Consider the following 204,987-nt stretch of genomic DNA (forward strand, 5'->3'; position numbering starts at 1 on the left):
ACATTTTCTCAGTTTAAACTTTTGTTCCGTGATTTATGTTCTATTCTGAATAAAATATTAGAAGTTGGCATCTCCACATCATTGCATTCAGTTTTTATTCACGATTTGTATAGTGTCCCAACTTTTTGGGAATCCGGTTTGTACATGTGAGGTTGGTGGGGGGTACCTCCTCACCACTTTCGGGTGGAAAAATAGGTGTGTGTCCCTCTTTCATAGTGCGCCCACGGTGGAACGCATACCGGACTTCCGGCCTGCTCCACCGTGGAGCGCACCGGAACCGGAAGTCCCGGGTGCTCCTATGGGTCTGTGTCTCTCTTGTGCAGTATCCACCGTGGAGCGTACCAGAACCGGAAATGTGCCTCAAGACGGGAGTGTATATATTGGGCTTTGTATGGATAAGACGTGGCACTCTTGTCTCTTGAGGTCGTGGTGCTGGTTGTGTTGGCTTCCCAGCCACACTAACACATTAAACGGAATAACAACCGCACTCAACTTGAGTTCTGATGTGTTTGTTTTTATTTATATGGCAACTTCACCAATTTGTGACGTTTCGGTCATAGGACCTTTATCAAACACTGTGATAATGAGAAAATATTTCTGTAAATATACAATATAATGGCAACATCAAAATATACCATTGTACCTTATTAAATCATATGGTATTGACACTTTCTACAATGGAAAATATTCAGATACAGGTATCAAGAAAATCAAGAAAAACAAAAACAATCCAGAAAGAGAATAAAGATACAAATAAAATAAAATAAAAAGTACAAAATCAGAAATAACAAAAAGAAATAGCTAATACAGCAATACAGACATGTTCATTTACATGAATTATCAAGAGCATCAAATCGTGGCACTCCATATATAGTAGATCGACATTAAGGATAATTATTCTCTTTATAAAAAGATATATTGTACATATATTAATATGCATAGATGAATAGATCCGTGCTCCTTTGACATAGGTAGCTATAACTACAGTTCAAGAACGACCTCTGTCCCAGACTAAAATTGGCAGAGTGAAAATTAAAATTAAAATTATGAAAACAAACAGATGCAATTGTGACTATTTCTAATAGAACCGGGTGCCGCCATATAGGCAAAACAACACTTACCAAGTTGCCGTAAGGAAGAGAAAACATAAGAGAAGTAGAGCTGATGGTGTATCCACACCCATATGAACGCTGAGGCTAGGTGGTGCATGTGCTGTGATATAGTCGGCCCGGGAGGAAATTGCCGAAACCGGAAGTGCCCATGCGTTCCAAGCTGGAACGCATATCACCTCAACTACTATGGTTAATGTAGTCTCTATTTATTACTTGGGGGGGTATTATATAGTGTCACTAGTGTTATGGAAAGAGAGAACCTTGTTATGAGGGGCATAGCTGTAGTTACTATATTAACTTCTAAAGATCGCGAACCGGAAGTACGTTCCGGCCCAGACCGGAAGTGACCGATGCGTTCCAGCTTGGAACGCATCGGAAGCGATCATCCTATTAAACATAAGCCAGTATCTGTTATCCTACTAGTGAGCATGAGGTGGAATGAATTATGTGGAACATATTAATTTAGGATATACAGTCTACAGCTATAATAGGAAGATAATAGATAGAATATGGGAAATTTTTTAATTTATTGTTAAAAGTGAAAGTAAAAATCTAGAAAAGGGAGAAAAAAGTAAAAAGGAGAAAAGGGGAATGATAAGAACAAAGAAGAAAGGGACAGAACAAAGGAGAGAGAGAGAATCAGAGAGGAGAGAAGATCAGGAAAAAGGGGGGGGGGGGGGAAATCAGGAAAATTACAAGGACCAACACCTAGAAAAGGATACAGGAAAGTGGCAAACATGGTGGGGGTCCGGTTCTTAGTGCATCTGAAAAAAACGAAAAGATAGATAGTTAGTCATCATATCCACTATTTGACATATGTACCAATGACATTATATTTGTTTAAATGAATGAGGACAATTCATAATCTCTGTTGAGCCCCTTAGGTTCTAAACTCTGTAGCCTATGTATCCAGTATGCCTCACGTTTTTTAAGCATTAGCTGTCTATTACCTCCTCTTCTGGGTAATTCAATTTTTTCTATTATCTGGAATTTCAATTGGGATACACTGTGTTTCATTTTATGAAAATGGTGAGGGACCGGGAGTAGTAAGTTCTCGCATCTGATAGTGGACTTATGTTGGCAGATACGATCCCTCACGTTCTGAGTGGTTTCCCCTACATATATCAGGCCACATGGACATTTCAGAAGGTAAATTACATAATTGGATTGACAAGTATGAAACCCCTTAATTTGAATGGACTCACCAGTCTGTGGATGATAAATTTTGTCCCCTTTCATTACGTTAGAGCATTGCGCACAGTGAAGACAGGGAAACGTACCCTGTCTTGCTTTACCAAGTAGGCGCTGATGTAAAGTGGTACTGCTCAGACCAATATCCGCCCTGACAAGCCAATCTCGCAAATTTTTCGGTCTCCTACTACAGGGTAGACATCGTGTTTGGAATTCCTCTATATTGGGAAAGGAACGAGTGAGTATGTTCCAGTGTTTGTTGAGAATGTTTGTAATCTTATAGGAATGTGGATGATAGGTATGTACAAAAGGGATTCTTTTTTTATTCTCTCTTCTTAGTTGTAAATTGGGACCTGGTTTTGGTGAGATTATTTCCTGAGGGTATCCTCTCTGCTGAAATTTGGAAGTCATTTCTAATAATCTTTTCTGTTTATTCTCCTCTGATGTAACTATTCTTGTGATGCGCTCAAACTGTGATCTGGGTAATGATTTTTTTGTAGAGGGTGCATGACAACTCCTGTAATGGAGTAAGTTGTTTCTGTCCGTAGGTTTTCGGTACAGATCTGTGTGTAGGGAACCATCCTGTTGTTTAAGGACCAAGGTGTCAAGAAAGCTAATACTTTGCTGATCATAATGTATTGTAAATTGTAACTCTGGATAGATAGAATTGAGATATAAATGAAAGTTTACAAGTGACTCCTCCGTGCCTTCCCATAGACAAAAAATGTCATCTATGTATCTTTTCCAGGTTTTGGCATGTTGTTTAAATAGATCGTGTGGGTATACGTGTTCAATCTCGAACCTTGTCATATAACCATTAGCATAAGGTGGCGCTGCATGTGACCCCATTGCGGTTCCTTGTTTCTGTATGTAGAAGGAATCCTCAAACATAAAGAATTTTTTTTGCAAAACCATGGTAAGGAGATCCAAATAGAATTGGACAAGTTGAGGTGGTGTGTTGGCTTCCTCTAAGAGGAGTTTAGTGGCCCTAATGCCTTTGGTGTGATGGATGGACGTGTAAAGGCTATTAACATCCCATGTGACAAGATAACATTGGTTCGAGAGGGGACCTATTTTTCGAATGACATTGAGGAATGCACTAGTATCTAATAGGAAAGACTGAGTAGTTTTAATTAGGGGGGTAAGGACTTTTTCTAATAGAATAGAAAGAGGAGACAGAATTGAATCCGTTGATGCCACAATGGGACGGCCTGGAGGTTTATTGAGAGTCTTGTGTATCTTGGGGAGTGTATAAAATACAGGGGTAATAGGGTGTTGATTTGTCAGGAATTTTATGATGTCATCATCAATAGTACCCTGTATTGAGTGATGAGTAAGTGTCGTTTGAATCAGGGATGATATCTGAAAGGTTGGATTGAAGCTTACTTTCTCATAGATATTCCTATCGTCTAATTGGCGTAGGATTTCTTCTCTGTACTCTATGCGGTTCATAACCACAATGGCTCCGCCTTTGTCTGCAGGTTTGATCACTAAATTGCGGTTTTTAGTAAGTGTCATCAAAGTCTGGCGCTCTATATTGGACAGATTCGGAGAAATATAATAGTCACCACCTTTCACCTTTTTGGTAAAGGTGGAGATGTCCCTGTTTACCAAGTTTACAAATGTCTCTATTGCAGAGTTAGTCCTTGGGGGGGTAAAATGTGATTTTACTCGTAAACCTAAAGACTTAAGCGTAATAGTCGTATCCTTCTTAGGTTCCAGCATTTCAGTGATAACTTTATCACTGAAGTGTGCTTTCAATCTCAGATTGCGATAGAATCTTTGTAGGTCCATCTCTAATTGAAAAGTATTAAAATTGTATGTCGGACAAAATGAAAGTCCTTTTTGCAATAGCATAAGTTCCGCAGGACTGAGAAGGGATGATGAAATGTTAATCACAATCGGTTCTTCCTTACCTGTGAGCGCGTCGTGACTGTTGCTCGTCCTCTTTGATTGTCTCCCCCTCCGTGTCGGTTTCTGCCTTGTGAGCGTCGGCCTAAAAAACCGGTTGATCGAGAGGATTCCATATTGATGTCTGTGCTGGAACCTGAGGAAGCTTGTGAAGATGATCTCCTGCGGTTTTGTGAGAAGTAGGATTCCTGCCATCTGTATACACGATTGTTTCTGTAGTCTTCTGAATCTCTCAGAATTTTTTTTCTCTTTGCTGCCTCGGATTCTTTTCTATGGTTTGTCAGGGTGGATGTCAGTCGGTCTTGTAGTTGGGTAAGGGTTTCCGGTGCCAGGGTCGTTTTAAGCTGTTGTTCTGCTGCAGTAATAGATTCCTTGATTGATATTATAGATTTTTGCAAGTATGATATGGTCAGTGTCATCAAATCAAAGGAACATTTGTTTAATATCTGCTCAAATTGATCGCAGAAGGTTTTATCCTCCTTGAATATTGTGGGTCGTGTGGACATACGGAGACCCCTAGGGATCCTCTGAGCTCGTACGTACTCTGCCAGAGTCACGCAATGTAATTCATAATTTAGTAATCTTCTGGATTCTCGTTCATAATCCCGTGCTCTCAGCTCTGACGCCGGAGTCTGTAAAAAATCTGTAGGTAAAGTGACTTGAGACAGAATAGAATCAGTCTCTTCTTGATTGTAAGAGAAGGTCAGGCTTGACATCGCCGGACAGGTGCCTTTCGTCTAGGAAAATATTACTTTGTATGGATAAGACGTGACAGTCTGGGCCGGAACGTACTTCCGGTTCGCGATCTTTAGAAGTTAATATAGTAACTACAGCTATGCCCCTCATAACAAGGTTCTCTCTTTCCATAACACTAGTGACACTATATAATACCCCCCCAAGTAATACATAGAGACTACATTAACCATAGTAGTTGAGGTGATATGCGTTCCAGCTTGGAACGCATAGGCACTTCCGGTTTCGGCAATTTCCTCCCGGGCCGACTATATCACAGCACATGCACCACCTAGCCTCAGCGTTCATATGGGTGTGGATACACCATCAGCTCTACTTCTCTTATGTTTTCTCTTCCTTACGGCAACTTGGTAAGTGTTGTTTTGCCTATATGGCGGCACCCAGTTCTATTAGAAATAGTCACAATTGCATCTGTTTGTTTTCATAATTTTAATTTTCACTCTGCCAATTTTAGTCTGGGACAGAGGTCGTTCTTGAACTGTAGTTATAGCTACCTATGTCAAAGGAGCACGGATCTATTCATCTATGCATATTAATATATGTACAATATATCTTTTTAAAAAGAGAATAATTATCCTTAATGTCGATCTACTATATATGGAGTGCCACGATTTGATGCTCTTGATAATTCATGTAAATAAACATGTCTGTATTGCTGTATTAGCTATTTCTTTTTGTTATTTCTGATTTTGTACTTTTTATTTTATTTTATTTGTATCTTTATTCTCTTTCTGGATTGTTTTGGTTTTTCTTGATTTTCTTGATACCTGTATCTGAATATTTTCCATTGTAGAAAGTGTCAATACCATATGATTTAATAAGGTACAATGGTATTTTTTGATGTTGCCATTATATTGTATATTTATAGAAATATTTTCTCATTATCACAGTGTTTGATAAAGGTCCTATGACCGAAACGTCACAAATTGGTGAAGTTGCCATATAAATAAAAACAAACACATCAGAACTCAAGTTGAGTGCGGTTGTTATTCCGTTTAATATATTTAATGGGCGAGAGGTATGGAAAAGAGAGGAGGGTCCTTGGTGATAGGTTTGCACTAAGCCTAAGGACGTGAATAAATGTGGATTTTGCACAACGGTATCATTAGTATGGGTGGAGTCATATGATTGGCTCCCTTGTCACGTGGTTAGGATTTCAAGGGGATGGTACTGATAAAAAAAAGGGGGGGGGGCAGTGTTTTAAATAGTTCATACAAGGGGAACTGTTGCAGGTACCCACAGTCATCTAGCAATGAGTTGACATGATTGGTAATAATAAAAAAGAAAAATTATAATTAATTAATAGCATAAACAATGGTGATGATAATAAATATATAAATAAATATCTAGATCATATTTAGATCACACATATATATATAACTAGATAAAAAAAATATATATTTGATACAAGAATACATTAGATAAAACGTGTTGGGTAAAAAAGCACAAAAAATTGGAGTGGATGATTATATATATCAATATAAATAAATGTTATATTGTTAATGCGCATATAAATCAGGATGTATAGATGATGATGAGATTGTACCATAGGTGGCAAATACAGGATTTAGGCAATGGTACTTTTTTAGTAATTAGAATATTCTAGACATTCATTCAAACCGAAAGGGGATAGGGTGTTTAGTGTAAATATCCAGAACATTTCCTTCCGGCATAGCTGTTGGTATGATGAGGTGATGGTTTCTAGGGGTGTGACTGTGAGACCGATTATGGAGCCCTGTCTTTCGGAGAAATGTCGTGATACGCTGTGTGTCGGGACTTTACGTTTGATGTTAGACCTATGCTCGCACATTCTTTCTCTGAGAGTTTGCGTGGTCCTACCAACGTATTTTAAACCGCAGGGGCATTTTAGGAGGTATATGACGTTTCTGGTTCCGCAGTTTAAATCTTGTTTTATAGTCCAAGGGCCCGAGGGACCCCCTGTTTCGATGGCCTTAGTGTCGTGTGTAATCATTGCACAGCATTTGCATTTTTTTGATGCCACATTTAAAACACCCTTTTCTTATTGGCAGTGGAAAGATTGTCTTTGTGGGGGCTTTGAGTTTGGGGCAGGATGGGGCGATGATATTTTTGATGGTTTGTGCCCTTCTAAAGGTTATGGACGGTAATTGGGGTAGTATATTTTTGAGGATGGGATCTTTTAGCAGGATGTTCCAATGCTTCGTAACTACCTTTCTGATGTTTTGATGGTCTCTGTTGTATCTGGTAATAAGATTGTATTGGTATCTTTTTTCGTCAGTAGTTTTTGGGGGTGGTGGTTTCAACGCTTCTCTTTGATCTATTTTTATGATCCTCTGAGTTGACGCTTTAATTAGACTTTTTGGGTAGCCCTTTTCCAAGAAACGATCTTTAAGAATTCCAAGTTGTGTTTTCAGGGTCTTTTCATTGGAACAGTTTCTCCGTATTCTTTTCATTTGCCCGTACGGTATATTTTTCTTCCATTTGGTGTGGTGGCAGCTAGAGTATTCTAGGTAGCTGTTGGCATCTACTTTTTTAAAATGGGTACTAGTGGTGATTTTGTTGTTGATGATTTCGATCTGTAAATCTAAAAATGTTGAATTCTTGGAGTCGGATTCATGTGTAAATTGAAGACCCCAGTCGTTCTGGTTTAGCATCGATATGAAAGGAGTTAGGTCCTCAGTGCTACCCCCCAGATAAAGATAATGTCGTCAATATATCGGCGGTAAAAATGCACATCCTTATGGGATTGGAGACCTAGAGACTCATCAAAGAGGCCTACCAGCAAATTTGCGTATGAGGGTGCGAATTTTGTACCCATAGCGGTACCCCTTGTTTGGATGTAAAAGGTATTGTTAAAGGTGAAAAAATTATGTTCCAAAATAAATTGTATTGAGTTTAAAATGAATTCTTTCTGAGGGGAGGACATTTCTTGGTCCCGTTCCAGGAAATGTTTGATTGCACGTAATCCTAAATCATGCCGGATGTTACTGTAGAGGGATGCCACGTCAAGCGTGACCCAAATGTAGTAATCCTTCCAAACTATATTGTTGAGGGTGTTTATGAGGTCTGCAGAATCTCTTAGGTAGGAGGGGAGTTTCTGTACATATTTTTGTAGGAACGTGTCGACATACGCTGAGAGGTTAGATGTAAGTGAGTTTATGCCGGAAATGATTGGTCTACCAGGTGGGTTGGTGAGGGTTTTATGGATTTTAGGTAGGAAGTAGAAGCGAGCAGTGGTGGGGTGATTGGGCGTGAGGAATGTTTTTTCTTTTTTGTTTAGAATGTTTTGGTTATAACCAGAATCTATAAGTTCTAGCAATGTTTTCTTGAAAATGGCCGTTGGGTCATCTATAAGGACTTTATAATAGGTTTGGTCGGACAGGATTCTATTGGATTCCTGTATATAGTAGGCGAGGTCCATAATTACGACCCCTCCTCCTTTGTCAGCGTTTTTTATTATGATATTTTTGTTTTTCTTCAGATCTGTCAATGCTCTTTTTTCTCGATTGTTGAGATTGTTTGGAGTATCGGAGATTCGGGGTTCTTTTAGGGTTTTTAAGTCATCTAGAACTTTATTAAGAAAGCTCTCTAGATGGGGGCCTCTGCTTTGTAGTGGATAAAAAGATTTGTTCTTTAGGCCTGATGGGATGGGGGTGTTTGTTGGATCTTTGTTTTGGGCAGATGGTACCAATTCTTGAGTAGTGGAGGGGGGATCGGAGGTGTTTGTGGGGCAAAAAAAAAGTCCTTTACTGAGCACACTAAGTTCATCTGTTTTGAGTTCGTATTTTGATAGGTTGAATATTCCTTTGGTGTCTTGTGGTGTGTCATTCTTTGTGTTTTCTTTTAGTGTGATGGGAACTCAGGTGTCGGGTCTATGGTTATGCTTATTGGTGTAGTGAGCGGTTTGCGTTTTCTCTTTTTTTGGGGTGTTTGGTTCTTCCCCCTCTACATCCCCTGAATCGTTTCTCACAGGGTAGGATTAGATACACAGCTCAGCAGGCAGTATCACACAGGGGAGGATTAGATACACAGCTCAGCAGGCAGTATCACACAGGGTAGGATTAGATACACAGCTCATTAGACAGTATCACACAGGATAGGATTAGATACACAGCTCAGCAGGCAGTATCACACAGGATAGGATTAGATACACGACTCAGCAGACAGTATCACACAGGACAGGATTAGATACACAGCTCAGCAGACAGTATCACACAGGATAGGATTAGATACACAGCTCAGCAGACAGTATCACACAGGATAGGATTAGATACACAGCTCAGCAGACTGTATCACACAGGACAGTATTAGATACACAGCTCAGCAGACTGTATCACACAGGATAGGATTAGATACACAGCTCAGCAGACAGTATCACACAGGAGAGGATTAGATACACAGCTCAGCAGACAGTATCACACAGGAGAGGATTAGATACACAGCTCAGCAGACAGTATCACACAGGATGGGATTAGATACACAGCTCAGCAGACAGTATCACACGGGATAGGATTAGATACACAGCTCAGCAGACAGTATCACACAGGATAGGATTAGATACACAGCTCAGCAGACAGTATCACACAGGGTAGGATTAGATACACAGCTCAGCAGACAGTATCACACAGGATGGGATTAGATACACAGCTCAGCAGACAGTATCACACAGGATAGGATTAGATACACAGCTCAGCAGACAGTATCACACAGGACAGGATTAGATACACAGCTCAGCAGACAGTATCACACAGGACAGGATTAGATACACAGCTCAGCAGACAGTATCACACAGGATAGGATTAGATACACAGCTCAGCAGACAGTATCACACAGGATAGGATTAGATACACAGCTCAGCAGACAGTATCACACAGGATAGGATTAGATACACAGCTCAGCAGACAGTATCACACAGGACAGGATTAGATACACAGCTCAGCAGACAGTATCACACAGGACAGGATTAGATACACAGCTCAGCAGACAGTATCACACAGGACAGGATTAGATACACAGCTCAGCAGACTGTATCACACAGGATAGGATTAGATACACAGCTCAGCAGACTGTATCACACAGGAGAGGATTAGATACACAGCTCAGCAGACAGTATCACACAGGACAGGATTAGATACACAGCTCAGCAGACAGTATCACACAGGAGAGGATTAGATACACAGCTCAGCAGACAGTATCACACAGGACAGGATTAGATACACAGCTCAGCAGACTGTATCACACAGGATAGGATTAGATACACAGCTCAGCAGACAGTATCACACAGGAGAGGATTAGATACACAGCTCAGCAGACAGTATCACACAGGAGAGGATTAGATACACAGCTCAGCAGACAGTATCACACAGGATGGGATTAGATACACAGCTCAGCAGACAGTATCACACAGGATAGGATTAGATACACAGCTCAGCAATCAGTATCACACAGGATAGGATTAGATACACAGTAGGGCTGTCGAATATAATCGATGCAGTGATGCATCGCGATTCGACACCCGGCGATTCTGCATCGATGCGGTTGCTTTAAATAATCGATGCATGTTGATGACGTCAGCGTCGCGTCCGCCGTGCAGCCGAGTCGGAAAAAAGTTTTTGGGCGCCTTCTTTCCCGCCTCCCGCGTCAGAGGGGGTGGCCACAACATTGAGTGAGCCAGGTCTGACTGAGTGAGGAGGAGCTGGAGGCGTGGTTTCCGCGCATCTCCGGCTCCCAGTCAGACACTCAGAAGCAGGCGGCAGTGCGGACGTGCGGTGGCTGGCGGCGAGGTGAGTTTTGTCACCTATGAGTATGTAATATCTACCTCCAAAGCGCCTGCCACCTACACAGCATATACACCTACCGCCTGCCACCTACACAGCTCATATTGCCGCTTCTCATACCTTTGCCGCCCGCGCCATGTTTCTTCTTTATTTTTTTTCGGTTGTGTCTCTTCTCTTCTTATTCTTCCCCTCCGTCTACAGTGGACGGAACTTTAGGTTCCGGGTCTATGAAAGGCGGTCAAACAGCGGCCCCTAGTGGCCAGTCTGGGAATGTCTACATTTATCTCACACTATTCAGGAGATTGCTCCCAGCAGGAGGTGATCCACACTGACAACTCTCAGCTAAGGGCAGGGATCTGAAACTGCTGGGGTGTCAGATTTACTGACAGTTACTGATCCTGCACCATCAGAGCCCCTTCACACGTGTATCAGTCCCTACTGAGAGGATGGTTATTGTGGATACAATGTAGCATACACAGGATCTATCAACCTGAAACCTCCAGGACTAACATACTGATGGTCTCTCAGGTTCTTTCACACTTGCGTTTTTCTTTTCCGGCATAGAGTTCCGTCCTAGGAGCTCAATACCGGAAAAGAACTGACCAGTTTTATCCTAATGCATTCTGAATGGAGAGCAATCCGTTCAGGAGGCATCAGTTCAGTCCCTCTTACGTTTTTTGACCGGAGAGAATACCGCAGCATGCTACAGTTTTCTCTCCTGCCAAAAATCCTGAACACTTGCCGGATCCAGCTTTAAACTTATATTGAAATGTATTAGTGCCGGATCCGGCATTAAAATTGCTGCATTGACGGATCCGTTCTTCCGATCTGCGCAGACCTTTAAATCTGTGAAAAAAATAAACACCGGATCCGTTTTTCCAGATGACACCGGAGAGACAGATCCGGTATTTCAATGCATTTGTCAGACGGATCCGCCTGACAAATGCATCCGTTTGCGTCCAGATTGCCGGAATCCTCTGACGCAAGTGTGAAAGTAGCATTAAGCACAGCCTCGAGCACCAATGTAAACTCTCTACCGCCGCCTACCATGTGCCATGTGGTAATAATCGTGATGCATCGCCGAATCGAATCGAATCGTGGACTTGATAATCGTAATCGCATCGAATCGTGAGACGAGTGAAGATGCGCAGCCCTAATACACAGCTCAGCAGACAGTATCACACAGGATAGGATTAGATACACAGCTCAGCAGACAGTATCACACAGGATAGGATTAGATACACAGCTCAGCAGACAGTATCACACAGGATAGGATTAGATACACAGCTCAGCAGACAGTATCACACAGGATAGGATTAGATACACAGCTCAGCAGACAGTATCACACAGGATAGGATTAGATACACAGCTCAGCAGACAGTATCACACAGGATAGGATTAGATACACAGCTCAGCAGACAGTATCACACAGGATAGGATTAGATACACAGCTCAGCAGACAGTATCACACAGGATAGGATTAGATACACAGCTCAGCAGACAGTATCACACAGGATAGGATTAGATACACAGCTCAGCAGACAGTATCACACAGGATAGGATTAGATACACAGCTCAGCAGACAGTATCACACAGGATAGGATTAGATACACAGCTCAGCAGACAGTATCACACAGGATAGGATTAGATACACAGCTCAGCAGACAGTATCACACAGGATAGGATTAGATACACAGCTCAGCAGACAGTATCACACAGGATAGGATTAGATACACAGCTCAGCAGACAGTATCACACAGGATAGGATTAGATACACAGCTCAGCAGACAGTATCACACAGGATAGGATTAGATACACAGCTCAGCAGACAGTATCACACAGGATAGGATTAGATACACAGCTCAGCAGACAGTATCACACAGGATAGGATTAGATACACAGCTCAGCAGACAGTATCACACAGGATAGGATTAGATACACAGCTCAGCAGACAGTATCACACAGGATAGGATTAGATACACAGCTCAGCAGACAGTATCACACAGGATAGGATTAGATACACAGCTCAGCAGACAGTATCACACAGGATAGGATTAGATACACAGCTCAGCAGACAGTATCACACAGGATAGGATTAGATACACAGCTCAGCAGACAGTATCACACAGGATAGGATTAGATACACAGCTCAGCAGACAGTATCACACAGGATAGGATTAGATACACAGCTCAGCAGACAGTATCACACAGGATAGGATTAGATACACAGCTCAGCAGACAGTATCACACAGGATAGGATTAGATACACAGCTCAGCAGACAGTATCACACAGGATAGGATTAGATACACAGCTCAGCAGACAGTATCACACAGGATAGGATTAGATACACAGCTCAGCAGACAGTATCACACAGGATAGGATTAGATACACAGCTCAGCAGACAGTATCACACAGGATAGGATTAGATACACAGCTCAGCAGACAGTATCACACAGGATAGGATTAGATACACAGCTCAGCAGACAGTATCACACAGGATAGGATTAGATACACAGCTCAGCAGACAGTATCACACAGGATAGGATTAGATACACAGCTCAGCAGACAGTATCACACAGGATAGGATTAGATACACAGCTCAGCAGACAGTATCACACAGGATAGGATTAGATACACAGCTCAGCAGACAGTATCACACAGGATAGGATTAGATACACAGCTCAGCAGACAGTATCACACAGGAGAGGATTAGATACACAGCTCAGCAGACAGTATCACACAGGAGAGGATTAGATACACAGCTCAGCAGACAGTATCACACAGGATAGGATTAGATACACAGCTCAGCAGACAGTATCACACAGGAGAGGATTAGATACACAGCTCAGCAGACAGTATCACACAGGATGGGATTAGATACACAGCTCAGCAGACAGTATCACACAGGATAGGATTAGATACACAGCTCAGCAGACAGTATCACACAGGATAGGATTAGATACACAGCTCAGCAATCAGTATCACACAGGATAGGATTAGATACACAGTAGGGCTGTCGAATATAATCGATGCAGCGATGCATCGCGATTCGACCCCCGGCGATTCTGCATCGATGCGGTTGCTTTAAATAATCGATGCATGTTGATGACGTCAGCGTCGCGTCCGCCGTGCAGCCGAGTCGGAAAAAAGCTTTTGGGCGCCTTCTTTCCCGCCTCCCGCGTCAGAGGGGGTGGCCACAACATTGAGTGAGCCAGGTCTGACTGAGTGAGGAGGAGCTGGAGGCGTGGTTTCCGCGCATCTCCGGCTCCCAGTCAGACACTCAGAAGCAGGCGGCAGTGCGGACGTGCGGTGGCTGGCGGCGAGGTGAGTTTTGTCACCTATGAGTATGTAATATCTACCTCCAAAGCGCCTGCCACCTACACAGCATATACACCTACCGCCTGCCACCTACACAGCTCATATTGCCGCTTCTCATACCTTTGCCGCCCGCGCCATGTTTCTTCTTTATTTTTTTCGGTTGTGTCTCTTCTCTTCTTATTCTTCCCCTCCGTCTACAGTGGACGGAACTTTAGGTTCCGGGTCTATGAAAGGCGGTCAAACAGCGGCCCCTAGTGGCCAGTCTGGGAATGTCTACATTTATCTCACACTATTCAGGAGATTGCTCCCAGCAGGAGGTGATCCACACTGACAACTCTCAGCTAAGGGCAGGGATCTGAAACTGCTGGGGTGTCAGATTTACTGACAGTTACTGATCCTGCACCATCAGAGCCCCTTCACACGTGTATCAGTCCCTACTGAGAGGATGGTTATTGTGGATACAATGTAGCATACACAGGATCTATCAACCTGAAACCTCCAGGACTAACATACTGATGGTCTCTCAGGTTCTTTCACACTTGCGTTTTTCTTTTCCGGCATAGAGTTCCGTCCTAGGAGCTCAATACCGGAAAAGAACTGACCAGTTTTATCCTAATGCATTCTGAATGGAGAGCAATCCGTTCAGGAGGCATCAGTTCAGTCCCTCTTACGTTTTTTGACCGGAGAGAATACCGCAGCATGCTACAGTTTTCTCTCCTGCCAAAAATCCTGAACACTTGCCGGATCCAGCTTTAAACTTATATTGAAATGTATTAGTGCCAGATCCGGCATTAAAATTGCTGCATTGACGGATCCGTTCTTCCGATCTGCGCAGACCTTTAAATCTGTGAAAAAAATAAACACCGGATCCGTTTTTCCAGATGACACCGGAGAGACAGATCCGGTATTTCAATGCATTTGTCAGACGGATCCGCCTGACAAATGCATCCGTTTGCGTCCAGATTGCCGGAATCCTCTGACGCAAGTGTGAAAGTAGCATTAAGCACAGCCTCGAGCACCAATGTAAACTCTCTACCGCCGCCTACCATGTGCCATGTGGTAATAATCGTGATGCATCGCCGAATCGAATCGAATCGTGGACTTGATAATCGTAATCGCATCGAATCGTGAGACGAGTGAAGATGCGCAGCCCTAATACACAGCTCAGCAGACAGTATCACACAGGATAGGATTAGATACACAGCTCAGCAGACAGTATCACACAGGATAGGATTAGATACACAGCTCAGCAGACAGTATCACACAGGATAGGATTAGATACACAGCTCAGCAGACAGTATCACACAGGATAGGATTAGATACACGGCTCAGCAGGCAGTATCACACAGGATAGGATTAGATACACAGCTCAGCAGACTGTATCACATAGGATAGGATTAGATACACAGCTCAGCAGACAGTATCACACAGGATAGGATTAGATACACAGCTCAGCAGACAGTATCACACAGGATAGGATTAGATACACAGCTCAGCAGTCAGTATCACACAGGGTAGGATTAGATACACAGCTCAGCAGACAGTATCACACAGGATAGGATTAGATACACAGCTCAGCAGACATTATCACACAGGATTGGATTAGATACACAGCTCAGCAGACAGTATCACACAGGATAGGATTAGATACACGGCTCAGCAGGCAGTATCACACAGGATAGGATTAGATACACAGCTCAGCAGACTGTATCACATAGGATAGGATTAGATACACAGCTCAGCAGACAGTATCACACAGGATAGGATTAGATACACAGCTCAGCAGACAGTATCACACAGGATAGGATTAGATACACGGCTCAGCAGGCAGTATCACACAGGATAGGATTAGATACACGGCTCAGCAGGCAGTATCACACAGGATAGGATTAGATACACAGCTCAGCAGACTGTATCACATAGGATAGGATTAGATACACAGCTCAGCAGACTGTATCACATAGGATAGGATTAGATACACAGCTCAGCAGACTGTATCACACAGGATAGGATTAGATACACAGCTCAGCAGACAGTATCACACAGGATGGGATTAGATACACAGCTCAGCAGACAGTATCACACAGGATGGGATTAGATACACAGCTCAGCAATCAGTATCACACAGGATAGGATTAGATACACAGCTCAGCAGACAGTATCACACAGGATGGGATTAGATACACAGCTCAGCAGACAGTATCACACAGGACAGGATTAGATACACAGCTCAGCAGACTGTATCACACAGGATAGGATTAGATACACAGCTCAGCAGACTGTATCACACAGGATTAGATACACAGCTCAGCAGACAGTATCACACAGGATAGGATTAGATACACAGCTCAGCAGGCAGTATCACACAGGATAGGATTAGATACACAGCTCAGCAGACAGTATCACACAGGAGAGGATTAGATACCCGGCTCAACAGACTGTATCACACAGGATAGGATTAGATACACAGCTCAGCAGACAGTATCACACAGGATGGTATTAGATACACAGCTCAGCACACAGTATCACACAGGATAGGATTAGATACACAGCTCAGCAGACAGTATCACACAGGATAGGATTAGATACACAGCTCAGCAGACAGTATCACACAGGATATGATTAGATACACAGCTCAGCAGACAGTATCACACAGGATAGGATTAGATACACAGCTCAGCAGTCAGTATCACACAGGATAGTATTAGATACACAGCTCTGCAGACAGTATCACACAGGATAGGATTAGATACACAGCTCAGCAGACAGTATCACACAGGAGAGGATTAGATACACAGCTCAGCAGACAGTATCACACAGGAGAGGATTAGATACACAGCTCAGCAGACAGTATCACACAGGATAGGATTAGATACACAGCTCAGCAGACAGTATCACACAGGAGAGGATTAGATACACAGCTCAGCAGACAGTATCACACAGGATGGGATTAGATACACAGCTCAGCAGACAGTATCACACAGGATAGGATTAGATACACAGCTCAGCAATCAGTATCACACAGGATAGGATTAGATACACAGTAGGGCTGTCGAATATAATCGATGCAGCGATGCATCGCGATTCGACCCCCGGCGATTCTGCATCGATGCGGTTGCTTTAAATAATCGATGCATGTTGATGACGTCAGCGTCGCGTCCGCCGTGCAGCCGAGTCGGAAAAAAGTTTTTGGGCGCCTTCTTTCCCGCCTCCCGCGTCAGAGGGGGTGGCCACAACATTGAGTGAGCCAGGTCTGACTGAGTGAGGAGGAGCTGGAGGCGTGGTTTCCGCGCATCTCCGGCTCCCAGTCAGACACTCAGAAGCAGGCGGCAGTGCGGACGTGCGGTGGCTGGCGGCGAGGTGAGTTTTGTCACCTATGAGTATGTAATATCTACCTCCAAAGCGCCTGCCACCTACACAGCATATACACCTACCGCCTGCCACCTACACAGCTCATATTGCCGCTTCTCATACCTTTGCCGCCCGCGCCATGTTTCTTCTTTATTTTTTTCGGTTGTGTCTCTTCTCTTCTTATTCTTCCCCTCCGTCTACAGTGGACGGAACTTTAGGTTCCGGGTCTATGAAAGGCGGTCAAACAGCGGCCCCTAGTGGCCAGTCTGGGAATGTCTACATTTATCTCACACTATTCAGGAGATTGCTCCCAGCAGGAGGTGATCCACACTGACAACTCTCAGCTAAGGGCAGGGATCTGAAACTGCTGGGGTGTCAGATTTACTGACAGTTACTGATCCTGCACCATCAGAGCCCCTTCACACGTGTATCAGTCCCTACTGAGAGGATGGTTATTGTGGATACAATGTAGCATACACAGGATCTATCAACCTGAAACCTCCAGGACTAACATACTGATGGTCTCTCAGGTTCTTTCACACTTGCGTTTTTCTTTTCCGGCATAGAGTTCCGTCCTAGGAGCTCAATACCGGAAAAGAACTGACCAGTTTTATCCTAATGCATTCTGAATGGAGAGCAATCCGTTCAGGAGGCATCAGTTCAGTCCCTCTTACGTTTTTTGACCGGAGAGAATACCGCAGCATGCTACAGTTTTCTCTCCTGCCAAAAATCCTGAACACTTGCCGGATCCAGCTTTAAACTTATATTGAAATGTATTAGTGCCAGATCCGGCATTAAAATTGCTGCATTGACGGATCCGTTCTTCCGATCTGCGCAGACCCTTAAATCTGTGAAAAAAATAAACACCGGATCCGTTTTTCCAGATGACACCGGAGAGACAGATCCGGTATTTCAATGCATTTGTCAGACGGATCCGCCTGACAAATGCATCCGTTTGCGTCCAGATTGCCGGAATCCTCTGACGCAAGTGTGAAAGTAGCATTAAGCACAGCCTCGAGCACCAATGTAAACTCTCTACCGCCGCCTACCATGTGCCATGTGGTAATAATCGTGATGCATCGCCGAATCGAATCGTGGACTTGATAATCGTAATCGCATCGAATCGTGAGACGAGTGAAGATGCGCAGCCCTAATACACAGCTCAGCAGACAGTATCACACAGGATAGGATTAGATACACAGCTCAGCAGACAGTATCACACAGGATAGGATTAGATACACAGCTCAGCAGACAGTATCACACAGGATAGGATTAGATACACAGCTCAGCAGACAGTATCACACAGGATAGGATTAGATACACGGCTCAGCAGACTGTATCACACAGGAGAGGATTAGATACACAGCTCAGCAGGCAGTATCGCACAGGATAGGATTAGATACACGGCTCAGCAGACAGTATCACACAGGATAGGATTAGATACACGGCTCAGCAGGCAGTATCACACAGGATAGGATTAGATACACGGCTCAGCAGGCAGTATCACACAGGATAGGATTAGATACACGGCTCAGCAGGCAGTATCACACAGGATAGGATTAGATACACAGCTCAGCAGACTGTATCACATAGGATAGGATTAGATACACAGCTCAGCAATCAGTATCACACAGGATAGGATTAGATACACAGCTCAGCAGACTGTATCACACAGGATAGGATTAGATACACAGCTCAGCAGACTGTATCACACAGGATGGGATTAGATACACAGCTCAGCAGACTGTATCACACAGGATAGGATTAGATACACGGCTCAGCAGGCAGTATCACACAGGATAGGATTAGATACACGGCTCAGCAGGCAGTATCACACAGGATAGGATTAGATACACAGCTCAGCAGACTGTATCACATAGGATAGGATTAGATACACAGCTCAGCAATCAGTATCACACAGGATAGGATTAGATACACAGCTCAGCAGACTGTATCACACAGGATAGGATTAGATACACAGCTCAGCAGGCAGTATCACACAGGATAGGATTAGATACACGGCTCAGCAGGCAGTATCACACAGGATAGGATTAGATACACGGCTCAGCAGGCAGTATCACACAGGATAGGATTAGATACACAGCTCAGCAGGCAGTATCACACAGGATAGGATTAGATACACAGCTCAGCAGACAGTATCACACAGGATAGGTTCGGGCACAATGCTCATGTACAGCTTTAGTATCCGGTAGGCATTCTGGGACTTGTGGTTCCTCCACAGACAGGTCAGGGTCTGCCCAGGATGACAGTAATGGCTGCTTCCTTCCAGCCCGCGCCTCTGCCTCATTGAAGTGAATGGCCCCGGCTGCACTACCACACGCATCCTGTGCACGGCCGTGGCGCTGCTCCTGGGAAGATGAAGCCATTGCTGTTCTCAGGTGACGGCTGCTAGGAACTAGAAAACCTGGCGAGCGGTTTCCATGGTAACAGGGGGGCCATGCTGCGTTTCCATAGCAGCAGGGCGCGCACTGCTCAGTATTCTCCCGTACGGACGCCGTCGCTCAGCCCGCCCCGCCATCTTGTCGTACGGAAGGACCCCTGATTCAGCTTCCGGTTCCGGGTCACCGGGCGCCGCCTAGACCCCAGGCAACCGGACCAACAAGCACAACAAGGCTGCGCTGGGGGTCTTTGTGACGTCATTGACAGCTCCGTGACGTCACAGCGGGTGGTCTATCCCAGGATGGCCTAAGAAGAAGGCGCAGGTGGGTGTATTGTCCGTGTCATGTGACTGGTGTTGGGTGAGCGGGGCCCGGCGGGGCAGGGGCCCCTAGTGTGCTCCCTGGGGCTCGGCCTGCCAGTGCTGGGCCCTGTCCGGGAACATGGCTCCATGGAGGAACTACAAGTCCCAGCAGCCCAGCTGTAGTAGTACAGTGCAGGCCCAGAACAGAGGAGCCGCCTGTGTGATACTGTCATCAGGGGGACTAGATGTAACAGGAGGAGCTCAGGAGCCCCACCCACAAATACTGGCCACTCCCACTACATCGGGAGCGCCTGCCGGGGAGCGCCCCCCCCCCCGTGTACAGCGCCTGCCGGGGAGCGCCCCCCCCCCCGTGTACAGCGCCTGCCGGGAAGCGCGCCCCCCCCCCCCCCCGTGTACAGCGCCTGCCGGGAAGCGCGCCCCCCGTGTACAGCACCTGCCGGGGAGCGCGCCCCCCCCGTGTACAGCGCCTGCCGGGGAGCGCGCCCCCCCCCCCGTGTACAGCGCCTGCCGGGGAGCGCGCCCCCCCCCCGTGTACAGCGCCTGCCGGGGAGCGCGCCCCACCCCGTGTACAGCGCCTGCCGGGGAGCGCGCCCCCCCCCCCGTGTACAGCGCCTGCCGGGGAGCGCGCCCCCCCCCCCCCCGTGTACAGCGCCTGCCGGGGAGCGCGCCGCCCCCCCGTGTACAGCGCCTGCCGGGGAGCGCCCCCCCCCGTGTACAGCGCCTGCCGGGGAGCGCGCCCCCCCGTGTACAGCGCCTGCCGGGGAGCGCGCCACACCGTGTACAGCGCCTGCCGGGGAGCGCGCCACACCGTGTACAGCGCCTGCCGGGGAGCGCGCCACACCGTGTACAGCGCCTGCCGGGGAGCGCGCCACACCGTGTACAGCGCCTGCCGGGGAGCGCGCCACCCCGTGTACAGCGCCTGCCGGGAAGCACGCCCCCCCGTGTATAGCGCCTGCCGGGAGCGCGCCCCCCCCCCGTGTACAGCGCCTGCCGGGAGCGCGCCCCCCTGTGTACAGCGCCTGACGGGGAGCGCGCCCCCTGCTTACAGCGCCTGCTGGAGAGCAGTCGCTTGTTACAATGTATCAGTGCATAAAGTAAACGGAATCCCTCGTCCTGCTTGTGTAGATCACAGAGGATTGTGTACTTTGGATTCAGTTGTAACAGGAGACTTTCATGCTCTAGATGTAAATGAAGAGTGCTACCAGTCATTGACAGCAAGCAGAGATCTTGGAGCACTCTTTTTATTATCCAGTCTTTCTGTTCAGTAATTTATTAGCGCCGTCACGTCTGGAGTTGCGGCAGCGAATGACTCCCATGATTTTGCTGCAATTTAGCCCCACCCACTGGCAGTCATGTGACTGCGCTCGGAGCTCCCACAATGCACTGCTCGTGCAAAATTCAGAATTTAGCTTTAGAGAAGAAACCCTGATGTCGCCGAGAATCAGCGCAAAGTATTTACAGGGGGACTCCGGAGATTCTGTAGATCGTTGTCCTGTTGCACAGTGGAGCTCCCCTTTAAATCATGTTTCCCGGGTCCAATATATCTGTCCTGGGTGGGAGATGAGGGCGGTGTCATGGGATGTCAGCGGAGGATCTGATGGGTGGTAGTAGTTGTTACTGTTGGGGGTAATTGTCGCTCTGTCCACTTTGTCGCTAGTGACAACCAGTAACAATGGGGGTGGGGCTTATGAAGAGGACTCGTAATGTGCAGGGAATAGAGCCAGGACTGCGTATAGGACGGGGAAGGGGGTCCTGACAATCGGTGATGATTTCGGGTCACACTTGGGGGGAATTTTCCCCTTTAAAGGGGTTTTCCCCCGACCTCGTCCTGGCGGTAGGTGGTCGGGACTATGGGAGCGACATAACACAGCCCGACCACATACAGCCAGGACGAGGTCGGGGGTCCCAGAGATGGGTGCAGACGTTTATGGCTTTTTATGTGGAGATAGGAATACCCCTTTAAGGAATGGTAAAGCCATTCCTCGTCGCTAAGCGGAGTGGGGGCAGCGGTGAGTGCGCTCTGTGCTCCGCTGAGCGGAGTGGGGGCAGCGGTGAGTGCGCTCTGTGCTCCGCTGAGCGGAGTGGGGGCAGCGGTGAGTGCGCTCTGTGCTCCTCTGAGCGGAGTGGGGGCAGCGGTGAGTGCGCTCTGTGCTCCTCTGAGCGGAGTGGGGGCAGCGGTGAGTGCGCTCTGTGCTCCTCTGAGCGGAGTGGGGGCAGCGGTGAGTGCGCTCTGTGCTCCTCTGAGCGGAGTGGGGGCAGCGGTGAGTGCGCTCTGTGCTCCGCGGAGTGGAGGCAACGGTGAGTGCGCTCTGTGCTCCGCTGAGCGGAGTGGGGGCAGCGGTGAGTGCGCTCTGTGCTCCGCTGAGCGGAGTGGGGGCAGCGGTGAGTGCGCTCTGTGCTCCGCTGAGCGGAGTGGGGGCAGCGGTGAGTGCGCTCTGTGCTCCGCTGAGCGGAGTGGGGGCAGCGGTGAGTGCGCTCTGTGCTCCGCTGAGCGGAGTGGGGGCAGCGGTGAGTGCGCTCTGTGCTCCGCTGAGCGGAGTGGGGGCAGCGGTGAGTGCGCTCTGTGCTCCGCTGAGCGGAGTGGGGGCAGCGGTGAGTGCGCTCTGTGCTCCGCTGAGCGGAGTGGGGGCAGCGGTGAGTGCGCTCTGTGCTCCGCTGAGCGGAGTGGGGGCAGCGGTGAGTGCGCTCTGTGCTCCGCTGAGCGGAGTGGGGGCAGCGGTGAGTGCGCTCTGTGCTCCTCTGAGCGGAGTGGGGGCAGCGGTGAGTGCGCTCTGTGCTCCTCTGAGCGGAGTGGGGGCAGCGGTGAGTGCGCTCTGTGCTCCTCTGAGCGGAGTGGGGGCAGCGGTGAGTGCGCTCTGTGCTCCGCTGAGCGGAGTGGGGGCAGCGGTGAGTGCGCTCTGTGCTCCGCTGAGCGGAGTGGGGGCAGCGGTGAGTGCGCTCTGTGCTCCGCTGAGCGGAGTGGGGGCAGCGGTGAGTGCGCTCTGTGCTCCGCTGAGCGGAGTGGAGGCAGCGGTGAGTGCGCTCTGTGCTCCGCTGAGCGGAGTGGGGGCAGCGGTGAGTGCGCTCTGTGCTCCGCTGAGCGGAGTGGGGGCAGCGGTGAGTGCGCTCTGTGCTCCGCGGAGTGGAGGCAACGGTGAGTGCGCTCTGTGCTCCGCTGAGCGGAGTGGGGGCAGCGGTGAGTGCGCTCTGTGCTCCGCTGAGCGGAGTGGGGGCAGCGGTGAGTGCGCTCTGTGCTCCGCTGAGCGGAGTGGGGGCAGCGGTGAGTGCGCTCTGTGCTCCGCTGAGCGGAGTGGGGGCAGCGGTGAGTGCGCTCTGTGCTCCGCTGAGCGGAGTGGGGGCAGCGGTGAGTGCGCTCTGTGCTCCGCTGAGCGGAGTGGGGGCAGCGGTGAGTGCGCTCTGTGCTCCGCTGAGCGGAGTGGGGGCAGCGGTGAGTGCGCTCTGTGCTCCGCTGAGCGGAGTGGGGGCAGCGGTGAGTGCGCTCTGTGCTCCGCTGAGCGGAGTGGGGGCAGCGGTGAGTGCGCTCTGTGCTCCGCTGAGCGGAGTGGGGGCAGCGGTGAGTGCGCTCTGTGCTCCGCTGAGTGGAGTGGGGGCAGCGGTGAGTGCGCTCTGTGCTCCGCTGAGCGGAGTGGGGGCAGCGGTGAGTGCGCTCTGTGCTCCGCTGAGCGGAGTGGGGGCAGCGGTGAGTGCGCTCTGTGCTCCGCTGAGCGGAGTGGGGGCAGCGGTGAGTGCGCTCTGTGCTCCGCTGAGCGGAGTGGGGGCAGCGGTGAGTGCGCTCTGTGCTCCGCTGAGCGGAGTGGGGGCAGCGGTGAGTGCGCTCTGTGCTCTGCTGAGCGGAGTGGGGGCAGCGGTGAGTGTGCTCTGTGCTGTGTACGGTATAGCCCGGCGGTCGGTAACGCTCCTCTATGACGCTGTTTTGCAGTTTTCGTGGTACCATGCGCGGCTGAGCTGTCCGGTTATGGAGGTCACAGAGGGATTCCCCCGCGAGCAGAGGCTTCCCACTCCTGGCGCAGAGGGTGACAAGAGCATCCATGCGGAGCTGGCAGGACTCGGCGAGAGCCTTGAGAAGAAAGCACCTGAGGGCCCCGGCGAGGCGAGGAAGGATGAGGGTGAAGTGGAGGAGGAGCTGGACCCCAGGATACAGGTATATATGGCTGTGAGGATGAAAAATCACCCGGGGTCTGACCGCTGGGACCCCACTGATGTCAAAATGGAGTCGGCGCCAACTGAGATGTGTGTTGGGATTGGCACTCTGCCCCCAAGTAGGCGTAGTGCCAAGCAGGGGCATCTATAAGATACACATGTGCCCGCCAACTAGCCCCTAATCATCCAGTGGAGAGGGAGGGTGCACTTCTGAATAAGTCATGTGACCAGAGACTAATAACGCCGCTCCTATACATCGGGGACTGGGCGACGTTTAGGCGTCAGCTCCTCCATCACCGCCTTGCTTTACCTCTCAGTCGACACTTACAGGAGGTGGACGACGGAAAGGAGGATAATCCGCCATGCATAATTCAGTGACTCCTAATGGACGAGGGAGATGTCAGGTCCTGAGCGCAGGGACCGGTGTGAGGGGGCGTCCTCGCAGATGTTACCTTAAAGGGCGTCTGTCAGCAGTTCTGTCCCTATGACGCCGGCTGACCTGGTACATGTGCGCCCGGCAGCTGAAGGCATCTGTGTTGGTGCCCAAATTGCTGAGAAAAATGAGCTTTTAATATATGCAAATGAGCCTCTAGGAGTAACGGGGGCGTTGTCATTACTCCTAGAGGCTCTGCCCTCTCTGGAACTGCTGCGCACTTTGCTGGACAGCGCCAGGCAGTATAAACATCATCACGCCAGGCCCCGTCAATCAAAGTGCAGGGTACGTGGCCCTGGGGTCATTTCGGGTATCGAACTTTCGTTACCCAGTCGATACTTTTATCGATACCGGGATTTGTCTTTAAGGGTCCATTCACACATCCGTGTGTGTTTTGCGGATCCGCAAAACACGGACACCGGCAATGTGCGTTCCGCATTCTGCCGACCACAAATCCCTGGCACTATAATAGAATATGCCTAATTGCGGACAAGAATAGGACATGTTCTATTTTTTTCGGGAACGGTAATGTGGACCCGGAAGTGCGGGTCCGCATTTCCAGAACCGGGCAGCACATCGTGCAGCCCCATAGAAATGAATGGGTCCGCAATTCCGTTCCGCAAAATGCAGAACAGAATTGCGGACGTGTGAATGGAGCCTTATCGATACTAGGCTGCGCTACTGCACAGCCCAGTATCAGAGAACATGGAGCACGCTGCTCTGAGCGCGCCATGTTCCCTCAGCAGCACAGGGAAGAAGGAAGCAGTCTCTCCCTCCTGCCTGTGCTGCTGCCTCCAATGAGAGCGGGGAGGGGACCCTGCCACCAATGAGAGGAGGTGAGGGGACCCTGTGGCCACTGCCACCAATGTTTTTAATACTGGGGATGGGGGAGAGCGCACTGCGCCACCATTGATAATTAACGTTTAATATACAACTACAGCCGGCGGCAGAAACACATTGCCGGCACCCTGCCTCTGACAGGGTGCTGCGAGCCACAGCAATTAACCCCTCAGGTGTCGCACCTGAGGGGTTAACTGCCGCTTATCGCAGCGCCCTGTCAGCGCTCCTGTGCCGGCAATGTGTTTCTGCCGCCGGCTGTACTTGTATATTAAACGTTAATTATCATTGGTGGCGCAGTGCGCTCTCCCCCATCCCCAGTATTAAAAACATTGGTGGCAGTGGCCACAGGGTCTTCTCACCTCCTCTAATTGGTGGCAGTGGCAGCTTCTGATCGGAGCCCCAGCAGGGTAATCCTGGGGTTCCGATCGGTTACCATGGCAGCCAGGACGCTACTGAAGCTCTGGCTGCCATGGTGACCTCCCTGCTGCTGTGTGTACAGGGCAGCAGGGAGAGTGCGAGATCTATCAGGGTGAATAGGACAAGGGTTCTAGCCCCTAAGGGGGGAAATAGTTAATAAATAAATAAATTGTAAAAAAAAAAAAAAGAATTACATATCGCCACGTCCGAAAAGTCCAAACTGTTAAAAAAAAATATCTTCTATATGTTAAAAATATCTCCTATGCGGTGAACGCCGTAAAATAAAAAAATGTAAAATAAAAACTGCGCGGTTCAACATTTTTTTTAATTTTTTTTTTGTCACCTTGTCTCCCCCAAAAATAGGATCGGACTGTTCGATTATGGGCCGGACGTTCCATAAAATGCGGAATGCACGCGGCTTTTTTTGTCGTTTTATTTTTTTCGAATGGTATGGAGTATCGCAATACTTTTTTATGGTATTGAAAACTAATCAAAATGTTGGTATCGAAACAGTTAAAGAACTCTAGGTGTAAGGGTAACGCCCCCGTTGCTCCTAGAGGCTCATTTGCATATATAATACATCATTTTTCTCAGCAACGAGGGCACATATGAACATGGGACCAACACAGATGCCGTCAGCTGCCAAGCGCACATGTAACAGGTCAGCCAGTGTCATAGGTACAAAACTGCTGACAGCTGCCGTGTAAGGGTCAGCAGGTGCTGGGGCGATTCAATAGTTCCGAAATCATTCTTTTATTGTCCCGAAATTGAGGACATTGGTGCCCAGCCTTCTCTGAGCCGGGAGGGTCCTAGACTAGGGCTAATCTCCAAGGGGGCGCCACTAAAGGTTGTCAGCCCTTTCCCATCCTCCACCCAAATCAGTAATGGTAGAAAAGGGTGGAGCACTTTAATGAAGTTCCTCGGCTAAATTAAAATGTTTCCGAATTGATTTGCCCCCCCCTGCCCCCCCCCTGCTCCCCCGCTGATTCTCTGTCTTGTGCTCCTCAGGAGGAACTGGAGCGTCTGAACCAGGCAAGCGAGGAGATTAACCTGCTGGAGCTGCAGTTGGATGTAAGTGCCGCGCTCCGTCCTTCTATGTCACTGTATCCGCCTAAAGAGCACTGACGTGTTACACGCTGCCCCCTGCAGGATGCCCGCACCGCCTACCGCCGCATACTGACCGAGTCCACCAGACGCCTGAACACATTGGCCACTCAGCTCGGGGCTTGTATCGAGAAGGCCAGGCCGTACTATGAAGCTCGGAGACTGGCCAAGGAGGTAGCACTCGCTCTGCTGCGGGCGGGGGGCGGGGGGGGGGGGGGTCGGGGAGGTTTATATTTAGAGATGATAAATGGAAATTAAATATTCATCGACTCCTTTCTGCATCGTCAGATCTCGCCAGCCGCTCCCCGGGCTGATAACGGTAAGCAGTAGCCTGCATTCAGCTGCACAGTGGAGAGTAATCTGGCATCTGTTCATCCAGAAAGTCTGATAATCCGCCACTGGTTTCCAGTATAATGTGGAATGTCACAGAAGCTGAAGATAATTGGGACAATGAGGAGATTCGATTTAAGTACTTTACATTTGTCATTTTCCGTTCCCAGGCCCAGCAGGACACACACAGCGCAGCTCTGCGGTACGAGAGGGCGGTCAGCATGCACTCCGCAGCACGGGAGATGGTGTTTGTCGCAGAGCAGGGGGTCACCGCCGACAAGAACAGGCTGGACCCGACCTGGCAAGAAATGCTGAACCACGCCACCTGCAAAGTGAGAGCGGGAGGGCAGCTATAGGGCGGCATAGAGAGTGGGAGCGTGCACTCCTCCTCTGTAATATGTTCAGATTCAAAGCCTGCCCTCCTTAGGGCCACTGCTCCCCAGACGCCGCCCATCCTCCTTAGGGCCACTGCTCCCCAGACGCCGCCCATCCTCCTTAGGGCCACTGCTCCCCAGACGCCGCCCATCCTCCTTAGGGCCACTGCTCCCCAGACGCCGCCCATCCTCCTTAGGGCCACTGCTCCCCAGACGCCGCCCATCCTCCTTAGGGCCACTGCTCCCCAGACGCCGCCCATCCTCCTTAGGGCCACTGCTCCCCAGACGCCGCCCATCCTCCTTAGGGCCACTGCTCCCCAGGCGCCGCCCATCCTCCTTAGGGCCACTGCTCCCCAGGCGCCGCCCATCCTCCTTAGGGCCACTGCTCCCCAGGCGCCGCCCATCCTCCTTAGGGCCACTGCTCCCCAGGCGCCGCCCATCCTCCTTAGGGCCACTGCTCCCCAGGCGCCGCCCATCCTCCTTAGGGCCACTGCTCCCCAGGCGCCGCCCATCCTCCTTAGGGCCACTGCTCCCCAGGCGCCGCCCATCCTCCTTAGGGCCACTGCTCCCCAGGCGCCGCCCATCCCCCGGAGGGCCACTGCTCCCCAGGCGCCGCCCATCCTCCTTAGGGCCACTGCTCCCCAGGCGCCGCCCATCCCCCGGAGGGCCACTGCTCCCCAGGCGCCGCCCATCCCCCGGAGGGCCACTGCTCCCCAGGCGCCGCCCATCCCCCGGAGGGCCACTGCTCCCCAGGCGCCGCCCATCCCCCGGAGGGCCACTGCTCCCCAGGCGCCGCCCAGTGAGGCCTCAGTGGTCAGAGCAGGTTTGCGGTATTCACAGGACGTTATATATTCCTTCTGAGCTGCTGTGTGAGGGAAGGAGGAGACACAGGCTCACAGGTTAGGACTTTGAAAGGAGGGAGACGGAGGAAGCAGTGTCTTAGGGTATGCCCACTGGACTCTGAACTTGAAGCTCCATAAGCAGGGAACACTCACTGAGCTCTGAACCTGCAGCTCCACAAGTAGGGAAAACCCACTGACGTCTAAACCTGCAGCTCCCCAAGCAGGGAACACCCACTGAGCTCTAAACCTGCAGCTCCCCAAGCAGGGAACACCCACTGAGCTCTAAACCTGCATCCCCACAAGCAGGGAACACCCACTGAGCTCTAAAGCTGCAGCTTTACAAGCAGGGAACACCCACTGAGCTCTAAACCTGCATCCCCACAAGCAGGGAACACCCACTGAGCTCTAAAGCTGCAGCTTTACAAGCAGGGAACACCCACTGAGCTCTGAACCTGCAGCTTTACAAGCAGGGAACACCCACTGAGCTCTAAACCTGCAGCTTTACAAGCAGGGAAAACCCACTGGGTGATGTCTGTGAGGGTTCTCATTCATCCAGGTCATGGTGTATCAGCAGTAATAAGTCAGAGCAGCTGGACTTCTTGTGTTTTCTCTTAGTCACTTCACTGGTCATCTGACTGGCTGAAAACTAACCCTGATGACTAACCAAACGTCTTCAAGACAAAACACAAGAAGTCCACTTTCTCTCACTTATTACTATTGATATAGTATGGGGGATCTCTGAAGAGCTGGTTCTGAGGCAGGTAAAGCTTTGGGGTGTAGAACATCATAACCCCAGGCCGAACCCCAACAACTTGGAAACTTTCCTTCTTCTGTCCCCTGGTACCAGGTGAACGAGGCTGAGGAGGAGCGGCTGCGCAGTGAGTACGAGCACCAGAGAGTGACCCGTCAGTGCCACGAAGCTGAAGCCAAAGTTCAGACCTTGCAGAAGAGCTTGAAACGCGTCATCATGAAGAGTCGTCCTTACTTTGAACTGAAGGCACAATTCAACACTGTGTTAGAGGTGAGTGACGATGATGAGGGAGGTGCCTCCTGCGGACGGAGGCGTTCCTTCAGTCAATGGCTAATTTATTAACTCCCTGAATATTTTAGCCTTTTCTGATTTTAGTCTCCGTTCTTCTCCACGTTCAAGATATGGATGCAAAGCTGGCACCACCCGTTACAGTGTTACAGCTCGCTCTCTCCCGGCCATGTTGTGTTAGTTGGACATGATCAGGGCTGGTGTTCAACCTCTGGATGTAGAGAGAAATGTTTTCCTTTCACTGACAGCAAGCAGAGATTCCACCTGGCTTCTGTGCAGTGCTTAAAGCATAGTAAAGAGGTAGATGAGGAGGAGGGGGACGCGGCTGCAGATCCTCAGTAAGACATGAGGTGGAGGGGTGTGGGGACATCTGATTGGTTCAGGACACACAGCACAGCTCTGACATCACACCAGGAAGAGCCCGGTCACACAGCAAAAGAGAAGGGGGAGAGGACGACCCTAACTCTGCAGGCTGTGCACATTTGTCTACAGCGGTCGGAGGAGGTGGGAGTATTCTCCGTATATATTCCTTCCCTTAGACGTCAGTCTGGACTCCTGTTGTATGGTGCCGCCTTCCTGAGAGTAGGGCAGATAAGTAGAGCAGAGCGCCCGCTGCCTCGTGGGGGGCTCCGCTGTTTATGGCTGGCAGTGAAGCTGCTCGGAGGTGCCGTACACCGCTTGGCAGTCAGGAGGAAAATGCAATTTACCTACTAAACCACAAGGCCATTATACGCCCGCCGCTCATCCTGTATCTGTGCAAAATACAATCCAAGCCTCTCGGTGACCATTCCGGACTTGGCGATCTGTGACTGGAACGTCCGTACAATGCAGCCTCACTACATTACAACATGGTTTTAAAGGGCTCATCCAGTCAAGCTTAAAGGGATTATCCGGGAATGAATACAATTACTGAAAATACCTAAATATGACTTTATTATAAATATACTGCCAAATAGTTTTCATTGTTTATAATGGCCCGTTTTCTCTAGGGGGCAAGCATCAGGGGAAATAAAATGGCCGCTGCCCTATTAGCGCACACGAAACCCGTCCTAATGACAAGGCTGGCTGGGTTACATCAAAGCAGTGAGCTGAGGCGCTGTCTCGGCTGTCATGAATTACAATATTGCATACCGCTGATATCTGCTATGTGTGAAGGGAGCAAAGTAAAAGTACAGAGGACGGGTGGGGGGTTTGGTAACGTGGCAGAGCGCATACAAGTGCCACATCCCCCCCCCCCCCCCCCTCCTTGTCCGTCCGCTCTGCACTTCCACTTTACTCCCTTCACACACTGATATCAGCAGTATGTATTTTTTGTAATTCATGACAGCCAGAATAAGGCCAGGGCTACTCGCACAAAAGTCGCGCGACAACTTTTACAATTATAGTCTATATTGTCGCACTGCGACACGACAGTCGCAAAAAATCCGTACAAGATGGATTTTTATGCGACACCATAGACTATCATTATAAAAAGTGTTGTGCGACATTAATGTCACGCAACACATGTTGCAGTGTAGTTGTACCGGTGTCGCCGTGTAGCGCGTCAGCCTAATGAGCGCTTCAGCTCACTGCTCTCATGTGACCCATCCAGCTGTTGTATTAGGACGGGTTTTGTGCGTGCGAACAGGGCAGCGGCCATTTTCAGTGATTTTATTTTAATAATTCCCGGAGAACCCCTTTTAGTTGGCATCAAAACTTTCTAACATACTTCAGGATCTCGACTTGCTGTCAGTGAATGGGAACATTCTTATCTGCATTCAGAAGCTAAAGTCTCTACACACTCAGGCTACATGCACACAAACGTATTTTGTTTCCGTGTCCATTCTGTTTTTTTTTTTTGCGGATCGGATGCGGACCCATTCATTTCAATGGGTTCGCAAAAAATGCGGACAGCACGTCGTGTGCTGTCCGCATCAGTATGTCCGTTCCATAGCCCCGGGTTTTAGGCATTGTTACAATGGATCCGTAAAAAAAGACAAACGGATGGCATACGGATGTCGTTTTTTTATTTTTTTTTGCGAATCGCAAAACACATACGGTTGTGTGCATGTAGCCTTAGAGGCATACACCCATCCTGTAACGTAAAGGCATCACTTTCTGATCAGTGGGTGGCCAAACTCTTTAACCCCCCCAGGATGCTGATAATTCAGGGGTGCAGCTTTAGTTTCGTGCCGTGGCCCCTTCACTTCCCATGCAGAGCAGCGCCCGGACAGTGCTGCGTTTTCCTGCACAGATAGGTGGAAAAACTCAAAAAGAGGCAGTTCTGATCTACCGCTGTGGCCCCTCCATTCTCAGGATAGGGGACGATCCCAGTGGTCTGGCCCCCGCCAATCAGTTATGGCATGGGAAGATGGGAATAACCTTATTATACTTTTCACACAGCTGAAGTTTGTTACTATGTGTCGCTGCTGCGTTTAGCTTACGAAGGATTGTAACAAACTGCAGCTGTGCGAGCGGGACTAGGCCAGGACTGGATTTCACAAGGGACTGTTGATTGTCTTCCAGGAACACAAGGCTCGGGTCACCTCCTTGGAAGTCAAAGTGTCGCAGTCAAAGCTGAGATACTCCGGCACACTGCGTAATTTGGAGCTGATAAGCGAGGAGATCCACGCCCGCCGCACACACGGGCCTCTTTTAACGCTTAGGGCCCCACCTCTCGGAGCCGAAGCCCCCGCCTCCCTGCCAGAAGGGGAAGAGGGCCCACTGGCAGACACTGTCTCCCTCATCAGCCTGCAGACCATCGCATCCGATCTGCAGAAGAGCGATTCCGTGGAACACTTGAAGGGTCTGAGCGACGTGACCAGCTTGGATGGAAGGGACACAGAACCCGAGGACGGCGAGAGTAGCAAAGAGCGAGGAGGGGGCAGAGCGAGCGGAGGGATGTTCAGACATAACAGGAGCGTCAGTCTGTGAGCTGAGGGGGGGCTGGGGTTAGGTCTACGGAGAGAGGAGCTGGTGGCATTGAAGCAAGCTATAGGGGAAGACGCAGCTAGAAAAGCAGGGGCTCTTCATATATTGTACGAGGCACCAAGGAGGGAGGTGGGGGAGTAAAACTACTAACTAAAGACTGGAGCGAAGAGAGGCCCGACTCTAATCCATTGACATTTTCCAGCAGAACGCTTCTAGGTCTAGGGAAGTATTTGTAGCCGGAACAGGAGGGCGCTTCTTCAGTATTGAGGACATAGGCGGGTGACGCGGACTGTGACACGTCTCGCTGCTATGAGAACTGTCTCTGTTTGATGCAGCACTATGTCGCTCTAAATAAAAATATGTTGTGATGTCTCCGTGTGTGTGGACAGTGCCATGGACGACGTCCTATGTAGGGCAACGCAATACGCAGTAGAGCCTAAATCGCCACCATGTCAGCGGTACATTTAACCCTTCCCCACAGCGCAGTCTCAGAAGCTGTTCCTGCGCCAGCTACAGCAGGGGTCAGCTGTTTGATCCTGACCGTGGCTTTACAGAGGGAGAGGGCTCCATATGTGCCACTGTGACCCAGCAATGGGGTGTGTTGGGTGTAACCATGACCCCCTAGGCCTGGGGTACTGGAGGCAGGACCTAGCGGGTCACCTGTCAGTATAACACTGCCCTGTATTATTGTGCCCAAACTAGGATGGTTCTTCATCGGAGACATTGGTGGCACCTCTGGGATCTCTAGAAGAGGGTCCCCAAAGTGAAGGAGCGTGCTCCCTCGTTCACTTTGAGGGCTCCGTTTTAGAGACCCCATATCTTTATTTTTTTTACATTTCCGTCATTAGAGCAGTATGAGGCTTGTTATTTGTGGGACGAGTTGTAGTTTTGAGACTTTTTAATACATTTTTACTACACGGTTTGGGAAGTGGATGAGCAAAGAACAAGAATTTTGGTTATTATATATATTTTTTTAATCTAGATTATTTTTTACATTGTTGACCCTGTGGGATAATTAACATGGTGGCTTGGAGTCTGTACGGCTGCAGTGATATTGATCGTGTAGTTTTTTTAACCCTCTCCAGCCGCGTTGGGATTTCGATGCAATGCTTAGACTTGGCTGCGGTACAAGGTGTATTGGAATTAAAGGAGGCCTGACATAATTTAATCCCTTCACGCACCCGGACGTAATTGTACATCTGAGGTGCGCAAGCGTAGAGCGGGTTCACGAGCTGAGCGTGCTCCATACGTGGTGGGTGTCAGCTCTGTAATACAGCTCACACCCAGAGATAACGCCACCTCTGGTCATTTAACACCCCCCCCCCCCCCCCCCCCCCAAGATGTCGTGGTCAGTAGCAACTGCGGCATCTAGGCAGTTAGTAGGAGGGGCTCCCTCTGTCTTCTGATTGGAGCCCTTGCAGCAAAATCGCAGGCTTCCAATTGGCTCGGCTATTTCTGTCAGCCTAATAGAAGCAATAGAAGTGAAGGCTCCCAGGCCTGTCATAGCAAACGTCCTCTTAGGCCTCATGCACACGACCGTATGTATTTTGCGGTCCGCAAAAAATACGGATGATGTCGGTTTGCCTTCCGTATTTTGCGGATTGGAACAGTTGGCCCCTAATAGAACAGTTCTATCCTTGTCCGTAATGCAGACAATAATAGGATGTGTTTTGTTTTTTTGCGGAACGGAAATACGGAAATAGAATGCACACGGAGTAACATCGTTTTTTTTTTTGCGGACCCATTGAATTGAATGGTTCCGTATACGGTCCGGTACACATTCGTGTGCATGAGGCCTTAAAGAGGACCTTTCACCTAAAAAAAAAATGTAAACTAAGAACATAGCTTTACTTACATGCCCCCATTAAGTGTTGATCGTTTTTTCTTTTTTCAAATAGTGCCCCCGTTTGTCCGCTATGCCCCCCCGGAATAATTCCCGCCGTCTATGGTAATGAGCCAGCCTCAAATGGGCTGGCTTTAAAAGTTCTCCTCGGCGTGCCTTCTCTCTTCTCCCTGGCATGGAGCGCATCCAATCAGCGCGCTCCGCTCTTAGCCGGATAGACGAAATCGCTCCAGTTCTCTGAAGTCTCGCGAGAACTGGAGCGTCTTCTCCCTGGCTAAGAGCGGAGCGCGCTGATTGGATGCGCTCCGTGCCAGGGAGAAGAGAGAAGGCACGCCGAGGAGAACTTTTAAAGCCAGCCCATTTGAGGCTGGCTCATTACCATAGACGGCGGGAATTATTCCGGGGGGGCATAGCGGACAAACGGGGGCACTATTTGAAAAAAGAAAAAACGATCAACACTTAATGGGGGCATGTAAGTAAAGCTATGTTCTTAGTTTACTTTTTTTTTTTAGGTGAAAGGTCCTCTTTAAGCCTTGCCCAGGCAGAGCAAAAAACAAACCATAGACTGCAATAGTATACTAATGCAGTCTATGGATTAAGCAATCAGAAGATCTCATGTTAAAGTCTCGAAGCAAAAAATGTTCTTAAAATATATAAAAAATTCTAATCACAGCCATTTCCCACTTTTATATGTAAACATAATGGGTATCACTGTGTCTAAATGTCCGAACTATTAGAATATAATCATATTTATCGTGCACGGTAAACGCTGTAATGAAAAAAAAATAAAAAATGGCCGATTTTTTCCTTTTTGTTTTTTAGCATTTTGACGCCACCACCCCCAAAAAATATTTGAATAAAAACTGATCAAAAAGTCTAATTTACCTCTATATGGTGATATGAAAAACCTACAGCTCATCCCGCCAAAAAAAGAAAAACCACAAGCAGTTTTGTAGATGGAAATATAAAAACGTTATAGCTGTCACAATATGGTGAGGCAAAGAAAAACTATTTTATTTTCGAAGGTTATTTAAAAAAAAAAAAAAAGTGGTAAAACCTAATTAAAAATATCTAAATTTGGTATCGCCCTAAACATACTGAACTGCAGAATAAGGTCGTCATGTCAGTATTAGTGCACAATGACATAAAAACGCAAAAAGATGGCAGAATTGCATTTTGCATTAAAAAATATAACTTGTCACAAAAAAACAAGCTCCCCTTCGGCTATGTGAACAGAAAAGTAAAAAAAAAAAAAAAAAGTGGACAACAAAAATTGACTGGGTCCTACAGGGTGTTATCCAGGATTAGAAAAACATGGGCGGTTCCTTTCAGGTGCTTGGAGTTACAAAGGGTGAAATCCTTCCCCCCCAAAAAAAACATGCTGCACATTTAGGCTAGGTCTACACAACGACGTTTTTTTATAATGGTAGTCTATGGTGTCATGCTGCGACTGCGGCACGACAGTCGCAAAAAACCTATTCAAGATGGATTTTTCTGCAACTTGCAGTCGCAGTGCGACACCATAGACTACCATTATAAAAAATTGTTGCGCGACATATGTTGCAGCGTAGTTGTGCCCTATGTGTCGCGCGACACATGTCGTCGTGTAGACCTAGCCTTATGCAACTTTTCGTGAAATTGCTTAAAGGGGTTGTCCCATCTCAGACATATGGGGCATATCGCTAGGATGTGCGGCCGCCCTCCATTCATTCCTATGGGAGTGCCGTAAATAGCCGGGCTGGAATAGGAGGTAATACGGGAAAAGCCGCGGCGCTGTCAGGTAAGGTTCCTGACAATGTACTTCCCCTCACTTGTATGCTGCATCAGTACCACTAACTACACTCAACCCCATCAGGTGAGCATCTCTAATTCAGCTCGTTGTTGCCCTTCTCCTAACGGTCCTACCTAGCTGAGCGACGCGCATTGAAGTCCCATTGAAATGAATGGGAGGCGCACTGTGCAAGCGCGGCTACCTCTCCTTCCATTCTATGGGGCTGATGGAAATAGCTGAGCCAGCACTCTTTCGGCACTCCCTTAGGAATGAATGAAGGGCAGCCGCGCATGCCCAGTGCACCCTCCAGCTCCGTTCTAAGTATAGATGTGGGTCCCTATCAGACATTGGGGACATACCCTACAAATATGACCCCAACATACCCCTTCAAAATCTCATCCCCTCAGCTGGTACTGTAAAATGCTGCTGATTTGCTGCACATTTTCATCATATCCGTCCTGTGTGGACATTCCAAGACAAAGCCTTTTAACCAGTTGTTTTTCACTACATCCACTTGTGTTCCATCTAACCAGAAAAAGATGGTGCATGAAATGATTCTGTGGAGGTAAAGCGCGTCCTGCTGGAATCACAGGCAAGAATCCTCAAATTTGCTCACACCTCAGAAGATGGAGGTTGTTCCCGGTTGACTTGTATCTGGATTCCTGGTGTAGAACCAAAATTGTGCAGAGGGTGAAATTATTCGGGATGTGACCTCGGCTGGACGGTGAAACGATCTGGATTAATGGTTATAGAAAATGCCGTTGAGCTCACTTTCTATAGTGGACGACCTTCATGAAGAAAGTCAAGGAACCTGGGAGATTTACCTGTTGGCGGGCTAGGACGGTCCTGGGTGACCGCTCCTCTGGGTTCTGCAGCATTAGGTTTCCCCAAGACTAAGATACAGATAAGTAGAGGTTTCATTAGTGTGATCTGGAGGGTGAAGCTGGACAGATGCCGGGGTTCACCTCGTGAGGAGGCCTGGGCCATTATGAGGGAAGGCGTGAGGACATCCACTTTGTAGATGTATTCGTTTTATATCGATCTAACAAAACCTTTAACATGTACGTAGATAGGAGGGGGATTGTGAAAGAAACTCATGTAACCTGTGGAGGGAAGCAGAGAAATTCCCAAATGCTAATTCTTGTATTTTTGTTCGACGCCGAATGTTTTTGTCTCCACAAAACGCAAGACTTTTGCGGCTTTTTTTTTTATAAGATGTGTATATACAGTGTATTCACTGCTCGCTACAATTAAAGCTACATTCACACGACCGTATGTTTTTTGTGGTCCACAAAAAAACCCCACGGATGACGTTCCATATGGCATCCGTTTTTTTTGCGGAAACATTGTAACAATGCCTATCCTTGTCAGCAAAACGGACAAGAATAAGACGTTCTATCTTTTTTTTTTTGCGGGGCTACGGAACGGACACACAGTGTGCTGTACACATTTTTTGCGGACCCATTGAAATGAATGGGTCCGCGTCCTATCCGCAAAATAAAAACAAGAACGGAACGGATACGTTTGTGTGAATGCAGCCTTAGGGGAACGTCATAACGAGGAACGCATCTCGTATGTGTCTCTGTGTTGTGATTACCCCAACCAACAGATAGGACTCCGCATCACATCAGAAGGTCGATTCCCATCACGCAAACATGGGATAGATGGGGGGGGGGGGGTTCAATGTGACTGTCAATCCGGGGATCAGAGCCCCACCCCCAGAGAGCGGCAGCAGAAAAACTTTTTGCTGTTTTACCCTCCGATGTCTACGTGGCCCGACAAGTTTAACGTTACACCAGAAATAACACAAATTTCAGTTTCTGGTGTTCCAGATCTCCCAAGATGTGCCAAAATTAGTCATAGGCATGCAGTTCTTAAAGGGGTTATCCAATGTCTAAAAGATGACCCCCAAAGTCCGGGCCTTCATATAGATTATGCTTGCCTTGTTCCCCGGCACCCGTGTTGCTCCTGATCCCCACACAGCCGCCGCTTTTCCGGGGGAGGCTCGTCCCTGTCGCGGCCTGCTATTGGCTGCTCTTCCCCTTCGGCGGATGCAGTGCTGGCCATGAGGGGATCTGAAGCGACATGTGTGCCGGGGTAAGTATTATATATATATTTGAGGGGCATGTTTTAGACATTGGATAACCCCCTCAATAAAATTGGTGCATATTACACAAACTTTGGTAACACATATTTCAATCTTAAGCCTTGTTCCCCCCCCCCCCCCCCCATCCTGATACCCTGCTGCTCTCTATGAGACTGGAGGAGAGAGCTGGCAAGGTCCATAGAGCGCATGCGCTGTGTTCTCTGCATTCACAGCAGGACCCCGAGCTTGAAATAGGTCCCAGAGGTGGGACCGGCACATAGCGGACATTTATGGTATATAATATCGATATGCCGTAAATGTCCAGATGGGACACACAAGCTGCCCATATAAGTCTATGGAGAGGGGAGGGAGAAAGGCGTTTTTCTCTGATAAGCTATATTACATAGTTTCTTATAGTTACCTGTACTATTGATTTATGCTAAGTTGGTTGAAACTACAGAGACCATTTAAATCATAAAATTCTTGTTGCCTGTAGCCACCACTAGGGGGCGTTCATATCACACAGATGTATACACTATGGCACTCAGTAGGTCTGTGAAGGTTCTCATTCATCCAGGTCTTTGAAGATCAGTAGTGACTAAAGACGGCAAATAATAATAATTAAAAAGGATATTATTCAGAGAATATGTACAGGTTCTGTCACTAGCTGTCCCTCGAAATCACAATTCTGGAGCATCTTTTCTCATAATTCTTCATTGTGCTGTTCCTCTGTTATTCCTCCTAGAAATGTATAAATAAATTGACAATGGGTGTTACCATTCGGGGGGTGTTCTTTCACACTTAGTGACTGTCTGCACTGATTGGATAGTGTAACAGTCTACAGAAACACCCCCCCAATTGGTAACACCCATTGTTAATCTAGGCACACATTTCCATGAGGAATTACAGAGGAACAGCACAACTGGGGAGAATTACCCAAAGTGAGGTGTCAGGAGAGGGGACGCTAGATTCGTTCATTCAGTAATAGCGTGGACTGTTTTCTGCGCGGTGCAGCGGGATCTCTGTCTTATCCAAGGGAAGCAGCACATAAGAAGGAATACATTATAGCGCTGCGTACAGAGCGACCTACATCCTGGAGGGCGCAGTGCCACTGGCCACACCGCAGGGAATGTCATTTGCGGCAGACACCTGAGGTGCGAGGCGCCGTGTACAGGCAGCAGGGGTGGGTAGTGATCAGACCGGCACAGCTGGCGGCGTATTACCGCTTGTGTGCACACTGAGATCTTCAGCTTCCCGTTTCCTTAAAGCGACACTACCGTCAGCTGGGGACAGAACCCTTACACACTCTTCTCTGAAATAATACCTCTTTTTATTATTTGCCGCCTTTATTTTCTATTTGCTTTCCGTACTCAGGGATGAAATGATGAACTACCGCAGTTTACGAGTGTGCTGACAAGAGAATACACTGCCGGGCCAGAAAAAGTATTTGGAAACACTTCAAAAAGGGTATTTTTTTAAAAACGAAAAATTCCTAGAAAACTATTTTATTATAATTTTTTTTAACTTTTTCCTTTTTGGCAGTATTATAGCGCTAAAAAATTAATAGAGAAGAACTATATAGATAATTAAACCGTCCCCAGTTTACTACTGATGTGGGGGGGGGGGGGGTAAGAGCTGAAAGGTAATCCTTGTGATATTAGTAGGTGTAGAATTGGAATAAGAGTATGGCAGCTCTGGATAAAGATGTGCACTTATCATTGCAATGTGCTAATTGAGTCACGCGTCCCTCTCTGGCCGAGCTGATGGTCTGACTGAGAGAGTTTACGTGAGAAAAGTCCAAACAAAGAGGAAGTTAAAGAGTCAGGACAGGATGTAGAAAACACGGAATGACTTAAAAAAATAAAAAATAATATATATATATACCAGTGAATGATAAGATTCTTACGAATATTCATTTGACTATTATTGAATATTTGAATATTCGAATATCTTTTTTACCATAAATTGGGATCTATATTTATGCTGATTGTAACTTAATTTAATTCATTTTTATTGTTGGATTGTTACCACTTTTTATCCTCTGCTGTTTTAAATATTGTTGAATTTAATATCTATTTTATATTGTCAATTTATTGTAATTTACCTGTAATAAAGATCCCTCTACTTAAGGCCTCTTTCACACGACAGTATGTCCATTTCAGTGTTTTGCAGTCCGTTTTTCACGGATCCGTTGTTCCGTTTTTTGCTTCCGTTGTGGTTCAGTTTCCGTTCCGTTTTTCCGTTCCGTTTTTCCGTATGGCAAATACAGTATACAGTAATTTCATATAAAAAATTGGGCTGGGCATAACATTTTCAATAGATGGTTCCGCAAAAAACGGAGCGGATACGGAAGACATACGGATGCATTTCCGTATGCATTCTGTTTTTTTGCGGACCCATAGACTTTAATGGAGCCACGGAACGTGATTTGCGGCCAAATATAGGACATGTTCTATCTTTCAACGGAACGGAAATACGGAAACGGAATGCATATGGAACACATTCCATTTTTTTTGCGAAACCATTGAAATGAATGGTTCCGTATACGGAACGCAAAAAACGGCCTGCAAAACGGAAAAAAAAACGGTTGTGTGAAAGAGGCCTAAGGGTACTTTCACACTTGCGTTGTTTGATTCCGGCAGGTAGTTCCGTTGCCTGAACTGACTGCCTGATCAGTCAGAAAAATGCATTGCAATACCGGATCAGTTTTTCCGGTGTCATCGGGCAAAACGGATCAGTTGTTTTTTTTTCCCTCATTTTTAAAGGTCTGCGCATGCGCAGACCGGAAGGACGGATCCGGCAATCCGGTATTTTGAATCCGGCACTAATACATTCCTATGGGAAAAAATGCCGGATCCGGCATTCAGGCAAGTCTTCAGTTTTTTTTCGCCGGAGATAAAACCGTAGCATGCTACGGTTTTCTCTTTTGCCTGATCAGTCAAAATGACTGAACTGAAGACATCCTGATGCATCCTGAACGGATTACTCTCCATTCAGAATGCATGGGGATATGCCTGATCAGTTCTTTTCCAGCATAGAGCCCCTGTGACGGAACTCAATGCCGGAAAAGATAAACGCTAATGTGAAAGAGGCCTAAGAGAGTGCCCCACTTCTATTTTTATATTATTTCCACATTATCAGACTGGGTGTTGTCTGTTAGTGGGAGCACCTCTGTTGGATCTCCACCTTATTCGAGTGCGACATTACCTCATATATATATATATATATATATATATATACAGACGTGGACAAAATTGTTGGTACCCTTTGGTCAATGAAAGAAAAAGTCACAATGGTCACAGAAATAACTTTAATCTGACAAAAGTAATAATAAATTAAAATTCTATAAATGTTAACCAATGAAAGTCAGACATTGTTTTTCAACCATGCTTCAACAGAATTATGTAAAAAAATAAACTCATGAAACAGGCATGGACAAAAATGATGGTACCCCTAACTTAATATTTTGTTGCGCAACCTTTTGAGGCAATCACTGCAATCAAACGCTTCCTGTAACTGTCAATGAGACATCTGCACCTCTCAGCAGGTATTTTGGCCCACTCCTCATGAGCAAACTGCTCCAGTTGTGTCCGGTTTGAAGGGTGCCTTTTCCAGACTGCATGTTTCAGCTCCTTCCAAAGATGCTCAATAGGATTGAGGTCAGGGCTCATAGAAGGCCACTTTAGAATAGTCCAATTTTTTCCTCTTAGCCATTCTTGGGTGTTTTTAGCGGTGTGTTTTGGGTCATTGTCCTGTTGCAAGACCCATGACCTGCGACTGAGACCAAGCTTTCTGACACTGGCTAGTACATTTCTCTCTAGAATTCCTTGATAGTCTTGAGATTTCATTGTACCCTGCACAGATTCAAGACACCCTGTGCCAGACGCAGCAAAGCAGCCCCAGAACATAACAGAGCCTCCTCCATGTTTCACAGTAGGGACAGTGTTCTTTTCTTGATATGCTTCATTTTTTCGTCTGTGAACATACAGCTGATGTGCCTTGGCAAAAACTTCGATTTTTGTCTCATCTGTCCACAGGACATTCTCCCAGAAGCTTTGTGGCTTGTCAACATGTAGTTTGGCATATTCCAGTCTTGCTTTTTTATGATTCGTTTTCAACAATGGTGTCCTCCTTGGTCGTCTCCCATGTAGTCCACTTTGGCTCAAACAACGACGGATGGTGCGATCTGACACTGATGTTCCTTGAGCATGAAGTTCACCTTGAATCTCTTTAGAAGTCTTTCTAGGCTCTTTTGTTACCATTCGGATTATCCGTCTCTTAGATTTGTCATCAATTTTCCTCCTGCGGCCACGTCCAGGGAGGTTGGCTACAGTCCCATGGATCTTAAACTTATGAATAATATGTGCAACTGTACTCACAGGAACATCTAGTTGCTTGGAGATGGTCTTATAGCCTTTACCTTTAACATGCTTGTCTATAATTTTCTTTCTGATCTCTTGAGACAGCTCTTTCCTTTGCTTCCTCTGGTCCATGTCGAGTGTGGTACACACCATATCACCAAACAACACAGTGATTACCTGGAGCCATATATATAGGCCCAATGGCTGATTACAAGGTTGTAGACACCTGTGATGCTAATTAGTGGACACACCTTGAATTAACATGTCCCTTTGGTCACATTATGTTCTGTGTTTTCTAGGGGTACCATCATTTTTGTCCATGCCTGTTTCATGAGTTTATTTTTTTACATAATTCTGTTGAAGCATGGTTGAAAAACAATGTCTGACTTTCATTGGTTAACATTTATAGAATTTTAATTTATTATTACTTTTGTCAGATTAAAGTTATTTCTGTGACCATTGTGACTTTTTCTTTCATTGACCAAAGGGTACCAACAATTTTGTCCACGTCTGTATACACACACCTAAAGAATTATTAGGAACACCTGTTCTATTTCTCATTAATGTGATTATCCAGTCAACCAATCACATGGCAGTGGCTTCAATGCATGTAGGGTTGTGGTCCTGGTCAAGACAATCTCCTGAACTCCAAACTGAATGTCAGAATGGGAAAGAAAGGTGGGCTACAACAGCAGAAGACCCCACCGGGTACCACTCATCTCCACTACAAATAGGAAAAAGAGGCTACAATTTGCACGAGCTCACTAAAATTGGACTGTTGAAGACTGGAAAAATGTTGCCTGGTCTGATGAGTCTCGATTTCTGTTGAGACATTCAAATGGTAGAGTCCGAATTTGGCGTAAACAGAATGAGAACATTTATCCATCATGCCTTGTTACCACTGTGCAGGCTGGTGGTGGTGGTGTAATGGTGTGGGGGATGTTTTCTGGGCACACTTTAGGCCCCTTAGTGCCAATTGGCCATCGTTTAAATGCCACGGGCTACCTGAGCATTGTTTCTGACCATATCCATCCCTTCATGACCACCATGTACCCATCCTCTGATGGCTACTTCCAGCAGGATAATGCACCATGTCACAAAGCTCGATTCATTTCAAATTGGTTTCTTGAACATGACAATGAGTTCACTGTACTAAAATGGCCCCACAGTCACCAGATCTCAACCCAATAGAGCATCTGTGGGATGTGGTGGAACGGGAGCTTCGTGCCCTGGATGTGCATCCCTCAAATCTCCATCAACTGCAAGATGCTATCCTATCAATATGGGCCAACATTTCTAAAGAATGCTATCAGCACCTTGTGGAATCAATGCCACGTAGAATTAAGGCAGTTCTGAAGGCAAAAGGGGGTCCAACACCGTATTAGTATGGTGGTCCTAATAATTCTTTAGGTGAGTGTATATATATATATATATATATATATACATACACACGTTGACAAAATTGTTGGTACCCTTCCGATAAGGCTACATTTAAAGGACCGTATGTGTTTTGCGGTCTGCAAATTGTGGATCCGCAAAACACTGATACAGGGCTGTGTGTGTCCTGTATTTTGTGGTATGCACATGGCCTGTCCTATAATAGAAATGTCTATTCTTGTCCACCATTGCAGACAAGAATAGGACATGCTCTATCTTCTTTTGCGGGGGGCCGCGGAACGGAACTACGGATAGCACACGGTGTGCGATCCGCATCTTTGAAATGAAGGGGTCCGTACCCGTTCCACAAATTTGCAGAACGGATGCGGACCCAGAACTATGGTCGTGTGAATGCGCCCTTAAGAAAGAAAAACTCTCAATGGTCACTGGAATAACTTTAAACTGTTTAAAGTAATAATAAATAAAAAATGTACTGAAAATCAACAAATGAAAAATCAGACGTTGCTTTACAATTGTGGTTCAACATAATAATCTGAACCAATAATTTGAATTAATTGTGGACACCTGCCACTAAATCCCCTAGAGAATCTATCAGGTATTGTTAGGAGGAAGATGAGACACCAAACCCAACAATGCAGACGACCTGAAAGCTGCTATCAATGCAACATAGGTCTCCATAACCCCTCAGCATTGCCACGTGTCTCCATGCCACGCCGTGGTGTAGTTAATAAGGCTGAAAAAAGACATCTGTCCATCCAGTTCGGCCTGTTATCTTATCAACGTTCGTGTGCAAGAGGCCTCTCTAGTAGCTATAGCCTGTAATATTATTAAGCTCCGGAAATACATCCAGGCCCCTCTTGAATTCCTTTATTGTACTCACCATCACCACCTCCTCAGGCAGAGAGCTCCATAGTCTCACTGCTCTTACCGTAAAGAATCCTCTTCTATGTTTGTGTACAAACCTTCTTTCCTCCAGACGCAGAGGATGTCCCCTTGTCACAGTCACAGTCCTGGGGATAAATAGATGATGGGAGTGATCTCTGTACTGACCCCTGATATATTTATACATAGTTATTAGATCTCCCCTCAGTCTTCTTTTTTTTCTAAACTGAATAACCCTAATGTTGATAATCTTTCTGGATACTGTAGTTGCCCCATTCCAGTTATTACTTTAGTTGCCCTCCTCTGGACCCTCTCCAGCTCTGCTATGTCTGCCTTGTTCACCGGAGCTCAGAACTGTACACAGTACTCCATGTGTGGTCTGACCAGTGATGTGTAAAGTGGTAGGACTATGTTCTTATCACGGGAATCTATGCCCCCTCTGATGCAACCCATTATCTTATTGGCCTTGGCAGCAGCTGCCTGACACTGTTTTTTTGCAGCTTAGTTTGCTGTTCACTAAAATTCCTAGGTCCTTTTCCATGTCAGTGTTACCCAGTGTTTTACCATTTAGTATGTACGGGTGACTTGCATTATTCCTTCCCATGTGCATAGCTTTACATTTGTCAGTGTTAAACCTCATCTGCCACTTATCTGCCCAAGCCTCCAGTCTATCCAGATCCCTCTGTAGTAGTATACTGTCCTCTTCAGTGTTACCGTATTTTCCGGCGTATAAGACGACTGGGCGTATAAGACGACCCCCAACTTTTCCAGTTGAAATATAGGGTTTGGGCTATACTCACCGTATAAGACTACCCCTCCAACAACATTTACTTTGGCATCAAGATCTGCAGGTAATTGTTGTGCAATTTTCGTCTTTTGCCTCAGTACCATACTATGCCTTTCCAAGAATCTAGTGCACCAGGATGCAGTGGCCTCAAATCTGTTGCTGTGATCTGGGTTAGATTTGGCCACTGAAGTGCAAACAAACGTATTTTATTTTGTGTCACTACATAACCGTTTTGGCGATGCTCATTCACCATGTCTGCTACATGTTTTTCGAGTTCTGGCCAATGTGGGGTGCCTCTCCTTAATGCACACTTACCCCTTGGCATACTCTTTAATGCTTTTAATTTGCTTTCTAGTCGCAAACCATCTTTTCTGTTACTCCATGTTGTCTTGCAGCAGCGCAGCTATTATGTTCCATGGCAAAGTTTACAACTTTAAGTTTGAAACTGGCTTCATATTTCTTTTATCTTGCTGGTAGAGCCATGATGGGGTCTTGACTGTTAGCCATTTGTATACTGTACTGTATGTACTGGTGCTATACTGTATGAACCGGTACAGATACTGGTGCTATACTGTATGAACCGGTACAGATACTGGTGCTGTACTGTATGTGCTGGTGCTATACTGTATGAACCGATGCAGATACTGGTGCTGTACTGTATGTACAGGTACAGATACTGGTGTTGTACTGTATTCACCACCACATGTATCTGCTCCCCAGATAGACTCTGTTTATTCACCACAGATAAGATGCACACCAAACTTCATTAGAGATCCGCCAACATTAGAATTGGCTGAAGTGCAGACGCTCCTGCTCCCCCCCCTGCCTTCCCTCAGAATCGCCAATCCAACCCAGTATACAACAACCAGCCAATCACGGCAAGCGATGTACCGGTACTTTCTGTGCACACTGCATACAAAGCCTGCTTGGATTGGGTGGGTCAGCCCTCCCTGTCTTCAAGACGATCTGAGCGGTAGTACGCAATGTATTCCCCATATACACCTCTCTGTATACCCATAATCCCATATTCTCCAAAAAAAACTCTCTGTATATACATATTCTCCATATACAGCTCTCTGTATATCATTATTCTCTATATACAATTATCTGTATATCCTTATTCCCCATATACAACTTTCTATTTACCCATATTCTCCATATACACCTCTCTGTATACCCATATTCTCCATATACACCTCTCTGTACACCCGTATTCTCCATATCCACCTCTCTGTATAACCGTATTCTTTGTATACCCACATTGTCCATATACACCTCTCCGTATACCCGTGTTCTCCGTATACACCTTTCTGTATACCCGTATTCTCCATATACACCTCTCTGTATATCTGTATTCTTTGTATACACCTCTCTGTATACCCACATTCTCCATATAAACCTCTCTGTATACCCATATTCTCCATATACACCTCTCTGTACACCCGTATTCTCCATATCCACCTCTCTGTATAACCGTATTCTTTGTATACCCACATTCTCCATATACACCTCTTTGTATACCCACATTGTCCATATACACCTTTCTGTATACCCGTATTCTCCATATACACCTCTCTGTATACCCGTATTCTCCGTATACACCTCTCTGTATACCCATATTCTCCTCAGTTTTTCCTTATTCTTCTTTTACAGTGAAGCTGTCTTTGGTTTATTGGCATACAGTTCCTTCGCTCTCTTGGGCAGTCTCCATCTCCTCCATCCTAAGGATACTTGCAGCTGCTTTTCTCTTGCGGTCTCTCCATGTCCCTCTGTCTCTTTGTGGCTCTGTCTGTCTCTCTCAGGGGGAGGCTGATGTAAAGGGACAGGAGGAGGGGGAGGGAGAGGGAGGAGAGAAGGGAGGAGAGAGACAGACAGCTCTAGAGAAAGAGAGGGGGGAGGAGGAGGGAGGAGAAGGATGAGACAGCCAGAGAGCTTGAGACAGCCCGTCTGCTGAGCCATCGCATGGAGGAGGCCTGACATAGACCGCAGGTGACAGCCACCTACCATGAGGCCAAGCTCCGACTCACGTACATAAAGAGACGGTGACAGCGGGCGAGGGACTGAAGAGACTGCAACTTCCTCAGGCTACAGAAAGAGACAGCATCTTCCCGGGGCGACTGCTGGAGCATCCACACCCAGAGCAGGTAGACTGTCTATATGTATATACTATATATCCCTTACACATATATATGTACACACTGTATATGCTACACACACAATAAACACATTACACACTACGCGTATACTACATGACCTGTATACACACTGTATATATCACCTACCAGAATATACTACATGACCTGTATACACACTGTATATATCACCTACCAGAATATACTACATGACCTGTATACACACTGTATATATCACCTACACAGAATATACTACATGACCTGTATACACACTGTATATATCACCTACACAGAATATACTACATGACCTGTATACACAATGTATATATCACCTACACAGCATATACTACATGACCTGTATACACAATGTATATATCACCTACACAGCATATACTACATGACCTGTATACACACTGTATACATCGCCTACACAGCATATACTACATGACCTGTATACACACTCTATACATCGCCTACACAGCATATACTACATGACTTGTATACACACTCTATACATCGCCTACACAGCATATACTACATGACCTGTATACACGCTGTATACATCGCCTACACAGCATATACTACATGACCTGTATACACACTCTATACATCGCCTACACAGCATATACTACATGACCTGTATACACACTGTATACATCGCCTACACAGCATATACTACATGACCTGTATACACACTGTATACATCGCCTACACAGCATATACTACATGACCTGTATACACACTGTATACATCGCCTACACAGCATATACTACATGACCTGTATACACACTGTATACATCGCCTACACAGCATATACTACATGACCTGTATACACACTGTATACATCGCCGACACAGCATATACTACATGACCTGTATACATCGCCTACACAGCATATACTACATGACCTGTATACACACTGTATACATCGCCTACACAGCATATACTACATGACCTGTATACACATGGGAGAAAACAGAACATTTTGAAATCTTATTACCTGTCACCACTAGAACACCCTGCTTATCCATGTCTATAATATAATAGACAGGAGAAAACACAGGAGAGGTGAGAACTGATTATCAATCAGCACTAGAACACCCTGTGTATCATTGTTTATAGTATGAGGAGAGAGGAGAACACAAGAGATGCAAGAACTGATTATCTATCATCACTACAATACTCTGCTTATCACTGTTTATAGTATAATGACAGGAGAGGTGAGAACTAATTATCTATCATCACTAGAACACCATGCTTATCACTGATTATAGTATAAGGGACAGGAGAGAACACAAAAGAGGTGAGAGCTGATTATCTATCATCACTAGATCACCCTGCTTATCACTAATATTAGTATAATGGACAGGAGAGAACACAGCAGAGGTAAGAACTGATTATCGCCACTAGAACACCATGCTTATCACTGATTATAGCATAAGGACAGGAGAGAAAACAGGAGAGGTGAGAACTGATTATCACCACTAGAACACCCTGTTTATCACTGATTATAGTATAAGGAACAGGAGAGAACACAGGAGGGGTAACAACTGATTATCTATCGCCACTAGAACACCCTGCTTATTACAGATTATAGTATAAGGACAGGAGAGAACACAGGAGAGGTGAGAACTGATTATCACCGCTAGAACACCCTGCTTATCACTGATTATAGTATAAGGAGAGGTGAGAAATGATTATCTATCATCACTAGATCACCCTGCTTATCACTGATTATAGTATAAGGGACAGGAGAGAACACAGGAGAGGTGAGAACTAATTATCTATCATCGCTATATCACCCTGCTTATCACTGATTATAGTATAAGGGACAGGAGAGAACACAGGAGAGGTGAGAACTGATTATCTATCATCACTAGATCACCCTGCTTATCACTGATTATAGTATAAGGGACAGGAGAGAACACAGGAGAGGTAAGAACGGATTATCTATTATCACTAGAACACCTTGCTTATCATTTTTTTTTTATAAATAAGGGTCTTAACTTGATAGCACATAATTTTTTTTATCATTAACATTTCTAAAATTTTGTACATTTAAATGAAAGTTAATAAATGAATTATACAATTTTAATAACAGATAATATTCTTTTAGACTACAGTTGTAGTGGGTACATTTCTACCGACTGACTCCACCCAAACAAGCTTTGGCCCAACTAAATGACTCTGACTCCAACTCCAGAGCCTTGTTGAATACACTCTATATACATCTGTAGAGCATATACTACAGTTACACATACAGTATACTACATCTTCTGTGTACACATTGTATACGTCATCTAAAAATCATATACATCTCTTGTATACCCACAGTATATGTTATCTTCAGATCATACATTGCATCTCCTGTATACACACTGTATATGTCACCTACATATCATATCCTACATCTCCAGTATACACACAGTATACGTCTGTAGAGCATATACAACAGTTACACATATACTATATAGGGTATATAGACACTGTATAGAAGGACAATATACTAGGTGTTGATTTGTGTACATTATATAAAGATGTACAGTGCTGCACAAATGTTTTAGGTGTGAAAAAAATGCTGCAAACTAATGGGGTCATTTATGAAACTGGTGTAAAGTAGAACTGGCTTAGTCGCCCATAGCAACCAATCAGATTCCACGTTTCATTTTGGACAGCTCCTTTGGAAAATGAAAGGTGGAATCTGATTGGTTGCTATGGGCGACTAAACCAGTTCTACTTTACACCAGTTTGATAAATGACCCCATAAGAATGTTTTAAAAAATAGAAGTGTTAATACTTTCTTTTTATCAACATACAAAGGGAATTAACAAAATAAAAAAATAACTAAACTAAACTAAAACTGAACTAAATCCAATCAATATTTGGTGTGACCGCCCTTCGTCTTCAGCACCAGTTCTTCTAGTTACACTTGTACACAGTTTTTGAAAGAACTCAGCAGGGAGGTTTTTCCAAACATCTTGGAGGACTAAGCCCAGATCTTCTGTGGATGTAGGCTTGCTCAGATCTTGTCTCTTCATGTAATCCCAGATAGACTGGATGATGCTGAGATCAGGCCACATCTTTACTTCCAGGGCTCCTTGCTCTTCTTTATGCTGAAGATAGTTCTTAATGACATTGACTGTATGTTTGGGGTCGTTATCCTGCTGGAGAAAACACTTGGAGACATTCAGACGCCTCCTTGATGGTATCGTATGATAGCTAAAGATCTGCCTGTATTTCTCAGCATTTGCTGAAAATTTACCGCAGTAGATGAAAGACACATCTTGCTTCCTTCCCTTAAAAATCAGATGTCCATTAATTCTGACTAAATCCCCAACTCCATTTGGTGAAATGGAGCCTCAAACTTTCAAGGGGCCTCCACCATCTTCACTGCTGCCTGTAGACCCTCAAATTGTTGTACCGCTCTCCGAGTCTTCTGTGAACACACTGGAGTCCCCACCCGCTGCCATTTTTCTGCACTCCAGTTCCCATGTTCTCGTGCATACTTGAGTAGCTTGGCCTTGTTTCCATGTTGGCTTTTTAGCTGCAATTCTTCCATGACCACTTCTGACCAGACTTCTCCAAACAGTAGATAGTTGACAGTTCTGAGCTGATGGCACTGGTAAACATCATCTTGTTTTTTAAGGAAAGTAAGCATGATGTGTCTTTTCATCTCTGCTAAAAAATTTAGCAAATGGATTTGATGATTTCGCCGGGATTAATAGTGCCCTCAAAGCGGAGAAATACAGTCAGATACTTACCTATCATGCAGTACCTGATTGATTCCAAATTTATTCTGCAGCAGGACAACAACCCCAAACATCCAGCTAATGTCATAAGAAGTTATCTTCACAGTAAACAAGGAGTCCTGGATGTGATTATTTGGCCTCCACAGAGCCCTGACCTCAGGATCATCAAGTCTGTTTGGGATTACATGAAGAGACCGAAAGATGTGAGCAAGCCTACATCCACAGAAGATCTGGGCTTAGTTCTCCAAGATGTTTGGAACAACTTCCCCGCCGAGGTCCTTCAAAAACTGTGTGCAAATGTACCTAGAAGAACTGATGCTGAAGGCCAAGGCCTCTCTCACACGAGCGTGACGGTTTGGCTCAGGATGCGTTCAGTTAAACTTGCACCATTTTGTTCAGTCAGTTTTGTCTGCGATTGCGTTCAGTTGTTAAGTTTTTTTCCACGTGGTGCAATGCATTTTGATGCGTTTTTTTACACGCGTGATAAAAAACGGAAGGTTTACTAACAACATCTCATAGCAACCATCAGTGAAAAACGCATTGCATCCGCACCTGCTTCTGGATACGATGCGTTTTTCACTGAAGCCCCATTCACTTCTATGGAGCCAGGGCTGCGTGAAAAACGCTGAATATAGAACATGCTGCGATTTTCACGCAACGCAGAACTGATGCGCAAAAAAAAAAAAAAATGCTCATGTATACAGACCCATTGAAATGAATGGGTCAGGATTCAGTGCGGGCGCAGAAAACTCGCTCGTGTGAAAGGGTCACACCAAATGTTGATTGGATTTAGATTTCTCTTTTCTTCATCCACTCTGCATTTTGTTAATTGGTGAGAAGAAGCTATCCTCCTATATACACAGGGACATATTTACTAATTTGCAGTGGATGCACCAAATGTATTGCCTCAAGATACAAGCCGCCCTGAGGCGATGAAGCCGGTGTAATATATCGTGCAGTTTGCTGATGACACAATTGATAGATGAACCCTCGTGCATACGTGATATAAAGAGGCTGTATATCTCCTGTATACACGCTGCATAGCCTTGTGCGCTTTCCCTTTATCCTGGACCGCTGTTCTCCAGCCTGTGGGTCTCCAGCTGCTGTCAGGATATGCTGGGAGTTGTAGTTTTGCATCAGGTTGGAGAACATTGTCCAACTAAATCTGCAACCCACCCAGCTAAGGCTACTTCCACACTTGTGGCAGAGTGATCCGGCAAGCAGTTCAGTCGCCGGAACTACGTGTTGGCTCCGGCAAAACGTATGCCAACTGATGGCCTTTGTAAGACTGATCAGGATCCTCATCAGTCTTAAAAATGCTTGATCAGTCAGAAAAATGCATTGAAATGCCGGATCCGTCTTTCCAGTGTCATCCGGCAAAACGGATCCGGCATTTATTTTTCTCACCTTTTTTTCGGTCTGCGCATGCACAGACCGGAAGGACGGATCCGGCGTTCAGGCAAGTCTTCTGTTTTTTTCGCTGAGATAAAACGGTAGCATGCTGCGGTTTTATCTTTTGCCTGATCAGTCAAAATGACTGAACTGAAGACATCCTGATGCATCCTAAACGGATTGCTCTCCATTCAAAATGCATGGGGATAAAACTGATCAGTTCTTTTCCGGTATAGAGCCCCTGTGACGGAACTCTATGCCGGAAAAGAAAAACGCTAGTGTGAAAGTAGCCTTAGGCTCCATTCACACGTCCGCAATGTGTTTTGCGGATACACGGAGACACGGATCCGCAAAACACGGAAAGCGGCAATGTGCGTTCCGCAATTTGCGGACCGCACATTGCCGACATAATAGAATATGCCTGTTCTTGTCCGCAATTGCGGACAAGAATAGGACATGTTCTATTTTTTTGCGGAAACGGAAGCACAGATGCGGAAGTGCGGATCCGCAAATGTGGATGCGGACAGCACATTCCGTCCCCATAGAGAATGAATGGGTCCGCACCCTTTCCGCTAAATTGCGGAAAGGATGCGGACCCATTTTGCGGACGTGTGAAGGGAGCCTTACAGAGTGCCAGAGCGGCTGAACATCTTAGACTCTGTTCACACTTGGGTTTAGCAGATTTAATGGTGAGATGATGGAGGCCATGACAGAACCCCTGTGCTATGACAGTGAGGTCCGTCCACCATCACTGGTGTTCATCATAGGACAGATCCAGCATGACGCAGATGTGACCAGAACCTTATCACATTGGTCCTCCATGGCTGATGGGCCCCACATCAGCTGCTGTTCTTGCTCCTATTACACCCAGGTCCCATCAGCATTGACACGAGGCAGGGCCCTGCATCCGGGGATATCGGGGTGCCTGGCTGTGCCCTATGTTTATGACGAGCTCCATCCAAACATACGTCCTCCACAGTAATAATGGGGGTGATGGTTCAGGAACTGGGACCTCCACCAGTCCTTGGAATAGTAAGGACTAGGATATACTCCTCGTTCCGAGCTGTTCCTTTGCTCGCGTCGTTCTGGAGAAAACCTTTACATTTCGGCTGTTAAAAAGTAAAGCTTTGATGTCCCTGAAATGTCCGGACATATATTGGATTTCCAGCCGTGATGCAACGTGAGACGTTTGCCCTTGTGGTTATATTTTCCATGGAGCTGAAAAAAATCGGATCTGAGAAGAAGAGAAGCATCTGGAGGATTACAGGAAATCCACTGCCATTTATGTCTCATTTCCATAATATTGTGATGGCTTCTATAGTTCTAGTTCTGCCACCATATACTCTTATAGAGCAAGGGTGCACTACAACCCCCAACATAACCTGACTACTGAACATTACATAATACAGTCCTATTATACTCTATACATAGAACACTACAACCCCCAATATGACCAGACCACTGAACATGACGTAATACAGTGCTATTATCATCTATACATAAAACACTACAACTCCTAACATCACCCGGCCACTGGACATGACATAATACAGTCCTAATATAGAACATTACAACCCCCAACATGACCTGACCATTGGACATGAAATAATAAGTCCTATTATACTCTATACATAGAGCACTACAACCCCCAACATAACCCGACCACTGGACATGGCATAATACAGTCCTGTTATACTCTATACATAGAGCACTACAACCCCCAACATAACCCGACCACTGGACATGGCATAATACAGTCCTTTTATACTCCATACATAGAACACTACAACCCCCAACATGGTCCAATCGCTGCATCTGACATAATACAGTCCTATTATACTCTATACTTAGAAGCCTACAACCAACTGTCTCGAATTTGCTGGGACTGTCTCTGATTTTCAGAGACAGTCTCGGCAAATTTGCGCTGCTTTGGGGCGAAAATGGGAAGGGTTAATGTGAACTATGTCCATAATAGGGTGTTTCTGGTGGGTTTGGGAAATTCCTGCAGGCGGGGCTTAAATGTCCCGATTTTACCATCTGAAATGTTGGTACGCATTCTCTATACAGGGAGAGTTATCAAAACTGGTGTAAAGTAGAACTGGCTTAGTTGCCCATAGCAACCAATCAGAATCCTCCTTTCATTTTCAAAAGGAGCTGTCAAAAATGAAAGGTGGAATCTGATTGGTTGCTATGGGCAACTAAGCCAGTTCTACTTTACACCAGTTTTGATAAATCTCCCTCTTAAATTTTTTTAACCATTTATAACCAGAAATACCTTGTGCCTTCCTTCCTCTGGTCATGTGATCTCTCCTCAGCTGCCGTATTGGATGATGCTCATCATGTGACGCGGACATCATTGTGAGCATGTGATTGAGGCTGCGGTACAGCACACGTCTTGCAGAATGAAGAAGACAGACGTGAGTACAACGCCAGAGTCACAGGCGCCTGACTGGAGTATTGGGGAGGAGGATGGGAGTCATGGTCGGCCTCAGGGGTGTACGACCTGTGTGGTCGCACGGTAATTTAGCCATTGTACAGCGCTGGTATCGGATTACTTTATGTGTGGGGCTGCTACATGTGAACTATGTGGTGGTATCTCAGCACTGTATAGTGGTATTCATGTGGGCATAGTGTGGTTTTTCTACCTCAGTATATTACTCTGCAGTGTACATGGTGGCGGCACTATTTGGTGTTATTTAGTCATTGTACAGCACAGGGATTAGATTATGTATGAAGTTTTTATTTGAGCACTGTATGGTGGTATTTATTTATGGGCATAGTGTGGCTTTTCTACAGTATATTACTTTGCAGTGTACATGGTGGCGGCACTATTTGGCATTGTTTTTATTGTACAGCACTGGGATAAGGCTATGTAGGGAGCTTTTATTTTGTCTCTGTATGTTGGTATTTGAGCACTATATGGTGGTATTTACTTAGTTTGGAAGTGCTACGGTATATTATTTTGCAGTGTACATGGTGGCGGCACTATTTAGCATTGTATTTTAGCCATTTACAGCACTGGTTGGAGATCACTTTATGTGTGGGGCTGCTACATGTGAACTGTGTGTTGGTATTTGAGCACTGTATGGTGGTATTCATGTGGGCATAGTGTGCTTCTACCTCAGTATATTACTCTGCAGTGTACATGGTGGCAGCACTATTTGGTGTTATTTAGTCATTGTACAGCACAGGGATTAGATTATGTATGAAGTCTTTATTTGAGCACTGTATTGTGGTATTTATTTATGGGCATAGTGTGGCCTTTCTACAGTATATAACTTTGCAGTGTACATGGTGGCGGCACTATTTGCCATTGTTATTTATTGTGCAGCACTGGGATAAGACTATGTATGGAGCTTATATTTAGTCATTGTACAGCACAGGGATTAGATTATGTATGAAGTCTTTATTTGAGCACTGTATGGTGGTATTTATTTATGGGCATAGTGTGGCCTTTCTACAGTATATAACTTTGCAGTGTACATGGTGGCGGCACTATTTAGCGCTGTTATTTAACAGAACTGGGATAAGACTATGTATGGAGCTTTTATTTGGTCTCTATATGTTTTTAAGCACCGTATGGTGGTATTCATATGGGCATAGTGTGGTCCTTCTACTGCAGTATATTATTGGTCATGGATCATGGTGGTGGCACTATTTAGTGTTATGTAGGGAGCTTTTACTTGGTCGCTCTATGTTGGTATTTGAGCACTGTATGGTGGTATTCATATGGGCATAGTGTGGTCCTTCTACTGCAGTATATTATTGGTCATGGATCATGGTGGTGGCACTATTTAGTGTTATGTAGGGAGCTTTTACTTGGTCGCTCTATGTTGGTATTTGAGCACTGTATGGTGGTATTTACTTAGTTTGGCAGTGTTACAGTATATTATTTTACAGTGCACGTGTTGTCGGCACTATTTGGCATTGTTACGTATGTAACATAGGGTACTGTTATTTGGGCGCCATCATGTATGATGCTGATAGCAGTCACTATATAATATTGTTCTATGTACATTGTATGTCAGGGCACCATATGGGGAGGGGCAGAGACAGACGGTACCGCACAGGACATCAGGTCAGCTATGGTTGCATCACACAAAAAGTTGCAAGCAATTGTGTGCCGCTCTGTGGGATGGGCATTATGCATAACACTACCGTGAACTAAAAGGGCATTCTGGACCATACAATGTGGTAATGTAGAAATCACCGTCTAACCCTCGTCTGACTGACTTTAGAGAATGGACGAGGCCTCCTCCACCGGGGTCTTCCTATATCTCGTCCTCCTTCTCCCGTTTCTCTTATGGTCACCTTCTTACTCTCCGTTTCCATCGCTTTGCTTTCAGATGTCTTGCAGTTTCCCTCTCCTCCTTGCTCTCTGGCTGTCTCCTGTCTATGGATCAGTGAATAACAGCACAACAGGTGAGATGGACACAGGACAAAACCTGGAGAATAGGCCTGGACAGTCAGGGTGGTGGAACCAGGGCTTGTCAGAATGTAGAGGAGGACCAGGGTATGATAGAGATGTCAGGATAAAGAGGAGGACTAGGGTATGGTAGAGATCTCTGAATGTAGATACATGAGGACCAGGATAAATATCTTAGCATATAGAGGAGGACCAGGGTATGGTAGAGATTTCTGAATGTAGATAGATGAGGACCAGTATACACAGATGTCAGGATATAGAGGAGGACCAGGGTATGGTAGAGATCTCTGAATGTAGATACATGAGGACCAGTATACAGAGATGTCAGCTTATAGATGAGGACCAGGGTCTGGTAGAGATGTCAGTATATAGATGAGGACCAGGGTCTGGTAGAGATGTCAGTATATAGATGAGGACCAGGGTACGGTAGAGATGTCAGGATATTGATGATGATCAGGATATGGTATAGATGTCAGGATATAGATGAGGACCAGGGTATGCTAGAGATTTCTGGATGTAGATAGATGAGGACCAGTACACAGAGATATCTGGAAATAGATGAGGACCAGGGTATGGTAGAGATGTCAGGATATAGATGAGGACCAGGGTACGGTAGAGATGTCAGGATATTGATGATGATCAGGGTATGGTAGAGATGTCAGGATATAGATGAGGACCAGGGTACGGAAGAGATGTCAGGATATTGATGATGATCAGGGTATGGTAGAGATGTCGGTATATAGATAAGGACCACGGTATGGTAGAGATGTCAGGTTATAGAGGAGGACCAGGGAATTGTAGAGATTTCTGGATGTAGATAGATGAGGACCAGTATACAGAGATGTCAGGATATAGAGGAGGACCAGGGTATGGTAGAGATTTCTGGATGTAGATAGATGAGGACCAGTATACAGAGATGTCAGGATATAGATGAGGACCAGGGTCTGGTAGAGATGTCAAGATATAGATGATATGGGTATGGTAGAAATGTCACTGTATAGATGAGGACCAGGGTATGGTAGAGATTTCTGGATGTAGATAGATGAGGACCAGTGTACAGAGATGTCAGGATATAGATGAGGACCAGGGTATGGTAGAGATTTCTGGATGTAGATAGATGAGGACCAGTGTACAGAGATGTCAGGATATAGATGAGGACCAGGGTATGGTAGAGATGTCAGGATATACATAAGGACCAAGTTATGGTAGAAATGTCAGGATATAGATGAGGACCAAGGGATGATAGAGCTGTCAGGATATGGAGGAGGACCAGGGTATAGTAGAGAGGTTAGGATATAGAGGAAGACCAGGGTATGGTAGAGATGTCAGGATATAGAGGAGGACCAGGGTATAGTAGAGATGTCAAGATATAGATGAGGACCAGAGTATAGTAGAGATGTCATGATATAGATGAGGACCAGGGTATGGTAGAGATTTATGGATTTAGATAGATGAGGACCAGAGTATAGTAGAGATGTCAGGTTATAGAGGAGGACCAGGGTATGGTAAAGATGTCAGAATATAGAGGAGGACCAGGGTATAGTAGAGATGTCAGGATATAGAGGAGGACCAGGGTATGGTAGAGATGTCAGGGTATAGTAGAGGTGTCAGTATATGGATGATGATCAGGATATGGTAGAGATGTCAGGATATTGATGAAGTTCAGGATATTGAGGAGGACCAGGGTATTGTAGAGATTTCTGAATGCAGATAGATGAGGACCAGTATACAGAGATGTCAGGATATAAATTTCTTGCGTTGTTTTAACACTTTGCTCTTCGTCTTTGCAGGCTGCCGTATCATACACCCACCGAGAGATGGGGGAATACGTTACAGGGGCCTGACCCTCTCTCAGGTAAAAGCTGTGGAATATCTCCCTCTGGATTATGAGATTGAATTTGTTTGCCGTGGGGAACGGGAGATTTCTGGGCCAAAAGTGCGCAAGTGCCAGCCGGACGGAACATGGACAGATATGGACAAACCTAGCCGCTGCCGTAAGTATCCGTCACCTGCTGACTTAAAACTGCACCTCCTGCCATTTACTGCACTTAAAGTGTAACTCCAGGGAAACACTGAAAATGCACTTCTTGCTCTCATTTACCCTGTTCTCCCACCCCTCAAGTCTTACTTCCCTTGGATCTTGTGCTATCAAGACAGTCAGGGCTTTTTGCCTCTGTTGTCTGGAGAGCATGACCCCCAAGAAGGAGTGTCCTGATGTTCATGCTTTTAAAGAGGACCTTTCACCACTCCAGACATGTCTGTTTTAATAGCTTCATGCATTCCCCATGTAATAACAATTCTGGAGCATCTATTCTTATGGTTCTATGTTGTGCGATTCTTCTATTATTTCTACTAGAAGTTATGAACAAATTGCTAGCAGTCTGCAGTAATGGTACAGAGGGTCGGTAACCAGTTGGGGGGTGTGCATGCACAGACTCACTCTATCCAATCAGTGCTGCCATTTTCAGACCTTGCAGGTACACACCTCCAACTTGTTACCGCCCCTCTGTACCCTTACTGCAGACTGCTAGCAATTCAGTCATAACTTCTAGTAGTAAACTATAAACCCAGGCCAGTACACAAAACTAATGGTGTTCCGGCACATAAGCCTCTTGCCATAAATTATCTTACATCACAAGAGGAATTGGAATAATTATTACATTAAAACTCTGCTTTTATTACCCTTAAAATAAAATAAGTAAAGGTAAATAATGGTCAAATGTGCTCAAAAGAAGGGTGAGAAAAAAAAACTAAATAATCATATAAAATAAGAAAAATTGTATAAATTATACCAGAAAGATACAAACGTCAAGATAGAATTTTGAAACGTGATGACATGTATCTATTGGATCATTATCCTTCTTAATAACAACATCCTAAGCTCCTTGCACACATCCGTGGAACACGGACCGTGAGACCGTGAGTGTCACGGAAGGTGTACAGAAAACTAGAAGACACAAAATGAAGATCCGACTGACTGGATCCAAAACTAAGGAACCAAAGGGAGAGCCCTGCAACAGACCTGGCTCTCTCCCTAACTACTCAGCCTATGCGAAAATCTCAATGGTAGATGATCGCATATCCTCGTACCTCGACTGTATAACACCTGAACACCCTATAATAGTCAGGGGACACAACCACCGGCTCCCCTACACTTGATACGGAGGGAGTCAGGGTCACCTGGGATCCAGCAAACAGGAAAACACAAATGAATGAACAAAACTTATCTGTAGAAGACTCAGTAGTAGCATCAGCATGCACACACTCCAGGAAGGAATATAAACCGCAAAGTGAAGCAGTCTGGGAAGGGATTTAAAGGGATGCAATCAGTGCAACTACATGACAGCTGAGAGAGGCTAACGAGATGAGAAAATGAAAGCAAAACAAAAGGAACCTCAAGGAGGAGGTTCTGAAGGACGTCTGTCAGAGCTTCTCAGATGTCTGGTGGTGACAGTACCCCTCATTCTACGAGTGGACTCTGGACACTCAGAGCCCACCTTCTCAGGATGGGACCTATGGAAAGCCCTGATGAGACGAGTGGCCTTAATGTCCGTCACTGGGACCCACATCCTCTCCTCAGGACCATAACCCTCCCAATGAACAAGGTACTGGAGAGAGCCGCGGACAACACGAGAATCCACAATCCTAGAGACCTGAAATTCAAGATTACCATCAACCACAATCGGAGGAGGAGGCAAAGACGAGGGTACAATGGGTTGGACATAAGGTTTTAATAAGGACTTATGAAAAACATTATGGATCTTCCAAGTCTGAGGAAGATCAAGACGGTAGGCAACAGGATTGATGACGGACAAGATTTTGTAAGGCCCAATAAACTTAGGACCCAACTTCCAGGAGGGAACCTTCAATTTGATATTCTTAGTAGACAACCACACCAGATCACCAACATTCAGGTCCGGACCAGGCACACGTCTCTTATCCGCCACACGCTTATATCTCTCACTCATGCTCTTTAGATTATCCTGAATCTTTTGCCAAATAGATGACAAAGACGAGGATAATCTGTCCTCATCAGGTAAACCAGAAGACCCCTCTCCAGAGAATGTCCCAAACTGCGGATGAAACCCATATGCACCAAAAAATGGTGACTTATCAGAGGACTCCTGACGACGGTTATTTAAAGCAAACTCAGCAAGGGACAAAAAAGAACACCAATCCTCTTGATTCTCCGCCACAAAACAGCGCAGATATGTCTCCAGATTCTGATTGACGCGCTCTGTCTGACCATTCGACTGCGGATGGAAAGCAGAAGAGAATGACAACCGAACCCCCAAGCTAGAACAGAAAGCCTTCCAGAATCTGGAAGCAAACTGTGTGCCCCTATCAGAGACTATGTCTGAAGGAATACCATGCAATTTGACAATGTGATCAATAAATGCCTGCGCCAGCGTCTTAGCATTGGGCAAGCCAGGAAAAGGAATGAAATGCATCATTTTGCTAAAACGGTCCACCACCACCAGAATCACAGTCTTCCCCGAGGAATGAGGCAGGTCCGTAATGAAGTCCATGGACAGATGTGTCCAAGGACCGGAAGGAATGGGTAACGGAAGGAGAGGACCTGATGGCCGTGAATGAGGGACTTTGGCACGAGCGCAGGTCTCGCAGGCTGCCACAAAACCCTCAACCGACTTACGAAGCGCCGGCCACCAGAATCTCCGAGCGATGAGATCCACTGTGGCTCTTGCCCCCGGGTGCCCAGCAAGGACAGTATCGTGGTGCTCCTTAAAAATCTTGTCTTAAAGCGAGAGTCACAAACAACCTCCCAGGAGGACAAAGATCAGGAGCCTCTGACTGGGCTACCTGAACCTCTGCCTCCAATTCAGGATAAAGAGCAGAGACCACCACACCTTCAGCCAAAATGGGACCCGGGTCTTCAAAATTCCCACCTCCCGGAAAACAACGTGACAGGGCATCCGCCTTCACATTCTTAACCCCAGGGCGGAACGTGACAACAAAATTAAACCTTGAAAAGAACAAAGACCATTTGGCCTGTCTCGGGTTCAGACGCTTGGCTGACTCCAAGTAGGCCAGATTCTTATGGTCAGTAAACACGGTAATAGGGTGTCTGGCTCCCTCTAGCCATTCCTCAAAAGCCAACTTGATGGCCAACAACTCCCTATCTCCCACATCGTAATTTCTCTCTGCGGAGGAGAGTTTCTTCGAGAAAAAGGCACACAGTCGCCATTTGGCAGGAGAGGGACCCTGAGACAAGACCGCACCCACACCCACCTCAGAAGCATCAACCTCAACTATGAAGGGTAGAGAAATATCAGGTTGTACCAAGATGGGAGCGGAAGCAAAACTCTCCTTGATATTAGAAAAGGCCTTACGCGCCTCTACCGACCAGGAGGAAAAATCTACCCCCTTTCTAGTCATATCAGTGAGTGGTTTAACAACAGAGGAATAATTCAAAATAAACTTCCTGTAATAATTGGCAAAACGCATCAGCGCCTTCTGATTCTCAGGAAGCTCCCACTCAAGCACAGCGCGGACCTTCTCGGGGTCCATGCGAAAACCAGAAGCGGAGAGAAGAAACCCCAGAAATTGAATTTCTGGAACCGCAAACAAACATTTTTCCAGTTTAGCGTATAATTTATTCTCCCGCAGAATGAGCAAGACCTGACGTAAGTGTTCCTTATGAGTTTTGAAATCAGGAGAAAAAAATCAAAATGTCATCTAGATACACTAATACAAATTTCCCCATTAAATGATAAAAAATGCTGTTCACAAAATGCTGAAAGACGGCTGGAGCATTCATCAAACCAAAAGGCATAACCAAATTCTCAAAATGGCCCTCAGGGGTATTGAAGGCCGTCTTCCATTCGTCTCACTCTCTGACCCTGACCAGGTTGTATGCCCCTCTTAGATCCAACTTGGAAAAAACTTTAGCCCCAACAATCTGGTTGAACAGGTCCGGGATCAGAGGAAGTGGATAAGGGTCACCAATTGTGATACTGTTCAGCTCCCTGAAATCCAGACAAGGTCTTAAAGAACCATCTTTTTTCTTAATAAAGAAAAAAACAGCGGCAACAGGTGACTTCGAGGGTCGTATGTGTCCCTTTCTCAGACTCTCAGAGATATAAGCACGCATAGCGATCCTCTCAGGTTGGGAAAGATTGTATAAACGAGATTTAGGCAGCTTGGCGTCTGGGGTGAGATTAATAGGGCAATCGTACTCGCTGTGCGGGGGCAAGTCCTGAACACCACTCTCAGAGAAGACATCCGAAAATTCAGAGAGAAAAGATGGTAGAGTCTTAGTAGCAACCTCAGAAACAGATGTCGTGAGGCAATTCTCTCTGCAAAAGTCACTCCAACCATTTATTTGCCTCGCTTGCCAATCAATGGTGGGGTTATGTTTAGTGAGCCAGGGTAGCCCCAACACTAGAGGAGTAGGCAACCCGCTTAGGACGAAACATGACACATCCTCAACATGAGTATCACTCACAATCAAACGGATATTGTGAACTATACCCTTTAACGATTTCTGAGAAAGTGGAACGGAATCAATAGCAAAAACAGGTATATCCTTTCCCAAAGTGCGCACCTGGAAACCATGAGTTATCGCAAAATGATTATCAATGAGATTGACAGCTGCTCCACTATCTACAAAAATCTCTCAAAAAATGTTCTTGCTCTCTAGCGCCACCCTGGCAGGTAGGACAAAACGGGAACTACAAGCAAACGGAAAACCTTCAATTTCCGCATCAACCTTGCCAATAGTAACAGATGGAACGTTTTTAGAGGATTTTTTTCTTTTTGTTACTTTATTACTCTCAAAAAACTGCCTGAATCTCCTAGAGGGACAAACATTTGCCAAATGATTTATACCCCCACAACAGAAACAAACCCTCCCATGCGAGCTGAATCCTCTATTGTCAGAGGCAATAAAACCCAGCTGCATGGGCTTCTGCTCAGAAGACGCTGACAGCGACTGAGACCCCTGTGCACTTAATGAGACAGCCGCACTGTCCTTGGACTGAGTATGACAGGAAGGGGACATCTCTCCTCTCTCTCTAAGACGCCTGTCAATACGAACGGCCCGAGACATGGCAGAGTCCAAGGAGGTAGGTCTCTCATGAAAGGCAAATGCATCTTTCAATCCCTCTGAAAGACCATGGCAAAATTGACTTCGGAGTGCAGCATCATTCCAACCAGTATCAGCTGCCCATCTCCGAAATTCTGAACAGTATATCTCTGCGGACTGTTTACCCTGGCATAAAAGACGTAGTCTAGACTCAGCCAGAGCAATACGATCCGGATCATCATATATCTGACCCAGGGCTAAAAAAAAATCATCCACTGTACGGAGGGGCCGTGCCCCCACCGGCAGCGAAAAGGCCCAGGACTGAGCGTTATCCCTGAGCAGAGAGATGATGATCCCCACCCTCCGCTCCTCATCACCAGAGGAATGGGGAAGTTGGCGAAAATGGAGTTTGCAAGCCTCTCTAAAACGAACAAAATTCTCACTACCCCCAGAGAACGTATCCGGGAGCGAGATCTTAGGCTCAGAACAAACTCCATGAACGCAAGCTGAACCGGTCACTTGAAACTGAGAAAGAGTCTTACGGAGATCAGCTACCTCCAATGAAAGACCCTGCATGTGTTCAGTCAAAAGTGAAACCGGATCCATGCTTAAGACGGTTTTGGCGGTTTATAATGTCACGGAAGGTGTACAGAAAACTAGAAGACACAAATTGAAGATCCGACTGACTGGATCCAAAACTAAGGAACCAAAGGGAGAGCCCTGCAACAGACCTGGCTCTCTCCCTAACTGCTCAGCCTATGCGAAAATCTTAATGGTAGATGATTGCATATCCTTGTACCTCGACTGAATAACACCTGAACACCCTATAATAGTGAGGGGACACGACCACCGGCTCCCTACACTTGATACGGAGGGAGTCAGGGTCACCTGGGATCCAGCAAACAGGAAAACACAAATGAATGAACAAAACTTATCTGTAGAAGACTCAGTAGTAGCATCAGCATGCACACACTCCAGGAAGGAATATAAACCGCAAAGTTATGCAGTATGGGAAGGGATTTAAAGGGATGCAATCAGTGCAACTACATGACAGCTGAGAGAGGCTAACGAGATGAGAAAATGAAAGCAAAACAAAAGGAACCTCAAGGAGGAGGTTCTGAAGGACGTCTGTCAGAGCTTCTCAGATGTCTGGTGGTGACAGTGAGATACCGGCCTGGATTCCTGCTGAGTGCAGAGCGCACGGCGTCATTGGTTGCTATAACGCTGTGCGCTTCGTGACGCCGCTGATGTACAGTAATACACTTCGTATGATCTATACGAGTGTATTACTGTACAGCAGCGGCGGCACGAACCGCACAGCGTCATAGCAACCAATGACGCTGTGCGCTCTGCACTCAGCAGGAATCCAGGCCGGTATCTCACGGTCCGTGTTCCATGGACGTGTGCATGAGGCTTTAGTGGTGGAGCGAGAACTCCTTAAATGTGCAGGTACTCTTCGGGGAAAAAACGAAATTACCCTCGAAAAAATGACCCTAAGTAAGTAGGGAATGGGGGCTAGTAGTCCCTACCTATCAAATACGGAGCACACGCCCCGATAGGGTCGACCCCGTCAGGAACATCTCCCTGGAGGGGGCGTATCCCTAAGCGTATCCCGCACTACTGTCCCAACATGACATGTTTCACGTTAGAACAGACTCATCAGGGGATTTTATGAGTGAAGAAAAACAAAACTTATAAAATATAAAACAATAAGGACAAAAAGTATATGATCTGGCTCAGTGCAGTAGAATGATTAGGTCTCCCTTGTTATCAGCTATGGATGACTGATAATAAAATACTGCTAAGAAATCATGAGCCAATGATAGGCTTACTATCAAGATGGAGCGGTGGGTGCTTGTTTTGTAAGCTCCAGTCACCTATCTTAAAGAGGGAGCATAGAAGACAATGGTCTTGGGTCCCCTATCTCAAAATGGGCACATGGGAGACAATGGTTTTTACCCTAAGGTCGGTGGCGAAGTGTCCCCATCGAGCCCTATCTCACCTCTTTAAGATAGGTGACTGGAGCTTACAAAACAAGCACCCACCGCTCCATCTTGATAGTAAGCCTATCATTGGCTCATGATTTTTTAGCAGTATTTTATTACTGCTCCCCACGAGTAATGGGTAGGGGCAACTATCTGGCCTGCCTTGGGTTCAGACGTTTAGCTGACTCCAGATAGGCCAGATTTTTGTGATCAGTAATTATCGTAGTGGGATGAATCGCTCCTTCTAACCAATGACGCCATTCCTCAAAAGCCAACTTAATGGCCAGCAGCTCTCTATTACCTACATCATAATTGCTTTCAGCAGAAGAGAGTTTTTTAGAGAAAATAAGCACATGGGCGACATTTGCTAGGAGAAGGACCCTGCGACAAGACTGCTCCAACCCATACCTCTGATGCGTCAACTTCCACAATTAATGGCTGTGAGACGTCCGGTTGCACCAGTATAAGAGCAGAAGCAAAACATTCCTTCACAGCTGAAAAGGCTTGTAATGCCTCATCAGACCAGACTGAGACATCCGCACCTTTATTAGTCATGTCTGTTAATGGTTTAGCAACAGTAGAGTAATTCAGGATAAATTTACGGTAGTAGTTGGTGAACCCCAAAGATCGCATGAGCACTTTTTAAATTTTCGGGTCGATCCCAGTCCAACACAGCACAGGCTTTTTCCGGATCCATACGAAAACCCGAAGATGAGAGTAGGTACCCCAGGAATTGCACTTCCGGAACCGCAAATACACACTTCTCTATCTTAACATACAATTTATTCTCTCTTAGGATCTTTAACACTTGTCTCATGTGATCCTGATGCTTCTCCATGTCGGGGAAATACATTAAAATATCACCCATATAAACCACCACAAACCTGCCCACCAAATGATGAAAGATGTGATTGATGAAATGTTGAAAAACCGCAGTGGCATTGTTCAACCCAAAAGGCATGACCAAATTCTCAAAATGACCTTCAGGGGTATTAAAGGCCGTCTTCCATTTGTCCCTTTCCTTGATCCTTACCAGATTATATGCCCCCATCAGATCCAATTTAGAGAACACCTTGGCGCCGACAGTATGATTTAACAAATCTGGGATCAAAGGAAGGGGATAAGGATCACAGACAGTAATACGATTAAGCTCACGGAAGTCCAAACATGGCCTAAGAGTTCCGTCTTCTTTTTTAACAACAAAGAACCCTGCAGCCACTGGTGATTTGGATGGTCTAATATGATCTTTAGCCAAGCTCTTGGTGATATACTCTTGCATAGCTACTCTTTCGGGTTCAGAAAGATTATACAACCGAGACTTGGGCAATCTAGCTCCGGGAATAAGGTTGACAGGGCAATCATACTCCTGATGTGGAGGCAATTCCTGGACTCCACTTTCAGAGAAGACTTCAGAAAAATCCAAAATAAAAGAAGGTACAACTTTAGTGGTTACAACAGAAAGTGACGTGCTAAGACAGCTGTCTATGCAAAAATCACTCCAATCAAGAATTTGTCTCGATGGTAGGGTTATGTATGGATAACTACGGTAAACCTAGCACCAGAGGAGCAGGCAGACCCTCCAGCACAAAACACACAAAACATGAAATGGATTCTTGATGAGAATCTCCCACTTTTAGGTGAATGTCCTGCACAATTTGTGACAAATACTTTTGTGAGAGTGGAACGGAATCAATCGCAAACACCAAAATATTTTTGTCTAATGCGCTTGTTGTCAAACCATGCATACGGATGAACTGGCTATCCACTAGGTTAACCCCTGCCCCACTGTTAATAAATACTTCAATTCCCACAGTTTTGGAGCCTAGTGCCACCTTTGCAGGCAGGAGAAATCAGGTACTACCGGTAAAAGACAAAAGTACATTATCAGATTCCCCACCCACACTACCAAGAATGAGAAGAGGACTAAACACATTGGTTCTTTTTCTCACTTTGACGTTTAACATAAGGACATACGTTAACAAGATGTCCCCCTTTACCACAGAAAAAGCAGAGTCTTTTCTTAACCCTAACGTTTTTATCACCAGGTCCAGAAGTGACTTCCCCTAACTGCATTGGCTCATCATCAGACATGAGCTCAAGTGCCTCCCTACCCAAAGTGTCGGAAGAGGCCGCTTCCCCATATGATAAATTCATAGCAATAGGACTCCACAGAACGCTCTCCCTGCCGTAAGCCACGCAACTTAGTCTCGGCCAGGGAGACCCGATCTGGGTCATTGTAGATAAGCTCCAGAGCTCTGAAAAAATTCATCTACCGACCGGAAGGATTGTGATCCGGTTGGCAACGAAAAAGCCCAAGACTGAGCATCACCTTTCAGTAACAAAATAATAATCCCCACTCTTTGACTCCCGTCACCAGAAGAGTTAGGACGTAGTCTAAAATATACTTTGCACAACTTCCTGAACCGAACAAAGTTGTCACTTTCCCCGGAAAACCTACCCGGGAGAGCGACCTTAGGTTCCGGGCAGGCCTGGTTCCTGCTGCTGGAAGCCGCCGCCTGTGGTCTCTGAAACTGCTATGCGGCCGTGCAGAGGTCAGCCACCTCAAAATACAATCCCTGCATATGACCGACCAGTGCAGAAACAGTATCCATCGCTGCACTGACACAAACAAAATGACATTTTTTTGGGCGGTTGATAATGTCACGAGTAATGGGGAGGGGAAAACACCAAATAACACAGAAGATATAAACCGGAGTCTAGGCCTCAAAGCTAAGGGAGAGGGATGTGACCTCCTAGGAATCCCTAGACCTCTCCCTGACTCTTGCCAGTATGCGTAGACCCTGAAGGTGGAAATACTCATAAACCGGAACCTAGGCCCTGAAGGCCCTAGGAATGGTGGCAGAGAATGAGACTACTGGTTCCTTCCCAGATGAAGGAACCAGCGTCTCCCTGAGGCCTAGACAACAACACACACAAGCGAACAACAAAATGCAAGACAAAATGCACTTAGCTTAAAGCAGAGTGGAGGAGCAGGAGATCCAAAGGAACAACACACCAGCTCAACCAACTCCAGCAGGAAATATCAACCGCATGGTAAGCAGTGAGAGTCAGAACTAAATAGGGCCTCAGTAATGACTACAAGCTGCACCTGACAAGAGGTGTGGTCATTACCAAACACAACACTGAAAGGAAAAAACTGAGAGACTGTCAGATACCCTCACGTGCCACCAGTCTCTCCGTTCTTCTCACCTCTGTCATGGGAGGGACCGTGACAATACCTGCACATTTAAGGAGTTCCCGCTCCACCACTAAGATGTTGTTATCAAGAAGGACAATGATCCAGTAGATACATGTCATCTCCCATACGTCTGATCTGGTAAGAATTTCAATTTGCCATCTAGACGCTTGTATCTTTCTGGTATATTTATACAATTTTTCTTTTTCTTTTTTCTGATTATTTTGCTTTATTTTCTCACCCTTCTTTTGAGCACATTTAACCATTATTCACCTTTACTTATTTTAGTTTAAGGGTAATAAAAGCAACGTTTTAATGTAATAATTATTCCAATTCCTCTTGTGATGTAAGATAATTTATAATAAGAGGCTTATTTGCTGGAACACCATTAGTTTTGTGTACTAACCTAGGTTTATAATTTACTACTAGAAGTTATGAATGAATTGCTAGCAGTCTGCAGTAAGGGTACAGAGGGGCGGTAACCAGTTGGGGGGAGTGTCCGTGCATAGTGTGAAAATGGCAGCACTGATTGGACAGAGCGAGTCTGTGCAGGTACACACCCCCAACTGGTTACCGCCCCTCTGTACCCTTACTGCAGACTGCTAGCAATTCATTCATAACTTCTAGAAGAAATAATAAAAGAACGGCACAACATAGAGACATAAAGAAGGGATCGCTCCCTCTGCTGGATAAGAAAGGGATCGCTCCCTCTGCTGGATAAAGAAGGGATCGCTCCCTCTGCTGGATAAGGAATGGATCGCTCCCTCTGCTGGATAAGGAAAGGATCGCTCCCTCTGCTGGATAATGAAGAGATCGCTCCCTCTGCTGGATAAAGAAGGGATCGCTCCCTCTGCTGGATAAGAAAGGGATCGCTCCCTCTGCTGGATAAGGAAGGGATCGCTCCCTCTGCTGGATAAGGAAGGGATCGCTCCCTCTGCTGGATAAGGAAGGGATCGCTCCCTCTGCTGGATAAGGAAGGTATCGCTCCCTCTGCTGGATAAAGAAGGGATCGCTCCCTCTGCTGGATAAGAAAGGGATCGCTCCCTCTGCTGGATAAAGAAGGGATCGCTCCCTCTGCTGGATAAGGAAGGGATCGCTCCCTCTGCTGGATAAGGAAAGGATCGCTCCCTCTGCTGGATAAGGAATGGATCGCTCCCTCTGCTGGATAAGGAATGGATCGCTCCCTCTGCTAGATAAGGAAGGGATCGCTCCCTCTGCTGGATAAGGAAGGGATCGCTCCCTCTGCTGGATAAGGAAGGGATCGCTCCCTCTGCTGGATAAGGAAGGGATCGCTCCCTCTGCTGGATAAGGAAAGGATCGCTCCCTCTGCTGGATAAGGAAGGGATCGCTCCCTCTGCTGGATAAGGAAGGGATCGCTCCCTCTGCTGGATAAGGAAGGGATCGCTCCCTCTGCTTGATAAGGAAGGGATCGCTCCCTCTGCTGGATAAGGAAGGGATCACTCCCTCTGCTGGATAAAAAAGGGATCGCTCCCTCTGCTGGATAAGGAAGGGATCGCTCCCTCTGCTGGATAAGGAAGGGATCGCTCCCTCTGCTGGATAAGGAAGGGATCACTCCCTCTGCTGGATAAGGAAGGGATCACTCCCTCTGCTGGATAAAAAAGGGATCGCTCCCTCTGCTGGATAAGGAAGGGATCGCTCCCTCTGCTTGATAAGGAAGGGATCGCTCCCTCTGCTGGATAAGGAAGGGATCACTCCCTCTGCTGGATAAGGAAGGGATCGCTCCCTCTGCTGGATAAGGAAGGGATCGCTCCCTCTGCTGGATAAGGAAGGGATCGCTCCCTCTGCTGGATAAGGAAGGGATCAATCCCTCTGCTGGATAAAAAAGGGATCGCTCCCTCTGCTGGATAAAAAAGGGATCGCTCCCTCTGCTGGATAAGGAAGGGATCGCTCCCTCTGCTGGATAAGGAAGGGATCGCTCCCTCTGCTGGATAAGGAATGGATCGCTCCCTCTGCTAGATAAGGAAGGGATCGCTCCCTCTTCTGGATAAGGAAGGGATCGCTCCCTCTTCTGGATAAGGAAGGGATCGCTCCTTCTGCTGGATAAGGAAGGGATCGCTCCCTCTGCTGGATAAGGAAGGGATCGCTCCCTCTGCTGGATAAGGAAGGGATCGCTCCCTCTGCTGGATAAGGAAGGGATCGCTCCCTCTGCTGGATAAGGAAGGGATCGCTCCCTCTGCTGGATAAGGAAGGGATCGCTCCCTCTGCTGGATAAGGAGTGACAGTATTTCTTACACATGCCTGGGCGGCTCACTTCCTGGAAATCTAAGCAGCGTGGGAACCTAGGTAAGAAGGACTTAAGGAGCATCTGTCACCAGATTGCTATTTTTTGCGTATTGTGGCACACCACCAAAAAGGGGCATTCTTGTCAAACTCGCCTTATTCTGTCTCATATTACAATAATGCATGAGATATAAATTAAACCTGCCGTCAAATCTGTGCGGAATTGGCCATTTCTCCCTTCTTCTCACAAGACCTGGCTGTAAGGCGACTGTCTGTAGCAGGAGCCCTCCCCCGCTGTCCCTCTGTTTTATGTCCAATGAGAGTACTTAGGCTACGCTCTGCCCTACGTGTCAGGAGTCACAAGAGGAAAGTCACGCCTGTAACCCCTATAGGGGTTTCATCCTTAAACTGCCTCCTGAGCTGTGATGGGGAGAGAGCGCCAGAAGAAAGACATGCCCCTTGAGAAAGGACACGCCCCTTGAGAAAGGACACTCTCCCTCCCTCGAGCTTCCAGCTTGATATAAATCTAGCCGAGCAATGAATGGGGAGATCTCTGGATCCATGTTCGGTACAGGGCTGGTTCTAGCTTTCTTAGAAAGAACTTATCATGTGCTATATGATGTCTGATTTTATTTTTTAGATTTAAATCAAACGTGAAATCAAAACCATTTGGGCAGGGGAGTGGGTAACGAGAACATATCTGTCCCTACCCTATCTATCCCTCATACTGTGCCCTGACCCCAGAGTCACACCTTGGTGGTAGGTGAACCCCGTGCTCGTACCTCACTGGCATGCCCTAAGGGCTCTTTCACACTTGCGTTCTTTTCTTCCGGCATAGAGTTCCGTCGTCGGGGCTCTATGCCGGAAGAATCCTGATCAGGATTATCCTAATCCGTTCAGGATGCATCAGGATGTCTTCAGTTCTGGAACTGAACGTTTTTTGGCCGGAGAAAATACCGCAGCATGCTGCGCTTTTTGCTCCGGCCAAAAAAACTGAAGACTTGCCGCAAGGCCGGATCCGGAATGAATGCCCATTGAAAGGCATTGATCCGTGTAATTCCGGCAAGTGGAGTACACGCCGGATCCGGACAACGCAAGTGTGAAAGAGGCCTAAGAGGTGATCTGAAATGTAAGTTATATATAGAAAATCAAAAAAATAATAAAACAAAGATGTCAATGATATATGACTAGTCCTTCCGCAGATAACACTGCCCTCCCGATCTGTGACATCAACATTCTGATCCAGATAACTCCGCCCCCCACTCTGTGACATCACCTGCTCTCTCCTTTTGTGACATCACCTGTCTTCCCTAGATAATCCTGACCCCTCATTCTATGACATCACCGACTCTGCAAAAAAATAACAAAATCCTCCTATGACATCACCAGCCATTCAGAATATGAGACTATTTGCTTTAGTTTCCACCCAGTGTCATGGATTGTGGCCTCTGTGGTATATTGTTGTCATAACTTTGCGGTTCCTTTATGTTCTTCTCACAGTCCCTCTTCTCTCCACAGTCCCCACCTGCCCTCGTATGCACTTGAAGCTGGAGAACGGAGATGTAGAACATAACGTGATGGGCCGAGTTCCGATAGAGGGGACAAGCGTCCGATTCAGATGTGACCCCGGCTTCTTACTGGTGGGATCCAGCCATAGTATGTGCACGAAGTTGGGGAAGTGGGACCACCCCAAACCTACCTGCCAAGGTGAGACAAGGAAGAAGAATGATGGAGGAGAATATGGGGGGTCAGTGCACTACTCCCCTACACGAGGCGTTCCTGGTCTAAAGCCCGTTTATGGAGCGCTCTAAGGGTCCATTCACACATCCGTGTGTGTTTTGCGGATCCGCAAAACACGGACACCGGCAATGTGCCTTCCGCATTTTGTGGACCGCACATCGCCGGCACGTAATAGAAAATGCATATTCTTGTCCGCAATTGCGGACAAGAATAGGACATGTTCTATTTTTTTCGGGATCGGAATTGTGGACCCAGAAGTGTGGCCCAATAGAAACGAATGGGTTCGCAATTCCGGTCCGCAAAATGCGGAACGGAATTGCGGACGTGTGAATGGAGCCTAATACAGGCCTCATGCACATGACCGTGCTTTTGCTCCGTGTCCGATCTGCATTTTTTGCAGATTGCACATGGACACATTCATTTCTACGGGGCCGCAAAAATGTGGACAGCACACGGATGTCTTCCACATCCATGTGGCCGTTCCGCAGGTCATAGAACATGTCCTGGTCTTGTCCGTTTTACGAACAAGTATAGCCAGGGAGTGAGGAAATTGCGGCATGAGCACGGCGGGTTATCTGTGTTTTGCAGATCCGCGGTTTGCTGACCGCAAAATGGATACTAATGTGTGTGTGAGGCCTTACTTTGTGCTTCAGCATCTTTTAAGATCTCTGAATTCTGTCAGTGAATGGTTTCTCATTTTCACCAAGAAGCTTAAAGGGGTTGACTTTTCATTTCTGCAAATATTATTTATTATGTAGAGGAATACAAGCCACTTACTAATGTATTGTGATTGTCCATATTGCTTCCTTTACTGGCTGGATTCATTTTTCTATCACATTATATACTTTTTGTTTCCATGGTTACGACCACCCTGCAATCCAGCAGCGGCTGCCCTACTCGCACACTATAGGAAAAAGCACTGGCCTATTTGCACTCCCACGGTCCCAGCCACCGGAGAGGGCGGTACTTTTTCCTATAGTGTGCAAGCATGACCACCACTGATTGATTCCAGGGTGGTCGTAACCTTGCAATGGAAAAAAGGAATCAAGCCAGCAAAGGAGGCAATATGGACAATCACAATACATTAGGAAGTGCCTGGTATTAACTTTCTCTACATGATAAATGCCATTTGCTGAAGTGAGAGGACCCCTTTGAAGGGCTACTCCACTTTTGCTATATTGATGACCGTGTCTTCAGGATAGCTTATCAGTATCAGATCAGCGGGGCCCTGACCGCCACCCCCCACCGGTCGGCTGTTTGAAGAGAACACAGTGCTAGTATGAGCGATGTGTTCTCCTCTCTGTTCACCGGCTCACCGGCGACATTATAGCGGCGAGCGGTGTAATTACAACTCCGCCGTTCCATTCACCTCAGTGGGGCGCAGTCTTCATACAGCCTGGTGTTGGACCCCCACCAATATACAGGTCCTTCTCCAAAAATTAGCATATTGTGATAAAGTTAATTATTTTCTGTAATGTACTGATAAACATTAGACTTTCATATATTTTAGATTCATTACACACAACTGAAGTAGTTCAAGCCTTTTCTTGTTTTAATATTGATGATTTTGGCATACAGCTCATGAAAACCCCAAATTCCTATCTAAAAAAATTAGCATATCATGAAAAGGTTCTCTAAACGAGCTATTAACCTAATCATCTGAATCAACTAATTAACTCTAAACACCTGCAAAAGATTCCTGAGGCTTTTAGAAACTCCCAGCCTGGTTCATTACTCCAAACCGCAATCATGGGTAAGACTGCCGACCTGACTGCTGTCCAGAAGGCCATCATTGACACCCTCAAGCAAGAGGGTAAGACACAGAAAGAAATGTCTGAAGGAATAGGCTGTTCCCAGAGTGCTGTATCAAGGCACCTCAGTGGGAAGTCTGTGGGAAGGAAAAAGTGTGGCAGAAAACACTGCACAACGAGAAGAGGTGACCGGACCCTGAGGAAGATTGTGGAGAAGGACCGATTCCAGACCTTGGGGGACCTGCGGAAGCAGTGGACTGAGTCTGGAGTAGAAACATCCAGAGCCCCCGTGTACGGGCGTGTGCAGGAAATGGGCTACAGGTGCCGCATTCCCCAGGTCAAGCCACTTTTGAACCAGAAACAGCGGCAGATGGTAAATGGTTTACTGACCATGGTATTACTGGGCTCAATTGGCCTGCCAACTCTCCTGACCTGAACCCCATAGAGAATCTGTGGGATATTGGGAAGAGAAAGTTGAGAGACGCAAGACCCAACACTCTGGATGAGCTTAAGGCCGCTATCGAAGCATCCTGGGCCTCCATAACCCCTCAGCAGTGCCACAGGCTGATTGCCTCCATGCCACGCCGCATTGAAGCCTCCATAACACCTCAGCAGTGCCACAGGCTGATTGCCTCCATGCCACGCCGCATTGAAGCCTCCTGGGCCTCCATAACACCTCAGCAGTGCCACAGGCTGATTGCCTCCATGCCACGCCGCATTGAAGCAGTCATTTCTGCAAAAGGATTCCCCACCAAGTATTGAGTGCAGAACTGAACATAATTATTTGAAGGTTGACTTTTTTTGTATTAAAAACACTTTTCTTTTATTGGTCGGATGACATATGCTAATCTTTTGAGATAGGAATTTTGGGTTTTCATGAGCTGTATGCCAAAATCATCAATAATAAAACAATAAAAGGCTTGAACTACTTCAGTTGTGTGTAATGAATCTAAAATATATGAAAGTCTAATGTTTATCAGTACATTACAGAAAATAATGAACTGTATCACAATATGCAAATTTTTTGAGAAGGACCTGTAATATTGATGATCTATCCTGAGGATAGGTCATCAATATAGCAAAAGAGGTGAATCCCTTTAATATACGTCCTGACCTATTCAATGCCAGCAATCAGGGATCTTGAAAACGAAGTGTCTTAGAACGTTCTAGGACTTCTTATTTATATTATAAGCTTCATTTGTGTAAAGTTAGAAAGCGTGTTTTAATAGGATTTCCTCAGGATAGGTCATCAGTATCTGATCGGTGAGGGTCCGACACCCGGGACACCCGGCTACACCGTAACTCGCAGTAGCGCCGCGGCCTTCCCCAGCTTTCCCGAGGCCAATGACGACATGTTCATCGGTCACGTGGCCTAGGCACAGCTCAGCTCCATAGAAGTGAATGGGTCTGAGCGCAATACCAAGCATGGCCACTATGCAAAGTATGGCGCTGTGCTTGGTGAGCTGCGAGAAGGCAGCGGTGTTGCCAGTACCTTCTCAAACAGCTGGTGGGTGGGGGTCCCAGGTACTGGGTCATCAGTAAAAAAAAACTCCCAGAAAACCCCTGCCTAGTGCAGGGCGCGGAAGAGGCGGAGCATGACACAAAGAATGAAAGAACACAGAGAGAATAACTGTGTCATACTCCGCCCCCTTCAGCCAAAAACTAGTCGTACCACAGAGTATCAGTATTGCTGAGTGTGACACATATAGAACATATAGAAGCCCCCGGAATAGGAATGGAATGATTTGGACCACTCTTTCACAAAGTTATTCACGTCCGTGTAATTGTGTATAAGACCATTCATCCCTTAAAGGGGTTCTAATTGTAAAACAAAAACTTCACCTTTAAAATGTCCCTCTGATCCTGCGCAGCCGCTCCGATCCCTGCTGTGTCACTTTCATTGTTTACTTGACTGCAGCAGCCAATCCCTGGCTTCAGTGGTCACATGTGCATAAACAGTAAGTGACCGCAGAGGCTTCTGATCATAGATGTGAAGTCGATTCATTAAAAAAACATAGTTTGTGGGATCTTCAATCAAAATGTATGCTCCCCGTGTAGGAAAATGTCATCTCGGCCGAAGTTCGGCATATAAAAATAGGAATCCGAAGTCGGGTTTTGTACTGGATGGCACCTCGGTACCGAGCGCAACTTCTAATTCGTTTTCAAATGTTTTTAAATCTGCAAGTAGGAATACCGAAGTCATTTACCGAAGTCTCGCGCAATTTTCGGCTGAGACAAAGATTTCCTACACGGAGCACATACATTTTAATGCTGTACGGAAACAGCATTACAAACGCAGTTTTTTAATGACTCGACTTCGGATCTATGATCTGGAGCTTGATTCGCTCAACCCTAGTCACTAGAGCAATGAGCCCAGCAGGATCTGGAGTGGCGACACATTTAAAGGCGAGCAAGGTTTAACCATTTTAAACTGGGCATACTGCCTGGTAGGGGTGATTAAAATGATACCTGGTAAGTAAAAATCGGTTGCGGCGTTCCCTCATACATTACACTGACCCATCTTACATTCCCTCATACATTATGGTATGTTCCCTCATACATTACACTGACCCATCTTCCTCCACAGTGCAGCATAAAAAACACCAATATAAATCTTTCAACCACTTGCTGTCTCTTTCTGTTCTCCTGCTACTAGCTGCAGGGGATATTTCACCAAATCCTGGCCCTCCCTCGGTTGCTAACTTCTCCTCTGCCACACGCAGAAACTCCAAAAATCTGATTAATGTTCACTGCACATCCTCTCCAGTCTCTTTTAACTGCGCACTCTGGAACGCATGGTCGGTTCGTAACAAACTCCCCACAATCCATGATTTCTTCCTCTCACGCTCTCTGAACTTGCTGGTCCTTAGAGAAACCTGGCTTCAACCCTCTGACACTGCTTCCCCTGCTGCCCTATCCTATGGTGGACTTCACTTCTCCCATACCCCCAGACCTGATGGCAGGCACGGTGGAGGCTTAGGGCTACGATATCTCTTTGGGCTTGGTCATGTCTTCAGGTACGTCCCGGCAAGGTATATACACTGTTATATACAGCATCCATATTAGACCTACGTTATTGATCAGATTTTATATATACCATCATTGTGCTGTGCTAGAGGCTAGGCTGTGGATATACTACTATCATATTTGCTATATACATGTTGTCTATGGCTATCTAGGACGTAGACTGTGGATCTCACGTCATATAATCCCCCACCGGGGTGTTTATATCATATTATATATCATCTCTGTGGTACATATATTGGATGTTTGGGAGACACATCATTTGACCTGGTACCCGGTAAGTGCTTATCAGCCTTGTGGGGATACATGACAGTCCAGTAGAATATATGCCCTTCGCTTCTCTGTATACTTTTTTTCCATCTTGCCTTTTTCTACATATTTTAATATATAATAAAGTTGATATGAATTTGGATATATTATCTCCACTGGCTTTTTTGGTATGACACGCTGGAGGAGTAGGCATACTACTTTCTCCACAGTGCACGTTTCAGGTCATTCCCCCTGTACCCTCTCTCACATTCCCCTCTTTTGAGGTTCACACCATCAGACTATTCCATCCATTCCCCCTGAGAGTTGCAGTTGTCGATTGTCCCCCAGGCTCCCCCCACCAATTTCTGGATCACTTTGCAGGCAGCTTGGCTTCCTCACTTCCTATCTTCTGAATCACAAACTCTTATTATAGGTGATTTTAATATCCCCATTGATGATCCTAACTCCCCATTAGCCGCTCACTTTCTTTATTTAACCTCCTTTCTTGGCCCATCACAACTTACTTCCTCTGCCACACATGAACAGGGCAATATTCTTGATCTAGTCTTCTTCCATCACTGCTAAGGGCTCTTTCACACCTGCGTTCTTGTCTTCCGGCATAGAGTTCCGTCGTCGGGGCTCTATGCCGGAAGAATCCTGATCAGTTTTATCCTAATGCATTCTGAATGGAGTGAAATCTGTTCAGGATGCATCAGGATGTCTTCAGTTCCGGACCGGAACGTTTTTTGGCCGAAGAAAATACCGCAGCATGCTGCGCTTTTTGCTCCGGCCAAAAATCCTGAACACTTGCCGCAAGGCCGGATCCGGAATTAATGCCCATTGAAAGGCATTGATCCGGATCCGGCCTTAAGCTAAACGTCGTTTCGGCGCATTGCCGGATCCAACGTTTAGCTTTTTCTCAATGGTTACTATGGCTGCCGGGACGCTAAAGTCCTGGCAGCCATGGTAAAGTGTAGCGGGGAGCGGGGGAGCAGCATACTTACCGTCCGTGCGGCTCCCGGGGGCACTCCAGAGTGACGTCAGGGCGCCCCACGCGCATGGATCACGTGATCGCATGGCACGTCATCCATGCGCATGGGGCGCTCTGACGTCATTCTGGAGCGCCCCAGGAGCCGCGCGGACTGTAAGTATACCTCTCCCCACTACTACTATGGCAACCAGGACTTTAATAGCGTCCTGGCTGCCATAGTAACACTGAAAGCATTTTGAAGACGGATCCGTCTTCCAATGCTTTTAGTTCACTTGCGTTTTTCCGGATCCGGCGTGTAATTCCGGCAAGTGGAGTACACGCCGGATCCGGACAACGCAAGTGTGAAAGAAGCCTAAGTCTGAAACTTTAGTAACTCAACCTTTCCACTTTCTGACCATAAAGACCTCTCACTTTTCTCATGGCAATCCTACTTTTCACACTTACAGAAGCCTACACACCATTAACTGCCAGCAACTTATTAACACCCTACAATTAGCTCTTTACAACCAGACCCTCAAAGCCACCATAAATGAAGTTGCTCCAATATCAATCCGACCCTCCCGACACAGAACACGGCAACCCTGGCACACACCTGAAACACGTTTTCTACAGTGCTGCTCCAGATGTGCAGAACGCTTATGGAGAAAATCGCGAATATCAGCAGACTTCCTCCATTATAAATGTATGCTCAAAACATACAATTCGGCTCTCAACATTGCCAAACAAAAGTTCTTTACCTCTCTCATCTCCTCACTCTCAAATAACCCAAAACGACTCTTTAAAACTTTTCTTTCTCTTTTAAGCCCTAAAGTTCCAGAACCTGTCACTGACCTCCGCGCTGATGGCATGGCCACTTACTTCAGAGACAAGATTGGCAGTATCTGGCAGGAAATAATCTCCCAGTCCCCAAATAATTTCAATCCTCCCTCCAAATGCTCTCTCTCCTTTTTTGACCCTATAGCAGAGGAAGAAGTCTCAAGGCTTCTCTCTTCTTCTCGACCCACGACCTGTAGCAGTGATCCTATTCCATCACACCTCCTCCAGTCCCTCTCCCCGGCTGTCATTACTCACCTAACTACAATTTTTAACCTCTCTCTCTCTTCTGGTATCTTTCCCTCCTCTTTCTAACACTCTATTATAACCCCACTACTAAAGAAACAGTCTCTTGACCCGACCTGTGCTGCTAACTACCGACCTGTTTCTAACCTCCCCTTCATCTCTAAACTCCTTGAACGTCTTGCCTACTCTCGCTTAATAAGCTATCTCTCTGCAAACTCTCTTCTTGACCCCTTACAATCTGCCTTTCGCCCTCTTCACTCTACAGAAACTGCCCTTACTAAAGTGTCTAACGCTCTCCTAACAGCAAAAATAAATGGTGACTATTCTCTACTGATTCTGCTGGATCTCTCTGCAGTGTTTGATACCATAGACCATAAACTCCTCCTCACCATGCTCTACTCAATTGGCCTTAAGGACACTGCTCTCTCTTGGTTCTCTTCCTATCTCTCTGGCCACTCCTTTAGTGTATCATTCGCTGGCTCTTCATCTCCTCTTCCTCTTGATGTTGGTGTTCCTTTAGGGCTCAGTACTAGGTCCTCTACTCTTCTCCCTCTATACAGCCCCCATTGGACAGACTATCAGTAGATTTGGCCTTCGATACCATCTCTATGCTGACGACACCCAACTATACACTTCATCCCCTGACATCACCCCTGCTTAACTCTAAAACACCATTAATTGTCTGGCAGCTGTCTCTAACATCATGTCCTCTCTGTATCTAAAATTAAATCTCTCAAAAACTGAGCTTCTTGTCTTTCCCCTATCTACTAACTCACCTAAACTTGATATTTCAATTTCGGTCTGCAGGACTATCATAACTCCTGTTCAACATGCACGCCGTCTTGGGGCCACATTTGACTCCGATCTTTCCCTTGTTCCCCATATTCAATCACTTACACGCTCTTGTCGTCTGCACCTCAAGAATATCGCCAGAATCCGCCCTTTTCTTACTGTGGAAACGGCAAAACCTCTTGTTGTTGCCTTGATTCATTCTCGTCTTGACTATTACAATGCATTACTAATCGGTCTCCATCTCACTAAACTCTCCCCCCTTCAGTCTGTCCTAAATGCTGCAGCCAGGCTCATCTATCCATCCAACCGCTACACTGATGCTACTAGTATGTGCTAGTCACTTCACTGGTTGCCCATCCACCACAGAATACAGTTCAAACTTCTCACCCTCACCCACAAAGCTCTCCACAGTGCTGCACCTCCATACATCTCCTCCCTCATCTCCATCTACCACCCTACTCCTGCTCTCCACAGTGCTGCACCTCCATACATCTCCTCCCTCATCTCCATCTACCACCCTACTCCTGCTCTCCACAGTGCTGCACCTCCATACATCTCCTCCCTCATCTCCATCTACCACCCTACCCCTGCTCTCCACAGTGCTGCACCTCCATACATCTCCTCCCTCATCTCCATCTACCACCCTACTCGTGCTCTTCACAATGCTGCACCTCCATACATCTCCTCCCTCATCTCCATCTACCACCCTACTCCTGCTCTCCACAGTGCCGCACCTCCATACATCTCCTCCCTCATCTCCATCTACCACCCTACTCGTGCTCGCTACAATGTTGCACCTCCATACATCTCCTCCCTCATCTCCATCTACCACCCTACTCCTGCTCTCCACAGTGCTGCACCTCCATACATCTCCTCCCTCATCTCCATCTACCACCCTACTCCTGCTCTCCACAGTGCTGCACCTCCATACATCTCCTCCCTCATCTCCATCTACCACCCTACTCCTGCTCTCCACAGTGCTGCACCTCCATACATCTCCTCATCTCCATCTACCACCCTACTCCTGCTCTCCACAGTGCTGCACCTCCATACATCTCCTCCCTCATCTCCATCTACCACCCTACTCGTGCTCTGTTCTGTTAGCGACCTAAGATTAATGACCTCCATAATTTGTACCTCTCACTCCCGTCTTCAAGACTTTTCTCGAGCTGCACCTACTCTCTGGAATATTCAGCCCCGGAATACTAGGTCAATTCACAACTTCTCCACCTTCAAACGTGCCTTAAAAACGCATCTTTTCAGGCAATCTTAATTTATAAAGCTACCTAAACTGACTATTCCCCTACTAAACTTTCCCCCACCAACTCCTCTGGCCTGAACTCGAACCTGTTGTAGTCCCAAACCCGAAGCAGATCGGCCGGCACCACTCCTGTCAGTTCAATAATGGCTCAAATCCTACTTAACAAATTGTAAGCTCTTGTGAGCAGGGCCCTGACTCCTAGTGTTTCAGTTGCATATTATCCAGTTAGTTTTGTTTTGTACATGAACCCTATGAAATTGTAAAGCGCTGCGGAATATGGTGGCTTTATATAAATACATTGTATTATTATTATTTGTGCAAGTGATGGCGTCACTGCACCAAGGGGCGTGGCCAGCACTGGTAAGCTAGGCTCCGCCCCTTGAGGTACTAAAGACCTCATTGGCATAAGGAATACAAGTCTTTTTTTCTTGGGAATGCCCCAACCGATTTTCACAAGACAGATATCATTTTAATCAGCAGGATCCACCCTACTGGGAAGTGTGTCTGATTTAGGCCTCTTTCACACTTGCGTTGTCCGGATCCGGTGTGTACTCCACTTGCCGGAATTACACGCCGGATCCGGAAAAACGCAAGTGTACTGAAAGCATTTGAAGACGGATCCGTCTTCAAAATGCGTTCAGTGTTGCTATGGCAGCCAGGATGCTATTAAAGTCCTGGTTGCCATAGTAGGAGCGGGGGAGCGGTATACTTACAGTCCGTGCGGCTCCCGGGCGCTCCAGAGTGACGTCAGAGCGCCCCATTCGCATGGATGACGTGCCATGCGATCACGTGATCCATGCGCTTGGGGCGCCCTGACGTCACTCTGGAGCGCCCCGGGAGCCGCACGGACGGTAAGTATGCCGCTCCCCCGCGTCCCGGCAGCCATGGTAACCACTCTAAAAAAGCTAAACGTCGGATCCGGCAATGCGCCGAAACAACGTTTAGCTTAAGGCCGGATCCGGATTAATGCCTTTCAATGGGCATTCATTCCGGATCCGGCCTTGCGGCAAGTCTTCAGGATTTTTGGCCCGAGCAAAAAGCGCAGCATGCTGCGGTATTTTCTCCGGCCAAAAAACGTTCCGTTCCGGAACTGAAGACATCCTGATGCATCCTGAACGGATTTCACTCCATTCAGAATGCATTAGGATAAAACTGATCAGGATTCTTCCGGCATAGAGCCCCGACGACGGAACTCTATGCCGGAAGACAAGAACGCAGGTGTGAAAGAGCCCTAAATGAGCTGATCCTGATGACAGGTGCACTTTAATTTTGCAAAGTCTTAGAGAACCCCTTTAACGCCAGTTATTAGAAGAGTCATACCTGACAACGGTTGCAGTGCGGCAGCTCTCTCTCAGGTTGCAGCAGGGTTTTCTCCAGAATTTCACGTTCTCCCAATCCTCCTGCAAATTAAGCTTTAACCCCCGCACCACGTGACACTGCCAACATGGTGGGCATCAAATGGAGAGATGAGCGAAGTTCTCAAAAATTCGATTCAGCTGCTTCGCTGAATTTCACAAAGAAATTCCCTTTGTGGCAAATTACTTTGTCACGAAACGCATTGCTTTGAGAGTAGCGGGCGTGATGACAGGGAACGACGATGGCGCCGCCCCCCATCTTTGAGCCCCTCAGATGCCACGTTCATCACTGAGATGACCATTGAGGGCTGGCATTAATTTTTTAAAAATTTATATTTAGTTGTTTTTTAATTTTGTCTTTATTTTTCTATTCTTTTACACTTGGCACCCCCACCCAATAAGGTCATGCAACATCTTTAGGAGACATTTAAAGGGGCTGTCCTTGAAAAAAACGAAGAATCTGATATTAGTACATGACAATTTAGAACCAGCCCTGTACCTCACATGGATCCAGAGATCTCCTCATTCATTGCTCCAATTGCTCTGCTAGATTTATTTCAAGCTGCTCAGGGGGCGTGTCCTCTTCAGAGGGCGTGTCCTTTCCAGGGGACATGTCTTTTCTGCTGCTGCTCTCTTTCTGTAACTGTCACAGCTTCTAACAGGAGATAAGCCTTGTAACATAGTACATAAGGCCGAAAAAAGACATCTGTCCATCCAGTTCGGCCGGTCATCCTGCAAGTTGATCCAGAGGAAGGCAAAAAAAAACTGTGAGGTAGAAGCCAATTTTCACCACTTTAGGGGAATAAAATATTCCTTCCCGACTCCAATCAGGCATCAGAATAACTCCCTGGATCAGCGACCCCTCTCTAGTAGCTATAGCCTGTAATATTATTACACTCCAGAAATACATCCAGGCCCCTCCTGAACTCCTTTATTGTACTCACCATCACCACCTCCTCAGGCAGAGAGCTCCATAGTCTCACTGCTCTTACCGTAAAGAATCCTCTTCTATGTTTGTGTACAAACCTTCTTTCCTCCAGACGCAGAGGATGTCCCCTCGTCACAGTCACAGTCCTGGGGATAAATAGATGATGGGAGTGATCTCTGTACTGACCCCTGATATATTTATACATAGTAATTAGATCTTCCCTGAGTCTACTTTTTTCTAAAGTGAATAACCCTAATTTTGATAATCTTTCAGGGTACTGTAGTTGCCCCATTCCAGTTATACTTTAGTTGCCCTCCTCTGGACCCTCTCCAGCTCTGCTATGTCTGCCTTGTTCACAGGAGCCCAGAATTGTACACAGTCCTCCATGTGTGGTCTGACCAGTGATGTGTAAAGTGGTAGGACTATGGTCTTATCACGGGCAGGTGGAGGAGCAAACTGAGCGTGTGCGACCACCTCAGAGAGCTATGAAATAGAACAAACAGCAGGTGGCGCTATACAGATACAGTTTATTGAATAACTCAGTGGTTATAATACATTTTTAATTACATTCATTTACAAAAGTATTCAGATCCAGGTGCTGGTTTCAAAAATATAGAATTATTTTCATGGGACAACCCACATGCTGAAGACGTAAGATGGCCTCTAACTGAAAGCCTATGAGACATTCTTCAGCTGAACGCTTCTAGCTCCACATTCATTCTTAGCAATTGGTAGGGTCTCAACATTCGGACCCCCAAAACCTTGACATGTCACTATGACATAATAAAAGTTTTGTAAAGTGTAGTTCCTCTTTAACATTATTTTTTCATTGATGTGGCCCTAGAGCTGACTGCACAGGGGCCCCCAGACCTTCATCGTATCACTACAAAACCAGATGCCTCAAATGAAGGGGAACCCCTGTGATCAGGCTGCAGTCACTCTTGACTGTGGTGATCAAAGGGTTAGACGACTGGAACTGGAAGTTCATCCATCCTAGCAAGTGCCAGCCACACGGCCCCCCGCAAGTGCCAGCCACACAGCCCCCCGCAAGTGCCGGCCACACGGCCCCCCGCAAGTGCCGGCCACACGGCCCCCCCGCAAGTGCCGGCCACACGGCCCCCCCGCAAGTGCCAGCCACACGGCCCCCCCGCAAGTGCCGGCCACACGGCCCCCCGCAAGTGCCGGCCACACGGCCCCCCGCAAGTGCCGGCCACACGGCCCCCCCGCAAGTGCCGGCCACACGGCCCCCCGCAAGTGCCGGCCACACGGCCCCCCGCAAGTGCCGGCCACACGGCCCCCCGCAAGTGCCGGCCACACGGCCCCCCCGCAAGTGCCAGCCACACGGCCCCCCCGCAAGTGCCGGCCACACGGCCCCCCCGCAAGTGCCGGCCACACGGCCCCCCCGCAAGTGCCGGCCACACGGCCCCCCCGCAAGTGCCGGCCACACGGCCCCTCGCAAGTGCCGCCACACGGCCCCCCGCAAGTGCCGGCCACACGGCCCCCCCGCAAGTGCCAGCCAGACGGCCCCCCCGCAAGTGCCAGCCACACGGCCCCCCGCAAGTGCCAGCCACACTGCCCACTGCCCCCCTCAAGTGCCAGCCACACTGCCCCCCGCAAGTGCCAGCAGCCACACTGCCCCCCGCAAGTGCCAGCAGCCACACTGCCCCCGCAGATGCCAGCCAGTGGGGGCAGTGTGGCTGGCACTTGCGGGGGGCAGAATCACTTGTAGCTAGCATACTGTTATCTATGCAGGAACTTGTGGTCACTGATAAATGAACACTACAGGGGAGGATGGGGGTGATTGTAGTTACTTGCCATTTCTGAATGTTGGAGGTTGGGGCATGTGCTACATAGCTGGAATCCGGGCCAAACAATTGGGGGGTGGGCATGCATTGCTGGGGGTCCTCCCTATCCAGTCCCACAGCGTGATTACCATTAGCTCCGTTCCCCACAATGGAGATCAGAATGTGTTCACCCCTAATTCCCTCCGACCCCAGAAATATGGGATTTGTGCAGCGACATTAACCCTTAAACCACCATCGCCTGCCAGGAAGCTCAAGTTATGGATCCCTAAGCTCAGTAATCTTGTATACAGGGGACCCAGTGACCTGGAAAATGTTTATGTTGGGGACCATGTCACCTTGTGAGGTCCCAGAGGCTGGCGAGGATGAGGTGACATCTGGAGGAGCCTCGGCTCTTCCTCTGAGGTGGACAGAGTAAGAGTCTGTGCAGGCCGCCAATCAGGAGACCATGAATATGCAATGTGTGTGAATTCACCACTGTCACGAACCCTCTGCGAGAGCTATAACCTGGTATTTGTAGGTTCACACAAGTATGGGGTCCATCTGGACGAACGTATGAGAATCCCCAAACAATTATTTCAGGGATTCTCCTGTTTTATGTTATAGAGTGAAAACTTCTTCAACCTCCACAACACGTTCTGTTGCAGATCCTCAAGACATCTGCTTGCTGTCAGTGAATAAGAACATGCTAGCTGATAACCCATAGAGACCTATAATAGTCCTCATTACAGTTGTTTCCAGTGGACAAACCTCTGTTAGCTAAACTTGTATCCTGCCTGCACTGATACACTGTAACAAACTACCAGAACAAGAGAGTGCTGCTAATGGTCTTAGGGTTGTCTAGACTGGATACAACTATAGCAAATACTCAGCTGTGAGAAGTATTTGATGTGGGTTTTCAGCCTGGATAGTGGGCGATGTAGTTGTGACGCTCTCCTGCACTTCTGAGAGTCACCACTAGATGCCGCTCTTGTGTAGGTGTAGTGTCTTCTATGTACCTGTTTTTTTTATTTGCAGTTTATTCTATTGCAGCAGCAATAAACCTGATTTTCAGCCTCGTTTGTTGTGTGTCTTGTATTTTTGAGGTTATTACACTCCAAACTGGATGCACATGTCACACGCAGTATATATACACCTATGGCCTGCAATGACGAGAGCGCTTATCCAGATACAATATTCTCCTCCTAAGACTCTCCAGTCCTTTCAAGACAACCATTCCCAGCATATCCTCACAACCACAGGCATGTTGGGAGTTGTAGTTTTGCGCAGGCTGGTGAGATGCAAGTTATAGGACCACTACAGATGAAAAAATAAATAAATAATAATCTAGTTTGTGATAAGGTTCAGTCTCTGGACGTTGCTCCAGCTGTGTGTGCAGCTGGGATCCCTGCAGGATTGATTGGTCATGTCTGATCTAGGAGTTATCCTTTCTTGTCCATATAGAACAGGCATGACTAATCGATCTTGCACGGAGCAGAAGTAAATAATCCCCCCGCAGCTGCAGTCAGAGGGATCAGTTTTCAGAGGTTGGAAATGTAAGCAGTAAATATTTTCAGTTCTTTTATCTCTATTTGTAGAACCCCTTGAAAGAGCTTCTATCAGCATGATCAGTCATTTTAAACCAGGCATACTGGCTGGTAGGGCTCATCATGCTGATTAAAACGAGACCTTTCTTTTGTCTATGATAAACAGCTGCAGAGATATCTGTGTTTTTATTCATATGCAAATGAGCACATTGGAGCACCAGGTGGCGGGTTGAATTCTTGGAGCACTGCTTTTGTAACACACTCCTCCCTCCTCTTGATTGACAGGGCTAGACATCAGCATGCTGAGGGCAGGGCCGTGTCATAGTTGCTGCATATCATACACTACTTACTATAGCCTTACCGTGTTGACAATAGACATTTTCTAGGCTTAGAATGTGAATACACATCACTGGTTTATTCACAGGCTCAACATATGATTATAAAGACTCCAGTAATATGTATTAGCTTTCTATCTTGGGCCTGTGAATAAACCAGCAGTATGTATTAGCTTTCTAAGCATAAACACCTCTATTCTTGATATAGCCTTTTATTATGGGTTAAAAGAGGGAGAAAAACTGAAGAAAAAATCTAGAAGTCTCGCCTGGACATCTACATGCAAGGCTGACCACTTACCTCCAGGATATAGTGTTATCATATTGAAAAGAGTGTTTTTTATGCTTAGAAAGATAATTACTGGTGTCTTTATAATCATATATTGTGCCTGTGAATAAACCAGCAATATATATATATATATATATATATATATTAGCTTTCTAAGCATAGAAAACATCTATTCTGAACATGGTAAGGCTATAGTAAGTAGTGTATGTAATATGTACATGCTAGGACACAGCCGTGCCCCCAGCATGCTGATGTATATCCCTGTAAATTAAAGGGGGGGGGGGGGGGGTGCAAGAGCACAGGGGTGTTACAAAAGTAGTGCTCCAAGGATTCAGCTCTGCCCCCTGGTGCTCCAATCTGCTCATTTGTATATGAATAAACCACAGATATCTCTGCAGCTGTTTAGCGTACAAACAAAAGAAAGATATCGTTTTAATCAGCATAATCAACCCTACCAGACATTATGCCTGGTTTAACAGGGTTTATCATGCTGACAGAGCCTCTTTAAGTAACCCCACACGCCATACCACTTTCACGCCAAGATGCCCTATGGAAGCTACGAGCTGTGATATGCACAGGGGCGAGCAACCAATCAGGTTTCAGCTCTCATCTTAATAATGCAGGCTCGGAAATGGGAGCAACAATCTAATTAGTTGTTAGTGCAGCTGTGGTTGGGGCACATGGTTCAGGCGGTCAGTTGTTATGCTAGACCTGTACTGATGTTACTTCCCTCCTCCCCCACTCTAACGAGCTGTCTCTTGTCTCCTTGGCTAATGCTGCAGTCAGACGCACGGACACATCACGTAAGTCTATATGTCTGTCCATGTATGTAAATCCTTCCGTACGTCCTTCCTCCCTGTTCTGCTTCTTCTATCACTTACCATTTAGTTTTCTTTATATTTTTTTATTATTTATTTTACCATAAACCGTTTTATTTCGGAGTCTCGCGCCGCACCATACCGCATTGTGGAGCAGGACGTCTCATGACATAGGTGTCTCTGTGTGTTGTAAGGTGGTATGTATTGTGCTGTGACTTGGTAGAGCAGAGCTGAGTTTGTCATTGGTCGCAACATATTATCAGTGGCATTGGCCTGTGGGTAAACCGACTGCATGACCTTAAAGGAGTTATTCCATGATGTATTAGATCCAGAGATCCAGAGATCTCCGCATTCATTGCTCCAGTTTCTTTGCTAGATTTATATCAAGCTGAACACTCAGGGGGTGTGTCCTTTCTGCAGCATCTCTCTCCCTTTAACAACTCAGAAGATGTGCCCTTTCTGCTGCAGCCCTACCTGTTGTAGATCAGGAGGTGTGTCTTTTCTGCTGGATCCCTCTCCCTATCACTGCTCAATGTGTGTGTCCTTTCTGCTGCAGCTCTCTCCCTATCACAGCTCAGGGGGTGTGTAATTTCTGCCAGGGCTCTCTCTATCACAGCTCAGGGGCTGTCTCTGTTCTGCTGCATCTTACTCCCTATCACAGCTCAGGCAGTGCATCCTTTCTGCTCGTTTCTCTCTCCCTATTACAGCTCAGGGGGTGCATCCTTTCTGCTGCAGCTCTCTCCCTATAACAGCTCGGGGAGTGCATCCTTTCTGCTCATCTCTCTCTCTCCCTATTGCAGCTCAGGGGTTGTGCCCATTCTGCTGCAGCTCTCTCCCTATTACAGATCAGGGGGTGCATCCTTTCTGCTGCAGCTCTCTCCCTATCATAGGTCAGGGGTTGTGTCCGTTCTGCTGCAGCTCTCCCCCTATTACAGCTCAGGGGGTGCATCCTTTCTGCTGCAGCTCTCTCCCTATCATAGGTCAGGGGTTGTGTCCGTTCTGCTGCAGCTCTCCCCCTATTACAGCTCAGGGGGTGCATCCTTTCTGCTGCAGCTCTCTTCCTATCATAGGTCAGGGGTTGTGTCCGTTCTGCTGCAGCTCTCCCCCCTATTACAGCTCAGGGGGTGCATCCTTTCTGCTGCAGCTCTCTTCCTATCATAGGTCAGGGGTTGTGTCCGTTCTGCTGCAGCTCTCCCCCCTATTACAGCTCAGGGGGTGCATCCTTTCTGCTGCATGTCTCCACCTGGTGGTCACACATGCTCAGTTCCATCCTTTAAATGCCACCACCCATATCTTCTGTAAGAAGCTGTGGTATTTACAGGAACATAACACAAGGAGAAAGGGTGCACCCCCTGAGCTCCAATAGGGAGAGAGCTGCAGCAGAAAACATGCACCCCCTGAGCTGTAATAGGGAGAGAGCTGCAGCAGAACGGCACAACCCCTGAGCTGTGATAGGGGGAGAGCTGCAGCAGAATGGACACAAAGCCTGAAATGCAGAAAGGATGCACCCCCTGAGCTGTAATAGGGGGAGAGCTGCAGCAGAAAGGATGCACCCCCTGAGCTGTAATAGGGGGAGAGCTGCAGCAGAATGGACTCCAGAGCATCTCGGCCTCCTGCAGTTGACCCGGAGGTCAGGGCAGAGCAAAAATGTGTGCACTTTGTGCTGAGCGCCTCTAGCCCCCAAGAACTACTGGTACCCGTGTGTGGATTTCAGTGGGCGCCTCTAGCATGTATCCTGCTCCATCGCCAGGTATGAGGAGCCCCAGCAGCAGGAGCCAAAGTCAGTCATTACTGGGGGAGCTGCTTAATCAAAAGGGGTTGCACTTTTATGCAAATAAAGGTTAATTACAGTATAACGAATAAACACCAGGGCGGAGTTATAAAACCGTCTAGAGGACAGGCTATCTTTGGTGCCCAGAGCAACCAATCACAGGACAGCTCTCTTTTTATAAGGGTAGAACATGAAATGAGAAATGAGCTCTGATTGGTTGCTGTGGGCATCAGTGACAGCCTGTCTTCTAGACGGTTTTATAACTCCGCCCTGGTGTCTATTCGTTTTACTGTAATTAACCTTTATTTGCATAAAAGTGCAACCCCTTTTGATTAAGCAGCTCCCCCAGTAAGTACTGACTTTGGCTCCTGCTGCTGGGGCTCCTCATACCTGGCGATGGAGCAGGATAAATGCTAGAGGCGCCCACTGAAATCCACACACGGGCACCAGTAGTTATTGGGGGCTAGAGGCGCTCAGCACAAAGTGCACACATTTTTGCTCTGCCCTGACCTCCGGGTCAACTGCAGGAGGCCGAGATGCTCTGGAGTCTGTGCTTCTATTCAATACATCTGATAATTGTACATATGAAATAAGGATTATTTGATACAGCACAAAGAGGATACGATAGGTGCTGGATTATTGGACATTCTGCTGGTGGATTCACTTTATACTAATACTGTACTGATCCTGAGTTACATCCTGTATTATACTCCAGAGCTGCACTCACTATTCTGCTGGTGCAGTCACTGTGTACATACATTACATATCCTGTACTGATCCTGAGTTACATCCTATATTATACTCCAGAGCTGCACTCACTATTCTGCTGGAGCAGTCACTGTGTACATACATTACTTATCCTGTACTGACCCTGAGTTACATCCTGTATTATACTCCAGAGCTGCACTCACTATTCTGCTGGTGCAGTCACTGTGTACATACATTACATTACTTATCCTGTACTGATCCAGAGTTACATCCTGTATTATACTCCAGAGCTGCACTCACTATTCTGCTGGTGCAGTCACTGTGTACATACATTACTTATCCTGTACTGATCCTGAGTTACATCCTGTATTATACTCCAGAGCTGCACTCACTATTCTGCTGGTGGAGTCACTGTGTACATACATTACATTACTTATCCTGTACTGATCCTGAGTTATATCCTGTATTATACTCCAGAGCTGCACTCACTATTCTGCTGGTGGAGTCACTGTGTACATACATTACATTACTTATCCTGTACTGATCCTGAGTTACATCCTGTATTATACTCCAGAGCTGCACTCACTATTCTGCTGGTGCAGTCACTGTGTACATACATTACTTATCCTGTACTGATCCTGAGTTATATCCTGTATTATACTCCAGAGCTGCACTCACTATTCTGCTGGTGGAGACACATCCTGTACTGATCCAGTGGCGGATCCAGAGCCTGGTCTCGGGAGGGTCACTTCCCCGGCCAATAGGAGATTATGGGGCCCCTGTGTCCCAGCCCACCCTCAAGCCACGCCCACACACAGCTCCACCCATATATCACGCCCATACCTCTTACTTCCAGTGACGTCTCCTTTGATGTAGACGTTCTCTTTATTCATCTTCTCCATTCACACCAGACCGCCGTGATGATTTCTTTCAGCCATCTCTCATCTCTGCAGAGTTTGACAGACAGACATCTTAGTTTCCTACTTTTCCTCCCATCTTCTCAACATCCCATCATGCACCTCCAATACTGAGACGCTGTGCCCCCCAAAACTATACTGTAGAAACAGATACACCCCCTGAAAATACTAGTTACACACAGATAGCGCCCCCTTCAATAATTATTGGAACACAATGCTCTAAAAAAATAACTGCACCCAGCAAATAGTGCCCCTGACACTAATAGTGTAACCATAATGTCCCCCAAAAATAACTGTGCTGAGCTGATACTGTGCCAGGGTGCCCCCACTGTAATAGTGCTCCCCAAAATCCCAGCAATAGTAATAATTCTGTGCCAGAGTGCACTTAGTAGTAATAGTGCTCCTACAGTGCCCCCAACAGTAATTGTGTTCCAGAAGTAATAATGCTCCCATAGTCCCCCAGTTGTAATAAAGCCCCCTTATAATGTGCGCCAGTACAAAAAATGCTCTGTTGTGTGGCAGTAAAAAAAATACCTCCTCTTAGTGCCCCCAGTAGAGCCTATGTCCCCAGAGTGCCCTCATGTGATCCAATGACCCGTACTGTGTGCCACTACAAAAACACCTAGTGCCCCGGTTGAGCTAAGGTGCCCATAGTGCCCCTATAATTTGTGCCAGTATAAAATACTCCTATATAGTGCTCCCAGAAGATGCCCCCATAGTGCTACTCCCCGTCCTATATAGTGCTCCCAGAAGATGCCCCCATAGTGCTCCTCCCCCGTCCCCATAGTGCCCTTCATAATGTGGCAGTATAAAATACTCCTTTAGACTGCCCCACATAGATGCCCCCATAATGCTTCTCCCCCCCTTCCCCATAGTGGCACTGAAATGTGTGCCAGTATTAAATGCACCTATACAATGCCCCCATAGTGCTCTTTCACCCCCTTCTCCATAGTCCCCCCCCCCATAATGTGCTAGTTTATAGGGCCCCACCTCCCTTGCCATACTGTACTAAAAATAATTAAAACAATAAACACTTAGGCCCCTTGCAGATGAGCGTGTTCGGATTAGGTCCGGATGCGTTGCGTCTGCGATCAGGGAAAATACGCAATTGCAGTCAGTTTTGACTGCGATTGCGTTCCGATGTTCAGTTTTTATCGCGCGGGTGCAATGCGTTTTGCACGCGCGTGATAAAAAACTGAATGTGGTACCCAGACCCGAACCCAGACCTCTTCACTGAAGTTCAGGTTTAGGATCGGTGTTGTGTAGATTTTATTATTTTCCCTTATTACATGGTTATAAGGGAAAATACTAGCATTCTGAATACAGAATGCATAGTACAATAGGGCTGGAGGGGTTAAAAAAAAAGAATAATAATTTAACTCACCTCATCCACTTGTGATCGCGCAGCCGGCATCGTCTTCTTTCTTCTTCTTTCAGGACCTGCCAAAGGACCTTTGATGACGCAATCGCGCTCACCGCGTGGTGAGCGCAGGGACGGCAGCGCAGGTCCTGCTGAATGAGGATAGAAACCTTTATTCAGCAGGACCTGCACTGACGGCAAGATTACATCATCAAAGGTCCTTCTGCAGGTCCTAAAAGAAGAAGATGCCGGCTGCGCGAACAACAGGATGAGGTGAGTTTTTTTTATTTTTTAGTTTTTAACTTCTAAAGCCACATTTTAGTAAGCATTCTGTGTTAAGGATGCTTCCATTTTCCTTTATATCCATGTTATAAGGGAAAATAATTCAGTAAATTGACTTTTATAAATTTAATTACATCATCTCCTAGCAACCATGCGTGAAAATCACACCACATCCGCACTTGCTTGCGGACGCTCGCAATTTTCACGCAGACCCATTCATTTCTATGGGGCCTGCGTTGCATGAAAAACACAGAATATAGAACATGCTGTGATTTTCTCGCAACGCACAAGTGATGCGTGAAAATCACCGCATCATCTGCACAGCCCCATTGAAGTGAATGGGTCCGGATTCAGTGCGGTTGCAATGCGTTCACCTCAAGGGGCCTTATACTTACCTCTATGACACTGCGATGCGATGCAGGCCTCTTCCGACCACTACACTACCTATCCTGTACTGATCCTGAGTTACATCCTGTATTATACTCCAGAGCTGCACTCACTATTCTGCTGGTGCAGTCACTGTGTAAATACATTACTTATCCTGTACTGATCCTGAGTTACATACTGTATTATACTCCAGAGCTGCACTCACTATTCTGCTGGTGCAGTCACTGTGTACATACATTACTTATCCTGTACTGATCCTGAGTTACTTCCTGTATTATACTCCAGAGCTGCACTCACTATTCTGCTGGTGCAGTCACTGTGTACATACATTACTTATCCTGTACTGATCCTGAGATACATCCTGTATTATACTCCAGAGCTGCACTCACAATTCTGCTGGTGGAGTCACTGCAGGGGCTGACTGGCAACTTTTGGCCCAGGGGGCAAGTAACACCCAGAGGCCCACTGAGCCAACCCCCCCCCCCCCCCCAACTTTCGTCAGCCATGTAAATTAGAACACAGTAAAACAAAATAAACTAGGCATGCTCCGATATATCGGCCGCCGAAACACATCAGCCGAAAATTGCATTTTTGGTATAATGCCGAAAGTGTCATTTTCTGGCTGATACAGTGTTGCATCCGTGTATTCTCTCCTCCCCGCTGGGCGCTGCTCTGTGTCCCCCCCCATGACACTTGATGACTTTTGCAGGAGAAACTGTATATTGTGTGGCACAGTGTAGGCTATATGTGTATAACATAAACATATTTCATTTGAAAACTTAGTTACTTGACCCTTGGGGATCTCGGACGCCACTTCCACACTTTGGTCGGGGGCTCGGCGGAGCTGATGTTGTGTTTTATCCTAATGAGAAAGATTTCATAATAAGGATTTGGAGAAGGGGCAGAGGGATAGCAGAGCAGGGAGAGGCCGGTGCTGCTACTAGGGGGTCATACCATGGGGGAGTAATAAAGCCCACCATAATGCCCCACCCCCCCAGTAGAAATAATTCTCCTTATAATAGACAGTGCACAAAATACCCCCTTGTAATATCCCCAGTTGAGCTAATGTCCCCATAGTGCCCCCTATAATGTGCCAGTAGCCAGATAGGGCCCCCCTATAATGTGCCAGAAGCCAGATAGGGCCCCCCTATAATGTGCCAGTAGCCACATAGGGCCCCCCTATAATGTGCCAGTAGCCACATAGGGCCCCCCTATAATGTGCCTGTAGCCATATGCCCCCCCATAATGTGCCAGTAGCCATAGGTCCCCTATAATCTGCCAGTAGCCATAGCCCCCCTATAATCTGCCAGTAGCCATAGCCCCCCCTATAATCTGCCAGTATCCATAGCCCCCCCTATAATCTGCCAGTAGCCATAGCCCCCCTATAATCTGCCAGTAGCCATAGCCCCCCCTATAATCTGCCAGTAGCCATAGCCCCCCCTATAATCTGCCAGAAGCCATAGCCCCCCCTATAATCTGCCTGTAGCCATAGCCCCCCCTGTAATCTGCCAGTAGCCATAGGTCCCCCATAATGTGCCAGTAGCCATAGGTCCCCTATAATCTGCCAGTAGCCATAGACCCCCTATAATCTGCCAGTAGCCATAGCCCCCCCTATAATCTGCCAGTAGCCATAGCCCCCCCTATAATCTGCCAGTAGCCATAGCCCCCCTATAATCTGCCAGTAGCCATAGCCCCCCCTATAATCTGCCAGTAGCCATAGCCCCCCCTATAATCTGCCAGTAGCCATAGCCCCCCCCTGTAATCTGCCAGTAGCCATAGGTCCCCCATAATGTGCCAGTAGCCATAGGTCCCCTATAATCTGCCAGTAGCCATAGCCCCCCTATAATCTGCCAGTAGCCATAGCCCCCCCTATAATCTGCCAGTAGCCATAGCCCCCCCTATAATCTGCCAGTAGCCATAGCCCCCCTATAATCTGCCAGTAGCCATAGCCCCCCCCTATAATCTGCCAGTAGCCATAGCCCCCCTGTAATCTGCCAGTAGCCATAGGTCCCCCATAATGTGCCAGTAGCCATAGGTCCCCCATAATGTGCCAGTAGCCATAGGCCCCCCCTATAATGTGCCAGTAGCCATAGGCCCCCCACTAATGTGCCAGTAGCCAGATAGGGCCCCCCCACTAATGTGCCAGGAGTAGCCAGATAGGGGCCCCTCTATAATGTGCCAGGAGTAGCCAGATTGTGCCCCCCTGCCCCCCACCCCCCTCATAAAGTGCCAGCCCAGTAGACTACTGGGCTGGCACTTTATGAGGGGGGTGGGGGGCAGGGGGGCACAATCTGGCTAGTGGTGGCTACTCCTGGCACATTATAGGGGGGCCCCCCCCCTAATCTGGCTACCACTGGCAGTAGTAGCCAGATTAGGGGGGGGCCCCCCTATAATGTGCCAGGAGTAGCCACCACTAGCCAGATTGTGCCCCCCGCCCCCCCCCCCCCTCATAAAGTGCCAGCCCAGTAGTAGCCAGATAGGGACAAAAATAAAGAAAAAAAAAAAATGTCAGTCAGACATACTTACCTCCCTGCTTCTCTGGACTACTCCGGTCCCGCCTCCAGCCAGGCGCCAGCACACACTGCAATCACTTTACGGCAGCGGCTCAGTTAGGCCGCAGGACCGGCGCAGGTGGCGCGATGACGTCATCGCGCCGCCTGCGCCGGTCCGGCGGCCTGTCTGATAGACTGCCGCAACACGCCTCCACTGCTCCCCTGCTCCCCGTCTCCCTGGCATAAAGCGGATGTTTATTCCGGCCCGGCCGGCCGGCCGGGACAGCAAGCCAGGGAGGCCCGGGGGGCAATTGCCCCCCTGCCCCCCGGCCCAGTCCGCCCCTGAGTCACTGTGTACATACATTACTTATCCTGTACTGATCCTGAGTTACATCCTGTATTATACTGCAGAGCTGCACTCACTATTCTGCTGGTGCAGTCACTGTGTACATACATTACATTACTTATCCTGTACTGATCCTGAGATACATCCTGTATTATACTCCAGAGCTGCGCTCACTATTCTGCTGGTGCAGTCACTGTGTACATACATTACTAATCCTGTACTGATCCTGAGTTACATCCTGTATTATACTGCAGAGCTGCACTCACTATTCTGCTGGTGCAGTCACTGTGTACATACATTACATTACTTATCCTGTACTGATCCTGAATTACATCCTGTATTATAGTCCAGAGCTGCACTCACTATTCTGCTGGTGCAGTCACTGTGTACATACGTTACTTATCCTGTACTGATCCTGAGTTACGTCCTGTATTATACTCCAGAGCTGCACTCACTATTCTGCTGGTGCAGTCACTGGGTACATACATTACTTATCCTGTACTGATCCTGAGTTACATCCTGTATTATACTTCAGAGCTGCACTCACTATTCTGCTGGTGCAGTCACTACGTACATACATTACATTACTTATCCTGTACTGATCCTGAGATACATCCTGTATTATACTCCAGAGCTGCGCTCACTATTCTGCTGGTGCAGTCACTGTGTACATACATTACTTATCCTGTACTGATCCTGAGTTACGTCCTGTATTATACTCCAGAGCTGCACTCACTATTCTGCTGGTGCAGTCACTGTGTACATACATTACTTATCCTGTATTATACTCCAGAGCTGCACTCACTATTCTGCTGGTGCAGTCACTGTGTACATACATTACATTACTTATCCTGTACTGATCCTGAGATACATCCTGTATTATACTCCAGAGCTGCACTCACTATTCTGCTGGTGCAGTCACTGTGTACATACATTACTTATCCTGTACTGATCCTGAGATACATCCTGTATTATACTCCAGAGCTGCACTCACTATTCTGCTGGTGCAGTCACTGTGTACATACATTACGGATCCTGAGTTACATTCTGAGAAATTGCTGCTCTCTATATCTGCTGTTTTGCCGGCCATTTACATTAGTGGCCAGCTCAGCCTCTTGGATCCCCACACACATGCACTCCAGGCTCAGCCGAGCATGCATGTGTTGTAAATGAGAAGATGGGAATTATTTGCTGAAATCCAACATGCCTGATCCTTCTTTCCTCTGCCATCTTTTGTCGAGGAGAACTGGTGACCCCCCCCTGTGCACATTAGACAGTTGGCCGATCCTGCAGAGATTGGGGGCTCCTCTGACATTCTCCTGATGTGTGTGGCCACCTTTGGGCTCCAGTAAACATTGGATCCTATCCACGCACCTCCCGACCGGCTGCCGCTTTAACTCCTTGCACTCAGGACTCTCCGATCCTGTACGTGAATCACATCCTCCGACCTCACGTCACACCTTCGGGCTCCAGACCGTAAACAGTACATAGGAGCTGGAGAAGAGGTGCAGTCTAAAGAATGGCGTGGGAGGTCTCTCTCATGGAAGCATCGGTCGTCTTTAGCTTGGGAAATCTGACGCCTTAGACGTGAACCTGTTAATTTACAGAGATGTACGAGGTCAATACATATTACTGACGCGTGAATTATTAATCTCAAGAACTGCCGAGGAGCGGGGGATGAAACGCGGCTCCATCATCAATATTCAATGGTGTTCTTTGCACTTAGAGCAATCACAATCTGGGATCCTCGACCACGAGAGGTCGTCATGGAAAAAAAAAAGAGGATTTCCACTCCAAAATTAAAATCAGCAGTGACAGCCGCGGCCGCAGTTTAGCCTCATAGAAGTACATAACTTTTTCTTTTATAGCACCATGGGTGTGTCCTGTGCGGTGCCTTCTCGTGGTGCTCACCCAATATGGAATACCGTCATACAGTGTACAAATTGCCTTGTTATACTGTGCCCAATTATTACGGCCATATAATATGGTGCCCAAATGCAGTGTATCAGGCTGTGTGCACACTGGGGGGGGGCGTTATCATACTGTCACGGATGGTGTTGCAGAACACTGGAAGACAAGAAACGAAGATCCGACTGACTTGATCCCAAACTAAGGAACATAAGGGTGAGCCCTGTAAAAGCCCTAGCACTCTCCCTGACTTCTCAGCCCATGCAAAGATCTCTATGATAGATAATTGCATGCCCTTGTGCCTCGACTGTATGACACCTGAACAACCTATAATAGTGAGGGGACACGACAACTGGCTCCCTACACTTAATACGGAGGGAGTCAGGGTCACCTAGAATCAAGCAAACAGGAAAAGACAAATAAATGAACAGACTTATCTGTAGAAGCATCAGTTGCAGCATCCAGCATGTACACACTCCAGGAAGTTGTATAAACCGCAAAGTGATGCAGTATGGGAGGGGATTTAAAGAGATGCAATCAGTGCAACTAGATGACAGCTGAGAGAGGGAAACGAGATGACAAAACGAAAGCAAAGCAGGAGGTTCTGAAGAACGTCTGTCAGAGCTTCTCAGATATCTGGCGGTGACACATACCCCCTGCCTCCAAGATTAGGGTGTCAAAAAGTCCGTGGGATGAGGCAGGGCTCATAATTACCATTAAATGCACCAGTTTTCTGGCGCAAGAAATGCCTGAAACCTATGCTACCCTACGGCTCCTCGGTGGGGTAGCCTTCAGATTCTGCCACATGGTTCTGTGGAGTTGCAACAGAACTAATAAAGAGGTTGTGTCACTTCCACAAAAGGCACTTACTAATGTATTGTGATTGTCCATATTGCCTCCTTTGCTGGCTGGATTCATTTTTCCATCACTTAATACATTGCTCATTTCCATGGTTACGACTACAACCTATCAGTGGTGGTCGTTCTTGCACACTATAGGAAAAAGCACCAGCCAATGAGACCTTCCACGGTCCCGGCCACCAGAGAGGATGCCACTTTGTCCTATAGTGTGCAAGCATGACCACCACTGCTGGACTACAGGGTGGTCGTACCCAATAAATTCCACTTGCTAAAGTGCGACAACCCTTTAAGTGGTGTGCATCACCGTACTTGAGAACAAGACTCACGTTTTTTTTTTTCTTGTGGTGGGCCCCTGCATAGGAGAGTGCAGTTAAAATGAGATTTGCTGACGCATACATTTGGGCAGATGGCGGTCTAAAGCGCAGTCTTCTGCAGGAGCCCTATGGATACGTTTAAAGGCTATGGGCACCTTTGGGGAATTTTTTATATGATTGCATTTTACTCATTTTGTGCTACAAAGATTTTTTCCAATTGGTCCTTATTAAAAATATTTAGCCATTTCTGAGATACAAAGGTTAAAAATCACTCTGTTTTCTATGAATCCCATCATCTGACAGCTCATGTTTAGCTCTTATCTCTAATCTCCTGACCTCATAGACACTTATTTAAGCCATATTAGTTGACTGTATTAGACTTGCAGATTTTTCAGGCGATTGTCTTGAAGGAAGCGTTCCTTCCCAACAATTGCCTGCTCGTCAGTGGAGGAGACCGCTGCATTTACATGCCGCAATCTCCTCCACAGTATAGGGAGGAGAGATCGCTACTGCCACTGCTCTTCCCCATACAGAATCATTATTTGTCAACAGCAGACAGCATAATCTGCCACCGGCAGATTACAAATTTTTAAACTGTTTAAAGATTGTGATTGCCCGATGAATGAGGTTGTTCATCGGATAATCCGCGCCATTATTACACAGGCAGATCATCGCTAATGAGTGTTCCTATGAACGCTTGTTATCGATGATCTGCCCGACTATCGCTAGGTGTAATACAGCCCATAGTCTTATTAGCTTGATAAGAATTGAGCTATGAGTGTTTATGAGGTCAGGAGATCAAAGATAAGAGCTACACATGAGCTGTCAGATGATGGGATTCAAATAAAACAGACAGTCACAGCTTAGTTCAGAAAAAAAGTCAATTGAAATAAATATTTGTAGCCCAAAATTAGTCAAATGCAATCCGAAATTTTTTTCATAGCCAGGGGCGTAGCTTAAGGCTCATGGTCCCTTGTGCAAGAGTTCAACTTGGGCCCCCCTTTCCTTAGAGCATTGCAAGGGGCAGGGGAGCACCTAGCCATTCTGCCACCTGAAGCGAAAATTGAAATCCCTTCCCTCCAGCCCTACTATTGTCCCCCAAAAATAATTGTGCTAAGCTGATACGTGCCAGGTTAACCCCCGAAGTAAGGCCGAATGCACACGGCTGTGGAGCACGGACGTGAGCGGTCCGTGGTATCCCGGCCTGGCATCCTGCTGACAGCAGGAGCGCACGGCGTCATTATTTGCTATGACGCCATGCGCTTTATGCCGCTGCACTACAGTAATAGACTCATATGATCTATACGAGTGTATTACTGTAGTGCAGCGGCGGCATGAAGAGCACAGCATCATAGCAACCAATGACGCCGTGCGCTCCTGCTGTCAGCAGGATGCCAGGCCGGGATACCACAGACCGCTCACGTCCGTGTTCCACAGCCATGTACATTCGGCCTAATAGTGTTCCCCAAAGTCAAACCAGTAGAAATAATTATCTGCAAGAGTGCATAGTGTTAACAGTGCCCCCAATAGTAATAATGCCTCCATTGTGTCCATACTAGTAGTCATGTTCCCTATACTCCCCCAGTAGTAATAATTCTCCTGATAATGTGTGCCAGTAGAAAAATGCCCCCTTATGTGTGCCAGTACAAAAATACCCCCTAATAATGTGTGCCATACGTCTTTATAATGTGCGCTTACCTTTCAGATCACACCCCCATATCACACATCAGAATAAAACTCATATCAGACCTCAAATCAAACCCCCATATGAGATCCTCAGATCAGATCCTCAGACTCCCAGATCAGATCCCTAACATATCTCAAATCAGAACCGCATATCAGACCTCAAATCAGAACCGCATATCAGACCTCAAATCAGAACCGCATATCAGACCTCAAATCAGAACCGCATATCAGACCTCAAATCAGAACCGCATATCAGACCTCAAATCAGACTCTCATATCAGACCTCAAATCAGAACCGCATATCAGACCTCAAATCAGAACCGCATATCAGACTTTAAATCAGAACCGCATATCAGACCTCAAATCAGAACCGCATATCAGACCTCAAATCAGAACCGCATATCAGACCTCAAATCAGACCTCAAATCAGACTCTCATATCAGACCTCAAATCAGAACCGCATATCAGACCTCAAATCAGACTCTCATATCAGACCTCAAATCAGACTCTCATATCAGACCTCAAATTAGACTCCCATATCAGACCTCAAATCAGACTCTCATATCAGACCTCAAATTAGACTCCCATATCAGACCTCAAATCAGACTCTCATATCAGACCTCAAATCAGACTCTCATATCAGACCTCAAATCAGACTCTCATATCAGACCTCAAATTAGACTCCCATATCAGACTTCAAATCAGACCTTCAGATCAGACCCCCATATCAAACCTCAGATCAGACCTCCATGTCAGAGTCTCATATCAGACCTTAAATCAGACACCTATATCAAACCTCAGATCGGACCCCCATATCAGACCTTAGCTCAGACCCAAAATAAATAAATGAACTTACTTCTCCTGCTCCGACACTCGTCTGCAGGTCTGGTGTCTCTCCCTGGCCTTCTCTAGGCCTATGCTGCACTGTGATCTGACTGCTTACGTCAGGTCATAGAGTGCGTGTACTATGGACTGACACTTTGCACAGTCAGGAGAGTTCAGCGCAGGCCCAGAGAGGGGTGAGTACAACCCTTCACTCACCACTCTCAGTGCCTCCTGCATACTAGTGAGCGCTTCCATAATGGAAGTGTTCACTAGTATACGCTGAGTCTCCTAAAACGAAAAAATATGGTAATTGGTGGTGTGCCACTGGCAAGGGTGGCGCTGTGGGCCCCCTGGCTTAGGGGTCCAATTGCAATTGCAATTGCAACCGCTGTGACCCCTATAGCTAAGCCTCTCTTCATAGCCTATAACATACAGTGTACCTAGGAAGTTTTCCTGGCATGTACATTAAAGGGGTTTTCCAAGACTTTTATGTTGATGACCTATCCTCTGGATAGGTCATCAGTATCTGATCGATGGAGGTCCGACACCTGTATAGCGCTGTACATTGTATCGCCCCATTCACTTCTATGGGACTGAGCTGCAACAAGGCCACGTGACCGATGAATGTGATCTCACGTGGCTTAGGCAACACTGCTAGAAAGACGCAGCGCCGCTGCGAGCGCCGGTGCCTTCTCAAACAGCTGATCAGCAGGGCTCCTGGGCGTCGGACCCTTCCGATAAGATAATGATCTATCCATTGGAAAATCCCTTTAAATGTGGCACTCAGACATAAGGTTCACTCAGCCTTACACCTCTATACGGATGCCTAAATGACCTTGTTATGTTGCGGTTTTTGCGGCTTTTCTTTTGGCCACCAAAACCAAAAGAACCCCGACCTGGGCTCCTGCTCTTATTTCTCGTTTATTATCACATGGACTATTTTAATTTTTGGGTGGAAAGTCCCTTTAAAAAAAATAAAAAGTTTCTAGACATTTCTTATGGACTAATGGTAGTGAGAGTCATAACCAATATGGTGGCCAGGAAGACGTGTGTGACCATAGGTAGCTACCTGTCCAATCAGACCGGGCGTTCAAACAAAAAAGTTTCTCGTGAGCCTCCAACGTAGTGGTTTTCTGGTGTCCATTAGTGGGTTTTCCATCTCCTTGACTCCCTTCGAAATGCACTGAGCTAATTCAGTCGAGCCCTTCCACGTCCGCCATCCGCCCCGTGCTGCCTGCCGCATCTATATATACGTGATTTATGATCCGTCACATGGTCGTCAGGCTTCCTGTAGCGCAGCCATCACGGGTCATGTAAGCACATGTAGACGCCATCCCCGCTCGTCTGGGAATTAATTGACTGATTTTATTCCTGGAGAAAAATGCGGCTAAGTCCACGTGGAGTAGAGCAGCGTTATTCCCCCTCCCCCGCCAGCATCCGTTCTATAACGGACCCAATGGAGCATTTCATTACAGCGATTCCATTCATTTTTCTTTTCACGCTGCAAAATCTGCTCAGTATGTCAGTGCGGTAGGAGTTTTAAAGGGATTCTCCACTTTCCCAATGCAATTATTGGTTGCAGGGTCCTTTTTTTTTTTTTGCTACGCACAGGTTCGACAGTCCGTCCAGTGTACTAGAGGGTCCACCGGGGAGGCTAAGGCTCCGACACAGTAATGGGGTACCAGGGTCTGTTCATTTTTTTCCTGTGGTTATAATGAGGGCCAAAGAAGAAATAGCCAGCACCCCCCCCCCCCCTTAGTACTGGCTCGACTGACAACTATTCTAGAGTCCCCTCCCCGATAGAGAAGATGATAGGAGTTCCCGAAGGTCTATTTTTTTTATTTCTGACCTCTAGCGCCTTGACCCAGTCCGTGTAGTTAAATGGGTCGTCCAGGATTACAAAAACATGGTGCATTCTTCTAAAAACAGCACCACCACTATCCATGGGTTTATGTCTGGTATTACAGCTCAGTTCCAGTGAATACCATACACAAACCAGTGGAAGGCAGCCATGTTTTTCAAATTCTGGATAATCCCTTTAACCCAGCAGTTATGTTTCTAGTCCTGGACAATCCCATAGATTTGGGGTCCTGATGCTTTTTTTTTTTAGAGTTCTGGGTTTGGTCCCCACAGATTTGGGGTGTTCATACTTTCTTTAAAAAAAAAACCTCCAATTTTATACTTTTTATAATCTGGATTCCTGCTGTGTTGGGGCACAAAGTGACCACCACCCTGAGCACAAAGCGGTCCTTGTCATTTTTGGGGGTAAACTCGTCTTTAGATACAGGGGAATTCCACTTTTTGTCCACTTTTGTCCATCAATTTTGTTGGGATCCTGTCAGAAAATTTGGGGATCTTGCAGTATTATGGCCCTTATGGAGATACACGGTGTGCCCGTGACCACATAATACTGGTCACAGGGTCTCTGTGTGCTGCCATAGAGGGCTTGTACACAGGGCATTGCCATAGGGTGTATTGGGGGACCGGGGGATCTCTTTGGATGCATCCACTTGGTTTTAGTTATCACATCTCATCTCCAAACCCAACCTCCACACACATTAAACATTTGTGAATGTGAAACTTAAAGGCTATGTCCACCTTCGGAGCCATTTTTTTTTTTAAATGATTGCATGTTACTCATTTTTGGCTAAAAATTATTTTTTCAATTGGCCTTTATTAAAAAATATTGAGCCATTCTCTCCCAAAGGGTTAACTGATTTTCTAGCTGTGTGACTGGTACTGTCACTTTCTCTTTGTGCTGTCATCTAATAACCCTTATCTCTAAACTACTGAGAGGTCATAAACACTTATTTAGGCCACATTCTTATCAGAAAGATAAGAGCTGAGCTATAATGAGTGTTTAGGAGGTCAGAGATAAGGAGTCCATCTGCTCCTGGTCTGACGGAAAAGACAAGAAATCCAAAGTGTGCTACTAGAGCATCTCAGCTCTGTACAGAAAAAAAGGACTCCATATTTTTAATAAAGAACAATTAAATTTTTTTTATTTTTGGCGCAAAATGAGTACACTGCAATAATACAAAATAAAATGCCCCCAAAGGTGTACATAGCCTTTAAGTCTGATCTAGCCCCTTTCAACTATAGAGACTGCATAAAGGACACCCCTCTGAGTGCCTGCTTCTGCACCCCGGGTAGTGGTCAGTTCCCCCAGACAGCATTGTCCAGACTAGGAGAAAATATCACAAAAATATATATTTTTGGGGGGATTTTGTTGTTAGTCAAAAGAGCAGATTGCAGGAATTACTGGCACAATTGATGGACTTGCCCTTTAAAGACTCGAGTGCACTGGTTTGACTTTACCTGCAATACGGGAAGCAGGCCGGTTGCATCAACGAGAAGACGGGGTTAAGAACTTCTGCTTTAATGTCATTACATTTGTTCTTACACTTGGATATAATGCAGTACGTCCAGGACTTTAAAGCTTTTTGCTGCAGTATCAGATGACACGCGGGGGAACCAATGAAATCGAGCTGCTGATCACACTTCTAAGATTCATTTCATCTCTGAATCATAGAGCTGCGAAAAACACATTTGGATAACGCATGTATGGGGTCTTAATAGAGAACATCATTGCTTCACCACCACCACCTACCCACTCCTCATCAAACCTGCACCCAGAGACCTGATATAAACCCTTCTTCTGCTCTCCACACCCTTAAATATACTGGTTGACATTAACCTCTCCACCACCAAAAAGATTATTACATTTATTTTCAGTAGTCCCTGTCTGACTGACTCAGTGGTAGAGTCTATTTACCCCATTGGTTTCCAATAAATGGATGTAAAAAGTGGGGCAGGGGCAAATATTCTGAAAGGATTTTTTTGGGGAAATGGTAGAATAACTCTTAACTTGAAGTTCTTGGGCCTCAATGCAAAATCTCTAAGGTGTCCACCAGCTACTACATATCATGTATAGCACTGGTCTCCTCACGTGGAGTAGAAGGACCTGTAGGCCTCTCAAGTCCCAGGAATGACCACAAACCTCTACAGTCTTTATAGTTATGCCTCTGGAGTTGCATATCTGGATAGGGTCAACCAGGCAGGGCAACTTCCTGTTGGACTTTGGTGGCAGTGGCTGATTGGTGGAGATCTCAGCAGCAGGACCGCCCATGAAAAAATGTGTTCTTGGGGAAGAGTGGTTACCAAAAAAGGGTGGTTTCCATCTGAATTCTTCCTTCAATACATGGGTGCAATCACTTAAACGCCCGACAGTCCCCATGGTACTGGTGAACAGATATTCTACTAGAACCATAAAAATTGGATGTTTGAGCTACGTAAGCTGGGGTGTTCCACTCCTCCCAGGCCTTGGTGCATGGTCACTGCCGGCCTGCTCTGTACAACTCCTCCCTGTAGTTCCCACGGACATCTTCAGGACTACTATGTGTCCTACTGCCGCCTCCTATATCACCGCTTTTCCGTAGTCCGAATACATGTGGTGCTTGGATATTACTGGATACGGCCAATTTTGATTTGCTCGAACACAGGCATTTTAATGCCACTGCATTTTCAGGTCAGTAAATGCTTTTTGGGTCCGGATAGTGTTTTATTGCCTGCAGGTTATTTGTGAGTAAAGCACTTGGAGCACTCAGTGTCACTCAGCGACTTTATAAAAGCTGTCATTTTTAAGAAGTAGAAGTCATTTTACAGACCCAATACTCCTCCCGCTTATTATTACCATAATGGCAAACATGGCTGCCTGTGGTCTTCACCTTTCTACTGTAAAGTAGTACTCAACAACCCGCAGCAAATACCTTTCAGTAATTAATTAGAAATTAACCCCTGCTGCTGTGTGACACATTGGGACATGGCTGACAGTACAATGGAGCTGCATCTGCATACGAGAAATTCATAAGGCAACTAGAAATGTAGCTGCTTCTGCTACTCCCTTATATATGAAAATTGTAGTCAATTTGTTATTAATAACATACTGTTCTAGATATCAGGATGGAGCACAGATTTTACTGTATGAGTGACAACTGAAATGGAAAATCTTAAATACGTACATGAATATAACTACTATAATACTGCTCCTATGTACAAGAATATAACTACTATAATACTGCTCCTATGTACAGGAATATAACTACTATAATACTGCTCCTATATACAAGATTATAACTACTATAATACTGCTCCTATATACAAGAATATAACTACTATAATACTGCCCCTATGTACATGAATATAACTACTATAATACTGCTCCTATGTACAAGATTATAACTACTATAATACTGCTCCTATATACAAGAATATAACTACTATAATACTGCCTCCTATGTACAAGAATATAACTACTATAATACTGCTCTTATGTACAAGAATATAACTACTATAATACTGCTCCTATGTACAAGAATATAACTACTATAATACTGCTCCTATATACAAGAATATAACTACTATAATACTGCTCCTATGTACAAGAATATAACTACTATAATACTGTGTCTTATGTACAAGAATATAACTACTATAATACTGCTCCTATGTACAAGAATATATCTACTATAATACTGTGTCTTATGTACAAGAATATAACTATATAATACTGCTCCTGTGTATAAGAATATATCTACTATAGTACTGCTCCTATGTACAAGAATATAACTACTATAATACTGCTCCTATGTACAAGAATATAACTACTATAATACTCCTCCTATGTACAAGAATATAACTACTATAATACTGTGTCTTATGTACAAGAATATAACTACTATAATACTGCTCCTATGTACAAGAATATAACTACTATAATACTGTGTCTTATGTACAAGAATATAACTACTATAATACTGCCCCTATGTACAAGAATAGAACTATATAATACTGCTCCTATGTATAAGAATATAACTACTATAATACTACCTCCTATGTACAAGAATATAACTACTATAATACTACCTCCTATGTACAAGAATATATCTACTATAATACTGCTCCTGTGTACAAGAATATAACTACTATAATACTGCTTCCATTGTACAAGAACTAGTAACTACCGATAATACTGCTCTTATAGTACAAGAATTAAACTACTATAATACTGCCTCTTATGTACAAGAATATAACTACTATAATACTGCGTCTTAATTGTACAAGAATATAACTACTATAATAAACTGCTCTATGTACAAGAATATAACTACTATAATACTGCTCCTATAGTACAAGGAATATAACTACTATAATACTGTTCTATGTACAAGAATATAACTACTATAATACTGCCTCCTATGCTACACGAATATAACTCCTATAATACTGCTTCCTATGTACAAGAAGTATAATCTACTATAATACTGCCTCCTATGTACAAGAATATACTACTATAATACTGCCTTCCTATTGTACAAGATATAACTACTATAATACTGCTCCTATGATACAAGGAATAAAACTACCGTATAGAAATACTGCATAATACAAGACTATAATACTATAATACTGCTATATGTACAAGATATACTACTATAATACTGCCTCCTATGTACAAGAATATAACTACTATAATACTGCCTTCATATGTACAAGATGTATCACTACTATAATACTGCCTCCTATGTACAAGAATATTAACTACTATAATACTGCTCCCTATGTACAAGAATATAACTACTATATATACTGCTCCTATGTACAAGAATATAACTACTATAATACTGCTCCTATGTACAAGAATATAACTACTATAATACTGCTCTTATGTACAAGAATATAACTACTATAATACTGCTCCTATGTACAAGAATATACTACTATAATACTGCTCTATGTACAAGAATATAACTACTATAATACTGCTCCTATGTACAAGAATATAACTACTATAATACTGCTTCCTATGTACAAGAATATAACTACTATAATACTGCTCCTATGTACAAGAATATAACTACTATAATACTGCCTCCTATGTACAAGAATATAACTACTATAATACTGCTCCTATGTACAAGAATATAACTACTATAATACTGCTCCTATGTACAAGAATATAACTACTATAATACTGCTCCTATGTACAAGAATATAACTACTATAATACTGCTCCTATGTACAAGAATATAACTACTATAATACTGCTCCTATGTACAAGAATATAACTACTATAATACTGCTCCTATGTACAAGAATATAACTACTATAATACGCTCCTATGTACAAGAATATAACTACTATAATACTGCTCCTATGTACAAGAATATAACTACTATAATACTGCTCCTATGTACAAGAATATAACTACTATAATACTGCTCCTATGTACAAGAATATAACTACTATAATACTGCTCCTATGTACAAGAATATACTACTATAATACTGCTCCTATGTACAAGAATATAACTACTATAATACTGCTCCTATGTACAAGATATAACTACTATAATACTGCTCCTATGTACAAGAATATAACTACTATAATACTGCTCCTATGTACAAGAATATAACTACTATAATACTGCTCCTATGTACAAGAATATAACTACTATAATACTGCTCCTATGTACAAGAATATAACTACTATAATACTGCTCCTATGTACAAGAATATAACTACTATAATACTGCCTCCTATGTACAAGAATATAACTACTATAATACTGCTCCTATGTACAAGAATATAACTACTATAATACTGCTCCTATGTACAAGAATATAACTACTATAATACTGCCTCCTATGTACAAGAATATAACTACTATAATACTGCTCCTATGTACAAGAATATAACTACTATAATACTGCTCCTATGTACAAGAATATAACTACTATAATACTGCTCCTATGTACAAGAATATAACTACTATAATACTGCTCCTATGTACAAGAATATAACTACTATAATACTGCTCCTATGTACAAGAATATAACTACTATAATACTGCTCCTATGTACAAGAATATAACTACTATAATACTGCTCCTATGTACAAGAATATAACTACTATAATACTGCTCCTATGTACAAGAATATAACTACTATAATACTGCTCCTATGTACAAGAATATAACTACTATAATACTGCCCTTATGTACAAGAATAACTACTATAATACTGCTCCTATGTACAAGAATATAACTACTATAATACTGCTCCTATGTACAAGAATATAACTACTATAATACTGCTTCCTATGTACAAGAATATAACTACTATAATACTGCTCCTATGTACAAGAATATAACTACTATAATACTGTCTCTATGTACAAGAATATAACTACTATAATACTGCTCCTATGTACAAGAATATAACTACTATAATACTGCTCCTATGTACAAGAATATAACTACTATAATACTGCTCCTATGTACAAGAATATAACTACTATAATACTGCTCCTTATGTACAAGAATATAACTACCTCCTATGTACAAGAATATAACTACTATAATACTGCTCCTATGTACAAGAATATAACTACTATAATACTGCTCCTATGTACAAGAATATAACTACTATAATACTGCTCCTATGTACAAGAATATAACTACTATAATACTGCTCCTATGTACAAGAATATAACTACTATAATACTGCTCCTATGTACAAGAATATAACTACTATAATACTGCTCCTATGTACAAGAATATAACTACTATAATACTGCTCCTATGTACAAGAATATAACTACTATAATACTGCTCCTATGTACAAGAATATAACTACTATAATACTGCTCCTATGTACAAGAATATAACTACTATAATACTGCTCCTATGTACAAGAATATAACTACTATAATACTGCTCCTATGTACAAGAATATAACTACTATAATACTGCTCCTATGTACAAGAATATAACTACTATAATACTGCTCCTATGTACAAGAATATAACTACTATAATACTGCTCCTATGTACAAGAATATAACTACTATAATACTGCTCCTATGTACAAGAATATAACTACTATAATACTGCTCCTATGTACAAGAATATAACTACTATAATACTGTAACCTATGTACAAGAATATAACTACTATAATACTGCTCCTATGTACAAGAATATAACTACTATAATACTGCTCCTATGTACAAGAATATAACTACTATAATACTGCTCCTATGTACAAGAATATAACTACTATAATACTGCCTCCTATGTACAAGAATATAACTACTATAATACTGCTCCTATGTACAAGAATATAACTACTATAATACTGCTCCTATGTACAAGAATATAACTACTATAATACTGCTCCTATGTACAAGAATATAACTACTATAATACTGCTCCTATGTACAAGAATATAACTACTATAATACTGCTCCTATGTACAAGAATATAACTACTATAATACTGCTCCTATGTACAAGAATATAACTACTATAATACTGCTCCTATGTACAAGAATATAACTACTATAATACTGCTCCTATGTACAAGAATATAACTACTATAATACTGCTCCTATGTACAAGAATATAACTACTATAATACTGCTCCTATGTACAAGAATATAACTACTATAATACTGCTCCTATGTACAAGAATATAACTACTATAATACTGCCTCCTATGTACAAGAATATAACTACTATAATACTGCTCCTATGTACAAGAATATACTACTATAATACTGCTCCTATGTACAAGAATATAATACTATAATACTGCTCCTATGTACAAGAATATAACTACTATAATACTGTCCTATGTACAAGAATATAACTACTATAATACTGCTCCTATGTACAAGAATATAACTACTATAATACTGCTCCTATGTACAAGAATATAACTACTATAATACTGCTCCTATGTACAAGAATATAACTACTATAATACTGCTCCTATGTACAAGAATATAACTACTATAATACTGCTCCTATGTACAAGAATATAACTACTATAATACTGCTCCTATGTACAAGAATATAACTACTATAATACTGCTCCTATGTACAAGAATATAACTACTATAATACTGCTCCTATGTACAAGAATATAACTACTATAATACTGCTCCTATGTACAAGAATATAACTACTATAATACTGTGTCTTATGTACAAGAATATAACTACTATAATACTGCTCCTATGTACAAGAATATATCTACTATAATACTGTGTCTTATGTACAAGAATAGAACTATATAATACTGCTCCTGTGTATAAGAATATATCTACTATAGTACTGCTCCTATGTACAAGAATATAACTACTATAATACTGCTCCTATGTACAAGAATATAACTACTATAATACTGCTCTTATGTACAAGAATATAACTACTATAATACTCCTCCTATGTACAAGAATATAACTACTATAATACTGTGTCTTATGTACAAGAATATAACTACTATAATACTGCTCCTATGTACAAGAATATAACTACTATAATACTGTGTCTTATGTACAAGAATATAACTACTATAATACTGCCCCTATGTACAAGAATAGAACTATATAATACTGCTCCTATGTATAAGAATATATCTACTATAATACTGCTCCTATATACAAGAATATAACTACTATAATACTGCTCCTATGTACAAGAATAGAACTACTATAATACTGCTCCTATATACAAGAATATAACTACTATAATACTGTTCCTATGTACAAGAATATAACTACTATAATACTTCCCCTATGTACAAGAATATAACTACTATAATACTGCTACTATGTACAAGAATATAACTACTATAATACTGCCTCCTATGTACAAGAATATAACTACTATAATACTGCTCCTATGTACAAGAATATAACTACTATAATACTGCTCATATATACAAGAATATAACTACTATAATACTTCCCCTATGTACAATAATATAAGTACTATAATACTTCCCCTTTCGATATAAATATTAGCTTGAAGAAGTAGAAGAATTTCGTATTTTAAAGGAATTGCTTCTCATGATTTGAGTAATCTAGTGATTTGTAGACACTGGAATTAGCCCTCCAACAATTACAGTGCCAGCCATATATTTCACTGGATGTTGCAGTGGTCAAGACTTTGAGGCGTCCAGGGAGGTTCCTGTATGGGAGTAGTAGTAGTCCTTCTCCTGTCTTGTCGGTCTTGTGGATACTTCCTCTGAATGATATCAGACATGGACACATCAGGCTCTTTTCTTTAATGTCCCGGCAGGATTTGTAGAACTTGTGTTGTCCATCTTGTAGACACCCTCTGGTCATCCTTCTTTTCCTCGCCACTTTCTCATCTTGCCTCAGTAACACGTCTTCTCCCCGTGTACAGAGATTGTGGAAGATTCTGCAAAAATCCCTTTGACCTAAATACAAATTGAATGAAGGAGAAAGATTGGGAGGGGACAAACATGTATGGGGAGCAGATACTTCCAGACTCCTTCGCTTCTTTAATCTGCTGTATCTTTGCCCTTGTTCTTGGCTTTTACTTGCCTCTTCTTGTGGTTACCCACAATTCCAGACCCTTCCCCACCCTGGACTCCTTCTTTGAGTAACACCCAGATCTCTGCAGTCTTATACGCTCCGACCTCCCTTTGTCATCATCTTCTTCAATCATATAAACTATTTACTGACATCTGGTATTTTCCCCTGACACGTTGGTCCTACATAGAAAACAAGGAGCTGACATTAGCCTCATGGATTTTAATTAAAGGAGAGGGATTTTCTGAACTTTCAAGATGATGACTAACTCCTTGCAAAATCTTATTACTAGTGCTAGCATTCTTCCTCTGTTCTTTTTTTCATCCTTTTTCTCCTTCCATTTTTTTGTTCTCCTATTTCTTTCTTTTCATCTTCATTCACTTTGTCATCGTTTCCCTCTTGTTATCATCCATCTTCCTCTTCTTCCCTTTCCTACTCGCTGTCTTTTTAGCTCCTTTTTTTTCCATTTTCCTCTTCTCCTCATTTATCCACGTCTTCGCCATCTTCTCCATTTTTTACTTTCTGCATCTTTCTCTTCTCTTCCTTTACTCCTCCATCTTCTTCTTTTTCTTCTACCTCTTCTTCTGTGTTTTCTTCTTCCTTTTCTTAATCATCTTTGCCATCAGTTTTATCTTCATCCTCCGCCTTCTTATTCTTCATATTCTTCCTATTTCTCTCCACCAGCTTCTTATTATTTCTCCACTTCTTCACCCTATTGTTTTTCTTCTTTTTTTTCCTCCTTCCTTCCCCTTTTCCCCTTTTTCTTCCCATTCCACCTCTTCTTTTGCCTTTTGATCATCACCACCATCATGTTTACATCCACATCCGATTGCTCTGTGGCTCCTTCTTTCTCTTTTCTTTTTCTTCATGATCTTCTCCTTCCACATCTTTACCATATTTTCCTTCTTCCGCTTTTTCTTCTTTCTCTTCTTCTTCATCATTTCTTTGCTCTCTTTCTCCCTCCTAAATTTTTCTTTCTTCATCTACTTCTCCTTCCACCTCTTCTTTTGTATACCCTTCATCATTATCACCATCGTGTTTTTATCCACATCGAATTTTCCTCGGCTTCCTCTTTCTCTTTTTTCACCTTCTTCTCCTTCCACATCTTTACCATCTTGCCCTCTTTCCTCTTTTTCTCCTTTCTCTTCTTCTTCATCGTTTCTTTGCTTTCTCCCTCCTCATTTTTTCCTTCTTCATCTTCATGTTCCCTCTCACTGCTCATTATTTCCTTCTTCATCTTCTTCTTCTGTTTACTCTTCCTCTTTATCATCATTGGTTTCTTCCGAGTTTCTTCCTATTCCTCCCCTATCTTTTTATTATTCAGTGATACCATGTTGGTTTCAACGCACAGTGACTATATGAATAGTGTTCTTCCAGCACGCTCATTCATCTACTGGGGTCTTCAGCCGTCTCAATGCCCCATTCATGATATTGAGAGGCAGCACAATCCTGCTCCTTCAATGGATCTGATGACTCCAGAGTCTTATAGAATGTTGTTTGTGAATGGTGGGCACAATAAAATTGCATTTCAAGTGCTGGAGTGTGTGGAAGGTAATATCGTCCCTCAGTGTCTTGGATCTTGGAGATCTGTGGTGTGAAGTCAAGTAGAGAAGGTTCTTCTGTATCTCTTGAAGGACCTCCTTGGTTCTCATGCAAGGATGTTTCTAGGATATAACTTATGTTTAGTGTCTCATTAGGTTTCTCTTTATGTGTCGTTTTATGGGTTCTCCTCAGTGTCTTGAGGCTCTGTCTAGGCTATGAGGGTCTTCTGGCTTATTACATTCACACTTCTTCAGCAGTTCCCAGATTTTCAGAACATTTTGTTTTGGACTTTTGTCTAAGATGTAGCAAAGCTGAGTTTGTGTTTTGGCACAACAAATCAATATGTTTATAAGAAAATGTCACCATTAGGACTATGTACAACCGATAAGCATACAGGGTTAACTTAGCCTGGAAAGATGTTAAAATGAACATAAGATGCAGTCGCAAAGATTTGGTCGACCGATTAGACCTCCTACATCTGTTTCTATGTATGTTTTGCTACTTGTGCTTGGATGGTATGGCTCTCATCACCTGCTATGTGCTTGTCACCCCTGTCCTGTATCCATTGCTCTGCTCCGATCATGGCCCCCTCCTCTCTCCCCCCTCTCTCTCATTTCCCATTCTCTTTGTAATCCCTCGCTCCCTTCGGCGTGGGTGACATCATTGTGTCTCCTCCTCCTGCTCCCTCTCTCCATCTCTCTGTCGTTCTCCAGACTGCAGAATTAAATCAGGAATCGTGCAGATGCTGCGGCGCTCTCCTGCCACATCCATGGGCGATCTCGCTGCACTGACTCTGCCTGTCTAATTTAGTCACTGGCTGTCTCTCTGGATTCCTATTTTCCTATTCACCGATCCCAATCATTCCTTGCTCTACATTGCTCTACCCTGGCAGTCTAATTGCACTCTCTTGTGCCTGTCGGTCTTATCGTTCCACCTGTTCTCTCTGCGTCCTGTTGATCTTTGTGTTTTACAGTTTTTGCCATCTGTTTAATATTTTTTTTGTGTGTTTGGCTTGCACTCTCCTGTCCCCGTCACTTGCACTCTCGCACCTTTTAACCCTCTCGCACTTCTTTCTCCTGTATCTACGTGTACGATGTCTCCCCCTATACCCAGTCTCTTAGGCCTCCTGTTACCCCAGTTCTCCCCACTCCCCCAATGATGATGTCTGCCACACTGGCCATGTCTCTGTCTCTCTGTGTGCCTGTGCTGACTCTCTTGCTGTGTGATGCGGTCTCAGGTAAGAAAGCCTTGCACGTGGGCGCTCTCTTCCCCATGAGTGGGGGATGGCCTGGGGGACAGGCCTGTCACCCATCCGCACAGATGGCCCTGGAAGATGTCAACAACAGAAGGGACATATTGCCGGAATACGAACTTAAACTTATTCACCATGACAGCCAGGTGAGTGCTGGTAAAGGGGTGGTGGTGGTGGCACAATAGCGTTACTCCGAGGGGTTCGGGGGTACAACACCTGTGTATTACACCTGTTCTGGAATTTGGTCATCCTGGCAGGTAGCGAGTGACAGTGGTGAACCCTGACTATTCCTGGAGATAATGCAAGGGACACTTATGATGTAGACCGTCAGTAGAACACAAAACGGCCAAAACCAACGTGAGAGGGAAGTAAAAGAGATAGAATAAAAGATGCAAAAATATAAGTGAGAGGGGTGAAGAAGAAAAAGTGCAGCAGCAAGAGCAAATGAGGAGGAGGAGGAGAGAGTGACAGGACGAGAGACAGCAGGGGAAAAGTGAGAGACAGCCTTGGCAGGAGACAGGAAAGTGAGACCACCACAGGGGTGCCCGGACACTGCCTGTGTGACCTTTACTAAGACTATCTCTGAGGGGGAGAGAGAGAGCGCAGGGGGTGCAGCCAGGCTCTCTCACAGGATTACCCCCTGCGCTCTCATTATTCCACTCAGCTCTCTCACTGTTACCACGGCAACGGAGGAAAGGGTAAAATATTCCAGAGAAGAAAGATAGACCGAGAGACTGAGAGAGAGAGAGAGGAATGAGCAGAGAGGGGGGAGAGAAAGAGACAGATGGGGAGAAATGCAGAGCAGGAGATAGAGGGCAGCAGGAGAGGGGGAGAGGACTCTCATCATCTACCTGTACTTTCTATCACTTGTAGGGTCAGTCAGGGCTTGTTTCCTGACCATGTTATTCTGCTCTGTCCTCTCCAGTGTGACCCCGGCCAGGCAACGCGCCACCTGTATGAGCTGCTGTATAATGACCCTATTAAGATTATGCTGATGCCAGGGTGCAGCAGTGTCTCCACTCTGGTGGCCGAAGCAGCCCGCATGTGGCATCTCATTGTGGTGAGGAGCCGCCTTCGGTCTCTACCATCTGTCTTGCTATGTTTGCTTTTCTTATCGTTGTTCTTCTTTTTGTAAGTCTTGTTTCTTCAACTTTCTTGTTGGCTTCTTCTTCCGTCCCACATTCCTCTACTTCTCCACTTCTGTCCATCTTCACTTCTGCACTTTTTCCCATCTTCAATGACCTGCTGTGTTAGTCTTACTTCTTCCTCTCATCTTCCTATAATCCTTTGGTTCCTCTATTCTCCTTATTGTGTTCCTCTTTTTCTCTGCTTTCTTCCTCGTCCTTATCTAATTTGCCTTTCTCTTTCCTTTGTTCATTCTTCATTTAGTTGTTATTCTTGTGCCCCTAATGACCGTGTGTAACCTGCTCCTCTTCCATCATTAGCTTCACCTGCACTGAGCCAACATCACTTAACCTTCATCATCTTTCACTATTTTTATTATGTTTTTTCCTACTCAACCACTTGTTTCTTCATCTACTTTGTTATTCATGTTTTTACCCCACTTACTTTTCTTCCTTCCTTCGTCTTTCTTTCTTTCTTTCCACACGCCTTCTTTTTTCTTATTTTTTTCCCCTTTTCTCTGATTCTTCTTTTCTTTTACGCTTCTTCACTCTCTTCTCTAATCCTTCCTTCCTACCTTCTTACCTGCCTTTTGCCTATCTACCGCACATCTTCTTTTTCTCTTTCTTGCCTTTTGCTTCTGTTGTCCCTTTCTTCCACCTTCCCATTCTCATTTTCCTTCCACCTGCCTTCTCCCTTTTTCTTGTTTTGCTGTCTACTTTGTTTTTTTATGTTCCCTTCCTTCCTTATATTTTTCTCTTTTCCTTTATTCTTTTTTTCTTTGCTTTATTCCTTAATTTTTTTCTTTTTTACTACCCCTTCCCCTTCCTGTTTATGTCCTTCTTTCCCTGTTGTCCTCTCTCCTCTCATATGGTTCACACCTCCTTCTACCTTTCTTTGTCTTCTTTGTGCTCCTGTTACTTCTACTGTACTTTCTTCATATCTTCTGCTTTAGTACTATCCAGCATAATATTTTTATCCACCCACCACCATTTGGCCCTGATGTTTACTTTCAGCCCTGTACACACAGTACCTCTTCTCTCCTTTTCCTCCATTACTCACTGACTTACTTTCACCATTCTTACTTGCCTTTCTTGCTTTCTTCATCAATCTTGAGTTTTATCTTTTTGTAATGTCCCCTTACCCTCAGTCATAGAATCCCAATTCCAAAAAAGTTGGGACACTTTGTAAAATGTAAATAAATGTAAATAAAAACAGAATTCAATGATTTTGAGATCGTTAGACCCATATTTTATTCACAATAAAAGGTCATCAGATGTTGTAAGAGATATTTTACCATTTCATACAAAAAATTAACACATTTAGAACTTGATGGCAGCAACAGTTGGGACAGGTCCATGTCCACCAATGTGAAGCATCTGTTCAACTTTTAATAACAGTCTGTAAGCGTCTTGGAAGTGAGGAGACCAATGGCTGGAGTTTTGGGAGAGGCATGTTGTCCCATGTCTGATGTAGGATTCTCACTGCTCAACAGTTGTGGGTCTTCTTTACCAGATTTTTCATTTCGTGTAGACGGCAGGCGACCAGTTCAGCACCTGGACTCTTCTTCTGTGAAGCGATGCTGTGCTGAATGGAATATGTGGTTTTACATTGTCTTGTTGAAATATACAAGGCCTTCCCTGAAAGAGACATCTGGATAGGAGCATATGCTGTTTTAAAACCTCTATATACTGTTCAGCATTGATAGTGCCTTTCCAGCTGTGTAAGTTGCCCATGCAATAGGCACTAATGCAGCCCCATAGCATCAGAGATGCAGGCTTTTGAACTGTGCGCCAACTCAAGCTGGATGGTCCCTCTCCTCTTGAGTCCTCAGGCACATTGTCCATGTTTTTTATTCATCTGACTACACAACAGTTTTCCATTTTGCCTCTGTTCCTCTTTTCCATTTGTATTTTAAATATAATTTGGCCCAGAGAAGGCCGTGGTGTTTCTGGTTTGTGTTGGCATATGGCTTTTTCTTTGCATGATACAGCTTTAATTTGCATTTGTGGATTGCATAGGGAATTGTGTTCACAATGATTTCTGGAAATGTTCCTGAGCCCATGCAGTGATTTCCAGTACAGAATCAACTTGTTTTTAATGCAATGCTGCCTGAGGGTTCTTAGATCACAAGCATCCAGTATTGGCCGTTGGCCTTGTCCCCTGCGCCAATGCATTTCTATAGAAACTATGATGATATGTGCTGTAGGTGATTCGAAATTCAAAGTATTCGCAATTTTATGGCCAGGAACTTTTTTATTGAAATTTTTAGTCACAGTTTTTCTCAGATTAGTGAACCTCGGCACATCTTTGCTTCTGAGAGACTGCCTCTCTAACATGCTCTTTTTGTACCCAGTCATGTGGCTTTGTTGCAAATTGCGCCTCCAGCTGTTTTTTTTATTATTAGTGCCACTTACTTTTCCAGCCTTATGTTGCCCCTGTTCCATCTTATTTGAGATGCGTTGCTGCCAGCAAGTTCTAAATTAGTTTTTTTTTTTTTCACGAAATGGTAAAATATCTCACTTTTAACATCGGATATGTGCTTTATGATCTACTGCGAATAAAATGTGGGTCTATGAGACTTGCAGATCACTGCATTCTGTTTTACATAACGTCCCAACTTTTCTGGAATTGGGGTTGTAAAACATATCTCCATCATTCCAAATTTCAATATTTGTCCTAATACATTGACGATCTCTCGTGACTGTACCTGTTTTCATAGAAGTTATCTCCTCGCCCTCCAGCTTTCTTACGGCTCCAGTTCACCTGCGCTCTCAAACCGTCAAAGATTTCCAACCTTCTTCCGCACACATCCATCAGCAACTTTGCACAATCCTACCAGGGTCCAACTTTTCAAAAAGTGGGGATGGACTAAGATTGCAACCATTCAGCAGACCACTGAGGTCTTTACTTCTGTGAGTGAAGATGACCAAAAATATCAAATCATCTGAATACATCAATATGTAGCCCAAGAATTCCCCACAAAAATGGCTTCAACAGTATTTTATTTTGGCAGCCAGCTTTCTGAAAATCTGACAGAAATGTTGTTTCCTGTACCTCCTGGTCAGGAACGCTTTATGTTTATATTATATAGGCTGTTGCTGTAGTACCAAAATTACATATACACCATTGTCCCAGCTCAGGCTAGCTGCATTAACCTTCCCTATGGGTGGTAAACACCTACTCAAGGACCCAGCTCTCCACAAGCACCATTAGCAACTGGCTGAGGGTCTATTATATCTAAAAGACCTTTGCTTTTCTATCATTATGGACAGGGTTGTGTTATTTTTTTTTCATTAGACTTTTCATTTCATTAAGTCTAATTGTCTGAGGCCATTGATGACAGGGAAGGCATGCACCTTAATGACATTGTCCGTCCAATAGAAAATAGGATTACATGTAAAGTTATATTAAATTCTCTCAAGGTATGACTATGTCATATGAAATTCCATGAACATGTTATTAAAAGATAATTAAGTCTGAATCATTTGGGCACTAAAGGGTTTCTAGACCTGATGGAAGTATCGGTAGATCTCGAAGGCTTTAAAATTAGGTGAGCGGATATCACAATGGCTGTTGTACAATATCATCCAGCTCATTACCATCTTAATAATCCAGGTCTGCTCCTGAATAAAAGTCCCACAGCTCCCCATAATTATAGGATGTGTTTCACCTTTTACTAGGCCTCGCTGATTAATTCCTTTCCTTTCCATCTAGACACTGGATGACCTGGAAGAACGAGTGAAAGAAGCCGGCATTGAAATCACGTTCCGCCAGAGCTTCTTCTCTGACCCAACCGTTCCTGTGAAAAATCTCAAGGTATTTACTAATGTCATCTTGAATGTCACTTGGAAAATTCCTACTGGTAGGAATTAAAACTGATTGAATGTGCTGTTCTTCCCAAGAGACTCTCCTTTGGTCAATGGGTAGAACTGCATTATGGTGATTGACTTTTTACATGGTCAATAAAGATCACTAAACGACAGTGCTCAACCCTGTTCCCTATGACAGTCTCTCCTCGCTTTCCCTCATTGCTATCTCTGCTCTCGTTTTTGTCCAATATTCGCCTCCTCTCTCATTATTCTTATCTTATTTTTCAGAGACAAGATGCTAGAATAATCGTTGGATTATTCTACGAAACCGAGGCACGGAAGGTCTTTTGTGAGGTAAAATTAGACAGTCCTTATTTCCTGTGATGTGCTTGCCTTGGTTATTCTTGAAACTATTCGTTTTTAATCTCTTAATATGGTTGCACTTTGCCACCTTCTTGTCTATCAAGGTTTTCAGTTATTGTTTCACAAATCCTGCCCGGCTGCATTGTTATGTAGAGTACATTCCAATCCCTATTCTATTTTCAGTCTTCTCCTTATCTCTCAAATTCTTTAGATTTTGTACATGATTCAATTTTCTCTTCTCAAGTTGCTCTCACCCAACCATATCCTTCTTATAATTACTGTTAATTGCTGAAAAAATGTCTCCGTCCATCAGGTCTACAAAGAGCGTCTCTTTGGTAAAAAGTATGCCTGGTTTCTGATTGGTTGGTACGCCGATAACTGGTTCAAGACTCCAGACCCATCTATAAACTGCACTGTGGAGGAGATGACTCGGGCCGTTGAGGGCCATGTAACGACAGAAATAGTCATGTTAAACCCTGAAAACACACGTGGTATCTCCAATATGGTAACTATAGCCTCTGTATACCTTTGTGTTGCCCCTTTACTTAACTTCAATCTTATTCAACACAAGTGTTATCTTTTTTTTACTTGTAGACATCCCAGGAGTTTATGGAGAAGCTTCAAAAACGTCTTGGCAAGGATCCAGAGGGTGTTGGAGGTCTACAGGAAGCTCCTCTTGCCTATGATGCTATCTGGGCACTTGCACTTGCCCTCAACAAGACAGCTTATGAGTTATCAAAGAAAGGATTACGTCTAGAAGACTTCAACTATAACAATGATAACATCAGCCGAGAAATCTACAAGGCCATGAATTCATCTTCCTTTGACGGTGTTTCAGTGAGTCTCCTCTATTCAACATTGTCTTTTTGATTTATTTTGAGGGCTTCGTTATCCCATGAGCGGTGTTATCTTCCTCCTCGCTTATTTTTTTGGTTCCATCGTGTTTTTTTGACAGCTAGTTTCTTGTCAGATAAAAAATATCTCCTTCATAGGTATTGAAGATCTGCTTTATGGTTGATCAGTTGACTTTGTCAATGAAATCTGAATTGTCAGCTTTTTGAAAAATGTAATTTCATGGTGTACATGGTGCCCATATTGGTTTCACGTTACAATAGGCAGCTAATGAATTTGCAGCATATATTCAGGCTCCTATGGTGAAGTTAATGTGCCAATATTCTCCATAGGAATCCATGGCTCTATTGACTTCTATGAGGCCACACTGACTTCACAACCAACAATTTTTGTATTTCTTCTTGTTAACAGTACCCTTAGGTATATTGGTGCCCTTTTTCTAGGATCTCCAAGCGATGGTTTGTGGGATGCATCCATGCATGTTATCCATAATCTATAGAAGAGACCTAAACAAAATTTGGTCCAGAATTAAACCCTCAGAGGTGGACTTAGACTGCCTAGGGCCCCTTGTTCAGCTATGTTGGTATTGACCAGCTGAATATGACGTAATCAGGCTTTGGGTAGAGGCCCACTTTGCTAAGCAGAAGGTAGGAACAATCGGTCCCTTCAGGTGCTAGATCCTTTGGCATTGTCAATTTGCCTGTCAAGTTACATCAAATTCCCTTTTGTTTAAACCAAGCAAAAATTGTTTTCTCCTGGATCATTTTCTGTGCACATTGTATAGTGCTAGAAAAAACAAAACAAAAACATACCGTGTGGTACACTTTTTTTTTTTTTTTTTTTACAATAGGCGATGTACACAATGTATTCCTATACAATGGAATACGTTGGAACCTTCCATGGGAGGTAAACATCGGGCATAGAAGTGGTAGATCATTGTGTGTAGAGGCCTGCACACAAGGCTACTTATTCTTCATAGAAATTCCATGATGGATGGATCAATACGTCAGAAAAGCTGCATGTTCTAGGTTATTGATCTGTTTTTTACACCATGCATTTACCGACCGCCTGAATATGCCTTGGAATAATTCATTTCTGTGCCGTGCGGCGCTGCTGATCTCTGCGAAAACAGTTGATTGTGGAGCTGATCCTATAAACCAGGCTGACATCCTTCTGGCACCGTAACCCCTTCATCTTCTACATCCTTCTCCATCCAGGGTCACGTGGTCTTTGACGCCAGTGGATCTCGTATGGCCTGGACACTCATAGAACAGCTGCAAGGTATGTGACGGTGGCCATAGGTGTCACTATCATTAGTAAGAACCAACCCTAAAATGATAGGATGGCCTGGCGGGAGAATATGTCCGCCTTACTGGTGGAGGGAAAGGTTGGAGGATTCTGTGAGGTCTTGTATAGGCTGTTGTGATGGAGTGCACCTCATTCCTCCTCATCAGATTTCCTGAATCTTCCTTAAACTCAAGATGGTATAGGCATACACCGGCACAGGTTTGGTGTCGCTTATGCAAAAAATTCAATTTTTTTAAAGTCTTTTTTACCCCTAACATTTTTATGAGGGTCTGGTTGCAGATATCAGCCAACATGCTTCCGTCATCAGCACTCAACGAGACATCAACCCGTCTTCAGATATTTTCATCCTAACATACAGGCTCATATTCACAGCAAGCAGATTTTCTACCCCATGTCATGCTCATGCGCCACTGACACATGTGTAAGGCTCTTACAGTGTATCTCACAGTTGTCAAGATCCTGTTTGCAGTCATTGAATGGAAATCTCATTTACTTCCAGTGGGTAAAAATCTTTCCTGGCCGTGTGAGGCTCACTCAAGTTAACGACTCGTTAGCTGCACCGTTAGCTTAGGTCTACATGAGTCAGATTTCTGCCGTTAACATCCACAGCGGAGGACGGTAGCAGACGTTACTTATACGTATCTTGTGGAAATCCTCATTGAAATTCACAGCATTTTGCACAATATGAATTTTGCCAGATAGCTTTTACAGCAGAAAAAATCCACTATGTATGGACCAACCCTTATTTATAATGACCTCTGCACCTATGGAAATAAACCATCTAGACTCCCAATGGAAGACAGCAAGCAGAGATCTTGACAACTGGGAGATGCTGATATACAAAGTATATTAGAATTTATTGTACTATGAATAAGCTCTATTTGCAGAAACCAGAATGCCCCTGTGAGGGTCTACTGTGAGTTTTTTCGGGCCTGGCTTTTTATTTTTATAATGGGCGACTATAGGACCGTACTCCGTTTCAGTGGTGGGAGCAAATCCGATGCTGGTTTATGCATGTGCATTACTGGTATCCTAGAGAAGATTCACTATTATGACACTTACATCCATAGGTGGCCTTTACAAGAAGATTGGTTATTACGACAGCACCAAGGACAACCTCTCCTGGTATAACAACGACAAGTGGATAGGTGAGTGCGGTCACACCTTTCGTCTGACAGCTATTCCTCCCGACCTCCCCATCGAGGGCCAAGATTGTGTGTGTTTTCAATAGAGGGAGGGAAATCGTGAGAAGTTTCAAGTCTCCTCTGGTGGTGGCTCATTAAAGGATTGGGCATGAGGAGACAGCTACACATTAGATGGTCGGTCGTACATTCACCGGAAGATTTGGCCGACATTCCTCTAATGTGTGTGGCCCCTCCTCCTTCGAGTCTTACTTTCCCACCTGGGATTATTTTCGTCCCACTATCTTCACCACATCATGTTCTCACCGCTCATCCGCCTCGTCTTTCTCTCTCACGTTCTCTTTCCGTCGTCTTTAGGTGGTTCTCCTCCTGCCGATCACACCAAGGTGATCATCACTTTCCGATATGTCTCTCAGAAACTCTTCATTTCTGTCTCCGTTCTTGCTGGGCTTGGGATACTCTTGGGATTTGTCTGTCTGTCCTTCAACATCTACAATAGTCATGTGAGGTGAGTCGGGCGTAGAGTCAGACGTTTACCCACAACCCGATTTAAAGGGGTTGTCCAGGATTAGAAACACTAGAAAATCACTTTAAGAAGGTGTGTCCCCATAACAAGGTCTTCTACAGGAGCATGGCCTGGAGGCACCACATGCAATTCCTAGGGTCCTGGTCTAGTCCACACTAGTGGAAGACCTATGGTTAAAGGGGTTGTCCAGAATTAGAAAAACATGACTTCTTTCTTCCAGAAACAGCGCCGCACCTGCTGACTGATATTGCAGCTCTGCTTTAGTGATATAAATGGAGCTGAGCTGTAATACCACACACAACCTGCAGACAGGTGTGACACTGTTTATTTAAGAAATCAGCCATGTTTTTAAATTCTGGACAGCCGCTTTAACCATAGGCCTTCCCCTAGTGGGGTTAGACCAGAAACCTAGGAGATGCCTCCAGGCCATGTGGACCTTGTTATGCCGGCACATAATTTTGTGATATGCACGCCCCCTACACCCCTTAAAGGTATTTTCCACATTTATATAAATAAAATTTAATCACTTAATGATGAAAAGTTCAGCAAATTTCTATTATATTGTAAGTAACAATTCCTCAAGATTTTCAAGATCCCTGCTTGCTTTATGTGAACGAGTACATTCTTGTTTGCATCCAGAGACTGAAAACCCCCTCCTGTCCCAATGCTTCTCGGGTTTGCTGCATCAGTATCCAATCTAGTTGTGTGATATGATATCTCGTAAAGATGGGTGACAAGTGACTTGCATATGTTTAGGGCTTGTTGCAGAATATCATCTCTGTTTGCAGTCATGAAATGGAAACCTTCACAGTGCAAATCTGCTTTGTTATGTAGTAGTATGGGAGCAGCAGGTACCTGGTGTGTATCTTGCCATTTAGGACTGTAGGAAAGCTGGGTGACATTCCCCATTTGAGGATGTAGCAGAGCCATTTACATAGGACTGCAGTTCAAATTCTATACTTACCGCTATGCACAAATAAAACATAGAGTTAGATAACAATTTCAGCACTGTTACATCTGTATAGTTATTCTTTGTATTTTACTGTAGGGAGGCACGCTCTTTATGTGATTGACAGGTCTGTGGAGTCTCATGTGGCGTCTGTCGCTTTCCTGCAGGTACATCCAGAACTCCCAGCCCCATCTGAACGACGTGACTGCGGCAGGGTGCATCCTGGCTCTCGCCGCCGTCTTCCCCCTTGGTCTCGATGGACGTCACATTGAGACGTGGCACTTCCCTTTGGTCTGTCAGGTAAGAAGATACAGTGAATGGGATGAGGAACGAGAGGATGCATGGGGCGCTGCTTATCTCCATGCAAATTGTCCAAATCTTCATAATTATAGCAAAGAAGTGAGCGGGAAAGTACTTGAGTCATGGGAAAGCTGTCAGAGCTCCTACCCAGCTTTCCTCATTCCCTGATTAAGCATGCTGGGAGTTGTCTAAAAAAAAAAAGACGCTGTATACCTCCAGTTGGCAGACCTCTTATTTAGCCTCCTTGACCTTCGCCATCTTCCTCGCAGGCCCGTCTGTGGCTCCTGGGTCTTGGATTCAGCCTCGCTTACGGCAGCATGTTCACCAAGATCTGGTGGATCCATACGGCTTTCACTAAGAAGGACGACAAAAAGGAGAGAAGGAAGGTAAGGAAAAATGATGTCGTCATATGTATGTCGGGGAGCTGGGGCAGACTATGGTGTTCTTTATAAGCTTCTCATAAAGTATAAACTAAGGTCAAAATAACAATCTGCACAGTTTCATAGCAATTTGGACTCTAGGTGGCGCCGTATTATTGATACCTGTATCTAAATACTGTAAGACGTTACTTCCATGTCTTCTATCCTCTCTTGTTAAGCTGGGTGTCAAAATATAGTGGTTGATTGGCATCTTTGTGTGTTAGCGGGCAGTTTTTCACTATTTTTTTTAACGCTTCCACGAGTCGGATATAATACCGCTAATAATTAATGACACACATGAAGGGCGACACGTTGGCTAATTTTAATTGCATGCTGGTTCTTAATGATGGGCTTGCTGGCAATTATGCTAAATGCATAGAAAATTGATGTAATTTGTCGGCCGGCTGGAAGACGTGTGACCGTGGGGAGGTTATTATTTTATTATATGCAGCCTGTATGGAGGATTCACCTGGCGGGGGCTCTACGGCTTACAATAATGTTTAGTGTTATTCTCTGTTAATATCGTAGGCCGGGCTCCCTCGGTTGAGCATGGTCTGGCAAAAGTTGCATCTCCTGCCGAGTCAAAATGAAAGGAAACCTTAAAAAACACCCCTGTGGACAGTAATGGTGGAGTCTTTCTCAGTAAGAAAGCAGTTGCGTCCAGGAGTGGTCCATCTTGCAAGCATTTCTTAGATGTTGACAGGCTTTCATCTTTTGGCAAGGATCCTGAGAGGTCATGATGAAGAAGAAACGATTTTGTAAATATTCATTGTTCCCACACTTTCTGATTACATCATCGTTTTTTTTTTTTTTGTAGGTTAATTGTTTGTTTGCCATTTAGGTCGAGTGAATTTGACAATTCTTGATACAATTGCCTTGTAGGCATCTGGTTATCCTCTGGAGAACTTCACGTTTCTTTAAAAAAAAGTATATTGTTTTTGGCAATGTTTCAGCTTGTGCGATCAAAGCGGCGGCATGTGTTTACTTATTAATGAGATAATGCATCGCTTACAATAAATTATAATTATATTACAAGTCTGTGGCAAGCTCCGTGATCATATCAGTGATGTGAGGAAATGAATAACATAGCCGGGAGAAGATAGTTTGGTGTCAAAAGTAAAACCTTTATCCATTTTTCTTTCAGCATCCTGTTGTCTAGTTCCTCAGTCCTGAATCCCAGTAGTTTTGGTGTCTACTGATTGATTTAATGTCCCATTTACCAGTGTCCAGTAAATTGGTGCCTGATTCCTTTATGGCCACTTGTTTGGAGGCCCAGATTCTGGAGGACCAGGTTCCTCAGTCCATGGTGCCCAGGGGTTTAATGTCTAGTTTCCCATTCACTGGTACCTCAGTTTTCTGGCATTCTGCAAGCACAGAAACTAGTGACATAAACCTATGACCAACAGTGAAAGGACTTTTAAGCCAATTTACATCAGGGACTGGGCATCTAGAGCACCTTGATATCAGTGAATTGGTGTGCCATTCCCTGTTATCCAGAAGTTTAGTGACTAAACTCTGGAATCCACATGTTTAGCTCTCCATTTTCTGGTATTCATTGACTTGGAAGGCTTTGCCCTGTTGTTGACCAGTGCGATGTCCCATTTCCTTGAGTACAATGTAACCCAATCCCTGGGGTTTATTGACTTGGAAGGTCTTACACTGGTATTCCCTGGTTTGTTTCCTAATGTCATGGTGTTCAATGATTTGGTGGACCAATCCCTGGTTTTCATTAGCTCAGAAGGCATTCCTCTGGTGTTCACCAGTTTGGTACTCCATTTCCTAGTGTCCAGTGGTTTCCTTGTCCAATCCTTTTTGTTCATTGGCTTGGAAAGCCTTACCTTGGTATTGTCTGGTTAAGTACCTAATTTCATGGTGTCCAGTGGTTTGTCCCTGGTTTTCACATGTTCAAACGGTGTTCCTCTGATGTTCACCAGTTTGGTACTCCATTTCATAGTGTCAAGTGGCTTAATGGCCCAATTCCTGGGGTTTGTTGACTTGGAAAGCGTTACCCTGGTATTCTCTCGTTTGGGTCCTTATTTCCTAGTGTCTAATAGTGTGTGGGCCCAATCCCTAGTTTTTATTGGCACAGAAGGTGTTCCTCTGGTTTTCACCTGTTTGGTACCCCATTTCCTGGTGTCGAATGTGACTCAATCCCTGGGGTTTATTGACTTGGAAGGCCTTACCCAGTTATTCTCTGGTTTGGTCTCTAATTTCATGGTGACACAATCCCTGGTTTCCTTTGGCTCAAAAAGCCTCAACCTAGTTTTCACCAGTTTGATACTCCATTTCCTAGTGTCCAGTGACTTGGTGACCCAATCCTTTTTGTTCATTAGCTTGGAAGGCCTTACCCTGGTTTGATCCTCCAGTAAATAATTTAATTGCTCCCTTAAATAGTAAGCAAGGATGGACCAGCTTCTGAAGGCAGCAACTTATTTTTTTTATGATTAGCAGGAAAACTGTATGGTATTTGGCACAGAGTATAATGTTCATACACATGCCATTACCATGATTTTCCTGCTCCTGACCACTGGTTTCAGTAGCTCATTGTATAAGTGATGGTGTGTCATAAATTTTTGCCTTTTGCTTCTATAGTACTCGTTATATTGCTGTATTTGCATATTGTTTTACATTTTATGTCCTACATGTGTTGGTATGAGATATCCCAAAGGGTTCTCTCCCACATGCCAAAAAATACTGGAAAGTTAATCGACTTCATATAAATTGCCTTTTCCACAGCACAATCTGGGAGAATTCAATTGTAAGCTTCAGTGAACCAGAGCCCATAAATTCTCAGCACGAGACTGCCGACCTTATAGAAATAAGAGAACTTCATAATAATTATAATAATAATAATAATATTAGCTGATGAAGCGGCCTCCCTCTCTCATTACATGCAGAAGGCAGTCATGGAGAAGCGGTTCTGTCTGCAACAAGGCATCTCCTGTGGAGAATCAGTGGAGCAGACCATGTCAGCACATCCTGGTGAAATGGAAATAGTGGTGGTGGGGGAGGCTGGGGCGCAGGGTAGTAGATGAATGTCTTTGGTCAGAAGTACAATAAGAGGAAAAATGGGTGGATGAGAGGGCGTAGGGTTGTAGATGAACGCCTTTGGTCAGAAGAACAATAAGAGGAAAATGGGAGGATGATGGGGCGTAGGGTTGTAGATGAATGCTTAGGTCAGAAGGGCAATAAGAGGGAAATGGGTGGATGAGGGGGTGTAGGGTTGTAGATGAATGCCTTTGGCCAGAAGAACAATAAGAGGAAAATGGGAGCGTGAGGGGGCGTATGGCCGTAGATGAACGCCTTTGGCCAGAAGAACAATAAGAGGAAAAAAAGTGGATGAGGGGGCGTAAGATTGTAGATGAACACCTTTCGTCAGAAGAACAATAAGAGGAAAATGGGTGGATGAGGGGGCGTAGGGTTGTAAATGAATGCCTTTGGTCAGAAGGGCAATAAGAGGGAAATGGGTGGATGAGGGGGTGTAGGGTTGTAGATGAACGCCTTTGGTCAGAAGAACAATAAGAGGAAAATGGGTGGATGAGGGGGCGTAGGGTCGTAGATGAACGCCTTTGGTCAGAAGAACAATAAGAGGAAAATGAGTGGATGAGGGGGCGTAGGGTTGTAGATGAATGCCTTTCGTCAGAAGACCAATAAGAGGAAAATGGGTGGATGAGGGGGCGTAGGGTTGTAAATGAATGCCTTTGGTCAGAAGGGCAATAAGAGGGAAATGGGTGGATGAGGGGGCGTAGGGTTGTAGATGAATGCCTTTGGTCAGAAGAACAATAAGAGGAAAATGGGTGGATGAGGGGGCGTAGGGTTGTAGATGAATGCCTTTGGTCAGAAGAACAATAAGAGGAATATGGGTGGATGAGGGGGCGTAGGGTTGTAGATGAATGCCTTTGATCAGAAGGGCAATAAAAGGGAAAAATAACAATACAGTCAGATTTAGAAGACAGAAGTCGATGGGTTCAGGTTTCTATCAGCCGATGTAATTACAGTCAGCCATCTTGGAGTCTATGATAAGTTGTCTTTGGACAACCAGTCACCCACCTACATACAAGTGTAACAAACGTTTCCCATGTCCTACTGCTGGGTTAGTTTTGTGTATGTTACCCCCACTGTCATATACATGTGTGTTCTGTAAAAAAAAAACATCCATATTTGTTACGGATGATGTTGCAGATAGCTGGAAGTTATGAATAAACGTCTGACTGGCTTGATCCCAAACTAAGGAGCATATAGGTGACCCCTATAAAACCCTAAGAGCTCACCCTGACTGCTAAGCACATACAAGGGTCTCAAAGGTAGACGATTGTATGCCCACGTACCTAAGACTGTGTGACACCTGAAAACCCTATAATAATGAGGGGACACGACCACCGGCTCCCTGCACTTCAGAATCAAGCCATTAAGGAAACACAATACATTAAAGGACTTATCTGAACAAGCAGCAGCAGAAGCCTCCAGCAGTGAACACTTCAATCCAGGAAGTAGTATAAACCGCAAAGTGAGGCAGTATGGGAATATAAAGGAAAGAGGATTAGTCTAAATAGGTGACACCTAGGTGAAGGAAATGAGATGAGAAAGTGAAACCAAAACAAATAACATCATGCAAGAGGTAGAGAAGGATGTCTGTCAGACCTTCTCACAGAACTGGCTGTGACAATATTATGGGCAACATCCATGGTCCATGACAATACACCTGTAATATGGAATGCATTATAATCCATTGTCACCAATATTTGGTATCTTTTCATAGGGACTGGCTTATTAAGGGGTGTGGTCTCGGGGGTGTGGCTTATTAAGGGATGGTAGTTGGGGGGTGGTTTATTAAGGGATGGCTTTGTTGGGGGCGTGGCTTGCAGTAGAGCAAGGTTTGCCAGAACATACATATTTTGTCCTGAATATTCCCTGCATATTGTTCTCATCATAGGAGCCTTACAGTTAGGGCAGAAAAAAAAGAGGGACTGACCACAGACACCATTTACTATTAAAGGGGTTTTCCAGGAGTAAAAGGCTATTTACACCTTTGGAAGCAATTTTTTTATGATTGTATTTTGCTCATTTTTGGGTAAAAATAATTTTTTAATTGGCCTTTTTAAAAAAAAAAATAATATTGAGCTGCGTGACTGGTACTTTCACTTTGTAGGAACAGTGAAAAAGAGAAAAAAGGAGGAGGTTAATCAAGTCTCTGGGGAAAAGTTTGAAACATCCTTTATTTTTTTCCTACCACGTTTAATACAACGTAAGGCCTCTTTTACACGACTGTTTATTATTCCGTTTACGGGCTGTTTTTTGCGTTCCGTATACGAGGGTCACGTTCCGTGGCTACATTCAAGTCAATGGGTCCGCAAAAAAAAGGAACACATACGGAAATGCATCCATGTGTCTTCCGTGTCCATTTCGTTTTTGCAGAACCATCTATTGAAAATGTTATGCCCAGCCCAATTTTTTGTATGTAATTACTGTATCCTGTATATGCCAAACGGAAAAACGGAACAGAAACGGAAACTCAACGAAAACGGAACAACGGATCCCTGAAAAACGGACCGCAAAACACTAAAAAAGCCATACGGTCGCGTGAAAGAGGCCTAAGTGAGTATTTTCTCCTTCATCCTGAGAATCACAGTGAGTGGCGCTCCTTCTTTACCTACTTTTTTTGTAGTCATAAAAAAAACGCCTGGCGAATCATCATTTCACCATGATTATCTGTCTATATTTTCATAACTTTCACTCTGTGCCCATCCTCTAATAAATCTACTAATAGTGCTGAGAGGTCATAAACAGTAAAATAGGAACTGATCTATTATAAGTGTTTATAATGTCAGAGAGCAAAGATAAGGAGCACGTCAGCTCCTGGTCTGACGAAAAGACAGAAAATCCAGCGGCTGCTACTAGAGCATCTCAGCTCTGTACAGAAAAAAGGACTCAGTTTTTGTAATAAAGAACAATTGAAAAAAAATATTTTTAGCTCAAAATAAGTACAATTCTATAATAAAAAACAAATGCCCCCAAAGGAGTACATAGCCTTTAAATATTGATGAATTATCCTCCCAGCAACCACTGCCGATCAGATGTTCGACAAGGAAGAGGCTGAAGATTATCTGAGCACCGTGGCCCCGTAGATGTCCAGTAATGTCACGTCTATTTGTCACACCTTTGTGCAGCTCAGTCCCATTCAAGTGAATGGGATCGAGCTGTAATACCAAGCACAGCCAGTACACAATGTATGGCACCATGCCTGGTATAGTATGAAAAGGCCACAATGCTCGTACGAATTCCGCTTCAAACAGCTGATCAGTGGGGAGTCTTCCACCAATCAGATATTGATGACCTGTCCTGAGGAAAGGTCATCAATATTTAACTCCCAGAAAACCCCTTTAAATTTACAGTTTTTATTAAGTCTGGGTAACCCCTTTAAACCTGAACAGACCAAGAATTATTTCAGACCCCAATTTTCAAAGTCCAGACCAGACCGCAATGTTCAGACCCCAGACAAGACCCTTAAATGACTTCAGTCCCCAGATCAGAAACCTTTTAATTACTCACCTTTCGTGGATCCTCTTCTTCAGGTCAGGCTCCGGTCACTGCAGCCGATGACTTCTTGACACAAGCTAGCGTCAGGATGTCATTTGCAGCAGCAACTGGATCCAAAGAGGAGTTGGACCCTGTAGAGGAGGAATCGAGAGCAAGGATAGGTCAGCATTACTATTGAGCATTGCCTAGAAAAAAAAACCTGCTGCTCCCCCCAAAATTAGGGGTATAATGCCGGGAAGAAAAATTTGCTGGGGTTGCCCTTAAAAATGAGGACAGTCCCAGACAATTTGGGATTATTGGCAAGTATGAGAATTCATAACCACAAAAAAAACCTCTGTGTGAAATTGACGGTCCATACATTACTGTGGGCGTTGTAGAGATCCATAATATGGCGGTGTGCATGAGGCCTTTAAGGGATACATCCTATGGATTAGATCATTACGTACGAAGGAAAAGCAAGACTGGAAGGAGCAATTACACTCTCTCAAGGGCCTCTGAAGTCCTGTAACATGCTGCTCTATCCACCCTGATCCCTAAAGAACAAAGCTTCCTATGGAGTCGAGCGCTAAAGGAGTATGTCATGTGACCCAGCTCGGAGACAGGGGCGCTATTTATAGTCCCCTAATTGGCACTTTGGGGGGCCTCTATCTAGAAAGGTTATCATCCAAAGGTAAAAAAAATGATGGAATTTTTTCCCCCTTTAAGATGGAGCTGTGCGACCCCAAGGAATTCCCGAGGATCAATATGGCCACGAACAAACTCCTTTTCCCGCAGTAACATCTTATCTGTAGAGTTAACGACAGCGCCAGTATATTCCTGTAAATAATTGGAGTCGCCCTTTAAATATCATCTCCCCTTCCCTGAGTGTTAGGGAGCATATCTCTTTTCTTGGATCTAGGTGGTACTGACAGGCATGGCGAGATGAGGATGACAAGAGGAATCAGACTACTGAGGCAAATTGAGAAGGGGGGGGGTTCGCTGGTTGGCAGCGAGCTATATTTTCCTTTTGCATCGTGTTTCCATGGTAACAGACAGCAACGCAATGCAGAAGCTTCACACGTGCATCTGTATCCCCCTCCTCCCCCCAGCCCCCTCCTCTCCTCATCCTCATGATCACACGTCGGGATATATAGATTGAGAATCATTAGCATCACACCTCATCATGGGGACGGATTGCGGAGGAATTGACAGCGATCAGACTTAATATAGAAGAACAATTCGTGGAGATGGAGTTTGACAAATAACAGCTGGTTGCGGCACTCGGCGTCTGCTACACTGGCATCATCTGATCTCGTGTCTGTCCCCTCTGGCCATACTGTACATTCAGGGACCTCATGTCTCTCCATCTTCTCTTATCTCTGTCCAATTTCTTCCATTCCTCCCGCAGTACATTCAGGAGCAGCCGTAACGATCTGCTGCCTCCGCCTCGGAGGGGATCGGGAAGAGTGGGGGGGGGGGGGGGCGCTGCGCTAGGTTTCTGGGCTATTATTACCCATCTATGAAACAGTTTGCTGAGCTCTTGGTTTCTATTGAATCCTTTTTATGCTGCGGCATCTGCCATGATCTTTACAACTGATATGTTTTGGCACAGTGGGAAAGACCGAGAAAACTAATTACTGGTAATCAGCGGCTTAATTGTTATAGAGTGTGTGCCTGCCCCTTTAAATATTTAGTGAAGTGCAATCCCAAGCCCAAGTGATATTAACAACTGAAGATGCAGTAAATATTCCTCATTTATTTTCATTAATTTATTTCTTATTTCTGTATGGTGCTCCCATCATGCCTCCGCTGCTGTAAAGATTGTATATTCTCTTTAGCACAGAGGAAATATATCTTGTGCTCAATAGCGCCCCCTGCTAAGTAATGAAATTTGTATGAGCTGCCAATAAACTCGTGGGAAGGGAATTGTATCTGCTCTGAAAACATTTCTCAATATCTGTCCATCTCCCTGAGAAAATAAGCTGAATATATTTTCCTTGCCAGTACTGGCTACTAGAATAATGCAATGCCATCCATGGAAATAAATAGAATAGAAATGATGTAATTCTGCCTCCTGTGAACAAGAATATAACTACTATAATACTGCTCCTATGTACAAGAATATAACTGCTATAATACTGCTCCTATGTATAAGAATATAACTACTATAATGATCTTTTTATTTAAAAACAGGCAACAAAATATTACAATACACTTACTATAAAATCATAGAAAAGAATAAATATAAAGTGACATCACTTTCATAATACACATCACAACGCATTATACAATTACTGACACATGGATGTTCCTCCAGTACATGTTATTGCGGTTATTTTTCAGGTCTTTCTTATATATCATCTTCAGACTTTCCAGGATATTATATAAGATGTTATCACAGGTCAGGAGCTCTCTGTTGATGACCAGGCAGCACCGCGCACACCACAGATGGTACATGGTCACCACATTCACTACATACAGGGAACTTCTGCTGTATTGTCTGAGATCTGGGGGGAAGTCTCCATACAAGAGCTGATTATACGGCTGTCCCACTAGATGTGGTAACTGAAGGGACCGTGACACGGCCTCCCATACCTGGACACTGAACGGACAGTCCAGCAGAAGATGCTCCATGGTCTCCAGTACCTGACGGCATTGCTCTCTAGGGCAGGATCTATCTGGCACATTTCTACACTTTAGATTGTCCCTGACATACATTTTACCATGAAATGCCAGCCATGACGCATCCTTCATGTGAGCGGGGACTCTGGGGTCCTCCAGGATTTTCAGCCTGTTTTACATCCAGGTTCGGGGCGTTCCTCAGCTGAATATGGGCACTAAACTGAGACATCAGCAGGTTCTTATACATCTCTTTCCTACTGAGCTGCTTTACTTCACCATATAAGATTTTCCATTTAATAATCTTACTAATTGCTTGTACCGCATACCAGGAAACGTTATTCTTAATGCGCCCCGAGATCCTCTTAATGGGGTCACCTACCGACCACACAGACACAAACTGCTGGATCTGGTTCTTAAACAGCTTCAGCTCTGAACTCTTACAAAATGAGAAATTCCTCATCAGAAACATTAAGTTAAAGAAGAGCTCTGGGCAGGGCATGGACAGGCCGCCCTCCTTCTGGGGGAGATAGACAATGTTCCTCCTGACTATATTCACCCTATTACCCCACAAGAAGTGGAAGAAGATATTGGTCAGTCTGGTGAGTAACTTATCGGGCACTGGGAACACCACACTGACATAGAGGAATAGCGGGAGAAGGAAGCTTTTCAGCAGGCGGATCTTCTCCTGATAAGTCAGCTTCCAGTGCCTCCAGCACTGCACCTTCTGCTCACACACCGCCAGCTTCTCCTCCCAGTTCACCTTCCCATCATCTACAGTTCCAAACGGAATCCCCAAAATCTTTATCGTGCCCTGCACTGTTCTAAAGGGCACTGAGAAGACCCCATGGTCACCCCCCAGCCACAACGCCTCGCTCTTATCCATATTCACAGCAGAATTCGACACTCGAGAGAAAGCTGCTATCTCCTGTTGTAGGGCCACACAGTCCTCACTAGACGAGACCAGAACCGTCACATCGTCCGCATAAGCACAGAACTTTATGTCCACTCTTTTACTCTGTAGGTGACATTCCAACCCCAAGAGATTTCTATTATCTTGCAACTTTCTTAAAAAAGGGTCCAGACTGAAGACGTACAATAATGGGCTTAGAGGGCAGCCCTGCCTTACACCAGACATGATCCTAAAGGGTTCTGCCAAGTGACCATTAATCAGAGGCTGACTTACCGCCTCCATATAGAGAACCTGCAGCCATTGTACGAAGCGTGCAGGAAGGCCATACTCCAACAACACCTGGTACAGGTAGTCATGATGGACTCTGTCAAAGGCCTTGCTCTGGTCTAACCCAACCACATATGCTCCTCCACTGTGCTGCCTGATGTAGGTCACTGCTTCCCTCACCAGCAGCAATGAGTCCTCTATAGTCCGGCCTTTCACACCACACGTCTGGTTGGAGATGATCAGGTCATCTGCCACATCACTCAGCCTGTGATACAAGATCTTGGCCAAGACTTTATAATCGGTGTTCAGTAAGGACAATGGACGCCAGTTTTTTAAGTCTTTTAGATTTCCTTTCTTTGCCAGGAGAACCAGAACAGATTTATACTGTGACTGCAGAAGTTTCCTGGCAGAGAGGCAATCATTATAGACCTGCACTAGGTCTGGTGCTAATATATCTCTGAACTCCTTATAGAACTCACTGGTCAGACCATCCAGGCCCGGGCTCTTCTTGGTTTGTAAGGAGTCAATGCTCCTCTTCACCTCCTCCTCAGTTATGGGCTCGGCCAAGCCATCTACTTGTGCATGATCTAGTTTAGGGAGTTTGACACCTTTCAGATAAGTTCTGATGCTGTCACCACTTATCTGACAGCCTTTAAACAGATTTTTGTAATAATCTCCAATAATCTTGTGGAGTTTACTCTGATCTGACTGCTCCACCCCATGCTCATCTAACAGGCTGGTCATAAGCTTCTTATTAACCCTGTTCTTACAGGCAATATAGGGGTCTGGGTTGTGGACCCCCCAATTATCGAACTGCCCCTCTGCTTTGAGAGACTTCAGGCGGTCATACTGCAGCTCCCGCATCTCCTGCTTTATCTGGCTGACGTATTTACCATCTATCTTCTCACCACTATTGATCTTACCATATAACCTGCTCAGCTGCAGCCTCAGTGCAGAATACCTCATATACTCCACATTACTATGCCTCCTCGCAGCACGTATCAGAAACTGCTTGATATCACCCTTCATACACTCCCACCACTCCGCTGTGTCCTCACACATACACTGGGTGGTCCTCCGATCATTATAGAAGGTGGTAAAGGCCTCTCTAAACCCTGGATCTTGCAGCACCGAGCTGTTCACCTTCCAGTAGCCCCTACCACAGACCACGGCCCCGGCCAGATCCAGCGTGACACTCACCATACAATGGTCAGAGAACTCTATGGGACTCGTCCTGTAGTCAGAGCTCCTCACTTCACGTTTTATATACACCCGGTCTATTCTACTGGCGTTACCGGCCTTATGGTAAGTGTAGGCTCTATTGGAGCCACGCAAACCATAGGGATCCACTAAATGAGCCTGCTGGACTATATTGTTAAGGAAGTTCTCATCATATTTCAATTGCTTATGACTACTGGAACGGTCCACATTACAGGAGACACTATTAAAATCCCCGCACATTATAAACACCCTAGATGTAAAACAATATGGCTTCATCTGCTGGAACAATTCCCTCCTCTCCTTTCTAGTCTGAGGAGCATAGACATTAATCACTCTATAATACACAGTGTCCAGTATGAAGTCCAGCATCAGACAGCGGCCCGGACAGATCTCCAGGACTCTCTCCACCTCAACTTCCATCTTATTGAAGAGAATCGCCACACCATCATTTCTCTCCAGCCCGAAGGACCAGAAAGATGCTCCATGTCTCCAGTCTCTCTTGGCTGCAAACACATGAGCATTGCTCTTCAAATAAGTCTCCTGTAAGAAGAAGATGTCAGATCTCTCCTGAGACAGACGTTGGTAGATCGCCTGCCGCCTGTTCTTGGTCTTCACACTGTTCACATTTATAGAGCTGATTCTCAGCCTCATCCAGGTCCCTTAGTTTTTCTTATTCTTTTTCCTCCTTCCACTACTGTGACCTTTAGAACCCCATCTTTTGGTGGACACTGAAGGGCCAGGTTCATCTTCCAGAGGGTCACCATCAGGGTTATGTGAAGAAACATAGTCCATTTCAATCTTTTCTTCTGACTCTTCTTCCCCTAGCGCACCATACTGCCCGGAGGTTATGGCCAGCACTGGCGGATCAGGGGTTTTCTTTGCTGTAGCGCTGTTCTTTCTTTTTACAGTCTGGAACCCCTCTTCATCCACAGAGGACCTCCTGAGCTTCCTGAGCCCTGCAGCTGGACCATCAGGCTTTGTAGACATAGAGGGCAGTTCTTTAGGTGGTTTGGCAACTGGTTTACTGGTCACTTTACTCTGCAGATGAGAATTCTCTTCAGTGGCTGGTACTTGTAGTGCTACAGATGGTACTTTAGTTTCCACAGCAGGATTTCTGGATATCAAAGCCTTTTCAATAGCTGGTATTTGTGGTTCAGCAGATGTTGTTACTTGTAATGGAGTAGTTTGGCTATCAGTCTCCAACTCTGCCGGTACTTGTAGTGCATCAGGAGGGTCACCACTCTCTACAGCAGGGTCACTAGTACTTTGCATTACTTCAGCAGGACGACTACCAGTTTCTGGGGTTGTATCTGCTCTTGCAGTGACATCCTCCTGACTTTCCTCCATGGCCTCTGAGAAAATCTCATCACTGCCTTTATTATGATCTGCATGCGGACAGTCCCGGAACGTATGACCAGATCCTAAACACAGGTTACAGATGACCGGACCTGTACAGTCGTCCTTTGAATGACCAAACTGTCCACAAAATGAGCACTTAATACGGGAGCAGTTGATGGCGAGGTGCCTGCCCCCACATCTGTGACACAGCCGCGGCTGACCGGGGTAGTAGCATATCCCTCTCTCTGAGCCCAGGTAGAAGGAGTGCGGCAGATGTCTGGTCACACCATTACTCTGCGCTAGTTGTATCATAACGGTGTATCCGCCATTCCAGATGTCTTCCTCATCATAGATTTTTACAGGATGACTCTTCAACAGACACTGTCTGCTCAGCCAGTGCTCCAGATCTGCCAGTGCCACCACCTCAGACTGGAACAAGATGGTGGCCCTCACTACCTGAGGCTTGGATAGCTGGATCACCTGTAGATGCTCCCAGATTGACTGTTCTTTTGTGTCATTGTATATATTCCAGAATAAGTCCAGATCATACTGAAGCTTAAAGCTGATGTCATAGATCCTGCTGGAGGGGATATGGATAAGGGCGTACACCTCAGATGCCTTAAATTTCATGAAGTCCTTCAGAAGAACTTTCCCTATGTACAGTCTGGAGAGGAGGCTTTCTTCTGGACCCGTATACTTAATCCGTACAGCATTCCTCCTCTGAGGTGGAGGGTTAGCCGGCCTTGTAACATTGGAGAACAGTCTCCTGAGTTGTGGACGGTCTGCAGGAGGATCAGTGCTGGGCCTTTCCTCTACAGGCTTACTGACTCCAGATTGTCCTGCAGATCCACCTGTGTCTGCTCCAGACCGCTGTGCAGCTGACATTGTGGACGGCTGAGGGTCCTGTATACTGACCTCCATGTCTGCTCCAATCTGTACAGTTGTCTCCTCTGAGAGCCGATCGAGCGGGGTCTCAATAACAGCACTGAGCGGGGTCTCAATAACAGCACTGAGCGGGGTCTCAATCACAGCACTGAGCGGGGTCTCAATCACAGCACTGAGCGGGGTCTCAATCACAGCACTGAGCGGGGTCTCAATCACAGCACTGAGCGGGGTCTCATTCACAGCACTGAGCGGGGTCTCATTCACAGCACTGAGCGGGGTCTCATTCACAGCACTGAGCGGGGTCTCAATCACAGCACTGAGCGGGGTCTCAATCACAGCACTGAGCGGGGTCTCAATCACAGCACTGAGCGGGGTCTCAATCACAGCACTGAGCGGGGTCTCAATCACAGCACTGAGCGGGGTCTCAATCACAGCACTGAGCGGGGTCTCAATCACAGCACTGAGCGGGGTCTCCTCCACAGCACTGAGCGGAGTCTCCTCCACAGCACTGAGCGGGGTCTCCTCCACAGCACTGAGCGGGGTCTCCTCCACAGCACTGAGCGGGGTCTCCTCCACAGCACTGAGCGGGGTCTCCTCCACAGCACTGAGCGGGGTCTCCTCCACAGCACTGAGCGGGGTCTCCTCCACAGCACTGAGCGGGGTCTCCTCCACAGCACTGAGCGGGGTCTCACCCACAATGTCCATACATGAAGCGCTCTCCTGCTCACACACAGGGTTGCTGCTCTCATTCACTTCACCAGAGTTACAAGCTGAGTCCACTGCAATTAACTCCTTGTTGGATGGCTCACTTTGCTCCATAGTATTCCCAGCATTTTCAGAGACTGACTGCTCAGACCCCATACATAGTGACCCTGAAAGCAGTGACCCTCCAGGCGCTGCACCCACACATCTCTGAGGGTTTCCTTGCTTCACCATATTATGCACATCGCTGTAATCTTTACTTTTTATTTCTATGATTTCTTTTATCTTCACATTCTGGGCTCTGGTCTCCCTCTTTTTCTCCATTGCCCAGCTTTCCACTTTAGGTATTGTGTTTTTACCTTTATCTAATTTGTCTTTTAATATATCCAGTTCACGTGTGCAGTCATCCAGGCATTCATACTTCATCAGCTTTTTTTTGGGATCAGCCTCTATCTTTATCTCATCTCTTAGCTTAGAAATGCGCCTTTCCAGCTTAAATAAACTTTTCTTTGTCACAGTTGTACTTAATCCAGAAGCACTACAAGTTTCAGTAGACTCACCAGCCACCATTTCCAGATCATCGCTTCCAAGATCTCCATGCTGCAGGCCGCACTCCAAGCTCTGGGCTTTCCCAGGATCATCAGCCCAGCTCCCCTCCCCTCCACCTGGGTCAGAAGCCATGCCCCCTCCCTGCAGGGAGCTCAGCACCACACGTCTATCCTCTCCTATGGACAAGAATAGAACTACTATAATACTGCTCCTATGTACAAGAATATAACTACTATAATACTGCTCCTATATACAAGAATATAACTGCTATAATACTGCTCCTATGTACAAGAATATAACTGCTATAATACTGCTCCTATGTATAAGAATATAACTACTATAATACTGCTCCTATGTACAATAATATAACTACTATAATACTGCTCCTATTTACAGGAATATAACTACTATAATACTGCTCTGATGTACAGGAATATAACTACTATAATACTGCTCCTATGTACAGGAATATAACTACTATAATACTGCTCCTATGTACAATAATATAACTACTATAATACTGCTCCTATGTACAAGAATATAGCTACTATAATACTGCCTCCTATGTACAAGAATATAACTACTATAATACTGCTCCTATGTGCAAGAATATAACTGCTATAATACTGCTCCTATGTACAAGAATATAACTGCTATAATACTGCTCCTATGTACAAGAATATAACTGCTATAATACTGCTCCTATATACAAGAATATAACTACTATAATACTACCTCCTATGTACAAGAATATAACTACTATAATACTGCTCCTATGTACAAGAATATAACTACTATAATACTGCTCCTATGTACAAGAATATAACTACTATAATACTGCTCCTATGTACAAGAATATAACTGCTATAATACTGCTCCTATGTACAAGAATATAACTACTATAATAGTGCACCTATGTACAAGAATATAACTACGCTAATACTGCTCCTATGTACAAGAATATAACTGCTATAATACTGCTCCTATGTACAAGAATATAACTACTATAATAGTGCACCTATGTACAAGAATATAACTACGCTAATACTGCTCCTATGTACAAGAATATAACTACTATAATACTGCTCCTATGTACAAGAATATAACTACTATAATACTGCCTCCTATGTACAAGAATATAACTACTATAATACTGCTCCTATGTACAAGAATATAACTACTATAATACTACCTCCTATGTACAAGAATATAACTGCTATAATACTGCCTCCTATGTACAAGAATAGAACTACTATAATACTGCTCCTATGTACAAGAATATAACTACTATACTACTGCTCCTATGTACAAGAATATAACTACTATAATACTGCCTTCTATGTACAAGAATATAACTACTATAATACTGCCTCCTGTGCACAAGTATATAACTACTATGATGCTGCTCCCATGTACAGGAATATAACTACTATAATACTGCTCCTATGTACAAGAATATAACTACTATAATACTGCCTCCTATGTACAAGAATAGAACTACTATAATACTGCTCCTATGTACAAGAATACAACTATATAATACTGCTCCTATGTACAAGAATATAACTACTATAATACTGCTCTCCTATGTACAAGAATATAACTACTATAATACTGCTCCTATGTACAAGAATATAACTACTATAATACTGCTCCTATGTACAAGAATAGAACTACTATAATACTGCCTCCTATGTACAAGAATACAACTACTATAATACTGCTCCTATGTACAAGAATAGAACTACTATAATACTGCTCCTATGTACAAGAATATAACTACTATAATACTGCTCTCCTATGTACAAGAATATAACTACTATAATACTGCTCCCATGTACAGCAATATAACTACTATAATACTGCTCCTATGTACAAGAATATAACTAGGGGTGCACCGAAATTTCGGCGGCCGAAAATATCGGCCGAGAATGCACCTAATCTGTTTCTGCCGATATTTTTACATATCGGCCGGAAATAGCGGGGAGGGACTGGGAGGAGGAGCTGGGGGCCGGTGCGTTCACTGTGCTCCGGCCCCCAGCTCCAGTAGTTATAAAATGTTGTACAATTAATAAGCATTCTATTCATTTGGCCCCCCTCTGCAGTATTACATTCAATACAGCCACATCCTACTCACAGGGCTGTGCTGGCCGGCCGGGCAGACGAGCGGCAGCGTCACGACTGACGTCACATGCCTGCGCCGCCTCCTTCATTCAGAAAGTAGGCCGGGCACATGACGTCAGTTGTGACGCTGCCGCTCCTCTGCCCGGCCGGCCAGCATTAAGATGACAGCCCTGTGAGTATGATGTGGCTGTATTGAATGTAATACTGCAGAGGGGGCCTCATGAATAGAATGCTTATTAATTGTACAACATTTTATAACTACTGGAGCTGGGGGCCGGAGCACAGTGAACGCACCGGCCCCCAGCTCCTCCTCCCAGTCCCTCCCCGCTATTTTGAAATATTTTCTATTAATCTATTAATTGTACAATGGGGGCTGTGGATGGCACTGTTATGGGGTGGGGGTCTGTGGATGGCACTGTTATGGGGTGGGGGTCTGTGGATGGCACTGTTATGGGGTGGGTGGGGGTCTGTGGATGGCACTGTTATGAGGTGGGGGGGGTCTGTGGATGGCACTGTTATGAGGTGGGGGGGTCTGTGGATGGCACTGTTATGAGGTGGGGGGGGGTCTGTGGATGGCACTGTTATGAGGTGGGGGGTCTGTGGATGGCACTGTTATGGGGTGGGTGGGGGTCTGTGGATGGCACTGTTATGGGGTGGGGGGTCTGTGGATGGCACTGTTATGGGGTGGGTGGGGGTCTGTGGATGGCACTGTTATGGGGTGGGTGGGGGTCTGTGGATGGCACTGTTATGAGGCACTGTTAAAAGTATTTGGGCAAAAAGGCAGTTTCGGTTTCGGTCAAGGGGTATCCTGAATTTTCGGTTTCGGTTTCGGACCAGAATTTTCATTTCGGTGCACCCCTAAATATAACTACTATAATACTGCTCCTATGTACAAGAATATAACTACTATAATACTGCCTCCTATGTACAAGAATAGAACTACTATAATACTGCTCCTATGTACAAGAATAGAACTACTATAATACTGCTCCTATGTACAAGAATATAACTACTATAATACTGCTCTCCTATGTACAAGAATATAACTACTATAATACTGCTCCTATGTACAAGAATATAACTACTATAATACTGCCTTCTATGTACAAGAATATAACTACTATAATACTGCCTCCTATGTACAAGAATATAACTACTATAATACTGCTCCTGTGTACAAGAATATAACTACTATAATACCGCTCCTATACACAAGAATATAACTACTATAATACTGCTCCTATGTACAAGAATATAACTACTATAATACTGCTCCTATGTACAATAATATTACTACTATAATACTGCTCCTATGTTCAAGAATATAACTACTATAATACTGCTCCTATGTACAAGAATATAACTACTATAATACTGCTCCTATGTACAAGAATATAACTACTATAATACTGCCTCCTATGTACAAGAATATAACTACTATAATACTGCCTCCTATGTACAAGAATATAACTACTATAATACTGCCTTCTATGTACAAGAATATAACTACTATAATACTGCCTCCTATGTACAAGAATATAACTACTATAATACTGCTCCTATGTACAAGAATATAACTACTATAATACTGCCTTCTATGTACAAGAATATAACTACTATAATACTGCCTCCTATGTACAAGAATATAACTACTATAATACTGCTCCTATGTACAAGAATATAACTACTATAATACTGCTCCTATGTACAGGAATATAACTACTATAATACTGCTCCTATGTACAAGAATATAACTACTATAATACTGCTCCTATGTACAGGAATATAACTACTATAATTCTGCTTCCTATGCGCTCCTATAATTTTGGACTCTTGGCAATGATGCTGCAGTTGTAAGATCAGGCTAACCACTATGGCTATGGCACATACCCCGTGTGTCTCTCCTCTATTATTTGGCTCGGGTTATGGCAATCTAATGCATGTCGGGGGTCTGTGTTACTAGTTTGGGGTTCAGCAGTCAATCGTTCAGGCGGTATTATTGTAAATTCAGTAGTAAAGTTAATACGACACAATTAATGGGGCAGGGAACTGGACAATATACCAGTAATGATGGTAATATTACAGGTTATATACGTCGCCTCGGAGCGGAGTATATAATCTTCCAATCCTTATCTCCAGCGCCATGTCTCCGGGCCGGAGCGCTGGATTCTAGGTTATTAGGATAGCGGTGATTTATAACGGCTTATCACACTAATGTCCTCATTTCCCGTACGACGGCCACTTTGTCTTGGACTGTTATTAATGTATTTCAGTAAGCAGCTCCCAGTTTCTTGCGTTTCATCCTGCGCTGCGCTGCACTGTTATTGGGTCATAAATCTCAGATTTTGCCTTTTTTCATTACACTGTAGTTGTCACCTTTAAGATAATGTTTTTGGCTGTTTGATAAATCCCAGGGGAATGTAATCAGCAGTACATAACGCGCAGCGCGACTTCTAATAAAACACCACTTGTGTCTCCGAGCAGGAGCTCCCGGATATTCTATACACAGGACATCCTCTTATACGGAATATAGAATATATATATACATGACAGACGGAAGGTTCTGATTGGGAGTCCGGAACTCGGAGCGGGATATTAGGGTTTCTGAAGTCTTAAAGGGGTTGTCCCATCATTCTGCACTCAATCCCCCATAATGAGAAAGTGAGAAGAGAATGGGAGAAATCTTTGCTAATTTATTGAAAAGGAAAAACTAAATGATTGCATTGATTGACATAAGTATTCAGCCCCTTTACTCAGGACTTAAGTCTTCATCCCCTTTACTCAGGACATAAGTATTCAGCCCCTTTACTCAGGACATAAGTATTCATCCCCTTTACTCAGGACATAAGTATTCATCCCCTTTACTCAGGACATAAGTATTCAGCCCCTTTACTCAGGACATAAGTATTCATCCCCTTTACTCAGGACATAAGTATTCAGCCCCTTTACTCAGGACATAAGTATTCAGCCCCTTTACTCAGGACATAAGTATTCAGCCCCTTTTCAGGACATAAGTCTTCAGCCCCTTTTCAGGACATAAGCATTCAGCCCCTTTCAGGGGCGGACACAGACAGCAGAGGGCCCCTGTGCAAAGAATGTGCCTGGGCCCCCTCCTCTCCAAGCCAAGTTCTCAACATAACCAATTCCGTCCTAACATTACTTATAGCAATACAAAACATACAGTGTCACTGTGATTTTGTAGTAAAAAGGTCACAGAGAGGCAAAGAGCATTATCAATCATGTAATGCTCCATGTCTCTGCTGTCCGGAGCGGGGCTTGACACTCTTTCACGCAGCGGATTACCCGCACAGGATCCGCTCGTGTGAAAGATCCCTAAGCCCAATGCATGGCTACACTCCTTGTGGCCCCTCACAGCAGTTATACCTACATATGTACCCCTCACAGTAGTTATGCCCAGATATGTGCCCCTCAGTCGTTATGCCAGATATGTGCCCCTCACAGTCATTATGCCAGTTATGTGCCCCTCACAGTGGTTATAGCCAGATATGTGCCCCCTCAGTCGTTATGGCCAGATATGTGCCTCCCTCACAGTCGTTAAGCCCAGATATGTGCCTTCTTCACAGTCGTTATGCCCAGATATGTGCCTTCTTCACAGTCGTTATGCCCAGGTATGTGCCCCCTCACAGTCATTATGCCCAGATATGTGCCTCCCTCACAGTCGTTATGCCCAGATATGGGCCCCTCTCACAGTTGTTATGCCCAGATATGTGCCCCCTCAGTCGTTATGGCCAGATATGTGCCTCCCTCACAGTCGTTAAGCCCAGATATGTGCCTCCCTCACAGTTGTTATGCCCAGGTATGTGCCCCCTCACAGTCATTATGCCCAGATATGTGCCTCCCTCACAGTCGTTATGCCCAGATATGGGCCCCTCTCACAGTTGTTATGCCCAGATATGTGCCTCCCTTACAGTGGTTATGCTAGATATGTGCCCCATCACAGTCATTATGCAAGATATGTGCCCCTCACAGTATTTATAGCCAGATATGTGCCTCCTCAGTCGTTATGCCCAGATATGTGCCTCCTCAGTCGTTATGCCCAGATATGTGCCTCCTCAGTCGTTATGCCCAGATATGTGCCTCCTCAGTAGTTATGCCCAGATTTGTGCCCCCTCAGTCATTATGGCCAGATAAGTGCCTCCCTCACAGCAGTTATGCCAGATATGTGCCCCTAGTTATGCCAGATATGAGCCCCCTTACAGCAGTTATGCCAGATGTGCCCCTCACAGTGGTTATGCCAAATATGTGCCCAATGCCCATAGTTACGCCAGATATGAGCTGCCTTATAACAGTTTTGCCAAATATGTGCTCCTCACAGTAGTTATGCCAGATATGTGCCCAGTGCCCATAGTTATGCCAGATATGAGCTGCCCTATAACAGTTATGCCAGATATGTGCCCCTCATAGTAGTTATGCCTATATATCTGTGCTCCCTCACAGTAGTTGTTTTACCCAGATATGTGCCCCTCACAGTGGCTCTTTTGTGCCCCCTCACTTTAGTGGTTGCCTCCTGTTTGCAGCTTTATGGGGGGAAAAAAAAACACTTAATACTTACCTTCTTCCCTGATGACAGGCTCCCACACTCACATCGTGCTGCTGGCTGTGCTAGAGGCAGATTCCCAGGCATTCAGCGCTCCTCCCACAGCCAGCAGCGCAATGTGCGGCCAGCAGGGGGAGCGCCTGAGCTCTGAATATCAGTGAAGCAGGGAGCAGAGAGGTCTCCCTGCTTCACTATACAAACTAACAGCCCGACAGTGACGAGAACTGCCGGGCCGGGTGAGTGCGCCTCCCCCTTGCCTTTGCGTCACCTGTTTGAAGAGTGCTCTGACTGGGCCCGGCATTCTCACTGTACTTCATGCTGGGCCCGGTCAGAGCGCTCCCATTACATGAGAGTGCAGCGGCCCCCCTCACCCGCTAGGCCTGTACGCCCCTGCTTGGGCCCCCCAGGAACAACTGGGCCTGGGGCAGCTGCCTTTGCCCCGCTTTAATGACGGCCCTGGGAGTTTCTTATCTCCCCCTGCAGCCGGTAAGAAGGGACCCCCTCCTGCTCTGGGCCCCTGTGCAACCGAACCGGCTGCACATGCGGTATGTCTGCCCCTGGCCCCTTTACTTAGGACATAAGTCTTCAGCCCCTTTACTCAGGACATAAGTCTTCAGCCCCTTTACTCTGGACATAAGTCTTCAGCCCCTTTACTCTGGACATAAGTCTTCAGCCTCTTTACTCAGGACATAAGTCTTCATCCCCTTTATTCAGGACATAAGTCTTCATCCCCTTTATTCAGGACATACATTTTCAGCCCCTTTACTCAGGACATAAGTATTCAGCCCCTTTACTCAGGACATAAGTATTCAGCCCCTTTACACAGGACATAAGTATTCAGCCCCATTTACTCAGGACATAAGTATTCAGCCCCTTTACTCAGGACATAAGTATTCACCCCCTTTACTCAGGACATAAGTATTCACACCCTTTACTCAGGACATAAGTATTCACACCCTTTACTCAGGACATAAGTATTCACACCCTTTACTCAGGACATAAGTATTCACACCCTTTACTCAGGACATAAGTATTCAGCCCCATTTACTCAGGACATAAGCATTCAGCCCCTTTACTCAGGACATAAGTATTCAGCCCCTTTATTCAGGACATAAGTATTCAGCCCCTTTACTCAGGACATAAGTATTCAGCCCCTTTACTCAGGACTTAAGTATTCAGTCCCATTTACTCAGGACATAAGCATTCAGCCCCTTTACTCAGGACATAAGTATTTACCCCCTTTACTCAGGACATAAGTATTCACACCCTTTACTCAGGACATAAGTATTCACACCCTTTACTCAGGACATAAGTCTTCAGCCCCTTTACTCAGGACATAAGTATTCAGACCCTTTACTCAGGACATAAATATTCAGACCCTTTACTCAGGACATAAGTATTCACACCCTTTACTCAGGACATAAGTATTCAGACCCTTTACTCAGGACAAAAGGCTTCAGCCCCTTTACTCAGGACATACGTTTTCAGCCCCTATATTCAGGACTTAGTTGAAGCCCCAGTTTTCTTGGAGATGATGCCACAAGGTTTACACACCTGGACTTGGTGACTTATTACCATTCTTCTCTGCAGATCCTCTCACGCTCTGTCAGGTTGAATGGGGACAGCCATTTTCAGGTCTCTCCAGAGATGCTTGATTGGGTCCAAGCCAGGACTCTGGCTGGGTCACATAAGGACATTCACAGAGTTGTCCCTAAGCCGCTCCTGCGTTGTCTTGGCTGTGTGCTTAGACTCATTGTCTTGTTGGAAGGTGAACCTTTGGCCCAGTCTGAGCTCCAGAGCTCTGGATCAGGTTTTCTTAAAAATATCTCTGTACTTTGTTCCCTGTCCCCACAGCACGATGCTGGTATTGGGCAGTGACTGGTTTTCTCCAGACATGACACTTAGAGTTGAGGCCAGAAAGTTTGTGAGTCCTTTAGGTGCTTTTTTTTATTTATTTTTTTACAACATTCAACATTTCGTGTGCCTTTTACTGAGGAGAGACTTCTTTTGGGTCACTCTGCCATAAAGCCCAGATTGGTGGAGGCTGCAGTGATGGTGGACCGTCTGGAAGTATCTCCCATCTGCACACAGGATCTTTTGAGCTCTGCCATAATGACGATTGGGTTCTTGGTCACCTTTCTTACCAAGGCCCTTCTCCCGCGATTGCTTAGTTTGGTGGCTGACAAGCTCTAGGAAGAGTCCTCGTTGTTCCAAACTTCTTCCATGTATGAATTATGGAGGTTACTGTCCTCTTGGGAACTTTCATTGCCACGGAAATGTTCTTGTTCCCTTTTCCAGACCTGTGCCTCCACACAATCCTGTCTCTGAGCTCTACAGGCAGTTCTTTCCTCCTCATGGCTTAGTTTTTTCCTTTGATATGCATTCTCAGCTGTGAAATCTTATATAGACAGGGCTGTGTCTTTCCAAATCATGTCCAGTCACCTGAATTTACCCCAGGTGGACTCCTATCAAGGTGTAGAAACATCTCAGAGATGATCAAGAGAAATGGGAGGCCCCAGAGCTAAACTTTAACTGTCATAGCAAAGGGTCTGAATGCTTATGTCCGTGCAAAATTTTAGTTTTTCCCTTTGAATAAATTTACAAAAATTTCTACAATTCTTTTTTTTCATTATGAGGTTTTGAGAGCAGATTGATGAGAAACCTGATTTTTGTTTTCATTTTTGCACAAGGAGCAACATAACAAAATGTGAAATTAGTGAAAGGGTCTGAAGACTTTCCGAATGCACTGTATAAAATCAAGTTTATGGTTTTCTTGAGCAACCAATTAGGTCACTGCTTTTTACTTTTTGATAAATCTCCATAATCATACTTACTGTTGTCCTGTTTGCGAGACTGGCCGTTGCTTACAGATCATTATCCCACACTTTCATGCACAGATGCCATTGTTTCTACTAGGCTCTTATACAGTCAGGATCCATAGCACTGTTCATCCTTAGCTACATGGTTCATGAATACAATGCTAAAACTGCAGCGAAGACTGACATGGAGTAAATCAATAGAGGAGAGAGAGCAGAGTGTGGTGGCCTAGGGGGTGTAAAGATCTGAGGGGAAGGGGGCCTGGTGGGCCCAGATTCCTGGATGAGGTCTGCATCCTAAGAACTCATATCCAATTAAAATCTATGGTGAAGAAGAAAGTCTTAGGCTTCACGTTAGGCCCATGGCCTACAAGAAATTAAGGGCATGCTGAGGATGCACAAGAAACACAATGATGTCACTGCATCTCGCCATCCGCACCGGGACACGGACATCAGGAAGAGGATTCCGACTCTCATCATAGGAATAAGGAGACATGAGTTTCATGGTTTTATTTTCATGGTGGCGTTATTAATGTGCGAGATTGCTGTTATTATGCTTGAAGAGGGCACTTTTACTATGTGGGGTCATAAGGGGCCTCTGTTACTGTTTTAGGGGCATTAAAATGGGCATGGTTGCTATTTGTGGCCAAAAGGGGGCAGTATTACTCTTTGGGGGCATTGAGAAGAGCCCTGTTACTATGTGCAACCAAATGAGGGCACTGTTACTCTTTGGGGGTCACTTTTTGAGACGCCCTATTACTATGTGAGGCCAAAAAGACTCACTGTTACTGTTTGAGGGGCACGTAGAGGAGCACTGTTCCTATGTGGGGCCAAAAAGGGGCAATGTTACTGTTTGAGGGGCACTAAGACAAGGATTTTTACTATGTGGAGCCAAAAGAGGAAAGTTTTATGCCCCCGTTTGACGTATACGTTACAACGTTCTTGTATCCTGCACAGTCCGGTAAAAAAAAAAGTATACGTTTTTTTTTTACAATGGTAAAAAAAACATATGTTTTGGTGAAAGGATGCCACTGTATGGCATCAGTCTGAGGCATCCGTTTAACGTATATGTTTTTTGGATTCTTTAAAAGGATGGGAAAACGTGATGTAAACCCACCCTAAGGACATGGTTTTTGTTTGTGGGCGCTAAGACGAACACCATTACTGCTTGGTTGCTATATGGGGCAGTATTAATGTGCGGCGCCCAATTAGAGGGTACTATTACTGTGCGGAGCAGAAAAGTGGGCATTATTGCTGTCTGGGGCACTGCGGATGGCGAGTTTTGTGGAGGTGAGGGAGGGAGAAGTCTAAGGCCCCCTTCACACGGGCGTCACGGGTGAGGGTCGGATGCGTCCCGGGTGCATTGCGGGAAACCCGCGTGAGTAGGCACGCAATTGCAGTCAGTTTTGTCTGCGATTGCGTTCCGATGTTTTTTTCCGTGTTTTGCACGCGCGTAAGAAAAAACTGGTACCCAGACCCGAACACGGACTTCTTCACTGAAGTTCAGGTTTGGGTTAGGTGTTGTGTAGGTTTTAATATTTTCCATTATAAAATGGTTCTAATGGAAAATAATGGCATTCTTTAATACAGAATGCTAAGTATAATGTCAATTGAGGGTTAAAAAAATTATAAAAACATAACTCACCTCATCCACTTGATCGCGCAGCCGGCATCGTCTTCTTTCTTTTTCTTTCAGGACCTGCAAAAGGACCTTTGATACCGCAATCGTGCTTACCGCGTGGTGAGTGCAGTGATGTCAGCGCAGGTCCTGCTGAATGAAGATAGAAGGTTCTTCAATCCTCATTCAGCAGGACCTGCGCTGACGTCACCGCACTCACCACGCGGTGAGCGCGATTACGTCACCAAAGGTCCTTTTGCAGGTCCTGAAAGAAGAAGAAAGAAGACGATGCCGGCTGCGCGATCAAGTGGATGAGGTAAGTTAATTATTATTATTTTTAGCCCTATTGTACTATGCATTCTGTATTAAGAATTTTATAACATGGTTATAAGGGAAAATAATGCAGTGAATTTACTTTAATGGGGTCCGGGGTTGCTCATCCCTATCATCTCCTAGCAACCATGCGTGAAAATCGCACCGCATCCGCACTTGCTTGCGGATGCTTGCGATTTTCACGCAGACCCATTAATTTCTATGGGGCCTGCGTTGCGTGAAAAACGCTGAATATAGAACATGCTGCGATTTTCACGCAACGCACAAGTGATGTGTGAAAATCACCGCTCATCTGCACAGCCCCATTGAAGTGAATGGGTCCGGATTCAGTGCGGGTGCAATGCGTTCACCTCACGCATTGCACCCGTGCGGAATTCTCTCCCGTGTGAAAGGGGCCTTAGTGTATTATTTTTTGGGGAGGGGGTCATAACATATATCTTTAGAGTTTCTAGTGTGGAGGCCAGGTCCAAAATTTGCGTTTGGGCCCACAGGACAGCAGTTACGCCCCGTGTGCTTTTCATGTTGTGGCGTTAATATCAGTCATAAAGATTCATGGGAAGATACGACACAAATAAGACGAGGAGTGAAAACTGTGGCGGAAAGCAGCACACTGTGCATTGTGTCGTAACCCCATCCTACCATGTATGTAAGGCGACTTGCTTCTCAGCCGGTGTTGCAAGTTCATATTCGCAGTGTAACCAGACTGTCCCGATGTGACAGCGCACCTGGAATCGATGCTCCGGTCCTTGACACTTGTGTATGTCTCGTCGGAAGCTCTAGGCCAGGTCTGTCTGCAGAGATCTAGACGTAGCAGAGCGAAACTGTCCTGCTTGATCGCACAGCGCAGTTCTTAACCCGATTCTGTCAGCAGACCTCACATCGGAGAAGCGGCGGGATATCACAGCCCCTGTCAGCAGCACAGAGGATGGCAGGATGATCCTCATGTTCATATGTCTTTATGTACTGGCTGATCTCCAGAAGTATCCAGCAGTAATGACATCTCAGGTCTCATCAAGGGCAGCAATAATCATTATAAAAGAAGCCCCGTCCGGAATAAATACAATTCCAATATAAAAAATGAAATGACTGGCAAATAATCTCTCGGCTCATAGTAATTCCCCTAATGGATTCTAGTGATTTACTGAGAGAGAACAAAAGCCACCGGAGATCCAGGCTTCAAGGGTCACCAACAGGCCACACCTGTCCCCTTATCCCGCCGAAGAGTAATAATGATTATTTCCGGAAACTACTGGAACAGCCACGAGAGGACAACACATGTTGCCTTGGTGGTACATTACTACTGTGGCGCATTCACTCCCAATGCTATTAAATGCTGGCGCTGTAATAAGACCATGTTATAACTAATATCATTAGGGACACTATGAAAGTCCAAAGGTTTCTAATATAATAAGTCAGAGCTTATAATAATTAGCAGCATTCGGAGATGATAGCCAAGGGTTCTGAGATAATATGTCAGATCCCTCTGGAAAATCTCTAAAATCTCTGCAGTAATAAGTTAGATTCATGGGCTCTAAGGTAATATCTAAAGCAACTGAGTGAAGTAGTGAAATCTCTGAGATAATAAGTTCACAGTTATGCAATAATAAAATAAAGGCTTCTGCATGATTTTTGGGAAAATATCTTAAGACTTTGAGATAATAAGTCAGAGCTGTGAAATAATAACCAAGGGCACTCCTTGAGGTCAGGTTCACAGCAAAATATCTAAAGGTTTTGAGAGAATAAGTCAGAGCTCTGAGTTAACATAAGGACTCTGAGATAATAAGTCAGAGTTTTGAGTTAACATAAGGACTCTGAGATAATAAGTCAGAGCTCTGCATTAACATAAAGGCTCTGAGATAATAAGTCAGAGCTCTGTGTTAACATAAGGGCTCTGAGATAATAAGTCAGAGCTCTGTGTTAACATAAGGGCTCTGAGATAATAAGTCAGAGTTCTGAGTTAACATAAGGGCTCTGAGATAATAAGTCAGAGCTCTGAGTTAACATAAGGGCTCTGAGATAATAAGTCAGAGCTCTGCGTTAACATAAGGGCTCTGAGATAATAAGTCAGAGCTCTGCGTTAACATAAGGGCTCTGAGATAATAAGTCAGAGCTCTGAGTTAAGATAGGGGCTCTGAGATAATAAGTCAGAGCTCTGAGTTAACATAAGGGCTCTGAGATAATAAGTCAGAGCTCTGCGTTAACATAAGGGCTCTGAGATAATAAGTCAGAGCTCTGAGTTAACATAAGGGCTCTAAGATAATAAGTCAGAGCTCTGAGTTAACATAAGGGCTCTGAGATAATAAGTCAGAGCTCTGCGTTAACATAAGGGCTCTAAGATAATAAGTCAGAGCTCTGCGTTAACATAAGGGCTCTGAGATAATAAGTCAGAGTTTTGAGTTAACATAAGGGCTCTGAGATAATAAGTCAGAGCTCTGAGTTAACATAAGGGCTCTAAGATAATAAGTCAGAGCTCTGAGTTAAGATAGGGGCTCTGAGATAATAAGTCAGAGCTCTGAGTTAACATAAGGGCTCTGAGATAATAAGTCAGAGCTCTGCGTTAACATAAGGGCTCTGAGATAATAAGTCAGAGCTCTGAGTTAACATAAGGGCTCTGAGATAATAAGTCAGAGTTCTGAGTTAACATAAGGGCTCTAAGATAATAAGTCAGAGCTCTGAGTTAACATAAGGGCTCTGAGATAATAAGTCAGAGCTCTGCGTTAACATAAGGGCTCTGAGATAATAAGTCAGAGCTCTGCGTTAACATAAGGGCTCTGAGATAATAAGTCAGAGCTCTGCGTTAACATAAGGGCTCTGAGATAATAAGTCAGAGCTCTGCGTTAACATAAGGGCTCTGAGATAATAAGTCAGAGTTTTGAGTTAACATAAGGGCTCTGAGATAATAAGTCAGAGCTCTGCGTTAACATAAGGGCTCTGAGATAATAAGTCAGAGCTCTGGGTTAACATAAGGGCTCTGAGATAATAAGTCAGAGCTCTGAGTTAACATAGGGGCTCTGAGATAATAAGTCAGAGCTCTGAGTTAACATAAGGGCTCTGAGATAATAAGTCAGAGCTCTGCGTTAACATAAGGGCTCTGAGATAATAAGTCAGAGCTCTGCGTTACCATAAGGGCTCTGAGATAATAAGTCAGAGCTCTGAGTTAACATAAGGGCTCTGAGATAATAAGTCAGAGCTCTGAGTTAACATAAGGGCTCTGAGATAATAAGTCAGAGCTCTGAGTTAACATAAGGGCTCTGAGATAATAAGTCAGAGCTCTGAGTTAACATAAGGGCTCTGAGATAATAAGTCAGAGCTCTGAGTTAACATAAGGGCTCTGAGATAATAAGTCAGAGCTCTGAGTTAACATAAGGGCTCTGAGATAATAAGTCAGAGCTCTGAGTTAACATAAGGGCTCTGAGATAATAAGTCAGAGCTCTGCGTTAACATAAGGGCTCTGAGATAATAAGTCAGAGCTCTGCGTTAACATAAGGGCTCTGAGATAATAAGTCAGCTCTATTAAATAATAACTAATGGCTCTGATATGATAGGTGAAATTCTTGACAAAATATCTAAAGGCTTTGAAATAATAAGGCAGAGCAGTGGCCTAATGTCTTAGGACTATGAGATAATACAATATGGATTAATTACTAAAGACTCTGATGTAGGGCGGTTTTATAAATAAATAGCCAAAGGCTCTGAGATAATAAGTCAGAGCTCTGAGTTAACATCTACATGTTCTGAGATAATAAGCCAGCCCTATTAAATAACTAATGGCTCTAATATGATAAGTCAGATTCCTGAGAAAAGACCTGAAGGCTTTTGAGATGGCTTCTGAGTAAGTGATAGATTTGGCAAGGAGGACACATCCTTCTCACCCATCTTTGACTACCAGTCCTAGAGATTTATAATACGACGGAGGATACGAATAGTGGTTGCTTACCATCCCAGATCCAAAATTGAGACAAATTAGGTCATTTTGTTCCTCCCCTGCGTAGAGAGAGTCTCCAACCCCGCTTATTCCATCAGGTCCATTGTTCACTTAATTCAGTCTTTACTAGGTCATGTAAATGAGGGACAGGACAATCAGGACTTTGGGACATTACATGGCCTGATATCACGTGTGTGTGTCCTCTAGGTGTCATGCAGACTTTATTCCTATGCTTTATGCTTATACTTTCTTATACTTTCTATTAACAGCAGTCACAGACACTGGAGCCCTGGAAACTGTATAGCACAGTTGGATTGCTCTTGGGCCTGGATGTAATAACCTTTGGCATCTGGCAAATAGTGGATCCCCTGCAGCGTACCATTGAGGTGAGACTATGAAATGCAACCCTTTTCACATGCCCTGTATTACAAGCTTGGTCATTCATGTGAATGGGTGCCACACAATACTATATTCTCCTAGCAGTGACTGCTGCAGAAAACACGTATAGGAGATACCGTCCAACGCTGGGAGGAATATCAGTTTTATACATCTGACTGAGATGGTTTTTGATGGAAGTCTGCAAACCCCATTGAGATGGGCCAACCATAGATGTAGAGATTGGCCAATAATCAATAAAGAGCGTGATTCCCATTGTAGAAAATTCCCAACATTAATGGGGTTGTTCACCCCTGGGGAACTTTTCTATGGACCCCCAGCATAGCCGGACCTGCAGTGGTAATCATACTTACCTGATCCCTGGTGCTCATTCTCCTCAAGTTAAATTCCCGTTTGACGCAGTTCACATGACCGCTGCAGGCAATGACTGGCCACAGAGGTCAAGTGTCACCAATGCGTCAGGTCACCGGTTCCAATGACTGGCTGCAGCATTTATGTGACCTGCATGAAAACAGATGTTGATGCATGGAGACCTGGCACCTGCAGAGCCATGCAGGGCAGCGATGGAGCCAGAACCCAGCGGTGGGGATCAGGTGAATATTATTACCACTATGGGTCCAGCCACTCTAGCGATGGGTTTTTAGAAAAGGTCCCCAGGAGCGAACAATCACTTTAAAAATGTAAATTGACTCTTCTTCAGAACGAAAAAACCAGTCTCTTCAGTGCCACCTTTAGGTATCTAGCCTGTATGTCGCCTGTTTATTTACAGGGTGGCTACCTATAGGTGTCACTAGAGAGACAGTTTTCTTCCTTCTAGAGAAGAGCTCATTTGCCCACTTTTCCCATGAAGAATTGCCTGTAAGACTTTCTCCACAAGCTGGATCTCCGCAAAGAGAACTGGTACCTTCCAAAGACATGTTTGAAGAAGTCTCTGAGAATACAGTACCTTCATCTAATTCTTTTTGGTCCATTCTAGGAGTTCACTAAAGAGGAACCTCGTGGAGACCTTGATGTCCTCATACTGCCTCAGCTGGAGCACTGCAGTTCTGTAAAGATGAACACATGGCTCGGTGAGTATATCAGAGTACTCTCCGGGCAGGTTATGTGGACATAGGAACATCAACATAGATTAATATGAGGGCTACAGAACAGCATCACCAACATTCCTCCACCACCCATACAAGATGATCAGGTGTGACACAACGTTCAGGCTGTGGGACATGATGGACATGAACTAAGCTTGGATGTGTCATTGCATTGTGTGACGTTATCGAGTTGTCTTCTATGCTTTGCTTTTCATCTTCTCAATATCTCAGGTTCTGCATCTCTTGTAAATGTAACGCATCTCACCTGCTTTTCTCTCCTGCTCTTAGGTATTGTGTATGGCTCCAAGGGTCTCCTGCTCTTACTTGGTATTTTTCTAGCGTACGAGACAAAGAGCGTCTCCACTGAGAAAATCAATGACCACCGTGCGGTGGGGATGGCCATATACAATGTTGCCGTGAGTATTGTGAACAAGGACATGAGGAGTCTTAAGAGTCAAGTGGAATGCTGTTTACTGTCTTCTAAGAAAATGGGATTAAAAATGAGCTGACCCCAAGTTGTTGGTGAGTGGAAAAAAGACGGAGAGATAACCGAGCGACACAAGGATTGTTGAGAAATCAATCCATAAATAAAAGAATTAAAAAAAAATCAATCCACCCGAAAATTGCATATTTAACGTTCTGCGGAGAGGGAAGAATGTGGGTTGTGTTACCAAGATTGGAGAATATTAAGCTCCACAAAGCCTTACTATATATATATTGTGTATGTCAAGACACATGGGTGAAATCGTCCTCCCCAAAAAATCTCCCTCATTGTGCTGCACTTCCTTGTGTATCACTCAAGGGTTCTTAATCCGCTCACTTTTCAGCCTCTCGCATTAGTCTAAACATTGCTCATCCTGTTTTCTTACTTCACAAATCTCTTTGTTTAAAGCTCGATGAGTTGTTCTTTTGTTGACAAACAACAGAAATGTTGAACGTTTTTGTAAATTTTTGAATGCGTTATATTAAATGCTATATCTTCTGAAGATGAAGTCGGTGGCCTTATGAAGTTTTCAGATGTCTCACCAAGACTGTGGTCCATGAGAAATCTGCTTGTTCTTGGGCCATGTTGTGATCCAACACATATTACTGAATGAAACCCTCATAAATGCTGGATGTTTTAATCCTGTCTTATCATGTAATTCTGCAGGTCTTGTGTCTGATCACTGCACCAGTAACCATGATCCTCAGCAGTCAACAAGACGCCTCCTTTGCATTCTCTTCTCTGGCTATTGTCTTTTCAGCCTATATTACTCTAGTTGTATTATTTGTTCCTAAGGTGAGGAAGCTTTTAACTTTTCTAAAATTATAAATTTTACTATCTCAGGTTACATCCTGTATTATACTCCAGAGCTGCACTCACTATTCTGCTGGTGGAGTCACTGTGTACCTACATTACGTTACTTATCCTGTACTGATCCTGAGTTACATCCTGTATTATACTCCAGAGCTGCACTCACTATTCTGCTGGTGCAGTCACTGTGTACATACATTACATTACTTATCCTGTACTGATCCTGAGTTACATCCTGTATTATACTCCAGGGCTGCACTCACTATTCTGCTGGTGCAGTCACTGTGTACATACATTACTTATCCTGTACTGATCCTGAATTACATCCTGTATTATACTCCAGAGCTGCACTCACTATTCTGCTGGTGCAGTCACTGTGTACATACATTACATTACTTATCCTGTACTCATCCTGAGTTACATCCTGTATTATACTCCAGAGCTGCACTCACTATTCTGCTGGTGCAGTCACTGTGCACATATATTACATTACTTATCCTGTACTGATCCTGAGTTACATTCTGTATTATACTCCAGAGCTGCACTCACTGTTCTGCTGGTAAAGTTACTTTGTGCATGCATTGGTTCAGTACAAGATAAGTAATGTCATTTATTTAAAATGTAATACTTTTATATCGTTTCTTCACCTGTCTTCCCACAACACAGCAGCATAGTAGAACATAAGTTTCTACATGTGAGTGACTAGCTCTGTTCCTCCTGAGTCATGAATACAATTCCAGAGCTACAGTGCAGACTGACACACAAGTGAAGATTTAGGAAAGGGCTGCAAATCTAGGCAAAAAGCTATTTGTCATCCTGGATGCCCAACCTACGGCCCGCGGGCCAAATGCGGCCCGCGAAGCCGTGTCATGCGACCCGCGCTGCGAACGGCACAGGCAGCAAAGCGATGCTGCCTGCGCCTGCAATATCTCCACCTAGCCCCGCCTCCTAGCTAATTTATTCACTGCACTTGCCTCTGAAATTGAAGAGAAGCGCCGCCGTAATCTCGCACAGGCGCACTGGCAGAGGCATCGTAGTGCGCATGCTCCATCTTCCTGGCCTCTGCCAGTGCGCCTGTGCGAGATTACGGCGGCGTTTCTCTTCAATTTCAGAGGCAAGTGCAGTGAATAAATTAGCTAGGAAGGGGCTCTGGGTGGGGGGGATATCTGTGGAGGACACTGAAGGGGGGGATCTGTGGAGGACACTGAAGGGGGGAATATCTGTGGAGGACACTGAAGGGGGGATATCTCTGGACAGCACTGAAGGGGGGGATATCTGTGGACAGCACTGAAGGGGGGGATATCTGTGGACGGCACTGAAGGGGGGATATCTGTGGACAGAACTGAAGGGGGGATATCTGTGGACAGCACTTAAGGGGGATCTGTGGACGGCACTGAAGGGGGGATATCTGTGGACGGCACTGAAGGGGGGGATATCTGTGGACGGCACTGAAGGGGGATATCTGTGGACGGCACTGAAGAGGGATATCTGTGGACGGCACTGAAGGGGGGGATATCTGTGGACGGCACTGAAGGGGGGGATATCTGTGGACGGCACTGAAGGGGGGGATATCTGTGGACGGCACTGAAGGGGGGGATATCTGTGGACGGCACTGAAGGGGGGGATATCTGTGGACGGCACTGAAGGGGGGATATCTGTGGACGGCACTGAAGGGGGGATATCTGTGGACGGCACTGAAGGGGGGGATATCTGTGGACGGCACTGAAGGGGGGATATCTGTGGACGGCACTGAAGGGGGGATATCTGTGGACGGCACTGAAGGGGGGATATCTGTGGACGGCACTGAAGGGGGATATCTGTGGACGGCACTGAAGGGGGGATATCTGTGGACGGCACTGAAGGGGGGATATCTGTGGACGGCACTGAAGGGGGGATATCTGTGGACGGCACTGAAGGAGGGGGATATCTGTGGACGGCACTGAAGGGGGGATATCTGTGGATGGCACTGAAGGGGGATATCTGTGGACGGCACTGAAGGGGGGATATCTGTGGACGACACTGAAGGGGGGATATCTGTGGACGGCACTGAAGGAGGGGGATATCTGTGGACGGCACTGAAGGGGGGATATCTGTGGATGGCACTGAAGGGGGATATCTGTGGACGGCACTGAAGGGGGGATATCTGTGGACGGCACTGAAGGGGGGATATCTGTGGACGGCACTGAAGGGGGGATATCTGTGGACGGCACTGAAGGAGGGGGATATCTGTGGACGGCACTGAAGGGGGGATATCTGTGGATGGCACTGAAGGGGGATATCTGTGGACGGCACTGAAGGGGGGATATCTGTGGACGGCACTGAAGGGGGGATATCTGTGGACGGCACTGAAGGGGGGATATCTGTGGACGGCACTGAAGGAGGGGGATATCTGTGGACGGCACTGAAGGGGGGATATCTGTGGATGGCACTGAAGGGGGATATCTGTGGACGGCACTGAAGGGGGAATATCTGTGGACGGCACTGAAGGTGGGATGTCTGTGGACGACACTGAAGGGGGGATGTCTGTGGACAACACTGAAGGGGGGGATGTCTGTGGATGACACTGAAGGGGGGGTTTGTCTGTGGACGACACTAAAGGGGGGATGTCTGTGGACGACACTGAAGGGGGATCTAGGGAGGGCTGTGGGGATGTTGGGGTGGGAGGTCCTGGAGGGGTGTTTGGGTGGGAGCTCTGGAAGGGGTGGGAGGTCCGATAGGTATGTGGGGGTGGGAGATCCGGGAGGGGGGGCCCATAATTTTTTCTGCTATGGGGCCCAGTCATTTCTAGCTACGCCCCTGATTGTTAAGATTGGGCGGGCACTGGAGCGATAGAGCGCCCTGCTGTAGGAGAAGCCGGCGGGAGATGAAAGGAGGAGGGGCCAGCTCCTGGTGGTGTCGGGCACACGGCGCAAGCATGGCGGTGGAGGATCTGACTGAAGCCTAAAGACCAGACATCAAGGTAGACCTGCAGAAGAAGGTGACAGCCCAGTATGTGATGTATACATGTGTGTAATGTATGTAGTGCAGTGTGTGATCATCACATACTGCACTACATACATTACACACATGTATACATCACATGCCCCCTCACTGTAGTCATGCCCAGATATGTGCCCCCTCAAAGTAATAATGCCAAGATATGTGCGCTCTTCACAGTAGTAATGCTCACACATGCCCCCTCACAGTAGTCATGCCCAGATATGTGCCCCCTCAAAGTAATAATGCCAAGATATGTGCGCTCTTCACAGTAGTAATGCTCACACATGCCCCCTCACAGTAGTCATGCCCAGATATGTGCCCCCTCACAGTAATAATGCCAAGATATGTGCCCTCTTCACAGACGTAATGCTCACACATGCCCCCTCACAGTAGTTATGCCCAGATATGTGCCCCCTCACAGTTATAATGCCAAGATATGTGCCCTCTTCACAGATGTAATGCTCACACATGCCCCCTCACAGTAGTTATGCCCAGATATGTGCCCCCTCACAGTAGTTATGCCCAGATATGTGCCCTCTTCACAGTAGTTATGCCCTGATATGTGCCCTCCTCACAGTAGTTATGCCCTGATATGTGCCCTCCTCACAGTAGTTATGCCCAGATATGTGCCCCCTCAGTAGTAATGCTCACTCGTGCCCCCTCACAGTAGTTATGCCCTGATATGTACCCTCCTCACAGTAGTTATACCCTGATATGTGCCCCCTCACAGTAGTTATGCCAGATATGTGCCCTCTTCACAGTAGTAATGCTCACACGTGCCCCCTCATAGCGTTTGCATTTCTTTCTGGCAAAGCTACCTGGTTCCGGCCCGCGAAATTTATACCAAGTCTAGTGCGGCCCTCAGACGAAAAATGGTTGGGCACCACTGCACTAGAGGTATCCATAAGCTGCTGTCACCATGCATGTGATCGAGATAACTCTGAACAGAATATGAAGACAACAGAGCGCCCGAGTCACTGCCATGGTGGTATAAGGAGATGGGCGCTCTCCTGCAGTGATTAGGTTTGGTGCCCGCAGTACGGATCTATAGTTACACCTCACTTATCGCTCGGCCAGACAAGCGGTTTGGAGCGTGATGCCAGGAAGCCACAGGAGGATTGCTGTGAGCTGTGGATCGATGGTACAGGAGTGAGGCAGCGCCGCGCGCATCGCGCTCCCCTGCTCCTGACAATATCATTTGATCTCCCGTCAGCCGCATTTAACTCTTGGTTTATTGCTGTCATATAAATCCTGATGTCCATAAATCCAAGCAGTCCTTTTGTGTACTGTGAAGGATACGGGTGCATTCTAGGGAAAAACGTCAGCGCGACTAGATAGAGAAGCAGAACAATCAAGCACACAGCCATGTCAGCTCCACAGACAAGTACTAGAAGTAGGCTCTGCCATAGGATGCCTCAGGTCCTAGGTCTGCCCTGGTCACCTATCATTGTGAAGTGAAGGTGCAGCAGGCCCGGGAAGGATGGTAGCATGGATAATGGGAATGGTGGAAGCAACACTAGGGGTAGTAGTTAGTCATGGTGGCAGTCCTCACCCTGGCATTGCCTGGCCCGTACAATGAAGGGAGGGCATACCCATTGGGGCACACCTTGGACATTTGGGGGTCTCCAGCCTGGTGGAAGTCAGGGTGCCTTAGATGGTGGACAGTTGTCAGGGAGAGAAGCAGAAGTCCTTTGACATAAACAAGCATTACCTTACTGTCTTGCTATTTCTAAACCTTCTGTATGTATTTCAGGCTTCCTTTCTGTCTGGGAGTACAGGGTTCTATTTTAACTGCTTTTCATTGGTAGTGTAGTGGGCCCTTTAAGAGTAGTCACACTTGTTTTGTGATGCCAGTTGCAATGAAGCAACAAGGGCACAGGGCCCCTTTTAGTGATACTGTGGATGGTATCCAGGTGTAGGAATGCCAGAGTGGTGTAGGGTGGCCTAAATGTCCCTTAATGTTGGTGCACGTGTCACGGTGCTCCTATCTGGATATGCTGGACTCCAGGCGTTGGCCCCGAAGCAATGAAAGGGGGGTTGTTGATGAAGGGGGTGATGAAATGATTGAGTCCAGACCTTGGGATGAAGTTTAATAACAGCTTTATTTAAAGGGAACCTGTCACCGGGATTTTGTGTATAGAGCTGAGGACATGGGCTGCTAGATGGCCGCTAGCACATCCACAATACCCAGTCCCCATAGCTCTCTGTGCTTTTATTGTGTAAAAAAAGCCGATTTTATACATATGCAAATTAACCTGAGATGAGTCCTGTCCCTGACCCTTCTCAGGGACAGGACTCATCTCAGGGACAGGACTCATCTCAGGGACAGGACTCATCTCAGGGACAGGACTCATCTCAGGGACAGGACACATCTCAGGGACAGGACTCATCTCAAGTTAATTTTCATATGTATAAAATCGGCTTTTTTTTACACAATAAAAGCACACAGAGCTATGGGGACTGGGTATTGTGGATGTGCTAGCGGCCATCTAGCAACCCATGTCCTCAGCTCTATACACAAAATCCCGGTGACAGGTTCCCTTTAAATAAACGTTTCTCCAACAGTCCCAGGCTTTGTCTTGGTTCCCAGCAGGCTTTAGCATCAACTCTGGCAGGCAAACAAACTCAACTCTGCAACATCAGTTACTCTCTGGCTCTGCTGTGCTGACAGGCTGACTGAATAACTTGGCTTTAGCTGTCTGCTGCAACTTCTCTCTTTGTAGTCTGACTCTAGCTTAATCCAGGAAACTCTGCTCCTGGCTTCAGAGGCTCCAAGCAGTGGCCTCCACATCCAGCAGAGCTGAAGGTGCTCTGGCTGGCTTACGCAAGGCATGTCCAACAGGGACGTGCACCTGTTTCCTTTCCCTAGTAGGGGGTAACTGCAACTGACCTCTAACTAACTAGTCCCTCCCCTCATTAGAGGGAGGGTTAGAATGGAAAGAAGGGTTCCATCCTCTGTAAATGTAGCTCTGCCATGCTTGCTGCCACCTTCTGGTGAACCAGGTAAATTACATGAACAATAACAGTTACAAGAAATAATATGCACAGTGTTTAGGACCTGACATAAATACACATGATGACATGAGGTTAACCAATGAAGACAGTAGCGGGGTGCAGAAGTGGTAATGCCACTCTGGGGCGTTACAGTAGCTTCTCCTAAGGCCTACTTTACAGCAATTCACAAAAGCACGTCTTGACTCTAGCTCTGCTTACTAGGAACTCTCTAACCAGGGGTAGGAGTAGCCCATCACCCAGGCAACTGCACTACAAAGACTACCATTTAACTATATGTTGCCCATAAATAATCATTTGGGATTCACAATACTCCAGTAAAATAAAATTATTTTAAAGGGAGTTTTACACTGATGATCTATCCTCTGAATAGATCATCAGTATCTGATCGGTGGGGGTCTGACACCCGGGACCCCCGCCGATCAGCTGTTTGAGGAGATACCAGTGCTCACCAAGCACAGCGCCGTACATTGTATAGTGGCTGTGGTGGTATCGTGCTCGGCCCCCTTCACTTCAATGGGGCTAAGCTGCTCCTAGGCCATATGATCGATGAACGTGTCCTCACATGGCCTAGGAAAAGCTGGAGAAGGCCGAGCGCCGATGCTTTCTCAAATAGCTGATCAGTGGGTGTCACAGGTTTCAGATCCTCACCTGTCAGATACTGATGACTGATCCAGAGGATAGGTCATCAGTATAAAACTTCTGGAAAACCCCTGTAACGTTAGAGTGCTTAGGCAGTAAATCGCAACGTTTTGTTTTATTTCTTAGTACGAAATTAACTCTTTAGCAGTGATCCACTGGGTCACTGCAAACGATCTGAGAGTTTTGAAAAACGTGGCACAAATTGCCTATCCTCTGTTGTATCACTTACTACACAGCCGGAGGGCATCAGCACAAGAAGTGTGGGTCAGAAGCGTCATGAAATGGGCTTTTGTGGTTGAGCAGCATCATACTCAATGCCAAGAAGGAGCTGGAGGGATGCAAAGCACCTGTTTACTGGCTGAGCAGTGGAATCATGGTCTCTGAAGTGTAGTCAAGTTTCACATATTTAGCAGTCTGATGGATAAATCTGGGTTTGGCGGATGCCGAGAGAGTGGTACCTAATAGGATGCATAGGGCCTACGGGTGGAGGAGGGGTAGGGGCTATTTTGCCGATTTTGGCCCCTTATTTCAGTGAAGGGTGACGTTCAGACTACAGTACACAAGGACATTTTACAAAATCCTTACTAGCAGTTTGGGGAGGTCCCTCAGTCTTGACGTCCTTGTTCCCGGCAGATGAGACGTCTCATCACTAGAGGGGAGTGGCAGTCGGAGCAGCAGGACACTCTGAAGACGGGATCGTCCACCAATAATAACGAGGAGGAGAAATCGCGACTGCTGGAGAGAGAGAACCAGGAGCTGGGCCGGATCATCGCTGAGGTGACCTTCTGGGTTTTATATGGTTATCATGTTGTGGTTTTATTAAACTTAGTACGATATTTTAATTCCTCACCTTTTCAAGATCTCTGCTTGCTGTCAGTATATGGAAACACACCTGTTTACATCTACAATCGGGAAACCAGTCAGCTTGGTTTTGTCACACCAGTAATCTCATCTGAGATGTTCCCAGCATCTCCGGCATACAGCTGATTTTACCAGGGGAGGCTGCGGCCAGACGGGCATTTTCCCCGCGGCGGTTGAGATGAATGGCCATTCATGTAATACAAAGTGGCTCTCCATTCTGGCTCTTAGAGGGTGGTCCCAAGAGGGAGATGTTCTTATGTCCTATTAGTTTAAATGAACAGGCGTGGTCTTCACCTTGTGCGAAATCGAGAAACAAAGGTCTATTTTCTGTGTTCCTGATGTTCTATCCTTAAGGAGAGCCCATGAAGGGGTGTTGATAGGAAAGGGGTGGGGCTGTGACAACCTCCGCTGTGCTAATGTGTGAAAATTAGGCATTTTAAGAGGAGTTTTAAGCTTTTCTGCATTGTCTACCACCTTCAGATCTGTCTCACTCTTGCCCTTTCCCTCTCGTATAGAAAGAAGAGCGGGTTATGGAATTGCGGCAGCAGTTGCGCTCTCGCAGGAAACAGTCAGTGACCGCACGGGAAAATTGCTCCGACAATCACTACCCTAACTCCTCCGGGGCGGTCTCATCTCTCTATCAGCCTGGACTCCCTCTTGCCAGGTGCCTGGTGGCTGAAGGGGGTGACAAACTGGGCAGGAACAGCTGTGACGGAAGCCGGGTGCACCTGTTATACAAATAGAGACATCATGCCACGATCTGACCACCCCCCTCAGGCGTGTAGGCAGTCTCTTGTCTACATAGCTGTCAATACACTGTGTGGCCTCTTTTCTTACACCTCTCTTTCGGAAAGTCTCTTCCCTGGCTGTCTCATTCCTCTCTGTTTCTGTATGTCTCTCTCCGTCAGTCTCACGCAGCACTCTCTTTCTGTCTCTGGATGTCTCATGTATTAGGCACCTTATACGTCATAACAGCCACTACGCCCTAGTGCTGTACAGACTCCTGCCCTTCTGGAAACTGCACTTGTGACCCCCCCGCCCAGAGAACGCCCCCTCAGGGAACATCCACATCTAGTGCCACCTGGAGTCACCTGCGTCCCCCGCACTTACAAGATGTTTTCTAAACTGTGATTGGCGATTGCAATAAATAAATGAGAGAAGATTTTTCTACTGTTCCCTTATTCATCGAGTGTATACCACCAAATGTACACTGCAGGTATATACAGGAGAGATGTGTGCACTGCAGGTATATACAGGAGAGATGTGTGCACTGCAGGTATATACAGGAGAGATGTGTGCACTGCAGGGATATACAGCAGAGATGTGTGCACTGCAGGTATATACAGGAGAGATGTGTGCACTGCAGGTATATACAGGAGAGATGTGTGCACTGCAGGTATATACAGGAGAGATGTGTACACTGCAGGTATATACAGGAGAGATGAGTACACTGCAGGTATATACAGGAGAGATGTGTACACTGCAGGTATATACAGGAGAGATGAGTACACTGCAGGTATATACAGGAGAGATGTGTACACTGCAGGTATATACAGGAGAGATGTGTGCACTGCAGGTATATACAGGAGAGATGTGTACACTGCAGGTATATACAGGAGAGATGAGTACACTGCAGGTATATACAGGAGAGATATGTACACTGCAGGTATATACAGGAGAGATGAGTACACTGCAGGTATATACAGGAGAGATGTGTACACTGCAGGTATATACAGGAGAGATGTGTGCACTGCAGGTATATACAGGAGAGATGTGTGCACTGCAGGTATATACAGGAGAGATGTGTGCACTGCAGATATATACAGGAGAGATGTGTACACTGCAGGTATATACAGGAGAGATGTGTGCACTGCAGGTATATACAGGAGAGATGTGTGCACTGCAGGTATATACAGGAGAGATGTGTGCACTGCAGGTATATACAGGAGAGATGTGTACACTGCAGGTATATACAGGAGAGATGTGTGCACTGCAGGTATATACAGGAGAGATGTGTGCACTGCAGGTATATACAGGAGAGATGTGTGCACTGCAGGTATATACAGGAGAGATGTGTACACTGCAGGTATATACAGGAGAGATGTGTGCACTGCAGGTATATACAGGAGAGATGTGTGCACTGCATGTATATACAGGAGAGATGTGTGCACTGCAGGTATATACAGGAGAGATGTGTACACTGCAGGTACATACAGGAGAGATGTGTGCACTGCAGGTATATACAGGAGAGATGTGTGCACTGCAGGTATATACAGGAGAGATGTGTGCACTGCAGGTATATACAGGAGAGATGTGTACACTGCAGGTATATACAGGAGAGATGTGTGCACTGCAGGTATATACAGGAGAGATGTGTGCACTGCAGATATATACAGGAGAGATGTGTACACTGCAGGTATATACAGGAGAGATGTGTGCACTGCAGGTATATACAGGAGAGATGTGTGCACTGCAGGTATATACAGGAGAGATGTGTGCACTGCAGGTATATACAGGAGAGATGTGTACACTGCAGGTATATACAGGAGAGATGTGTGCACTGCAGGTATATACAGGAGAGATGTGTGCACTGCAGGTATATACAGGAGAGATCAGTACACTGCAGGTATATACAGGAGAGATGTGTACACTGTAGGATACAGGAGAGATGAGTACACTGCAGGTATATACAGGAGAGATGTGTACACTGCAGGTATATACAGGAGAGATGAGTGCACTGCAGGTATATACAGGAGAGATGTGTACACTGCAGGTATATACAGGAGAGATGTGTGCACTGCAGGTATATACAGGAGAGATGTGTACACTGCAGGTATATACAGGAGAGATGTGTGCACTGAAGGGATATACGGGAGAGATGAGTACACTGCAGGTATATACAGGAGAGATGAGTACACTGCAGGTATATACAGGAGAGATGTGTGCACTGCAGGGATATACAGGAGAGATGAGTACACTGCAGGTATATACAGGAGAGATGAGTACACTGCAGGTATATACAGGAGAGATGAGTACACTGCAGGTATATACAGGAGAGATGTGTGCACTGCAGGTATATACAGGGGAGATGTGTACATTGCAGGGATATACAGGAGATATGAGTACACTGCAGGGATATACAAGAGAGATGTGTGCACTGCAGGTATATACAGGAGAGATGTGTGCACTGCAGGTATATACAGGAGAGATGAGTACACTGCAGGTATATACTGGAGAGATGTGTACACTGCAGGTATATACAGGAGAGATGTGTGCACTGCAGGGATATTCAGGAGAGATGTGTGCACTGCAGGGATATACAGAAGATATGTGTGAACTGCAGGTATATACTGGAGAGATGTGTGCACTGCAGGAATATACAGGAGAGATGTGTGCACTGCAGGTATATAAAGGAGAGATGTGTGCATGGCAGGTATATACAGGAGAGATGAGTACACTGCAGGTATATACAGGAGAGATGTGTGGACTGCAGGTATATACAGGAGAGATATGTGCACTGCAGATATATACAGGAGAGATGTGTACACTGCAGAGATATACAGGAGAGATGTGTGCACTACAGGTATATACAGGAGAGATGAGTACACAGCAGGTTATACAGGAGAGATGAGTGCACTGCAGGTATATACTGGAGAGATGTGTACACTGCAGGTATATACAGGAGAGATGTGTGCACTGCAGGGATATTCAGGAGAGATGTGTGCACTGCAGGGATATACAGAAGATATGTGTGAACTGCAGGTATATACTGGAGAGATGTGTGCACTGCAGGAATATACAGGAGAGATGTGTGCACTGCAGGTATATAAAGGAGAGATGTGTGCATGGCAGGTATATACAGGAGAGATGAGTACACTGCAGGTATATACAGGAGAGATGTGTGGACTGCAGGTATATACAGGAGAGATATGTGCACTGCAGGTATATACAGGAGAGATGTGTACACTGCAGAGATATACAGGAGAGATGTGTGCACTACAGGTATATACAGGAGAGATGAGTACACAGCAGGTTATACAGGAGAGATGAGTGCACTGCAGGTATATACTGGAGAGATGTGTACACTGCAGGTATATACAGGAGAGATGTGTGCACTGCAGGGATTTTCAGGAGAGATGTGTGCACTGCAGGTATATACAGAATAGATGTGTTCCCTGCAGGTATGTACAGGAGAGATGTGTGGACTGCAGGCATATACAGTAGAGATGTGTGCACTGCAGGGATATGCAGTAGGGATGAGTACACTGCAGGGATATACAGGAGAGATGTGTGCACTGCAGGTATATACAGGAGAGATGTGTGCACTGCAGGTATATACAGGAGAGATGAGTGCACTGCAGGTATATACAGTAGAGATGCGTACACTGCAGGGATATACAGGAGAGATGAGTACACTGCAGGTATATACAAGAGAGATGTGTGCACTGCAGGGATATACAGGAGAGATGTGTGCACTGCAGGTATATACAGGAGAGATGTGTGGACTGCAGGTATATACAGGAGAGATGTGTGCACTGCAGAGATATATAGGAGAGATGAGCACACTGCAGAGATATATAGGAGAGATGTGTGCACTGCAGGTATATACAGGAGAGATGAGTACACTACAGGATATACAGGAGAGATTAGTGCACTGCAGGTATATACTGGAGAGATGTGTGCACTGCAGGTATATACAGGAGAGATGTGTGCACTGCAGGTATATACAGGAGAGATGAGTACACTGCAGGGATACACAGAAGAGATGTGTGCACTGAAGGTATATACAGGATAGATGTGTGCACTGCAAGTATATACAGGAGAGATGTGTGGACTGCAGGCATATACAGGAGAGATGTGTGCACTGCAGGGATATGGAGAAGGGATGAGTACACTGCAGAGATATACAGGAGAGATGTGTGCACTGCAGGTATATACAGGAGAGATGTGTGCACTGCAGTTATATACAGGAGAGATGTGTGCACTGCAGGTATATACAGGAGAGATGAGTACACTGCAGGGATATACAGGAGAGATGAGTGTACTGCAGGTATATACTGGAGAGATGTGTGCACTGCAGGTATATACAGGAGAGATGTGTGCACTGCAGGTATATACAGAGAGATGTGTGCACTGCAGGGATATACAGGAGAGATGTGTGCACTGCAGGTATATACAGGAGAGATGAGTACACTGCAGGGATATACAGGAGAGATGTGTGCACTGCAGGTATATACAGGATAGATGTCTGCACTGCAGGTATATACAGGATAGATGTGTGGACTGCAGGCATATACAGGAGAGATGTGTGCACTGCAGGGATATACAGGAGAGATATGTATGCTGCAGGTATATACAGGAGAGATGTGTACACTGCAGGTATATACAGGAGAGATGTGTACACTTTAGGTATATACAGGAGATGTGTACACTGCAGCTATATAAAGGAGAGATGTGTACACTGTAGGTATATACAGGAGAGATGAGTACACTGCAGGAATATACAGGAGAGATGCATGCACTGCAGGGATATACAGGAGAGATGAGTACACTGCAGGGATATACAGGAGAGATGTGTACACTGCAGGTATATAAAGGAGAGATGTGTACACTGCAGGTATCTACAGGAGAGATGTGTACACTGCAGGTATATACAGGAGAGATGTGTACTGAAGGTATATACAGGAGAGATGTGTACATTGCAGGTATATACAGAAGAGATGTGTGCACTGCAGGTATATACAGGAGAGATGTGCGCACTGCAGGTATATACAGGAGAGATGTGTACACCACAGGTATACACAGGAGAGATGTGTATGCTGCAGGTATATACAGGAGAGATGTGTACACTTTAGGTATATACAGGAGATGTGTACACTGCAGCTATATAAAGGAGAGATGTGTACACTGTAGGTATATACAGGAGAGATGAATACACTGCAGGTATATACAGGAGAGATGTGTATACTGCAGGTATATACAGGAGAGATGTGTACACTGCAGGTATATACTGCAGAGATTTGTAGACTGCAGGTGTATACAGGATAGATATGTACACTGCAGGTATATACAGGAGAGATGTGTACACTGTAGGTATATACAGGTGAGATGTGTGCACTGCAGGTATATACAGGAGAGATATGTACGCTGCAGGTATATACAGAAGAGATGTGTGCACTGCAGGTATATACAGGAGAGATATGTACACTGCAGGTATATACAAGAGAGATGTGTACACTGCAGGTATATACTGGAGAGATTTGTAGACTGCAGGTATATACAGGATAGATGTGTACACTGCAGGTATATACAGGAGAGCTGAGTACACTGCAGGGATATACAGGAGAGATGTGTGCACAGCAGGTACATACAGAATAGATGTGTGCACTGCAGGTATATACAGGATAGATGTCTGCACTGCAGGGATATGCAGTAGGGATGAGTACACTGCAGGAATATACAGGAGAGATGAGTACACTGCAGGGATATACAGGAGAGATGTGTACACTGCAGGTATATGCAGGAGAGATGTGTACACTGCAGGTATATACAGGAGAGATGTGTACTTTGCAGGTATATACAGGAGAGATGTGTACACTGCAGGTATATACAGGAGAGATGTGCGCACTGCAGGTATATACAGGAGAGATGAGTACACCGCAGTTATATGCAGGAGAGATGTGTACACTGCAGGTATATGCAGGAGAGATGTATACACTGTAGGTATATGCAGGAGAGATGTGTGCACTGCAGGTATATAAAAGAGAGATGTGTACACTGTAGGTATATACAGGAGAGATGAGTACACTGCAGGTATATACAGGAGAGATGTGTATACTGCAGGTATATACAGGATAGATGTGTACACTGCAGGTATATACATGAGAGATTTGTAGACTGCAGGTATATACAGGATAGATGTGTACACTGCAGGTATATACATGAGAGATGTGTATACTGTAGGTATATACAGGAGAGATGTGTGCACTGCAGGTATATACAGGAGAGATATGTACACTGTAGATATATACAGGAGAGATGTGTGCACTGCAGGTATATACAGGAGAGTTATGTGCACTGCAGGTATATTCAGGAGAGATGTGTGCACTGCAGGTATGTACAGCAGAGATGTGTACACTGCAGGGGTATGCAGTACGGATGAGTACACTGCAGGGATATGCAGTAGGGATGAGTACACTGCAGGTATATACAGGAGAGATGTGTACACTGCAGGTATATACAGGAGAGATGTGTACACTGCAGGTATAGACAGGAGAGATGAATACACGGTAGGTATATACAGGAGATATGTTTACACTGCAGGTATATACAAGAGAGATGTGTACACTGCAGGTATAAACAGGAGAGCTGTGTACACTGCAGGTATATACAGGAGAGATGAATACTCTGTAGGTATATACAGGAGAGATGTGTACACTGCAGGTATATACAGGAGAGATGTGTACACTGCAGGTGTATACAGGGTAAATGTGTACACTGCAGGTATATACATGAGAGATGAGTACACTGCAGGGATATACAGGAGAGATGAGTACACTGCAGGGATATACAGGAGACATGTGTGCACTGCAGGTTTATACAGGAGAGCTGTGTGCACTGCAGGTATATACAGGAGAGCTGTGTGCACTGCAGGTATATACAGCAGAGATGTTTACACTGCAGATATACACAGGAGAGATAAGTACACTGCAGGTATATACAGGAGAGATTAGTATACTGCAGGTATATGCAGGAGAGATGTGTACACTGCAGGTATATACAGGAGATATGTGTACACTGCAGGTATATGCAGGAGAGATGTGTACACTGTAGGTATATACAGGAGAGATGTGTACATTGCAGGTATATAAAGGAGAGATGTGCACACTGCAGGTATATACAGGAGAGATCTGTACACTGCAGGTATATGCAGGAGAGATGTGTACACTGCAGGTATATACAAGAGAGATGTGTACACTGTAGGTATATACAGAAGAGATGAGTACACTGCAGGTATATACAGGAGAGATGTGTACACTGCAGGTATATACAGGAGAGATGTGTACACTGCAGGTATATACAGAAGAGATGTGTACACTGTAAGTATATACAGGAGAGATGTGTACACTGCAGGTATATAAAGAAGAGATGTGTACACTGCAGGTATATACAGGAGAGATGTGTACACTGCAGGTATATACAGGAGAGATGTGTACACTGCAGGTATATACAGGAAAGATGAGTACACTGCAGGTATATACAGGATAGATGAGTACACTGCAGGTATATACAGCAGAGATGTGTACTCTGCAGGTATATACTGGAGAGATGTTTACACTGCAGGTATATACAGGAGAGATGTGTACACTGCAGGTATATACAGGAGAGATGTGTACACTGTAGGTATATACAGGAGAGATGTGTACACTGCAGGTATATACAGGAGAGATGAGTACACTGCATGTATATACAGCAGAGATGTGTACTCTGCAGGTATATACTGGAGAGATGTTTACACTGCAGGTATATACAGGAGAGATGTGTACACTGCAGGTATATACAGGAGAGATGTGTACACTGTAGGTATATACAGGAGAGATGAGTACACCGCAGGTATATACAGGAGAGATGAGTACACTGCAGGTATATACAGTAGAGATGTGTACACTGTAGTTATATACAGGAGAGATGAGTACACTACAGGTATATACAGGATAGATGAGTACGCTGCAGGTATATACAGGAGAGATCAGTACACTGCAGGTATATACAGGAGAGATGTGTACACTGTAAGATACAGGAGAGATGAGTACACTGCAGGTATATACAGGAGAGTTGAGTACACTGCAGGTAAATACAGGAGAGATGTGTACACTGCAGGTATATACAAGAGAGATGTGTACACTGTAGGTATATATAGGAGAGATGTGTACACTGCAGGTATATACAGGAGAGATGTGTACACTGCAGGTATATACAGGAGATATGTGTGCACTGCAGGTATATACAGGAGAGATGTGTACACTGCTGGTATATACAGGAGAGATATGTACACTGCATGTATATACAGGAGAGATGTGTACACTGCAGGTATATACAGGAGAGATGTGTGCACTGCAGGTATATACAGGAGAGATATGTACACTGCAGGTGTACACTCACCTAAAGAATTATTAGGAACACATGTTCTATTACTCATTAATGAGATCATCTAGTAAACCAATCACATGGCAGTTGCTTCAATGCATGTAGGGTTGTGGTCCTGGTCAAGACAATCTCTTGAACTCCAAACTGAATGTCAGAATGGGAAAGAAAGGTGGGCTACAACAGCAGAAGACCCCACCGGGTACCACTCATCTCCACTACAAATAGGAAAAAGAGGCTACAATTTACACGAGCTCACCAAAATTGGACTGTTGAAGACTGGAAAAATGTTGCCTGGTCTGATGAGTCTCGATTTCTGTTGAGACATTCAAACGGTAGAGTCCGAATTTGGCGTAAACAGAATGAGAACATGTATCCGTCATGCCTTGTTACCACTGTGCAGGCTGGTGGTGGTGGTGTAATGGTGTGGGGGATGTTTTCTGGGCCCACTTTCGGCTCCTTAGTGCCAATTGGCCATTGTTTAAATGCCACGGGCTACCTGAGCATTGTTTCTGACCATGTCCATCCCTTCATGACCACCATGTACCCATCCTCTGATGGCTACTTCCAGCAGGATAATGCACCAATGTCACAAAGCTCGAATCATTTCAAATTGGTTTCTTGAACATGACAATGAGTTCACTGTACTAAAATGGCCGCACAGTCACCAGATCTCAACCCAATAGAGCATCTTTGGGATGTGGTGGAACGGGAGCTTCGTGCCCTGGATGTGCATCCCTCAAATCTCCATCAACTGCAAGATGCTATCCTATCAATATGGGCCAACATTTCTAAAGAATGCTATCAGCACCTTGTGGAATCAATGCCACGTAGAATGAAGGCAGTTCTGAAGGCAAAAGGGGGTCCAACACCGTATTAGTATGGTGGTCCTAATAATTCTTTAGGTGAGTGTATACAGGAGAGATGTGTACACTGCAGGTATATACAGGAGAGATGAATACACGGTAGGTTCATACAGGAGAGATGTGTACACTGCAGGTATATAAAAGAGAGATGTGTACACTGCAAGTATATACAGGAAAGATGTGTACACTGCTGGTATATACAGGAGAGATGTGTGCACTGCAGATATATACAGGAGAGATGTGTACACTGCAGGTATATACAGGAGAGATATGTACACTGCAGATATATACAGGAGAGATGTGTGCACTGCAGGTATATATAGGAGAGATGTGTACACTGCAGGTATATACAGGAGAGATATGTACACTGCAGATATATACAGGAGAGATGTGTACACTGCAGGTATATACAGGAGAGATGTGTTCACTGTAGGTATATACAGGAGAGATGTGTACACTGCAGGTATAGACAGGAGAGATGTGTGCACTGCAGGTATATACAGCAGAGATGTGTACACTGCAGGTATATACAGGAGAGATGTGTACACTGCAGGTATAGACAGGAGAGATGAATACACGGTAGGTATATACAGGAGATATGTGTACACTGCAGGTATATACAGGAGAGATGTGTACACTGCAGGTATAGACAGGGGATCTGTGTACACTGCAGGTATAGACAGGAGAGATGAATACACTGTAGGTATATACAGGAGATATGTGTACACTGCAGGTATATACAGGAGAGATGTGTACACTGCAGGTGTATACAGGGTAAATGTGTACACTGCAGGTATATACATGAGAGATGAGTACACTGCAGGGATATACAGGAGAGATGAGTACACTGCAGGGATATACAGGAGACATGTGTGCACTGCAGGTTTATACAGGAGAGATAAGTACACTGCAGATATACACAGGAGAGATAAGTACACTGCAGGTATATACAGGAGAGATTAGTATACTGCATGTATATGCAGGAGAGATGTGTACACTGCAGGTATATACAGGAGATATGTGTACACTTCAGGTATATGCAGGAGAGATGTGTACACTGTAGGTATATACAGGAGAGATGTGTACACTGTAGGTATATACAGGAGAGATGTGTACATTGCAGGTATATAAAGGAGAGATGTGTACACTGCAGGTATATACAGGAGAGATGTGTACACTGCAGGTATATGCAGGAGAGATGTGTACACTGCTGGTATATACAGGAGAGATGTGTACACTGTAGGTATTTACAGGAGAGATGAGTACACTGCAGGTATATACAGGAGAGATGTGTACACTGCAGGTATATACAGGAGAGATGTGTACACTGTAAGTATATACAGGAGAGATGTGTACACTGCAGGTATATAAAGGAGAGATGTGTACACTGCAGGTATATACAGGAGAGATGTGTACACTGCAGGTATATACAGGAGAGATGTGTACACTGCAGGTATATACAGGAGAGATGTGTACACTGCTGGTATATAAAGGAGAGATGTGTACACTGCAGGTATATACAGGGGAGATGTGTACACTGCAGGTATATACAGGAGAGATGTGTACACTGCAGGTATATAAAGGAGAGATGTGTACACTGCAGGTATATACAGGAGAGATGTGTACACTGCAGGTATATGCAGGAGAGATGTGTACACTGCTGGTATATACAGGAGAGATGTGTACACTGTAGGTATTTACAGGAGAGATGAGTACACTGCAGGTATATACAGGAGAGATGTGAACACTGCAGGTATATACAGGAGAGATGTGTACACTGCAGGTATATACAGAAGAGATGTGTACACTGTAAGTATATACAGGAGAGATGTGTACACTGCAGGTATATAAAGGAGAGATGTGTACACTGCAGGTATATACAGGAGAGATGTGTACACTGCAGGTATATACAGGAGAGATGAGTACACTGCAGGTATATACAGGAGAGATGAGTACACTGCAGGTATATACAGCAGAGATGTGTACTCTGCAGGTATATACTGGAGAGATGTTTACACTGCATGTTTATTCAGGAGAGATGTGTACACTGCAGGTATATACAGGAGAGATGTGTACACTGTAGGTATATACAGGAGAGATGTGTACACTGCAGGTATATACAGGAGAGATGAGTACACTGCATGTATATACAGCAGAGATGTGTACTCTGCAGGTATATACTGGAGAGATGTGTACACTGCTGGTATATACTGGAGAGATGTGTACACTGCTGGTATATACAGGAGAGATGTGTACACTGTAGGTATATACAGGAGAGATGAGTACACTGCAGGTATATACAGGAGAAATGAGTACACTGCAGGTGTATACAGGAGAGATGTGTACACTGTAGGTATATACAGGAGAGAGGAGTACACTGCAGGTATATACAGGAGAGATGTGTGCACTGCAGGTATATACAGGAGAGATGTGTACACTGTAGGATACAGGAGAGATGAGTACACTGCAGGTATATACAGGAGAGTTGAGTACACTGCAGGTATATACAAGAGAGATGTGTACACTGCAAGTATATACAGGAAAGATGTGTACACTGCTGGTATATACAGGAGAGATGTTTACACTGCAGGTATATACAGGAGAGATATGTACACTGCAGGTATATACAGGAGAGATGTGTACACTGCAGGTATATACAGGAGAGATGTGTGCACTGCAGGTATATACAGGAGAGATATGTACACTGCAGGTATATACAGGAGAGATGTTTACACTGCAGGTATATACAGGAGAGATATGTACACTGCAGGTATATACAGGAGAGATGTGTACACTGCAGGTATATACAGGAGAGATGTGTGCACTGCAGGTATATACAGGAGAGATATGTACACTGCAGGTATACACTCACCTAAAGAATTATTAGGAACACCTGTTCTATTACTCATTAATGAGATCATCTAGTCAACCAATCACATGGCCGTTGCTTCAATGCATGTAGGGCTGTGGTCCTGGTCAAGACAATCTCCTGAACTCCAAACTGAATGTCAGAATGGGAAAGAAAGGTGGGCTACAACAGCAGAAGACCCCACCGGGTACCACTCATCTCCACTACAAATAGGAAAAAGAGGCTACAATTTGCACGAGCTCACCAAAATTGGACTGTTGAAGACTGGAAAAATGTTGCCTGGTCTGATGAGTCTCGATTTCTGTTGAGACATTCAAACGGTAGAGTCCGAATTTGGCGTAAACAGAATGAGAACATGTATCCATCATGCCTTGTTACCACTGTGCAGGCTGGTGGTGGTGGTGTAATGGTGGGGGGGATGTTGTCTGGGCACACTTTAGGCTCCTTAGTGCCAATTGGCCATCGTTTAAATGCCACGGGCTACCTGAGCATTGTTTCTGACCATGTCCATCCCTTCATGACCACCATGTACCCATCCTCTGATGGCTACTTCCAGCAGGATAATGCACCAATGTCACAAAGCTCCAATCATTTCAAATTGGTTTCTTGAACATGACAATGAGTTCACTGTACTAAAATGGCCCCACAGTCACCAGATCTCAACCCAATAGAGCATCTTTGGGATGTGGTGGAACGGGAGCTTCGTGCCCTGGATGTGCATCCCTCAAATCTCCATGAACTGCAAGATGCTATCCTATCAATATGGGCCAACATTTCTAAAGAATGCTATCAGCACCTTGTTGAATCAATGCCACGTAGAATTAAGGCAGTTCTGAAGGCAAAAGGGGGTCCAACACCGTATTAGTATGGTGTTCCTAATAATTCTTGATGAGTACACTGCAGGTATATACAGGAGAGATGTGTACACTGCAGGTATATACAGTATACGGTACATTGGATGATCTGTGGGGATCTCCTCTTAGACGTGTTATCATTGATAGTTGATGTCAAAGTCAGCAAAATCCTGAAACATGAGACTGGATACCATAGGCACATTATCTATGTGTCAGTGACAACACAGTAAGTATTCGTGTTTATGTGATGATGTCATCAGCTGATGTCTGAGTTATGAGATCACTGCTTGCTTACACAAATATATAGGCACGTTTCAGCTCATGTGCCATACATACAGCGAATTAGTCACTGACTAATGGGTCAGAATTTTTTCTTTTTCTGTGTCATGCGCGACCGGTTAGAGGATCATCCGTGGGGTAATTGGAGTTAATTTGTGTGATTACACTTTGAGTAATGACATTTCTGTACTCGGGTCGACTATAATTTGTGAATTTCTCAGACTGATTTATGGCATCTTCAGGAATAGGTTGTAGATTAATCACAGAGAGCCGGGATTGGCTGATACATGGAACTACTACAACTATCGGGACAGCGATGGATCAGACGGGACCAAAAATTAATTTTATGTATAAAGTTTAATGAAAACGTCTACAACTTTCTAAATATACTTTATATTTCAACTCCTCTCTATTTTCAAATCCTCTGTTTGCTGTTCTTGGGATATTTTTGCCTACGTCTCGAGGGTGAAACCTGTACAACCTTACTACTTCTCACAGCTGAGGGTTTGTTACACTTCTATTCAGTGTAGATAATCCTGAGAGAGCTACACGTTGGCAGCACCAATCTCTCTCCGGTCCTGATAGTTTGTTACAGTGTTTCAGTGCAGGTTTAGGGCTCTTTCACACCTGCGTTCTTGTCTTCCGGCATAGAGTTCCGTTGTCGGGGCTCTATGCCGGAAGAATCCTGATCAGTTTTATCCCAATGCATTCTGAATGGAGAGAAATCCGTTCAGGATGCATCAGGGTGTCTTCAGTTCAGGACTGGAACGTTTTTTGGCCGGAGAAAATACCGCAGCATGCTGCGCTTTTTGCTCCGGCCAAAAATCCTGAACACTTGCCGCACGGCCGGATCCGGAATTAAGGCCCATTGAAAGGCATTCATCCGGATCCGGCCTTAAGCTAAACGTCGTTTCGGCGCATTGCCGGATCCGACGTTTAGCTTTTTCTGAATGGTTACCATGGCTGCCGGGACGCTAAAGTCCTGGCAGCCATGGTAAAGTGTAGTGGGGAGCGGGGGAGCAGCATACTTACCGTCTGTGCGGCTCCCGGGGCGCTTCAGAGTGACGTCAGGGCGCCCCACGCTCATGGATGACGTGATCACATGTACACGTCATCCATGCTCATGGGGCGCTCTGACGTCATTCTGGAGCGCCCCGGGAGCCGCACGGACGGTAAGTATACCGCTCCCCACTACTACTATGGCAACCAGGACTTTAATAGCGTCCTGGCTGCCATAGTAACACTGAACGCATTTTGAAGACGGATCCGTCTTCAAATGCTTTCAGTTCACTTGCGTTTTTCCGGATCCGAACAACGCAAGTGTGAAAGAGCCCTAAAATGTATCAGTTGTAAGGCTACTTTCACACTAGCGTTTTTCTTTTCCGGCACTGAGTTCCGTCACAGGGGCTCTATACCGGAAAAGAACGGATCAGTTTTATCCTAATGCATTCTGAATGGAGAACAATCCGTTCAGGATGCATCAGGACGTCTTCAGTTCAGTCGTTGTGACTGATCAGGCAAAAGATAAAACCCGTAGCATGTTGCGGTTTTATCTCCGGCCCAAAAAACTGAAGACTTGCCTGAATGCCATTTTTCCCCATAGGAATGTATTAGTGCCGGATCCGTAATTCAAAATACCGGATCCGTCCTTCCGGCCTGCGCATGCGCAGACCTGTAAAAATGTGAAAAAAAATACAAGACGGATCCGTCTGTCCGCATGACAAGCAGAGAGACGGATCTGTTCTTGCAATGCATTTGTGAGACGGATCCGTCGGGCAGTTCCGAAGACGGAACTGCCCGCCGGATCACACTGCCGCAAGTGTGAAAGTAGCCTAAGGCTGTCTTTGCTGAGTTTTGACGTTTTCAGGTTAATTTTCTTGCTGGTTGTTTTTGCCACATTTTTGTATGCAAAAAATGCCAGTTTCAGATGCAACATGAAAGTCTATGGAGAATGTTAAATGCAGGACAAACAAGTGTGTTTTTGTCTTGGCAACTTTTCACCCATGAGGTATATTTTTGGGTCAGTGCTGCACGAACACCGGCCGTGGGGCAGCCGCAGCGGATCGCGGACCCATTCACTTTAATGGGTCCACGATCAGCCCGTTCCGCAAAAAAGATAGGACATGTTTATCTTTTTGCGGAACGGAACTGCGGGACGAAGCCCCATGGAAGCACTCTGTAGTGCTTCCGTAGGGTTCAGTTTCATGCTTCCGGTCCGCACCATTCCGCATCTCCGGATTTGCGACCCATTGAAGTAAATTGGTCCGCATCCGTGATGCAGAATGCCTACAGAACGGCGCCCCCGTGTATTGTGGATCCGCATATGCGGTTCGTAGCACAGGCACAGGACACCTACGGTCGTGTGCAGGAGGCCTACGTTTGTAGTACACATTTCCTTTCTGCACTTGGAAAGCTCCCGGCACAAATGCTTAACACATTTATAGGCCCCCTGGTGTCCTCTTGGCCTCGGCCGGGCTGGTATATGTCAGTATAACTTTTTCTACTTATGGAATAGCGCAGCCGACTGTCCCATTGCCTGCAAAGGCACCTGGTGAAAAAAACATGGGATGGGATTGTGTTGCGACCCACAATATGCAATGACCGCGTCATGACAGTAGCAAGAAATTCAGCACAGCCCATTGAATTTCATGGGTGGCAGAGGACACATTTTACTGAAAACTTATAACTTTACCACTAAAATAATTGAACACGAGACAAATCAGTTTGGGATAAATAGGCCGTGTTGCTTTATTTGGGGTTTACCAATTTATCATACCAAATTAACCAAATATTGAATCAATAAATACCAATAAATAAACCAACCATAAAATATAAATAATTGAATAAATACTTAAAACTCATTAACTCTTTATGGACCATTAACGAGCTGGGTGACCGATCACCCCCAAAATATGCAACACGACAATAAAGGGGGAGGGAGGGCGGGGCGCTGCTCCTTTCAGGGTGATCCACTTGAACTGACAGCTGGGCATCTGTGCGCTGTCATTTTATCCACAATGATTCCCGCTCAAAACTGACAGCTGCCAATCAGCTGTTCAGCATTTCCCACCTCAGAAACAGCTGGCCAATCCTGACAGCTGTTCCCAGCATCCCGTATCCAGGCAGATCACTAAGGGAACCAGCCCAAACCGGATTCCTGTCAGGAGAGTCCTAGAATTTGAAATAAAAGAAAAAAAAAAGGGGGGGGGGGGGGAGAAAGAAAAACCTACCAAACTCCATCATTTAACCAAAAACCTTAAAATTCAATAAAATGACTCCAGTGCCCCTGCCACCATGTGCCCCCCAAGCTATACGCTCTGGGGGGGCCCCTTCATTAGCACACTACGATCTGTGGACATGCAACGCACGTTGCGGCCAAAGCTGCCACATAGCACCAGTCGTACACAGCTCGCCCCCATGCATCTGTGGTCTCTTTGCTGCGATTGAGTCACGGGACCTGATTTTGATGGCTTTTCAGCCCCAGAATGTAAACAAGTGTTCGTTCAAAAACAGCAAGCAGAGATCTTGAGCTGGTGACAAATTAAAAGCACAAGTGCATTAGAAAGTTGCAGAACATTTCCTGTTGCAATGATTAAGCTTTATGAACTCTGTAAAGACTGTGTTTAGGGAGGCAGATCCCTCTGCAGTCCTGATGTCTGTGGAGATAAGCAGCCGCCTTGTTGCGGTAATTGTTCCCCTTTCTGTGGGAAAAGGGAAGGATTGTTTTAAATAGCATGCTCGTGTGCCGTAAATCTCTTCTGAGCGTTAATACCTGAGTAATTGTCAGCTGCATATCTGTGCATAACCACTGTGAGGGGCACATATCTGTGCATAACTACTGGGAGGGGGGCACATATCTGGACATAACTACTGTGAGGGGGCACATATCTACTGTGAGGGGGCACATATCTGGACATAACTACTGTGAGGGGCACATATCTGTGCATAACTACTGTGAGAGGAATATATCTGTGCATAACTACTGTGAGGGGGCACATATCTGGACATAACTACTGTGAGGGGGCACATACCTGGGCATAACTACTGTGAGGGGGCACATATCTGGGCATAACTACTGTGAGGGAGTACATGTGGGTATTGTTACTGTAAGGGACACAATGTGGGCATAACTACTATGTGGTGGCATAAAGGGGAATAATTACAATGTGGAGGCATTAAGGGGACTGGGTGTGTATAGTTATGTTTTGGGCAGAGTTAGAGACAAGGCCTAGTATGTTGGGCGGTATGGCACCGTCTGATTATGCCCTTACCCCCACAGGGCCGGAGGGTGCTGCTGATAGGTAGGGGGGACAATAGCAGGCAAAACAAAGTTCCTCGAGACGCCTGCAAAAAGGAGCATGAGAGCAATCATTGGCAGAGTACAAAATGATGGGTGTGCTGGGACCTGTAGTCCCTCTGGGGCATAGTGAAGGGTACCTTTGAATAGTACTTTACGGCTTATAGACATATATACAGAGACTTATGACGCTATGTAAAAGCAAAACTGAGTTTGTTGCCCATAGCAACCAATCACAGCACAGGTTGAATTTTTCAAGAGCAGTGTAAGAAGTGAAAGCTGCGCTGTGATTGGTTGCAGCTGTGCCACTGCGTATCTACGTCGATCAGCCATAACATTAAAACCAGGTGAGGTGAGTAGCCTATCTCATGTCAATGGCACCCGTGAAGAGGTAGCAAAATGAACAGTCCTCAAAGTTGATGTGTTGGAAGCAGGAAAAATGAGCGAGGGCAAGGATCTGAGCTACACTGACAAGGGCCATCACACTTATTAGGGACAAATAGAACCTGCTTCCAGGAATGGTGGGGCTGCCCTTTTATGGGTTGGGCTTACATAAACTCCACCTACTTTTGGCCCGGTAAGGCCAGAATTTGCAGGGACTGACTCTGAAAATCAGAGACTGTTGGTAACTAAGCCAAATTGTTATGGCGACGACTGGGTTCAGAGCTTCTGCATAGTTGCCAACAGTCCTGAATTTGGCGGGACTGTCTCTGATGAAACAGTCCCGGCAAATTCACGCTGTCCTGGGCTGAAAACCTACCCATAAGTGGGTGTTCCCAGGCTGTGTCAGGGCTTTCCCAAGGGGCGGGGCTTAGATGTCCCGATTTTACCAACTGAAAAGTTGAAAAATATTCATCTGCAAAATGGTGGCTTCCACAACTCCTCCAGAGCAGAAATTGTAATTGTGTCATTCAGCTCTGGATAATAGATTTGTGACACAGCATTTAGGTTCTTCTTAAAGGGACAACACCTTTTCCATATGCCGGTAGTAACCACTACTACTACCTCCATCATTTAGGGCAGAGGTTTGGTGGATGACAGCTGGAATTAAAGAAAAACACAGCAGAGACATTGAATAATCATCGGCTTTATTTCCTTCAAGTGACATTGAGTATAACGTCTTTGAGAGATGTGACTGACAGAACCCGTCACTAGAGGTTCCTTTAAGAAACAAAAAGTCTAAAGTGACTGCCGACATGAACCAATCAGATTCCATCTTTTATTTTGAACATTGCAGTTACAAAATGAAAGCCAGCTTCTGACTGGTTGCCATAAGGGACACCGCCATCTTCTTCCTGTATGATCCGGATTTAAAGAAACAATACACAGGAAAAGCTGCAGCCAGCAAAAATGTCTTCTAGAATCCGATTGGCCGATCGGTGTCCTTTCTCTTATAAAACTCCACATTTTGTTATACGGACTAACCCACGGAGCTCGCATTCCAAAATCTAGCCAATACGGTTCAGTACATGCAGGGTGAATATGGGCGTCCTGATCGGGGCGAGTGACCCCCAATGACACCATCACTATTTGATCACAGCTCAAGACACATTATTACTGAAAGCAGCAATTTCAGGCCTGCGGACAGAGGCGACCGCAGAACACATCCATCCCCCTCCCCCCACTCTAACCCCATTACTTTATTCACAGTATAGGCAAACTTGGCACACGCCTATGGCAATACAGTTAGGTAATGGAGGTGGCGGGGCAGCAGTTCCTGTGGCACTGGTATATTGCGGCCCCTAGGGCACCACCAAATAGAAATACTACCAAAACAGCGCCACATGTGTCCACAGGTGGTGTCTGGTATTGCAGCTCAGCCCTATTTACTTTAATGAAACTGAACTGCAATACCAGACTCAAGCAAGGTACACCTGTGGCACTATTCTCGTTTTTCTAATTCTCGACAACCCCTTTGATTTTCTCTGGGTGCACAGGCTACTTGATCAAGAGGTGGACTGAGTCTTCCCTGGGACCAGCGATGTCTTTGTGTCAGACATGTCGTGGGGTTTCTGCACGGTCCCGTCTTCTGTTTGCACCCCACAATACGCAACTCCCCCGGACTCAGCACTTTCACAGTCACTTAGGCCTTCATCCCACCAGATTGTTGACCCTGACACTTATAAAGCCACTTTCCCACTGGGGTCCCAATCTAGTACCACTAATGTGGCGAGAGTCCAGCAGAGACAGAGGGTGACGGAGTGTCACACAGTGAGGTAGTGAGTTGCATTTGAAATTGCAAATGTTTACCTGCTTAAAGGGTTTCTCTACTTTAGACAATAAGCTGACCAGATAGTGTCCCCCAGCTGGGACCTCACGCGATCAGGTGGGGAAACCTGGCAGTAAGTGTTCCATTTCCCTGCAGCGCCACCACAGGGAACATTAAGTACTACACAGTGCCCATTCATAGTAATGGCTTGTCTGTGTAATGCAGGAAAGGACAGGTCCTCCAGAGCAAGAGACTCTTAGTAAAATCTAGCTGTATAGCTCCACCTGCTGTTTGTTATTTTCCTTATTTATCTGTCCACCTTACTGAGGTGGTCGCACATGCTCAGTTCTATCCTTCAACTAACAACAGCCGGATCTACTGTTAGAACCTGCGACAGTACAGGGCTTGTTCTGCATGGAGCTGGTAAGATGATAGGGTCTCCTTTAAGTTTAAGGACTCTCCCCATTGATAAAAGGTTAGTTCTGAAATCTCTTGGCCTGGACCAGAAAAGGTGATCACCCAAACCTACCACCTGCTCTAGTTTAGGCAGCTCTGGAAGTTGACCTAACTCCAGTTCCCTAAAAGTGGCTGAACACATTAGATAGCTGTTGGCCGAGTGTTCGTTTGGCTGACAGCTATTTCTCCCGACTCCCCCCTAACACATGGCCAACTCGGCTGTGCGTGCATGGGGAGAGGACGAACAAGCCACTGTCTCACACATGGCTGCTATCAGACATGTTGGATTTCAATGTTCCAGATCCATCTTTCTTCTGGCATCTGCTATTCTGGGAGAGATGGGACACTCCCATACACATTACATAGCCAGTCAGTCCTGCTGGGTTCAGACAATGACTCTGTTCACATCTGCGATGGAGGCTCCATTTGTAGCCTTCGTCACAGATTACATAACATTTTCCAGGAAAAATACAGCAGCGTGCATCGCTCTATTTTCTAGTAAAATGACAGACACAATGACGGAACCAGAGGTCCTGGGTCCATCAGTCATCTGATGAATCCATCAAAGCTTCAATTCCCTTTTTCTACTCCTATGATGGAACAGATGTTACCTTTAATCTTGGAGCTATGTTCCACTGGGTTCCCTCATGGCTGCTATAGGTGCCATGGAGACAGGAGGCCCTGGTCAGGTCTGTTCAATTACCAATTCCCATGACTGGTGCAAATCTATATGGGCTCACCCTCTTCACAGACATGCCCTTGTGTCCCATCATATAAACCAGAACGGGGCCTCCTTTCCTATTACGTTTGTATTTGCTGCAACTTGCATGGAACAATGGTAGTCCCCAGACAATTCTAGATCATGATGGTCCTAGCATCAAGTCATACAAGCTTCATATCACTACAAATGGTTTTAACCAAAAGCCAACTCTATAATGGCAACAGTTCTTCATGCTCCACAAGGAGGACCCAAAGCCTGTAATTAGTATTCAGATTTAGATCCTAAATAAATCCATGTTGGACATAATTTAAAACAGTAATTCTTCATCAAGGAGGAGGTTAATTTAAGAGAGCCTGTCTCAGAGCAGGGAGCGCTATGACTTATACCTGGCCTGGTTACAGTACTGTTCAGTCCTTACAACACAATGGAATACCTGAAAAGTTTTATATAATCATTTACTAATTATAGGATTTTGAAATTAGTCAACAGTGCAAGAAGAAAGAGATCATCTCTGGTGATACATCAGCAGACCTGAGGCGTGAAGAAGACTCCACAAAAAATAGCCAGCATTCCTTTTTTCAAAAAAGTTGCACCTCCTCCCATATTGTGAAACCATGAAGAGCGCAAGTTTTGTTCTCAAAGTCCATGGAGAAGAATCATATACCTCTGATCAACAGAAAATGTACTCACTAGTGAAGGTTCAAGGCTTTCGATAGGTCATTGTATTAAACTTGCTATGGTCGGATGTTGGTTGTGACATTTGGAGTGTAGGTTTCGTTGAAGCCACCAGGCTGTGAGCCTAAAGCATTACTGTAACGCCAAGGAAGTAGGTAGAAAATATAGACTCCAGCCAGGATCAAGGCCACCGTTAGGACCACAATTAAAACAATTGAGCCGTAGAAGACACAACCTCCTGATCTCATCAGTTGGCACAGTCCTCGAGCAGAATGTGGGTCCGGTGGTGGGCGCCCGAGGTCTACACTAAGGCTGACAGAGCTAATGCTGAGGTTGTTATTTTGGGGCACATACAAACGCCCCTTTTTTCGGCTAAATCTCAAGGAGGGTGCTGGGCAAGTTACTGAAGTGCTGAGACTTCTTAGCAAGTCTTTGTCGGTAGACAGTGCAGGAGGACCCTTCTTTGGTGGAACTGAGGTTGGAACCCGACATATTGGGCAAGGAAGAGATTGTGGCTCTGTCGATCCCACTGTGATTCTAGACAGACATTCCAAGCAGAAGACATGGCCGCAGGAGAGGACCTTGGGCAGATGAAAGAGAGTGTCATATGACGTGAAGCAGATCACACACTCTGAGACTTCATCACCCTCAAGGGTGGCAGTTTGGGGTTCATCCTCCATTGTAAGATGCAGTCATTAGAGATCTGTGGAAACATCAAGTTCAGACATTACCAATAAGTTATCATGAAACACTTGCAAAATATGAGACACTTGACAGCAGTTCTTGCTGATGAGGCATGTCCTATTCTTGTCCATTTTGCGGACAAGAATAGGCATTTCTATAATGGGCCTCCTGTTCCGTTCAGCAAATTACGGAAGGCACACGGCAGCATCCGTTTTTTGCGGACTGCAAAAGACGGCACTGTCGTGTGCATGAGCCCTAAGGTTTTACTTGAGTAAAGAAGTGGCAGAGAAGGTAGAGTAACATATTAGGAAAGAAATGTTAGAATTAAAGGGTTCTCCGTGTTTTTTTATCCTCACCCCACTCAGCAGTGTAGCGGCCTGCAAGGGAGATATTGGGCGGAGAGGATGGGAGTGGTAATGTCAGTGAGAGGTGGCCTTGGACCTTCTCTGATGCTCCCAAGGGCCATGCACAGTTGTGGGGAGGGGCACACCCCTTCTTCCCCTGGTTTTGGGGTTTCCTGCCTGGTGGTGGTTGGGGTGCCCGTGGTGTTGTGAGGTGCGAGGCAGGGATCCCTAAAAAGGCCCGGCTTATTTGTAATAAACACCAGTTCTTTACTGAAGATAATTAGTGTTGAGCAACGCAAGCTTTGGATGCTAGATCAGAAGTTCAGATTAATGCTGTTCTGAGATCCGTCTCCGTACAGTATTAGAATGTATGGGCTCCGATGAGCCGAAGGTAGTTATTCACCAAGTCGCTCGTGACTTCGTTGAATAACTTGGGTAGTTGATTTTTAAAGTGGGAAAACCACTTAAAAACTTGAAACCGAACTCGGCTTCGGCTCTTAGGTACCAGTCAGGACTAAAGCTGAGTTTGGTTTCAAGTTTTTAAGTGGTTTTCCCACTTTAAAAATCAACTACCCAAGTTATTCAACGAAGTCACGAGCGACTTTGTGAATAGCTAACCTCGGCTCAGTCTAATACTGTACGGAGACGGACCTTATCGCTCAACACTAAAGATAATGACAATGTCAAAATATCCATACTTTCAGCAGTAGGCACAATACGTGCAATTCTATCCCAGAATGTGTGGCACCACAATGCCCAGCTGCAGGGCGTAGTCTTTTAACGGACCAGCAGGGGAGCCGGAAGCTTCTAGCCCAGACAAAAATGCTATGGAGCCCAAAGCCTTAAATGTGCGTTATCTCCACAGTCTCGTATCCAGCATCTCCCTGTAATGGCTGCTTAACCCTTCCAGAATAATCTTTCTTTTCTTCCTCAGAAGCTGGCGTTTGTACTGCCTTTACCCTCGGCTGGCTGCTCCCTGTTGTGCTGCTATGTGTCTTTGGGCTCGTTCACACGACCGTATAGCTTTTTCAGTGTTTTGCGTGCCGTTTTTAACGGATCCGTTTTTCCGTTTTTTGTTTCAGTAGTGTTTCCGGTTCTGTTCCTTTTTTCCGTACAGCATATACAGTATACAGTAATTACATTGGGCTGGGCATAACATTTCTAATAGATGGTTCCGCAAAAATGGAACAGATACGGAAGACATACGGAGTACATTCGTATGTGTTCCGTTATTTTTTGCTGACCCATTGACTTATATGGAGCCACGGAACGTTATTTGCCGGCAATAATAGGACATGTTCTATCTTTCAACGGAACGGAAAAACGGAAATATGGAAACAGAATGCATACGGAGTACATTAAATTTTTTTGCGGAACCATTGAAATTAATGCTTCTGTATACGGAATGCAAAAAACGGCACGTAAACGGGAAAAAAAAACAGTCGCGTGAAAGAGGCCTCACTCTGCTAACTCAGGACGGGTTCACATCACAGTTTAGTTTTCTGTTCTTCTGATCAATCAGAACAACAGAAAAATCAACAAACGGATCCTTAACCCCTTAGTGATCACCCATATTCCTTTTTGCAGCGGTCACTAAGGGGCCTTAAGCTGTGCTGGCACCCTTTAATGGCGGCCCGGTCTATGCCCTGCATGGGTCCCCTGTGCAGCGGAGAGTGGGGGCTCAGCTCTCACATGAGAGCTGCGCTCCTGCTATAACAGTCTGGACTGGCAGGAGTGCCGATTCGGGCTATTTAACCCCTTACATACCATCAACACCCCGCAAATGCGATCACGGGGTGCCAATGTGTGTAAAGGCTGGCTGTGACCTGGTATAGGCCCCAAGCCTGCCTTGAGTGTTCCCCAATAGGCTGCTCCTCTCTGGCGCAACCTGCTGGTCAAAGTTAGTATAACACTGACAATAAAATGCAACGCGCTATAGGGATAATGCATTCTATTAAGTGGTTCAGAAAAAAGGTAAAAAAAAAACATTAATCTTGTCAGACAAGGTGTGTGTTTGTTACCGTGTATCAGTGTAGATAAGAGAGTGGATACGTTGTAACAAACCCTCAGCTGTGTGAGCAGGACTAAGGCCTCCTTCACACGACCGTGCTGTTTTTTGCGGTCTGCAAAAAACGGAAGCCGCCGTGTGCCTTCCGCAATTGGCCCATTTTAGAAATGCCTATTCTTGTCCACAAAACGGACAAGAATAGGACATGCTATATTTTTTTGGCGGGGCCACGGGACGGTGAAACGGATGCGGACGGCACACGGAGTGCTGTCCGCATCTTTTGCGGCCCTGCTGAAGTGAATGGGTCCGCACCCGAGCCGCAAAAAGTGCGGCTCGGATGCGGACCACAAAAACGGTCGTGTGCATGAGGCCTAAGTCAGGATCTGTTACCAGCCTCTAAATGTTCTAATTCACAAAAAAAAATAATCCTTGTGTGGACACTGATCGGCAAGTGGAACACCTCTCCAGCTGTTGCAAAACCACAACCCCCAGCAGGTCCTGACAGCTGCAGGAGTTGTTAGTGACTCTCTGTTTGGACAGGTTACACCTGGTGGTATGTACCGACAGTATGAACAATATGTGGAGGAGGAGTTGAGCTTAAAGGGGTTGTCCCACAAAGATTATTCTACAGTTTTCAAACCAGCATTTGGATCAGAATACTTTTGTAATTGCATGTCAGTAAAAATTGTGTACCGCCTCTGAGTTAGGGCCCTTGCACACGACCGAATGCCCTCCGAGACATACAGTCTGTGAGCGGCCATATGTCCCGGAGCGGCATTGATCATGTGCATGGGAGCACACTGCATTATAGATTACAATGATCCTCTGCACGCCGGGCTGCCCGCGGGCACTCATAAGATCATATGAGTGCAGGACAACAGCCCCACGGGCAGCCCGACGTGCACGGCATCATTGTAACCTATGATGCTGCGCGCTCCCGTGCGCACGATCAATGCCGCTCCGGGACATATGGCCGCTCACGGACCGTATATCTCGGAGGGCACACGGTCATGTGCAAGGGCCCTTATTCCATAAAAATGTATCTGTTTAGCGCCACCTGCTGTTAACTGCAGCAGAAAGGACACCGCCCTTGAGCTGTCAGCTTGATATGAATCTAGCAGAGCAATGAATGGGGAGATCTCTGGTTCTAGCTTTGTTAGCAAGAGACAGTCATGGACTATACAATGTCTGATTTTCATTAGAGTTTTGTCCATGATCGGCTTTGAATTTTCCAGAAACAGCACCACTCTTGTATACAGGATGTGTATGGTATTGCAACTCCGGTCATTAGGAGTAGTAATCAAAAATGTTGATTGCTGGAAATACAGTCCTACCAAGTGCTAATGAAACGGATCCTCTGCTCTCTTCTGCAGTGTTGGAAATTGTTTCTGAAAGGCTCTGCTGACTTGTGGTCTGTGACCTGTGACTACGACTCTCAGCATGCCCTGGCTAGTTTTGCAACAGATGGAAAGCCATAGGTTGATGAACACTAGTAATACTAATAGTCTTTATTTAGGCAGCGCTGACATATTCCGCTTTGCTTTACAATCAGGGGTTCATGTAACAGCAACAAACAAGTGAACAATTAAAACAGAATAGGAATAATGGCTCTGCTCCCAAGAGCTTACAATCTGTGAGGAGGGTGGGGTGACAGAGAAGGTAACAAGTGCTTGTTGTGTACAGTGGTCCGGCCGTCTTAACAAAATGGAGGAGTAGATATAAAGCTGCATGAGCGGTCACCAGCCGAGGTCTCTGGTGCTTCTGAGGCCGGGTTCACACATAAGCGTACCCGATAAGCGCTGTTTACATACGTGCATATGAAACAAGCAAACGCCCATTGTCACGCGTTCCCGCTAGGTCTATGTACGGGAACGCGCGACAATGTGCCCCAAAGAAGCTCCTGTACTTCTTTGGGCGTAGGGCGTTTTACAGCGCGTTCGTACGCGCTGTAAAACGCTCAGGTGAGAACCATGCCCATAGGGAATTATTGGTTTTTGCCTGTTGAGCGTTTTACAGCGCGTAGGAACAAGCTGTAAAACGCTCAGGTGTGAACCCAGCCTAAGTGAATGGGGTGCGGTGCATACAGTTGGGTGGTGGATCAGGATGAAGTTGGGGGGGGGGGGGGGGACGGAGAGTTAGATTAGGAGACGTGTTAGGCCAATCTAAATAGATGTGTTTTTCTTGGGCAACACCTAAAACTGTATGTTAGGAATTAACCTAATCGCTTGGGGTAGCACGTTCCGAAGAACGGGTGCAGCTCAGGAGAAGTCTTGAGAAGTTCAAGACTTGGTCGTAAATCATTTGCAGAATGTAGAGCATGGGTAGGCTGGTAGACAGAGATGAGGGAGGAGATGCAGGGGGCTGCAGCACTGTGGAGAGCAGAGTGGGTGAGAGTGAACAGTTTAAGGCCTCTGCAAAAAAACGGATCCGCAAAAAATACAGATGGCGTCCGTGTGCATATTGTATTTTGCGGAAAAGAACCACTGGCCCCTAATCGAACAGTAGTATCCTGGTCCGTTATGCGGACAATAATAGGACAAGTTCTGTCTTTTAGCAGAACGGATATGCGGAAATACGAAAACAGAAGGAAAATAGGTTCGTGTGAAGAGGCCTTAATTGGATTCTACACCGTACTGGCAACCAGTGCCATGACTGGTATAGGGCGGAGGCATCGGAGTAGCGATTGAAAAGATAAATAATCTATTTACATGTAAATAGATGTGCAGGAAATGTTTGGTGAGGGGGAAGCCAATTACTAAGGAGTTTCACATGAGCAAGCAAGTATTCCGTGCAGGTGCGATGCGTGATACGAACGCTTTGTGCCCGCACGGAATCCGGACCCATTCATTTTAATGGGGCTGTGTACATGTGCGTTGGCTTTCAAGTGTTGCATGAAAATTGCAGCATGCTCTATATTCTGTGATTTTTACGCAACGCTGACCCCATAGAGGTGAATGGAGCTGCGTGAAAATGCCTTTTTCACGGATGGTTGCTAAGAGACAGTTTTTTAGAACATGCATGCAAAATGCATTAAATCGCATTGCAACCGCGCGATAACAACTGAACGTGATCGCAACCAAAACTGAATGAACTTGCTTGTGAAATCGCGCAGTTTTTACTGAACGCGTCCGCAACGCATCCAGACCTGACCCGCACACGCTCGCCTGCAGGGGGCCTTACAGCAATCGAAACTAGAATGTATCAGGGCAACAATTAGAGTTCTAGAGATGTTCTTGAGGTGCAGGTGGCATGAGTTCAATATAGGCGGTGAAGGAAAGATCAGTGTGAAAGGTAACTCTGAGACAGCGGGCGTGCTGCCCAGGAGTTATAGTAATGCCACACACTGAGAAGAAGATATCAAGTTCAGACAAGTTAGTAGATGCAGAAAATACAAGTGGTTCAGTTTTTGAAAGACTCAGCTTCGGTTAGAGTGAGGACATGATGTTAGAGACAGTAGACAGTCGCTGGTCTTCTGAAGTACAGCAGCGGTGAGGTCATGGGATGAAGTGTACGGTTGAGTGTCGTGTGCATAGAGATTGTACTAAAAACAAAATCTACTTATAGTCTGTCCAATTGGGGCTGTGTAGCGAGAAATGGGGCGAGGACGTAGGATGAACCCTGAGGAACCCCAATAGCAAGAGGGAGAGAACGTAGACCCAGCAAATGATACACTGAAAGAGCGGCCAGAGAGATAGGAAGATAACCAGGAAAAAGCAGCGTCCTTGAGGCCAATAGACTGGAGCATGCTGAGTAGGAGATGGTGGTCTACAGTGTCAAATGCTGCAGGGAGATCCAGAAGAATGAGTAGAGAGTGGTCACTATTGCATTTGGCTGTCAGGAGGTCATTTCAATGTTTGCCACCATTTTCCGTCTCCCCTGATTATAAAGAGTTGCTATACACATAGATTTCACAGATATGCTTATCTGTATGTAGCAGAGTCGACAGAGTCATTTCACTTCGTGAGTTAAGGTATTTTTGTAAATTTACCTGCAGCCCTATGTAAACCTGCATTGCTATATTGTGAGCCCAAGCTGCTCCAAGAACGAACTCAGCTCTGCTATGTGTTTGAGTACGGTATGTAAGTTATGTATTGATCTATATATTAGATTATATTTCCATTTTGTTTTAAATCTGTGAGCAAAGGGTTAGGCTACATGCACACGAACGTTGTTTGTTTCCGTGTCCATTCCGTTTTTTTATTGCGGATAGGATGTGGACACATTGATTTCAATGTGTCTGCAAAAAATGCGGACAGCACACCGTATTTCCAGTATTTCCATTCTGTAGCCCCACAAAAAAATAAATAGAACATGTCCTATTCTTGTTCGTTTTAGGCACTGTTACAATGGATCCGCCAAAAAAAACGGATGGCATACGGATGTCATCCGTTTAGGTTTTTTTGCGGACCGCAAAACACATAAGGTCGCATGCATGTAGCCTTAGGCTGATAAACAGATCAAACACTAGCATAAAGCAAGAAAAACTATATATATCATAAAAACTAAATGAATATAAAACCTAATATAAAACAATCATGAAAATAATAGTTGTAACCAATGGAAATGAAAATGATTTCTGAATATTATAAAAACACAAAATAATAATGATGTGAGTAATATAAAAATAAAAGAAAGTAATCATTTAGAAAACAGAACATATTGTATAATATTGATATAAAAATATAAAACAAAAAAGATCTAATAATCTACGAAACACAATATAAAATAATAATGATGTAAAGTAAAAAAAAAATAGTAAAAATACACAAACATAATGAAATCATAATCATTTAAAAATAGACATAATAATTAGCCCTGTGTGTGCCACTTGTCAGCCTGTGCCCTCTTGACCAGCGTGTTCCTGGCAGTGGCAGGATGTAATATTTGCACCTCTCGTGGATGCTGGCACCGGCCGCCCCGTGCTCTCTCTTATCAGCCGCTCTCCTTTCCTCTTTCCTCTGAGCTCTATTGTAGCACAGTTATCTCTTACCTTCTGGTATCACTGGGAATGGAGGTTACATTATTTTTTGCAGTATTTTTGGCCGCTCTTTTCTCGCGGGGCTCCTGCTTTGGCAGAGTGTCTCTCTCCTTATGAATGCCTGTTAGCTTACGGACAGTTTTTCAGGCTGTCTAATCTGGCCCAGCGCAGCTGACGGAATCTCGCCCAACCTGTCTGTCTGGAAGTCTGACCTAGTGCAGGTTATTTTCCTTGTTCACTCCCTCTCTTTAGAGGTGCATTGATAAGGGACTTGTTACCTATAGCAATTGTCCCAGTGACGCACGCAGTTGGTAAGTGGCCGTGTAAGGTACCGCCCCTGGAGGGGTGACAGGGCCTGCGAATCTGGACCTCCCAAATAAAGGAGGGAATGTGAAACAACACAGTCACACCCGTGGCTTTACATCCTGTATTCAGCTCATGTCAAGAGTGCAGAACTAGGGAAAAATATAGGTCGTCAGCGGTGGAACCATAAGTCCCAGGATGACTTAAAGGCACGTGACCGGGTCCTGAGCACCCAAGGATTTTTTTTATATATGTGTGTGGATGTAGCTTTTCATAGCTGAGGCTTTGCTACAATTGAATCCAATCTAGACAAATCAATATAGACTCCAGACTGATACATTGTCACTTTCAGGGCAGGCCAGAAGCCTGTGCTGCTGAAGTGTTAGAATTGGATGCAATTGTAACAAACCCTCAGCTGTGAGAAGTACTGGGGCTCCTTCACAGGGTTGTACACAAGGGTGACTTTGAGCTCCCGAGAACTTTCCATCAGCAGTCACCAAGTGACAAAACAGAAAATATTATCGTCGTCTGAGAAAATAAAAAGTGATCTGAGGATAAACCGCTGAGGAGATGACACAGTGTGCCGCTGCCGCTGCTGTGTGCAGTCATATGGTGTCATGAGATGTGTTCTACGTTCCAGCTAGGAGTGTCTGACCAACGTCTTCCACCTCATCCTGCACAGTATAAGGCCTCATGCACAGGACCGTGCGGTCCGCGAAACAAGGACGTCCGTGTGCGTTCTGTATTTTGCGGAACGGAACGTCCGCCCCCTAATAGAACAGCACTATCCTTGTCCTTTATGCGGACAATAATAGGACATGTTGTATTTTTTGGCGGAACAGACATGTGGACATACGGAAATGAAAAGCAGACAGAGTAACTACGTTTTTTTTTTTGTGTGGCCCCATTGAAGTGAATGGTTCCACATACAGTCCGCAAAAAAAAGCGAACAGACACGGAAAAAAAGAAAATACATTTGTGTGCATGAGCCCTAACTCTCATCCTGCTCAGTACGACTCTCATCCTGCTCAGTAGAACGCACATCCTGCATGACGTATATCTCATACTATACATTACAACTCTCATCCGGGCACAGTGTAAAGCCTCACTCACACGTCAGCGTTTCACGTACGCGTGCAGTACGTGTTCTCCATGGATAGCACACGTTGTTGTTTTGCGGTCCGCAAATCACGGATAGCGGCCGTGTGCGTTCCCTATTTTGTGGAACGGAACAGCTGGTCCCTAATAGAAGAGTCCTATCCTTGTCCTTTTTTTTTTTTGCGGATAGGACACACAGACATATGGAAACGGAATGCACACAGAGTCATTTCATATTCTTTTTGCAGCCCCATTGAAGTCAATGGTTCCGAATACAGGCCGCAAAAAAAAAATTGTAAAAAAAAAAAAAGATGCTTTCAAAATTATTTTGCAGTGTCTGTGAAACACGTATATGACACACGGACGGCAAAAAAAGAACACATGGACAACACACGGATCCTTTACGGACATCTTCACGACGGCATCACTGACCACCTCGTCACGGATTTGAGCACGGACACCAGTTTAATACCAATAACATGCTTTTGAACTAAAACGTGGCTCTTCTGGCTATCAGAGAGGGTAATAGACATAGAACACACCATGTACCCTGCAGCAGGCATCCCAGGCCACTATAATAAAGTCAGCACAGTATAGCACTCCCAGTGGTTAGGAGTGGTACTGCAGTTGGACAGTAAATACCCTATAATTATAATTAAGCCTTCAGAACTTCTAAAGCTCAGGATCACATCACCTAAGTATCTGAGAATTCACGGCACAAGAATTTGCATCTCGCTTTTGCATTTTCTAATTATCCATGATTACGTTTGTGGCACGTGAGAAGAATACAGAAAGGGAGTGGAAGAAGTGTTATTTCATGCTCTCAGTACATAAATGTTAACCCTCTACTGACCTCACCCTGACGCTTAGGACTCATCCAGACGGCCGCATGTTGCTTTCCCCATCTAAACCGCAATTTTGTCTATGGGCCCCCAAAAGATGCGGACAGCACACCGCGTGCTGTCTGCATCTTTTCTTCCGTTTCACGGCTCTGTCCTATACTTGTCAGTGAAAAATAGTACATGGCCTCATTGAAGCCTACGGGTCCGTAAAAATGCGGAATGCAATCCTTTTTTTTTGTTTGTTTGCGGACATGCCGAACTGTCCGTAAAAATAAAACGGACCCGTATTTTTGCGGACAGCAAAAAACATGCAGCCGTCTGAATGAGGATTACCATAAACAAGAAACCTGGTCGGCATACACGACGCCCACACATCTGGCGCCGGTGATGTCGCTGCATGCATGATGAGAAGCATATAGTCCTGGGGTATTAATGAAGTTGGCTAGTATGGACGAAAACAAAAGAAATGATACTCCTCAATACTCCGCTGCTCCTTTTCTGACCAGTGTGCTGACCCTCTTATGATCTCTACTCTGCGGTCCCTCCCGACCCCACCAATACCCATGTACTCTCGGCGTGGCGGTGCATGAATGTGTTCTGAATAGGTACTGACAGCAGCTTATTTTCTATGAGCACAAAAGGATTGGTCATGTTGACATCCATCAGCCCGATGCTTTATTCCTCTGACGACTGCAGTTAGATAACTGGCCAGTTCCACCAGATTCTGTCGGTTAAGCCTTATATGGCCATCTTAGGATTTCTAGAAGATCTGGACCCCCAACAACCATCAGCCCCTGGGCACTGCCCCAATACTCCTGACCGATAAGAAGTTGTGAGGACGTTAGACTCCAAACCAGCATTATTTACCAGGAAGCACATGTGCATCTGTAATAAGCCAGAAATGAGCACGGTGCTTGTGTTTACCAGTGTCACCACATGGGTATGAGAATTCCAATCAGACCTTTGTCTCATGACTGACTCTTCCTGAATTGCTGGCATTGCCTGTGACATACAGTTCCTTTTAAAAGTATTCACACCCCCCTTGACTTTTTTTTCGTATTTTGGTGCCTCACAGCCTGGAATTAACATGGATTGTTTGAGGATTTGCATCATTTAATTTACAGAACATGCCCACAACTATGAAGATTTTTTTTGTTTTGTTTTTATTGTGAAGAAAACAACAAATAGGACAAAATAACAGAAAAGGTCAATGTGCAGAAATATTCACCCCCCTAAAGTCAATACTATGTAAAGCCACCTTTTGCGGCAATCACAGCTCCAAGTCGCTTTGGATAAGTCTCTGAGCAGTCGCCACATCTTACCACTGGGATTGTTCCCCATTCCTCCTTGCAGAACTGCTCCGGCTCCTTCAGGTTGGATGTTTGTGCTTGTGAACAGCAATCTTTACGTCTGACCACAGATTTTCTATTAGATTGAGATCTGGGCTGTGACTCGGCCATTCCAACACATTTACATGTTTCCCCTTAAACCCCTCAAGTGTTGCTTTAGCCGTGTGTTTGGGGTCATTGTCCTGCTGGAAGGTGAACGTCCGTCCTAGCCTCAGATCACGCACAGAGTGGGGCAGGTTCTGCTCAAGAATATCCCTGTATTTAGCACCATTCATCTTTCCCTCCACCCAGTTTCCCAGTCCCCCCAGTATGATGCTGCCACCACCATGTCTCACTGTGGGGATGGGGTTCTTTGGGTGATGTGATGTGTTGGGTTTGCACCAGACATAGCGTTTTATTTGATGGCCAAAAAGTCAAATTTTAGTCTCATCAGACCAGAGCACCTTTCTTCATACATTTTGGGAGTCTCCCACAGGCCTTTTCGCAAACTCACAACGTGCCTTTTAAATTTTAGCTGAACGTAATGGCTTTCTTCTGGCCTCTCTGCCATAAAGCCAAACTCTATGGAGCGTACGGCTTATTGTCGTCCTATGTACAGATCCTCCAGTCTCTGCTGTGGAACTCTGCAGCTCCTCCAGGGTCACCTTAGGTCTCTGTGCTGCCTCTCGGATTAATGCCCTCCTTGCCCGGTCCGTGAGTTTTGTTGGGCGGCCGTCTCTTGGCAGGTTTGCTGTTGTGCCATGTTCTTTCCATTTGGTTATGATGTATTTGATGTTTCTCCTGGGGATCATCAAAGATTGAGATATTTTTTAATAACCTAACCCTGACTTGTACTTCTCAACAACATTGTCCCTTACTTGTTTGGAGAGCTCCTTGGTCTTCATGGCAGTGTTTGGTTAGTGATGCCTCTTGCTTAGGTGTTGCAGCCTCTGGTGTGTATATGTGATGACAGATCATGTGACATCATTTTACTAATTATGTGACTTCTGAAGGTAATTGGTTGCACCAGAGCTTTTTATGGTCTTTCTAACAAAGGGGGTGAATACATACGCACAGGCCAATTTTCTGTTTTCTATTTCTAAACAATAGTTTTATTTATATATTTTTCTCATTTCACTTCACTGACTATTGTATCTGATCCATCTCATAAAATTCAGATTAACAAAACATTGTACTTAAAGGGAACCTGTCACCATGTTCTGACATATAAACCCGAATGTACCTTAATACTTGTTTACCCTCATAGTTCCCAGCGATCGATCCATAATCTTCTCAGGACTAACCTGTCCTATTTGATCGCTCTATAAAGCTTTCCGACCGTTAGGCTCATTTGCATAAATAATTCCTTCCCCTCACACCATCATAGCCTATTTCCCTCCCCCTAGACTTTGATTGACAACCAATTTCTGCCCTCGCTGCTTGTAATCTCGTCCGAAATCGCGCACTTGCCCTTTCCTTTGCACTTGCAACGTAGTTCTGCCCAAAATGAATATTGCGCGTGCGTGAGATTTTATCGATAGGGGCGTTTCTTAGGCGGAGCTGAGGTGCTTGACTCTGAGAAAACATGACTCTTTTCAGGTCAAACATGTAAGATATGACCCTTTTATGTTAATTAGCATAAAAAGCGGGAAAGCCGGCGATAAAAAAAGACAGATTAGTCCTGGGAGGATTATGGATCGATCGCTGGGAACTATCGGGGTAACAAGTATTAAGGTACATTCGGTTTTATATGTCAAAACATGGTGACAGGTTCTCTTTAAG

At 45.3% G+C, this 204,987-nt stretch overlaps 3 protein-coding genes across 4 annotated transcripts; 2 read left to right on the top strand and 1 right to left on the bottom strand.

Annotated features, from left to right (window-relative positions):
* Positions 1–19,953: 19,953 nt before the first annotated feature.
* On the top strand, positions 19,954–32,916 carry SH3BP5L (SH3 binding domain protein 5 like). The gene is made up of 7 exons (XM_044268383.1): positions 19,954–20,116; positions 24,035–24,256; positions 26,954–27,016; positions 27,095–27,223; positions 27,550–27,711; positions 29,443–29,616; positions 32,140–32,916. The coding sequence occupies exons 2-7, from the start codon at positions 24,071–24,073 to the stop codon at positions 32,545–32,547; spliced, it is 1,122 nt and encodes a 373-aa protein (XP_044124318.1). The 5' UTR covers positions 19,954–20,116; positions 24,035–24,070; the 3' UTR covers positions 32,548–32,916.
* Positions 32,917–47,579: 14,663 nt separating this feature from the next.
* GABBR1 (gamma-aminobutyric acid type B receptor subunit 1) lies at positions 47,580–170,405 on the top strand. 2 transcript variants are annotated; one of them, XM_044306091.1, is made up of 24 exons: positions 47,580–47,816; positions 55,261–55,362; positions 57,292–57,367; positions 59,162–59,365; positions 73,357–73,545; positions 89,720–89,740; positions 117,790–117,950; positions 118,730–118,864; positions 121,671–121,841; positions 122,644–122,745; positions 123,027–123,092; positions 123,415–123,606; positions 123,696–123,938; positions 125,171–125,234; positions 126,332–126,409; positions 126,761–126,911; positions 128,046–128,178; positions 128,448–128,564; positions 159,251–159,367; positions 160,354–160,447; positions 160,751–160,878; positions 161,613–161,741; positions 169,023–169,166; positions 169,766–170,405. In XM_044306091.1, the coding sequence occupies exons 2-24, from the start codon at positions 55,348–55,350 to the stop codon at positions 169,991–169,993; spliced, it is 2,958 nt and encodes a 985-aa protein (XP_044162026.1). In that variant the 5' UTR covers positions 47,580–47,816; positions 55,261–55,347; the 3' UTR covers positions 169,994–170,405. The 2 variants fall into 2 exon arrangements, with proteins under 2 accessions (XP_044162026.1, XP_044162027.1); XM_044306092.1 differs by lacking the exon at positions 57,292–57,367.
* An 18,221-nt stretch (positions 170,406–188,626) lies between these two features.
* Positions 188,627–200,674, bottom strand: RNF225 (ring finger protein 225). Its single transcript, XM_044305652.1, has 2 exons — positions 199,647–200,674; positions 188,627–192,323 (listed from the first exon to the last, which is right to left on the bottom strand). Exon 2 carries the CDS (start codon positions 192,298–192,300, stop codon positions 191,680–191,682), a length of 621 nt encoding a protein of 206 aa, XP_044161587.1. The 5' UTR covers positions 192,301–192,323; positions 199,647–200,674; the 3' UTR covers positions 188,627–191,679.
* Between the last annotated feature and the right edge of the window lie 4,313 nt (positions 200,675–204,987).

The sequence above is a fragment of the Bufo gargarizans genome, chromosome 9 (assembly GCF_014858855.1).
Source record: "Bufo gargarizans isolate SCDJY-AF-19 chromosome 9, ASM1485885v1, whole genome shotgun sequence".
NCBI lineage: Eukaryota > Metazoa > Chordata > Amphibia > Anura > Bufonidae > Bufo > Bufo gargarizans.

Coding starts and splice junctions, on each gene's coding strand:
- SH3BP5L (XM_044268383.1), top strand. CDS start 24,071: ATGGAGGTCACAGAGGGATTCCCCCGCGAGCAGAGGCTTCCCACTCCT. Junction 27,017..27,094: donor TGCTGGAGCTGCAGTTGGAT/GTAAGTGCCGCG, acceptor TGCCCCCTGCAG/GATGCCCGCACCGCCTACCG. Junction 29,617..32,139: donor AATTCAACACTGTGTTAGAG/GTGAGTGACGAT, acceptor ATTGTCTTCCAG/GAACACAAGGCTCGGGTCAC.
- GABBR1 (XM_044306091.1), top strand. Junction 59,366..73,356: donor GGACAAACCTAGCCGCTGCC/GTAAGTATCCGT, acceptor TTCTCTCCACAG/TCCCCACCTGCCCTCGTATG. Junction 161,742..169,022: donor TTGTATTATTTGTTCCTAAG/GTGAGGAAGCTT, acceptor TGTTCCCGGCAG/ATGAGACGTCTCATCACTAG.
- RNF225 (XM_044305652.1), bottom strand. CDS start 192,300: ATGGAGGATGAACCCCAAACTGCCACCCTTGAGGGTGATGAAGTCTCA.